The 283,424-nt window shown below is 42.9% G+C and overlaps 2 protein-coding genes across 9 annotated transcripts in view; one reads left to right on the top strand and one right to left on the bottom strand.

The window, feature by feature from the left end:
* Positions 1–17,835: 17,835 nt before the first annotated feature.
* On the top strand, positions 17,836–243,232 carry FSIP2 (fibrous sheath interacting protein 2). Of its 3 annotated transcripts, XR_012799882.1 has the most exons (23): positions 17,837–18,063; positions 19,276–19,401; positions 25,227–25,388; positions 26,908–26,997; positions 32,733–32,869; positions 95,466–95,607; positions 115,845–115,955; positions 117,840–117,978; positions 124,663–124,782; positions 144,877–144,959; positions 146,928–147,029; positions 151,547–151,648; positions 159,879–159,980; positions 167,650–167,704; positions 167,791–167,869; positions 171,083–171,119; positions 172,904–186,128; positions 192,348–199,687; positions 216,990–217,226; positions 219,304–219,404; positions 220,003–220,073; positions 231,297–231,397; positions 243,042–243,232. XR_012799882.1 is itself a non-coding variant. In XM_075590484.1 (22 exons), the coding sequence occupies exons 1-22, from the start codon at positions 18,001–18,003 to the stop codon at positions 243,047–243,049; spliced, it is 22,632 nt and encodes a 7,543-aa protein (XP_075446599.1). In that variant the 5' UTR covers positions 17,837–18,000; the 3' UTR covers positions 243,050–243,232. The 3 variants fall into 3 exon arrangements, 2 of the variants coding, with proteins under 2 accessions (XP_075446600.1, XP_075446599.1); XM_075590484.1 differs by lacking the exon at positions 231,297–231,397; XM_075590485.1 differs by lacking the exons at positions 216,990–217,226; positions 231,297–231,397 and having other exon boundaries at positions 17,836–18,063.
* Positions 243,233–268,404: 25,172 nt separating this feature from the next.
* LIPT1 (lipoyltransferase 1) overlaps positions 268,405–283,424 on the bottom strand; it is a 20,000-nt gene continuing 4,980 nt past the window's right edge. Inside the window, exons 2-3 of one of the 6 annotated variants that reach the window (XM_075590499.1) lie at positions 281,744–281,884; positions 268,405–269,943 (exon numbers count right to left, since the gene is read on the bottom strand). In XM_075590499.1, coding sequence (XP_075446614.1) covers positions 268,819–269,937 — 1,119 coding nt within the window. In that variant the 5' untranslated portion in view covers positions 269,938–269,943; positions 281,744–281,884 and the 3' untranslated portion in view covers positions 268,405–268,818. Of the gene's footprint in view, positions 269,944–271,140; positions 271,347–273,956; positions 274,166–281,743; positions 282,551–283,424 lie in introns of those variants that run through there. The other 5 variants (XM_075590500.1, XM_075590501.1, XM_075590497.1 and 2 more) reach the window with 5 other exon arrangements.

Raw genomic sequence — 283,424 nt, forward strand, 5'->3', positions numbered from 1 at the left:
TTGAGTGCTGTCTCTTGTTTACCAATCCTTGGAACGGTAACGTATAACTATATATATATATATATATATATATATATATATATATATATATATATATATACACACACACAAACACACATATAACAGTCATTCCAAGATCCAAAGGTGTGTGACGCCGACTTCATCAGGGAAATGCCATAGGTATGTGTCAGTAGGTTATTTAAAGCACACTTTGTGGAACGGATGATTCATGGGACTCTGGTGGACATGTTTGACAGTGAATAATCATCGCGCCAGTCATTTACACTAACAACACCCAGCCCCATAGACATTGCAAGCCCCCAAGGCTATTTACCACATCCTCCTCCTATTGTGGAGAATTCAGCAGTGATTGGTGTCCTATATTCACCTCTGTCAATATTGATGTTATTTTATGTTTTTTATCTGTTAGTGGACATTGGTTGTCCTATTTTTAATAAATTGACCATATTATTTTTCACGTATTAGGAGTGTGTGCTCTTCCTTCGTTTTTATAGCAATATATTTATTTAGACTCAGAGCTCACATTAGAAGAGCTCCATATTCTATTGGACCTATCACAGAGCTGCCAGTTGTTTATTATTCTTGTCACCATGGAAATCAGGTTTAGGAACAAGAGAGGAGTGAGGATGGGGGTGAGGAAATCATCTCAGTAATGTTATACAAATCACATAAGCCATACAGTAATATGACATTTATGAGAACATTTGCAATGGACACCAATACAGTTGTCACAGTGCACATGCATAACATTGTATTTGTTTTAGTTATATATCTCAAAATGTTAAGAGATTGAAACTTGCCTTGTGAAAAAAAGCAATAAAAGGGAATATTGACAGCAACAAGAAAAGATTCTCTTAGGGAGCACACGGGTATGCCAAAAGATAATACAATTTTATTGAAGGTACTGTAACACTTAAAAACAAGGGAGAAATGGTAAAATGGAGAGTGTCACGGTAGCCCAGTACTTATTAACACTTTTATATTTTTGGGATTCTCGATTGAACACAACAAGGAGGGCAAAATAAATTGTCATTTATTTCCATGATAGACAAACACACGACAACCTCAGAATACACTTAATACAACACTTACTGGGATGGGAAACAAAATAAATTGTCCTTTGAACGAAAGCGCAAGAAATGCAGTCTGATTTAAAGTCAGTTTGGCTAGATCGCAAGTTGCCGACCCAATAACTCCACCAAATGAAGGAATTTCGTTCTTGTTCATTATAATTCGTTCGGGAGTCACCAGGGCTAACGAATTCCTGAGTTTGGGGTAAATCCTTAGTTGCGATGTTGTTAACCCCTTGCGTCCTGGAACAGATACCGCTGTACTCGAACAGAATCCTATGCAAAGGATTTGTCATGAATCACACAAGGGATAGCTCGGCGGGCAGGTTTATAGGGTTCACAGACCTATCTCTAACATGCATGCCCAATCCCCTCCATGGGAACATTTAACCCACCAATCCTCGATTTGCCCGTAGTTTGCAAAACGGGCAAAAAGAGCTTTCCGGTTTGCAAAGCGCATGTGTCAGCCTGACACCTATGCGGTTTAGCATACCAGGGGCCCACCATTAACTTGGCGACTCTCAGTCTAGGGTTTGGTCCCAAAGTGTCAATGGCTCATGCTGAGTACCAGGATCTGGCACTCAGCAATTTCCCGGCCATTTTCATACTTGGAATCTCGGAGGCTTTTCAACCCTGCACTTCACTAGACTCAGAGTCTCCCACTTAGCAGGGGCTCTTTGAAGTGTAGGGAGGAAAATACCCTCAGCTCCTTTACCCGTAGCATATTAGCATACTAAAGGATTTTTCCCGGGCTTGCAGAAAAAGTTTCACCCTGACTGTACATTTAAAACTCACAGTATATGACAGTTTATTAAAACAATATGTTCTGCTTATGCCACTGTAATAAATTTGATATGTGGGTGCATGGTTTCTTTATTCTGGGCTGCACACCAAAAATCAGAGTGCTAGCCCCTTTGGTTCTCAAGTTAGCGAACTTAATTGAAAGTTGTCCATTGTGGTTTCCGTGGTTAACCTAGTTCTCACGGCAATAGACTTTCCCATTTCAAGTTAAGAACGCTAACAAGGTGAGTGATACATTTTGACAGTAACCACTTCAGATTTAATCGCAAAGCACTTATTCAAATAACCTTGAATGGATACCCATTTTCCAAAGCAGACCTCCCAGACACAGCCACGCTTCTTCAATCAGCGCTTGCTTCAGCACTCACAATGCCATCTTGTGCCTGAAAACCTAATAGCAAACCTAATAGCACAGTTTGTATGCAATTCTATTACTGCAGGCAGGGAACAGGCTGTAAAATGGGGGCAAGAAGGCTGGGACAGGGGCAAATACATCAGGGTAATGCATATACTTTTAACCCCTTAACTCCCAATGCGAGTTGGGGTTAATCAGCCAGGTATAATACCTTTATTAATGGCCTGATTAACCCCACCATTGCCACAGAGGGGGACTCCAAACTAATGCCTAAAGGGACAAAACCATGCCTGAAACACAGGAAAATACCTTAATGTCAAAGTGCTCCGCTGATAATAGTACAGGGGAGACTGATTAGTAAATCACTTCACTCAAAATGACAATATACATATAGACTAAGATAATGGTAATACTAAGTCTATAAACACACAGATACCCAACAAGCTCAGAGAAACCCCAAACATTACCACCTAATATATATATATATATATATATATATATATATATATATATATATATATATATATATATATATATATATATGTGTATCAAAAGGAGTGCTAGTTGGCGTGGCTAAATGTATACAACAAAAAACAAACAAAGATGCCCAAAGCTACTTCCAATGTGACAAAAATACAGTGCAATACCTATATATTCTCTTGGGTCATTTAGTTTAACCCTTTGGCCAAAGCGTCTTAAGCCTGCTGCCACTTCAAGGCATGACCGTTAGCAGGTCCTAACACTACCTGAGATAAAATTCTTATTTACCTGTATAATTACAGGAAGAATGATTTGCATTGGATCTGTTGTAACCCAGCAAAATGAAACTGACTTGCTAACTTGGAATGTGGGGAGGGGCGGGCTTAAACCTTGTTTGGGGAGGGGCCACTAAGCTCCGAAAAACAGCTGAGACCAGCTGCACAAAATTAATAAACATACAGATACCAAACAAGCTCTGAGAAACCCCACACATTACCACATAATATGTATATAAGTGTCAAAAGGAGTGCTAGTGGGCGTGGCTAAATGTATACAACAGAAAACAAACAAAGATGCCCAAAGCTACTTCCAGTGTGACAACAATACAGTGCAATACCTATATATTCTCTTGAAAAAGGATCATTTAGTTTAACCCTTTGGCCAAAGAGTCTTAAGCCTGCTGCCACTTCAAGGCATGACCGTTAGCAGGTCCTAACACTACCTGAGTTAAATTTTTTATTTACCTGTGTAGCATAGCCTCTGGCCGCTATTTCTTTTCCTGGGCCCTACCAGTGTAAGTCCTGATAGGTGCAGGCAGTGGATGGGCTAATTCCGTCAAAAAGGCCCTGTGTGCTTTTGCAGCTTTGTATACATTAGATGTAGATGTATCCAAGGGCGGGCCTAGCAACAGCCAGAGTGTCAGCCTGAGGGGTGGGTACTGATTGGGCCACATACTGGATGTGATGGCCTATCAGTATACAGATCTGTCTTGTTATGAGACAGAGTTACAGTCACACCCAAAGGGTATAAATATTGTCACTCTCCCAAAAGAAAGGTTCTCTCCCTCTGTCTCTCTCCTCCCCATGTGGAGTGAGTACCAGCTACCCTGGGTCTCACTAGACGGCCTAGAAGGAGAACCATTAATATGAATAGGCCAAAGAAGAAAGCAATGCCTTGCTGGAAGATCGGTACCTGCAAATAAACACAGTTGTACCATCACCAGTGTGCTTCAATCAATGTCTGAGAATCAAGAGAAAGGTGTCAGTATGGAATCTCCTTCCATCCAAAGGATCCATGCTGACTGAAGGCGCTGCACCCACGACTAAGGTAACCTGTAAACCTGTCCTGTTCTCCCCACAACACAGCGGAGCGCTCAACCCTCTTATTGCCTGGTGATATATAAGTGTCAAAGGAGTGCTAGTGGGCGTGGCTAAATGTATACAACAAAAAACAAACAAAGATGCCCAAAGTTACTTCCAATGTGACAAAAATACAGGCCAAGAAGCACTGCTCCCTGGACACTACCTTCTCCTTTGTCTCCTCCGTCCAGACTGGGGCGCGTGCACCCTGCACGCAAACGATATCCTCCCTCTAGGGATTCTGGGCCTTGTAGATCCGCGGCTGCATATGTGGAGCCATCCTAAAATGGTCACCGCGCTATTCCCACAAAAGCATTCTGGGGATTGTAATCTCAACTGCGAATGCGCGGCAGTTTGAAACAGTCGCCGACACCTCTCCCCACTCGCGCAGAGCTCCAGCAGGCAACCAGGTAGTTCCCCCTCACCGGAGGTAAGAAGGGGGACTCAGCTACATCCACCCCCTGGTGGTGTATTCAACGTCCCGCTTGAGAACACATATACATACTCTTTTATAATGGAAAATGCATATTATACACACAACTTAACTTTATACAATGGTATACACAGGTGAAGAAAATTCTTAACCCTATAGGTGCTCAGTAGAAAGTTGCGGGTGGTGCTGTAAGCCTTAAAGAGATAGTCATATTGAAATCCTACCACACGGCTGTATAGAAACAGCTTGAATATATGACCTGATGTCTCTCCCAGCGGCTGGCTCAGAAAGAGCTCCAAAAACGCCGAGATAGAAAGACTCACGGTTGATGAGTGTGTGGTATGAAGGATGAAATAATGATGCTCCTCTGTGCCTTCAGCGTACCCCGAAGTAATGGTCCTGGCATCCGTAAGGAGCGTGGATGCATCCGCCGCCAACCCTCCTGCACCAAGCTGTCGCAGGGGGCGGTCACGTGACCGGCGGCTCAGGCATCGCAGCAGGATGACGAGGAGAGACGTGGAATCAGCGTGTAGGCGTAGCACCAGCCCGGCGTGCCTGCGGTGTTAGTAGATAGAGAAAATCTTCCCCCAACGGGACAGGTAGACAGCAGCACAGCAATAGAAGAAGAGAGGCTGGGTTGAGTTAAAAGTAGACTTTAATCAGACATCGTGCTGACAGGTCCTCTGATGCATTTCGGTCCGTGGGACCTTTATCAAAGAGTGACCTGGCAGCTAAAAAGACCCTCCTTAAATAGTGAGTGCAAACTGGTACACCTGTCTAAACACCCCCCAATCAGGTGGACAGCAGGTTACCTGATTGACAACATCACCACAAGGAACACAAAGGTTAAAAATACAATACAATAGCATGACAGGAATAGGCACATCAAATTTCAAGCAATAAACAAGTAACATACAGTATAACTGCATATACAAGCATGGATGTCAATGTAAGATATTATAAGTAATTAGATCTGTCATACAATTCACTTGTCAAATGCATAATTAAAAACAAAGCACATGTTGAAAATACGTCTATAACAGGTACAAATATAATGTTGAATACACCAAAAAGCAAATGGATAAGAAAGAGAGGGGAAAAAAAAAAGGGGGGGGGGAAGGAAGGGGAGGGGGCGGGGGAGGAGGGAGGAAAGGGGGAGGGGGGAGGAAAAGAGGGGGGGGGGAGGGGAGGGGGGGAAACAAAGAGGCGAAGGGGAGGAAAGGGGAGGGGGGGGAGGGGAGGGGGGGGGGGAGGAAGGGGAGGAAAGTGGGGGGGGGGGAGGAGGAAAGGGGGGGGGGGAAAGGGAGGAAAGGGGGGGGGGGGAAGGGAGGAAGGGGGGGGGAACAAAGAGGCGAACAGTAAAGACCAAAAACAATCCTTAAACATCTAGGAAATGTTTTAATTCCCATTCAATATTTAGCCCATGGGGTTGTAGTGTGTTGAGACAAAAAATCCATGACATTTCTTTACTATTAAGACTATTAAGCCTATTGCCTCCTCTAGCATGAATGGGAATATGCTCTACTCCAAGGAATTTAAAGTTTTTTAGTCCACCTTTCGGACATGTACAAAAATGTTTCGATTACTGGATGGGAGTAGGTCTTTTTTGGTAATGAGTCTCAAATGTTCAGAAATTCTGATATGTAAGGGTCTGATTGTTCTGCCAACATACTTGCTGTTGCAACACCCCAAATGATGACGTAAATAACATGACTTGTATGGCAGTTAATGAACGTATTTATCCTGTGTTTTTCTCTTGGGAAAAATGGTTTGTATGCGCTTCATGGGTAATGCATAATTTCCTCCCCCCCCTCCCCCTTTCCCTCCCTCCTCCCCCCGCCCCCCCCCCCCCTCCCCCCCCCTCCCCCTTCCTTCCCCTCACCCCCTTTTTTTTTTTCCCTCTCTTTAGTACCTGTTATAGACGTATTTTCACACGTGCTTTGTTTTAATTATGCATTTGACAAGTGAATTGTATGACAGATCTAATTACTTATAATATCTTACATTGACATCTATGCTTGTATATGCAGTTATACTGTATGTTATTTGTTATTGCTTGAAATTTGATGTGCCTATTCCTGTCATGCTATTGTATTGTATTTTTAAACCTTTGTGTTCCTTGTGGTGATGTTGTCAATCAGGTAACCTGCTGTCCACCTGATTGGGTGTTTAGACAGGTGTACCAGTTTGCACTCACTATTTAAGGAGGGTCTTTTTAGCTGCCAGGTCACTCTTTGATAAAGGTCCACGGACCGAAATGCATCAGAGGACCTGTCAGCACGATGTCTGATTAAAGTCTACTTTTAACTCAACCCAGCTCTCTTCTTCTATTGCTGTGCTGCTGTCTACCTGTCCCGTTGGGGGAAGATTTTCTCTAACTTTATACAATATACCTTTAAACAATATTGAATATTTCAGTGAGCACGGTCATGATAGAGGGCAAACCGGCTCTGAGATAGCTGCTGAGACTCATAGTGAGATGCCTCTAACAAATCCATTCTCACTCTTTGACTCTGACGAGTCTCTTCTTCGACGTCTTCTGGGTAGAGAGGCTACCATCGGCTTGAGGCCCTGGCCCCTCATAGAGTGTGACCTACATAGTCTCTAGTGGGAATGAAACTCAGACTCTTTGAGTCGAGTGTCGGCTTGTTGAAGCCGTTGGGGTGGGTATATGGAGGCTAGGCCAATTACCGCTACTTCTTCTGGTGGTGCCCACCACTCACTATTTGTGGTGGCATAGGTTCCTTCCAAAGGATCCTGATTATTTTCCGTTACAGCATTCGGGATTTCGCTCGACTCCTCCTGTTCACTTTCCGGCACTATTGAGGATGGTTCAGTTTCACTTTACCCCACTTGAGGAATAGGTAGCGAGTGATTCCGATGCCAGACCCATACCCTCCCTTCTGAATCTCAGATGCGAGGCCCAGCAGGGAGGCCCAACATCTACAACTCCACCTCGAAGGGAGTTTCCCGCCCGAGGTCCGCTAACTTATGCTTTCTTGGTATTCCTAAATTCAGCAGGAGAACTGCATCTCCGAGCCGAAGTTCCCGATGGCGTACTTTATGGTCATACCTACGCTTGTTATTCATGTCCAGCTTGGTGGTGGCTTTTTCTGCCAACTGATATGCTCTACAGAGTTTATCCTGGAGCCTTTGCACATATTTGTAGTGCATCATGTTTGCTACACCGTCAGTGGATACTCAGAGACGAATGTCCACAGGTAGTCACGCCTCTCTGCCAACCATCATAAAATATGGTGTGTACCTGGTGGATTCATGCCTGGTGTAATTGTAGGCATGTACTAACGGCTCGACATGCTAAACCATCTGGCCTTCTCGGAGCCCTTCAGAGTGCCTAGCATATCCAATAGAGTTCGGTTGAAACTTTCCGCAGGGCATCTCCTTCAGGGTGATAGGGAGTCATACGAGACTTCTCGATATTGAGCAGTTTTAAAAGTTATTTGATTAACTTGCTCTCGAAGTCTCTCCCTTGATCGGAGTGAATCCTATCAGGTAACCCGTAATGGATAAAGTACTTTTCCCACAGTACTTTGGCTACTGTGAGAGCTTTCTGATCTTTGGTAGGGAGTGCTTGAGCGTATCAGGTGTAGGTCTTTTACTACCAGGACGTTCCTGTTACCCTTTGAGTCTGCCTCGATGCAGAGGAAATCCATGCAGACTAGGTCCATGGACCAGAGCTCTTTAAGTGGCCCACTGGGGCTGCGCGTGTAGGCAGTGTGTTTCGCTGTATGCACCGCAGACACCTCCAGCCATGGCGCTCCACTGATTCCCGCATCTTGGGCCAGAAGAACCTCTCTTACTAGTCCAAATGTTTTGTCCACTCCCAGGTGTACGTAATCATCGTGCAGAGATTGTAGGACATGGTACTGCAAGCTTCTGGGCAGGACGAGTTCTCTCCTATCGGGATGGTTGTGAGTGGGGATAACGCGGTAGAGAAGGCATGGTCCATGCAGAACTTGTCCCATTACTTCATGATGACGGTAACTGTGTAGGCGGGAGCATGCTTCCCTAAGGAAGGGTTGTTTTCTTGGATGGCCGACATATGGCTTTGGCCATTGGGTCTTGCATCTGGTGTATCACTAATTCCTTCCACCTCATTATGGTATCTTGCGTGATGGACATGCCTTCTGGATGGCAGTATGCTGCAGGAAGTGCCTTTGACTGACACCCCAATGAGTCCGCTATTCTGAGTTCAGAAAAGGCAACTTTGTCCTCCACGATAGGCGCTGTGGAGCACATGGCCCGAATCCCAAGGCCAGGCATTTCTTCCCAAAGGCCATCGTCTGGCGTTGCACTCAGTCAAGGCCTTCTGGTCAGAGCATCGGCTCCGATGTTCAATGGCCCTTGCTTGTACAACAGCGTGAACTGATACTTAGACAGGGCAGCCAACCACCTGTGACCGGTGGCATCTAACTTGGCGGAGGTCAGTATATATGTCAAAGGATTATTGTCAGTTCGCACTTCAAAAGAGACCCCATAAAGATAATCGTAAAGCTTATCTACAATAGCCCACTTGAGCACAAGGAATTCCAGTTTGCGGACTGGGTAGTTCTGCTCGCTCACCGTTAGGCTGCGACTCACATATGCTACCGGCTGGAGGCCTACAGTGTATCTTCATGTACTGTAATACCGCTCCCAGCCCGTTGAAGCTGGCATCCACGTGTAGGATGTACGGTTGCTCCGGGTCTGCGTAAGTCGGGTCTTCAGCCCTGTGAAGGCGGAAATCCATTTGTCTCCGAACGGTGTTTACGGGGTTGTGCCTTTTTGCTGAGGCTCATCTGGGTAGATCTTCAACAGATTATTGAAGACTTTGGCCTTGCTTGAGTATCCCTCTACGAATCTTTGGTAGTATCCACAAAACCCCAGAAAGGATCGTAGCTCCATCACATTATCCGGCCTGGGCCAGTTCACTATGGTTTCGAGCTTAGCGGGGTCAGTAGCTACTCCTGCGGACATTATGTGGCCCACATAGGTGACAGAAGTGCTGCAGAAGCGACATTTGTCCAGGGACAACTTCAGAACTTCTTTTCCCAGTCAATCCAGAACCTTCAGAAGGCGTTCTTCGTGCTCTTCTAACGTTCTTCCGAACACGATAATATCGTCCAGATAGACCAGACATTCCCAGGGATTCATATCACTAATGGTCTTTTCCATTAACCTCTGGAATGTTGCAGGAGCACTACAAATGCCTTTAGGAATCCAAGTGAACTAGTAAAACCCGAGGGGGCAGACAAACGCAGTTTTCTCCTGGTCTTCTGGGTACCTGGTAGTATCCAGCACGCTGAACCACTGACTGCCTGATAAGGCGCTGAGGATCTCTTCAATCCGGGGCAAGGTATATTGGTCCGGTTCAGTGCGGCGGTTCAGTGTGCGGTAGTCCACACATAGGCGCACGGATCTGTTCTTCTTCCGCACTACCACAATAGGAGAGGCATATGGGCTACAGGACTCCGTTACGACACCCACCGTCTCCATCTCCTTCAGAACATCCCTCACATCCTCCACATCTCTGTGAGCTAAGCGCCTGGAACACTCCTGAAATGGAGTAGCGTCATTCAATCGAATCTTGTGTTGAGCACTCTTGCTGCAGCCCACATCTATCCAATCCGGTAGGGGCTTCTCGCACTGTAGCCGCATTTACTTGAGTCAGGGATTCTATTTCAGTAACCGGGTATATCCGACCCAATGCTTGACCGATGTCAAAACGTAAACTGAAGGATGAGGCGAGGTGTTCTGGATGTCACCTTGAACCGCCGAGGAAGTGAATACTTCCACTCCTTCATCTCTGGCACCACCTTGAACCCTCTTCTGGCGTCCTCTTAGGGCATGGTCTCTAGTGAAAAGTACTAGTCGACCTCGTCGCGGCCTGGGTAGTTAGGTACAGCGGTCATGTGCCTCACTCCCCCTGGTGGAATCTCTGTCAACCCCTTCTCCAGGTTGAAGAATTGTCCAAATCCTTCTTGGGCAGAGATTCTATAGCATTCCTCTTTGAATACGGGGTGAATCCGCAGAGATGATAGGGGTAGTTTATCGGCTTCTTGCAGATAGTCCCATATCAGGTCTCTCACCACATCCACAATGGTCCCCAATATGATTGGAGGATTTGAGTGTTCCCGGGGCTCGGGACATATCAAGGCTTCCACGGGTGGGTTTTGTTGGTATTGAGCTGCGGTATATCCAACCGCACTTGAATCACGCCATCAAAGGGGTAGACTTCACTACTAAGGCCCCACAATTTCATCTTTTCTGCCGATGGCATAGGCAGATGCTTTAGATCAAATAGTACAGGTAAGTATTATGCGTACATCAGGATAGAAAAAAAACAGCATGTCAAGAGTTAATGTTACCCATGCGCCAGACAGATCTCCAGATAAGATGTCATCTAGGTAAGTGTAGCTTCCCGTCTTTGGATCTCTCAGTCACGAGCCAAATCCTGGATAGTCCCACTCCTTGGGGTAGAAAGTCCAGCAAACTCGTGGTGAGCGAGGGAGAGAGCCGCTGTAGGGATTAATCTCCTGCAGTAGTAGGGTACACACTCGCAGCCCTCCGATCCGATTTAATAATATTTCTTTTAATGCACTATGAGCGTTGTGCGCTGTGTTTTTGTTTATTTTGTCTAAACGTGTAGGGGGTGTTTTGAGCCATCCCTGGTCTCACGGCTGCAGACGCTCTAATATTTGTGTCCAAAGGTCACGTAATAATTTATTTTATTATCACTTAACACTTCACTATATGTGATTGATTGTAGTTGCGCACTTCACTTCACCTTGTATCACAAATGCTTTAAATACAGGTCGTAAAATGGCCGGTAGATGATGGTCACCTGCAACCCAGTGTCCAACAATGCAGATGGGTATATGCCCTCCACTAGTACTCTTACTATGGCCACAGGTCCTAATCTTTTGTAGGCATCCGACTGGGGCTAATTTTTGGGGCTAGGCGCAGGGGAACTATCCGCAGGTCTGTACGCCTGTTGTGTCGACTGCACAGTTAAGGCCATGGCTCCTGGGGTGGAAGTGTCTGAATTCGGACAGTCCTGTGTTAAGTTACCTTCTTGGTGGCAGTTAAAGCAATGGTTGCTTCGGGTCGCATTGAAGCCAGGGTTAAGAGCCGAGCTCCTAGGCGTCGAGAGGGGTCTGTCAGGAAGGACCCTAGAGAGTATTTTCCTCAGGATTCTCTTTCGCACTAGACTTCTTGGATGGAATTGCTTTACTTTCCTCTTTGGATGATTCCCGGGGTGTCTTGGGAGTCTGAAACTGCAGGACGTCCTCTTGATCCTGTATTTGACCCATTAGATCCTCAAAGTTAGGTTGTCTGTAGAGAGTGCAGCAGATCCTGGCCATATGGGGGTGTGTGAGCGATGCTCCCCGCAGGAATTGCTTGGTTCAATAATCATCTAGATCAGCCACATGGATGATCACATTGATCACAGCGCCAGTTGCAGCCATCGAACAAATTCTGATAATTCTTCCTCCTCCTTTTGCTCGAGAGCATGGAACTGGGCTACCAACGCAATGGGGTCGTCCTTAGTTCCATAGGCTGTGGTTAAGGCTCGAATCAGAGCTTGGGCATCGGCCTCTGCATGGCACTCAAGATATAATCGCACTTTGATGGCGGCCGGGGGCCGCAGACACTTCCCGATTCGCTGTCTCTTGATAGCATCCGTGCAAGTCCATTCTGGCAGCACTTGCACCGCATGGTCTCTCCACTCTGCAAACTCCTCTTCTCCCAGTGGCGTGGGCCGCACCCCAGAGAAGACTTTCAGCTTGCGATAGTGATGATCCTGGGAGGACTGCGCAAATTTGGCAGTCCTGTAATACTTCATCGACGTCCGTGCATCCGGACGAGCGTCGACTACGGCAATCCAACCGTCCGCTGTGAGCTGACTCTGGATTAGCTTCGTTCAGACTAGGCTATTCTCAGGGGATGGCCATGCAGGCCCCACTGAGACTGGTCGGGGACTGAAATCCTCCATCTGTATGGGTAGCTCGGGGTATATGAGCGGGAAACCAGTGGGTAGGGCTTCTGGAAAATGAAGGGCCCGGGGGCCACATCATCTCACTTAACTCGTTGCCAGCGGTAACTATGACTACACTCCAGTGGTAGGTAGGGTCCCACTTTTGGGCTAGGGCCCGGGATCCAGCTAAACCGCCTTATGGAGGTGCAGACTTGCTTTGGGGGTGTGCCAGCCGGGACATCCCCCACCGCGACCAATGCGCGGAGATTCGTGGAATTCCACAACCCACTGACGGACCTCTTGTTTGGAGGGTACCAACATGGCTCCCTAAATTTGTTTCTGCTTTCTTGGGCACCCCCGGTCTGAATCTCAGCAGCGCCTCCAAATGTAGCCCCCTTGCCTTATGCCTAAGGGGACTACGTGGGCAACTACATGTGCTGCTTCATACTCATGAAAATAAGTCTAGTTATAGCATGGAGTCCTTAATACATCACCAGGTACAGTAATCCATAACGGTGAATGTGAGGCACGGTCCCTAAGGCTGCGTCCCCGCTGGTGCCGAGTGTGCTGTGTGCTCAGCGCTTGCCGCTTTTACTTCTTGTACTCTTTATGTTGACGTCCCCACTCACGCGGCGTGCTTATGTAAAAATAAACAGGACACCCGGCACTCATGCTTAGAGAGTTGGTGACGTTATCACTCTCAAGCATGAGCGCTGTCAGTGCCAGCGGGGACACAGCCTAAGGAGAAGAAAGGGGTTTCCCAGCCAGGCTCCCACTCAAAGTGAATATTGTTTACAAAGCTGCCAATTTTAGTGATCATTCTTTCAATTGCTTTTACTCCTTTTGTTAATACAGGGGCCCAAAACTACTGTTTATTGTGGAATAGATATATTGTATAGTCACCTGACAGGCTCTTTAGGATTCAATGTGAGTAACGTACATATTGTAGGTCTTTCTCTAACATGACAAAAGTTTGAAAATGCAGTTATAGGTTTCTATAAGACGTCTGCAGCTGCATGTCTGACATATCATAAATGTTTATTATCTAATAAAATATGATATGGAACTAGGTGTAACGTATTTGATAAACCCTTAACTGGCTCAGTAAAAGTATTCAATTGTATTTGGTCAGACTTATGGCCATATTAACTCATCAGTGCTCAGCCATTAGGCACCTTATGGTCTATTCAAGTCATTAGACTCTTGAGAAAATGTCTACAATGGCTGAGTCACAATAGTAATTGCTGCTAAGACTTTTTCAGCCATGACATATCTTTTAAAATAGGTCAGTTTGGTTATTTGCCTTTAGTTAACAGGTTATTCCGATGTTTAAGGATTTTAACTTTTTCACAAGACATACAGTATCTTTATTTATTTATAAAATGTTTTACCAGGAAGTAATGCATTGAGAGTTACCTCTCGTTTTCAAGTATGTCCTCCTGGGCATAGAGTTAAGATGACAAATAATACATGATTACAAATACATAGTTACATAAGTGAACAGAGTATACAGTACAGTATATACAAGACATTGCATGTACAGTTAGAGATAATATATATTATAGGCGTACAGTATGTAACAGTTACATACCAGATTGTGCCCATCTATTTTAGCATTCTATAAGATCCTTCCTTAAATTAACCTAGTCTGACATGTAAACCAACTGTTAATCCCAGTAACCCTATTTAAAACAACAATTCATCCTGTTTGATTTTTTTCCCTTTTTTATTTACGTTTTTCCGATCCAGGTCACTGTGTTTTTAAAGTTAAATATCTTGGAAACTGGGTGGTTCCCAGAGATCATAGTAATGCAGTTTGGCTCTAGGGATGCTCTCCATCATACAACAACAAAAATTCCTCTGGAGTGATTTCGGCTGCAAGATATTAAACAAAAACCATAGAAAATTATTTTTTCTTTCCGAATACATTATTTATTTTCTTATCGTGCTGTCAATGTACATAGAATTTTGCCCATAGAGCTTACAATGTAATTGTGGTACAATAAAAAGCACAAATGCTCTCTTGAATTATTTTGTTTTAATATATGTGTGGCTAAGAATCCTGGTTGTAGTTACTGTACGTGCCAGCAGCAGAAGTGTCCCTGCTAATACTCCACCAACACCACTGCTTGGACTTCAGGATACCATTTTACTGAGCGTGCACAGACAGGGCCGCCAACAGCGGGGGACAAAGGGCACTGGTGTCCCAGGCCCCGTGGGTGAGGGGGGCCCGGCCGCCCAGGCCCCCTGTGCGACCGGGCGCGTTATTTAAAAAAAAAACGCTGCACCCGGCACCGGGTCTTTCAGTTTGCAGTGCCGGAAGTAGGTTGGCTTATGCTTCTGCCGCGCCGGAACGTGAGAGGGAGGTCCGGCGCGAGCGGGAGCAGCATAGGGAGAGAGGTGTCTCAGCGGGGTCGGCGGCAACTGCTGTGACCAGCCGCGGCGCCCCCCACCCCCTAATTCCCCCACCCACCGGGCTAAAACCGCCAGCCCCCGCAGGATCGGGGCACCGCCCCCCTGCTGCCACCGGGCCGTCCCGCCCCCCCTTACCCTCGCAGCATCGGACCAGCATCAGCCCCACCTCTTCAGCACACAGGGAGCAGCAACGTGTGGTGCCTGTAGCGGGGCCGGCGGCAACTGCTGTGACCAGCCGCCGGGCCCCTCGCAGCACCGCCACCCCTTCCCCGCAGGATGGGCCATCCAGCCACCCCTGGCAGCCGCCAGACACCCCCGTACTGCCCCCCCCTCTGCAGCAGCAGTGCCACCACCACCGGCACGCCGTGCCCCCCCCCCACCCCTTGCAGCCACCAGCCTGACCGGCTGAGATCATCCCCAAGGTAAGTTGGATTTGTATATGTAAGGATGTGTGTTCAGTTGGTGTTTGACTCTGTCCAGTGAGAGGCCTGTGGAGTGTCTGCAACAGTGTTGCAGTGTGTCAGAGCAGAGTGAGACAGGCAGTGGCTGATGCAATAGCTGTGTGTCTGTGCAGATTAAGGCAGAGAGGCTCCGTGGAGAAACTACAACTCCCATGAGCTCCTGGGCAGTCGCCTGATGTAAAGAACCAATGAGAAGGCTAGGGAAGCGTGGGGGAGAGACCACGCTAGTCAGAGGAGATCTGGACGGAGCTGAAGGAGGTAGTGCGAGTGCAGGGGGTTAGTGACCCGCCTGCATAGGCCAGCTATCCCCTCAGGCCCATAGGAGCATCCCCTGAGTCACAGTAGGCTGCTGTACTGCAGGGACGCCCTGTAGTGGAAGTGATTGTCACCCTACTATACATTAGTTAGGGACAAAGCACAGAGTTGCGGCCGGTTGCAGTCATCTGGGACCAGACGGCTGGACACCGCGACATCTGGAGGTCAAGGGTTGGAGGCAACGGATCCTTTGTGAAGAGGTACCGGTCACCGCCGTACCGGAAGGTATATTGTAACAACAAGTGTACCAACACCGGTCATCAGGCGCTGATCCCGCCTTAGGCTAAACTCTTTAGGGACACTAGCGAGTGGCTAGAGGACTGAGCCTATACCACGTAATACAATACAAGGACAATACTCTATAAGAGCTTGGCTGAGCCACTATTATACAGGACAATATTCCCTAGAGGTGTGGCCGAGCCACTATAGTATAAGGACCGAAGCAGTTATAATGGTGTTAGTTATTGCTGCCAAGACTAGCATTATAGTAAGAAATAAGAATATGTTATGTGTGATGTCATATAGAGTATAAGGTATTATTGCATAGTAAAACTTGGTTGAACGCACTGTGGTGGTATGTTTCTTGCCCAGGGGAATCTTGCATAACTGGGATCCTGGGTAAGTGGAGGCGCTGCGCTAGAATATCCAGGCTCCCAGCTAGCAGAGGCTCAGATCTCCTGGAGCCACAGGTTGTGTACAGTGACCAGTAGTCCCTTTGGGAGGCGTCAGAAAAAGGGCTACATATATATATGTATTGGGGGTGTTAGAGTATTTTTACATGGATTGGGGGTCTTTGGGTATTTTTTTACATGGATTAGGGGGCTTGGGGTATTTTTTACATGGATTGGGGGTTTGGGGTATTTTTTACATGGATTGGGGGGCTTGGGGTATTTTTTACATGGATTGGGGGGCTTGGGGTATTTTTTACATGGATTGGGGGTCTTGGAGTATTTTTTACATGGATTGGGGGCTTGGGGTATTTTTTACATGGATTGTATATATATATATATATATATATTACACACACATTCCCAGTAAGATGTGTGTGTGTGTGTGTGTGTATATATATATATATATATATATATATGTATGCATGTATTGGGTAGGTATAGGTATGTATTGGGTAGGTGGGGTTTTTGTATGCATTTGGGGGGGGGGGGTTGTGTATATTTTGGGGTGAGAAGTTTTTTGGTATATATCTTGTGGGGGGAATTGTGTGTGGGGGGGTACGGAATGAGTAAGCGTGGGGTAATTGATGGAGGAGAGGAGAGGGGGTGAGTGAGGAAAAGAAGGAGTAAGAGTGAGAAGCAGGGGAGAGAAATACATGCGAAGCGGGAGAGACGGGAGAGAAATACTTGGAAAGAGGGGGGGGGGAAAGAGAGGGGGCTCGTGAGGTGTGAAATGGGGGGGGGGGGGGAGGTGGCAGACAATACCGCCGACACGGGGGGGCCCTGCTTAAAATGTTTGTCCCGGGCCCCACGATTTCTGTTGGCGGCCCTGTGCACAGGTATCTATTGTGGTACACCCATCATGCTTGAGGCACAGGGAGATACAGTGACTTGCCAAATGTCACAAGGAGCGGACTGGCATTCGAACCATCTTTACCCACTTCAAAGGCAGTGAGATCACCACTGAGCTACTTTTCCCTACGACAAACACCACTGTGTATGACTAATATGACTAATTATGAATACTTTCTAAATGAATCTATGTACCACCCTTTTTATTTTATAAAGTTAACTTTGTTATACCGTACAAAGTAAAGAGTAGACCAGAATGTTGTTTTTATAAAAAGTTGTGGAAGCAGTACTAGCAACGTACAGTACTGTGGTGAAGTGGTTACTGGTAAACTTCTAGCTGAATTAATGCATGGGGGCATTGGGGCTGGGTTTATACATGTTTACATTATGGTAATTTATGTATGTATGTTACTGCCATTGTATGTACAGTACCTCCACCCAAAAAAAGACGTCCTCCACTCCTAAATTGATGATTTTTTTTACATCTACACTCATGTTTGTGCTCGTGGCCCTAGCAGGCAGGGTGGCCTTAGACCACCCTATGGGAAAGTGGACCTTCAGCCACGCTTGTTATTGGATGTGCACGTGATGAGTTCCGCTCACTCTCCGCACCTGAATGTACAAACACGCGGGGACCTTTTGTGCTGCGCGCGGTTTTGATTCAAACGAGCGTCCGTTTAACTGTCAGCCGGTGACAGGCAGCGAGAGGGCGGCTTCATGTCAGCTATCAGCTCCGCTACCTAGTGGGCGTGGGCGGCGGCCCACTGCTGTGCGTCCTGTAATAAAGGGAGAGATGGACTTTTACATTGCGAACAGCTCCCGGCCAGGGCTAGGAGGCGGGAATGAGTGCGGCGACGTGAGTATCTGGGGAGAGATGTGGGGGAACTTGTAAGGAAACTAAAAGGGGTCTCTCACATGAGCGATACATGAATAAGTACAGATGCCCAGAAATCCTCAGTCATAATCCAACATATTTCCCGGTTTCATCTTAAATCCCAGTTCAGTATTTTGTGATCTATCCCAACATATCTCCTCAGAAAGGGCAGGGAGTGGCTGCTCCCCTCAGAAAGGGCGGGGAGTGGGTGCTCCCCTCAGAAAGGGCAGGGAGTGGCTGCTCCCCCCAGAAAGGGCAGGGAGTGGCTTAATCTCAGAAAGGGCGGGGAGTGGCTGCTCCCCTCAGAAAGTGCAGGGAGTGGGGTCTCCCCTCAGAAAGGGCGGGGAGTGGCTTAACCTCAGGAAGGGCGGGGAGTGGCTGCTCCCCTCAGAAAGTGCAGGGAGTGGGGGCTCCCCACAGAAAGTGCAGGGAGTGGGTGCTCCCCTCAGAAAGGGCGGGGAGTGGCTTAACCTCAGGAAGGGCGGGGAGTGGCTGCTCCCGAGTGGCTGCTCCCCTCAGGAAGGGCGGGGAGTGGCTGCTCCCGAGTGGCTGCTCCCCTCAGGAAGGGCGGGGAGTGGCTGCTCCCGAGTGGCTGCTCCCCTCAGGAAGGGCGGGGAGTGGCTGCTCCCGAGTGGCTGCTCCCCTCAGGAAGGGCGGGGAGTGGCTGCTCCCGCGGAAGGCCTTGGCAGCAGAGCGGTGCGACTTTGGGAAGAGGAGAAGTGATGGGCAGCTCTGCTTTCAAGGAGCTTCTGTAACCTCGCTCTTCCCTGCGCTGGGCAGGTGCAGGTTAGTACCAATTTTTGGGAGCCCCATGTATTTATATAAAATATAACTTCCCCACCTCGTTAGAGAAAAGTAAAGTAATTACAATCATCTAGAATTGGAGTTGCATTTACAGGATTGATAAGAAGGAAATGATCAAATATAAATTGTCACTACAATACCTCAGAGCCATAGATATTTTTCATTAAATTATAATTATTATTATTATTATTGCACATATAACATGCAACTATACCTATTTAGCAAGTGAGTAAGCAATACATTTGATAATATACAAATAGGCAATGTAAGTAATGCCTCACTTATGAATGTTTTATTATTTGCTTGTTTTCTTGGTTTTCTACATCCAGCGGGGCTTTAAATGTTTTACATTATTATATAGATATGTTTTATCTTTTTCTTTCTTTGTAGGGTACTTATGTGCAATGTCTGCCAGCCCCCCCAGCAAAGCAGTTGTTGGAAATGCCGCTTGGTGTCAAACTTCCAATCCTGCCAGGATCTGAAGTCATGTTGTACACTACACATTTGGCTGAAAAGGTATACAATTAATATCATGTAAAATCACATATGATATCAACCAATGTCTTATGATGGCAGCCCACCACTCTACTTACAAATACAGCCGTGCTGTGAAATGTGCCCATCCTCTTATGGCTCCAATTCAACCTTTCCATCCAGCTATTCTTCCCATGTGAAACTATAAATTCATTGGAGAGGCAACCAACTACTTAAATGTACAGTATGCTCCTGTAGGAAATATTTACACCTCGGTTCTGAATTACATTTTATCTATCACCTTTTATATGTTTGCATATAACCCTTTATCATATAGGTTAAATATAAGCATCTTTTTCTTAGTAATTTTTTCCCCCGTTAATATCTTTATTTATGTCATTGAAATACAGTACTTGAAATTCATTCTCTGATAACACTCCCTATTCATTTATCCAAATGGTATACTTCTTTTCTCATACCAGTTATTCTAGATCAGCTCAAATGTATCTACTCTATGGTCTTCTAGGGATATATAATAAAGTTGTGGACCATTTCATTTCTGCTGGTGCTACCCTTTTGCTCTAGCTATTTTAATGCTATTGTCAGTGTTTAACATAGATGCCAAACTTTATTTTCCTGTACGGAGGTTGTCACTGCTCCCTGGTGGTTTATGCACCATTAGCATATGTGTGACGGTGCTCGTCTCTAACCAGGAGGCTGACCCAAATGGCTGAGGCAGGTTTTTTTTATACCCTGATAAAGAGGCATGCTGTAGCCTTGAAACGCGTTGAAATATCAATTTCTGAACTTTACTGATTTTATTAGTCCCCCCTTTGCCGTGTCTCGCTCCGCATCACTGGCACGACGCCTTTCAGTGACGTCATCCGAGCGCCGACGGAACTCCTGATGCCACACGTGGAGTCAGTGCTGGAGACACGCCGGGCTGGATTAAGCCTGTGAGAAGGGACTCTATTCCTGGGACATACTATACGTTACTGCTCCTTACTGACGTGGCACTTCCGAGTGAGATCATCAAGTGCCGATGGAACCTCCGGTGTAACACACGGAGTGAATGCCCAATATTGGAGATACACTGGTGACTCGTGGACTGTAACAACAGTTGGTTGCTGACCTGTGGTGTTCCTGATCCCTGTGTGGTGTGGCGTATGGGTAATTTTGTCCCATGACATGCTGTTTTTCTTTTACTTGATGTACTGTGCGCAGATTACCTATCTTTTGTCGTTTAATACATTTTAATGATATACTTCACTATGAGCGTTGTGCGCTGTTTTTTCTGTTCTAGTTCTTGGTGGTGTCGAGCCACCCCTATTAACAGCTGCAGACGCTCCCTTGTTTGAGTTTATGTATATGTATTTATAAACAAATCATGAATATCTGGCACTCCTGTAGTGATATAAATGACCTGGTGCTTATGTCATAAAAAATAATAAAGCATACATTACCTGCAAAGTTAAGGAGACAAGAGCACTCAGAAGGTATAAGCAGCTAAAAAATTGTATTAAAGAAACTTGCACATATATCCAACATTTCGGTCCACTGAATGGGACCTTCCCCCTGAGGAAGATCCTTTTCAGCAGACCGAAACGTTGGATATATGTGCAAGTTTCTTTAATACAGTTTATAGCTGCTTATACCTTCTGAGTGCTCTTGTCTCCTTACCTTTGCTGGTAATGTATGCTTTCTATGTATTTATATTCATCACATTAATTTGCACTTTAATATAATCACTTGGTGCACTGGTACGATTTATGGTTGCGCACTTCTACCTTTTTTGTTATCGCAAGATATGGGAACTGACCCACAGGCCATGAGACTTATCAGGAGAATAGACAGGTCACAGGCCGGAGTTGGGACAGGGTACAACAGCGTAGTAGAGGTCATGGTTTCAAGATCAGGGGAGGGGCAAATTAAATCCAAGGGCAAGCAAAGGCTTCGGACAGGTAAATCACAAGCACGATACCAGCTGGGGTCCAGGAGCACAAGGATCAGACACCTTACTCAGGCACTGGCTGAGAGTAAATGGCTTGCCTATAAAGAGGCCTAGCCCAGGGGCAGCTAATTAGTCTCCACCTAGAGATGGGCGTAACACGGGTCATTATGAATGACCCATTAATTGAGCCACCTGTGCTGAAGCACGAATATCCTGAAAACCTGACCTGTTGGTGACAATTGTTCGTCACCCCTGGTAAGAGGTCATCATGGAACTTTTGGTTGAGTGCGAAGTGTAGTCACTTCCTGGTTTCCTCCATCTTGGGGGAGGCAAAGCAACCTCAGATGTCGTCCATGCTGGAAGAGGCAGAACGACCACGGCGGCAGACCCTGACAATTTGTTGTTGAATGTCTTGATTAAGCATGGGCAGATTAAGGTGGGGGCACAGGAAGCACATTCTTTGGGCACCCCATGCAGTGGTGTAAGCACCGTGCCGCTAACCCACGCAGCTAGGACTGGGCCCTTCCAGTGCCAGCAACTTCGTCATCCAGCCTGACAACAAGCAGATACCCCAGCAGTGCTGGGTTCCCGCTGGTTTACTTGGTCGTTGGCGCCAGAAATCGGGCCCAATTCTGCACCAGAGCAGCTGATTGGAGCAGCTCTCTTCACCACCCCTTTTCAAGGTAAAATTCTCAGGAGTGAGGGATTGATTGATTGATTGTGGAGGAGGGGAAATTGAGTTAGTGTGAGGGGGCAATTGAGTTTGATGGGAGATTGAGTAAGGGGGGAGGATTGAGAGAGAGGGGGAAACGAGGGAGGGAGGAAGATTGAGAAGGGGTAGAGAGACGGGGGAAGGGGGAGAGAGGAAGGGGGAGAGAAATAGAGGGGGGTGAGGAGCGAGTAGGTGTGTGAGGAGGGGGCGTGTAAGAGAAAGTTAGGGGGCTCCAGTGGAAACTAGATAAGATGATAATTGGGAAAATAGCATGGAAAGGTGCAGAAATTGGCAGTGTAAGTATGAAAGAGTTAGAAAATTCATAACGTTGTGGTTTGGATCTAGGACAGTACCAGTTATGTAGTTAATCTGGGAGGCAAATATAAGATGTAAAGGTTATCTATCCAGAAATGTGATTGAAAACAGCCATTGTTACTAAATATTAGATATAAAAGCAACACTGATAGTTTCATTAACATAAATGAAACACTATAATTAATACAGTTTGATGTTCGTAATAACATTACTGGGGCTAATTTATGTGTGCAAACACCTTTGCCGTGAAATGCTGGATTTACAGATTGCATAGTATTTGGAAGCCTCTTCCTATCTCTTTTACAATAAAATAACAATATAAAGATCCTTATGGCTGTGCCTTTTACAGGTTGAGCAGCTGGCAGCTACCAATTTACATGTAATTAAAAATGCGTCAAAATATTTTCCACTGATTGTAAAAATCAACAGTGTTAAATGTGGAAATACTTATATTTAATATATAGATACATTGGGAAACAATGGGTGGGATTTAGTGTTTAGACGTAATTAAAAAAAAAAGTGGAGACATTCAAATCAACATCGCTGTTTCTGGAATTAGGAACAAATTTAGATTTATGTGTTGGGGTCATTAGCGGCTCGTCTTAAAATATGAGGTCTTAAATTAACACCATTGGCTATGTGTAATTTTAGTGCCTTTCACAATCATACATCTGCATAATATTTACGTCTACATAACGTTTTTGCTTAATTGCGTCATCACACACCCTTGAAAACTGGACTTTTGGGGGGACTATCTTCAATTTGCAATAACTGAGCTCAGCAGAAGGATGCTCTGCAGTCAGTAGTTTCATCACTGGAGGGATAGCTGTTTTAAAGTGTACACTAGGCGCTAAATCAGCCTGAATACCCTCCAAAATTTCCATCATCATGAGGTACCTCCAGAGTACTTTATCATTACGGATTGTGCGTCCTTCAAGACGAAACAGGAGAAACCGGCACTCGAAGTCTTGGTATAAAACAGTACTTTATCATTAGGCATGCCAAATACATTCACTCTAGCCCTATAAATTATTATCCTTCTTCAGGGTTTTGTTGTATTCTCCGAATAACAACTATTTATTGCCAGGGAGCAGTCTGTGAATCAATAGAGGAAAATGTATCTTGCAAATGCTGGGTTCCTATAGTGTAGTCTGGTCCGTAAGGCGCATAATTACGAATGGGTCTTAAATTGAGCACAGCCGCTAATCCAACTTGTCATTGGACCCTAAACTAAGACAGGTGCTATTTAATGTGTAGTAGAACAAAAAATGGGGCGCTCCCTCTGATGTGGGTATGATAAAATACTGATTAATACCTGATAGACAAGGTGTACTAGTAACAATCATAAAGAAAAACCAAGAAATACAATACTATCCCAAATGGTTGTTGCTGCTCAACCCCAGAAAAGCATCTCCCGCGATAACTCGTGATATGATGAGAGAGTAGGGGGGGGGGAGGGGGGTTTGCAAAAGAGAAAATATAATGAATGCAAATGTACATCAATCACATTTTTACATTGATATGATATGATAGACAAAAGAGTAGTGATCTTAGAGTAGTGAGGGATGTAATAAACCAAAAAATAGTTTGGCCATGTGTTATACTAGATCATTAAATGGTTTCTTTAGGTATGATGGTATGTTCTCCTTAGCTGCTGTTGTCTCCTATTTGTTCTGTGTTGTGTCAACACAGCAACTTGTATCCTCACCTCGCAGTTGGCCCATGCATTTTACAAAGGATGACAGCCATAAATACAGTTTAAAGGTACAATTTATTAGATTAAAATAAGAGTAACATGTAACACATACATTAAAAGCTGCCTCCGGTACACGTGCTAGACTCCTGCACTCCAGCGCAGTGTTCTCCCGATCCCGCATCCGGTATACAGGACTGCGGTCAGAAAAAAGTTCAACGTCCCTGCGCGATGATGTCAAGCGCTGTCGCTTGCCAGCTGACTGTCCGGGTCCTCACTGAGCTCCCTTAGGCCTGGGACATAGTGTAGTGAAGAGAGCTGGGCAACGCTGATGCTCATGCTCTCCTGCTCAAGCAGGAGATTTTTCGTGTCCCTGCATGAGCGCGCTTGTGTGCCGGGTGGGAGGCGGTACTAGGGCACCACGTCACAGCGCCGACGTCACGGACTGTCATTGGCTTCTGACAGTCACGTGACCGGCCCTGCGCTTCCCTGAGCGGCAAATTTTAAACTTGCCTGTCTCCTGCATTTCCACACGCCTCCGCATGCCTGCGGAAGCGCCGTCTAAAGCCGCGCTGATAGGGATAATGTTTACCCTCAGCACACCTCAGCACGGTCTTTTTGACCATGTCCGAGGCCTTACACACCTCCGCGGTCGGCTCTCTGAACTTTTCCAGTATTCTCACGAGTCTCCAACAGACAGATTATCCTCAAAGGCAACTCTGGAACTGCTCACCCTACGCGTTTCACGAAAAATGATTTAGCTTCCTGAGAGTTAGGTTAAATTTTAAAATGTTTGAGAATGTTTTTAGCAGTGGTTCAAATTGGTTTAAAAATAAGACGTACTATGTCTGACTTTAAAAAATTCTGACTTTATGAAGCATTGCAGAAAATATATTTGGATCATATTTTAAAATGCTTTATGCAATATTTGTGCTTAAAGATCAGAAAGGGAGAGAGGCTCCTTTTAGATAAATTCACATTTAGAAAAAAAGAATGAAACTGTAAGTAGTGGTACTCCTGGTCTCCAGTGCCATCACACTTTGACTACTGGTTTTTAGATGTGAGGGATTTTAGTTTGCTATGCCTTAATCTCCAATTTAAAGGAATAATGCAGGTGACATTTTAGAAAATACCTTTCTTACAAAAAATTGGAAACTAAACAATGTTTGTTCGTTTGTTCACATAATGCTTTTCAGCTTCATCAACCATCCCCGGGTTTCAACCTTGGTGATCCTCAATGTAGCTTGTTGGGAACAAAATATAAGAACCTGCATGATCCCCACTTAAGTTCCTATTATAAGCGTAAGGATATTCAACGTACGTTAAAACAAGGTGGCTACATTACTAATAATAACAAGGTAGGTTGTCAATTACAGATACAATTTGTAAAATATAGTTTTTTTTCCATGTTTCCTCTGCTTCCTTTTCTCTTTTTCTATCCCCTTCCTCTTTTTCCATCCCTTTCCATTCATCATTTATTAGCATTCACCTCTTTCTCTGTCTGCTCCTTAATTTTTGGTCCTGCTGTTCACAAGCCCCAATGTCATCTCTTCCTTCTCTTTCGTGAATTGTTCTCTCATTGCTACTAACAGCTGAAGATCTCTGCCTCACCTTGCATCTCTAATTCTCTGCTTTTCTACTAACCCATAGCTTTGGTCCATTCCTCCTCATTCTATTAATTGGTCTAAAAAAAATGCTTTTCTCAACTTTTCCTCAGTGACATTCATTACCTTCAGTATTATTCACTGCTAATTACATTTTTGCACCATATTTACTTCCTCTCCTAATGGCAGGCCAATAATTGCTAAAGATACAGTACAGGAGCGTAAGAAAGAGAGGGGTATTTAAGATATACAGTTTTTTAGATCAAAAAGTGTTGTCGGAACATGAAACTTCGAATTAGCTTGACATAATTATCAGGCTATTTGAAACAAATCATTTCATGCCCTGCTCACAACAAATATTTTCACTCGTGCCTTCCTTCTGGTGGTTTATATACAGGTAGTTCTCGCTATCCAACGTTTCACTTTAGAACGAATGGCATATCCAACACCTGAATGCAATATCCAACGCTCACCGCCACTAATTAACAAGGGGCTCACTTTACAACGGTTTCACTATCCAGCGCTACTTCCAGAAGGGATTCCGTTGGATAACTGAGGCCTGCCCGTACCTCTAATGCTCTACAGTTATTCAATTCTTTCTAGTTTTGAATCTGTTTCCTTTGATATGATGAAACAAAGCAAACCAAACTATATCCAATTCCAGAATCCTCCTCATATCCAAGTACTAAACAACCATTTTAAGTGAATGTGCAGATGCTCCTACTGTATTTTTCTGTAGTGTCATGTTATCCACTTCACTTGCTTAGCCAACTTGTCAAGTAGCGTGGCTGAATGCTAGCTGAAGATTCCATATGAACATTCGGAGCACAATAGCACATTGCAAATGGTTCAATTCATATTCTTTAATTAGGTATTTCCCAACTATTCAAAATCTTTGTGTCGGATTGTCTTTTTATGAGCCAATCAGGAAGAAGCTGCTAAATTCCAAGACGGACTTACGGCTCTAAACTAGCAGCTGAAATAGCTGAAATAACTGATTTACATTTTTAGTATTCAGTAACTTGAACTTTCATGTCAGACCAAATCTATAGTAAATTTCAGTAAACAAATTAAACCAAAGTTGTTTTTTTAAAGCAGCAATACTTCCTCAACAGGTGTGACTACTGTCATTGCTTTTATTAACATGTGCTGTATCACCATACAGTGTATTACATCTATAAGATTTAGTCTTTGTTTTTGAATATTATATCAGTATTCCTCAATCGATTATAATGAAATAGAATAACTGTGTTTTTCATTTTGCACTGTTTAGATTGTGTGCTCCTTAAGGGAATTCAACCAGTATAGACATTATCTAACAAGCATCAAGTTAGATTTTGAGAGAAACTATATGAAAGAACAAGTAAGTACAGGAAGTTTTCATTGATCTAAGATAGTAAATAGTTTAAAGTCATTGAAGTGGATTAATGAGAGGTAGGTAAGTAGCCCTTTAAGGGGCACTCCTTAGAACGAAAGATTCTTGACAGTAAGGATGTGTAGATTATTAGGCCTATTCTAGTAGCTGTGAGTAGTGTATATACTTGTGAAACGTGCTTTTTTCATACGGATTAGAATGTTGCTATACTCTAAAGCCCTTGCATGTCCAAATCGTGTAAGAAGGAGTTTTTTTTTCTGTGCCATATGGCCTAAATATCTCAATCTCACAAATTTTGATAATTCACTGTTTTTCTAGTACCTCCACAAAGTCCACCATGCTAAACCGGGTAGATATATTTACAAATGTTATCTTGCCACCTCAAGACTGGTGAGTTTGCCCCAATTGATGTGAGATTAACTTTTTTAACTCTATTAGGCAGGGACTCCATAATTCAATTAGTTTAATTACCCTTTTCATGCACTTGTCTAACTTTTTCCTGTAATGTCTACCTAATTATGTACATTACTGCAAATATTGCTGATCAATAGCAACATGGCTGGAGGTTTTGAAGGACCAATGCCAAACTGAGGGTCTTTAAACATGCCAGTGCATTAGTTGGTAGTAATTCCCTTTTCTACGTGGATTATTACCAAAATAGATTAAATGCATGTGTATGTAAGATTTATTTTAATAACATTAATAAAGAAAATAAGTCCCTCGCTCTGTAGAAGTTACAATCTAATTTTTGTAGCACATAAGTCATAAAATGAACTGCGGTCACAAGGAGCTGATACCGGAATTGGTTTCAGACTCAATGCTTTTACTCACTGAGCCACTCCTTCTGCCTCTTATGTGTATGTGTGTATATATCTGTATATGTGTATATATATGTGTGTATATATATATATATGTATATATGTATGTATATGTATATATATATATGTATAGTGGTCGACAAATATATATATACGTATATGTGTGTGTGTGTGTGTGTGTGTGTGTGTGTGTGTGTGTGTGTGTATATATATATATATATATATATATATATATATATATATATATATATATATATATATATAAGACAAGAAAGAAAGCGTCCGATCCTAGTGTAATATGAAATATAAGCATGTATTAGGCAATTTGGTGCATGTGTTATCTATGCTTGCTGTGTGGTTTTATATTTACTAGTGGTGAGGCCGGCCTTGTAGGTTCAAGGGGTTATTGTTAACCCCTTGTTCTACATATATTTTGTGCTTATAGGCTTTTTTCCCCTTGCCTTGGGTATTAGGGGTCCATCAGTATCTTCATAGGGGATTTCCCCTGTCTGATACATATTCTATCACAGGAGGATGTCAGGGTTTGTTTTAATATTTTTTGTATTTTATGATTGATTATTTGTACTGTTAAATAAATCATAATTTTCTTTGATATTTGTTCTGAGTATACTTGAGTGCTGAGTTGGGACGCTTTTATTTTCATTGTTATATATATTTAACAGATTTAACGGATTTAAAAAAATCTACTCGCCACCTAGTCCCGCCCGCTTTAAAAAAAAAAACGGAATAAATTCCTAGTAAGAACAACATTCGTTTTTGACATAAGTTTATTTATTGTATTACATTATACTACAATTAGTGTGTGTGTGTGTGTGTGTGTGCAAATGTCGGATTTAAAAAAAAAGCCAGATGTGAATGACTAGTTTCCTGCACCTTTTAACCAGTGTCTGGATGCCCCTGCTTCACCATATCTAAAGCAGCAATCCCACCTGGGATCTTACCTGATCCGCAGTCCCTCTATGTCCAGGTTCCCTCATTCCCGCAATGTTATATGTTGGAGGGGAGGTGTTCCCTACCTGTCTTCTGGGTTAGGGGGGATTCCGATGTCTCTTGTGTGAAACTCGAGAGTCATATCTGGAAGAAAGCAGTATAGGTTATTTTGGTGTAGGTATAGGGCAATTAAGATTTATAGGGTAAATAAGATATCCAGAGAGTGAGACAGAGAGAATGTGAGAGAGCGACAGAGACTGACTGGGTGGGGGGGGGGGGGGGTGACTGACTGACTGGGTGGGGGGTGACTTACTGGGTGACTGGGTGGGGGGTGACTGGGTGGGGGGGTGACTGGGTGGGGGTGACTGACTGGGTGAGGAGGTTACTGACTGGGTGACTGGGTGGGAGGATGACTAGGTGGGGGGGTGACTAGGTGGCGGGTGACTGACGGGGTGACTGACTGGGTGGGGGGGTTGACTGGGTGACTGGATGGGGGGGTGACTGACTGGGTGGGGGACTGACAGGGTGGGGGTTGACTGACTGGGTGACTGGGTGGGAGGGTGACTGGGTGGGAGGGTGACTGACTGGGTGGGGGGACTGACTGGGTGACTTGGTGGGGGGACTGACTGGGTGACTGGGTGGGGGGCAGCCAAGGGAGCACCGGGGGGGAGAGAGGGGAAGGAATACCCCTGCTACCACCTCCACTGCCCCGCACCACAACCCACTCCCCCCCCATTCGCCCGACCCGCGCGTGTGCAGCCAAGGCAGCCGGGGAAGGAATACCCCAGCTAGCCAGCCACGGGAGCACCGGGGGGGGAGGGGGAGAGGGGGGAAGGAATACCCCTGCTACCACCTCCACTGCCCCGCACCACAACCTGCTCCCTCCCCCCCCCCCCCCCCATTCGCCCGACCCGTGCGGGCAGCCAAGGGAGCCGGGGAAGGAATACCCATGGGGGCAGGAGGCAGGGACACCGCACGCGCGACATACACACACACACTTTTACACTTACCCGTGCAGAGAAGGAATGGCGGCTTGACTGTTCAGCGCAAAAAAAAAAATCCTGACAGCTCCATCCCGTGTCACAGCCAATCAGTCAATTACATCTCAGACTCTACAGGCCTCAGTTAGCATGTTAAATGTTAAAGTTCATCGCAGTACAATTAGAAAAAGACTTCTGGAACAATGTCCTTTGGACAGATGAGACCAAAGTGGAGATGTTTGGCCATAATGCACAGCGCCACGTTTGGCGAAAACCAAACACAGCATATCAGCACAAACACCTCATACCATTTGTCAAGCACGGTGGTCAAGGGGTGATGATTTGGGCCTATTTTGCAGCCACAGGACCTGGGAACCTTGCAGTCATTGAGTCGACTATGAACTCCTCACATTTTATGCACAGTATCCACGACGTCATTCGTAGGTACAGGTGTAAAAAGTGGGCGCATACGTTACCGGTACAGGTACATGATAAATACACCATCACTTCTGTTGACTAAATGCACATCGACTATACTGTACATTAGATAGCTGTGCTTCATTTATTTAATAAAGCAGCGATGCCCAGCAAAGTTATTTCAAACGATCTCAGCATGAGAATACTGGAGATGTACAAGAAAGGACACGAATAATGCATATCAAAGCCTGGTTAGCTAGCTCGGGCATCCCAGTAACTCATAACTGTTTCTGCTATCATGCCTATGGAAAGACTAAAAGTGGAAAGAGGATTCACCCAGTAAAACAGAGTAGGTACTGTACTGTGTACACTTACAGTTGTGTGAAAAAGAAAATACACTCTCTTTGAATTCTATGGTTTTACATATCAGGACATAATAACAATCATCTGTTCCTTAGCAGGTCTTAAAATTAGGTAAATACAACCTCACATGAACAACAACACATGACATATTACACCGTGTCATGATTTATTTAACAAAAATACAGCCAAAATGGAGAAGCTATGTGTGAAAAACTAAGTACACCCTTACTGCTACCATAGGAATTAAGATGCTAAGTAGCGGACAGGTGCTGCTAATCAAATGCCCTTGATTAATTGATCATCAGCAAGTGTGACCACCTCTATAAAAGCCGAAGTTTTAGCAGTTTGCTGGTCTGGAGAATTCAGGTGTGTGTTAACACAATGTCAAGGAGGAAAGACATCAGCAATGATCTTAGAGAAGCAATTGTTGTTGCCCATCAATCTGGGAAGGGTTATAAGACCATTTCCAAACAATTTAAAGTCCATCATGCTACAGTGAGAAAGATTATTCAAAAGTGGAAAACATTCAAGACATTTGCCAATCTTTCCAGGAGTGGACGTCCCAGCAAATTCACCCCAAGGTCAGACTGTGCAATGCTCAGAGAAATTGCAAAAAAAATCTTAGACTCTACGGCCTCAGTTAGCATGTTAAATGTTAAAGTTCATGACAGTACAATTAGAAAAAGACTGAACAAGTATGGTTTGTTTGGAAAGGTTGGCAGGAGAAAGCCTCTTCTCTCTAAAAAGAACATGGCACACTGGCTTAGGTTTGCAAAGTTGCATCTGAACAAACCACAAGACTTCCCGAACAATGTCCTTTGGGCAGACGAGACCACAGTAGAGATGTTTGGCCATATTGCACAGCGCCACGTTTGGCGAAAACCAAACACAGCATATCAGCACAAACACCTCATACCAACTGTCAAGCACGATGGTGGAGGGGTGATGATTTGGGCTTGTTTTGCAGCCACAGAACCTGGGAACCTTGCAGTCATTGACTCGACCATTAACTCCTTTTTATACCAAAGTATTCTAGAGTCAAATGTGAGGCCATCTGTCCGACAGCTAAAGCTTGGCCGAAATTGGGTCATGCAACAGGACAATGATCCCAAGCACACCAGCAAATCTTCAACAGAATAGCTGAAAAATAAAAGAATCAAGGTGTTGCAATGGCCCAGTAAAAGTCCAGACCTCAACCCGATTGATGAAATGCTGTGGCTGGACCTTAAGAGAACTGTGCATAAACAAATGCCTACAAACCTCAATGAACTGAAGGAACGTTGTAAAGAAGAGTGGGCCAAAATTCCTCCACAATGATGTGAGAGACTGATAAAGTCATACAGAAAACGATTACTTCAAGTTATTACTGCTAAAGGTGGTTCTACAAGCTATTGAATCATAAGGTGTACTTAGTTTTTTTCCACATGGCTTCTCCATTTTGGCTTTATTTTTGTTAAATATATCATGACACGTTGTAATATGTCGTGTTGTTGTTCATCTGAGGTTGTATTTACCTAATTTTAAGACCTGCTAAGGAACTAAGGATTGTTATTATGTCCTGATATGTAAAACCATAGAATTCAAAGAGGGTGTACTTTCTTTTTCACACAGCTGTATGTGGAAATATGTATTAAGATAATTCTGCTTATCATTAAGAGGATACACTATGTACAGTACGCTTTAAGAATACGGAATATGGCATGACTTCTGAACCTTGCTATTTTAGAGTTCTACATATAAATACATTTAGAAAACGAGGGGGGAGGGGGGTGCCGAGCACGCATGTTCTAAGTGAAACTTCTTTGTGTTTTGTCAATGAAATTGTATTTAGATTTTGATGTTTTTGATTGAATTAAAGACTTTTGAAAGTATAATTACAATTACAGTGACAAAACACAAAGAAGTTTCACTTAAAATGTGCATGCTTGCCACACACACCCTTTTCTTTTACGGTACTTATTGCCTGTCAAATATTTATTATCAAATATTGCCATTTGACAAGGACAATCTTGCAGCTACTAGAAAATGCCCCATGTGTAGTACGTGTAATTCCTATTTCTGATTTTTATTTCTATTTTAATATTCACTTTTTATTTAACTCTTCTGCTGCCAGAGGGACCTACAATACAATGCTCTGGCAGTAAAAAAAAAACAAAACAATGGTATTCCTTTAATGTATTCTTTTTATTTTCAGAAATATCTTGGACAACAGTTGTCAAAGCTAGACAAAAAGGACTTAATTCCAGAAGGAGCCAATATACACTTGAGAGAATGGTTACTTAAAGAACAGAAAACTAATATTCGAGATAGAGTGAGTCAGGGAAGAAGCAGGTACTTGCAAACATTTTCTATAAAAATAGTAGATTGATGAGTATGTTTATTTGTATTTAATAGAAATGTAAAATCTTTGAGGACAAAGGTAGCATTTTTTATATTATTACTTACATTGTATTGAGCATTCCCTCCACTCCCCCTACCAGAATTCCATATACAAGAGGTTACAGAAAGTAATATGGGCTAGGGAGGTACAAAACATTAAATAGGGGTACAATTTAATAATGTTACAGCAGTGAGAGTTGCAAGGAACTACAGGTAACAAAAACCTGAAGCATATACTTACACACATTGATGGGTACGAAGGTTGCATAGGAGAACACATACACAACGCAAAAACACAAATCTGCTACTATGGCAAATGCTTAAATTAGTAAGGGTTACTGAAGGATGGAGGCCACATTGAGCCGTGGTAATGTTATTAAGGAAGCAAGTAAGTTTTTCCATTTGGCAGATTAACCAAATTCTACTTTGCATTTGTAGCAAAGTAGGGATTGACTGCTTCTTACAATGCATTGCAATTGAGCATCATGTGGCTGTAAGAATGTGGGAAATCAGTTTATTTTCATGTTTATTGAGCAATGGGTTTCAGTGAAAAGAACAGTTTAAGATTCTCTAGGACCAGTTGTGAACTGATTCTCAAAGCTGTGAAACCACAAGACAAATTCACCACATATGTAGGAAGGAGGATTCACCACAACCCTTAGGACAGAGTGGGGAACCCCCCGGAATATTTTAGAAAGTTTAATTGGGGTTAGTTACCACCTAAAAATAATATTGTATATGTTCCCTTTACAGTAGTACAAATTGAACTTTTCGTAGATTGCTTCAAAAAAGTTTCCCATTCATCGAACTCTAATTCAGAGTTCTGATCAGACTCCCAGAGTTTCATAAATTTCAGCTTTTCCTTAGTCGTATCTTTAAAAAGAATTATTTAAGGAAGAAATAAGACTCTTTTCATCATCATCATCATCATCATCATCATCATCATCATCATCATCATCATCATCATCATCATCATCATCATCATCATCATTTATTTTTTACATAAATACAGGCCTCAACTTAAGGGGGCTTCACAAAACTTTAGTCAGTTTGCGAACAACTACAATCAAATACAATTATTTAGTTACACAAGAGAGACAGGAAAAGCCAGAGTTATAATAAAACATGGTTCAATTAAATGAACAAAGGTTATACATTCAATTTACTGTACAGACATTTTATGAAGCGTTAATATGAATATGGGCATATGTAGCATTTACAAACAGGATTAAAATTGTGTTAGAAGAGGTAGGATAGGCCTGCAATGTGTTGTTAGAAGAGGCCCTGCCTCAAAGAACTTACAACCTATTGGCAGGGTAAGTTGAAACATTGAGCACAGAGGATGAGAGAGATGGTGATTTTCAGAATGCAATAGAGCAGCTGTTACATTACCAAATATCAGTGAATGGCAGCAAATTATGACACCCTTTGGCTGCCCTTAGACAGACACTTTTGGGGCGACCAAGGTGTTATGTCCCAGAGATTCTTTCGTAGAAATTAAAAAAAGTTTGTGTATTGTATGCCGAGCATGCGCATTTTAAGTGAAACTTCTTTGTGTTTTGTCACTGTTCTGTCACAGAAATTGTATTTGTGATTTTCATGTTTTTAATTAAAAATCAAAACAGAATTTCAGTGCCAAAATGCAAAGAAGTTTGACTTAGAACGTGCGTTTTACCTATTTGTATTTCTATATGTAGAGTAACTGTGAATTCCTTGTGTGTGTGTGTGTGTGTCTGTGTCTCTGTGTGTGCGAGTGTGTCTCGGTGTGTTGTGTCCCTGTGTGTGTGTCTCTGTGTGTCTGTGTATCTCTGTGTGTGTGTGTGTCTCTGTGCGTCTCTGTGTGTGTCTTTCTGTGTATGTGTTGCGCCTGTAGCTGTAGTGCGCGCGCAGCGCAGGCGGCTACTGTGCAGGTGCGCCTGGCACCTACTACGCACTGCGCAGGTGCGCCCGAATGTCACACCTACAGTGCAGGCACACCCCAATGCGCCTACTGCGCAGGTGTGCCCTGACGCTGCGCCTACTGTGCAGGTGCGCCTGCATGCCTAAGGTCCGTGCAGCCTAGAATGCTGTTTTTGTGCACATGCGCGAGTGCGACGCCCGCGAGCATGAAGGTCGCACGCCCATTAATTCCGTGACGTCACTCGCGTTTTTTTATTACAAGCCAAGAATTTTTTCCCTTGAAAACCCTGTAGGCGCCAGCAAAGAAGTTTCACTTCAAAAAGCAGCATGGCATCACAGGGAGGAGGTGTTGCTGGACTCCAGCGGGCCTGTAAAGTGTCTCTTGTTTTCATTCTGTTAACCTTGGTGGACAGGGGCAGTGAAGGCATATTGGGAAGCCATCCTTAGGGAGATCCCTTTGGGGTAACTCAGGTGTTATGTCCCAGATATGCTTTTTTTTTTTTTGCTGAGTTGAAACAGGTACCTTCAAATTTAGTTAAAGGGGCCTCAGGGTTTTTTGTTTGGCGGCAATAACCCTCTTTAAATTATACGAGTAAAAATAATTCTTATTTTGGACAGCCTTTATTGGGGAAAAGTGCTTCAAGGGATTCAAGGGAGTTATATATTTTTTTTATCTGAACACAGGTCTTTTAGCCTTAGAATGCATGTAGACCATCAGTTTCTGAAATCTAGGCTGAACATACTGGTTTTAAAGTCCAGGTTAACGATGAGGGGAGTCAGAATTTGGACTAGTGAGATTCTATTTTAAACGGCTGGCCTCCCAAGGTATATCACAGACTCCAAACTGCTTAATACATAAAAATAAAAAATTGTGTGTGTGCCGATCACGCGCAATTTAAGTGAAACTTCTTTGTCTTTTGTAACTGTTTTGTCCCAGAAATTGTATTTGTAATGGTTTTTTTTTTTTTTATAAAGTTTCTTTTTATTAGAGTGTTTGCAGATACATTTCATTGTAGCATATTGTATGTATATGGAACATCGAGTAATGTCTTACATTGTTCTCACATATATTTATTCTCTTTTTCTCACTGGGCCATCTACTTAAACCACTTCGGAGCTTATACTTTTTTTTTTTTTGTATATCAGGGTTGTTTTCCGCCTTTGGTCTAGTTTCTTCAAATTAGTGTCACATATTCCAATACATATTTGCTATACCCATTTCCTCTTTTCAACCTTATAACTGGTCTTGATCTAATAGGTCTCGACCATTTAACGCAAAACAATGTTTCATACTGTAGCTTGCTTGTAACTGCCGTGTTTTTTTGTTTTTTTATTATCTTGTTTGTATTTGACTTTGGCTTGACTCTTAGTTTTTGGTCTGATCTGTTTTGTTATATTGTGTTTCTCTTTTGTTATATTGTGTTGTAGGACACTGTCATGGGAGACCAAGTCTTATCATCACATTAATCACGGGATTCTGGATTGAGCACAACAAGGAGGGCAATATAAATTGTAATTTATTTCCTTTTCAGACAAACACACAATTCTTCACAATTACACTTAATAAACACTTACTGGGATGGGGAAACGAAATAAAATGTCCACGGAACGAATGACTTGAAAACAAAGTCTCTGGGCACCCCTGCACGCATGCAAGTGGGTGCGTGATTTGAGCCGTGCGACAATCCTTGGCTAGGAGCACAAGTTGCCACCCCTGTATCTCCGCCGAAAGGAATCTTTTCGTTGGGTCCTTACAGGATTCGTTCGGGAATTCTTAGCTCAAACGAATTCTGGAAGAGGGGCACGATCCTTGGTTACAATGTTTTTAACCCCTCACACTCCGGAACCACTGACACTGTAACTTGGACGAGTCTTAGATGGAACTCAGATGGATCTAACTAGGACTGGGCTACAGGCATTTAAGGGTCCTATCTCTAACATACACAGCCAATCCTCCCGTGGGAACAACTTTTCCCACCTATCCCAGACTTGCCAGTAGCTCACAAAAAGGGCACAAGTTGCTTCCTGGTTGCTCAGAGCATGTGCTAACTTGACACCTAAGCTGCTTAGCATACCGGGCCCAACCCCTTACCTGGCGACAGTAAGTTTGGGGTTTGGCTACCAAGTGTTGATAGCCCATACTTCGCACCGATATCTGGTACTTTGCAATAATCCGGCCGCCCTAACACCTAGGGTCTCTGAAGCTTTTCAACTTCGGACTTCTCTAGACACTGGGGCACCAACTCAGCAGGGTGTCCATTGAAGTATGGAGATGAAAAATTCCTCAGCTCATTCATCCTTAACATATTGACATGCTAATGAATTCATTGCTGGCCTGATAGGAAAGGGTCCCTGCCTTTACATTTTAAAACATAGCTGAAACACATTTTATTTTTATATGTACTTTCTGTATGTGTGGGTGATATAAAAACAACATGTATGTGAATGTTACATTCTCAACTATCTGGTGCAAGGCACATTCTCACTATCTCGCGCTGACACCAACTACGGAGCCAGACGATCCCTCCCTTACCAGTGGAGGATTGGAGGAACAAGTCCGTGACGTCAGACGCCGCCCGTGTGCGGAAGTGAGAGACGAGGAAAGCTGAATAGAGCCAAGCAGAGCTGCGTCTCTACTGAACCCTGAGTGGTTAAACTTCCTTTTTTTATTCTGGAGCAGGTGAATGAATTGGAGCTCCCTGCTCTAATACTGTTTGTTAATTAAAACTGTGTTGCACTATATTTCCTTTTTTTCCTTCCTACATATGCTGCCAACGTCGTTATCTGATTCCCTGTGATAATCCCCACCCTGGAGAGGCGTTCTTGTGCTTTGTGTCCTCCCCCAGATTCTCAACTATCTGTATTCCAAAAATTAGAGTGCTACCTCCTTCCTAACAAAAGTTAGCTACATAATTGAATAGGCTCTGTGATGTGGTTTGCGGTTTGAGCTATGGCATACAATGTATCACTGCTTGCCGGAATCGGTAACCACAGAAGCACTCCACCACTTGACCTTAATTGGTTAACAAGACCGCAGGATACATTGTTGCATTCTGCCACTTCAACTAGACCGCAAACCACTTATCCACTTGAGTTTGTGGTTAAGACTTCCCCTGAGTTTTGCGTTTAGGAAGTAATACAGAGCTTCAATGAAGCCGCTTACCACAGACGCACTTATTAAATTAACGCTTGGCACAGCGCTAGAAGCTCCACCTTGTGCTGCGAATACAGTTTGCACATTCTACATACATTCATAGGACTGCAGCTAGTTTCTGAGTTGCAAAACAGGGACATTACAGTTGATGTATAGGGAAACATGGCATTGTGATGACCAACAATTAACCCCTTCATCCTCAACAAGGTTTAGGGGTAACCAGCCGGGCATAAGACCTTTATTGGCCTGGTTAACCCCTTCACCGCCACAGGCGCTCTCCTTATTTTCTCTTTCTTTTATCAGGATTCCCATCCGTTTCAGTTTATATTCATATCTCGGGTGGCATCTGAATTAATTTTGTTCTAACTGGTGAAAGGAATTTATAATGATCTCCGATTTTCGGTCAAATTTGACAACCTGGTTGTCCCCTACTTATTCGGTCGATATTCTGTCTATCGTGATCAGTTTGACTAAGAGGGATTTTATAAGTTCTATGTTAGGTGTTTGTGTATCCAACTGTGACAGGGAGGAAAGGGTTAATACCTGATTTGCCATGCATTACTGTTGTTGCCCTGTCCCCGCCATTTTTATTCCCCATGTGCAGGCCATTCCCTGTCTGCGAGGGTAAAGGACAAGATGCATTGCTTGCCATACCCTCTAACCAACACATGATAGCAGATCTTAAATGTAAGGCAGGATGTATTTTTTTTGTAAGTCCAAGCAGGAATACTTGGACCTCCAGCTGTGATATGGGTGAATGAGCTTTGGTATTTTTATGACCAAGCCTCAAAGGGTTGTAATTATTTTTATGATGGAGCCTCAAAAGGCTCCCACAGATTTAGAGTCCCCCTGTCTAAAAGAGTGTCAATTATGACAAGACCCAGAGGCCCATAATGTATACAATACTGGCATACTGATGCACAGCAGATGTCAGGCTAGTGACACCTTGGAATCAGAGACCAGACACAGTGGCCCCAAGAAATGGGTGTAGCCCAGGTATGCTAAGTGGCATGGGCGTCAACCTGACCCATGCGCCCTGCCCACCGGACAGCCCTTTTGACCGGTCTCATGAATTGTGGGTCACTTGGCTATTCGTGTTTTTTTTTGTTCCTACGAGGGGATTGGATTCACATGTTAAAGATAGCTTCGGGCAGTCTATAACTTTGGCTTCCCAATTATTCCCAGTGTGATTCCTGAATTTTAATCCATTATGTAAAGATGCAAGACTTTGTTCCAGTACAGCAGCAACCAGTCCAGGAGTGAAGGGGCTAATAACCACATAACCACAGGACTTTTAAAACCAAGGCTGCACTTCTTGCAAAGGCCAATTTCTTTCGTTCCAAGGACAATTTCTTTCATTTCCTTATCCCAGTGAGTGTTTTCAAGTGTATTCTGCAGATGTCGTGTGTTTGTCTATTAAGGAAATAAATCACAATTTATTTTGCAACTTGTTCTGTTCAATCAAGTACCCAGAAATATAAATGTGTTGATAAATACTTGATCATAATGGCTTTTCTGGCTACTAAGAGAATCATCTCTGTTGGGAGTATCGCTCCCCTATTTTGGTTGATCTTAATTATCCAAGGTTCAATATTGACAAATATCATGGGAAGGGGGGTGTCTTGCCCAGCTAATTTTCGTAATTTCTTTAATATATTGTAGGACCTCATTCATTTTTTTGCACATCCAGAGACGTGCTTGAGGTTAGCTTTAGGGAGGTTGCATTTTGGGCATTTTGTTGTGTCTGCTTCTACATTCGTAAATGCCTGATGAATGTCCTATGCATTATCTTGAATTGCATTTCTCTCCAGTTTTCTGATGTAATTATTTTGCAAGTTGACATACCCAATTGTTAGCTCATCCATCGTCTGAACTTCTTGAAAGTCTTGCTGCCATGATTCTAGATTTTTTTTGTTATTTTTCTCCATGTTTTGGTCTTTAATTAATTTATAAATGTCAGCTAACGAATATCTGGTATCTGTATCTTGACTGAAATAAGGGTCTATTGCATTGTTTTCTAGTATATGTTTTTTGTAGTCTTGGAGTTTTCTTCGCTAGTTTAGTACAGGGGTGAGCAAACTTTTTATGCTGAGCCCTTGTTAGGGCCATATATATTTCCCAATATATATTCTTTCCCCATGCTTCTGATTCTAGCAATCAGTAGTCTTCCTTCTGTGTCCGCTTCTGTGGCTATTATTTCTATTGGGATGTTTTTCTTAATTAATGTGGCCACTCCCACTTTCTTGTGAGTGGCTGGAGAAAATATACATTGTCCCACCCAGTCCCTTTTTAGTTTTGCTGATTCTTTAGCGTCTAAGTGGGTTTCTTGCAGTAGCGCTATATCTACCTCCTTTTTTTTTTAGATCGCTCAGAATTTTTCTGCGTTTGATGGGGTTGTTAAGGCCTTTTACGTCCTAGGTCACTATTCTTACTGGCATTTGTATTTTGTGTTGGGGATGTTCTTGTGCGCTTTTACCTTTGTCCACAGCGTTTTTAGTGTCCTACGTTTGGTTCTGATTCCTTTCCGAGCCTCATACAGATTATCCACTTTCTGGGAGTCGCAGCTATAACATTATAACTTTCTGGGAGTCGCAGCTATAACATTATAACTTGAATACAATTATTACCATTAATAACATAATTTTTAAAAATTTTCCTGTACTGGACTTCACTTTTTTTCCATATTAGCAATTCACACTCTGAGTTCAGAGGCCCGGTAGCAAACATTGCCTCCAACTTCCGCGCTCCTTTCAGGGGGGATTTTACTTCATCATATATTTACAGATTGAGTTTGCGAGTAACTCCAGCTTATCCATTTAGTGTTTTGCCTAGTTTGTATCTACCAGTTCGTTCGCCCCTCTTGTTATTTGTATAGTCTTCAGGGAGTGGGGGGGGAGGGGCGGTAGGAGGCGGAGGAGGGGAAGGCCCATCCATGCATAATATCATCCATATCTTTTAGCCTTTACAATAACACACTTCCCGCATCTACATTGTTTCGGATAAATACATTGTGTATTTACATCAAGGCTGTGGGAGCTCTGTCTCCTTTCTACTTGAAACCTTACAAGAAGGAGGGAAGGGGGAATGGAGAGAGGAGGGGGGACATGGGCAGGGAGGGGGTGGAAGGGGCAGGGAGGGGTGGGACATGGACAGGGGTGGGCAGGGGCTGGAAGGGGGGAGGAGGAGGTGGCGGGGGTTGGGCGGAAGGGGAAGGCCCATGCATCGTATCATTGGTGGGAGATCTGTCCCCTTTCTGAGGGGGGATGAGGAGGGGGACGGGGGGAGGGGAGAGGGGGGTAGAGTGAGGGGGGACTGGAGGGGGAGGTGGGAGGAGAGGGGAACAGAGGGAGGAGAAGGGGTAGAGGGGAGGGAGGAGAGTCGAGAGGAGGAGGGGAGGAGAGTGGCGGAGGAGAGTGGATGGAGAGGGAGAGGAGGGGAGAAGGTAAAAGGCAGGGGAGCAATTTTAACATGCAATGGCTGCACTGCATTACATATATCAACTGCAGCATCCCCACCCCCACGGTCCACCAACAATTTTAATGTGCAATGTCTGCACTGCACTAACATGCACTATGCAGCATCTATATTCCCCCCCACCAGCGCCAGCAGTCTCCCTCCTGCTGATCTATCCCAGACCGACCCTCCAACAGTCCCCTGCACCTCCCCCGGTGTGGTGTGGGAGGGGGAGCGAAGGCAGGTGCATGTCGGTGCCTCTCTAGGCAGCATTCCAGTCTGGGGGTTCCTCTACCCCCCGCTTGTGCGGCTCCTCCCATCTCGGCGGGTTCATCTCTAGCCTCCGGGGGGTGGGGGGCGGGTTGTGTCCTCGATAGTCCTGAGGGGGGAGGGGGGAGCGGGCATCTGACAGCCTTCAGGGGGCGGACCCCCGGTAGCCCCCATGGGGGGAGCAGGTCTCTGATTGAGGGGGGGAGCGGGTGTCTGATTGGGGGGGGGAGAGCGGGCTCCGACAGTCTCTATGAGGTGGGCGGGGAGCAGGCCTCCGGTAGTCTCCGCTCCCCCCCGATCCCAACACCCCAGCTCCAGCCGGCTCACCCAACATATAACCGCATCACTCGGGGGAGGGGAGTGTTCGGCGCATCACTGGGGGGGGTGTTTGGAGCAGTGTGTCCGAGTGTTCAGCGCTGCCCTCCTCTTCTCTATGGTGACTCCTCCTAGTGGAAGCTGTCAATAGTGACGGCCTCTTCTGCCAGCAGTGACGTCACTTCCGTCACCAATGACTTCCATCCCCATTAACTCCATTTACTGCCAGGCAATTTTGCTCATGTGGTAGGTGTGCCCAAAGAAGTTTCACTTCAAAAACCTACCTAACCACCTTGGCTACAGTAGTAACTAGTAAAGCATTGCCATGCAATGCTTTAATAATAGTTAAGGTAACCGAGGGGTTAACCTCTATAACTCCCCAACGGGCGGCCTAACTACTCATCACGGGGAAACTTCTCCCATCACCCACTCTCCCTATCCCCAACAAACCTAACACCTGTCCTCTATACTAATGACTAATAACCCTAATAGCCAATGGTGGCTAATAGTGCTTTTGGCAATAACAAAAAAATACATGTCTAAAAAAATAAAACACTGCATTAATTTTTTTTTAGCCATAAAACCATTGATTGTCACTGTGGCTACCTAGGCCTTTTCAAGACCTGCTGTAGATAGCCGCATTGGAAATCAATAGTAAACTGTATTACAAAAATTAACAATATTGAACTACATAACTTATTCCCACTTGACTACCTTAATGGCTATTACAAAAATTGCTAAGCAACGCTTTACTAACCGCTTAGGTAATGATAGGGTTAACCCTCTGTCGTTGTTTGCAAACGCACATAGATAAGAGCAAACACAGGTACATGGATAATGAGTAGTTTATTGCCTTACAGCCTAGAATATGATCATAAGCAAAAGTAAAATCATAGACTCCTAGGGGAGGTCCCAAGCAGGCTTTATTTACACTTTTCATATTCATAGTCTAACATTGGTTAATAGGCTGATTATGATTACGTGACGCATATATTCGGTGATCACGCAGGCTTCTCCCTATTTGAAGCCTATCATTTTAAAGGTCTCTAAACATTATTAACAACTGCTTATAAAACAACTTAGTACAACAACAAAGTACATCAGGATTCATCAAAACGACAACAACAAAAGGTCAGGGTACATCTTATCACTATACTTTTGTGCAACAATAGAATACGTCTTTTTCTTATTTGTATCGGTATAGTTCTGGGCATTGAGCCATAAGCACAGAGTGAAAATCTACTGTCAGCGAAATTCATCCTTTCATACAAACACACATTCTTTCACCACACAGAACTGGATTCTGAGACATGGCATAACAGACAAAATGGATTCTAAATACTGCTAATAATGTCATCTCCAGAGACCCCTCCCCCAGTCCATTTAATCAATATGTCATCCATTTCAACATTGTGTTCATTTCAACAGTATTAGATCAACACCTACCACCACCACCACCCCAGGAGACCTTCCCACCCATCCCTGGGCTTCTATCCCAGCCACCTAGCCCCACAAAAACTACCCCCGGCCCCCTTACAGTAATGGGCAATAGACCTATTATCCAAATTTGGCTAATAGGGCTTTTGCCCATTGAAAATCGTTACAAAAATACATTTAACAAAATATACATTACAATAAATAATAACATAATAAAAATAATGCCTTTAAATCCATTAATTGTCACTTTGGTTACCTAAGCCCTCAATGGGTACCTATATAGCCAAATTGGCAATCAATGTTGACCATAAATTAATTACTTACGCTAGTCTGGATGAAGGCCATCCTCCTCATCTTCATGGGCACCTGGAGAAAAATCCAATAAAAAGCTGATGTCGGTTAAAAAAAAAAAAAAAAAAAAAAAAAAAAATACACAATCCAAGCCCGATAGCAATTAAAAAAAAGAATCATTCAAATTAAACAAAAGTAATTTTTTGTTACAAAAATACAAAAGCAGTAAAAAATATATCCAAGCCCGATGGACCTTTTGCAACTTTTGTTCTATTCCTTATAATTCTGATATGATGCCTCTGCCCTTCTGACTTTAAGAATCTATATGACTGCCTCTTTTGTATTTCCTCCCCTACCTGTTTATTTAGCCACATTGGTTTAGACTTGTTTTTTTTATATTTACTACCTATGGGTATTGTGAAAGGTTGCGTCCCAGCCTTTGTTTAAAGAAGCCGCAGCATCAGACCCTGTGAAGAATAGAAGAGGCTTTTGCTGTTCTCTGAACCTTCTTTTTTTTTTAAATTTTTTTTTTATAACTTCAAGTTTATTGGAAGATTTTCAATATAAATAGCATCGCAATACAAATAACATGAACATTCACAGTATTACAGTCATGTACGATACTGCTAAACTCTCCCTCTGGAGCCACAAGTGTTCATGTGTTGAACATAATATCTCTAAAACCAGTTGGTATATTTATGTAGTTTAAACTTGGGGGAACAAAAAAAATTAAAATTAAGGCGGGGAAGGGTGGGAGGGAGGGAAGGGGGGGGGGCACGGGCACGCTGCACTGCCTCTTTCCCATAAGTGGCTGGTAGATTTACTATGCACAGTTTGTTTGCCGACTTCTTGGGCCACCCAAAGTGTTCATATGGTGTGTCCTCAACTAGATCTCGTAATCCGTTCCGCTTACTTTGTACGAGAATGCACTTGGGATAATCAATGCCATATCGTGGCTACCTCAACCCCCGGGATGTCTGTCTGTTCCAGCCAAGGCGTCCAGACTTTTAGATATTTTTCACCAGTGTCATTGACCAGACTCGTCAATTTTTCCATCTGGCATATGTACCATAATCGATTCCGAATTTTTGGGATATTTGGGATCTCTGGTTGTTTCCACATAGCTGCGATCTCGCACCTCGTTGCTGTTGCAAAATGTGCAACTAGTTTATTGCCTAATTTTGAAAGGCCCTTCCATGGTCTGTTCAATAGGAACAGCCACGGATCAGGGGGAATTGTGAGGTCAAAAATCCTCTGGATCCAATGTCTAATCTCCTCCCACAGGTGTGAGATCCGAGGGCAAGACCACAGCATGTGCAACAGGTCCGCCGATTCTCCGCACTGTTTGGGACACAGCGGGGAGTATCCTGTGACAAACCTTGATAATTTTAATGGGGTGGGGTACCACCTCATCAGTACTTTATATGCATTCTCCTTCAAAGTAGTGCATATGGAGCTCTTAGTAGTAGCCTCTAAAATAGCTGTCCAGTCGTTCTCCTCTAATTCCTCCCCTAAATCTGTTTCCCATCTAATTTGGTACGCCAGTTTTTGTCGTTGCTGTGAGCTCCCAGAACCAACCACTTCTCTATAGATCTGCGATGTAAGTCCCTGTGTGTCTGTTTTCGTCAGACAGAGCTTTTCGAATGTGGTTAATGGTGGGAAGGGGGAGTTTTTGGCGAAGAATGCTCGTACCTGGAGGTAGCAGAAGAATTCGGAATGTGGGACGTTTTTTTCAGATCGAATTTGTTCGAATGATTTAACTCTGTTCGGTATACCCTCCAGGTCTCTTAACCTAAGATATCCGTATCTTTTCCAAGGCCCTGCGGCGTTTGCCACTAGTCCCGGTGCAAAGTCAGGGTTGCCCCATAAAGGGGCCATCATAGAGCGCCTTGAGGTCAAGGTATGTTTATATTTCGTGGTCTCCCAAACCGACAGTGAGTTGGCCACCGAAGAGAAGGGCCGTTCAGCCCATTTAATAGCGGTTTTGGGTAGCCATAGCAAATTCTCTATCTCTAATGGGGCACACGCCCTCTTTTCCAGATCCACCCATCTTTTCAGATGGGGGTTGGTCTACCATTGTGTGAGTTGACACAATTGCGCCGCTTTGTAATAAGAGACCAGGCAAGGTACCGCTAGGTCTCCTGTCAGCGTGGTTTTTTCATAATTGTCTTATTTACTCTCGGTTTTTTCCCTCCCCAGATTAACTCAGAGATATCAGACTGAAGTGAGAGTATATCCTTCAGTCTAAGTGGCACTGGTAGAGTCTGAAACAAATATAGGATACGGGGGAGGAGATTCATCTTGACACTATGTATCCTACCTATCCAGGAGATCTTGTAGGGCATCCATTTTTTTAAATCTGCTTTTAGTGTCTTGATTAGCTTGGGGTAATTAGCATCATAGATGCCCCTGTAATCTTTGGTGATGTAGACCCCTAGATATTTAATATGTTTTGGTTGCCAATTGAAATTAAAGTTCAAACTCAGTAGCTTTTCAGTTTCCTTTGGGAGGCTGATATTCAGGGCCTCTGATTTGGTTTGGTTTATTTTGAATCCTGATATTCTATTAAATTTATCAAATAGGTTCGGCAGGGAGGTTAGAGGCTTGGATATCAGCAGCAGTATATCGTCTGCATACAGGGCAATCTTATGTGATTGTGAATGCACCGTAATCCCTGAAATATCCGGGTTGTTATGGATTTGCGCAGCTAAAGGTTCCATACATAGGGCGAATAACAGGGGGGATAACGGGCACCCCTGTCGTGTGCCGCTTTTAATTTGAAATAAATTAGAGGGGAAACCCTGATGTATGACCTTGGCGGCGGGGCCCGAGTATAGCGACATTATCGCCCTACTCACCCTTTCCCCAAAGCCGAATGCCCCAAGCGTCTGTTTTAAGTATGGCCAGTCTATCCTGTCGAACGCTTTTTCGGCATCCAGACTCAACATCATAACGCTTCATTTCTGATTAGTGGCTATTTCTAGCAGATCAATGATTCGTCGGGTGTTGTCCGCAGCTTGTCTACCCATTATAAAGCCGACTTGATCTGGATGAATGAGTCTGGGCAGGATAAGACTTAATCTATTGGCCAGTAGTTTGGCATATATTTTAACATCCGTATTAATTAGGGAAATTGGTCTATAACTTTTACAGTCCTGTGGATCTTTCCCAGGTTTATAAATAGCTGAGATTGACGCCTGAAGCATCTGCTCCTGGAACGGGGCTCCTGCTAAAACAGCATTATACATTCGGAGCAGCCATGGGGCTAGGTTCTCTGCGAATGCCTTATAATACTGCCCCGAAAACCCATCTGGCCACGGGGCCTTTGAAGGGTTTGAGGTCTGTGATGACCTGGGTAAGTTCTTCTAATGTGAAATCAGCCTCTAACCCCTCCCTGTCCTGCGCGCTTAGCCCTGTTAGGTTGGACCGTGCTAGAAAATCTTCCATGGCCCTTGCTGTTTTGGAATTATGTGCCACTTTCTCTCCATTATATAAATTTTCGTAGAATGATTTCAATTCCTCGACTATGCTTTTTGGGTTGGATGTAGAGGAGCCGTCCTTCAGACGCACCGCCTGTATGTTATAATTAGGCTGTCTAGTGTTTAGTTTGCGCGCTAGCATGGTATCTGGCCTGTTCGCCTTTTCGTAAAATTTCCTCCGTGACCAACTCAGAGATTTATCAGCCTGGGAGACCAATAGTAGGTTTAGTTCGATTTTGGTGTTCTTTAACTCCAATAGGGCCCTCGGATCTTGTGTCAGTTTGTGTCTTGATGTGAGGGAATTTAATTTGGATTGGAGGGCTGCTATCTTGTTATTACGCTCTCTCGTTCTACGGGCTGCAATACCAATTAGTGTGCCCCTTATGGTTGCCTTATGGGCCTCCCAGAGGGTGAGGTCAGAGCTCACGAACCATAATTAGTCGTGAAGAATTGATCTATCTCCTCTCCGACTGAGTCGCATATATCTGGGATCTTAAGGAGTGACTCATTTAACTTCCAATTTGCACCGGGTCTATCAGGGCGAATTTGGTTGCACCTCAGCTCTATAGGCGCATGGTCTGACCATGAAATATCATGGATCGAAGCCTGGGCGACCAAGGGGACCAGTCTACTAGAAATGAAGAAGTAGTTGATTAAATGCTATAGACGTCGTGGGGGTGGGAGTAAAAAGTATAGTTTTTTTCTGTGGGGTGGAGTTCCCTCCAGATATCTACTAGCTGGGCTTTCTTGAGACCTGATTTTAGGGTGTCGATCACTTTCTTACGACAGTTTCTAGCGATTCCCGATCTGTCTAGCTTCGGGTTCATAGTAAGGTTGAAGTCTCCCGCTAGGATTATCTGGCCTTTGGCTATCTGCGTGAGTTTCTGAAAAAAATCCTTAAGAAATTCGTGGCCTTGTTCCCCCGGGGCATACAACGAGGCTATTGTCAGTGGCTGTTCTTGTACTGAACCCACTACTATTAAGTATCTGCCTTCACTGTCTCTCCTAATCGTGTCTAGTGTTAATGGAACCCTGTTGTGGAAGAGAACTCCGACCCCTCTTTTTTTTTCTGCAGCGGACGCCAAGTAGAATTGTGTGAATTGTCTATCTAGTAATTTGGGTACACTGTTACGGCTAAAATGAGTTTCCTGTATTAGGAGGATGTCAGCCTGTTTTGCCTTAAGATCTGTAAAGGCGACTTTTCTTTTCGTAGGGTTGTTGAATCCCTTTACGTTTATAGATACAAAATTCAGCTCCATATAGTTAGGTCGGTGTCTGGGATCTGCTTAGAGATGTTATGGTTCTGAGGTGGTCCAGATCTGGGCCTCCTATTATCTTGAGTGTGACCTGTGATAGGTATGTGCCACTGGATTGGCCTTGCCCTGCCCTGACGGGAGGCCCGCAGCCCCAAGGAAGGGAAAGAGGGGGAGGAGGGGGGGAAGGGGCGGGGGAAAAACTGAGTAAATAAAAAGAAAAAGGGAAGAGCCTTGTCTGGGCTGATCCAGAGTCGACTCTTATGCCCTATTTGTCGGACCGCCAACTGGCACCCATCAATCGAGAGTGTCAGTCTTTGTGGGCATGTCCTCTGTAGGGCGTGTTGGCTCCCATGGACTACCTCCATGAGATACCTTGTGAGGCGCCGGCGAAGACCAAAGGTGTCTCGCACCGACATTGAACTTTGTGTGTGTGTTGCGGCATAACATAACAATCTTTATTGCAACTTCAAAAAAAAAAAACAGTAACTATAGACTTAGCTTAATTCAGCTTCGGCTCCACGGTCGCATCCCGGCGCTCGGGGGCCTCCCCGGACCGACGTCTCCCCACTCCCGATGTTGATGCCTCTGTGGGATTCTGCGTTGGGGGCTTTCGTACCCTCGCTCGCCCCATCCATGGATCCCATACGGAGTGGGGGCCTGTGTCTCGGTCAAGGAGCGGTCCACAGAGATGGGACCCCCCCGAGGGTGCCCCCGAGCACCCTGATACCCCGCCAGCCGACCGCCGTGACCAATTCGTGACCTTAAAGTAGACAAAGTGCATTAATCATTAGTCATCTTGTAAAGCCAAAGTCATTAAGGTTGAACGAACAAACCTGGGTCAAACATGGACCCAACAATAACCTGTCTCCCTTGAGCCTGTAATGTCCCCTATATTCAACATCCCTTTAAGATATATATGTGTCAAACTGGCCATGGTACGAGCACCCCTATGGTGAAACTTCTTTCTCTCCTTTAACTGCTATCATCCCAGCACAGGGCGTATTGCTCATCTCCCCCTGCATATCATACGTGCAACCTGTGGGGGGAGGGGGGGTGGGTGGTGCGGAGGAGGGGGAATGATGTGCGGGGGGGGTGATGAGGAGGGGGAGGGGGAGGGAGGGGAGGATAGTGGGAGGGGGAGGGAGAAACGGGGGGAGGGGGGGAAGGTTGAGGGGGGGGAGGGGGGAGGGGGGTGGCGGGGAGAACAGAGAGGGGGGGAGAGGAAAGGGGGGGGAAGGCAGTGGGGGGGGTCGTGGGCAAGGTGATGAGGGGGAGGTGGCGAGAGGGGGGGGCCGCGAGGGGGGGGATCGGTACGGGGGGGCGTTCCCCTACCCCTCTGTTGGGTCTCCGGTGCAGGGCTGCCCCTACTCTGAGGCCCGCCCCGGGTTCTCGGGGGAACTAGCCCCTCATAGCTGCTGTTCTCTATCCCTTTGCTCACTCGCGATTCCCTCCCAACTCCCCTCAGGCTCAATGTCCCTCTCCCCGCACCCGGCACCCCCTGACCCGAAAGTCCCCTCTGTGGGCGGAAGTGCCCGAGCGCCAGGGAGTCTTTATGATGACGTCGCGGTGTGTGCAGGTCTGAAGCTCCTCCCTCCTCCTGTTCGCGCCTTTAGCCTGCTTTCCCGCTCTCATCTTCTATGCTCGTCGGAGAAGAAGGGATCTAGCGTCGCCCAGCTGCAGTTCTCGGAGAAGGCCACCAGGGGGGGACATCGCAGGAGTACCTATGGCCGGCCATTTTGACACGAGGGAGGGAGACATGATTCAGGCCCCTTTAAGAGCTCTACCAGTCCGGCGGAGCTGTGTCGAACTCGTGGTTTCACGTGGATTCCTCCGGCGCGGCTCCCACTCTATTCCAGGACGTTGACGGGGTCGGATCAGCTTCAGATTCCAGGTGAGGTGGACGAGAGGGGCCAGGGCTGCGGGGGTTCTGCTGCAGTCCCAGCTTCTTGAGGAAGCTGTTTCCGTCCTCGGCCCTCCGTAGAGTGTTCGCAACCCCATTCTTCACAACTAGTAGGGCGAAGGGAAATAGCCATCTGTATCTGACTCCTTTGTCCTGTAGGGTTTTGTTTACCGGTCCCAGGCTGCGTCGTCTTAGGAGGGTAGCCGGGGATAGATCCTGAAAGATCTGAAGCTTGACGCCTTCATATTCCATGGACCTGGCCTCCCTGGCCATCCGGCAGACTGCATCTTTTATTTTATAAAAATGAAAGCGTACTATTATATCCCGAGGGGGGGCTCCTGCCTGTGGTCTTGAACGGAGGGCCCTATGGCACCTATCAAGGTGCAAGTCCTGGGCAGATTTATCAGGCAGTATGTGCTCCAACCACTGCTGTACAAATTCCTCAGCGTCCGTTACTGTCTCAGGCACCCCACGGATACGGACATTATTTCGTCTGTCCCGGTTTTCGGTGTCCTCTTGTTTGTCTGTGAGGTCTCGGATCTTATCCTGTAACTGGGCTACTGTTTTGTTTGTCTGTTGGAGGGTCCTCGTGTTAGCGTCCATTTTGGTCTGTAGGGACCCGGTCCTCTCCCCCAGTCCATCGAGGTCCCTCCGCAGATTCCACAGCTCTCTGTTGAAGAACTATTTCATCTCGGTGCAGAACTCTCTGAGGTCTTTTCTGGTAACTGGTTCGTTGTCGTCCGCTCTCACAGCTGGCCCGGCAACCTCAGCCTCTGCTGCCATCCCTGCTGTAGGGGGATCAGGGCTGTCTCCCGCTGCTGTTTTTTTTTTAATTGAAATATGTGGTGACAGAGGGGTCTTTCTGTTTTGCTTTCCCTCGTGTTCCCCTACTTGATCTCACTGGGCTGATTCATGGGGGGTCACTTTGATTGCCGCTTTTTGTAGATTATTGTGCCGATGCGAGCAGAGCTGGAAACCTAAGCTTCCATCTACTCTGGCTTCGCGCATGCGCCTCCTGAACCTTCTTTTTATTAGGTATTCCACATCCAGGTGTACAACAACCAGTTCTACCAGCGTGATGTCTCCAGCCATAGAGTAGCCAGCAATATCTGCATTAGAAAGTTTGCATCCTTTCACTGAAGTTCCACAGACATCCTCATATCACATAACAGCAACAAGGAGTGCAGAAAAAGACCAACCTCCTATCACACAACAACAAGGAGTGCAGCAGCCCCAGGGAAAGAAACCCCCTCCCTTTTATTACTGGTTAATTTGGACCAAACCAAATTAAGTATACCACACCGGGGAGTTGTCTCCCAAAACTTACACAATTAGCAAACATAATACACTTCACACAACATATAATTTTCTATAGCAAGCCCCAAAACAGTACCTTTTACAAACATCCCATGCATGTCTTTACTCTGCAAAATAAATGACATTCAGTATCACTTACTTTAATTCCCCCTCCATACCATGGTATAATCCACCCTGGATGGTATGCAGGAAGGAAACGCCCTTTTCCTTTTTAACAGGGACTGCCCATGGCTGTGTAACATCAAACTGTGTTTAACACCAACCACACCTGCATTGTACTAACTGACCTCAGGACACCACATTAAAGGTTAGTAAAGTTTAGATAAAGGAAACACAAAGAAAAGATCGCTGGGCCCAGCAGCATAGCTCCTCGCAGGACTGGGGGACCAGAGCAACAGATAGGGCTTCCTAGCCGGGAGAATTCTTTCCATCCTCCTGGGGAAAAACAAGCTCACCTTGTTTGAGCAACTTCCTGCTTTTTAAAGCACTTGTTTCACTGATGAGTTCAGCCCCTGCTTAATCAGTCTTCAGCTGTGCTTTCTCTCTCTGAAGAGATTAACGCTCTGTGTACTGGCTGCAGCGTCTCTCAGTTCACTATTCCAGCCCACTATTCCAGCCTACTGACTCAGTGACTCTGTCACATATCCCTCTCCCCAGCGAAACATTGTCCTGTGGAGCGGCCCGTGCACCAGTATCTATGTCGAAAATGTCCGACGTCGGCCCTTCCCTCCCCCCCTTTTTTTTTTTTCTTGCCTTCCAATTTAGGCATTTTCTTTTTGGGATAATTACCAGGCCATCTGCGCCTGAAGACTGGTACCTCACTATCTCCTTGTGTTGTGCCATTTTAAGGTTGATGCTCTGCTTTTGTTGTGTCTCTTCTTGCAAAGGTTCCTGAGCATCCTGCTGTCTATTAGCTCTCTCTGCCAGGACTCTACGCCACGTTGTGACCTTGATCTGCAAATCCTGAAGTTTCATCGTTCTCTTGTGCTCAGAGTCTCCCTTACCCTGTAGAAGAGCCTTGACCTCGGTCTGTTCATTGCATACACTCGCCAGTGACTGTTTGGCCTTCTCTTGTGATGACAGCAACTCTGTTTTAGCGGTGATGGCTTTTGGACCTTTCTCCCTCAGCGTACCTTCAGTGTTAGGTTCCATAATATTTATCCTTAGTACTTCAACTTGGTCGGGATTCTTATTAACCCGAAGTGCACCCCATGGCACCTCTCTTTTACCGTCAGCAGACTCATAGGCTTGGGCCTTTCTGTCTTGACTCTTTAACTTACTCTGTTGAGAGAGTCGCTGGACAATCTGTGCGGTCTTTCGCCTCTTACGATCACGGGCACACTTCCATCTCATTCGCGACTGTCTCTTCACAGTGGCTGCCCTCATGGCAAGGAATCCACTTTGGGTCCCCTGGGCACTGTAATATGATTAGATTCTTACTGTTCTACTGCATCGCCACTTGGCCTTCGCCTTTCGTGCCTTGCGGAAAGTAGACTGTAGTACTGCAACAGTATCACGGTCATGCTTCCTGGTGCGTCTCCCTTGCTTTATCTCTACCGCCAACTTTTCCTTGGACTGCTTCAGTGACCCAAACGTCTGTCTTGGGGTTGTAAGCTTTTTCTCCAGCTTCATCTGAGAAACCTCCTGCTGGGCAACAGTAGAGTCCAACGTGGCGTCCCGCTCAGTCTCCAGAGCCTCGAGCTCCTTGCCTAGGTCACACTTTTGTTTCTCCGCCATCTTGCTGCCAGCACACTCAGACTCCAGGTCCTTCCTCAGGTCTTGAAGCAGTCCTTCTGCCTTTCTTCTTTCACTCAGTGCGGCTGCTAGTTCATCTTCTTTAGAATTGAGTCGCGATTCTACATCTCCTAGCAGACTCAAAGCAAGGCTTAAATCTGTCTGTTTCTTTATTCTGGACCTGCAGCTGCTGGTGTTCCTCCCGGACCTTGTCCAGCTCCAGCTGTAGCTGGGCCCCCTCATTGGTCGTGTAGTCCAGCCGCTTGTGGATATCAGCCATCTCGGTTTCATGGTGCAATGACAGGTAGGCCACTTGACGGACGGACACCTCCTCCCTCTTGGCGCGCTGCATCTCGCGCTCAGCCATCTGCATCTGCAACTCTTCAATCTGATGCTGCCAGTCCCCTCTCAGGGCCTTCACCTCTTCCCGGTGCGTACTCTGGGTTTGCATCAGCGCCTCCTTCATCTTTTGGAGCTCTGCAGTTGTTGTCGCTAGGATCGCTACTGCTTCTGTTTTCCAGGCCTCTTTCTCCCTGGTATACTGACTCATTGGGATGGCGTTGCCTCTCTGCTTCAGCTCTTGCTTCAGTCTTTGGACCTTCTCATGTTCCCTCTCACACAGTCACCTGTCTTCTAAGCTCCGCCTCCAGCGATGCTCTTGTTGTGCTCAATGTGACCTTCAGTTGCTCCAGGGCGAGGCATTATTTTTCCAGCATCTTCTCTGCATTCTTCAGTGCAGCCTGTACTTCTAATTTTTCTTGCGCCAATTGCGTCTTCACTTCCTGCACTTGGTGAAGCTTCTCAGTCCCTTCACTGACGTGACCAGTCAGGTTTAAAACCTCTTCCTTCAGGTTTATATTTTACATTTTCACAGTCTCTATATCCCTTAGGACCGTCTCATTGGCTTTCTTCAAAGTACCCAGCTCTGTAGTTAGACAGTGGCCCTCCTGGCGTGAGAGCTCCAGCTCTGTTTTGAGCGCGCAAGCCTCTTGGTGAGAAACTTCTAAGTCTTTGATGAAGTTTTGCACATCTCTCTGGGACATCTTATAGCATAGTCTCCAGTCAGGACTTGTTCTCTCTGATTCCATGTTATTCAAACTTGTCGTCAGCTCCTCCAACTCACTCCGTAAGAGACGCTCTGTTTTCTTTAACGCCTCATACTCAAGTATAGCTGGGAGTATACACCTCTGTACCTCGGCGTTCGCTTCTCGCTCCCTATTCAATTGCTCCTGCAAGACATCATAATCACGGTGGGCAGTTTGGAGTGCAGAAATGAAGGCCTCCTTGTCCTGGATCAAGGATTCAGCTTCCCTTTGCTCCTTTTTTTCCTTTGCCACCGTTCCTATGACAATTCTGCCCATCACTCCGACCTGCAGCACATCTCGGTGCCTTGATGACCGATGCTCGGTGCCTGTTGTCCTGGTGCATGACAGGCCCAGCATACTGAATCCTTTAGAAAGTCACCTGGTTTCCTTCTAGCCGGCACGGCTCCGAACTCCTGGTCACCGACTCCAAGGTTATGGGGTCCTGCGCTCTGGACACTGGTCATTTTTGCAGCTTTCATCTGCGGGTATGTCTCTCTTCTCGGGGCCACATATGCATCGTCATCATAATGATCATATGGCCTGAAAGGACACTGTTTTGTATGGTTATGTACATTGCAAAACTGACACTTGACGGCGGCCATTTTAAATCCCCGGGTTTTTTTTTCCACACCCGAGGAGGCAGACTTTGCACAACACACGTAAGTTGTACGTGCTTTACAACCTTTGAACCTTCTGGGTTCTTCTTAGGGCAACATCTTTGCCAAAATCCATTTTCACTTTCTTTTATACCAGACAGGGCAAATTTTACATACAGCACTTGCTAGCTGCAAATTCACCCGCTTCAGCAAAAGGCATTAGCTTTACACAGCAATCCTTTCATACCCGACGGGGCAAACTTTACACTCAGCACTTGCTAGCTGTAAATTCAATGCTTCAGCAAAATAACGCTTTTTATTTTCTTTTTATGCTTGAGTTCAGTGTCTCACACATCTTCATCTACTGACCCCCAGAGGCGTAGCATCCCACTTCTGACACCACCTGTGGCAGGACGGCCTCGCGGCGGGGCCAGTAAGACGCTAGACACGATGGGAAACTTTAAACTGTAGTGGTTTATTAGCCACAACCAAAATAAAGTACGGGTGCACTGTCCCTTTAAGAAACTACTTTCTAGAAAATAAAGCCTACTCCCGTTAGGGAAACTAACTCACTTCTTGAGCCCTTACTAATAGGGCAGCCAGCTAATCTGGTTATGCCCAAAACATGTGTTCTACAAAGTATAACAAATAAGTATCATAATAAAGTCTTATCTGTAATGCAGCTCCAACAGCAAACAGGAACACGGTTCCGGGGAGCAGGCTGGGACCCCAACCCAGGATAAAGATAAAGATTGCTGCGAGCTGGACACAGAAAGAGCCTGTAAGAGCTGCATGGAGACGCTGCGTCTCCATGCACGGCTCTTACAGGCAATCGGGCATTAAAAATATTGATTTTGATAATAGTGTACATGAGCAGGGGATCTCCTGAGTTGAACCGCATTGGTTTCAGCCTCGGTGACCCCCTACTACATGAGATTCAGCACTCTTTGACAAAGGCCTGAGGGCTGAAACGCGTCAGAGGATCCATCAGCTGCACATGTCTGTTCAATAAACTTTTTTAGTCACCACCCTTGCTTACCCTTGCTTACTTCACGGCTGTGCTCTGCTCTGCTTCCTGCTGTTGGAGGAGTTTCTTACATGAGATTCAGGCCCCATTATGGGGTGTCGATATCCCATGTGCTTTTAAATCACCCGCGTCACGTGACTGGGCCTGTATCTCATGAAGTAGGGGGTCCCCATGTTAAAGGGAAAAGAAGCACAGCCATTCGGATGGCTGGCTTCCCTCCCTTTACATGACATCACACCCAAAAAATAAAGAGGTACGTAGTTATCCCAGCCAATCAGATGGCGTGGAAACCATTTGCCACTCAAATGTGACGTCACAAGCCCTATCAATGCCTGTGCAGCCTCATTTGATGCCAAGAAGCTGAGGAGTGAAGACCTCCCCAATAGGATTACAATGGCGTTACAGATAAAGATGGATGAAGATACAGAAGAAGAAAGAAAACCCCCCAAATGGATTACAATTAACAGATGAAGATAAAGAAAGAAGATATGGACTTTGGACTTTACCTGTGACCCGTTGCTGTTTTGGAACATGGAATTGTTGAGAGCTTGCTGAGACCACGGAAATCGGAGGGTGAAGACAACTAAAGGTAAGAAAAAGCATTGAATGTCTGTTATTTTTATTTTACAGGTTTTGTCATTATATTTGTATGTTATTGTAAACAAAAATTTGCCCATTGATTGCCAATGTATTGATGTATGCCCCTTTAGGGCTATAAATACATACAGTATAGTGCAAGCAATGCTTTTTTGGCAAATGCTTGTATTTCTTTTAAATGTATTTTTGTTCTTTGCGTTGAAATATTTATGCTATTTATTTTGTGTTTTGATTTTGAATTATGTTGTTTTTTGTTTATAATTGTTTATTTCTGTATTTGTTTTGGTGTTTGCTTTTTAATAGTGGTTTTTCTGGTATTTTGATTTTGAATCATGGTGTTTATTTGGAGATTTATTTATTGATGGTTTTGTTGTTTTAATAGTTAATTCTAGTGTATATTTTGTATTTGCTTAATTGATTGCTGGTCATTTTCTTGTGTTTACTTGTTTATTGTTGTATATTTGGTGATTGTTTTGATTGCATTGGATATTGTTGGGGGTTGTTTATTTTTTTGGTTGACCATTGACTGCCATAGTGTTAAATCATGCCCATATTATATGGACATGATGCACCCACCGTGCCAATCAATTGGTTTATTGGATTTGTAATGTGTTTAGTTTTCTATGTAATGTGTTTTATTTTGGGCCTGTTTTTTTTTTACCTTCACCATTTATTGCTATAGTGGTAAATCATGCCCAATATGAGCATGATGTGTCCACTGTAACAATGAATTGGTGGAGGGTGGGGGTAGTTGCCTGGGGAGGGTGATTAGGCCTCGGGTAGGTAGTGGGGGAGGGTGGGTTAACCCCTTAATTACTATAGCGGTTACTAACCATTAAGGTGATTAAGGAGTTAGGGGCCATTAGATTGTATTTTTTATTGTATTGTTTCTGGCAACGGAGGACATGGACGGTGATGAGGATGAGGACGGCCTTCACCATGGCAGGCTGGCAGGGGTAAGTGCAAGTTTTATTTACTTTATTTCTGCTGGTTAATGTTTTATTTTAAATCGGCTGTGGCGATAGAGGGGTTAATCAGGCCATTAATAAAGGCATTATACCCGACTGATTAACCCTAAATTGCATTGGGACTGAAGGGGTTAACTGTATGTGCACCACACTGATATGTTTTCCCCTACACCATCTTTCTTGTCCCCATTATGCAGCTCATTCCCTAGCTGCAGTAATAGGAATGTGTATTGAGACACAAGAGGGAGCTGTGAGCGCTAAACCAAGCGCTGATTGAAGACGTGTGGCTCTGTATGGGTGGCCGCGTTGAAAGTATAGGGATCACCTTCTAAGCTATCGACCTCGCAACCGCAAGGTTAAGTGAGTCAATGGTTTGCGGTCTAGCTGAACGGGTTTCTGTCAAAATGTATCCGCTACCTTGTTAGCACACATTCCCAGCTAGCTCAAACTCCTACACCCACCACATCATGAATATATATTTATGTCAAAAAAGAGTGCTGCTGGGCGTGGCAAATGTATACAACAAAAGACAGGGGTGCCCAATGCTACATCCAATTGACAAAACATTTATGGTAATAAGTACAAAGTTCAAATACTTCAATAATAATAATAATTACTTGGTTATTTAGTTAAACCCTTTGGCAAAAGCGTTATAAGCCTGCATACCAAACGTCAAGGTATAACCAATAATGCAGGTCCTACACTACACTGTGAACCCTTCCTTTTACCTCTGTATGAGGTGAAAGAACCATAATAGGTCCTGTTCTTGCAGCAAAGTGAAAAGTCCTCCCAAGTTAAAAAGATGAGGAGGAGTGAGCTCTGGGGGGAGGTGCCACCTACCTCCATTACAACTGTTACCAGTCAGGAATTTATTAACACACATTCCCAGCTAGCTCAAACTCCTACACCCACCACATCATGAATATATATTTATGTCAAAAAAAGAGTGCTACTGGGCGTGGCAATTTGCAGATTTGTCTGTTCTTGGTCCACTGTTGGACTCTGCTTCCATCCAGAGACCCCGCTGGCGTATCCCTATATCTAATACCTATCCCTGCGTGTTTCTTAGAGGGACGCTCTGTTCCTATGTCCTCGATCATCAATCAAAGGAGAACGCACCTAATCCTATCAGAGCTAAGCGGTGGCATTGCTCACACCCTGGATGTCCGTCTGGGTCAACCATGGCAGCCAGACCTTTTGGAAATTTGGGCCAGTGTTATTAACTAAACTTGTCAACTTCTCAATCTGGCAAACAAACCAAATTCTGTTCCGAATCTTAGCAATCGATGGAATTGTTTTTTGTTTCCACAATGCTGCGATCTCACACCTCGACGAGGAGGAGAGAGTGGGGGCTGCTCCCGGACTCAGACAGCGGTGGGGACATGAAGCTTGCCAGCTCGGTGACTGTATCCCCTATACACCCCTTCACCGCCAGAGGAGTCGGCAAAACATCGATCTGCATTTAATGTGCGGTGTATCCCCCCGGAGCACACCGAGCCGCCGAGCACACCCTCTCTCCCCCCCCCCCCCACAGTGAGCTGCCGATCACACCTCCCCCCAGTTTGCCGCCGAACACCCCCGTGTCCCCGTACCGCTGCCATGCAGGATACTGCTCCGCCGGTGGAGATAGTGGGGGCTGCTTCAGGGCACTCAGACAGACCGTGTCTCCGTACCTCCAGCGGGTGAGGGGCGGCTGCTCCGGCAGTAGGCACTAGCACACACAGCTGTTTCTGCAGCTCTGCAGGGGGGTGGGGGAGGAGGTTAAGAGAGTAAGGAGAGACAGGAGCAGGACCCTGAGAATAACACACACACCACACAGAGAGACACATGTACACAGACTGACACAGTTTTGGTTTACCTTGACGTGGCATTAGGCCCTGTCTTTTGTTTGTACACGCACACACTGACACACACACACTGACTGACACACACACACACACACACTGACTGACACACATAAGGCATTCACAGTTATTATAAATATAGAAGTCACCATTTGTAAATCACCATTACATATACAATTTCTGTGACAAAACAGTGACAAAAGACAAAGAAGTTTCACTTCAAATGTGTGTGCTTGGTGCACACACACTTTTTTTGTAATATTTATCCCTAGGTATTTGATTGCTTTGGGCTGCCAATTGAAATTGAAATTTTATTAATTTTTCCATGTCCTTTGGAATGTTTATATTAAGGGCTTCTGTTTTTGGATTGGTTAATTTTAAATCCTGACACTGTTAAATTTCCCTAGCAGGTTGAAGAGGTTGGGTAGAGAGGTGAGAGGTCGCGATAATGTCAGAATAACATAATCCGCATATAACGCCACTTTGTGAGCTTGCGACTGAATTTGGATTCCTGATATGTTTTGGTTGCTCATGATTTGGGTGGCCAGTGGCTCCATGCATAGGGCGAACAACAGGGGCGAGAGCGGGCAGCCCTGCCTCGTGCCACTTTTAATCCTAAAAATCTGAGGGAAAGCCTTGATGGATGACCCTCTCTGCTGGCTTCGTATATAATGCTTTGATTGACCATAACATTCTGCCCCTAAACCCAAACGTCCCAAGCGTGGCATCTAGATATGGCCAATCTATCCTGTCAACTGCTTTTTCTGCGTCTAGGCTTACTGCTGCGGCCGAGTTTATTCGAGCATTTGCCCGGTCTCGGCCGCAGCAGTAACCTGGCGCGCGCCGCAGGGTGCCGGGCGCGCGCCGAAGCCGCGGAGGAGCGCCCTCCGATCGGGGCTTTCTCCTCCCCGCTGCCGGGTCCGCCGGGTCCCCCGGAACCCCCTGCCGCTGTCCCCCACATCGCGGGATACCAGGGCTCCCTCGGGGAGCCCTGGACGCGCGTGCAGGGGGCGCAGGCTCCCGATGACGCGGCACGCCGAGGGAGTGGGGCTAGCAAGCCGGGACATGTCCCGGCTTGCGGTACTAGCCCTACTCAAATTAAACGTGTCGCCAGTGTAACACTATCCCTGGAATCTTGTTGGCATTAATAAAGTCAATTACGTCAATAATTCTCCTAGTATTGTCGGCCGCTTGTCTATCTCTAATTAATCCAACTTGAATCAGTCTAGGCAGGATAGAGCTCAATCTGTTGGCCAGTAATTTTGAGTAGATTTTGATATCCGAATTTAATAATGATATCAGCTTGTAGCTTTGACAATTTGTGGGGTCTTTGCCATGATTGTGAATTAACGAGATAGACGCCTGGAGTATCTGATCAGAGAACGGAACCCCTGCCAGGACCAAATTGAACATCCTTAGCATGTGGGGGGCTAGGATCCCAATACATTTTTTGTAATATAGGTTAGAGAACCCATCTGGGCCTGGCGCTTTAGAGGTTTTAAGATTCTTTACTACATTCTCCAATTCAGTACTACATCCTTCGTTCTCCAATGCAACTACAACACACATCACTGCGAAATGCTCAAAGAACTACAGTGCCGGCGCAGCTGAGTCTAAAGTGGCTGCAGCCGCAAGCCGCGTGGAGTGCCGTTTTTTTCATTTTTTTCCCTCGGCGTGCCGCGCGGTCATGCTTCATCGGGAGCGTGCGCGCATGGCGCGCGTGCCCAGGGCTCGGTTGCTCTATTGTGGGGGATGGCGGTGGGGGGCTCCGGGGGACCCGGTGGACCCGGAGAGGGGAGGGGGATGCCTCGATCGGAGGACCGATCCTCTGAAGCTCCGGCGCGCGCGCGGGACAACTCGGCGCGCGCCCGATATCTGCCGCGGCCGAGAGCTGGTAAGTGTTAGACTCAGCTCGGCCGCGACAGTAGATTGGTCATCACTTGAGTCTAGGCGCAAAGTTCACCTTTCCTGTCTTGCCTTCAAATACTTACTGGGCAAGCTACCCATCTATCTGAACAAGCTCCTCCACATGCAGCACTTATCATCTGAGATCAGACTCCAAAAGACTGTTCATGGTCCCACGGCTCAACAAAGTATCCGGCCGCTCCTCCTTCTCTTACCGTGTACCCCAAAACTGGAACAACCTACCGGAGACTCTCACATCCATCACCAGTTTAAGTTCTTTCAAAACTAAGGCTGTCTCACATTTTAATTTGGTCTGTAACTGTTACATAAGCCTATTATATACATCTTCTCTAACTGTGCATGCAATGTATTGTATATAATGTATACCCTGTTCATTTATGTAACTATTTTTAACCATGTATTATTTGTCATATTAACTATGTCCAGGACATACTTGAAAACGAGAGTTAACGCTCAATGTATTACTTCCTGGTAAAACATTTTATAAATAAATCCAATAACTTCTACTGTAAAATCTTTTTGTAAGTACTCTCGCCCCAACCCACTCAATCTCGGCAGTGTCGAGTCAGCCAAGAAGCTCTCTAGCGCTTTACTCGTATTTGCATTTTGCATCACCTCCCCGTTGTAAAGTTTTTTATAATATGTTTTACACTCTTCCTCTATGATTTTTGGGTTAGACATCACGTCTCCCTTGTGCGTCCTAATGGAGTGAATCACTGACTGTTGGTGATAAAAAGCCTTTACAGCGTGATACTGCACAGTTATCACTGCTTTGTGAATCACGCAGCAGGCAGTATCGCGCTATAAAGGGATTTATCACACTTAACACCACTTATCAATGCTTTGAGCATAGCCCCCAATGTGTTAAAGACTGTCCATTTATCTTTTATATTTTTTCCTGTAAAAATGTCATCCCAATTTATGTATTGTAGATTATTCCTCAATTTATTAAAATCTGCCTTTCTAAAAATGTAGGTCTCTGTAGTACCAGTTTAATATTTTTTTTGATCATTTATTTCAAATGAGACCATGTTATGATCACTGTTTCCCAAATATTCCCTGACTTGAATATTTGTAATTACTTCTGCATTGTTTGATATTACCAAATCCAGTAATGCCCCTCTCCTGGTTGGTTCCTCAATAATTTGGGTCATGGAATTGTTTTTTAGAATCCCCAAAAACCTGTTTCCTTTAGTTGTAATGCTAATCTCATCGCACCAGTCTATGCCAGATAATTAAAATCCCCATTATACAAATATGACCTAGTTTTGATGCCTTCTCAATTTGCAAAAGTATTTTAGCTTCATCAATCTTACAGATATTTGATGGTTTAAAGCACATCCCTGCAAACATTAAGCAGGCAGACAAGGGAACAAGAAATTAGACCTCCCCCAGCTCTCTGCCTAAGGCTGCGCTTATAGTGCCCGTGACAAAGCGACTGAGCGACACTTTTTTGGTAGCCACTGTTATTTGATTTTTTCCAGCGACGGTCTCCCCTTGCAGCCAATCGGGAGCTTCTCCATGCGTCTGCCTGCCCCTTTTATGACGTCGCTTGTCGCGTCGTTGTCTCCAGCACTATAAGCGCAGCCTAAAGATTACACAGGAGACCAGCTCAGACACTCAGACAAGCTGTACTGGGTTGCTGCAAAAAGAGCTGTGACAGGAGGGGGGTTTATTAAAGCACAGGCACACCAGCCCAGAGGTCAGTACTCAACAACTTAGAGACTATCCCTCATTGTTCCTGATATATATATATAGAATATAGAATAACTAAGTGCGCAATTAAAACACTATAATCAGACAATGTACCATTAAATGATGCCAATGTGTTAACACTATACACAATAGTAATGTAAATATAGACAGGAGAGAAAAAACACAGGCGCAAATAGTGATGTGAAAACTGTTGCAAAGTTCAGGGAAGAATTAATAGCATGTGGACGAAACCAATGAAGATGAATCTGAAATAATAAAAAAGAAGCAAAATATGGTGAAGTATGCTTGTTTTCTTCAGAATGCGCAAAAGACAAAAGGCTACTTACAAAGTAGCAGATAAAACAGGCATGTAGGATATCAAGATCCTCTCCTCACTGCTGATCTGTATGGCGGCTGGTTGGTTCTGGCTCCACCTGGAATGCCGAAACTCCGCACAGGCTCAGAGGTCTAGATAGAACAAGACCACAGCTGGTCATCCTGAGATTCTTCAACTGTGCGGACAGAGCAACAATACTCACAGCATACAGGAAAGACTCTGACCTACAAAGGGCACAAGCTCCTGCTCTTCCAGGACTTCTCAGCCCAAGTAGCGACGAAAAGAAGAGCATTCTCCCCACTCTGCAAAGAACTTCATCAAAAAGGTAAACAATTTGCACTCCTATACCTGGCCAAACTGAGGGTGATGGATGGTAACAAGGTGGTACTGCTATTTGACTCACCTGAAAAGGCGTATACTATCTTCAAGGATTTATCAAATCGAAAAGAAAAAACTCCATGACAAAAGCCAGCTGGAAAACTAGCAATGTTGGGGTGTCGAGGAAAAATACACCAACATTATCAAGAGCCACAGACTGGTGGCATGCTACCACTAGTTGCAGCCAATGGCTGTTGTTTATGTTATAAAGTGTGATGCCAACTGCCATATATTACCACGAAACCTCTGTGTCGACACCCAAGATACGAATCACTCAGGGAAGACCTCTAGCTCTGAAGGTACGACCCTGAAACAATCCAAGTTAAACTGCAAAATTCAAGAACCCCAAAGGTGATTGGCTAAATGCAAGCACAAAGAGACACTAAAACAGAGGCAGAGGATGCCCAGATTCAAATCAACACACATTATTATCATGGAATTTTGGAGGTTTAAATTAGCTGATAAACATCTCCCACATTAAGCGGACCAAAGCACAAATAACACTATTGTAGGAAGATACAAAGCGACTCAACGATCCGGGATTAAGGAAGTGATCGCAGCGCCATTCACAAGGAAGTAAAGAGGGACTGCAATATTAACACATAAAGATGTGAACTATGCTATATACATAAAACTATAAGAGACCCAGAAGCAAGATACCTGTTGGTTGATATAACAGTTAAAGGGTGAAACATGTTATTGGTCAATGTTTATGCTCCAAATTTGCTTTATCATCTATTCTTTACAGATCTATGCCAAAAGATACTTGAACAGGGTGCGGTGACTGTTATCATAGGGGGGGGACTTCAACGTGATGGAAGATTGGAAGCTAGACAGATGAGGAAATATGTTGGCACCACATTATTCCCAGACACAATTAGGCACTTTAAAAACCTTCAGGAAAAGCCTACCCCTAAGTGACCCCTGGAGAATACTAAAACCGCAAGAGCGGTAATACTCCTTTTCTCACATGCCCACAATATGTTCTCCAGAATAGACTACATTTTGATATCATGTGAAAATGTGTGTTACCTCGCTCAAGCCCCCCATAGTGAGATCGCGTGCTGCCAGGGAATAAGTAGAATATATCTAATAAAGTGTACTGTATAGGAGTACACCAAATGGTCCCAAATGACGGCGCACCGCAGACCAGAGTTTGATTATATCATGGTCTAGATGTGCGACTAAAGACAAACAGTTAAAATAATGTTTATTCATACAAATATAGATAAAAAGGTAAATCCTAAATCTCTAAAGTGAGAGATATAAACCTCTAGCTAGAGGCTGTGCATGTAGGTGTATATTGGTCTAAATAACCACTCAGATCTTAGTATAATTAGTAAATGCTTCTGCTGCAGTGTTCCAAAAGTAGCCTTTGTATGGTATATTTAGTTCAAAAAAGGGTCTGGAGGTATAAACCACACAAATGCGGTGAATACCTACTCAGTAGAATAGTGTACTGATAATCATAGAATGGATCCTCTCGAAGGAATTGTGGGGGAGAAATATTAATATATCAATTTATGGTCCCAAAGTGTACAAGAGGAGATGTTCTACTGCAGAAAGAAATAGGTAATGTATATCATAGTGACTCTGAGAAGGCTATACTGATATTGGTAGTACGTTTCTGTTGGTCTAATCTCCTAGTCTATATATATTGTTTAGTCCTATACCATGTATGAAGACCATATCCAGCACAATATCGAGTGCATACATTAGAATTTTGTCCCTCACTGTATCATGATGCCAGTGCAGTGTTTTGGTTATTGCCGTGTGTAGTTTTCGGCAATCTAGCTCAACAATTCTTACAGAATCACGTGATATACTCAATGTATTGTATATAACCCTTTAATAGCAGTTCTATGAGTGCTGCAAATGTCATTAGTAAATTTACAGCAAATGAGTAAGTAGCTTCTGTTGTGCAGCATTGGTTAAATACTACTAGATGTTCAAATATTTTAGTATGAATACCCAATAGAGTCACGTGACTGACTGGATATGTCATATGCAGCCCTCTCTAGTAGTACCTTGGGTGCTGTGCAATACGTGAGTTGTACAAAAATGACACTAGATGGCGCTCATACACTCTAAAAAACACAACTTAAACCATGCAGTGAAATATAGTGACTGGTGATATCAGAATAAATCAAAAATAAAGTGCACAAAGTGATAAATAGACACTCAAACCCTTAAGGACTGTTTCACGGTCCACAAAGTAACAGGGAGAAGAATCAGGGGAGCGTCAGTGCCTAAGGAAAAAACGTGATACTCGCATAGTGCAATATGTTAACAATACACATACACAGGCAGAGCTCTCATAAGAGCACAATATCAATGATCACTAAGTATCAGAATTACTAGCTATGTATGGACATTTATAATAAAAAGTGTCCCATACACACAGGAGCAACAAATAGGAGTTAGAAATCCAAAAGAGAGACACCAATCCAAAACTTAAAAAATGTAGATATTTATCCAGCATTGATAAAAATTGGAGGCTTACAGGATTCCGGAAAGGTAACAGCAAGTTTGTACACATGTAGATTTCACTTGAGTCGCGTTCTCGGGATCTCTGCACGATGCTGCTTCCTCATCCGGTCTCCGACCTGCGCTGCTTCAGGGGGCCGATACGTCACTTCCGGGTTCTTCAACACGTATAGCAGACGCCACCGGAACTCCACAGCAGGCTCTCTCCCTCTGGATCTCACAAGAGGGGTTACGCTCTACGCGTTTCGCCGTACGTAGTGACGGCTTCGTCAGGAGTGACGTTACCCCATAAAGAGATGCTATTTATACCCTTTAATCTATGCTGACCTTTCCTCCTATTGGACAGCAGATAAATTGGTGATTGACTTCATGTGTCCTCCCAATCCTCACAACACTGTTATACAATTAACCTTTAAAATACACAACAAAGTTTATACACTTCAAAGTAAAATACATCTTTATTAATAAAAAAAATCCTATTCTAAAAATTAACGAAGTGACCTCATATACAACTGTGCTATTTCAGGAATTGTATATAAAATATATAAGAGACATAAAATATAATAAGATCGCTCAAAATCTAACTTATAATATATGTTGAAACGGCGATTGATGTATCTCAAAATAAGAACATAGGGAAAAAACACAATTAGTTCACAGTATGTGCATTTTCAACCTTAGTTGCAGTCTAAAACAATTTATTGTCTAAAACAATTTATTATTACAGTTTTTTATAGGAAAGCACTTAGCTCAAAATCCACATTAAGACCTAGTGGTACAAGTGTTTGTAAGGTGAAGATCCAGAAGCTTTCTCTTTTCTTAAGAGCAGCTTGTCTGTCTCCACCTCTCCAATGTGTCAACACTTGTTCTATAACTGTAAAAGTGAGCCCAGATGTATCCCCATTATGTTTTTGTAAAAAATGGTTGGACAGGTAATGTGTAGTGACACCTCTCCTTACATTGCCAATGTGCTCAAGTATACGTGTATTTACAGTTCTTGTTGTCTGGCCCACATATTGTAATCCACATGGACAGGTAATAAGATATACCACATAATTAGATTTACATGACAAAAGTTGTTTTATGTTATATCTTTGCCCTGAGGTATTAGACATAAAGCTAAATTTGTCCTCTGGCCTATGTTTACATGCAGTACATGTGGTACAACCATAAAAACCTTTAGATTTGGTTAGCCATCTATTCCCCTCACTGGTTATTTTAGGGAGGGCACTAGGGGCTAATTTATCTTTCAATGATTTTGCTCTTCTAAAGATCACGCTTGGATTTTCAGGGACAATCTCTCCAAGCACAGGGTCATTTTTAACAATGTGCGAGTGCTTCTTAATTATTTTAGTAATCTTATCTGATTGTCTATTGTAATCTGTCAGAAATGAGTACTCAAAAGTTTTAGTAGATTTAACCTTCTTTTTATTGCTCAGTAAATCATTTCTATCCAAATCATTGACTTTTTTAATGGCATCCTGTATGGTCACATCATTGTAATCTTTTTCTAGAAACCTTTCTTGTAGAAAAACAGATTGTTTTTGAAAGGTACTTGTGTTACTACAATTTCTTTTAATGCGCCTTATCTGTCCGTATGGGACATTTTGCAACCATTTCGGATGGTGACAACTTGTGGTGGATATGTAGTTGTTTATATCTACACCTTTAAAGAAGGTCTCTGTTTTTATTATCCCTTCCTCAATGAAAATGGTCAGGTCCAAGAAATTAAATTTTTCCTGACTGTATTCACAATTGAATTTTAAGTTAAGCAAGTTGTCATTAATATAGATGATAAACTGTTTAAGGCTTTCTTCATTGCCTTTCCAAATAAACACAATATCATCTATATACCTGCGCCATAGGCACAAATTCGCACCCAGCTCTGCAATGGACCAAATATGGTCTTCCTCCCATGCTCCCATAAGAAGATTTGCATAGCTGGGTTATCAGCTGATAAGGGTGGTGGTGTAGCAATTATAGACAGAAATGATTACATCACAGAATCTAAAAGAATTCTAGGTGACGTGAATACATATCAACCTTTAAAAAAAGATCCAACAGTAGATTTCTTAAAAGAACTTAAAATCCTGTTAGATAGAGGTAAAATAGAAGAAGTCATTAACAGTGATGAATATAGTTTTCTTTACAGAGAAAATCCTGTTAGACCTATATTCTATTACCTACCAAAACTCCATAAGAGTATTACTAATCCACCTGGTAGGCCAATAATAGCAGGGATTGACTCTTTAACGTCCCATCTATCTGCCTATATAGACATATATTTACAAAAATATGTCACTAAACTTCCTTCCTATCTTAAGGATACAACGGATATCTTGCGCATCTTAGAAAGTCAAGTATGGGAAAATGGATGTTATCTAGTAACCTGTGATATTACCTCCCTCTACACATGTATAAACCATAGAGATGGACATGAAGCTGTAGATAGGGCCTTATCAAAAGATCCAGATATGCCCAATGAACAGGCCAACTTCATTCTAGATGGCATAAAGTTCATCCTGGAACATAATTATTTTTTGTTTGAGGGGGTATATTACCTGCAAAAATGTGGCACCGCCATGGGCACGAAATTTGCACCCAGCTATGCAAATCTTCTTATGGGAGCATGGGAGGAAGACCATATTTGGTCCATTGCAGAGCTGGGTGCGAATTTGTGCCTATGGCGCAGGTATATAGATGATATTGTGTTTATTTGGAAAGGCAATGAAGAAAGCCTTAAACAGTTTATCATCTATATTAATGACAACTTGCTTAACTTAAAATTCAATTGTGAATACAGTCAGGAAAAAGTTAATTTCTTGGACCTGACCATTTTCATTGAGGAAGGGATAATAAAAACAGAGACCTTCTTTAAAGGTGTAGATATAAACAACTACATATCCACCACAAGTTGTCACCATCCGAAATGGTTGCAAAATGTCCCATACGGACAGATAAGGCGCATTAAAAGAAATTGTAGTAACACAAGTACCTTTCAAAAACAATCTGTTTTTCTACAAGAAAGGTTTCTAGAAAAAGATTACAATGATGTGACCATACAGGATGCCATTAAAAAAGTCAATGATTTGGATAGAAATGATTTACTGAGCAATAAAAAGAAGGTTAAATCTACTAAAACTTTTGAGTACTCATTTCTGACAGATTACAATAGACAATCAGATAAGATTACTAAAATAATTAAGAAGCACTGGCACATTGTTAAAAATGACCCTGTGCTTGGAGAGATTGTCCCTGAAAATCCAAGCGTGATCTTTAGAAGAGCAAAATCATTGAAAGATAAATTAGCCCCTAGTGCCCTCCCTAAAATAACCAGTGAGGGGAATAGATGGCTAACCAAATCTAAAGGTTTTTATGGTTGTACCACATGTACTGCATGTAAACATAGGCCAGAGGACAAATTTAGCTTTATGTCTAATACCTCAGGGCAAAGATATAACATAAAACAACTTTTGTCATGTAAATCTAATTATGTGGTATATCTTATTACCTGTCCATGTGGATTACAATATGTGGGCCAGACAACAAGAACTGTAAATACACGTATACTTGAGCACATTGGCAATGTAAGGAGAGGTGTCACTACACATTACCTGTCCAACCATTTTTTACAAAAACATAATGGGGATACATCTGCGCTCACTTTTACAGTTATAGAACAAGTGTTGACACATTGGAGAGGTGGAGACAGACAAGCTGCTCTTAAGAAAAGAGAAAGCTTCTGGATCTTCACCTTACAAACACTTGTACCACTAGGTCTTAATGTGGATTTTGAGCTAAGTGCTTTCCTATAAAAAACTGTAATAATAAATTGTTTTAGACAATAAATTGTTTTAGACTGCAACTAAGGTTGAAAATGCACATACTGTGAACTAATTGTGTTTTTCCCTATGTTCTTATTTTGAGATACATCAATCGCCATTTCAACATATATTATAAGTTAGATTTTGAGCGATCTTATTATATTTTATGTCTCTTATATATTTTATATACAATTCCTGAAATAGCACAGTTGTATATGAGGTCACTTCGTTAATTTTTAGAATAGAATTTTTTTTATTAATAAAGATGTATTTTACTTTGAAGTGTATAAACTTTGTTGTGTATTTTAAAGGTTAATTGTATAACAGTGTTGTGAGGATTGGGAGGACACATGAAGTCAATCACCAATTTATCTGCTGTCCAATAGGAGGAAAGGTCAGCATAGATTAAAGGGTATAAATAGCATCTCTTTATGGGGTAACGTCACTCCTGACGAAGCCGTCACTACGTACGGCGAAACGCGTAGAGCGTAACCCCTCTTGTGAGATCCAGAGGGAGAGAGCCTGCTGTGGAGTTCCGGTGGCGTCTGCTATACGTGTTGAAGAACCCGGAAGTGACGTATCGGCCCCCTGAAGCAGCGCAGGTCGGAGACCGGATGAGGAAGCAGCATCGTGCAGAGATCCCGAGAACGCGACTCGAGTGAAATCTACATGTGTACAAACTTGCTGTTACCTTTCCGGAATCCTGTAAGCCTCCAATTTTTATCAATGCTGGATAAATATCTCCATTTTTTAAGTTTTGGATTGGTGTCTCTCTTTTGGATTTCTAACTCCTATTTGTTGCACCTGTGTGTATGGGACACTTTTTATTATAGATGTCCATACATAGCTAGTAATTCTGATACTTAGTGATCATTGATATTGTGCTCTTATGAGAGCTCTGCCTGTGTATGTGTATTGTTAACATATTGCACTATGCGAGTATCACGTTTTTTCCTTAGGCACTGATGCTCCCCTGATTCTTCCCCCAATACGTGAGTTGGTTATCAACATAGAAATTTAAAGCTGTAACATAGGGGTGAAGCCACGATGTTGCGTGGCATAAGTTTAATACTACTATATTAATGTTAATAGACTCTTCGCCACAGGTACATGTCGAGCACTCGCGGGATCGCGGAAGTCCCTCGGTGCACCGTCCGGCGTCAGCTGCCAGACACACCGCGTCACAGCACCTCCCTGCTCGGAGGTCCCGAACAGGTACAGAGGAGTATGTGGTAAAGCTAGTAGCTATGTGTGATCATATAGAACTGGTGTATGGAGATACAGAGAACACACTACCTAGTGTGTTGGTACATGCTTGCAGAGATTCAATCGGGAAATTCCCGTTGGTATACACAGCCATTAGATAAGAGGCATAAACGAAAGGTATTTTAATAATAATAAATATAGCACCATCTCGGCTATGAACCGACGTACGTTTCGTAGCTTAGCGCGACTTCCGGGGTGGGCATTGACGCGTCTCAGTCGGCCCCGTTATACGTGTACGTTGCCGTAGCAACCGAAAGACGCTAGTGGTAGCACGATGTGGTGGTGGCGTATAGGTACTGCATGTAGCAATGCAGATGTATAAATCTAGCTGTTAGTCACACATTTAGAACTTGATCTGTTTATTCGTGTTCACATAGTGGGATGTAGGCATAGCAGAGATCCCAATGATACGTATAAAGAATGTTAATGGCATAGTACACTGCTAAACTATAATCCTAAAAAGGGAGTGTACACAAATCCTTCATTTAAGCCAGATGGATATTGAGTGTGTAATGTATATATCCATCTGGCTTCACACTGTAGCAATGTTTGGTCCCAATTACCCTTACGTATGTTGGGGGCTGTAACAGGGGACTTGTTCAGTAATGTGCCTTTAATCTAGCAGTGTGGTAGTTAATTACTAAACACCACCTGCCTGATTAGATTGTTTACAAAAAGCCTGCCTTTGAGACAGGAGGTGACTCCTTAGCTCTGACTGAGAGCTGATCTTTGGAGCTGACCGGTCTTGAGCTCTGCACAGCAGAGCTGATTTCAAGACACAGGGAAAACTACTACACCTGAAGCTGAACCAGGAAGTGAGAAGATTTTCCCTCCAAGAAACAGATAAGACTTTTATTCTTAAGAGACTGCTTATATCTGCTTATTTTCATGCTATATGTTTTGAGGCTGCGAGACATGCTTAACTAATGGAGATGTGAACTAATTGCATAGGATTTCACTAGAAATACTCCCAAGTGAATGGAAGCTTTGTTTCCCCCCCCCCCCCCCCCTGTGTTTGGATAATTTCCTGATGAAAAGGAACAGGCACAATAAAGCCTATTATAATTTCACATTATAAAGCCTCCTAATTGTGTACCTCTGTGAACGTCCGTCTACATATGGTGTCCGAGGTGGGACAAGAGGTGTCCTTGTAGTTAAAAAGGACTGGAGATTTTTATGTGAAATTTTTTTTAATGCTTTTTGCCTACAAACAGTCTGAGAAAAAAAAAAAAAACCTCATGCTGCAGAGATCAGAGATAAAGGGACACACCACTGAAACTTACACTGCATTGAAACTTACAAAACCACAGATGGACTCTTTGCCCCAATCCCAAAGGAGAGAGGCTGCTGAAGCAGCTAAAACTTTATTTGCCTATCACAAAGTGTAATATGGTCATTGAAATAGGGGTTTTGCCTTCCAGCCATAGTCAGGGTTCAAGAAGTGAGTCAGCCCTTAAAAGGGATAGGTGTTTGTTGTTTTCAAAAGTTTCACTGAAGCAGTGAATACAGATGGTGACCCACGAGTGGTACTGATTTTGCAAATAAAGGTTGCCACACCGCATAGGGCTACCAGCTGTGAATGGAGTATATGCAGAAAAGTGTGAAAATTGATACGAGACTGTGCTGAAGCAGGGGAATTTTTAGCAAACAAATGCTGAGTGTAAAATTGCCCTATAAAGGAAAAGGTTTTTCAAAGCCAATTGCTGAGTGTTGAGTCCACTGCAAAGAATGTTTTTTTTTCTGCAAGTAAAAAAGTATGCCTATTATCTTGGGAGCAAAACAGACACCCAAAGTGGGAAGTGTGAATGCCATAATACCCAAAGATGAGACTGAAAATTACTGAACTCAGGCAGAAAACCAAATTCTGTCGCTGAAGCGGAGGGATTTCACCTAGCAAGTAAATGGTGTATAGCAAATAGACTTTTTTACCTAGCAACTGCACATCTTGTATACCTGATAAAAGAAAATGCATGCACAGTACTGCTGATATTGAAAAAAAAAATTACCCAAGAAAGAAAAGTCTACAGAGATGCCTGTGAGAGCTACGACCTCTACAAGCAAAATATGCCCATCTGTAGGACTACCACAATTGGGGGTTCTAGCAAATACAGTGGCAACAGCTGCAATAGCGCCTCCTGAGGTCAAGAAGAAAATGACACCTGATAGCCTAAAAATGGAGGACAAGATGCAGCGTTCTTGTAATGAACCCTACCCCACGGAAGAGTGGCCCTTCCAGTCCAATAAAGAGGAAGACATCTCTTACGGGGAACCCGAACCGAGTCACACCCACAAAACACCCCAAGAATGGTGGGGGTGCCCGAACTTGGCACGAACAGAAAAGACTGCTCCCTTTGATGACGAATATGATCAGCAGGAGACAGAGCGGGAGCAGTGGATCACTGAATATTTCTGTCAGCTAAAGCAGCTGCAAGAAAAGCCTGGCGTATATAATGAAGCTGCTAAAATTTCAAATGAAGATGGAGACCCCAATATCCCTGAAGGGACGGTGTCATCCAAATCAAAAAGGCGGAAAAAGAAAAAGAAAAGCAGTTCTTCACTTACCGTGGAAGGAACAGACACGTCCGCAGATCCTGTGGAGGAAAAGGGGGTCCGAGTTGCCCTGCAGCCTAGAGAAAATGGAGAATTCGTCCCGCGGGTAACCGAATATCCAGAGGGCCCAAGGCAGAAGTCGTGTACCCCAAAGAAGTGTCTGTCCGGTGCCAACAGTGAGGAACCCTCGGCCAACCATCCCAGGGAAGTGGAGTCGGAGCCAGTGAGTGACGATCCCTTGACCAGCCCTGAAGATGCACTGCAAGCTGACAGGCATGACTGATCTACTCTGTGAAGAATTGGAAAGGGAGAGAAAAAAATAATGCTGAGCTACAGAAGACAGTGCTCGCAATTTACTCTGCGGCCAAGACCGAATTGGAGGATCTCAAGACTGCGCTAGATACTGCAAAGGCTACTATTTCCGCCATGGAGGAAAAGCAGAGCCAATCTGATAAAATGGTGGCTACGCTAAAGCGGAAGTATGAGGAGGCACTGAAGCAGATGACAGTCTTCCAGCAAGAGGTTCACACTCTTTGCATAGAGATGAATGCCTCACAACAGGAGGTCAACAGTGTCCGGATAGATGTGGACGTATCTCAGAAAGAGGTTCAGACACTCCGCAGAGCACTGGATGCCTCACATCATGAGACCAACAGCTGCCGCACAGACCTGGAAGTTTCCAGAAAGGAACTACACAGTCTCACTGAGGAGCTGGACATTGCTATAGAAACTATTGGTAATCTTGAAACAGATCTCAAAGTCTCTCAGAAGGAGCTTCAGACCCTCAACCTAGAGAAGGAAGTCTCACGCCAGGAGATTGTCATTCTCAAAGCAGATGTTCGTAAATGGATGGAGGACTGCAAAGAGGCCCTGAAGAATACAGAGACTGAAAAAGGAGAAAATTCAAGATTAAAAAGAGAAAACTTAAAACTGAAAGAAGAAAATTTTCAGTTAACAGAAGAAGTCAAGGAAAAGTTTGACGCAGAGCACCGACTGCAGAAGCAACTGCAAGGTCTGCGTACACACCTCCAGTATGCTGAGGAGAAGCAGCAAACGCTACAGGAAGAAAAACTGCAGGCTGCTAAAGAGGTACAAGCGCTGCAGGAACGTCTGAATACCCAGTACGTCCCCACAGAGCAATATGAGGAGCTAAAGGCCACGCTGCATGTCTTCAGAGCATCGTTGGAAGAGGCGCTTCGATACCAGGTGACTATGTATGAGAGGGAGCGTGAGAAGGCTCAGAAACTGGAGCAAGAGCTGGAGAGACAGAGAGACTGTTCCATTCCCTTGAGTCAGTACACCAAGGAGAAAACAGACGCAGCGGCAACCTTGACGACAAAAATTACAGAGCTCCAGAATATGAAGGAGACTCTGATACAGATTCCTCCAATACGGAAAAAGGTATTGGCTCTGCCCAAGCACCAGTATCCCACAGTAACTAATGCCCGTAAGGACAAGGGTACAGTGAGAGTTGGGGACTCCACGCAACTTCAAAACAAAATTACGAAGTTTGAGCCACCAAAGAAAGCACTAGCCAAACCTACAGCTGCCCAACAGGCAACAAACAGAGGTAGGAGTGCAGAATCAAAGCCAGAAGAATCTTTAGCTGAAGAAGCTGAACTGTCGACTCCGTGGTGTGGAGAAGCTGCAGAAAGACCACTTCAAGAGCAGAAAACTCTAAGGGCTAGTCCTAACTGCTCTACAACTGTTGCCATACACTTTGTCTACAAAAAGAGGAGTGCCCGACGCAACAGAAATCTCAAGACCGCGCACGCGATAAAAAGACTTTACGTGGAAAAAGTCCTCCTCGAGCGACTGAGGAGTGCTGATCTCAAGCATCTTCGGGAGGAGACAAAAATAAACTGGAGAAAGGGCTCCAATCCCAGCGTGACAGAGGGTTCTCTTCCTCCATCCACTCTCATTCAAGTCACAGAGATATCTAGAATGAGAGTGGAAGGATGGGCTTTGGCCGTGGTAAGCCCGAGCTTCCCACAAACAGGGGAGGTATGTAACAGGGGACTTATCCCTGTTCAGTAATGTGCCTTTAATCTAGCAGTGTGGTAGTTAATTACTAAACACCACCTGCCTGATTAGATTGTTTACAAAAAGCCTGCCTTTGAGACAGGAAGTGACTCCTTAGCTCTGACTGAGAGCTGACCTTTGGAGCTGACCGGTCTTGAGCTGATTTCAAGACACAGGGAAAACTACTACACCTGAAGCTGAACCAGGAAGTGAGAAGATTTTCCCTCCAAGAAACAGACAAGACTTTTATTCTTAAGAGACTGCTTATATCTGCTTCTTTTCATGCTATATGTTTTGGGGCTGCGAGACATGCTTAACTAATGGAGATGTGAACTAATTGCATAGGATTTCACTAGAAATACTCCCAAGTGAATGGAAGCTTTGTTCCCCCCCTGTGTTTGGATAATTTCCTGATGAAAAGGAACAGGCACAATAAAGCCTATTATAATTTCACATTATAAAGCCTCCTAATTGTGTACCTCTGTGAACGTCCGTCTACAGGGGCAATATGATCGATCCCCTGGAAGGTTAACATGCTTGTGTCTCCAGCATGTACTTCACGTTTGGCAACCTTCAAGACACAAGCCAAAGAAATGAAGGATAATTTTCTAGCACGTGGGTACTCAAATGCTCAACTGAAGCTAGCCTATCACCGAGCAGTAACTACACCAAGAACAGACCTCCTCAAAGACAAACAAAAATCAGATGGCAACAAAGAAATCAGATGTATCAGTACATTCAATGGACAGTGGAGAGACATCAACTATATATTGAATAAACACTGGCACATACTCACCTGTGATGATGATCATAAAATGGTCCTAAAAAACAAACCATCAGTTGTCTGGAGACGTTCCAAAAATATGCGGGATCATCTTGTGCATAGTCACTTCACGAGAAATAAAAACAAAAGAACCTGGCTCACAATGAGAGGCTTCTTTAAATGCCATCATTGCAAAGCCTGTGAGTTTATGAAGGAGAGTCAAACGTTCACAAATTCGCAAAAAACTAAGACGTTCCAGATAAAAGACTTCATTAACTGTAAAAGCACAGGAGTAATTTATTTGATCACTTTCTCCTGCGGCATGAGATATGTTGGAAAAACTAAACGCGAACTCAGAAGAAGAGTACTAGAACATCTTGGCTCTATCAGAAACGCTCTTGATACCCAAGTCTCCAGACATGTACGTGAAGTACATGCTGGAGACACAAGCATGTTAACCTTCCAGGGGATCGATCATATTGCCCCCAACATACGTAAAGGTAATTGGGACCAAAAATTGCTACAGTGTGAAGCCAGATGGATATATACATTACACACTCAATATCCATCTGGCTTAAATGAAGGATTTGTGTACACTCCCTTTTTAGGATTATAGTTTATCAGTGTACTATGCCATTAACATCCTTTATACAGTCGCGGCCGCCTTCACTCTAAAGCGGCTTTCTCCCCGGGTTTTTTTAAAAGCGGCGGCGCGTGGCTTTTTTTTTTTAGTTTTCCCGGCCGCGGGCGCTTTCAATGATAAACAAAAAAAAAGCCCTGCATTTATCCCGGCAAGCTTTAGAATAAAGCTGGCCAGGACAGTACGTAACATTGGGATCTCTGCTATGCCTGCATCACACTATGTGAACACGAATAAACAGATCAAGTTCTAAATGTGTGACTAACAGCTACATTTATACATCTGCATTGCTACATGCAGTACCTATACGCCACCACCACCACATCGTGCTACCACTAGCGTCTTTCGGTTGCTACGGCAACGTACACGTATAAAGGGGCCGACTGAGACGCGTCAATGCCCACCCCGGAAGAAGTCGCGCTAAGCGACGAAACGTACGTCGGATCAAAGCCGACATGGTGCTATATTTATTATTATTAAAATACCTTTAGTTTATACATCTTATCTAATGGCTGTGTATACCAAGGGGAATTTCCCGATTGAATCTCTGCAAGCATGTACCAACACACTAGATAGTGTGTTCTCTGTATCTCCATACACCAGTTTTATACGATAACACATAGCTACTTACTTTACCACGTAACTCCTCTGTACCTGTTCGGGATCCCCGAGCAGGGAGGTGCTGTGACGCGGTGTGTCTGGCAGCTGACGCCGGGCGATGCACCGAGGGACTTCAGCGATCCCGCGAGTGCTCGACATGTACCTGTGGTGAAAAATCTACAAAAATTAATATAGTAGTATTAAACTTATGCCACGCAACATCGTGGCTTCACTACTATGTTACAGCTTTAAATATCTATGTTGATAACCAACTCACGTATTGCACAGCACCCAAGGTACTACTAGAGAGGGCTGCATATGACATATCCAGTCAGTCACGTGACTCTATTGGGTATTCATACTAAAATATACATTTGAACATCTAGTAGTATTTAACAAATGATGCACAACAGAAGCTACTTACTCATTTGCTGTAAATTTACTAATGACATTTGCAGCACTCATAGAACTGCTATTAAAGGGTTATATACAATACATTGAGTATATCACGTGATTCTGTAAGAATTGTTGAGCTTGATTGCCGAAAACTACACACGGCAATAACCAAAACACTGCACTGGCATCATGATAAAGTGAGGGACAACTTTCTAATGTATGCACTCGATATTGTGCTGGATATGGTCTTCATACATATGTGGATGATACCAACACAAGTACCTGGTATAGGACTAAACAATATATATAGACTAGGAGATTAGACCAACAGAAACGTACTACCAATATCAGTATAGCCTTCTCAGAGTCACTATGATATACATTACCTATTTCTTTCTGCAGTAGAACATCTCCTCTTGTACACTTTGGGACCATAAATTGATATATTAATATCTCTCCCCCACAATTCCTTCGAGAGGATCCATTCTATGATTATCAGTACACTATTCTACTGAGTAGGTATTCACCGCATTTGTGTGGTTTATACCTCCAGGCCCTTTTTTGAACTAAATATACCATACGAAGGCTACTTTTGGCACACTGCAGCAGAAGCATTTACTAATTATACTAAGATCTGAGTGGTTATTTACACCAATATACAGGCATACCCCGGTTTAAGGACACTCGCTTTAAGTACACTCGCGAGTAAGTACACAGCGCCCAATAGGCAAATGGCAGCTCGCGCATGCGCCTGTCAACACGTCCTGAACAGTAATACCGGCTCCCTACCTGTACCGTAGCTGTGCGCAAGCGGGGAGACTATAGAGACTGTTACAAATGTGTTATTTACATCAGTTATGCACGTATATGATGATCGCTGTACAGTAAATGCGTCACGACGAGCTCACCACAAACGAGGCGGGACCGCGGTGCTGAGGTGGGATAGGTTATAACGCCACCCACAGCCACGAGGGCACGTCTTGAGAGTAGAGTGGTCTGGGAGTCCGAGTCGGGGCAGGAGAGGTACGGATGGTAGAGGGTGCTGTTCGCCAAGTCCGGGGTTAGAGAGAGGGACGTAAACGTTTGCCAGGTTCGGGGTGCCAGAGGTGTGGAGAGTCGTATTGCCATATGCCAAGTTCGGGATGCCAGAGGTACGGATAGTCGTAGAGGAAGCCGGTTCGTTACACGAGGAAGACTGCAAAACAAGACAGGACAAGACATGACTAGGGAGGCAGAGAGTGATGAGAACAACTGGTTCTATGCTCAGCCGACGAGTTAGTGAAACTGTAAGGTATATATGGGAGAGAGGACCCAATGGCAGCGCAGCAAGGTGGGGGGGTGTGGAAGGGACAGGCTACGGCAGGGATAGGTCCAGCATGAGTCCCAGGGGAGGAGCAATAAAGCCCAGTAGTAAGGTTGTATTTAGTAGCAGCAATAGTTTGTGATACTGTGCCTTTAAGGGGCTGGTGTGCCTCCGTGTGGCCGCGCCTCCGTGTAGCAGCGCTTGCGGGCGCGTGACCGGGCATACCCGCAGGACCAACCCCTGAAGAGGAGCATTGGCGTGCGCGCGCCCACGTGGAGCTGCGATCGGCGTCTTGACGGAAGGCTGCCTGTGTGCCGCGGGAGGACCCGGCGGAGCTGCAGGTGAGTGGGGAGCACGCCGAGAGCGGCGTGACTCCCGGATCCTTACAATGCATCGATAAGTGGAAAAAGGTATTGCTTCACTTTAAGTACATTTTCGCTTTACGTTAATGTGGGGTATGCCTGTACACCTACATGCACAGCCTCTAGCTAGAGGTTTATATCTCTCACTTTAGAGATTTAGGATTTACCTTTTTATCTATATTTCTATGAATAAACATTATTTTAACTGTTTGTCATTAGTCACACATCTAGACCATGATATAATCAAACTCTGGTCTGCGGTACACTGTCATTTGGGACCTTTTGGTGTACTCCTATACAGTACACTTTATTTGATATACATTTTGATATCAACCAGAGAAATGCAGAGAATACACATGGCAAAGATAGAAAATATAATTATCTTTGACCACGCACCAATTTGGATCAGTCTAAAACTATATAATCCCAAAGATATATCTCATAATTAGTGCATGCCCGCACACCTTGCTAATTCAAACAAGTTTAAAGACTACTTAAGAAATTAGTGGTTCAATTTTGTAAGGAATAATTAACAACACAACATAGAACTGCAATTATACTGGGACACCTCTAAGGCAGTATTCAGGGGGCACATAATAGCATATAATGCCAAGAAAAACTAAATTCTGAACAATAAGTTAAACAGCCAAAACTCTCACTTGGCAAAATCCCACTAAGCAAACAATACAACAGAAAGAAAAAAAAACTCTACTTAGACACGAAAGAGATATATTATACTGTACCCTGCTTACTGAAAGAGCGCAAACAATTGGTATTCCAGAAGAATAAATATTTTAGATGGGACAATATACATGGAAGACTTTTGGCAAATTTAACAAAAGATGTTAAAATAGCCAACCAAATAGTATCTATCTGTACTGCAGAAGGAAACAAAACAATACAAGCAATAAAAATGTGCGAGACATTTCTAAACTATTAAAAAGATTTATATACAACAATCCCAGATGAGGTAGATATAGGAGAAAATGTTATAGAAGAGGCCAACCTCCCCCAACTTCCCACAGCTAACAAAAAAGCCTTAAACAAACACATAACAAGCCTAGAAGTACAAAACACCATCAAAACACTAAAACATGGCAAATCACCAGGACCGGACTGACTGGGTGCAGAATATTATAAGATACTTAACCCAAAAATAGCAGTACCGCTAAAGAACCTCTTCAACCATATTATAGAGACACAGGAGATGCCACAAGATTTTAACAGAGGAAAAATAATTATCCTTCCAAAGCCAGGAAGAGACCCAGAACAGCCGTCGCCCTTTAGGCCCATCTCTTTATTAAACAAAGATTTTAAAATTCTCACAAAAATATATGCAAAGAGACTTAAAAATATTCTTCCAGACCTAACAGCACCAGAGCAAATGGGTTTTGTCACAGGACAACAATCCGTTTCCAGTATAAGATTAGCCATTGCCACATTAATAACTGCAAAGCAAAACAAAGAGAAATATATAATAGTAAATTTAGATGCAGAAAAGGCCTTTGCTAAGGTAACATGGCCACTCATAATTAGATTACTAAAGGCACAATATTTTGGTGAACACTTCATAGCTTTAATAAAAACCCTTTATGACAAACCTACAGCCTTTATAATGGCTAATATGCTGAACTCTGAATCTTTTACATTACAACAAGGTACCCGACAAGGATGCCCGTTATCCCCAATATTATTTGATTTGACACTAGAACCTTTACTGAGACATCTTAAAGAAATGGACAAATTTAAAGGTACGCACATAGGAAACCAATAATTGAAAATAGCACCCTTTGCAGATGATATGCTGCTCTTTATTTGAAATCCAATAGAGGCTATGCCAGCTATAATAGAAAAAAACAGATGTTTAGTAGAGCAGGGGGTGCGCAAACTGTGGGGTGCAGGATTTTTCTGGGGGACGCGCGGCCTCTGCAACCTCAACTTGCCGGGTCTCAGCCGGCTTCTGGTCACGTCTCCATGACAACGCGGCGGTAAATGATGCCACGGGGTCATGTGACGTGTCGTCATGGTAATGTGCGTCAAATGACTGCGTGGTCACGTGACGTCACTGGAGAGGGGGGCGCGAGCACTGGGGCCGGCACACGGGAGTGCAGCAAAAAAACTTTGCGCACCCCTTTTAATAGAATATCAGGACTGACAATAAATTATGAAAAAATCAGAGGCACTAGCACTCACAGATAAGAAAGAAATAGGATGGAAGGGACCCTTCCCTTTTTAATGGGCCGAAAGGCATATAAACTTCTTGGGTATTCTCCTTCCCAGCAATATATAAAAAAATGTACGCAATAAATATTAAACCATTAATGGAAACAGTAATGTAGTCATTACAAAGATGGCACAATCTAAATATTTCATTACTGGGCAGATGCTATCTAGTAAAGATGACCATCTTCCCCAAAATTCTTTGTCTTGCAAATGTTGCCAATATTAACGAAAGAGAAAGATTTTTCAAAATTAAATAATGCGTTCCAACTCTTAATATGAGAAACAAGAAACCCAGAATAAGTAGGGCGAAGTTGCAACAACATAAAGGGAATGGGGGGATCAACCTACCCACACTCCAAATTATACAATACTGCGGCATTCCTAAAACACGCAGTTGATTGGATCAACCACACAAACCAATTTACAATTAGGGCAATAGAACAACTAGAACAACAGATGAGTCCGGATATAAATCTAAAATACCTACTAAACATGGCACCTAAAGATGTCCCAGTAAATATAAAAGACAACCCATTGCTCTTCAGCACCTACAGGGCATGGTATAGAGCTCATAAAACATTAAATATTTGCTGGGATAAATCTTTAAACATACCGTTTACAAAAACAAACAATTCCAGGCAGGGAAAGCAAAGTACCCATTCATTGACTGGGAGAGAAGAGGTTTCCTTGAGATAAGACAGCTGCTACATACACTAGACCAGTCCATACACACATTCCAATAATTTAAAGAAAAATATGGGGTATCTAACTCACATTTTTTTGCATATATGCAAGCCAGACATTACACAAGGGAGGTAATCGATGATTTAACATTAGTGGAGAGGGACAATCCATTAGAGAGAGTCCTACAGGCAACACACCCCGGAAAAATCTCCATATCAAATATCCAAACCTGTCTTAGAAAAACACAAAAATACGACAGTAACAGCAGGAATAGGAGCGTGGATGACAGCTTGCCCAAACGTAAGTATGGAAGATACAGTGTCATGCAGTAATTTGAGATCACTTAAACTTCTCCCTTCATCTACATACCAAGAGATGCACTACAATATCTTACACAGGACATACACAACCCCCAAATTTAGAGAAAGGGCTAAACTAGCTCCAAATAGCAACTGTACCAAGTGTGCAGCACCGGAGGCGGATTTGTTGCACTGTCTATGGAGCTGCCTTGTGATCCATACGGTTTGGACACAGGTGGCAGATTTTATCAAAAACTCACTACACATAAAGATCCATCTGACCAAATAATACACGATCTTCAACTACATAGACATAGCAAACGGAGTGGGCGAAGAGGCAACAGAGACAAAGGGCCTCATGCAGTAAGCGTTCATAAGCCACTTATCGGCCAAAATGCGTACTCCGATTCAGTAAGCGTCGATAAGTGGGCGATAAATGCCTGAATCGCCAAAAAAACATTTGAACAAAACCAAATCGCCACTTATCGACGCTTTTCTGAATGTTCATAAACTCACGCAATTCTAGTAGCAGCGAGTAGGTTATTGACGCTCTAAAATGGCGATTTTCTCCCCAAATCCAAATGCCAGGAAAAGTTAGCAAGTTGGTGAGGAGAAGCTGACGACGAGTGGCGATACAGGACTTAGAAAAAATTAGGCCTTTCCCCTGCATCAGATTGATGCCGGAGTCTCCGGAGTTGATAACCATTAATATCAGCACCGGAATCCGATGCAGGAAAAATGCATTTGCAGCCCACTTCATTACCTTAGCGGCTAACCGCTAAGGCAATGAAGAGGTTAACCACCCGTGCCAGGCTTATTGTGGGTAGTGGTGGTGGGTGAAGGGGGTATTTGGCCCTTAGTGGGTGTTTAGGCCTTGCGGGGGGGTTGCGGGTGGACTTAACCCCTTCATTACCTTAGCAGTTAATACCGTTACGGTAATGAAGGGGTTAATCCCACCCGCAAGACCTAAACGCCCATCCTTGGGGCTAATACACCCTTCGCCCACCCCCGCTACCCACAATAAAAACAATACACACACAACAGCCCCAATACCCACCTCCTAGGCCCCATTAAACATTGCAATATTTAATAAACACCAATACACCCCCCCCTCGTGCCGCCCCATACTGTAAAACCTTGATTTATTTTTTAACTTACAGAATTCATACCCCAGACCGACGGGGGTCCCCGATGGACCCGACGGGTGTCCACAGGCCGAACAGTGCACCCGGTGGGGGGGGGGGGGGCGGCATGGGTGTCTGGCGGCCTCCGGGTGGTCCCCGCTAGGCTCCGTGGGCACTCATTGAAAATTTACAGTAAATACATATTGCACATATTGTAAATACATATTGCACTTACCTTTTCCAGGCACCAACGATGAAGACCGTCTTCATCCTCATCCTGCCCATGTTCCCCTCCGGTGCTTCAAAAAATACACAAGAATAAAAAGAGCAAATGTAATGTTCCCTAACCCCTTAATCACCTTAGCGGTCATTAACTGCTATAGTCATTAAGGGGTTAACCCACCCTCACCCACAACTCGGGAGGCCTAAACACCCTCCCCCCCTACCCACCCCGTGAGGCTTAACCACCCTCACCCAATACCCACCGGGAGGCCTACCCACCCTGGCTTGTGGTCAATACCCCCTTCCCCTACCCCCGCTACCCACAATAAACATCACTATATTTAATAAACAATACATAACCCACCCACCCCCTGTGCCCCACCATAAATACATGATTTATTCTTTTACATACATGGTTAATACCCCAGGCCCACGGGAGTCCCCGGTGGTCCTGGCGGGTGTCCGCGGGCCCCACAGTGTACCAGTACTCCAGGGTCTGGTGGCCTACGGGTGGTCCCCATAAGGCACCGTGGGCATCCAGGTGGTCCCTGCGGGTCACTGTGGGCCCCAAATGGGGTCTCAACGGGTGGGCCTGTGGGTGTCTGGGTGTCCCCGGGTCAGCCCCACAGGTGTCTGAGGGTACCCACAGGGTACCCACAGTGGTTCCCACAGGGGTCTGGGGCCCTCGTGGTCCTTATGGGTCCAGGGGGCCCCCACAGCTGTGGGGCCCCGGTTCTTCCCAGCAGGTGTCCCCTGTGGGTCCGCAGCCTGGTACCCGTGGGCATCCGTGGGATCCTCAGGTGGTCTCCAGAGGTCCCCGCAGACCTAAGGAACCAACCTTGTATGTAAAAAAAATAAACCTGTCATATACATTTAAATAAATAAATACCCCCTCCCCCCCCAAACACATACAGTGTTATCCAGATATGGATAATAGATTATTTGCCCAATATTAAACACATAAAACAGCATCAATAAAGTAAATAATTAGAGTTCTACTTACCCCCTGGCAATGTGATGGGCGTCCGGTCATCAAACGGCCTCCGTTGGCAAAAAAATACATAGCAAATACTTTCAAATGCCAGTTAACCCCTTAATCACCTTAGCGGTTAATAACCGCAAAAGTAATTAAGGGGTTAACCCCGCCTTCACCAATACCAACCCTTCACCCATTCATTTGTACAGTGGGTATTTACTTACCGTTAGATGGCCCACTCACCAACTCCCGGGGGAACCGCATGCTCTCGAACCAACAATCCACAGGTAACCATAAAATAAAAAACATTACAATCCAAGTGTGTCTTCTTTCTTCTATTTGTAATCCATACCGTCACGGGGGTCTTCACCCATGAGGTGGTCCCTAATAGAGTACAGGGTATTTAAGACCCATATCAGACATTGAACACTTTTACAGAACCTGAGGAAGCTTGGATTCAAGCGAAACGCGTTCTATTCACCGTCGGACTGTTGGACCTCTGAGGCCACCGTAGGAGGGACGCAGAGCCTGCGTTCCAAGTGCCGCCCGGACGCGGAAGTGGCGCGTGTAAGAACTGAACGCCACGAACTTTGTCATTTGAGCCTGGAGGTTTTCAATTTTAATTTTCATGTAGTTTGTTATGTGTATTAAACAAGGAGCTTATATTTTCTTACTCCCACTGTGACTGAGTCATACTTTGGTGACACTTTCGACCAACCCAAAAAAAGAAGGATCTGCACTGGATGAGATGTATTGAATCGGAGGATTCATTGATGTGGCTGTAATCACAAGGGCCCGTGTGAGTATTACTTTATATACTTTACCCCATATCCCTGCCTTATGTAACATCAGGGGACACCCTGTGTGCGGCATTTACTGCGGTGAGTTAACCCCTATGCTGCAACCGAGTGGAGAGTCAATCCGGCTAGTCTATCAGCCGGGCTGTACTTTAACCTCAGACGTTGTTTACATGAACTGCATTCTCCCTATCTCCACTCTCCCTGTCCTTGTGAGGTGAGTTTTGACTGAAACTAGAGGAAGGTGATTCATTAAAAGGAACCTAACTACTACGATCACGCCGGTAAGGAGAAGGTTGACCCTGTGACCTGTGCAAAAATATATATCAATGGCGCTCTGCACTAACAAATTGTAACATATAATAATAGTAATATAAATATACAACCAGTGGCGTGGATGTTTCTCCAGGAATGGATATTCCACATGTGATGAACGAACATGTAAGGAAAAAATCATAACATAGTGTAATACTGTTAGGCATACATACAAACATATAACATAAGACGGACGCTGGGAACAACAGATGACCAATTACAAACACATTTAATAAAGCATTAAAAATACATAAAATACATAAAAATGAAAACTGTAGGACACTCCAACTCAGGTGGGGGTACCTGCTTACCGAATGTAAAAAGGTATCAAGCAGTGGATATATTAGAGTATCCCCTCTATGGATGGCTGCTGCTGCACCGCACTGCTGGGCTCACCCGTATTTCTCCACCGTAGATGTGACTGGCTCACTCTGTTAGTGTCATCCGCCTCTGTACGCCGTGGACACGCAAGAATCTCGTGTCTGCCAGGGAATGGTAGTTCCTTCCTGCTCGGCTACTGGAAGCGCGCCAAACGGAGCTGATGTGTATGCGGATGGATATCCGCCCGATTTCGGCAGTCAGCGGGCATCGGTTTAGCCAGTTCCAAGGGGGACAGGATTCACCACCGAGTCTGGAGGACCTCTCAGGAACACCCTACGCGTTTCGAAAGGCTTGCTTTCTTCCTCAGGGGTAAACGTGATATGAAAAAATAGTCCCTGTATGTCCCGATCTATATAGTCCCGTATTAAAGGTGCAGTACATCAGATTGACCTTGCTCATGCGCAGATGTGTACTTAGGGACTCCCAGCGTCTCAGACAAAAACATATACAAGAAAAACAAACATAAAATATAAGATAACAAATAATGCACATCGATTTTACATTACTCATATAAAATAAATAATAAATTTATATAAAATATCACAAATGTTACATATAAAATTAATAATAAATTTATACTGTCCAAAATTTTAGATATTGACAATTAATCATAAAAGATATGTAGCCTAATGTCAGAATCCTTATTGATGATACTTCCTGAACCCTATAAAAGAAGTATGCTGAGCAGATTTCGAAATAACCTCAATAGTGGATAATGTAAATAATGAAAAGAACTCTGTTCCTATATATTGAGTGAATAGTGTGATAGTGCTATGTGAATGAAAAAGTGTGTATCCATATAGTAGGTATTGGATTGTGATGATGCTGTGTGAATATAGAAGTGAATATGACGTGTGTATATGTGATATGTATTTAGTAATAAGATCATAATAAAGTGTGTCAAATGTTAAAGTATGATATAAGAAACCATTATGCAAAAGTGACCAAGTGCATAATTTAAATGTAGTGCATATAATTGTGTACTGTGATGATATATCCGGCTAATACAATATTGATTTCATAATGAGACCAATCATAAAACTAATTTATAAACATGACTGATACGTGCTAGTCAAAAAAAAAAATATATATATATGTAGTGAAAATATCAAGTGATGATTATTAAACTAGGCCAAGTACTGTGCCAAAGTCCTGTATAATGGAAAGTGAATAATCTGTTTTTAGATGGATGCTTTATCTGTCCAGAAGGAAAGGTTTCAGGTCAAATTCAATGTTGAGCCCGAAAGGGGTGAGTGTTTTCAGTTCGTAAATCCAAAAGGATTCTCTTTTACCTAGTGCCCCTCCCTTGTTTCCCCCGCGCCAATTTGTCGTGACAGCCTCTATCGCTACACATTTTAAACCCTTAGGGTCTTTGTCATGCACTTGGAGGAAGTGGCTCGATACGCTATGTGTATCTAGGCCTCTTTTTATGTTGTAAATATGTTCATAGAGCCGACGTTTAATCGGTCTAGTGGTCATACCCACATACTGCAGACCGCAAGGACATTCAAGGAGATAAATAATATTTGTGCTTCTACATGTAATGTGTTGTTGTATGATATATTGTTTAGAAGTGTTAGTGGGTGTGAATGTGGTTTGTTTGGAGCTGAATCTACATGCTGTGCATGTATTACATGTATAATACCCTTTTGTAACTTGTTTGTTTGTATTTGTTTGCAATCGACTATTAAATCTGAGTGGACAGCTAGGGGCCAACCTTTGGCCTATGTTTGGTGCTTTAGTGAATATTATTTTAGGTTTAAGTGGAAGTATTTCAGATAAGTCAGGGTCTTTTCTCAGGATTGGCCAATATTTTTGAATAAAAAATATTGGCCAATCCTGAGAAAAGACCCTGACTTATCTGAAATACTTCCACTTAAACCTAAAATAATATTCACTAAAGCACCAAACATAGGCCAAAGGTTGGCCCCTAGCTGTCCACTCAGATTTAATAGTCGATTGCAAACAAATACAAACAAACAAGTTACAAAAGGGTATTATACATGTAATACATGCACAGCATGTAGATTCAGCTCCAAACAAACCACATTCACATCCACTAACACTTCTAAACAATATATCATACAACAACACATTACATGTAGAAGCACAAATATTATTTATCTCCTTGAATGTCCTTGCGGTCTGCAGTATGTGGGTATGACCACTAGACCGATTAAACGTCGGCTCTATGAACATATTTACAACATAAAAAGAGGCCTAGATACACATAGCGTATCGAGCCACTTCCTCCAAGTGCATGACAAAGACCCTAAGGGTTTAAAATGTGTAGCGATAGAGGCTGTCACGACAAATTGGCGCGGGGGAAACAAGGGAGGGGCACTAGGTAAAAGAGAATCCTTTTGGATTTACGAACTGAAAACACTCACCCCTTTCGGGCTCAACATTGAATTTGACCTGAAACCTTTCCTTCTGGACAGATAAAGCATCCATCTAAAAACAGATTATTCACTTTCCATTATACAGGACTTTGGCACAGTACTTGGCCTAGTTTAATAATCATCACTTGATATTTTCACTACATATATATATATATATATATATTTTTTGACTAGCACGTATCAGTCATGTTTATAAATTAGTTTTATGATTGGTCTCATTATGAAATCAATATTGTATTAGCCGGATATATCATCACAGTACACAATTATATGCACTACATTTAAATTATGCACTTGGTCACTTTTGCATAATGGTTTCTTATATCATACTTTAACATTTGACACACTTTATTATGATCTTATTACTAAATACATATCACATATACACACGTCATATTCACTTCTATATTCACACAGCATCATCACAATCCAATACCTACTATATGGATACACACTTTTTCATTCACATAGCACTATCACACTATTCACTCAATATATAGGAACAGAGTTCTTTTCATTATTTACATTATCCACTATTGAGGTTATTTCGAAATCTGCTCAGCATACTTCGTTTATAGGGTTCAAGAAGTATCATCAATAAGGATTCTGACATTAGGCTACATATCTTTTATGATTAATTGTCAATATCTAAAATTTTGGACAGTATAAATGTATTATTAATTTTATATGTAACATTTGTGATATTTTATATTATTTATTTATTTATTTATAAAATATTTTACCAGGAAGTAATACATTGAGAGTTACCTCTCGTTTTCAAGTATGTCCTGGGCACAGAGTAAAACAAATAATACATGGTTACAAATACAGTTACATAAATGAACAAGGTATACATTTATATACAAGACATTGCATGCACAGTTAAAGAAAATATATATTATGAGCTTATGAAACAGTTACAGACCAGATTAAAGTGTGAGACAGCCTTAGATTTGAAAGAACGTAAGCTGGTGGTGGATATGAGAGTCTCTGGTAGGTTGTTCCAGTTTTGGGGTGCACGGAAGGAGAAGGAGGAACGTCCGGATACTTTGTTGAGTCTTGGGACCATGAATAGTCTTTTGGAGTCTGATCTCAGGTGATAGGTACTGCATGTGGTAGGGGTGAGGAGCTTGTTCAGGTAGCTGGGTAGCTTGCCCAGAAAGTATTTGAGGGTGAGACAGGAAAGGTGAACTTTGCGCCTAGACTCTAGTGATGACCAATCTAGTTCTTTGAGCATTTCGCAGTGATGTGTGTTGTAGTTGCATTGGAGAACAAAACGACAAATTGAATTGTAGAGGGTGTCAAGTTTGCTAAGGTGGGTTTGAGGAGCCGAGCCATATACTATGTCTCCATAGTCAATAATTGGCATTAGCATCTGCTGTGCAATACGCTTTCTGACCAGGAGACTTAGGGAGGATTTGTTCCTGTAAAGTACCCCTAGTTTGGCATAGGTCTTGGTTGTCAGGGTATCAATGTGCATCCCGAATGTTAAGTGGGAGTCAAACCATAAGCCCAGGTATTTAAAACTAGTGACAGGTGTTAGGGTGGTTTTAGCGTTGGTTCTAATCAGGAGCTCAGTCACTGGAAGCTTTACAAATTTAGTCTTGGTCCCAAATACCATTGTTACAGTCTTGTCAGTGTTTAAAAACAGTTTGTTTTGGGAAATCCAGTTTTCGAGTCTCAAAAAGTCAGACTGAAGTATGTGTTGAAGGTCAGAGAGGCTATGGCTGTGTGCATACAGGATTGTGTCATCTGCATACATGTGTATTGAGGCTTCCGTACAAGCTGTGGGAAGATCATTAATGAACACTGAGAAGAGTAGGGGCCCCAGAACAGAGCCTTGCGGGACACCACAGGTGATATCCAGGGGGTTGGAGTTAGAGCCTGAGATGGACACATGTTGGGATCTTCCTGATAGGTAGGACTGAAACCAGTTTAAAGCATGTTTCCCTATTCCAGAGCTCTGGAGTTTGTTAAGCAGGATAGCATGATCAACTGTGTCAAAAGCCTTTGCAAAATCTAGGAATACTGCACCAGTGAGTTGTCCCCGTTCCATTCCACACTGGATTTCATTGCAAACTTTTAGCAGGGTAGTTACGGTGGAGTGTTTGGGACGAAACCCAGACTGGAATTGGCTAGGGAAATTTGTCTTGGTGTAGAACTCGCTTAATTGGGAGTGGACACATTTTTCCATAACTTTGGATAGAATTGGGAGAAGTGAGATTGGCCTGTAGTTTGAGACAGTGTTTTTGTCCCCACTTTTGAAGATTGGGACAACTCTGGCAGTTTTCCAGGTCTTAGGGATATGGCCTGCAGACAGGATAGAGTTGACTATGGACGCAATTGGTTTGGCAATGGCTGGGGCACCAAGTCGTAGGAACCTAGGTTGTAGTAAGTCGGGTCCACATTGGCTGCTTAGTTTTAGTTTGAGGAGCGCTTGTGTAATCTCCTCTTCAGATACTGGGCTAAATTGAAAATTGTGGGCAGTGTTGGGAGGGGGTGGGACTATAGGGGTACTCCCAGGATGAGATTCAGGTTTGGGGTTTGTGCTGCGTTTCGCTAATAGGTTAGTGGCACACCTCACAAAGTAATCATTGAATGCATTTGCAATGTCAGTGGGGTTTGTCAGAGTAATATCCCCCTTAGTGATATTACTTGGTTGTTGATGGTTAGGAGGCTGGAATATATTGTTGATAACCTTCCAGAAATTAGCTGGGTTTGATGTATTCTGGAGGAGATTGTCAGAGTAATATTGTGCTTTTGCATGCCTTGTTTGCCTTGTGCACACGTTCCGCAGGCATCTGTAGTGATTGAGATCCTTGGTAGTGCCAGTTACTTTGTAGCTTTTCCACAAGGCATCCCTGAACTGGTAGAGTGCTATAAGGTCAGGTGTAACCCATGGAAGGTGGGCCCCCCGTACCCTTATTTTGCGTAGTGGAGCATGGGTATCGCAGAGTTTTAAGAACTCGGATTGGAAATAGTCGAGCGCAGAATCAGGGTCGGGAATTAAATCGATTCTGTGCCATGGGCAGTTGGTAAGGTCATCCAGAAACTGTTGTGGGTTAAAGTTTTTAAATGTTCTAGTGAGGAGAACTTTGGGGCTTGAATGGGGCGGTTTAATTTTCCTTACACAGTACACTATTGCATGGTCACTGAAAATGTCAGGAAGGATGCCAGAGGATTGGATTCTGCTGGGGTTTGAGGAGAGAATCCAGTCTAGCAAGGAATGGTTATGCGACTTCAGGTTTATTCGTGTGGGTTGGGAAATGAGTTGCGATAGGTTAAGTGACTTGAGTTGTATCTGGATTTTGTGGTTTTTAGGGTCAAGCCAATTGAAGTTGAAATCCCCAAGAACTAGCAGCTCACTCTTCTCATTCAGAGAGGAAATGGAGGCAAGAAATTGGGTGATATCAGTCAAGGATTGTAGAAGGGCTTTAGGGGGGCGGTAGATGCCAGCAAGCAAGATGGGCTTAGAAAAGGGGAGGCAGATTTTGCCAACTAGAGTTTCAAAAGAGGGTGGACTTGGTGGGCAATGTAGCAGTGTAAATTGTAAGGTGTCTGCAATATAAAATTAATTTAAATATAAATTTATTATTTATTTTATATGAGTAATGTAAAATCGATGTGCATTATTTGTTATCTTATATTTTATGTTTGTTTTTCTTTATATGTTTTTGTCTGAGACGCTGGGAGTCCCTAAGTACACATCTGCGCATGAGCAAGGTCAATCTGATGTACTGCACCTTTAATACGGGACTATATAGATCGGGACATACAGGGACTATTTTTTCATATCACGTTTACCCCTGAGGAAGAAAGCAAGCCTTTCGAAACGCGTAGGGTGTTCCTGAGAGGTCCTCCAGACTCGGTGGTGAATCCTGTCCCCCTTGGAACTGGCTAAACCGATGCCCGCTGACTGCCGAAATCGGGCGGATATCCATCCGCATACACATCAGCTCCGTTTGGCGCGCTTCCAGTAGCCGAGCAGGAAGGAACTACCATTCCCTGGCAGACACGAGATTCTTGCGTGTCCACGGCGTACAGAGGCGGATGACACTAACAGAGTGAGCCAGTCACATCTACGGTGGAGAAATACGGGTGAGCCCAGCAGTGCGGTGCAGCAGCAGCCATCCATAGAGGGGATACTCTAATATATCCACTGCTTGATACCTTTTTACATTCGGTAAGCAGGTACCCCCACCTGAGTTGGAGTGTCCTACAGTTTTCATTTTTATGTATTTTATGTATTTTTAATGCTTTATTAAATGTGTTTGTAATTGGTCATCTGTTGTTCCCAGCGTCCGTCTTATGTTATATGTTTGTATGTATGCCTAACAGTATTACACTATGTTATGATTTTTTCCTTACATGTTCGTTCATCACATGTGGAATATCCATTCCTGGAGAAACATCCACGCCACTGGTTGTATATTTATATTACTATTATTATATGTTACAATTTGTTAGTGCAGAGCGCCATTGATATATATTTTTGCACAGATCTACACCTGACTGGGGTTCAGGGATATATCACAGGCTGCCTGCACAATAGGATATAGCGCTACCTATCTGTTTTTTACACCGTGACCTGAGACGAATTGAAGACCCTAGAGGTACGTTTCGGGCTGAGGAAGAGCGACTCTCCCCAGACACCAGGACGGGAATCAAGACCCCCTGATGCGCATGTACTCCCATAAGCCCGTGTGAGTATCTATATTGATTATTACTTTTATTACACATCAACACCATCCCCGTTTCAAGTTTCTCCCATGTGCATTGACTGTGGTTCGGGCTGAACCCTTGTGCACTGGAGTGAAGCCTTATCAGTCTGGCTGTACTTTAAACCAGCCCACCTCATTCTACATACAATTTACTATTCATTCATCCGCGCTCCCCTTGTCTTTGTGTCTTTGTTTTTCTTCAATACAAGCATTATTAATTCTGAGCAGCAAGCATAGTTATTAGCGATCGCAGTTACGGGGCAACTCTTGCAAGTATGTCTGTTTCCCCGGTTGCATTACCAAAAGTCTGGCATTAATATAAATAAACCTCTTGGAACCAACTACTGACACTGGGCTTTTAAGAAGTGCCTCAGTGCTGTATATGTATGCAGACTTATTTAAGAGTATAATACTACTCATGTCACCTAGATCCTAGACTAATTTGGATCATTCTGACACTACGCTGAAGCAGAGTTTCTGTGACTCCGGGTTTTGTAAATTGTATTAAGTACAGTCAATCTACTATACTTCACTGTCTAGCACTGTGAATAATAATTCACTACCTTCTACTACTCCATATTTAGAGTGTTAGATAAGCAGAATTAAACCAACAGTGTCTTCATTGGTTATGCAGCTTGTACAGCCAGTAGCAATTGGTATCAATTATCTAAACACTCTGTTGCTACTGTGCAGACCACAACACTTACAGACCAATTATCCTGTATGTGTGGTCTATTACCATGAAGGTTTACAGCCTCTGTGTTACAAAGTACAGCACAGTATTCACTAACTATTAGGGTAGAGTGGTTGCAGTATTCTGCCTACATAATATGTGCACATCCAGTTCCTGCATCATCTTTAAGTCAGTAACTGGAATCTAGCGTGCTAATCGCCCTATGCCTAATATCCTCCCTCTAACTACACACAGAATCACTATATTGCGTGTTCAAGTGTAGCAGCACTCCGACCCACCACGGACTCTTTTAGATTCTGTATTTTACTTTTTGTTGTTTTTTCTGAGCACATTTATTTTAATAGTAACTAAATAAATGTAATTTTTATTTTTTGTCATATTTAACTTTAATTAGTGCAAATCGCTGTGCTTGCCCTTTTGTGCCCCTATTTCTGTACCATATTCCTGCGTGCACCCTGATTTATTTTCAACTTATTTATACATAAGCTAAGCAGTAGTCCCCTCTTCTAATTTATTTATTTTTCTATAATTGTTTTCAGATACTTAGACTTGCTGAATAGTGAACTAGAAAAAATAGAATGCCTAGCAGAAGAGAAACGGCGTCTTTGTCTGACAAAGCAAGAGAGAAGAGAAAATGAACACTGCAGGAAGAAAATCTTACTGCGGAAAAAAATGGAAGAGGTTAGATTAAAAAATATGACAACATTAAAAGAGTTTAAAAAAAATCATTATATTTAAATATTGATAAAAGTTGTGGACCACACTTAAAGTTTCAATAGATTAAACTTATATTTACATAGCAAAAGGTAGAGAACAAGTCCTCCAAAAATTGTGCTACTAAAACCTGGGGCAGGGTTAAAAACGAAGAGAACCAATTTTAATGGTTCCCTTTCAAAAATGCCAGTACAAATGTGTACATATACACACACACACACACACACACATATATATATTTGCATATTTGCTTTCCTGTGGAGGGTTTTTGTCACTTTTTTTACTCACCATAACTTAACTCAGTATTATGGTTTAGCCTATCCCATAGCCTCTCTTGCATTCCCAGTAAAATCAACCCCACACTGATGAGACCCATCAAGGTCGAAACAGCTGTCTGTGGGTGGTTTTCTGGGTATGCACCTTAACCCTGGCTGTGCTCAAAGCTGTGACCATGCAGCAAGCTTAAGCCTATAGGGAACCATGTTAAAAATGGTTATTGAGGCAAAAAGTGACACTGTGTGCTCATTTGCATGTCATTTCCCAGAATCCCTTGCTGCAGTGGAAGTGCTGTATGCTGGGTGATAATGGGGAAAGGCGGGGTTGCAGACCTGCCTAAGACATGCAGATGAGCATACAGCTATATTTGCATATATATATATATATATATATATATATATATACATATATATAGAGAGAGAGAGGAGAGAGGAGAGAGGAGAGAGAGAGAATCCGCAGCACTCACGAATAGAAAAAATATTTTTAATTATCAAAAGTCATCAGGCAGAGCTCGAGAAAAGACCAAGGGGTCTGAAATGTACGTCGCTCTGGAGTTTGTCTGACTGCCTGATGACTTGTTGATAATTAAAAACATTTTTTCTATTCGTGAGTGCTGCGGATTCTCTATTCCTGTATACTGCTGTAACTGGTTGGTGTTCCCTGTCCATCTGCAAGTACCCGGACTGTTGATAAGTATATTTTGGTCTTTATATATAGTGATTGTGTATATATAAATATATATTTTATATATATATATATACACACACACATTTTATTAAAGTAATATCAAATCTTAAATTCTAAAATATAATTAAACGGCATAGGAGCTGATTCTGTAACTTCCATTAGCTGAGATCTGTGCGATCTGCACCGATCACCCCATTGACTTGAATGGGGCTTTTCTGGGCAGATATCCTGGATCAGTGCTAATGAAGGTTACAGAATAAGCCCCATAGATTCCTTTATTGGGCACATTTTATGTCAGTCTAAGTGTTTAACCCTTTTGGTGCTGAGAATGTTTGTTCTCTCGACTGCTGAATATATTTTGATGCTAATAGTTTATAAACTGCAGTGATAAGATTGTTAATATAAACCAAAATATATTTATGCTTTTTTTGCCTCAGATTCTATACATTGTAATACTACCCATTGTTTATCATCTTGCCAACAAATCAAAAAAGTTAATTAATAAAAACAAGTGAATACAGTATGAGCTTGTGAAAGTTTTCTATTTCATGCTATGTGTACCCAGTCTATAAGTTATAATGTTCACAAAACTAACACAGAACATTTTAGAATAGTATAGAGGCATGGGAAACAGTGACACAAACAACTAACTGTAAAAAAATGTTATACCTTCCAGAATTCAGCATGGCATAAATAATTAATTTAATTTAATCTTGGCTCTTATTGCAGTGGGGTTCACCTACTGTATCTAAGCGGTAGATCCTCAGAATGTTGCTAATTTTTAAAGTTACTGTAAGAGACATGTGCAGAGGTACACTCAGGGAAACTGATTTGGGAGAAATTAAAACATGGCTTTATTTAGCCTGTCACTGTAAACCACAGTTTACAGTAATAAACACATACTGTATGTATAAAGAAACAAACAGCCTATCCCCGTGTAAGGGCTGACTCACTTCCCCAGTCCCTATCTGCAAGGCTAGGAGGAAAAGCCCCTTACAAGCCTATCCCCCCCAAAGTCAAAAGAAATACCTCAAAGCAGGTGGCCCTTCATGTATTGTATGTCTTTATTTATATAGCGCCAAAAGAGTACTCAGCGCTTCACAAAGAAAACAGTACAGGGAATTATAATAATACAATAAGTGCAGCAAAATTAGACAATAGGAAAGGAAATCCCTGCCCCGAAGAATTTACAATCTAAGGCCTCGGTCCCGCTGCGCTCGTTGGCGCGGGCGGCCACACGCGAGTTCCCCACCAGCAGGGGAATCCTCCCGAGCCGGTCCCGGTCCCCCCTGGCGGCACAGCGCACTACACGCTGTGGCGCGTTAGCCGCTATGTGACACAAGAAAATGGTGATCCCTAGCGTTGACGCGTCACGTGGTGTGGCTGTGAGCCAATGGGGAGGGGAGACTTCGGGAGGAGGAGAGGCTTCGGGGAGCGGGGAGGAGTGTGGAGTGACAGCAGCGTGAGTGCCTGTCTGTGTGTGTGTCTGAGTGCGTGCCTGTCTGTGTGTGTGTGTATGTGTCTGAGTGCGTGAGTGCCTGCCTCTGTCTGTGTGTGTGTGTGTGTGTATATGAGTGCCTGTGTGTGTGTGTGTGTGTGTGTATGAGTGCGTGAGTGCCTGCCTCTGTCTGTCTGTGTGTGTGTGTGTGTGTGTGTGTGTGTGTGTGTGTGTGTGTGTGTGAGTGCCTGTGTGTGTGTGTATGAGTGTGTGTGTGTGTGTGTGTTGCTTATCATCAGCAGCTCCAGCCCGAGTCCGTGGAGGGAGGGGGGGGGGAGAGTAGCGGGTCCCTCCGCTCAAGCTACGTCCCCCCTCCCTGTCAAACCTCCCACTCCCGCCCACCTCCCGCTCCCTACAGACCGCATATGGTAATGAGCACTTTACCTACCAACGCAGACTCTCACACCTCCATTACTGTTAACGTTATGCAGCTGTAAGTGCCTACTGAAAGCTGTTCTTATTCACTTCTACACCCTGAGGAGCATTGCATTATTTCTCAAAATAGCCTACATGGAACAGGGAAGGTATTAAGTGGTACCCATATGAATGGACTAAATGTAGGAATTAACCCTTTCATTATGTGTTATACTAATAGATATATGGTGAAATATATAATTTGCTGAAACACTGCAACAAAGTATTATTAATGGTTTTATTTTTTTTAAGGGATTAACTATAATATGTTGTTTCATCATAAAAAGTAAATGTTAGATATGTTTATTTGACCTACAATTGCATATATTTTTGATGGTATAAAGTATGAGTTTACCAGAATGAATCTACATATAGAGGCAGCCACTTCTATCTATTAGCAACCCAGAGCATGTACGGTAACAAAAGAGAATATATATAAAATGTTGATACGTTGGTACTACACCCCCAAAAGACTAAAGCAGATGTTCCCGGGGACCTTGGACAGATGCTGGAGGGGTTGTGGACAATTAAGAGATTTGGCACATATATGGTGTTATTGCCCAATAATGCGGGTGTATTGGAGGACAGTTTTGAAAATAATAAAAGATGTGACATATCAAAATTCCGTTAGACGCACCTCTGATGATCCTAGCTAAACCTACGGAAGATGTGAATCATTATACACAAAGATTGATTCTACATATTCTAACAGCAGCTAGATGCGTTGTAGCAGCGGCGTGGAAAAAGACACTCCCGCCCTCAAGAAGAGAGGTTATTAGAAGGGTCAATGATGTTCAATTAATGGAGAAACTTACCTCATTTCTGAATCACACCACTAGAAAGTATTATAGAGTCTGGGAGCCCTGGGATGCTGGATCGTGGTGTCCTCCAAGAGAAAGAGAGGATATGGGAGGGCTGAATGTAAAATATTGTGTTTACCAAATGTTGTATGACATGTAATGTGATTGTTGTTTGTAAGAAATTGGATCCAAAATGGTTGTTACCCCCCACCTCTTTTTATTTTTGTATCCTTCCCCTTCCAATTTTTATATGAAAAAATAATAAAAATATAAGCGTTAAAAAAAAATGTTTTACTTACCCCTGCCATGATGATTGCTGTCTTCCTCCTCCTCTTTGTCTTCACCAACATGGAATAAAGGGCTGATGCCCAAGCATTAAAATTCAAGTAACCCCTTAATTACTTTATTGGTTTCAACGGCTAAGGTAATTGAGGTGGGCGAAGGGTGTTCTGTAGTTTCCTCCAGGTGGGTGGTTAGGCCTCCAGGGAGGGTTACAGTAGGGGTTAACCCATTAATTACCTTAGCGGTTACAGCCCCTACAGCTATTGACCCGGGAGGCCTAACCACCCCATTCACCCACCCTCTCAATACAATCAAATACAGTACAATCATAACAAAAACTAGTTATTTAATCCATTAAACCCCATTAATACAATCAAATACAAGACAATCAAAACAAACACTAGCTCTTTAATTCATTGATTGCCACTTTGGTTATCTATGCATTCAACATGGGCACAGATAACCCCTTTGGCAATCAATGGGCATCCTACTACCCCCCCTACCACCCCATGCCAAGTCAGGAGTGGAGAGTTGCGGATCGTTGGTGTGCGTAGCCAAATTCAGGATTGGAGAGTAGCGGACTGTTGGGGTACGTAGCTAGGCTCAGGATAGGAGAATAGCGGATCGTTGGAGTACTTAGCCAAGGTCAGGACTGGAGATAGGAGAATGGTCGTTTGTAGCCTGATCAGGAGAGGAGAGGTGCGGAGTCCAATGAGAGAAGCAGGGTCAGGCAACAAGAGGTAAACAGGCAAGATAAGGTCACAGGAACTGAATGCAGCAAGGCACGGCGTCACACTAGACTATGCTCAGCAATGAGAGTCAGGAACAAGAGGGTATGTAAAGGAAGATCCTCCAATGGTAAGCCAGGCCAGAACCAGGAAACTGAATCCTATAGGCTGCTGGTGCACACAGGTGTGCCCTATGATGCAGCCTGATCAGGAAGGGAGGCGGGACTGAGGCCGCGGCATCCTGCGCGCTTCACGGAGGTCAGGGGGCAGAGCCTGGTGTGCAAGTCACTCCCACGCCGGTCCTGTCCATCAGCGGAGCGGGGGCGGAGACAAGGCCGTGCCACAGAGGGGAGGCTGGATGAGCCCGAGCGCCAGAGCAGGGCGTGGGGCCAGGGCCCGTGAACGGGCAGTCAGTCCGCGCAAGATCTGCGTGTGCGTGCGTAGCATGTTTCCAGGGAGTCTGACACTGCCGCAGGTCTGAGGTGAGGAGACGGTCTTCGGCCGCCAGGATGGCGAATCCTCACACAACCATTTAGTAAATACAGGTTGTACTTACCCCTGCCAGGATGAAGGCCATCCTCATCTTCGTCCTCATTGGTACCAACATTAAAATAAAAAACTAGCTACTGGCCTGTAACCCCTTAATTACTTTAGCTGGTAGTAACTGCTATGGTAATTAAGTGATTAACCTCTTCCGCTACCAACCCGGGAGGCCTAACAACCCTCCCTGTGGCAACTACCTCCATTACTCACCCCCTCTACCCCATCACCACACACAAATTAACAAAAGCACTGTTAGCCAAATATGCCTAATAGTGCCTTTGCCGATTTGCGATGACCTAGTAAAGTCTAAAACTTAGAGGAATGGAAATGGGGATCTTGCCCAAATATTAAGTTTTTTTTAAGCATTCATACAGAAACAGTATATGTTCCAAAGTATCTGTACTTACACACCTACCACACTTGGGCAAGATCCCCATTTCCATTCCTCTAAGAATGTAAGTCCGTATAGCGTGGTATGCCTTTATATCCTTATGTCTCTCTCCAAGAGATATACAGGCGGTCCTCGGTTATCCAACGCAAGCTTTACACAAAATGGCCTCGGAGAGCGAAGCGTCGTAAAGCGAATCACATTTTCCCATAGGAACACTGTTTAAATCAAACGTTACGTTCCTGAAAGCATTTTTAATGCTAAAATATACAAAATATTTTATGCAAGCATTAAGATTTGCAGCACACCCATAGATTATGATGTAACATTATATTTATTAATTCCAGACCTGTATAATAAAAGTATATTCTGTACAGTAATGAGCAAAAAAAACAAACCCATAAATTATTGGAGTAAAATGATTGGGGGGGGGGGGTATCTTCAATGGATAACGGACTTCTTGGAGGTGATGTAGGTGGACTTGAAGGTTTGGGCCTCTTGAAGAAGCTCTTCTATGAAGTCTGGACATATCCTTTCCTTTTCTGCCTGTAGATCTCTCTAGAGCAGCTGATTTGGTTTGACACCCCGTGACTGACTGTTGAACTCCATTCAATGTTGGGGTAATTTTCCTCAATTATGGCCAGTGCGCTATCAATGTGCCGCAGTCAACATTTTGGTTGATAAAGATTTACGTGGCTGTGCCACTTCAGCAGATTGGAGGGCCTCCTCTTCAGCAATTTGTTTCTCTTCTAATTGCATCAGGTCTTCATTGCTCAACTCGTTAGAATGTGAGGCGAGCAACTCCTCAATATCCTCGGTTTCTACCTCCAAGTTGAGATCTCTGGCCATTTGCACAACAGTTTCTGTAACCTCTGTAACAGTCTCTGTAATGCCTTTGACATCTGACACAAAATCAGGGCACAAATTACGCCAAACTCCATTTAAATTGGATTGTTTGACCTCATTCCATGCCTTTCCGATGTTTTTTACTGCATGGAGAATGTTGTAACCCGTCCAAAATTCTTTCAAGGTTGGACCTCCTTGCACATCAGTTGCTCTGATGGCCTGGGCAATTGTTCGCCTAAGATAGTAGGTCTTCAAAGAAGCGATAACCCACTGGTCCATCGGCTGTATCAATGAGGTGGTGTTGGGGGGCATGAATAACACCATTACGTTTGGATAGTGGTCATCCAGGTACACGGGATGGCCAGGAGCATTGTCCAGGAGCAGCAATGCTTTAAAATCAAGGTTCTGAATTGTGCAATATAATTGCACAGCTGGGATAAAATGATGCTAGAACCAGTCCTCAAAAAGGCTCCCTTTTACCCATGCCTTACGGTTGGACTTCCAAACCACTGGAAGTGTGCTCTTTGCATAACCCTTGAATGCCCTAGGGTTGTCTGCATGATAAGCAAAGGTTTTAGCTTGATATCACCAGCAGCATTTGATCCAAGCAGAAGAATCAGCCTGTCATTTGCAACTTTAAAACCAGGCATAGATTTTTCTTCTTTTGCAATGTAGCTTCTAGTGGGCATTTTCTTCCAGTAGAGCCCAGTCTCGTCTGCATTGAATTCCTGACGAGCGCAATAGCCACCATCCTCTATAATTTTAGCTAATGTAACAGGGAAGGTTTTTGCTGCCTCCTCATCAGCACTAGCAGCTTCACTGGTCACTTTAATGTTATGCAAGTTTGCCCTCTTTTTAAACCGCATACACCAGTCCCTACTTGCAGTGAACGTTTCATCAGTGGGACCCATCTCCATGCTGGAGCTTCATGTCCTCATAAAGACTCAAAGCCTTCGCCTTAATTAAGGCTAAACTAATGGGCATATGACGCTGGGATTGATCTTCCAGCCATATGATGAGGAGTTTTTCTACCTCAGCAATATGCCCAACATGTTGCCTTATTGTTGTACCTTGAATAGGAGCTGAGCCCTTAATCTGTTCCAAGATTCTTGCCTTATCTTTTATTATTGTCACAATAGTTGTGCGAGGTATATCCAAGGGATGTCCAATTTCTGTGTTCGTCTCTCCTTTCTCAGAGCGCTTTATTATGTTTTGTTTGGTCTCTAAAGTAATAGATTTTCTAATCCTTTTTGGAGCAACACCACTTCGCTTTTTGCTTTTATCAGACATGGTTAAGGGCCTAAAATAAACCACTAAACCTTCACACAGACTGTTCAGGATTATTTCTCTGACCTGCAGCCTTCTGATTGGGCAATTATAGCAATTTTGCAAAGCATCATAAGAGCGTCGGATAAGCCGTTCAGGCGTTGTAAAAATGGCCATTGGGATGCATGGAATAGCGTCGGATAAGCCGTTCATTGTAAAACGAAGCGTCGTAAAACAAGGACTGCCTGTAAGGGTATACAGGCATACCCCGCTATACGGACCTTCGCTTTACGGACACTCGCGAGTATGGACATATTTAAAATAGCACCATTCCCCTGTGTCTATACGCTTGCTTCGCATGTACAATTCAGCCCTACAGACTGCCGTATTTGTGTGATGCGCAGATTATCCTTGCCCAATTGGAACAGCAATACCGGCTCCCTACCTCTACCACAGTAAAAAAAGGTATTGCTTCACTTTAAGTACATTTTCGCTTTACATACATGCTCTTGACCCATTGTGTTCGTTAATGCGGGGTATGCCTGTATTTATACCCAATATGTGATGTGAAAATACAATATACACACCACCTAATTTAGGGTTTGAGTTAGGAGTGCACCCATTAAAATGATATTTTCTCTCTCCAATCCCCCCCCCCCCTTTTAAAAATTGATTCCAGACATGGAAGAAAAAGAAGACACAGCGGTGTATTATGGGTAATAAATAAGTGTCCACTAGATACATGTAAGACACTTAAACATTACACAGCTGGGACAGATTGGTAGACAGTATTCCCCCGGCTGTGCACGAGCCAAAAGTGAAGGGGGAGAGTCAAACCTCTGCAGATCCATTCGGAGGAGGCGAATTTCGCGGACAGTAGGTGGTAAAGGAGACTTGGGGACGAGGACCTAACTAACTGCATGGCCAGCTAAGCTGGTTCCCAAGCCAAAACATGCCCTGACATATGGAACAAGGTAACACAGTCTCTGCATAGAACAATAAAATGTTTTTGCTTATCTCTCAGTTCTTATCTTTATCCTGGGTGCGATTCCCAGCTGGACCCCACAGGCCTGCTTCTTTCAGCTCTGGGGTCCATAACAGCCAGACTCTCCCCGGCTGGGAGAACTTTCACTTCCCCTCTCTCTGCGGAGTAAAGCAGTCTCTCAGCATAGCAGCTTCCTATGTCTTTTAAAACTCTTCCTTGTTTCACTGAGGAGCCCAGCCCCTGATTAATCAGTTTTCAGCTGCTGCTCTTTCTCTGAGGAGATTAACGCTCTGTGGACTGGCTGCAGCGTTTATCAATTCACTGTTCCAGGCTACTGAGTCAGTGACTCTGTCACACCAAGATATTGCTGTCAACTGAGAATCTGGGAATGTAAATCTTCTCTTATCAATATTCTTTCTATTGCCACTTGTTTCTAATCATATCAAACTAATGAACATTGGTAGACATCCAAAAATCATTAACTGGGTAATCAGAGATGCCATCACAGGAACGGAACTGATTCATGAATAATCACACAACATTACAGAGACATAAATCAAAAATGAACCAGATGAATATGAAACAGTTGAATAACACAATATATAATGTATAATGCAAACTATATAAGTGTATGTACTGTGATATATACTATAAATGATGTGTGTTACACGTGTATGAAGGCCTAAAACTACTCTTAATTATGGGCTCTAATAATTCTACTCTATGTGTTTTATGGACTGGAGTGTCCATCTATAGACACCTCATCAATTGCTTCTACACCTGCCAAAGTTAGGAGCTGGATCTATAATAACTCACCACTAATACCAACATATTTATTTATCAATGTACTGTACATAGAATCTGTATAATTTTCGCTATTGTGTTTTTGTCAACTTGGTCAGCCTTAAAATTATATTTATAAACTTGTCACCAAATGGTTGTATAGGGATGACCTGATTTTTAGTTGTCTGGCAAATTTCACTAAATTATCAACCAAATAATTGAAATAATTAAAATAATTAATTTTGATGGATTTAGGAATATCATATTGTTACATAATCTAAATTGCTTCTCAGTTGTTTATTTTAACACCACATGTGCTCTTAGTCACCTTATATTTAATTTTAATTTAGATTAGTACTTCTTACCGTTCACCCAAATAGTGGATGAATATTACGTAATGAAACCTACTCTCTTGCTGTATCTCAACAGACCACTCAGATTGAGTTGGTTAACTGGCTATTATGCATGGTTATTAACTTATAAAAGTTGCTAGGTCGAATTCAACATTGAGCCCCTGGGGAGCCAACATTTTAAGTTCAAAAATCCAGTAGGACTCCCTCCTGGAAATTTGATTTAACCTATCACCTCCCCTCCAGCTTACTATGGGACATTCAATTGCATGACACTTAAGCCCCTCTGGATTTTGGTCATGTACCAATCTGAAGTGATTGGATACATCGAGTTACAAGTCCTGAAGGAGGAGAGTCAAACCTCTGCAGATCCATTCGGAGGAGGCGAATATCTCTAATAATAGGTGGTAAAGGAGACTTGGTGACGCGGACCTCGTGGACTCCAAGTATATATGGACTAAGCGAGGGGAGGATTGAACCGTCCTATGCTGGAAAGCTATTCACAATGCTGTTGTAAAGAGCTGTTTGTGAGTGCAAGATTGTTTTTTTACCAGTTATTTTCTTATTAAACTTTATGCCAAGTTTTTTTCTCTTCTGTTTTACCAAGATATTGCTGTCAACTTAGAATCTGGGTGTAAACATATGCATAGATCTGAGACATAATCAATTATATAATGTGTGTCTTACATTTATCTAGTGGACACTTGGTCATTTATTACCCTTTACCCAATCCGATTGGTGGATGTACCATGTTTCTGTCAAATGTGACATCACAGGCCCTGTATAAGGTCTACAATGTCTCATTTGACAGAAAGAAGACGGTGTGGCAACATCTCCTGGACCTGTTACAGAGAAGAAAGAAAAGAAAGAAGATCTATTCATCGGGGACTTCCCTTCACACAACTGAGGATCGTAGACTTCTGCGAATCATGCTGTTCCTCAAGCTGAAGATTTGCTTTGTTGGTCAAGAATTGTCGGTATCGCAGTTGGATGAGGATGAAAGTGTAACAAAAAACTGTCTTGCGCTCAGGTATGCAGTCTAAGTACCCGTAGGTGTCAAATGTGTGCCAATTGAGAGCGTAGTGTGAAGGGCAAATGCAGACCACTAAACGGAATTGGGGCTAGGAGGGAAATCCCTTACCTCTTTGTGCTCTCCGATCTGGGTCCTGCTCTTTTCTGTCCTCCGCTTCTCCTGCGTGCGTCCGTGATATGAATGTAGACTGGAGTGAAGGAGAATCCGGCGCTACTGTGAGTGGGAAAAATCCAAGCAACTTCCGGTGTGTAAGAGAACTGGCTTTATTTCAACCACACACACATAGAAATCCCAGGCTACACCTCAGCCTCCCCCTCAACGCTTTTCACGCTATGGAGCAGCGCTTCGTCTTGGAGTGGGGAGGTGAGGTCTGAACCCAAACATTTAAATAAAATAAAATTGCTTTCACCGACTGTAATCCTCCATTTGATTGTGTTATCTAACATGATGGTTTATTGCTTATGCCCGTTGTTTCTTTTCATGTTGTCCTTTCCCCCTCCATCTTTTGTCCACTTCTCATCCCCCCTTCCTCCCCTCCCCCCCCTTTCTTCTGGTTTTCCTTTGACCTTACAATCACGATTCAGTCCTTTATCTCTTGACACAGTTTATATAAGATCAAGATTTAATATATATAGTTGCCAATGTATGATGGTTTAACTTTATTTAGGATCTGCATTGTATTCATTGTATGTCAACGTTGCCAGTACTTTTGTCTGATAGCTTTTGGATCTTGTTGCTATGGTTTTAACATATCCCAGTCAAACACGGCACCTTTAGATAGTTTAGGCAATATAGATACTCGTATATATCTTTATACTTCACAAGTACAAGTATGATATATTAAATTGTATTTTTTTGGGTATTATGAGTATTTTTCTAGACTATTTAACTATGTTTACCTAGTCACAGGTGCATGTGAATGACGTTGGGTTAATTAGTCCGCTTTCACAGGCTTTTTTATTGAAATGTTTGGGCTCAGATCTCACCTCCCCACTCCAAGACGAAGCGTTGCTATGGCAAAGTGATGTCATGACGCCGACGCTGAGGGGGGGCGCGGGGGTGAGGTGACCGCCGGCAGGGGGGCGCAGGAAAAAAGTTTGAGCTCCCCTGCTCTAAGCGTTCATAAGCCACTCATCAAGCACGTATCAGACAAAATGCCGATAAGTGAGTGATAAAAAACTGAATCGACAATATTTTGAGCATTCAAAAAAAAAATCACTGAGTGAGCGGCGATAAGACACTTATTGGCAGGTTCTGCAACTCGTGCAATTCTAGTAGCCTGGATTAGCTTATCGAGGCCTATCGCGGTTCTAGAATGGCAAGTTTCTCCCAAAATCCTCACGCCAGGAAACGTTGGTGTGAAGTTGGTGAGAACCTGCTGAGAAGCGGCGAGACAGAACTTGAAGAAAAAAAATGCCTTTTTTCTGCCTCGGATTGATGCCGGGAATCTCCGGAGCTGATACCCATTAATATCAGCACCGGAGACCTCTGGCATGAATCTCATGCAATAAAAATGCATTTACAGGCAACTTTATTACCTTTGCGGCTAACCGCTAAGGCAATGAAGGGGTTAATCCCTCCCGCTTCCCAGCAAGGGCCAAATACCCTTTTTACCCACTTCCACTACCCATAATAAACACCCACCTCCTCTACCCCTACATGATTGATACCAGAGGCTTTGGGTGTCCGGAGTTCCTCAGGTTGTCCCCGCGGGTGTTTGGGGCCCTCGGGTGGTCCCCGTGGGTGTCCGGGGGTCTTCAGATGGTTTCCGCGGGTGTCTGTATGCCCTCGAGTGATAGTAGAATCCTCGGTGGAAAGATGTGGAGCACTGCATACAGGGGTGAAAAAATGAGGGTTACGGCACACCCACAAGTTAAAAAATCAATTTATTGGGCTAAACAAGGGAGACAGACAAAAACATGGTGGGGTAAAAAGAACTCTGATGCGTTTCGGCACAAAATGCCCTTTGTCAAAGAGTATGCATGCAGTGCTCCACATCTTTCCACCGAGGATTTTACTATCAATACAATTCCATGCTGGATGCACGCACCTGGATCCAACAGTACTTCAACGCGTGAGTAATACTACCCTATGGAGGTGCTTTTACCTGTGCTTAAACACAAATATTACCACTATACTCTAAGTAGTTTTCTCCTATAAGTGTGGTGGTCAAAGGGTTAGAATAGCTCTAAAGGCTTTATCTTTCCCAATTACGCCATAAATCCCACTTAGAGATTTAAGCCTTTATGTTGGCAACTACTATTATTTAAGTTATATGTTTGATAATCAGTGTCAATTATGATTGCACATTGTATTTACTACATGCTCCAATTACTTCATTCTGTGGTTGGCTCATTTTAAGGGACATCAAGATATGCTTTATGATATCATATTCAATGATCTGCTGCACTGATCCAGGACTTGACTGTTCAAACTTTTCTCTATGCCCTTGAGTGGTCCCCGCGGGTGTCCAGGGGTCCTCAAGTGATCCCTGCTGGTGTCTGCGGGCCCTTGTGTGGTCCCCGCGGGCGTCTGTGGGCCCTTGAGTGGTCCCCGCGGGTGTCTGGGGGCCCCCAGTGGTCCCCGCGGGTCCCTGCTGGCCTGCGGTACCAATCCTGTGTCCAAATTTGTTTTCTTCAATACATTTAAATAAATACACACACCCCCCCCCCCCCAACACATACAGTACTATATTGTACAAAATAACTATTATACAGATATGGATAATAGCTCATTTTACCATTATTAAATAAAACATTAGCCAGCCAGCATAAATAAAGTAAATAAAACTTTCTACTTACTACTGCCATCATGAAGGGCATCCTCATCAGCATACTGCAGCTCCATGTCCTCCATCAACTATACATGAAAAAATAGAATTATTTGACAAAGTGCCTGTCGGCACAAAACACGTCAGAGTTTTCTCCTCGAGGTACCAGCAGTTGCTGTATGGTTTGCTGACCTCAATTAAAATGTTTAAAGTGACCCGGCAGTATCAGCTTGTCTTTGGCATGTCCACGAACGCAGTGCATGGCTATATCCTCCTACATGGGAGAATTCCTCTTTGCTGTGATCTCTGAAGCCGTCGCACGCTCATCCAGGACTTTATACTACAATCAAGAATCAGTGAGTACAACTACATACATACTATTGCTTATTCACATACTGCACCGACACACTTTATTCGAGCAAATACCCGGTATGTACCTGGCAGATACCTGGAATGCGCCGCTCCTCACCTCTGACAAGCCCCGTTGTGTTTGCCTTCCCAGCCTGGGTTCATGCCTGGCTGATGGGCGGCTGATCTGTTAAATGATAATGATTAGGATTTAATAGGCTGCAATGCTTCGCATGTCTACCAGATGGCATAAATTCATGAATTGTAATGCAGTATATATATATATACTGTGCAGTATTGCAGCCAGCGGGAATAAAATGCTTCAATCCCTGCTTGGAAAATACCTCAATGCACTCGGGCAGAAAACAGTCACAAACCTCAATACACCCGGGTATACCCGAATTCGTGGGACTAGCCAAGCTCGGATAAAGTGTGTCGCCAGTGTATTATGTCGATCCAGCTCCAGGGATTTAACGAATTAGTTGGGGGTATGGTTGATCTTTATCACGGTCTCCCTAGACATCCCCACAGTTATTGTTGGTTACTTATAGGAGCATAATGGGATCCAGCTGAATATATTCTGGATGAACTATATTGGACTTGTTTTATATATTCTGGTGCATTTATATATAATTATGCATTCCATTGATTGCCTATTCACATGCTTTTGAGCCCTGTATTGGGAGGTTTTTTCCTCCACCCTTTATCAGACATAAGGATCCAGATACTACTGAACCTGACAGGACCCTCTGAGTGGGCACCACAATTCCCCTTAAAAGCATTAAGGCTTTTATTTATGGACACCATGTGAGTGCAAAACCATATGGGTTTGTTTCATAATTTGTAATTTAAACTGTACATCTCTATCGGCGTTTTGTCAGCTTTCTCTTTTTTCTTTCCATTATATATAACAAATTTATATATAATGTTCAACAAACATAACATATATATATATATATATATATATATATATATATATATATATATATATATGCAAATGTAAATACAACTGTATGCTCATCTGCATGTCTTAGGCAGGTCTGCAACCCTGCCTTTCACCATTATCACCCAGCACACAGCACTTCCACTGCAGCAAGGGATTCTGGGAAATGACATGCAAATGAGCACACAGTGCCACTTTTTGCTTCAAAAACCATTTTAACATGGTTTCCTATAGGCTTAAGCTTGCTGCATGGTCACAGCTTTGAGCACAGGCAGGGTTAAGGTGCATACCCAGAAAAATATCCACAGACAGCTTTTTTTTTCTTTTTTTTTTTTGTAGCCCGGGTGGTGAAAAAGTGATTCCACCTCAAAAACCGTGCTCGTGGTCAAGTGAGACCAGGTGCGCTCCACATGTGACAAAGTCTTCTCCGGATAGTAGGCCAGTCCGTACCAAAAGACAGTCCTCTTCAGCCGAAGCCAGAAAGAGTCCTGCTGTTACATTGACGTCGTCATCCGAGGAATCCGACGTCCATCCTGTTCCCTCCTAGTGCAGCAGACGCCGCAGGAGGGTCCAAGTCTTTAGGGTATTCGGCTGACGCCTACTAACCCACCGTGATCTTCTCCCGAGGGATTGGCGGTCACTAGCCAGCACTACAGTCTTTACTCTCCGAAGAAAGGGGTGACGTTAACCCAACACCAAACAAAACAAATTCATGGTGCGAGTGCTCCGGTGCTCTGTGCAATGCAGTGCAGGAGGTGCTCAAACGTACAACACAAAAAGGGTGTGCACGAGTGCACGCCTGGCCCTTTGCAAGGCCAGGCGGTGACAAAAATAATTGGCTTGTCCCCTCAGCGGAAGGCAATAAGGGGGGCCAAGTGCGGGAAAAATAGGGGATGGTGCAAAAATTATCTGTGCAGATCAAGTGCTCGTAAGTGGAGGCCGGACACCCAAAACGACCAACCACAGTGCAGCAAGTGATACTCCACCAGGTTTTCCACGCCTGGTGGTACAAGATTAAAAATGCCCGGGCTACTTTGCATCCGCCCTCTCAGCCCATGACCAGAGGACCAAGTGATGCAACTAGGGCCATCCTTCACAGGACAGACCCTACACTTGATCTTAGCCAAAAGGCCGAGAAGCGACAGCTTTTTTTTTTTTTTTTTTTTGTAGCCCGGGTGGTGAAAAAGTGATTCCACCTCAAAAACCGTGCTCATGGTCCAGTGAGACCAGGTGCTCAAAACTTGTGACAAAGTCCGCTCCGGAGAGTAGGCCAGTCCGTGCCATAAGCAGTCCTCTCCAGCCGAAGCCTTGGAGTCCTGCTGTTACATCGACGTCGTCATCCGAGGAATCCGACGTCCATCCTGTTCCCTCCTAGTGCAGCTGACGCCGCAGGAGGGTCCAAGTCTTTAGGGTGTTCGGCTGACGCCTACTAACCCACCGTAATCTTCCCCTGAAGGGATGGCGACTACTAGTCAGCACTCAGTCTTTGCTCTCCGGAGAGAGAGGTGACGATAACCCAACACGTAACAAAACCAATCCATAGTGCGAGTGCTCCAGTGCTCTGTGTGATGCAGTGCAGGAGGTGCTCAGACGTACAAACACAAAAAGAGTGTGCACGAGTGCACGCCCGGCCCCGTGCAAGGCCAGGCGAGTGAAAAAATAATTGGCTTGTCCCCTCAGCGGAAGGCAATAAGGGGGGCCAAGTGCGGGAAAAATAGGGGACGGTGCAAAATCATCAGTGCAGATCAAGTGCTCGTAAGTGGAGGCCGGACGCCCAAAACGACCAACCACAGTGCAGCAAGTGATACTCCCCAGGGATTCCAAGCCTGGGGTGCAAGATTAAGCTGTTTCGACCTTAATGGGTCTCATCAGTGTGGGGTTAGTGAACTGGGTATGCAGAGAAGCTAAAGGGTGGGGTTTACCATACTGAGTTAAGTTATGGTGAGTAAAAAAAGTGACAAAAACCCTCCACAGCAAAGCAAATATGCAAATGTAAATACAACTGTATGCTCATCTGCATGTCTTAGGCAGGTCTGCAACCCCGCCTTTCACCATTATCACCCAGCACACAGCACTTCCACTGCAGCAAGGGATTCTGGGAAATGACATGCAAATGAGCACACAGTGCCACTTTTTGCTTCAAAAACCATTTTTAACATGGTTCCCTATAGGCTTAAGCTTGCTGCATGGTCACAGCTTTGAGCACAGCCAGGGTTTTTGAAGCAAAATAGCTAATAGCGCTTTTGCCCAAATCACAATACATTTACATTGACATTGCAATATTGTACAGTACATTAAAATAAACAGTAGGCAATAAACCCATTGATTGATTGCCAATGTGGTTACCTATGCCCTCAACATGGGAACAGATAACAACATTGGCAATCAATGGGCATTATACTACCCACCCCTTCTACATCCCCAAAACATACAGTAATAGGCAAAAGCCCTATTATCCAGATCTGGATAATAGTGCATTTGACCATTAAATGGATGCCATGACATGTTATATCCACCAATCGGATTGGTGTATGTTTCATTTGTCAGTCAAATGTGACGTCACAGGCCTTATATAAGTCCTGTCACGTCTCATTTGACCTCAAGAAGATGGCGGATCGACATCTACTGCTGCACCAGTTGGAGAAGAAAAAAGACAAGGATGAAGATATGAAGAAAAGAAATACGATCTACTCACCGGGGCCTCCTCTGCAAGCAACTGAGGATCGTGGACTTTTGCACATCATGCCGATGAGGATCATTGCGTCGTGGGTCAAGAGTTGGTGCCGCAGTTGGATGAGAAGGATGAATCTTCATCCACTCAATGGTAAGAAACACATTGATTTGATTGTATTTTATTTAATTGTGTATTTTTTTTTTTAGGTTACCCATCGAATGACAATGTGGTTATCTATGTCCCATTGAGGGTATAGATAACCACATTGACAATCAATATATTTTTTGGCAAATTATTGTTTTTATTTAATTGTAATGCATTTTATTTTGTGGATGTTTATTTTTTAGATTGCCTATTCATTGCCGTTGTGGTAATGCTTGCTCCCATTGTGGGCATAGGTTACTACAGTGACAATAAATGGGTAGAGGGGGTGAGAGATGGGGGTGACCAGGACATTTAAATGAGCAGGAGATACCGGCAACCCATACAGGAAGCAGGGGGTCCCCGGGGCTGAAATAATGCGGTTCAGCTCCGGAGACCCCCTGCTTCAATACTATGCTATTAAAATTAAAGCAGCGTGATCGCCTTTTAGAGGTGCACAGAGAGAGGGACTGATTCTGTCTACTCTCACTGCACATCTCTTCCAGACTGATGCAGTCCGTTAGGACTAACACAGCGGGAGTTCCATTCAGAAGCAGGGAACCCCGCTATGTTAATCCTGATGGGCAATTTTCCCCTGTACTGCGCTTTGCCGTGAACACTCCACGTTTTGTCCACGGTTTACCAGCACATGTGCTGCAGCAGGTTGTAGATGAAGCTGGCTGCATCAGTACCTGACTTTCGAGGGTGCCTGTTAGAAGGGGTCTCATTTGAGCCTATTTCTTTCATTTTAAAGACTAAGTTTGACAATCCGTCTAAATATAATTTCTGGATTCTATTTGACTGCTAGTTATTTATGTACAGTATGGACATTTTGATCCTGTGTTTCTAAGTTGTCAGTGTGTCAACCTATTTTTCACCTGGTTTCTGTATATACAGTATGAGTGTGTGCTGCCTTGCAATTTAAGATGTTGTTATAGGAGGATTTAGGGAGGATGTATTTGGGATTATAGGCTAAAGCAGTAAAATTCAGGGCATTATTGAAAACCCTGCTCTCTGATTGGTTAAAATTCCAGGCATTATCCACAGTAATGCCCTGAATTTCAGCAGCTTGCAAAATGCAGTTTTCAATCTGTTTATTTCCAGCCAATCAGCTTTCAGAACAGCTGAGACAGGGCAGGGGATTGGTTTGAATTAAGTGAAAGCTCTGAGACATGGCAGGGGATTGGTCAAAAAGTATCAGCCACGGTTTGACTCATCCCCCTCCCGAGCTGACTGAGATTTTCTGAGCAGATTCAGTTGAATTGGGGGGGGAGGGGGGTGGAGAGAGAGACTGCAAAGAAGTGTGTTGTGTATAGAGGTGCAGTGTTTGTGTGTGTGTGTGTGTGTGTGTGTGTGTGTGTGTGTGTGTGTGTGTGTGTGTGTGTGTGTGTGTGTGTGTGTGTGTGTGTGTGTGTGTGTGTGTGTGTGTGTGTGGAGGGGGGGGGGAGGAAGGGGGGTGTAGAGGTACTGTGTTGTGTGTAGAGCTGGGGGGGAGAGTGCAAAGTTTAGTAAGTAGCTGCATTTTTTTATTGTGGCTGCAGTGTGTGTGTGTTGTGCTGTTGTATGTGTAGCAGCAGTTTGTGTGAGTGTAGAGCTGATGTGTGTGTGTGTGTGTGTGTGTGTGTGTGTGTGTGTGTGTGTGTGTGTGTATAGAGCTCCAGTGTGTGTCAGTAGCAGTGTTTATGGGTGTAGCATGTGTGTGTAGCAGCAGAGTTTGTGTGTGTGCAGAGCTGCTGCTGTGTGTGTAGAGGTGCTGTGTAGTGAGTGTAGAGGAGGTGCTGTGTTGTGTGTCTAGAGCTCCAGTGTGTGTGTGTGTAGAGGCACTGTGTTGTGTGTGGTGTGCTGGTTTGTGTGTGTGTGTGTGTGTGTATGTGTAGCAGCAGTTTGTGTGTGAGCTGCTGTGTGTGAGCTGCTGTGTGTGAGCTGCTGTGTGTGTGTGTGTGTGTGTGTGTGTGTGTGTGTGTGTGTGTGTGTGTGTGTGTGTGTGTGTGTGTGTGTGTGTGTGTGTGTGTGTGTGTTGTATGTGTGTGTGTGTGTACACAGAGGGGGCTGTGTGTGGATATAGATATCTGCAGTGTAAGAGTATATAGAGGTGGTTTCATGTATTTACCATTTCATTTGAAAACAAAAATCTATTTAACTATACAAAAGTGTCTATTATTTATGAAATAAGCCTTCATTTAGCCTATAATAGTAATAATCCCCTCAGAACAGGGCATTACTGGCCAATAATGCCCTGTTCTTCAGGGATTATTACTTAATTAAAAAGTCATTTAGTGTTAAGAGTATTGCTTTGAAGTGGTAATAACAACTTCTGATATTTTTTGTTTTGCTTCATGTGTAAATGCATTTTTTTAAGCTTGATATCTAGTCCTGAATGTTATATTGTAGATATGTATTCACTCTTTACATCACAATAATGTATTTGTATTAAATATAAAAATGGTAGGACTGGAAAACAAAGGAAATGTTCCTTCTGCTTCGAATTGGAAAGGAAATTAGACGTGAAGCTAAGATCGAAGAACAGAAAAGAAGAGCTAAAGAGGAGATGATTAGAAAGGTGTGGTAACTATATATTATTTATTTATTATCAATATTTTGTCACTGCGTTTTAACCTGTGTTCCATAGAACAATTGGTTCTAGCACGGATCACACTGAGAAACACATTTGTCAATGGCAGACATTTTACTCTTTATGACAAAATTATTTTACTTTAACATTTTTGTTTTTAATTTTATAATTTAAAAAAGTTATGTCTTTAATATAATGTTAATTTATATATACAGATGTGTCCTCCTGTTCTCTCCTGGAAGCCTAAGAAAATCTGTAGCTATCTGCTGCAACATTTCTGTGATATTTCTTCAGCCAGACTAATGGCCCATCGGATTAACACAGCAGGGGGCACTGCTATTTGAATGGGACTGCAGGGACCCGCGCTGTGTTAATCCGATGGGCCATTAGTCTAGCTGCAAAAATATCACAGAAATTTTGCAGTGTTTCTGTGAGATAGCCACAGATTTTCCAGGAGAGACCAGGAGGACACGACTAAATGATCTGTTTAATTACTATTAATATACAGGGCTCTACAAATTATAAAAAACGCCACTCGCCCAAAAAAAAGGCACTCGCCCACGCCCCCAATTTTTTTCGGACTATACCCTCCCCTCCCTCTTTCATCCCCCTTACATTACCCACTGCAAGTCTTTCCGGCTACGGGGTGGTGCAGCGTCTCCCGACATTCTTCTGCATCTCCCCCTGTAACTTCCGTGTCTACCCCTGCAACTGCCGTGAAAGTGGCTGTGCGACATCATTTGTCATGGCAATGTGATGCCGCGTAACCTTGAGCGTCCAGTTGTCCTGGCAATGAGGCGTCGTTTGATGCCACGCAGCCATTTTCATGGGAGTTGCCGGGGGAAACACGGAAGTTACAGGGGGAGACGCAGCAGAATGCAGGGAGACGCCGCACCACCCCGCCGCTGGTAAGACTCGCCAGTGGATAAAATGCAATCGCCCCAGGCGAGAGGGCGAGTGCATTTGTCGAGCCCTGTTAATATGTGTATATATAGTGTATATGTATATATATATATAATTATATATATATATATATATATATATATATATATATATATACTATTAGATACTGATTATAAGCCCTATTATAGCTTGTACTGCACCGACACACTTTATTCGAGCAAATACCCAGTATGTACCTGGCAGATACCTGGAATGCGCCGCTCCTCACCTCTGACAAGCCCCGTTGCGTTTGCCTTCCCAGCCTGGGTTCATGCCTGGCTGACGGGCGGCTGATCTGTTAAATGATAATGATTAGGATTTAATAGGCTGCAATGCTTCGCGTGTCTACCAGATGGCATAAATTCATGAATTGTAATGCAGTATATATATATATATATACTGTGCAGTATTGCAGCCAGCGGGAATAAAATGCTTCAATCCCTGCCTGGAAAATAACCCAATGCACTCGGGCAGAAAACAGTCACAAACCTCAATACACCCGGGTATACCCGAATTCGTGGGACTAGCCGAGCTCGAATAAAGTGTGTCGCCAGTGTATGTACATAATACGTCATGGATGTTATGAATAAATTATATTTTTATTTAAAAATATAGTATGTAGGATAAATAACAAACAGCTGGGCAGTATTTAACAAATATTTAATTAAGTAAAATATAGAAACATAATACCATATTCTAACAATTAGCTAGTAGTTGCCCATCTAAAAAATGAATTAACTAAAGGTCAATTTTCTTCGTTTTTATGTTTAGTGAATTTGAGGCTTGTTAATCTGAATATTGAGGTGCTTAGTTTTTTTCCGCATCTTGTATTTGTTCAGTGGAAGATTAACTGTATTTTTCGTTAAATTTTGAATTTCAGTTGAAAAACTATTTATTTCGTACTGTAAAGCACTACCATATCTGTTCCAGAGACATATGTTGCTTGAGAGAAAAATAGCCCATCACTTTGAAAGAATCCATGGATTAATTCATCAAAATAATAAAGATATTTCAAGCATAAAAGAACCGATGGCACATGTAAAAGCACTAAAATACAGGAAAAAACAAGGTATGTGATTATATAATTATAGCCATGGCTGGTCCAGACTATCGTTTTGCGCTCCTGTCACGTAAGTTCTGATAGCTACAGACAGTGACAGGCTCTCCTGTGGGGTTTACCTCCCAACATGCAGCCGCCTTAAGTGGCAAAAGAGGAGGTGACACTTGGTCTGTGTTGCAGCCAATCATGGTGCAGACCCTGTGCCCTCCCCTTTTGCATTAGGGAGGATGCCTTCCAAATTATAGAGTCAGTGTCTTCCCACCTGTCAGTGAACCAAGATCTGTGCATAGCACAAAGCCTCAATATTATCTGCTGGCCAGCACCATCCAAGGGCCTGAAACCCATTCTCCACTATATGCAAAAGCTGTTATACCATCTGCAGTGGCTACATCAAATAAAGACCCCTTTTATATATGTGGCGAAAATGGGGGGTAATCAGCGCATTAATAAAGGCAGTGGGCTCGGCTGGTTACCCCTATTTCGTATCGGGAATGAAGGGGTTAATATTATATGCTGTTCCCCTTTTAAGACTGCTAATTTAGGAACGGAGTGAGCCAGCACCCTGATTTTTTATGTGCAATCCCCCCCCAGTACACACATATTAAAAATATAACTTTGTCATAAGGGAAACATATATTTTTGATAAAGTGCCTTCTGTTGCAGTTAACATGTACCGGCAGGATGCTATTTTTTTTCTGCCTGCCTTTGTAAGGCATTAGGGAACAAATGTTATGCATAGATGAAAGACCCCCCCGGTTGGGAGATGCCGATGCGTCTAGTAGATGAAAGACTCCAGATTCTTAAAGTGTCACTTAATCAGGATGTTTCTGAGTAGCAGGTCCTGTTACTCAGCCTGGATATTTCACACCTTGGGACCAAACTCCAGACATTGCGTCCCCAGAAATGAGTGGCCCCTTTTTACTTAGCAGTGCTACCAAGCTGCTCACTGAGCATGCTCAGAGTTACCTGGGCTGGCTGTAAGATTTGCCCCTGTGACATGGCAAGTTCTGATAGGAGGAAGATAATTCCTTGCCAATGGGATGAGGCTAATGTATCCCTACACAGGCCCTTGTCCTTAAAAAGGCCTGTACTCCTCATTCCTGCTGTTGTTGTTCCTGTTGTTGTTACCTGATTTCTTCAAGTGGATAAGACCTAAGTACAGCGGCTACGATTCCAGAACTCAAGGGGTTAAAAAAACCCATCGCAACAAGGAAACTAGCCCTGCTCCAGGATTTCGTTAGCCCTGTGTATCCAGACAAATCCCAGAGAACCAGAAAAGACTTTGCACATTCACAGAAGAATTGGGGCTGGCAATTTGTGCCCTTGCAAAAGGAATACATTTTAAAAGACAACCTCCTGGTGTTTTGCACCTGTCTGGACATTATCCTCTGTTTCTCTACCCGTGAGTGTAATTATTAAGTTTATTCTGCAGTTGTCGTGTGTTTGCCTATCAAGGGAATAAATCTCAGTTTATTTTGCTCAACCTGTTTGCTCAAACAGGATCCACGAAATATAAATGTGTTATTAAGCGCGTCTCCCGTCACAATATACTTCTGGCTAAGTCGCAGTCTATTGGACAGAAGTATAGGAGAAAAGAACTGTCATGGTAGGGACTGCCTGCAGCTCTGCTGTAGCCTGCTGTGACGGAAGGCACTGTCACCAAATAAAAAGAACCTGAGGATCACCTAAAGCCTGTCCTGTTCCCCACAACATCGCGGAAGCTCATTTCTCCTGGACCATCACAGGTAACCAGCACCACATGTACCTGTAGCCTAAACAAAATCTCCCAGAGGCGGGGGGGAGAAGCAGTGCTACAAATGGAGGTGCTGCTGAGATGCAGCAACAGGGCAGGATTTTAGTGACTTTGCAGCCGGCAGCAGTAAAAGAGGCCGTAGCCAGGCCCCTGATGCTCCACCAGGGACCCTGGGCACCAATCTGCCTTAAGGAACGGGGGACCACTCTTTGACGGGAAATTCAGGGATGGGGTTGCTTAGACCCTTAACAAGGACAGACTTTGTTGGGGCGTACACTGATGGCATGTTACCAGTGAATGTGAAGACCCTTCATCAAGTTTAAGACAGGGACGAACCCTTTCAGTTATAGGCTGGGGACCCTGCGTACCTGTGCACGACGAACTGTGTTACTTGGGGCGCACCCTGAGGGTATGTTACCCGGGAGCGTGTTCCTTTCAAGCTGCTAACCAAGAAAATACTGGGGCCAGGAATCCTTTCAGTTGTTGCTAGGGACCCTGGGTACCTGGGACTTTGCAGGCGCACACTGTGGGAAAGCATCCAGGGAGTGTGGACCCAGCATCTTGTTCAAAATAGGGAAGGGTCCCTTTCAGTTGGAGCTGGGGGACCCTGTGCACCTTTGTTATGGGCTGTTCTACAATGTAAATTGTGAGGAAAGGGCCCCTGAGGCATCACCAGGGACCCTGTGTACCGCTAATGTAATGGACTTTGCTGTGCACTCTAACATGGAGTACATAGCCTGTACTGCGCAACCAAGATGGCATTCTTGCTGAAATCCATGGGACCGCATGGGTTTTGCAAAAGCCTGCTGCAAGTTTTGCAAAACAAGTTACATCTTTTTCGGCGGCAAACACTGGCACTGCCCATCATTGTGACTGGCTCAGCCGGAGCATGGTCACTCCTTGGTTTGCCCAGCCCTGCTCTGTGTTCCACATAAGGGAGGGGCAACACACCAAGAACCAATCCAGGACTCTGTCTCTGCTATAGTAGGAGTTACCACAACCTGCTGGACTTTAGTTCTGGGGAGCTGTGAGAGAGAGTAGATGCCTGCTTATACTCTACCTCAATGGTGCGCAATCTTTCCAGCGTGCGAGTCAGCGACGTCCGTCCTGAAGGCCATGGTGCTGCCGGAGCCCCGGAGTAGCCCCACACCCGAGGAAGACATCAGCGCTGCTAAAAACCCGCCCACTGTGGAGCCAGATGACATCTCTTACCTTCAGCTGAGTGAGGTGCCATCTTCTTCCACCCAACAGGAGTCCGCGGCGGCCTTGCCAGACGAGGAGCCAGGTGGAGCCCTGTTTGGTGTGCTGCGGGGTGATACACTTCCGGCGCAACAGGATGTGACGTCATTGCCGCCGCTGAACTTGTGCCTGCCTGAGGCTCTTGCTAGGTTGGCCCTATCAGATGACGTTGACAAGATGGCCACTGCTTCTCTGCGGAACCTGACTCAGAGACTGGAGTGAGGTTGTCGGACCCGAGGAAGAGGGGAAGAGGTCGTTGGACCCAAGCCTCATTCATCGCAGCCCCTGTACCATCCCCCAGAGGTCGTGGCCGACCTAAAGGTACACATACTGGTCATGGAAATTGCTAGGCCCAGCTCACCGGAACCAGTTGCCCATGCCCCGTCCCCAACCCCTGCACCCAGTCCAACACCATCATCTTGGAGTAAAAGTAAGGCCAACCCTGTGCGTTATGTCCGGGATCATCCTAAGCCTTGACCCTTGGCTCCTAATCCCAATATTTCGGCCCCTGTTCCCGCCACCTTTGTGTTAACCAAGTTCCCTAGTGATAACCTGCCCCTGGTATGTCAACAAACTTGAGGGTGAAATACCTTATTCAAGCCGTATCCCTGTTGCTAGATCACCGGGGTCATTTGAGTCGTTTAGGGACTCCTCCTTGTCTCAACAATCTGCTACTTCTGGTGTGTCCTCCCAGATGGACACAAGGTCCAATAGTCCACCTATAGAAGGATCCAATGCTCCAGGGCTATGCTGCCAGTCTAAATAGAACACGGCTACTGCTGGTGGATGGTTCCATTGTGGACCCCTGGTGGGAGGAAGGACAACTGTCCCAGGAGGAAATAGCTGAAGCCCTTCGCAAGAGGATGGGCGAGATTAATTTAGAGGTGAGAGTCCCTAAGGACCCCTCTGTATTCTATTATGAGGTGGAGCTTAGTGAACCGAAGTTTTGGGTACTACCTGGTATGGGAGCTAACCATAAGATCCTAAAGTTCAGTAGAGCTGACAGTGCCATCTTAAGCAGGTACCGTCAGTCTCATGGATATACCTTTCCATATGTACCTGAGCCAATTATGGGTGAGATACACAACAACCGTCAGGAGTGACTTAGACAGGCTGTTGTAGAAAACATTAAGACCAAAACTTCTGATGACAGATATATTAACAACTCCAAAATACGTTCTGTTATGGAAGAATTGTTGTTGGGCACCTGTATCTATAAAGACAGGGTAGAAGTTAGGCAGTGCCCTGGTCCTCCCAAGGTGTATTACATCTGGACCAAGTTATTTGATGAGTGGGTAGTAAAGAAACTCGACCCTAAATATTATAAGTGAAGGTTTTTTTTTTCTTCCCGTATGAAGAATAGCTACGTATCCATCATCGCTGTAAATCAGTGAATGATATGGGTAGTTGTATGTGTAACTGTATATGGTTATGTTATACATATGCAGTAACCTGTTCTGTTTTGCATGCTTCAGGTTACTGGATGGTGCCCAAATTGGATCCCATTGAGGACATGGGAATTTTCACCTAGAGGAGAGTATAGCCATGGCTGGTCCAGGCTATCTTTCTGTCCTCCTGTCATGTAAGGTCTGATAGCAACAGACAGTGACAGGCTATCCTGTGGGGTTTACCCCCCCCCCCCCACCCTCATGCAGCCTCCTTGAGTGGCAAAAGAGGAGGTGACACTTGGTCTGTGTTGCAGCCAATCATGGTGCAGACCCTGTGCCCTCCCCTTTTGCATTCGGGAGGATGCCTTCCAAATTATAGTCAGTGCCTTCCCACCTGGGGAAGAGAGAGGAGCTCAGCCCCTCCTTGTGTTCAGTGAACCAAGATCTGTGCATAGCACAAGGTCTCAGTATTATCTGCTGACCAGCACCATCCAAGGGCCTGAAACCCATTCTCCACTATATGCAAAAGCTGTTATACCATCTTCAGTGGGTGCATCAAATAAAGACCCCTTTTATATACTTCTGGCTTTTGACAGAAGTATAGGAGAAAAGAACTGTCATTGGTAGGGACTGCCTGCAGCTCTGCTGTAGCCTGCTGTGACGGAAGGCGCTGTCACCAAATGAAAAGAACCTGAGGATCACCTAAAGCCTGTCCTGTTCCCCACAACATCGCAGATGCTCATCTCTCCTCGACAATCACAGGTAACCAGCACCACATGTACCTGTAGCCTAGACAAAATCTCCCAGAAGGGGGGGGGGGGCTGGGGGGAGGAAGCAGTGCTACATAATATAAATACATTGAGATTAAAATATAGAAGAATACAACTGTCTTCACATTTAGTAAACTTGCAAAGTGTTATGTATATTGAAAACAAAGTATAAAAATGTATGCAATAATCTTTATTTGAACATTCCTTCTATAAGAACTACTGGGGAAAGATGAAGACAGCTTTGTAGAACACTATTTCTTTAAGGCGTTTTAACACCTCCTTCACTTTGTTTATACTTGGTTAACTAAGAGCAACAATTTACCGTCCCTTTGCTATAAATTTCTAATAATTTTTAAGATGGTACTGTAGGCTGATATCTAGGCTGCCCTGCAGAGCCCACCAGGACCCCACGGAGCATGGTGGGTCTTTACAGTAATCTTCTAATTGCTGCACTGTTCACAAAGAGTCTCATTACAAGACATTATTAGTTGAATAACTATTTATTTGCAAAGTTTATAACACTCAACATTTCGGTGAGCTCCCTTCCTCAACACTGATATTTACATCAAACCGGTGCCTCATTGTATAAACTTTTATATCCGTATTGCTCTTGTCTGCTTTATTTAAAGTTTGTGCCACTTTGCTAATTCAAAAGTTTCACTAGTGACTTGTATGCCTCAACAACTCGTGATTATGACGTCATTATTTTCTGAGGAAGAGAGGAGAACTCTCAAAAGCTTGTCCTATGACATCAATTGTTAGTCCAAATAAAAAAGGGTATCGCCTAATACTGAAGACCTAATTTTATTCTATATATCAATAGTTATATATCCATTTTAATACAATCTAATTCATTGTTATTTATATGATAGTATATTTATCATTATATTGGGAATCCCAAGGTTACATTAATAGTGATTGTATATCAAAATATGTATTTATAAGATAGCATGTTTCAAAGACTGTATGTATAATTTAATGTCTAGTACATTTCATTAAAGATGAGCTAATATTAGATAAAGTATAAAGATATTTGTTAATTAAAAATGTATTACCAAGAGGAGGCATATGCGCTCGATTCATGAAATGGCCGTGCAGTGAAAAAAACAAGCAACAACTAGTGGTATGTTTTTGAAACTTGTCCAACAGAAACTTTTAGACCCATATTTACTAAGCAGTCTCCAGCCATAAGGCACCTTACGGCACTGGAAGACACCGATCAACCCATTCAAATAAATAGACTTTAAGGTGTCGTCCAGCGCCAGAAGGTGCCTTATGTTGGAGGTCGGCTTATTAAATATGGGCCTTAATGGTTTGCACTTTTTTTTTTAAATGCTGTGCATCCTTCGCTAACAGTGAAAATATATATTTTTTGGAATAATCATATACGCTCTTATATTCTTTGGTGCTTTGTTTATGAATGAATGACTTATTACTCTCTTTTTACAAGACTTGAACAAACCACTTGGTGGAGCTTTTGCTTTGCTCATATGATTGTTTATGTTAAATTGTAGGTTGACTGATTTGTCATATTTCTTTTAAGGAATTGGTGAAATTCATCCTTCTACTCAGATGACTAAAAGCAATATCATGAGAAGGAAAAGCAGAACGATCCCAAAATGGAAATATAGCACTGTTAAACCTGAGACTAAAGAAAAAATAGGTATAATCTTGTGATGATTTTATAGGATATGTCAAAAAGCATTTACTGTTATCTTAACCGCTTCAATGCCAAAGCAGCCAGCAATACATTGGCTTTTCTGGCAACAAAGGAGTTTATTGGACATTATTAGCAAGTCAATTGTGTTAGTTGAATAAAAAAATAATAACTTAGAAAAACAATATATATTTTTTTTTACAAGAAATACATGTTTATAATTCCATTCTGATCAAACTGTATGTTGGGTTTGCTATTTGTAGCTTGAAAGGAATAGCGGAGGCTGTAAATTTCTCTGCTGCTTTTTCGAGCACGGTCTGGAAATATAAAGTCACACTAAGGCCGCGTCCATGGTTATTGCGATCAAAATGATGTGCCTCTGTGAGGCTGTCCTGAGAGCGCGACCAGAATTGCCTGCGCTCACGATGCGCGAGGAAACAAATTTGTTTCCTTGCGCGACGGCCAGGTCATGTGAACTGTTCACCCAATGAGGGCGAATCAGCTCCCGTGATGTCACGCCCATGTCATGCCCCTTCCAATTAGAGCGCACAAATCGATGAAGCTAGAGGCAAGTGTCAAGCCACTAGCACGACCGCGCACCCGCACGCACCCACCATGGACTCGGCCTTAGGGGCCTATTCAGGTAGCTCCGATAAGCTCGCTGCCATATCAATTGGTTTGTCATGTTCCTACATCACGGTTTCTTTTTCTAATATCTGTCCGTGTGATCTGCCTGCAGTCTGTAAGAGCTGCGCAGAGAGAACTGCATCTCCCTGCACAGCTCTTACAGGCAATTGCACTGTTTTTATTTCAAAATTTATTAACACAGTACTGAAGCAGGGGGTGTCTAGACCTTAACCACATTCATTTCAGGTGAGCCCCTGATTCCCAAGTTACAAGCCTCCATATTGGGGTTCTGGTATCTCTGGCAAGTTTAAATGTCCCGCAGGAGATACCGGCACCCATAATGGGCCTGTACCTCGGGAAGCAGGGGCTCCTGGACCTGAAATTAATGGGGTTCAGGTCCAGAGACTCGCTACAATAATATGTTATTAAAATAAAAACTGAGCTTCATTAATTTAGCGGCTAACCGCTGAGGTAATGTAGGGGTTAACCGCCCCTACCTGGTTTGTTGGTGGTAGAAGGGGTGGGTGAAAGTTATATTTGCCCCAGGGAGGATGATTAGTCCTCCCAGGAAGAATTAACCCCTCATTTACCTTAGCGGTTTCAACCACTAATGTAATGTAGGGGTTACTCCCACCGTGAGTCCTAACCACCTTTTCCGGGGCAAATACCCCCTTCATTCACCCCCTCTACCACCAACACCACACAGGAATGGGCAATAGTGCTATTAGCCAAAGATGGTTAATAGCGCTTTTGCTCATTCAAATAATCAATACAGTGCAATACACTCAAATACCTTACAATAAAAAAAATACATTACTGTACTGTAAAACCAATCTGTAGCCATTTAATTCGATGATTGTCACTGTGGCAATCTATGCCATCAACGGGTCACAGATAGCCGCATTGGCCACCCAAACCCTCCGCCCTCCTCTATCCCCCCTTCCCCAACACACAATGTAAGTGGCAAAAGACCTATTATCCAGATCTGGATGATAGCGCATTTGCCCATTAAAAAAATATATATATTAGCCAGCATACACTAAATAAAAGTTGTACTTACCCCTGCCAGGATGAAGGCCGTCCTCATCTTGGGCCTTCTTGTCCTCTGCATCTTCATTGGGCAGCAACAGTAAAATAAAAAAACTAACTACTGGCCAGTAACACCTTAATTACCTTAGTGAATATTAACCGCTATGGTAATTAAGGGGTTAGCACCCTCCCACCCCACTACCTGCCTGTGAGGCCTAACCACCTTTCCCAAGGCAAGTACCCCCATCACCCTTCCCCTCTACCCCCATCAGCACACATATAAATGGGCAAAAGCACTAATAGGGCTAGTAGCACTTTTGCCCATTTGTTTTAAAGAATATATATAAATACACAATAAAATTACATTGACATGACAGTACAATACATGACGAAGTAGGCAATAAACCCATTGATAGTCACTGTGGTAACCTATGCCCACAATGGGGGCACAGGTTACCACAATGGCAATGAATGGACAAGTTAAAAAGAAAAATCCAAAAAAAAATCCCTTAAAATTAAATAAAAACAAATATTTGCCAAAAAATGCATTGATTGTCAATGTTTAATCTATACCCTCAGGCATAGATAAACACATTGCCAATCAATGGACGTACAAAAAATATATATTCAATTTAATAAAATACAATCAATGTGCCTCTTACCTTTGCGGGATGAATATTCATCCTCTTCATCAAACTGCGGCACCAACTCTGAGCCTTTTGCCCATTACAGTATGTTTTGGGGGGGGGGGGGGGTAGAGGAGGGGGAAGGTTTTTTGGTGCTCATTGCTTTCCAATGTGGCTGTAGATTACGACAGTGATAATCAATGGATTAAATGGCTAGAGTTTTTGTTTTATAGTAATTTTTTATAGTAATGTATTTGAGTATATTGTATTGTATTGTACAGTTAGGTCCGGAAATAATTGGACACGGATACAATTTTTTTAATTTCGGTTGTGTACCAAAATAAATTCAAGTTACAGTTAAATAATGAATATGGGCTTAAAGTGCAGTCTATCAGCTTTAATTTGAGGGTATTCACATCCAATTTGGAGGAAGGGTTTAGGAATTACATCTCTTTAATATGTAGCTCCCTCTTTTTCAAGGGACCAAAAGTAATTGGACAATTGACTTAAAAGCTGTTTCATGGACACGTGTGGGCTATTCCTTTGTTATTTCATCATCAATTAAGCAGGTAAAAGGTCTGGAGTTGATTCCAGGTGTGGCATTCGCATTTGGAAGCTGTTGCTGTGAACCCACAACATACGGTCAAAGGAGGTCTCAATGCAAGTGAAACAGGGCATCCTTAGGCTGCAAAAAAAAGAAAATCCATCAGAGAGATAGCAGGAACATTAGGAGTAGCCAAATCAACAGTTTGGTACATTCTGAGAAAAAAAGAACGCACTGGTGAGCTCTGCAACACAAAAAGCCCTGGCCGTCCGTGGAAGACAACAGTGGTGGGTGATCGTAGGATCCTTTCCATGGTAAAGAAAAACCCCTTCACAACATAAAGCCAAGTGAAGAACACTCTCCAGGAGGTAGGCATATCATTATCCAAGTCTACCATAAAGAGAAGACTTCACAAGAGCAAATATAGAGGGTTCACCACAAGGTGCAAACCATTCATAAACCTCAAGAATAGAAAGGCCAGATTAGACTTTGCCAAACAATATCTAAAAAAGCCAGCCTAGTTCTGTAAGAGCATTATTTGGACAGATGAAACTAAGATCAACTTGTACCAGAATGATGGGAAGAAAAAAGTATGGAGAAGGCTTGGAACGGCTCATGATCCGAAGCATACCACATCATCTTTAAAACACGTGGAGGCAGTGTGTTGGCATGGGCATGCATGGCTTAAAATGGCACTGGGTCACTAGTGTTTATTGATGTTGTGACAGAAGACAGAAGCAGCCAGATGAATTCTGAAGTGTATAGGGATATATTGTCTGCTCAGATTCAGCCAAATTCAGCGAAGTTGATTGGACGGCGCTTTACTTTACAGATGGACAATGACTCAAAACATACTGCGAAAGCAACACAGGAGTTTTTTTAAGGCAAAGAAGTGGATTATTTTGCAATGGCCGAGTCAATCACCTGATCTCAACCCGATCGAGCATGCATTTCACTTGCTGAAGACAAAACTGAAGGCAGAAAAACCCACGAACAAACAACAGCTGAAGTAAAAGCCTGGCAAAGCATCACAAAGGAGGAAACCCAGCGTTTGGTGATGTCCATGCATTCCAGACTTAAAGCAGTCATTGCCTGCAAAGAATTCTCGACAAAATATTAAAAATGAACATTTTATTTATGATTGTGTTAATTTGTCCAATTACATTTGAGCCCCTGAAATAAGGGGACTGTGTATGAAAATGGTTGCAATTCTTAAATGTTTCATACGATATTTTTGTTCAACCTCTTGAATTAAAGCTGAAAGTCTGCACTTCTATTGCATCTTGGTTGTTTCATTTCAAATCCATTGTGGTGACAAACAGAGTAAAAATTATGAAAATTGTGTCAGTGTCCAATTATTTCCGGACCTAACTATGTCTTTATATATATTGCGCCAAAAGTGTACTCAGCGCTTAACAAAGAAAACAGTACAGGGAATTATAATTATACAATAAGTGCAGCAAAATCAGACAATAGGAAAGGAAATCCCTGCCCCGAAGAGCTTACAATCTAAGAGGTTTAATGGGAAACTTACAGAGACAGCAGGTGAGGGAGTAAGTGCTGTAGATGGCAGTGCTTGGTCACAATGGTTGGTAGGAGTGACTGAGTGTGGGACATTAGCCATGAGGGCAGGCTATTCGGATGCTTGATTTGTGGGGTAAAATTTAAGGATGGTCAGTGTTAAATGAAAAGGTTAACACCATTTACAGGGGAAGAGGTGGCAGGGAGGCATGAGTGAGATCAGGTGTGTATGTCTGGCTTCAGGCTTAGGGAAGATCCTTAGCAGCAGGAAGGAGTAGATAGAGGGTGTGAATAGAGGATTTGTGTGGGTGTTTTTTATTGAGGGGTAAAGAAGTTGTTGGGAGAGAGGTGTATAAATAATGGTGCAGTGGGGAGTGGAGATGTTGTAGAGAACAGAAATGCTCACAAAGGAGTGAGGAAACAGGAAACAGAAAAAGCAATAGGGAGGGCATAGTGAGATGCAGGAGGAGAGAGTTCCAAGGTAATGGAGGATAAAAGTGTACAAATAAATCGCAGATGTTAAAAGGTAATGTCTCACAGTGGCAACGTTGTAATGCAGAGTCCAGATCTTCCTCCAATCTTCACCTCCAATTGCAACTCCAAAATTAACTCTTGTAGCCACTTTTGATGTACACTTATGATGTGACGCTTTAGATGTTACACAGCCTTATATTACACTATATTAATTATTTGAATGGGCAAAAGCGCTATTAGCCATCTTTGAGTGAAGGGAGTAGTTACCCCAGGGTGGGTGTTTAGGCCTTGCAGATGGGATTAACCCCTTCATTACCTTAAGGGAGAGGTTATCCCTCCCGAGAGGCCTAAACAACTTATGAAGGTGTTATTTGGCACATGATAGGTGTTTAGGCCTACCGTGTTTTTTTAGCGGGAGGAGTTAACCCCTTTCTTACCTTAGCAGTAGTAACCGCTAAGGTAATGAAGAGATTAACTCCTCCCTCAACCCTCCCGGTATGCCTAACCACCCACCCTGGGGCAAGTACAAGCTTCACCCACCAACAAACCTTGCACTGATATTTAACCTCTTCATTGCCTTAGCGATTAGCCACTAAGGTAATGAAACTGCCTGTAAATGTATTTCTAGTATTTAGGATTGAAGTCAGGGGTCTCCTGAGCTGATATTAAGGGGGGGTCAGCTCCAGAGATACCCAGCTTTTATCCGATAAGAATACATTTGTCACCTTCAGGTGGCGAGATCAGAATCTGCGAGTTGCAGCTGCGATGTGCATCTCGGAGCTACTTGAATAGCTCGATTTGTTACAAAATGGGAGTTTGAGAATTTTTGGAGCTACCGCTCGGTTGGTTTCCACAGGAGTGCTACCGATTGGGAAGAAGCAGTTTTCAAGGGAGTTTGGCATGTTATCTGAGCTCTCTGAATAGCAGCACATGCAAATTTGCTTGAAAAGTGCTTGAAATTGTCGATAATTCACTAATCAGACTTTCCTGATTAATCTATTAATGAGCAGCCATAAGAAATAAGCATTTGTCAATAACATAAAGTTTGGTGCTCATGCGTGGTTAAGTGACTTGACTTCTATTAGTAGTCCTGCTTAATTTAGCAGTCTATATAAAGGGAGTAGTTCTATATTGCCAAAGTGGCCATTCAGGTAGTTTTTGAAGAAAAATTGAAGTCTATAGGTATTTTCGGCTGAAAACAGCCTAAGAGGCCACCTCGGGCAACATAGAAAGTACCCCCAAAGATAGCTGTCATTGTAGGACCAGAAATCAATGTCCAGAATGATTGAGTAATTATGTTTTATTTCAAGCAATTGGCACCAGACCAAATGAGGAAGTATCAATGGTTTGGTCTGCCTCTCAAAAACTTCACAGGTTGCATATATGTTCAGCCACTGAATATATATTACACAATTGTTATACAGTTTAGCCAATGTAATGCCCATGTAAGGAATATGACAGAATATTCTGTCAAGCTAAACTTTTACTGCTTTGCACACACTATTTCTGATAAAAACAACTATCTTATGATTCGCATAAGGCCCTGAAAATGCTGACAGTGACCCTTCTCGCTCGTTAAATAATCTATTCTCACTTCCCCCATCCTTCTCAGACATTTTTTGTAAGCTTTTCACAAATTAATTAACCATTCCGTCTCCAGGTCAGTCTTAGCATACCATAATGTGTCTCAGAGACCCCATACCATATTCCAATTCTCACAGCCCAATTTCCGCATTTCCACAGTCCCCCCTTTCATGCTAGGAACCTTAGTGACGTATGCATGATCTTTTTATAGCAGACTGACCCTCCACCTTGTCCTCACTTATGTCAATAGCAGCAAGTTCCATTAGAGCATCATCCATATGGATCTCGTTAAGTGGGTCAGAACCATATAGTGATGCGGATTCAGATGGGTCTTCCCTGAGAGCATGGATAGGTACGGTCGCATCCACACACTTAGATACCAATTTCTTTCCCAGAGTGATGATCTGGACAATCACCACAATCTCACACATTCAAAATCAAGCCCTGCATTATTCTCATGCTAATCCTCCTAACCAAAAGAACCAATCATCTCTACCTACCCTACGTCTCTCCTGTATCTCCTGAACCTTATCTATTTCTCCTTCAATCTCTCCTGATCTATCTGTTATATAAGTGCAGCACTGCTGACCAGCTAGTGCACAAACACCCCCCTTCCCTGCTAACAGATAGTCTAATGCCATCCTATTCTGTAGGGCCACCATGCGGATTTGTTGTTGCTCACTAGATAGCGAGGCATCTAACTTTTGTAAGGACAGCATGGCCCAGCATGAGGAAACATTTCAGCCCAAAACCCTTCCCAATAAGATGATGTCTCTTTTACTCCTCACCCGTCCTGCTAGCACCTTAGTAGTATTATAGGTGGGAGGGAGTACATATCCAATATACTGTAGCATCTTCCTTCCCAATCAGCTAGAAGCCACCAGTATGTACAATGTCCGCACAGAAAATACAATCCCAATGGTAAAGCCAGAGTGCTGTTTCCCATGTTTGTATACCATGCATGGAAAAAGCTAGTATTGTTGGCAAACAGTTTCCTAAGAGTGAGATTCCCTACCGTCTTATTACTCCAAGCTATAATCCCAGCCCTCCCCCCGCCTCCCCTGTTCCTGTGCAGTTTGAACTGCCAACCTGCGCGGATTCTGTGTTTTTAAAACACAGAGCACCCGTATTGGGAACATTAATCAAGGCCAAACGGCTAGTCTTATTGAATTCCATAACATTACTCCAAAAGGGCTGGGAACTACTGGTGTTTTTGATCCACCTCTCACTATCTCTAGGGGTCCATGGAACACCTATGAAAGGAATAGAGTGGGCCTCACTAATAGATATATGCTGCATATTCAACAATTACTTAAATTCAAACGTTCCGCATACATTATTTGTTGTCTGAGGAAAACATTCTCCATTAATGTTTCGTCATGAAACAAGCTATAAGAGGGAAAAGCACAGAGGGACAGCAGATATTCCAACAACAATATAATTTGCATCGTTTTCTTGTCATGTTGTAACAGAATATAACAGTACACAGAGAAAAATAGCAAAAAATATATAATCCAAGTAAAGTTCACTGTCCCCAATCGTTCCAAGCTTGTTGTCTCCAAGTTAATTATTGTTCAGAGGTTAAGAGAAGGAGCAGGGACAAGTTTGCAGTGAGACACATGTACTGCTGCGACACACTTTATTCGAGCAAATACCCAGTATGTACCTGGCAGATACCTGGAATGCGCCGCTCCTCACCTCTGACAAGCCCCGTTACGTTTGCCTTCCCAGCCATGGTTCATGCCTGACTGACGGGCGGCTGATCTGTTAAATGATAATGATTAGGATTTAATAGGCTGCAATGCTTCGCGTGTCTACCAGATGGCATAAATTCATGAATTGTAATGCAGTATATATATATATATATTGTGCAGTATTGCAGCCAGCGGGAATAAAATGCTTCAATCCCTGCCTGGAAAATAACGCAATGCACTCGGGCAGAAAACAGTCACAAACCTCAATACACCCGAGTATACACGAATTCGTGGGACTAGCCGAGCTCGAATAAAGTGTGTCGCCAGTGTATCCAAGCGTCTTTTCCCTCTATTTTCATTGCAGTATTAGAAGTGAGTAAAATCTGAAATGGTCTTTTACACCTTGGTTGTAAAGCAGTTTTTCTGGTGTAATTTTCTGTTAAGACCCAATCTCTTGGTTCCAACTGGTGTGCTTTGGCATCTTTAAGTACCGGTTGGACGTCTTTTACCTGTGCATGGAGAGACTGAATATTTTTCATTAGTTCCTGGCAATAGTTAAGAATAGATTCATCGGAAATAGCCAAGTCTTTAACTAACAGCTCTTTAGACCGTCTGGTTGTCAGGAGTCTATCTTTCAGAATCTGTAAGGAATCGGGGAGTGCGCCTCCCTCCTTACCAGCTGCCTCGCGCAACTCCGCTGTCCTTACAGCGCACGCGCGCTCACGGAGGAGCTTTGTTGACATCGCGGGTTCTAGCTCCGCTCCCCGGTTACAGCGCGTCAGCAATGCGCACATGTGGCGCATGTGTGCCACTCCCCAGCTGCGCATCAACTACCCTCATCATGCCCACCTTTCTCCTGCACCACTCCACCTATCCTTGCCTCCGCTGAAGCCGCACCTCTACTGTTCACCTCTCTCTCATTGGTCCTGCTCTCCCATATATGCTCAGCTGTACCACTTGCACTTTGGCTAAGCATAGTTCCTGGTAGCGCTTGTTCTCCCACTTTCTAGTTCCTTGCCTTGCCTTGCTCCGTGTACCTTCGCCTTGCTTTCAGATTGATCTCCTGTGAACCGACCCGTCTTGACCCTTGGACTCCGCACTTCTGGCTTACCGACCGCGGCTTACCTCTGACCTTCCGCATCTCTCCAATCCTGACCACGGCTTACGGACGTCTACGTTCCTACTAGCATTAACCCCTGACCACGGCTATCGGACTCAGACCATTCTACTGGCTCCTACCTCTGACCTCGGCAAGTATCAAGACTAATCTGATTTCTCCAACCCTGACCCGGCTGCCCGACCATCCACTCTCCAGACGTGCCCCCGTGGTTGTGGGTGGCGTTTCTGCCCATTCCCACCTCAGTATCGGGGTCCCGCCTTGTTTGTGGTGAGCACAGCAGTGAGGAGGCGCCGGCGGCCATTATAGAAGTACCACGCGCCTAGGAACAGCTGATACCGGACTGCATCTCCTGCTATCACTGCCTGAAAACTCTGGATTGTTGTAAGTAGGATTCCGGTTTTTACACACCGGATCCTAGACCTGCTCCATAGTTCACTGCCATTTTTAGTAATTGTTCTAATAAATCTCTGTTATATTGTCAGCCTTTCTGTCAGTGTTGTTATTGGTGTATGTCTTGTGTGTGTGAGTTACATGTTTCATATATGCAGTGTCACGCTATGATTTCTCTCTTTATCTTCCCTGCATTATATACCACGATTGCTGCTGTGGAGTCTGCTGTCTATCAACTGGATCACCTGTACTGGACACTGCAGCACATCTTTGGACTTATTTTCCTTTTTGGACATTTGAGGCGCCGGTCTGTATTGTTTTCTCTGTGGTGAGCACAGCGTTACAGTATGCTCAGCCCCACAAACATGGACCCCACTGAGGGGGGTCTGGCCTTGTCCTCAGTTGGTGACAGGTGCTCCCAACTAGAGACTCATGTTGCATCCCTTGCACAATCTTTTGGGGCCCTTACGTTGCAACACCAACAGGCCAGTCCTCTGAGACCTGTGACCCCTTTTTTGTCCTCACCGGACCGCAATCTCTCTGCTGAACCCTGTCTTCCTACTCCCAATCGCTACTTAGGTGACCCCCATGGGTATCGGGGCTTCCTTAACCAATGTGCTATTCAATTTGAACTAACTCCTTCTCGCTTCCTATCTGCAAGATCAAAGGTGGCCTACATCATCGCTCTACCTACTGGAGACGCTCTGGCATGGGCTTCCCCCATCTGGGAACTGAGACCGGAGTTGACACAGAACCTCAGCCACTTCCCTATGGAATTCAGACGTGTCTTCGACACTCCGGGCTGTAAGGTGACTGCTGCATCTTCTTTATTTCATCTTTCTCAGGGTACTCACCCGGTCGCTCGCTATGCCCTGGAGTTTCATACCATTGCAGCTGAAACAGGCTCGAACAATGAGGCCCTGTCGGCAGCCTTTTGGCAAGGTCTATCTGACTCCCTTAAGGATGAACAGGCCGCTCAAGAGCGCCCTGCTGATCTGGAGTAACTCATCGCTGTTTGCATTAGAGTGGACCAACGTCTTCAGGAGAGTAAGGCTTTTCATTTTTCTCCTACAGATCCGCCGCCTCCTAATGATCCGGAACCCATGGAGCTGGGAAGCCACCAGCTATCCTTTTCTGAGAGGCAACGCAGACGTACCAATGGACTCTGGCACTATTGTGGTCACTCCGGGCACCAAGTTCTTCTCTGCCTGCTCAAACTGGGAAATGCCAGCACTCAATGAGGTATCAGGGAATCTCATTGGGCACTACATTGGGCAACTTTATTGACCATAGTTTTGCACTTAAGAATTCTATTCCTCCCATTCGTAAAGCTGTGCCCGTCGGATTGGAGGCCATCGATGGACGTCCACTTCAACCGGCTTTCATTTCCTTAGAAACCAGCAAAATTACTCTCCTAACGACGAATGGCCATCAGGAGGAGATTTCCCTGAATGTCATCCATACACCGTCCGGTAAGGTAATTCTAGGACTGCCATGGTTACAACAACACAATCCGCAACTTGACTGGACTGATAAAGAACCCATACACTGGAGTCCCTGTTGCGCCAAGACCTGTGTAACCTCTACTCAATAAATTTGTGGTCTAATTACTCCCAAGGAGGATAAGTGTCCTACCCGAGGTCTACGCAGAATTCAAGGATGTGTTCGACAAGATACGATCCAAACTTCTTTCCCCTCATCGCCCTTTTGACTGTCCTATTGATCTCTTGCCTGGTTCTGTCTAAGGTAAATTTCTGTCAGTGTTGTTATTGGTGTATGTCTTGTGTGTGTGAGTTACATGTTTCATATATGCAGTGTCACGCTATGATTTCTCTCTTTATCTTCCCTGCATTATATACCACGATTGCTGCTGTGGAGTCTGCTGTCTATCAACTGGATCACCTGTACTGGACACTGCAGCACATCTTTGGACTTATTTTCCTTTTTGGACATTTGAGGCGCCGGTCTGTATTGTTTTCTCTGTGGTGAGCACAGCGTTACAGTATGCTCAGCCCCACAAACATGGACCCCACTGAGGGGGGTCTGGCCTTGTCCTCAGTTGGTGACAGGTGCTCCCAACTAGAGACTCATGTTGCATCCCTTGCACAATCTTTTGGGGCCCTTACGTTGCAACACCAACAGGCCAGTCCTCTGAGACCTGTGACCCCTTTTTTGTCCTCACCGGACCGCAATCTCTCTGCTGAACCCTGTCTTCCTACTCCCAATCGCTACTTAGGTGACCCCCATGGGTATCGGGGCTTCCTTAACCAATGTGCTATTCAATTTGAACTAACTCCTTCTCGCTTCCTATCTGCAAGATCAAAGGTGGCCTACATCATCGCTCTACCTACTGGAGACGCTCTGGCATGGGCTTCCCCCATCTGGGAACTGAGACCGGAGTTGACACAGAACCTCAGCCACTTCCCTATGGAATTCAGACGTGTCTTCGACACTCCGGGCTGTAAGGTGACTGCTGCATCTTCTTTATTTCATCTTTCTCAGGGTACTCACCCGGTCGCTCGCTATGCCCTGGAGTTTCATACCATTGCAGCTGAAACAGGCTCGAACAATGAGGCCCTGTCGGCAGCCTTTTGGCAAGGTCTATCTGACTCCCTTAAGGATGAACAGGCCGCTCAAGAGCGCCCTGCTGATCTGGAGTAACTCATCGCTGTTTGCATTAGAGTGGACCAACGTCTTCAGGAGAGTAAGGCTTTTCATTTTTCTCCTACAGATCCGCCGCCTCCTAATGATCCGGAACCCATGGAGCTGGGAAGCCACCAGCTATCCTTTTCTGAGAGGCAACGCAGACGTACCAATGGACTCTGGCACTATTGTGGTCACTCCGGGCACCAAGTTCTTCTCTGCCTGCTCAAACTGGGAAATGCCAGCACTCAATGAGGTATCAGGGAATCTCATTGGGCACTACATTGGGCAACTTTATTGACCATAGTTTTGCACTTAAGAATTCTATTCCTCCCATTCGTAAAGCTGTGCCCGTCGGATTGGAGGCCATCGATGGACGTCCACTTCAACCGGCTTTCATTTCCTTAGAAACCAGCAAAATTACTCTCCTAACGACGAATGGCCATCAGGAGGAGATTTCCCTGAATGTCATCCATACACCGTCCGGTAAGGTAATTCTAGGACTGCCATGGTTACAACAACACAATCCGCAACTTGACTGGACTGATAAAGAACCCATACACTGGAGTCCCTGTTGCGCCAAGACCTGTGTAACCTCTACTCAATAAATTTGTGGTCTAATTACTCCCAAGGAGGATAAGTGTCCTACCCGAGGTCTACGCAGAATTCAAGGATGTGTTCGACAAGATACGATCCAAACTTCTTTCCCCTCATCGCCCTTTTGACTGTCCTATTGATCTCTTGCCTGGTTCTGTCTAAGGTAAATTGTACCCCCTGTTGCTTCCTGAAACTAAAGCCATGTTGGAATATATCCAAGAAAATGTAAAGAAAGATTTCATTCGTAATTCCTCGTTCCCAGCCGGAGCCGGGTTCTTCTTCGTTAAGAAGAAAGACGGTTCTCTTCGCCCTTGTATTGACTATAGAGGACTAAATAAAATCACCTTAAAGAATCGCTACTCACTCCCCTTATCTCCGAACTTTTTCATTGCCTCCAAGGAGCCACTATCTTTTCTAAGCTAGATCTGTGTGGTGCATATAATCTGGTACGGATAAGGCAGGGCGACGAGTGGAAGACGTCCTTCAATTCCTGAGACAGTCATTACGAGTATTTAGTTATGCCTTTTGGTCTATGCAATGCCCTGACCGTTTTTCAAGAATTTGTTAATGTGATATTCCGGGATCTCCTGAACCGCTTTGTCATCGTCTACCTTGATGACATTCTAATCTTCTCTAAGTCCCTTCCTGAACTAAGTCCCTTCTAATCTTCTCTAAGTCCCTTCCCACACTAAACTGGTCTTATCTTGTCTTCGTGAAAATCACCTTTACGCCAAATTAGAGAAATGCCAGTTCAACCAGACTTCCACGACATTCGTAGGATACATTATCTCAGACTCTGGTTTTTCTATGGTTCCTGCCAAGCTTAAGGCAGTTCTGGATTGGCCTCAAACTACTTCTCTCAAAGCAGTCCAGCGTTTCTTAGGATTCGCGAACTACTATCGCAGATTCATTAGAGACTTTTCTAACACAGTAGCCTTGATCACAGCCTTAACCAAGAAAGGGGCAGATGCTGCTTCCTGGCCACCCGCAGCAGTCCAGGTTTTTGATAAACTCAAGAGAACTTTCGTCTCCGCACCCATCCTAATTCATCCTGACCCCAAACTACCTTTCACCTTGAAGTTGATGCATCCGATGTAGGGGCTGGCGCTATATTATCTCAGAGACAGTCACCACAGACTAAGCTACATCCTAATGCATTTTTTTTTTTTGTCAGCAGGACAGAACTATGACGTTGGTAATCGGGAGTTATTAGCTATTAAACTCGCTCTTCAGGAATGGAGGCACCTCCTGGAAGGTACGGAACATCCAATCACCATCCGCACAGACCATAAGAACTTGCTCTATATTGAGAGCGCCCGTCGTCTTGGATCTTTTTCCCAGAGAATGGGCATTTCCTTAAATTTTTCATCCGGGTACGACCCTCAGACCAATGGTAAAAACCAAGAGGACAAATCAAACATTGGAACAGTACTTACGGTGCTTCATTTCCGACGCCCAAGACGACTCGGTAGATCTTCTTCCCTGGGCAGAATTCGCCCACAACTCTCTAAGTAATGAGTCTACACAAGAATCCCCATTCTTTATTAACTAAGGATTTCATCCTGCACGCCTTCCCATCACTTCCTCTTCTTCCGGGGTCCCATTGACTGCCAACAAAATCAACTCTTTGCAAGAATCCTGGAGGAGAATTCAAAAGACTCATGGAGAGGGGACTCGCAGACAAAAATCCCAAGCGGATCGTCATCGTCGCAACGTACCGGACTTCAAACCAGGAGACAGAGTGTGGCTTTCCTCGAGGAACATCAGGCTCAAGACACCCACTCTCAAGATTTTTGGGTCCATACACTATCCTGGAGAAGGTTAAGCCGGTTGCGTACCGCCTTCAACTTTTCCTCATCTTTGAGGATACCTTCGGTTTTTCATATATCTGTCCTTAAGCCTGTCTTTCAAAGTTCTCACTTTCCAGACTCCTCTTCTACTCCTGCTCCAGTCATAGTACAAAGACAAGAAGAGTATGAGGTACAATCCATTATTGATTCAAGAATTTCTAGAGGAGCAGTACAGTATTTGGTGCATTGGAAGGGGTTCGGACCAGATGAACGATCCTGGATACCCCATCACCAAACACATACTTCCAATCTCATAAGGCGGTTTCACGCAAAGTACCCCCTCAAGCCATATTGGAGTTGTCCAGAGGCCACTCCTCAAAGGGGGGGTACTGTAAGGAATCGGGGAGCACGTCCCCCACAGCGCACTCTCTCCTTACCTGCTGCCTCGCGCAACCCCGCTGTCCTTACAGCACGCGCCCGCCCTTGGAGGAGCTTTGTTGACATCACGGAGTCTGGATCCACTCCCCGGTTACAGCGCGCGTCAGCGTTGCGCACACGTGACGCATGTGCACCACTCCCCAGCAGCACGTCAACTACCCTCATCACGCCCACCTGTCTACAGGACCACTCCACCTATCCTTGCCTCCGCTGAGGCCGCACCTCTACTCCTCCCCTCTCTCTCATTGGTCCTGCTCTCCCATATATGCTCAGCTGTGCCACTTGCACTTTGGCTGAGCATAGTTCCTGGTAGCGCTTGTTCTCCCACTTCCTGGTTCCTGGCCTTGCCTTGCTCCGTGTACCTTCACCTTGCTTTCAGATTGATCAAAGTGTACCGACCCGTCTTGACCCTTGGACTCCGCACTTCTGGCTTACCGACCCCGGCTTACCTCTGACCTTCCACATCTCTCCAATCCTGATCACGGTTTATGGACTTCTTCATTCCTATTGGCATTAACTCCTGACCACGGCTATTGGACTCAGACCATTCTACTGGCTCCTACCTCTGACCTCGGTAAGTATCAAGACTAATCTGATTTCTCCAACCCTGACCTTGCTGCCCGACCATCCACTCTCCAGATGTGCCCCTGTGGCTGTTGGTGGCGTTTCTACCCATTCCCACCTCAGTACCGGGTTCCTGCCTTGTTTGTGGTGAGCACAGCATTACAGTATCTCATGCGGTGTTAAGTTATGTTTCCTAGCCAGAGTACTTCTCGTACCCATTAAGGCTAAGGCCACGTTTGTATTGATGGCGTACGTGCGATGGAGCGAAACCTGCACTGAGGTCCAAGGCGATGGGGAGGCATGGCCATGACATCATGTTAGTTGTTCGCCCTCATTGGCTGAACCGTGCACATGACCCAACCGTCACGCGGTAAAGACAAAATTGTTTGTCTTCTCAAGAATCTCGATCATGCTTCATCGCTCGCGCAGTTGCGCGCTCTAGGGGTGGCTGTCACGGGAGACCAGACAATTTACACCTTTTTATCCGGGATCATTCACTGAGCAAAACAAGGTAAGGAAATAAATTGAAGTTTATTCGCACAAATTCGCTTACACACAATGGAACACAAAATACAGACAACAAGACACACATACTGGGGGTCTGGGGTCGAAAACTAGACTTTCCTAGGTGCAGGGAACTCTAAATATGAGTTTTACTCGGACTTGAACATACAGTAGCCCGGAATCTCCGGTTACCCAAATCAGCGTGAAGTTCCACACGCATCCGTTCCCTTCTCTTCTGAGAACTTGGACTTTTCTTGACCGCGAGCTAGTACCGATCCTCTGGAACTAAAATCGGCTACAAATCCCAGCCGCGTCAACTACGTTCGATTTTGAGAACTTGGCCGCTAAAATCGGGACTTAGTCTCCTGCAGGAAGGCTTTGCTGGCTTGGAATCGAAGCCGACTGCTCTGCTCTTTGCGCAAGAGCAACTTTGAAAAGCCCGTCCGCCCTCTTACTCCTGAAGAACTCAAATCTCATTGGCTTACAGATTATTTAAACTAGGTAATGTCAGAGCAATAGCTCAAAAAATCCAGTGCTCAAGAGTTCCTCACTAGTCTGTGTTAGCAGGGGACAGGGATCTGCTGTGTAATCACATGCAGTTACTCTCCAAGAGAGTCTGTACTCACGGCTTGTAGAGCAGGCTGAAAACGGAGAGAGTTATGTTGTATGAAATCCTGTATTCATTGTAGTGCCCCGCTCTGTATATGCTATCCGGCCAAGATCTTGACTAGCCCGTCACGCCAGGCACTGGTGGTGTCGAGTAGAGGGTATCCGTGTTGTACCTCACTTGTGGCTCCGTTCAGCAGCGGTCTCTCGGCACTCTGCATCCCTGCTACTGGGTAAACCCCTCACGGGACCTCCAGCCTCTCTCTGGTATCAGATTGACGTCATCTCTTGCCGGGTCCAGCAATAAAGTACTGCAATAGCTTGTAGTTGAAAAAATTCAATCTCACACAAGTCCCCTGCTCTGCGTGCTCCCTGGTAATACAATACAGTATATGAAACACCCCAATAGGGGAAAAAACCGATGCACAGCTTCAGTTATGGGATGAATATATCAAAAGGGTTTATTATATTAAAAACATGGACAAAAACAAACTGATATTGTCACTCTAACACGTTTCACACGCAGGGTGCTTTATCAGTGTAAAGCACGGTGTAATATGTCATGTGTTGATGTTCATCTGAAGTTGTATTTACCAAATTTTAAGACCTGCTAAGGAACAGATGATTGTTATTATGTCCTGATATGTAAAACCATAGAATTCAAAGAGGGTGTACTTTCTTTTTCATACCACTGTATATATTTCTGGAGACGCCCTGCTTTAATACTGTTATTAATATTTTAATCAAACCAGTGAGATCACCTGTAAGAGCTGTGCAGGGAGATGCAGATCGTAGTGGTAGAACTTAGAAAAAGGCTGAGATAAGGACAATGATATTGGCAGTTTCCCGAGTGGTATTGGCAGTTTCCTTCCTTACGTTTTTTGACTTGCAATAATTCTTTCTGATTACCGTGATAATCAAAACACAAAGAACACTGTATGACGCAAAGACACTGTGCATACAGATAAGGCCCTAGAAAAGCACTCAAAGTCTCATGGAGGAGATTACCCTAGTCAACATATAGTACAACGGAGAAAGAACTGGACCAAACATGATTGTAGTGTATAAATATGCTTTATTAAGGATAATTAAAATTATTGGTACCAGAAGTTATGGTGAATAAAGTGAACTAAATGCAATCAGTGCTCACTCCCTGTATGGGTTAATGGTTGGCAAAATGCCAAAAATGTCCGAAATGGAACAATGAGCATAAGCACTGTGAATTCCAGAAAGCACTTGACCTATGCCTATGGTATAAGGCTATAGGGGCTAATTACCGTCATTACCGTGATAACACAAATGTCAGACCGCAAGGAAGGGTCATGCAAAATCGTTCGAATTGGCAGTGATTTTATCGAAGCTACTAGAATAGCCCCATAGTCTCTATGTTTGTGCTAAGTTACATTTATCATTATTAGGATTTTGCCTTGCTGAGTTATACAGATTACATTCAGTGGAAAATGTGTTTGTCATACTTACTGTATATTTAAAACCAGAGACAGAACATAAAACACAGACAGAGCTCAGTGCACATCCAGTGAAACTTATACATGGTACAGTGCCTAAATATATATCTACAGTATAGATATCTATTAAATAAAATGGTCTTTTAGTTTAACATTTTGACCAAATTGTTGTAAGCCCCTGAGCCACTACACGGCAGACCACATCTCAAGGGTCCCTAACACTAATATAAATTCTTAATAACCTGTGCATTACCAGGAAGAATGATTTATAATAAATCTGTCAAAATTAGTTGCATAGCTCTAAGTCTGATTGAAGCTTTTATTAACCTGTACATTACCAGGAAAAGCACTCTGTATTAGATTTGTCACAATCATACTGCAAGCAAGCAAGTTCCCCTGAGAGTGGGAGATGCTATGGAGTGAGCTTTTAACAATTTAAATGTGGGAGGGGGTGAGCTTCAATTAGGTAGGAGGTTGCCACCCTCCAATCAGCTAAGACTAGCTGAACAAGAATTATAAAAGACGTGGTCTGCCGTGTAGTGGCTTAGGGGCTTACAACACTTTGGCCAAAATGTTAAACTAAAAGACCATTTTATTTAATAGATATCTATACATATATATTTAGGCACTTTACCGTGTATAAGTTTCACTGGATGTGCACTGAGCTCTGTCCGTGTTTCATGTTCTGTCTCTGGTTTTAAATATATAATGCCATGCTCAGTAGCACTCCTCTGCTGTATGAAATCCTGTATTCATTGTAGTGCCCCGCTCTGTATATGCTATCCGGCCAAGATCTCGACTAGCCCGTCACGCCAGGCACTCGTGGTGTCGAGTAGAGGGTATCCGTGTTGTACCTCGCTTGTGGCTCCGTTCAGCGGCGGTCTCTCGGCACTCTGCGTCCCTGCTACTGGGTAAACCCCTCACGGGACCTCAAGCCTCTCTCTGGTATCAGATTGACGTCATCTCTTGCCGGGTCCAGCAATAAAGTACTGCAATAGCTTGTAGTTGAAAAAATTCAATCTCACACAAGTCCCCTGCTCTGCGTGCTCCCTGGTAATACAATCCAGTATATGAAACACCCCAATAGGGGAAAAAACCGATGCACAGCTTCAGTTATGGGATGAATATATCAAAAGGGTTTATTATATTAAAAACATGGACAAAAACATACTGATATTGTCACTCTAACGCGTTTCACACGCAGGGTGCTTTATCGGTGTAAAGCACGGTGTAATATGTCATATGTAATATGTACATATGTAATATGTAATATGTCAGTGTAAAGCACGGTGTAATATGTCATGTGTTGATGTTCATCTGAGGTTGTATTTACCTAATTTTAAGACCTGCTAAGGAACAGATGATTTTTATTATGTCCTGATATGTAAAACCATAGAATTCAAAGAGGGTGTACTTTCTTTTTCATACCACTGTATATATTTCTGGAGACGCCCTGCTTCAATACTGTTATTAATATTTTAATTAAAACAGTGAGATCACCTGTAAGAGCTGTGCAGGGAGATGCATATTGCAGTGGTAGAACTTAGAAAAAGGCTGAGATAAGGACAGTGGTATTGGCAGTTTCTCGAGTGATATTGGCAGTTTCCATACTTACGTTTTTTGACTTGCGATAATTCTTTCTGATTACCGTGATAACACAAATGTCAGACCGTGAGGAAGGGTCATGCAAAATCGTTCGATTTGGCAGTGATTTTATCGAAGCTACTAGAATAACCCCATAGTCTCTATGTTTGTGCTAAATGACATTTATCATTATTAGGATTTGCCTAGCTGAGTTATACAGATTACATTCAGTGGAAAAATGTGTTTGTCATACTTACTGTATATTTAACTTGACATGTGTTTTGTAATATTTTTCTTAGTTGTCACTGAGAGATTACCCGTTCTTCTAGAAAAGTCTATTCCAAAGTCTGTACAAGATTCGGGAATTACAGAACCATACAAGGTATTTTTTTATGCTACTAATAAAAACTGATTAGAAATAGATACAGATATAAACAATACCAAACATTAGGAAAAATGGCACAGTGAGTGAGGCCTGGAAGGCGGCCATACTAATTTTCCAAAAAGGACTAGAAACACTGACATAATTATAAAAAAGGCAATCACCTCAGGGATTGGGGCAGGGGCACCCAGAGCTAAAAATAGCATGGGTCTGACTATCATCTCTAGCTATCTCATTGGCAGCCAGGCTGGGAGTGATCCAAACCAAAGTTAAGCTGTTCTCCACCTTGAAAATGAACAATAATTACATGACATTCCATGAATGTCATAACGCCCCCTATAGTTTTGGTGCTGGTGACATTGAGAGAACAGCATAATTAAGTTTTAAATAATTTTTCTGAGCTGTAGTGAAATGTGAATTTTTTTTAATTACCGTATTTGTTTTCATTATGATTTGTTTGTAAATAGGGGTGCATATAATTATTTATGGTAAATACATTCTGTTTGAGTACATCTGTTACAGCTAAATACACAGCTGGGAACTGCTGACTGCCCTCGTTCCCGAGATACGTACCAGTGAAGTTACTGGTATGACTTCCTGGTTTTGTGAGGGGGATTGGAATGGTAGTTCAATAGGAAGCAGCAAACTAATGATGTTGCAATTTCCAGTTTGGAGGCTATTTTGTTTCCCCTGGAGGGAGATTTAAGCCCAGTACGGATCTCAGGAACAGTAGGGATGCTGGAGTTGAAAATTGATCAGTTCAGCTCTAGGGGACCCTCCCCCATTCCCATCCCTTAAAAAAAAAAAAAAGGCAGGGGAGTTAAAAAAAAAATCTGAGACCGGGGATTGTTGCTTGAACATGCTTGCAAACGTTACACTGCAGTCCTGCCTCCTGTCTGAGCCTTGCCTGTGTTGCCTGACCTTGCTTGTTTTTTGGATTCCGCACTTCTCCGCTCCTGACCCGGCTTACCAACGACGATCCGTACCTCTCCGCTCCTTACCCCGCCTTACCCACAACAATCCGCACCTCTCCAATCCCGACCTTGGCAAAGTACCTGCAACGATTCGTACTTCTCTAATCCAGACCTCGGCAAGTATCCCTGACCATCCTGACCTCTCCTACCCCGACCTGGCTACCTCGACCAATCTACACTCCAGACATGCCCTCGCGGCTCTGGGTTGGCGTTTATCAAATCCCCACCTTGGCCTCGTGGTCACGCCTTGTTTGTGGTGAGCGAATCGTTACACAGATGTTACATGTCATTACATGTCATTACTAAACTTGAAAACTGTGTCACACATAGACAACATGTTTATTATAAAGAACGACCACTGTTATATCACACACTCAAAGGCTAAAATGTAATTTATTAAGTAACTGTGAAACAGTAAGTTTGTAGCAGCCTGCACATGTTTATTGAAATGAAACACATTTTAAAGAGGCCATAGGTTTATCCTTAACCGGCTGCATGATTGCCCACTACTACTGCAGAGTTTTTAATGTATACTCGAAGTGCATAAAGCAGCATTTAATTCAAAATCATACAGTATATGTGTTTTTTAAATAAATCAGTTGTGTAGTATTACAAAATACTTACTGCATTTTTTTTTTAATGTCACTGGCCTTTTTACTCTTTTGTTATGTATTAAGCTTCCTTGGATTGCTATAGGAAACTATTTAGGAAGCTACAATACTTAGGCAGCAATATTGCATGCCCTGGGAAACAGGATTTTCACTGATCAATCATAGCAGAACAGATCGATCGTCAGCTTAGATAATTGCCATAAAGGCAAGGAATTGCTGCATACAGTATATTAAAACAAACAAAAATTTGGGCAAGAGGAAATGCCCCTATCATTTTATAATGGCCAACTATCAGTTTATTTTGTTATAGTATCTTGTTATGCACATCTGTTAATGTGTGATGCAAAGATATAACCCTTAGGATATTGGTTTTGCTTTTATAGAAAAGACAACATGTTGGTAAAATTGTTACAGAAAAAGGAACAATAGCCAAAAAAGCCGTTATTGAGGAAAAAGAAACACCTTGGAAAAAAACTACTGAAAAGGTAAATACTTCAGTAACTTACTTTACTATTTATAAAATTAGCATTAGGAAAATAGTGTTAGAGATGTGAAAATATATGATTGTATTCGGGTCGTATAGTATTATTTGCCACTATTTTTTAAGATCCCCCATGACAGTGATACATACAATAGGGGCCTGTTCTAGTATCTCCAAACTTCTCATTGTTTTGTAGACCTCAAAGGATACCATGTAACATGTCTTAAAACTGAATGTCAGAAGAAGCATATAATACATTTTCAGTAGGCAAGAAATATATTTAATGCTTGGAAATGCAATGATAGGACCTGACAAGATATAAAATCTTTTGAATGTAGTAACTTAGGAGCCTATTCTGGTAGCTCTGAAGTGTTACAAACGGATTTGAAAGCCTCCAACTCTTTTTTTTGTCCACAACTGTTATACTCGTCGCTCCGTTATACAAACCCCTTCTGAAAACTAAAAAAAGTTAACATCACCTAAAGAGTGGCGAGATTGGTATTGCTAGTTATATCTACCGCCTGAAATATGGGTTTGGCTGAGAGAGCAAAATCCATAAGTCAAACTAGGGATAGAGTTAGCACCACCTCTGGTTAGTTTTAAATAATTTTTCTGAGCTGTAGTGGAATTTGATTGTTTTTTTTCTTCTTCATATTGTCATTTGTTTCTAAATAGGGGTGCATATAATTATTTATGTAAATACATTCTGTTTGAGTACATCTGTTACAGCTAAATGCACAGCTGGGAACTGGTGACTGCCCTCGTTCCCGAGATACGTACCAGTGAAGTTACTGTTATTTCTTCCTGGTTTTGTGAGGGGGATTTAAATGATCATCCAATAGAAAGCAGTAAACTAATGATGTTGCAGTTTCCAGATTCTTGTGGAGGGAGATTTAAGCCCGGTAAGGATCTCAGGAACAGTAGGGATGCTGGAGTTGAAAATTGAGCAGTTCAGCTCGAGGGGACTCTCGCCCATTCCCATCCCTTTAAAAAGGCAGGGGGGTTAAAAAAAAAATCTGACATAGTGGGGATTGTTGCTTGAACATACTTGCAGACTGTAAGGATCCGTCATTCGCGCGCTCCCTACCGGCCTACACGTGTGATCAGGCCTCCGGCAGCGCATCTCGCGGACCGGCGAATGCCAGCGTTCCTTCTAAGGGCGCGCACATAGCGCGCTCGGCACTAAATGCCGTTCCCGCTGGTCCCACCTCCAGCTTCCTCGCACCTCTGTCTAAAGGGATACACCTTTGCTGTCTCCCTCAGCCAACCACAAGCCAGGCATACTCCTGAGTATGCTCCCAGCTTATTGGACTGTTCTGCCTTATATGCTCAGCGGGCCCTCTGGCACATTGGCTGAGCATAACCTTGTTTATGTACGCTGTGTTCACTGCAGTCTTGCCTCCTGTCTGAGCCTTGCCTGTCTTGTCCTGTGTTTCCTGACCTTGCTTGTTTTTTGGATTCCGCACTTCTCCGCTCCTGACCCGGCTTACCAACGACGATCCGTACCTCTCCGCTCCTGACCCTGGCTTGCCCACGACGATCTGCACCTCTCCAATCCCGACCTTGGCAAAAGTACCTGCAATGATCCGTACCTTTCCAATCCAGACCTCGGTAAGTATCACTGACCATCCTGACTTCTCCTACCCCGACCCGGCTACCTCGACCTATCTACACTCCAGTCGCTCCATCACGGATGTGTGTTGGCGTTTATCAACTCCCCACCTCGGCCTCGCAGTAACGCCTTGTTTGTGGTGAGCGCATCGTTACAGTATTCTCAGCCCTACAAACATGGACCTCGCTGAGGTGGGGCGAGTCTTGAGCACGCATGGCAGCATGTTTTCAAAGATTTAGATATATTTAGAGCAGAACGACCGACGCATGGAACTATTTCAAGAGAATCTCCTGTCTCTCACGGTCCAGGCGCATGCTCCTCCTCCTACCCCTTCGGGTCCTGTTGCCACCACATCTACACTTATGTCTATGACCCTGACAACCGAACCCTGACTTCCGACACCCAATCGTTACGCTGGAGATCTGCACGGATGCCAAGGGTTTCTTAATCAATGCTTTATTCAGTTCAAAATTATGCCTTCTCATTTTCCTTCTCAAAGATCCAAGATGGTGTATATCATTTTGCTACTCACCGATGGCTAACTGGCCTGGGCTTCCCCCATCTGGGAGCAAAGATCGGACCTTACTCAGGACATAGGACACTGTCCGGTGTACTTTGATCTATATGATCCATTTTTATTGTAAGCCTTTGTACTTGATTTTATATCTTTATAAATTGACATTTTTGCCTTATACTGATCTCCCTTCTTTTGCGCACCCACCCCTTTTGTTCATAGGATAATTCGCCCAGGAATTCCGCAGAGTCTTTGACACACCTGGTCGCAAGGTAACTGCTGCTTCCTCTCTTTTCCACATTTCCCAGGGAAACTGTCCTGTCGCTAGATACGCTCTTGAGTTTCGTACTATTGCTGCTGAAACCGGATGGAACAACAAGTCGTTATCAGCTGCCTTCTGGCAAGGCCTCTCTGAGACTTTAAAGAATGAACTCGGTGCACAAGAGCGTCCTACCGATCTTGAGTTGCTGATCTCTATCTGCATCTTCGTTGATCAACGTTTACAGGAAAGGAGGTCTGAAAGATTCCGCCATCGCCTGCTCACTCCGAGAGTGTCTTCTCCCCAGGTGTGCACACCGGAATCTTTTCACCCCGATGTCCCTGAACCCATGCAACTAGGTGGTAATAAGTTGTCCGCCATGAAAAAACAACGCCGATGCAACGCCGGACTCTATCGGTACTGTGGCAATCCCGGTCATCTGGTACTTCACTGCCATCACATGTCGGGAAACGCCAGCTCCCAATGAGGTCCAGGGGAATCACATTAGGAACACTTTCTTTATCCCCTATCACTGCAAAACCACCTACTAGGATTTTGCTTCCTGTTACGCTCACCGGCGAGGACTTCCACGTTTCTGCACTGGCCTTTGTGTATTCCGGGTCGGGAGGTAATTTTGTCGATCAAAGTTTCGCCGAAAGGAATAAGATCCCCCTTGTCCGCAAGAGAGGTCCGGTGGGATTGGAAGTCATTAATGGTCGACCTCTGCAACCAGCATTTATCTCCCTACAGACCATCCTTCTTCATCTTCATACTGTTGAGGATCATACAGACGAGATCCAGTTGGATGCCATCCACACCCCTTCGGTGGACGTGATTCTTGGTATACCATAGCTGCAACTTCACAATCCATGCATCGATTGGTTTGGCAAGGATCCTGTCCTGTGGAGCCCCCTCTGCTCCAAAAACTGTACAGTGTCCTCCAAAAGCATCTGTGGGGTCACTACTCCCAAAGAAGTAAAAGTAAAATTGCCTGAGGTCTTTGCCGAATTTAGCGACGTATTTGATAAAGCCAGATCTGAGGTTATCCCCGCATCATCCTTTCGATTGTCCAATTGATTTGCTTCCTGGCTCGGTACCTCCCAGGGGAACTTCTTATCCACTTTCTTTCCCAGAGACTAAAGCTATGAAGGAGTATATCCATGAAAATTTACAAAGGGGTTTTATTCGTAAATCTTCTTCTCCAGACGGTGCAGGTTTCTTTTTTGTGAAGAAAAATTACGGATCACTACGACCCTGTAACAAGATCACCATTAAAAACTGCTATCCCTTAACATTGATTCCAGAACTCTTCGATCGCCTTCAAGGAGCCAACATCTTTACTAAATTGGATCTTCGTGCGGCCTACAATTTGGTAAGGATTCGCCAAGGCGACGAATGGAAAACGTCTTTCAGTACCCGTGACAGCCACTATGAATACCTCGTCATGCCCTTCGGTCTCTGCAACGCCCCTGCCGTCTTCCAAGACTTTGTTAACGAGATTTTCAGAGGTCTGCTCAATCAATTTGTGGTCATTTATCTGGACGACATAATGATCTTTTCTAAATCCTCACAGGAACATGTCAGCCATGTTAAACAGGTACTTCTACGCCTACGGGAAAACCATTTGTTTGCCAAGCTGGAAAAGTGCCACTTCCATCAAACTTCCACAGCCTTCCTAGGATATATAATTTCTATCACTGGTCTTACCATGGATCCAGCTAAGGTAAAGGCGGTTCTGGATTGGCCTCGTCCCACTACCCTCAAGGCTGTACAGCGCTTCCTGGGGTTTGCGAATTATTACCGCAGGTTTATTCAAAATTAAGCTTCCTTGGATTGCTATAGGAAACTATTTAGGAAGCTACAATACTTAGGCAGCAATATTGCATGCCCTGGGAAACAGGATCTTCACTGATCAATCATGGCAGAACAGATCGATCATTAGCTTAGATAATTGCCATAAAGGTAAGGATTTGCTGCATATAGTATATTAAAACAAAAATTTGGGCACGAGGAAATGCCCCTATCATTTTATAATGGCCAACTATCAGTTTATTTTGTTATAGTATCTTGTTATGCACATCTGTTAATGTGTGATGCAAAGATATAACCCTTAGGATATTGGTTTTGCTTTTATAGAATAGACAACATGTTGGTAAAATTGTTACAGAAAAAGGAACAATAGCCAAAAAAGCCGTTATTGAGGAAAAAGAAACACCTTGGAAAAAAACTACTGAAAAGGTAAATACTTCAGTAACTTACTTTACTATTTATAAAATTAGCATTAGGAAAATAGTGTTAGAGATGTGAAAATATATGATTGTATTCGGGTCGTATAGTATTATTTGCCACTATTTTTTAAGTTCCCCCATGACAGTGTGTTGTACATTGATACATACAATAGGGGCCTGTTCTAGTATCTCCAAACGTCTCATTGTTTTGTAGACCTCAAAGGATACCATGTAACATGTCTTAAAACTGAATGTCAGAAGAAGCATATAATACATTTTCAGTAGGCAAGAAATATATTTAATGCTTGGAAATGCAATGATAGGACCTGACAAGATATAAAATCTTTTGAATGTAGTAATTTAGTGGCCTATTCTGGTAGCTCTGAAGTGTTACAAACGGCTTTGAAAGCCTCCAACTCTTATTTTTTGTCCACAACTGTTATACAGTACTCGTCGCTCTGTTATGCAAACCCCTTCTGAAAACTAAAAAAGTTAACATCACCTAAAGAGTGGCGAGATTGGTATTGCTAGTTATATCTACCGCCTGAAATATGGGTTTGGCTGAGAGAGCAAAATCCATAAGTCAAACTAGGGATAGAGTTAGCACCACCTCTGGTTAGTTTTAAATAATTTTTCTGAGCTGCAGTGGAATTTGATTGTTTTTTTCTTCATATTGTCCTTTGTTTCTAAATAGGGGTGCATATAATTATTTATGTAAATACATTCTGTTTGAGTACATCTGTTACAGCTAAATGCACAGCTGGGAACTGGTGACTGCCCTCGTTCCCGAGATACGTATCAGTGAAGTTACTGTTATTTCTTCCTGGTTTTGTGAGGGGGATTTAAATGATCATCCAATAGAAAGCAGTGAACTAATGATGTTGCAGTTTCCAGATTCTCGTGGAGGGAGATTTAAGCCCGGTAAGGATCTCAGAAACAGTAGGGATGCTGGAGTTGAAAATTGAGCAGTTCAGCTCGAGGGGACTCTCGCCCATTCCCATCCCGTAAAAAAAGGCAGGGGGGGTTAAAAAAAAAATCTGACATAGTGGGGATTGTTGCTTGAACATACTTGCAGACTGTAAGGATCCGTCATTCGCGCACTCCCTACCGGCCTACACGTGTGATCAGGCCTCCGGCAGCGAATCTCGCGGACCAGAGAATGCCAGCGTTCCTTCTAAGGGCGCGCACATAGCGCACTCGGCACTAAATGCCATTCCCGCTGGTCCCGCCTCCAGCTTCCTCGCACCTCTGTCTAAAGGGATACACCTTTGCTGTCTCCCTCAGCCAACCACAAGTCAGGCTTACTTCTGAGTATGCTCCCAGCTCATTGGACTGTTCTGCCTTATATGCTCAGCGGGCCCTCTGGCACATTGGCTGAGCGTAACCTTGTTTATGTACGCTGTGTTCACTGCAGTCTTGCCTCCTGTCTGAGCCTTGCCTGTCTTGTCCTGTGTTTCCTGACATTGCTTGTTTTTTGGATTCCGCACTTCTCCGCTCCTGACCCCGGCTTGCCCACGACGATCCGCACCTCTCCAATCCCGACCTTGGCAAAAGTACCTGCAATGATCCGTACCTTTCCAATCCAGACCTCGGTAAGTATCACTGACCATCCTGACTTCTCCTACCCCGACCCGGCTACCTCGACCTATCTACACTCCAGTCACGCCCTCACGGATGTGTGTTGGCGTTTATCAACTCCTCACCTCGGCCTCGCAGTCACGCTTTGTTTGTGGTGAGCGCATCGTTACAGTATGCTCAGCCCTACAAATATGGACCTCGCTGAGGTGGAGCGAGTCTTGAGCACGTATGGCAGCATGTTTTCAAAAATTGAGATATATTTAGAGCAGAACGACCGACGCATGGAACTATTTCAAGAGAATCTCCTGTCTCTCACGGTCCAGGCGCAAACTCCTCCTCCTGCTCCTACCCCTTCGGGTCCTGTTGCCACCACATCTACACTTATGTCTATGACCCTGACAACCGAACCCTGACTTTTGACACCCAATCGTTACGCTGGAGATCTGCACGGATGCCGAGGGTTTCTTAATCAATGCTTTATTCAGTTCAAAATTATGCCTTCTCATTTTCCTTCTCAAAGATCCAAGATGGTGTATATCATTTTGCTACTCACCGATGGCTAACTGGCCTGGGCTTCCCCCATCTGGGAGCAAAGATCGGACCTTACTCAGGACATAGGACACTGTCCGGTGTACTTTGATCTATATGATCCATTTTTATTGTAAGCCTTTGTACTTGATTTTATATCTTTATAAATTGACATTTTTGCCTTATACTGATCTCCCTTCTTTTGCGCACCCACCCCTTTTGTTCATAGGATAATTCGCCCAGGAATTCCGCAGAGTCTTTGACACACCTGGTCGCAAGGTAACTGCTGCTTCCTCTCTTTTCCACATTTCCCAGGGAAACTGTCCTGTCGCTAGATACGCTCTTGAGTTTCGTACTATTGCTGCTGAAACCGGATGGAACAACAAGTCGTTATCAGCTGCCTTCTGGCAAGGCCTCTCTGAGACTTTAAAGAATGAACTCGGTGCACAAGAGCGTCCTTCCGATCTTGAGTTGCTGATCTCTATCTACATCTTCGTTGATCAACGTTTACTTGAAAGGACGTCTGAAAGATTCCGCCATCGCCTGCTCACTCCGAGAGTGTCTTCTCCTCAGGTGAGCACACTGTAATCTTTTCACCCCGATGTCCCTGAACCCATGCCACTAGGTCGTAATAAGTTGTCCGCCACGAAAAAACAACACCGACGCAACGCCAGACTCTATCGGTACTGTGGCAATCCCGGTCATCTGGTACTTCACTGCCATCACATGTCGGGAAACGCCAGCTCCCAATGAGGTCCAGGGGAATCACATTAGGAACACTTTCTTTATCCCCTATCACTGCGAAACCACCTACTAGGATTTTGCTTCCTGTTACGCTCACCGGCGAGGACTTCCACGTTTCTGCACTGGCCTTTGTGTATTCCGGGTCGGGAGGTAATTTTGTCGATCAAAGTTTCGCCGAAAGGAATAAGATCCCCCTTGTCCGCAAGAGATGTTCGGTGGGATTGGAAGTCATTAATGGTCGACCTCTGCAACCAGCATTTATCTCCCTACAGACCATCCTTCTTCATCTTCATACTGTTGAGGATCATACAGACGAGATCCAGTTGGATGCCATCCACACCCCTTCGGTGGACGTGATTCTTGGTCTTCCATAGCTGCAACTTCACAATCCATGCATCGATTGGTTTGGCAAGGATCCTGTCCTGTGGAGCCCCCTCTGCTCCAAGAACTGTACGGTGTCTTCCAAAAGCATCTGTGGGGTCACTACTTCCAAAGAAGTAAAGGTAAAATTGCCTGAGGTCTTCGCCGAATTTAGCGACGTATTTGATAAAGCCAGATCTGAGGTTATCCCTGCATCATCCTTTAGATTGTCCAATTGATTTGCTTCCTGGCTCGGTACCTCCCAGGGGAACTTCTTATCCACTTTCTTTCCCAGAGACTAAAGCTATGAAGGAGTATATCCATGAAAATTTACAAAGGGGTTTTATTCGTAAATCTTCTTTTCCAGACGGTGGAGGTTTCTTTTTTGTGAAGAAAAATTACGGATCATTACGACCCTGTAACAAGATCACCATTAAAAACTGCTATCCCTTAACATTGATTCCAGAACTCTTCGATCGCCTCCAAGGAGCCAACATCTTTACTAAATTGGATCTTCGTGCGGCCTACAATTTGGTAAGGATTCGCCAAGGCGACGAATGGAAAACGTCTTTCAGTACCCGTGACAGCCACTATGAATACCTCGTCATGCCCTTCGGTCTCTGCAACACCCCTGCCGTCTTCCAAGACTTTGTTAACGAGATTTTCAGAGGTCTGCTCAATCAATTTGTGGTCATTTATCTGGACGACATAATGATCTTTTCTAAATCCTCACAGGAACATGTCAGCCATGTTAAACAGGTACTTCTACGCCTACGGGAAAACCATTTGTTTGCCAAGCTGGAAAAGTGCCACTTCCATCAAACTTCCACAGCCTTCCTAGGATATATAATTTCTATCACTGGTCTTACCATGGATCCAGCTAAGGTCAATGCGGTTCTGGATTGGCCTCGTCCCACTACCCTCAAGGCTGTACAGCGCTTCCTGGGGTTTGCGAATTATTGCCGCAGGTTTATTCAAAATTTCTCCTCTGCGGTAGCCCCCATCACAGCTTTAACTAAGAAAGGTGCGGATCCCGCCTCATGGTCGCCGACAGCTAATCAAGTTTTTGATCACCTGAAGACCGCCTTTGTTTCTGCACCCATCCTTATCTATCCGGACCCCAAGCTACCGTTCATCTTGGAGGTAGCTATGCGTCGGAAGTCGGAGCCGGTGCTATTCTCTCTGAGGAAGAACCCTTAAGCCAGACTCCATTCGTGTGCTTTTTTTTTCGAAAAAAATTTCTCCAGCTGAACAAAATGATGACGTCGGTAACCGGAAACTCTATGCAATCAATTTAGCTCTGTAGGAATGGAGACATCTGTTGGAAAGTACGGAGAACCCAAACCCTATTCTCACCGACCACAAGAATTTGCTCTATATCGATGATGCTCAACGCTTAGGGGCCCATCAAGCCAGGTGGTTATTTTTCTTTTCATGATTCAATTTTATTATCTCTTTTCTTCCGGGTTCTAAAAATACCAAAGCTGATGCTCTCTCCCGCCAGTTCCTGGTAGATAACAAAACCAAGGATCAGCAGAAACCTATTCTTCCCTCCAAATATATTCTTTCTGCCAACACTTTTGATGCTTTGAAAAACATCGTACAAAAGCAATCTCACATTCTGGAGGATCTCGTAGTTCCTGATGGTCGATTGTTTATCCCACCACTTCATCGGAAGAAGGTTCTTGAATGGGACCTCTCTTCTAAACTTTCTGGACATCTAGTTACTAGAAGGACCACTGATCTCATGGAGCGGACCTTTTGGTGGCCTGGTTTGCAAAAGGACATCAAGGAATTCGTTGCTGCATGCCCGACGTGCTCGGAATAAGACTCCCCGGAATGAACCACCAAGACTCATTCGACCACTTCCCATCCCGGACTATCCATGGACACACTTGTCCATGGTCTTCATAGTCGAACTGCCAGTATCTAAAGGGATGAACACCATCTTAGTTGTGGTAGATCACTTTTCTAAGCAGTCTCATTTTATTCCATTAAAAGATCTTCCCAACTCTCCCAAATTCTCAGACATCTTTATTAAAGAAATCTTTCGCCTCCACGTGGTACTATTGGTCATAGTCTCCGACAGAGGGTCACAGTTCATATCCAAGTTCTGTCGCTCCTTCTGCCAGCAACTAGGAATAGCGCTACATTTTTCTTCAGGGTATCATCCCCAAACCACCGGCCAGACTGAGTGAACCAACCAGTCCCTGGAGCAATAAATCCGGTGTTTCGTTTCTGATACTTGGGACAACTAGTCCAAGCTTCTTCCCTGAACCAGGTTCGTGCATAACAATTTATGCAACGAATCCACCACAGAGTCGCCCTTCTTCATTAATTATAGATTTCACCCATTACTTCTAACTGTCTCTACTTCCACTTCCGGGGTTCCAGCAGCAGCCGACAGAATCAATAGTCTTCAAAAGCTGTGGCGAAGGATCCAAGAGAATCTCAAGACGGCAACTACCAGACAAAAGGCGCACCAAAGAAAGATCCCAAAGTTTAAACCAGGAGACAAGGTGGGGTTGTCATCTAAAAACATCAACTCAAGGTTCCTATGCTGAAACTGGCAACTAGATTCATAGGACCATTTGTGATAACTGAGAAGGTCAACCTGGTCGCTTACTGGCTACTTCTCCCACCATCCATGAGGATACCTTCTGTCTTTCATGTCTCCCTCCTGAAGCCGGTTATCCTGAATCCCCACTCTTCTGACTCGTCCTCGCCTCCTCCTCCTCTCCTCGTACAAGGTCAACAGGAGTACGAGGTACAGGCTATCCTGGATTTTTGGTCCTCCAGCAGATCAACCTGGTGCACTGGAAGGGTTTCAGACCAGAAGAAAGGTCTTGGATTCCCCACCACCGTCTTCATGCTCCCAGACTCCTGTGACTCTTCCACCAGAGATATCCTCATAAACCTTCCTGGAGTCGCCGAGAGGTCGCTCCTGAAGGGGGGGGTACCTTAAGGATCCGTCATTCGCGCCCTCCCCGGTGCGTTTCCTACTTGTCTAGACCTGCGATCAGGGCTCCTGCCTCTTCTGCCTCCTGCAACGCATCTCTTGGACCGGCAAATGCCAGCGTTCCTTCTAGAAGCGAGAGCGGACCGCACTCTGCACTAAATGCCGTTCCTGCTGGTCCCGCCTCCAGGCTTCGCTCACGCAGTGATGTCATCACCGTGCAGCGCACACCCGCTATGTGCGGCACCCGCACACACGCACAGAAGCTTCCTCGCTCCTCTGTGTAATAGGATTCACCTGCCTTGTCTCCATCAGCCAACCACAGCCATGCATACTAGAGAGTATGCTTCCTCCTCGTTGGTCTGTTCTTCCTATATATGCTCAGCCTGCCCTCTGGCACATTGTCTGAGCATAACCTTGTTTATGTACGCTGTGTTCCCTGCAGTCCTGCCTCCTGTCTGAGCCTTGCCTGTTTTGTCCTGTGTTGCTTGACCTTGCTTGTTTTTTGGATTGCGCACTTCTCCGCTCCTGACCCAATTTACCAACGACGATCCGTTCCTCTCCGCTCCATACCCCTGTTTACCCACAACGATCCGCACCTCTCCAATCCCGACCGTGGCAAAGTACCTGCAACGATTCGTACTTCTCCAATCCAGACCTCGGCAAGTATCACTGACCATCCTGACCTCTCCTACCCCGACCTGGCTACCTCGACCAATCTACACTCCAGACACGCCCTCGCGGCTCTGGGTTGGCGTTTATCAAATCCCCACCTTGGCCTCGCGGTCACGCCTTGTTTGTGGTGAGCGAATCGTTACACAGACGTTACATGTCATTACTAAACTTGAAAACAATCTGTTTCACACATAGATAACATGTTTTTTATTCAAAGCGGTTTAGTTTTCCAAATAAACAAATCCTTTATGGAGGAATAAAACATGCAGATCTGTTATAGGAAATTTGATCTAATAGAACAGCCACTTTTATATCACCCACTCAAAGGCTAAAATGTAGATTAATAAGTAAACAATAAGTTTGTAGCAGCCTGCACATGTTTATTGAAAAGAAACATATTTTAAATAGGCCATTGGTTTATCCTTAACCGACTGCATGATTGCCACTACTGCTGCGAGTTTATAATGTATACTTGAAGTGCATAAAGCAGCATTTAATTCAAAATCATATATGTGTTATTTAAATAAATCAGTTGTGTAGTATTACAAAATATTTAATGCATTTTTTTTATTTTTTATGTCACTGGTCTTTTTACTCTTTTGTAATGTACTGTATTAAAGCTGCAGTTCAGTCAATATCCTGCATGTGTGTTTTTTTTTAATAAATCAGTTCTGTAGTAAGAAAAAATACTTTTAGCATTTTCTGTTTTTAAAAAAACAACTTTTAAAGACCAATTTTCTTGTATTCTATTTTAACAGCCATTTGCTAAGGCACTGCCCCTTCATGTCCTGTCACAAGCCCTGGCACACCCCTTTGTCAGCCCTGCCCTCCGTCTAGCACATGTCAGTGCAGAATTGCTCATGAATATTCATGAGCTTCCACTGACAGACAAGCAGAATATAAACAGATCCCTTCACTAATTATGTCACCAAATTTCGACCTATCAATACATGGAGAACGAATTGACCTGCAGCTATACAGTTCTTTAGGCAATTAGAGATTGCACACATAAAACTATTGAAGTAAAAAAATAAATTAAAAAAAAAAAAAAAAAGACTGAACTGCAGCTTTAAGCTTTCTTGGGTTGCTACATTAGGAAGCTACACTACTTAGGCAGCAATGTTGCATGCCCTGGGAAATAGGATCTTCATGGCAGAACAGATTGATCGTCAGCTTAGATAATTGCATTGCCATAAAGGCAAGGAATTGCTGCATACAGTATATAAAACAAACAAAAATTTGAGCAAGAGGAAACGCCCCTATCATTTTATAATGACCAACTATCAGTTTATTTTGTTATAGTATCTTACACTCATTTATTTATGCACATCTGTTATAATATATATATACAATATTTGTACAAAGATATAACCGTTATGATATTTGTTTTTCTTTATAGAATAGACAACATGTTGGTAAAATTGTTACAGAAAAAGGAACAATAGCCAAAAAAGCCATTATTAAGGAAAAAGAAACAGCTTGGAAAAAAGCTACAGAAATGGTAAATATTTCAGTAACTTACTTTACTATTTATAAAATTACCACTAGGACAATAGTGCTGCAGATGTGAAAATATATGATTGTATTCAGGTCGTATAGTATTATTTGTCACTATTTTGTAAGGTCCCCCATGACAGTGAATTGTACAGTGATACATACAGACACTGGGCTTGGAGGCCACAGATAGAAGGTGCCACAGTGAAGGCACCGCGCATCAAGGCCGACAGGGCCGACAGACAGGCGGCAGTGCGCACATAGGCACTGCTGATGGACTTGGCCTCCGACCCTCACCATCAGGTAGCCACCTGGGAGGGAGTAGTTGGAGACTTCTAGGTCGAGCACTTCGCTAGAGACAGCCATATTGAAATGTATTGTACAATAATACACCAGATCCTTTCTCTTTGGCAGCTCACAGATGAATGATCACGTCGGAGGCAGTACTAAACTCCTCCCAGCACCAGCCACTCTCTGAATAGCTGGACAGATAGATAGCTCCTCCCCTGGGTGGAATCAGGAGTAGGGCGTTACGGATTTAGCAGTGACATACTGTAGCTCCTGGATGAGCCAGTCACTTTGGCGCCGAAAACTTGCAATTAAGTTTGCGAACTTTTGCAAATATTGAACTGCAGCCCATGCGGTCCCGTTTTCTGGGCAGGAACGCCATCTTGGATTGTAGAACAGAGCCCACCACGCAGCGGCGGCCATGATAGATCACAGCACAATACAAACAAAGGGTACACAGGATCCCTGCCACATACCACAGGGGTCTGTTCCTTTTTGTGCTCCTTCAACTTATGGAAAGTACAGAGCCTGCCAGATACCCAATCCTCACAGTTACTGTAACAGATTGTCCCTTATTGGCAGTTTTCAATTGGGGTACACGCTCCCAGGATAATTTTTCCACTGGGAGCCCCCAATATAGAATGGGGAATAGCCCAGTTTGGGTCATGCTACACTGGGGGTCTCAGCTCGGTTCGACTCCCCCCCAGCACAGTGCGTCGTGCCATTTTGTGTATCACCCCATTTCACCCCCTCTGAGGGTCAGGATGCTGCCAGGTGCCCAGGCTCCACATATAATGCAGCAGGTGGTACCCTTGATGGCAGTTTACAATCGGGGTAACCACTCTCCCAGGAATCTTTCCCACTGGAAGCCCCCAATATAGAAGGTGATAAACCGTGGGTGAAGGGTATCTACGCTCCCTGATGCTTGCTGCCACCAGGGTACGCCCCAACACCATTTATAAGGAAGGGTTCAGGGATTCCTCTCTCTCTCCACACGTGGCCCAGGGAGGACTCCCCCTTTCCCCGCACAGTTTCTGTGCGCGGTGCCCAAGGTCTCCCCAATATATAGTGAGGCTTACCCCTGGCCCTCTTGCTCTGTGGTGAACTATGGGTTCCCAAGGGTCCCTGGAAACATCCCATCAGAGACCCTGTCGCCCTTTCTGCATTCACTGCTTGATTTCTGCAGTACTGAAAGCCTGTCCTGATCTCAGCAGCACCTCCAAATGTAGCACTGTTTCCTCCCCTCACTCCTACCCCCCCCCCCCCCCTGGCTCTGGGAGATTGCACAGCCTATGTTACATGTGTGTGGTGTACTACCTGTTTGGAGCAGGAGATCTTGAGCTGTATGCGGTATTGTGGAGACCAGGACAGGCTTGGGTTCTTATACTAAAGTTCTTCTCGGGTGTTCTGCGCCTCCAGCTGTAGTGGGCTCCAGGGTGTTCTGGAAATCAGTCCCCACTACTGCGTTCTTCTCCCTCCTGCCCAAGGACTGATACTCAGACAGGAGTCTAATGAACAAGGAGCTTTATTGTATCGCATCCACTGAATTTCTTACATACAGTGAATGCATATCCACAGGACTTGCGATCCCTCTAGATAGTGCATACCCCGGTAGTAGGGGCAATGAGTCTGATGTTCCCCAGGCCTATGCCTGGGGTGGGCCAGGGCATCCTCGCAATGCGAGAGTCTGACAGCCCATGCTCTCTCCTCTCTCTCCAGAGCACCACTGAATAAGTTTTGGCTCTACCTCTTCCTAAGGAAGCAGGGGCGGGCCCATGGACTGTACCTATCCCTGATAGGCTACACGCAAGCCATGAGTCATCACCGCACTCCTGTCCATCAAAGGAGGAGCACAAGGGGGGTCAAGAGCCCACCGATTAACCTTTTAATGCCCTGAACATATTAGGAACTTACATAACAGATATATTATGGGGAAAGAGAGGTACTATGGGACATACCCTGTTACATCACCTAAAGTGTGGCGTGATTAGTATTGCTAGTTATATCCACCAACAAAAGACAAAGATACGCAATGTTGCATCCAATAGAACAAAATACATAGTTAAATACTTCAATGTTAGTATTCTCATGAATAAGGGTCCTTTGTTAAACCCTGTGGCCAGGTCCTAACACTACCTGTGAAAAATCTTATTAACCTCTGCAGTGGAGGGAGACTAGCCTTAATAGACCTGTCCTACACAGGAACATGGAGAAACCTGCTACTTAAAAAGTGGGGTGGGGTGAGCTTAAACCCTGGAAGGACGGGCCACTAACCTCCAAACAACTGGTATCATCCGGAGCCGCGGATGAAAAAGCTTAAATCCGCTGCTCTGGAGATAGTGCTGCAGGTGAGTCCTTGCTTTTGGATCGGATCCCGTGCAGCGATAGTCCTCTCGCACCACGGCAATCATGGTTATGGTACCGCAGCTACCTCCGGTGCCGAAAAGTAAGCCTTGTTATTTCTGTAACCAGGGGATACTGAGAGCGGAACCAGCAGCCATAGAAACTTCATGACACAGGGGCTGTCCTTAAAGCTAAAAAATACTTATACTTATCTGTAGATTTGTTTTTTTGCTCTGTAGGGTAGTACTTAACCAATGACTTAGTCATTAACCAATTTTTATATTTTTAGCTGAAAGTTTTTTTGGGCTACCGTGCACCTATAAAAATCACATTTCTATTAAAATGCTATGAGTACAGTCAGTGGCGGATTTCCCATTAGACCCGGGCCTAGAGCGGCAAACATGTCCGCCCCATATACATTTTCCATGCTCTCGGTACTATCCAGCCTGATGGGAAGGCACTTACCTATGACGGCCGCCTCCTTGCTGCTGCCCTCCTCCTTCTGAACCACAGCGTCAAATGATGCAGCGGACTTCGTTGCCATGGTAATGCGACATCACATTGGTGACGTCCATGGCGTCATTTTACGCCACGGTTCAGAATGAGAAGGAGGGCAGCAGCAAGGAGGCAGCTGCCACAGCAATGTGCCATGGGGTGGCAGATTTTCAATATTGCCGATTAATACAATAACCCTGATACAGTGGCATGCTTTGAAAGGATTTTTTTTTGTGGAGATTTTTCTGTATTATAGAATTACCTATACATTTTAAATGACATAGTAGGCAACATATAATTTGATTGCAAAAAAATCACCATTTGGTCCACAGAGGTCAGTTATTAACTGAACGTTGCGCTAACCTAAATGAATGCTTTGTTAATTGTTAATAAGTATCTTCCTGACACATATTCCCTCCTTTTGCTGCTTTTTCTCCCCTCTTTTTCTCTGTCCACCTTTTCTCTCTTTGTGTTATGTCCCTTCTCTTTTTTATCCCTTTTCTCGTGCTCCCTCATATTTTTCTGCCTCCTGTTTCCCCTCTTTTCTGTCTCTGGCTCTTACTGTATGTCATCTCTTCTTCTACCTCTGTGTTGATTCTGCTGCAGATGAAAGGTATGGAGGTAAATAAGTTTCAGGAAGTAAGAAGAAAGGTTAATTTGATGATAAACTAAGAAAAAAGGAAAAGAAAAACATAGGCAGAAAGCGCACTGAGCAAACACTAATTGTCTTTATTAAAACAACCTCAAATTAAGAGGTTGCACACACATACACACACAATGTGAAAAAATGCAAAAGAAACAACAGTATCTCAAAAAGACAAAAAATAACAGTGCTTTACAGAAATAATAAATGAATAAAATGTTTGACTTACAATTGCCCAATACTAAGAAACACCATCAGGGAGCTCCTAGTTTACACAGCCGGGGAAAGTGGATGTAAAGGAGCTCACTTTCTTTTTGGGGGTGTGGAGTCCCTCCAGCAGACAGCAGCAAGAGTTTAACCCTACCAGTGCAGCATTACATGCGTGACAGCACCAGTGCGGAGTGTAATTTGTTTACATGATGATAAACTAAGTTCAAGTTACATAGTTACATAGTGGATGAGGTTGAAAAAAGACATACCGTATTTCCTCGATTCTAAGGCGCAATCAATTGTAAGATGCACCATTGATTTAATAACAGCTTTTCGGGGGGAAAGAAACACTACATTAAATGTACAGAAAAAAAAAAAAATATATATATATATGTAGAGATATATTTTGAATTCTATGGTTTTACATATCAGGACATAATAACAATAATCTGTTCCTTAGCAGGTCTAAAAATTAGGTAAATACAACCTCAGATGAACAACAACACATGATATATTACACTGTGTCATGATTTATTTAACAAAAATAAAGCCAAAATGGAGAAGCTACTGTATGTGAAAAACTAAGTACACCCTTACTGCTTCCATAGGAATTAAGATGCTAAGTAGCAGGCAGGTGCTGCTAATCAAATGCTCTTGATTAATTGATCATCAGCAAGTGTGACCACCTCTATAAAAGCTGAAGTTTTAGCAGTTTGCTGGTCTGGAGCATTCAGGTGTGTGTTAACAGAATGCCAAGGAGGAATGACATCAGCAATGATCTTAGAGAAGCAATTGTTGCTGCCCATCAATCTGTGAAGGATTATAAGGCTATTTCCAAACAATTAGAGTCCATCATTCTACAGTGAAAAAGATTATTCAAAAGTGGAAAACATTTAAAACAGTTGCCAATCTTCCCAGGAGAGGACGTCCCAGCAAATTCACCCCAAGGTCAGACCGTGCAATGCTCAGAGAAATTGCAAAAAAAACAAGAGTTACATCTCAGACTCTACAGGCCTCAGTTAGCATGTCAAATGTTAAAGTTCATGACAGTACAATTAGAAAAAAACTGAACAAGTATGGTTTGTTTGGAAGGGTTGCCAGGAGAAAGACTCTTCTCTCTAAAAAGAATATGGCACACTGGCTTAGGTTTGCAAAGTTGCATCTGAACAAACCACAAGACTTCTGGAACAATGTCCTTTGGACAGACGAGACCAAAGTGGAGATGTTTGGCCATAATGCACAGCACCACATTTGGCGAAAACCAAACAAAGCATACCAACTGTCAAGCACGGTGGTGGAGGAGTGATGATTTTGGCTTGTTTTGCAGCCACAGGACCTGGGAACCTTGCAGTCATTGAGTCGATGCAAACAGGTCAACAGCGAGCGCACATACAACAAAATAAAATAATGAACAATAAATGGTATGTTAACTTTCTCAGAATGAATTATTCATTCAATCTGGGATGGGGACATGTGAAGTTGATATATAACAAGATAATAACCAACACTCACACGGCCATATGTGAGTGACAATCACATCTGTTGTAGAGTAAGGTTACTCTAAAATGGTATCAAATCCTGCTCAACCTAAGGGGGCATCTAATATTGTTCAACCGTGCCTCCAAGAAATGGCGGGGGTGGTGCCAATCATACAATGGTATGGGGTATGGTAATGAAATATATTACAAATCACTCACACGGGCAAGTGTGAGTGCCCTCTTGTCTCCCAACCTAGGGTTTCCTGGAGTGTTCTTCCTTCACGTCACTGGCAGGATGCCCTCAGACAGAAGGTAAAAATGACATGTATCGGTCTCATACACATACGTGTTCAGAGTTAAATGGACGGGTATGGTGCGATAAATAAATATATAAAATTCACTCACATGGGCTTATGTGAGTGCCCTCATATCTCCAAATGAATGGTATCCCAGGACGTATTTGTCTCACACCTCGATACGGACAGGTATCCCCCAACATAGGGTTGGGTTGCCTTGGGATATTTCTCCTTCACATCAATTCCAGGGTGCCATAGGCTATTCAGAGTGCCCTCCCATCTCAAGATGGTTGGTGTTCCACAATACTGCACCGACACACTTTATTCGAGCAAATACCCAGTATGTACCTGGCAGATACCTGGAATGCGCCGCTCCTCACCTCTGACAAGCCCCGTTGCGTTTGCCTTCCCAGCCTGGGTTCATGCCTGGCTGATGGGCGGCTGATCTGTTAAATGATAATGATTAGGATTTAATAGGCTGCAATGCTTCGCGTGTCTACCAGATGGCATAAATTCATGAATTGTAATGCAGTATATATATATATACTGTGCAGTATTGCAGCCAGCGGGAATAAAATGCTTCAATCCTTGCTGGAAAATAACCCAATGCACTCGGGCAGAAAACAGTCACAAACCTCAATACACCCGGGTATACCCGAATTCGTGGGACTAGCCGAGCTCGAATAAAGTGTGTCGCCAGTGTATGCTCGTCTCACACCTCAATCTCCCCGTCGTGTAATGACAGATAAAGTAGATTGCGTGTAAGGAATGACAGTTTATTGCATAAAAACAGATAAAAGAATAAAAGTACAGGTATGCCACTTACACATAAAAATCTAATGAACTGTGCACCTTGGGTTGCTGTCTGCCGGGTTCCTGCTGTGTTGTTACCTCCACGTCCAGGGGTGCTTGCAGGAGGTTCCAGTGAGCTACAGTGGCTCAGAAGTAGAATGAGTGACTGTCTCAGTCTTCCAGGAATCCAATGACGGTAAGTAAAAGCCACAAGGACGTCCAGGCAGGAACAGCATGTGATGGTAGTACTAGCAGTCATTGAGTCGACCATGAACTCCTCTGTATACCAAAGTATTCTAGAGTCAAATATGAGGCCATCTGTCCGACAGCTAAAGCTTGGCCGAAATTGGGTCAGCAACGGGACTATGATCCCAAGCACACTAGCAAATCTACAACAGAATGGCTGAAAAAGAAAAGAATCAAGGTGTTGCAATGGCCCAGTCAAAGTCCAGACCACAACCCGATTGAAATGCTGTGGCGGGACCTTAAGAGAGCTGTGCATAAACAAATGCCCGCAAACCTCAATGAAGAGTGGGCCAAAATTCCTCCACAACGATGTAAGAGATTGATAAAGTCATACAAAAAACGATTACTTCAAGTTATTGCTGCTAAAGGTGGTTCTACAAGCTATTGAATCATAAGATGTACTTGGTTTTTCACACATGGCTTCTCCATTTTGGCTTTATTTTTGTTAAATAAATCATGACACGGTGTAATATGTCATGTGTTGTTGTTCATCTGAGGTTGTATTTACCTAATTTTAAGACTTGCTTAGGAACAAATGATTGTTATTATGTCCTGATATGTAAAACCATAGCATTCAAAGAGAGTGTACTTTCTTTTTCACACAACTGTACATACACGCACACACATCATTATTGTGTTTGACTTTAGTTTTAGACTGTTGCCCATGCTTGTGTTACCCATTGTCATTGTTTAAAATCCTAAAACAAATAAGTGCATACAAAACATAACGTTGTATTTCAATAAAATATTGTTTCCACTATAGTATCAATAATTAATTCTAAAGCTGAAAGTAGTAGGGCTCTGACAAAAACATTGCAACATACACAGTACATTCATGTTTTCTGTGCCAAAGCATGTGTGATTTTATGTCTCTCTTTTCCACAGGAAGATGAAAAAGTAGTCTCTCTAGAAATTGAATCGGACAAACAAAGTAAAATGGGTAAGAACTTAAATCTAATGCACCATTTCTATATTCTTTTTAACACATTGCGAATCGATAACAATTAATTGTTTCATAATTAATAGTGCTAACCTCGCCAACATCATTGGAAAAGGAGAAGTTTGACACTACAGTTGGTATATTTTCCCACCTGCTCTCTGATTCGTAAGTAAAAAAAAAAGTACTTTTCATGTTGAAAGTGATTACAGCAGTTGTTCCCAACTTCAGTCCTCAAGGACCACTAACGGTGCAGGTTTTAAGGCAATCCTCTCATTAGCACAGGTGGCCCAATCATTGTGCAGTACAGGTTTTAAGGCAATCCTCTCATTAGCACAGGTGGCCCAATCATTGTGCAGTGCAGGTTTTAAGGCAATCCTCTCATTAGCACAAATTGACACGCTACATAGCAAATGTGAGAAAGTGTATGGGTCTGTTGATTCCACAACATACATATATGTAGTTGCTACGTTATTGGCTTTTTTTAGCTTGTTTTCTAGTGGAGATAGCGTACTGCAGATCTGGCACATAAGGAAATTGAAGATGAATTATCCAATTAAGTGGATAACTTGCGCTAGGAAAGAGCTAGCACTCTAATTTTTGAAGTGCAGTTAGTTACACATGTACCATGAACATACAAATGAATTTTATATTTGTTACACATGCAGAACATACATTTATAAACATACTGTATTTCAATGGTGTTTTAAAAGCAAAGGCAGGAAACCCTTTCTGCCGGTCCGGCAATGAATCCATTAACATGGCCATATGTTATGGATGAATGAGCTGAGGGATTTTTCATCACTGGACTTCAAAGGGCACCCTGCTAAGGTGGTGCCCCAGTGTCTAAGAGAAGTCCGGAGTTGTGAAGCCTCAGAGATCCTAGATGTTAGTGTGGCCGGGATATTGTTAAGTACCAGATACCGGTGTGAAGTATGGGCACTTCACACTTGGTAGCCAAATCCCAGACTTACTCTCACCATGTAAGAGGTTGGGCCCGGTATGCTAAGTAGCTCAGGTGTGAGGTTAGCACATGCTCTGTGCAAACCGGGAAGTAACTTCTGCCCTCTTTGTAAGGTACTGGCACGTCTGGGATATGTGGGGAAAATTATTCTCACGAGAGGATTGGGTGTATATGTTAGGTATAGGACCCTTAACCCTATAAAAATGCCTGCAGCCCAGTCCCAGTCAGATTCACCTAAGATCAACCAAGAAACGTCCAAGGTTTAGCGTCAGCGGTTCCGGAGTGTGAGGGGTTAACCTAGATCGTAACGAAGATTTGCACCCTCTTCCAGAATTCAGTTGAGCGAACGAATCCTGAAAGAACTTTACGAAATAATTCCTTTTGGCAGAGATATAGGGCTGGCAAGTTGTGCCCCTAGCCAAGGACTGTCGCAGAACTCAAACTGCCCACCCACTTGCAGGGGTGGCCAGAGACTTTGATTCGTTCTGTGGACACTTGATTTCGTTTCCCCATCCCAGTAAGTGTTTTATTGACTGTAATTGTGAATATTGTGTATTTGTCTTAAAAGGAAATAGATTACAATTTATTTTGCCCATCTTGTGTGCTCAATCCAGAATCCCGGTATTAATGTGTTGGTAAGACCTGGTCTACCGTGACACAGTCTCACATAGCTGGCGAAACAACAGCCTTTTTAAAAGGGTTTTACAATACAATTTGCTTTCTTAAACCAGTCTAACCCTGCTAAAAGCAAAGAGTTGGCTGCTTTTATTGCTTTGATAATTCTTTACAAATTGCGTTTCTTATGGGCCTCTGAATGGAAAGAGTTTGTCAATTAGTTTCTTTAACCTTACCCACCATCAGAGTGAATAAAGATATGGGGAGGGGGAAAGAGGAGGACTTCATATGTGCAAGATGTTGAACACACAAGTAATACAGATGCAGTCACTTGTATCTATCAGCTGTCACAGAGCATGTACTGGTGCACAGCGTGCAAAGAGATGACCATCCATGGCACAGTGCTTGACAGGGGGTAATGACCCATCTGGATTAATACTGCGGGGATTCCTACTTCTTCACAGGGCACTGACAGTAAAATAAAAATACAACTACTGACATATATCTCGGTTATTAACGGCTATGGTAATTAAGGGGTTAACCCCCCTCCTACTGCTACCCACCCGGGTGGCTTATCCACCCTCCCCAGGGCAACTATCCCCTCCCCCCAACCCCTGTACCCATGGATTGCCAAAATGGCAATGAATAGGCAACCTAAAATTTTAAAAGAACCAAAAATTGAAATACATTACATTTAAATAATAACAAACATTTGCCAATAAACCCATTGATTGTCACAGTGGTAAACCATGCCCACAGAAAGGACAACCTAAAAATTAAGACAAGGAGGACGCGGATGACGAAGATGAGGACGCCCTTTTTCCTGGCAGGGGAAAGTACAACTTTTATTTACTATATGCTGGCTACCAAGTGTGAAGTGCCCATACTTCCCACCGGTATCTGGCAATTAACAATATCCTGGCCACCCTAACACCTAGGATCTCTGAGGCTTTTCAACTCCGAACTTCTCATAGACACTGAGGCACCAACTCTGCAGGGTGCCTTGGAAGTACGGAGATGAGAAATCCCTCAGCTCATTCACCCTTAACATATTTACATGTTAAAGGATTTATTACCGGGCTGACAGGAAAAGTTTCCCGTCTTTACATTTAAAACCAGCACTGAAACACACTTTATTTTTTATATGTGGTTTCTACCTGTATAAACAAAATAAAACACATTGCGAGCTTACTCCTAGCGCAAGTTAGCCACTTAATTGGATGGGGTTATTCGGCACAATCCATTACTTACTTATATTAATTTGGGAGGAAACATAAATGTAATTTTTTGGTTCTAGTATCCAGTGCTGCCCAAATACATTGATAGTGCAAGTGCTGACCAGTCTGCAGAGGGATTTTAATAACAGAACATACATCTGGAATATCTCTTACTTTGTTGTTAATGTATTTCTTTCTTGATTCTTTGATTATTTACCCCATGCTACCACCTCCTTCCTGCATACAATTCTTTTCTTTGTTATACTTAATTTTCACTATTTTCAGCAACCTATTTTCTTTCCGATGCTTCCCATCTGCACTCTCTGTTCACTCCACGCCCCTTTCCTCCATTCATTAACCCTCCATCATGGGCAGGGAAGAGGTGAGGTGTTTAAAAAAAAATGTTTTTAATAATTATTGGCAACCTTTTAGTAACACACTAGCAATACTTGTCAGTGGCTGAGAGCATGTTTTCCACCCTGCCAATTTGAAACCTTTATCAAATTGTCACGTTAATGACAACTAGTAATTTGGTATTTAAGTATTTTTCTCTAAATTCATTTCTAATAAGAGCTGTTTTTCCAGGCAACAGAAGCTTATCAGAGAGAGCTTACATGATAAAGTATGTATTTTACATTATGGTATTTTAATATACACTTTATTGAATTGTACTGTATGTATGTATGTATATTGTTATTTATATAGCTCCACCAATGTATGATGCGCTTTGCATACTTTTATTTCAAACTATACGAGTAAATGTAATTTAGATAATAAATCAAGTAATGATCCCCGAAGAACAGGACATTACTGGTCATTAATGCTCTGGCTAGAAGAGTTGAAGGCCCGAGGCGAAGCCAAGGGACTTTAATCCAGCCAGGGCATTATTGGCCAGTAATGCCCTGTTCTGAGGGGATTATTACTATTATAGGCTAAATGTAGGCTTTTTTCATAAATAATAGACAATTTTGTATAGTTATATAGATTTTTTTATGAAAATAAAATAGTAAATACATTAAACCACCTCTATATATGCTTACACTGCAGCTATCTATAGCCACACACTGACGCCCCCTCTATACACACACACACACTGCAGCTGTACACACACACACGCACACAACACAGAACCTCTACACACACACAGCAGCTCAACACACAACACAATAGCTCTACCACACACAAACTGCTGCTACACACAAAGTGCTGCTGCTGCTGCTACACACACAAACAACACAGCAGAGCACACCACACACACACACACAGCTGCTGCTACACCCATAAACACTGCTACTGACACACACACACACACACACACACACACACACACACACTGTAGCTCTATACACACACACACACAACACAGCAGCTCTACACACACACACACTGCTGCTACACACAAACTCTGCTGCTGCTACACACACATACAACACAACAACACAGCACACCACACACACACACACACACACACACTGCTGCTTCTACACCCATAAACACTGCTACTGACACTGACACACACACACACACACACACACACACACACACACACACTGTAGCTCTATACACACACACAGCAGCTCTACACACACAACACAGTACCTCTACACACACACACAGCAGCTATACACACACACACACAAACTGCTGCTACACACTAACTCTGCTGCTGCACACTAACTCTGCTGCTACACACACACACATACAACACAACAGCACCACACACTGCTGCTGCTACACCCATAAACACTGTTGCTGACACTGACACACACACACACACACTGGAGCTCTACACACACACACACACACACACAGATCAACACACAACACAGCACCTCTATACACACACACACCACCTCTACACACACACACACACACACATCAGCTCTACACACACACAAACTGTTGCTGCTACACACAAACTCTGCTGCTGCTGCTGCTACACACACATACAACACAACCACACACCACACCCACACACACTCAAACAAATCGCAGTGACCTATCAAGGCTCTGGAGGCAGACAACCTTCTCTAGAGTAGTGTCTCCAGGCCGTTGAAGTTAGGGTCGCCAACAGTATTTATCCCTTGTTTTTCTTTCTTGATACCTTTATTTTTGTTTCTGGTATTTTTTCTTCTCCTTCTTAGTTGAAGTACTGACACCAGTAGTTCGTGTATATCTTGTAAAGTGTTTATGATCCATACCAATGTCTATGTGGCTTGTTTACAATAATAATTATCAGCTGACTAGACAATTCTACAAATGTATTCCTAATGCGAAATGTATTTAAATTCTGATTTCTTATAAAGCATTAAAACTATAGCTGGTCTTTCTATCAGATATTAAAAAAAAAGTTAAAAGAAAATAAGACATATTAAAATATTTTTTTTATGCTTGTTTTACATTTAGATATCTAATGAAGAACTGAAAGCTATTGCCAAGAATGTGGTAATCTGGGTAGTAAGCACAGTGACAAGTATTTTATATCCCGCTATAACAATGTATGAAGAAAGAATTAAAGCAGAAGGGCTTACAGTACCTTATGATTCATTAGCTGAAGAAACCAATAAAATAATAGGAATTGTTCCTTCACAGAAAGCTGATGCAGTCTTAAAACATAAAAAAAAATCTCGTGAAACAAAACTTCTGATATCAGATTCTAGCAAAAAGATAAAAGAACTTGAATCTTTACAAGATTACAAAGACAACGAGTTCTTACAAGCAAAAACACATAAAAAGAAATCAAGTGTAACAAAACTAGTGATATCAGATTCTAGCGAAAAGATAAAAGAACTTGAATCTTTACAAGATTACAAAGACAACGAGTTCTTACAAGCAAAAAAACAAAAAATAACATCAAGTGGAATAAAACTTGTGATATCAGATTCTAGCGAAAAGATAAAAGAACTTGAATCTTTACAAGATTACAAAGACAACGAGCTCTTACAAGCAAAAAAACAAAAAATAACATCAAGTGGAACAAAACTAGTGATATCAGATTCTAGCGAAAAGATTAAAGAACTTGAATCTTTACAAGATTACAAAGACAACGAGTTCTTACAAGCAAAAAAACAAAAAATAACATCAAGTGGAACAAAACTAGTGATATCAGATTCTAGCGAAAAGATAAAAGAACTTGAATCTTTACAAGATTACAAAGACAACGAGTTCTTACAAGCAAAAAAACAAAAAATAACATCAAGTGGAATAAAACTTGTGATATCAGATTCTAGCGAAAAGATAAAAGAACTTGAATCTTTACAAGATTACAAAGACAACGAGTTCTTACAAGCAAAAAAACAAAAAATAACATCAAGTGGAATAAAACTTGTGATATCAGATTCTAGCGAAAAGATAAAAGAACTTGAATCTTTACAAGATTACAAAGACAACGAGCTCTTACAAGCAAAAAAACAAAAAAAACCATCAAGTGAAATAAAACTTGTGATATCAGATTCTAGCGAAAAGATTAAAGAACTTGAATCTTTACAAGATTACAAAGACAACGAGCTCTTACTAGCAAAAAAACAAAAAAAATCATCAAGTGAAATAAAACTTGTGATATCAGATTCTAGCGAAAAGATGAAAGAACTTGAATCTTTACAAGATTACAAAGACAAAGAGTTCTTACAAGCAAAAATACCATCTTCAATTAAAATTGTTACAGATATGGAAACTACAAAGGACCAGGTTGTAAAACAAGATAGTATAGTGCAGAAGCATTCCTCCTTGCTTTTAAAAGCTGAAAAAAAGTTGTATGCACCAACAGATGCTCCTGAACTTCAGTCAGATATTCATACAGAGCAATTTGCTACAGAAAAAAGTGGAAGTTCCTTGGTAACAAAAGAAAGTTCACATGCAAGATTTTCACCACCACTACAAGATCTTAAAGAACATTTTGCCATTGCTGATCAGACCACATTAATAGAAGAAGATACTTATCAAATTCAAAAGGTTTTTCAAGATTTGAAATTTTATTTAACAGGTATTTCTGAAGAGATAATAGAAATAGTTTTTGATAAAATAACATCTGATCTAATTTCTTCTGTTGATGACAGTGGGGCAACATTACAAGGATATGTTACTGGAAGAGCTTTGGAAGAAAAAGAACAATTTTATGATATAACAGAAAAATCAGCCATAGCACATTTCATATCAAAGCTTGAAGTAATTTCAGCTGCTAGTGATATTGTTGAAAATATGTTAGACAAATTACAGTTGGTTGCAATAGAAAAATGTATTGATCAAATTTCTGAAGAAGATTTAGATATAGAAGACAAGTCAGCAAATATCACCCCTTATAAAACATTTTTAAGTACATTGCCCAAGGAATCATTATACAAAACCACAATTCCATTGCCTTTGGAATCTGTTTTGGAGATTAGTGATGAAATAGTGCAACTTATATTAATTCGGTTGGAAGCCTTTTCTAGCTCAAAACAAAAGCTACTTTTTGAAACTGAAACAGTAGAGGAAGCAAGCTTGTCAATCATATCTTCCCCAACACAAATTTGTGACACACGTTTTAATAAGTATTCTGAAATGTCAGAAAAAAATAAATCCAGTGATGTAGTTACATCTCTAAACTCTGAACTACCTAGTGTATTTCTAAAAGAAGAAATACACAAAGCAATTTCAAAGGTTAGCAATGCACAGTCAAACGTATACTTGTTTATTGAAGAATTTATTAGTGCTACACTAAATGTTATAGTTAGTGAACTTGATCAAGATATAAACCAAGAAACAGAAAGTGAACAAAATATTGCATCTGAAGAAAGTTTCCTTTTATATACATTTGTTAAAGATGTATTGGACAAATTGGACAATGAAAGCCAAAAAGATGTTAGTAAGATTACACAATATAAATCTTCAAAAAGAGAGGAAACATTGAGCGATTATTCTCATATACAAAAGGTAATTACACCTCATAAATCACCTTCAAAAACATCTTCCGAACAAACAAGAGGTACTAGGCTAAAAATTGAGGAAGTCAGCGTTCCTGGGATGGTTGTGTATTCAGAAGGAGAGAGTGAAGAATGGGAAACCATTTCATCCAGCAAAATCTCACCTTTAAGAGAACAGAAATCCATAAAAACACATTTTTATAGAGCTGATTCTGACACAGAACTAAAGAGCTGTACGTTTCAGACAGAATATTTATCAGATAAATTAAAATATATGGGAAAACCTTTGGTTAACCTACAGACAGCAAATGAAAACTGTTTTGTGGCAAATATATTAAACAGTAATGACACAGTCTACAGTCAAAATGAATTATGTGAGTTGTTTAAAGTAACAGAATGTATTGTTACTAAAATATTATTAAAAATTTTGATAGAAATACAATATCCCATACCAGACAATCTACATGCTGATAGAGATGCTGTTGAGGTTAAATATAATTTGAATGATTCATCTGTATTTCATAATGAACTCAACACTCTTAATGTATTGTATTCAACTGACATCAATTCATTTTCTCATTATCTTTTGGAATATATTTTAAAAATGTTACACATGACTTCTTTGCACAAAAAAGATAATGATTCTATTGTGTCTAATGGTTCCCCAATTCAAGATAAACAAACTGTCCACATTACAAGAGATACAAAAGAAAATGATATGACATTGAAAAAAAATAATCTATCAGAGACAGCATCTGCTAGTCAGGAAGCAACAATTACAAATATGCAAAATAACCAATTTGAATCGCAATCAAATGGATATAGCTTTCTAGAAAGTAACATTTGTGGAGAGATTGTCCAAACAATTTCAGCTAAACTAGAAAGTTTTATCAATCTAAAGTTTAAATCATATCTGAGAGGTGGAGATCACATCAATATAGATACATTCCAATGGTTGGTTCCAGAGTTACAATTAGACCTGTACATGCAGGCAAAAGAATTAGTAAATGGGCTTCTCCATGCATTTAGAAATTATATAAATCAACAGGAAGATCACTGGAAAGTATCTTCTAGAGAAAACAGTATTTCAGATGATAAAGTTTTACATGAAGACAGAATCTTAACAAGTGAATTGATATATTATCTTCTGCATTTTATATCCCACGACAAATATGATAAAAACCCGTTTACATGGGATCATTTTCAGTCTAAATCTTCTGTATTGCACAAATGCTTTTCAGAGGAATGTACATTACATAATTTATTTAAAAATACTGAAATATATTACATGCAGGAAACAAAATCTAAAATACTGGAAGCAGTTGCAAACATTTTAAACAAAGTATTTAAACAAATTATGAAATCTGTAGAGCAGTCATCTTTAGAATTTATAAGTCAAAAATCAACTCAGCCTTGTTTTAAGTGTGCTGATTCTCAATTTTGCACCACAACAATATTATTCCTGCAATCAGAAATTCCATTCTTTGCAAGTTGCATTGTTAAAGACATAATAAAAAGTTTGTGTGCCGCTGTAATGAATGCAAAAGGAAAAATACAAGAAAGTATGTCCTTAGTAACAAGTCAGGATGCTGCCAAAGATTATTTAGAATCAGAAATTACCACAATACATTTTTCTTTTCCTGAGCTAACAGAAATAACTGAATATGTCCTCATGGATGTTCTTGAAAAATTGATGGGATTTGCTTGTTTAATGTTAAAAGTTATGCATCCGTCATTCAAAAATACATTAGAAGAAATATGTTTTCCAATAATATATTCCCAGGAAAATGTGCAACTTCATACAACCAAAATTAAAAAGGATGGAAGTAACGCCTGTAAAGCAACAACTCAACCAAAAGCAAAATTATACATGTATTCAAATGAGCTTTCTCAAAGCATTTTTAAAGTTATTCAGAATAAGCTAAAAAAAGATGCTCAAAATGTTATATCTCCTGTGCTGAGCTTATCGGAGGAAAAAGTTGCAATCAAATATATTATTGACTCGGTCTCAGACAGAGAATTTTTAAATGAAGGACACAGTGCTTTACAAAGTAAAATGGTGACATATGATCGAAGTGTACTACTGTCAACTCTGAAAATGGAAACAAATATCCAAATAAATATTTTAGAAAAACTTTTCAGACGCATTGAAGCAGAAATTAAAGACCCTCGCAAATCTGAAATAATAGATATAGTGAAAAATGTTTTGAGTACATTTTTTAGGGATATGTTAATTGACTTATTGCTTTTGCCTCTTCCACTTACACATCCAAGTATGGTCAGTAAATCTTACAAACAGTTGCTTTCTGAAGCATTCCTTAAATTAAATGATGAACCAGAATCTTTAGTCTCTGAATCTGAAGTAAATATTGTTGCTGATGATATAATTAACATGTTGTTTCAGAAGATATATTCTGCTATGCTGGTAGATATAGCTGTTAAAGAAGGTGAAGAAAAATACCTAAAATCTACTAAGAGAGATAGTTTTGATTATTTAACACATAGCACAAGTAAAGAACGTATTTCTCCAGTTAAATATGACATGGTTGAAGATATAGTAAATACAGTTTTGACAAAACTTGAGGGTTTTGCCATTTTCAAAATGGAGTCTCTTTTTTGCCCTGAATTTGTAAACCTAAATAAAGCAGGTGATGAAGTCATTCAGCGGAAAGATGCTCTTTTAGAATCTAAGGCAAATGTTCGTAGATCTTATAGTTGTTTTCCAACTTCAGAAATTGAGACGAAAGAACCCACACTTATTCTAAAAAATGCAAAATTAGAGAGTTATGCAAAAGAAGTAGCTGACTCAATTCTGCAAGCTGCTGAGACAAAGCTTCATAGACAAGTGCAGCACATGTTATTTACTCCTCGTATTTTATCATTTCATGAAAATGTCACTGCAAGTCACATTATAAATGTCATTTTAGACTCGTTGGAAGGTACTTGCCAATATGGAGAAAAAGAATCAAACACATTTTTAATTAAGAATAGGAGTGAAAAAGAATTGTACTATGCTGATGACATTGTTTCTTCTGCAATTAAGGATGCTCTTTTTTTACCTCCTCCGAAAGATATTTTGTCTCAAGAAGACTCAAGTGAACTCAATATAAATGTATCTGAACGAATTTCTATAGAAAAAATACATGAAAAATTGCCAAAACCTACTAAACAAATTCAATTAAGCCCTGAACCCACCTTCAGAACAGTAAACGAAATTCCAAAAGAAAACTGCATAGACATGATGTTGAAGAAGAAAAGGCTCAGTAAAAAAGAAAGATCAATGTTACATATTGCAGTTGAAAATGTAACAAATGCTATATTTAAAAAAATAGTAGCCAATGTAGATGTTTTACCAAGTTTTCTTTTACACAGCCAAGATGACATATCAACTTCTAAAATTAAAAATGTTATATCCGTTTGTAAAACGCTGACCAAGTTAAATAAAATGTCATTGACGGAAATTCTGACTTCCGAATCTGATATTACTGCGGTTGCAAATAACATGATTGATACAGTGCTTCAAAAATTAAATTATGCTGTTAATATGGACATAAGTACAGAAAAATATGTTGATCCTGTGCTATCTGAGGAACAGACACGAGGAAAGATGCATACATCTTCTAAAAAAGAAACCATGTTAGCATTACCCTTACTGCAAAGGGCTGTACATAATAAACTACAAGATCATATATTTTTTAACAATTTTACATCAAGAATACATGCGATATCTGCCACTGCATTATCTGGTACAAAAAATAAGGAAGTATGGCCTAAAAGATGGTACCCTAAAGTGGAAGATTTTTCAGTTGCTGCTGAGGATCTTATTTCTTGTATTATTAGTAAATTAGAATCTTTTGCTGTTATCAAGCTGGAAACACTTTTAGATCTTAAACCTCAGAACAGAAGGGTAAAGTCTAAGAAGCAGAAAATGGCAAAGATGCATAAAAGCAAACAGCCTGTAGAGTTAATGGACTGTCATCAATTAAGTATTACACGGAACAAATTAAAAGCTGCAGTTTCATCACTAAAAATTTCACAATATAAAGAAATTAAAAGATATGCAGCAGAAGTAGCCAAAATTGCAGTACAAATTATTAAAGCTAAGCTGGATAAAGAAACACATAATATTGTATCATGGGTTAACAATTCATTATTTTTTGAGCACATAACAGCAACTGAGGTTGTTCACACGGTGCTAAAAGCTGTATCTTCCAAACATCTGAACAAAACATTTACTTTTATTGATTCTACAAAACGTAATGTAATGCCAACCTCTGGTATTAATACTGAAACTACTGCATTGTTGCCAAAAACTTCTAACAAACAATTGAATTCTAGTTTTATGGCATTTGATACTAAACAGAGACAGATGATTTGCTTTGCTGATCAGCAATTACAACATAAATTACAAGATTTCTTTCAGCAAGAAAGTGTTTTAGAAAAGATCTTAAGAAAGAAAGCAGAATACAGAGGTCAACTTGAATTTCAAATAGGTAAATCAATTGAAAATGTTTTAAATGAAATGTTCCAACGAGTAATGATGGATTCTGACCCTTGTCGACTAAGAGAGTACACTAGTGGTTATGAAACAATGCCTGAATTTAATAAGGAATTCATTTCAATTACTGTAATATCTAAATCTGATGCTACTTTGATTGCTCACGATATGATAAAAATTGTGCTTGAAAATGTATGCTCTGCTATATTGGCTGGAGTTCAAGCAAAAGAATCTACCTCTGTTCAAAAATCACTGTCAATTACTGAGAAACCAGTTAGAGCATTTAGGAAAAGTGAAATGGCAACACATGTTTTTGTAGCTGAAATTAATGCTGCAGCTGAACGTATCATTAAAAATGTATTAATACGGTTAGAATCATTTGTCACCTTGAAATTAGACTTCGCTGATATTCCAGAAGGGGTTCTAGCGAAAGAGTCACCTTTTATTATTTCAAGTAAAGAAAAAATGCGACCATTTTCTTCAGCACATTTCATACCTTCACCTTTAAAAGAACCGAATATCCAGATTAAAATTTATAAGCCTTTTAGTGAAGAAGATAAAGCCATATCAACAATTCATTTATCGCAAACCATTTTAAACATCTATACAGAAAAATTAGCAAGTGCAATCTTAAGAGTCATTAAAAGTGATTTGGACCAGGAAATGCAAAATATATATTCAGGGGAAAACATTTCACTTGAACAAAATGTTATTGCAAGTAAAATTGTAAATAATATTCTAGATATTGTTTCTGATGAGAAATTCAGTAAATGTTCAATTATAACAAGGATTGGGCCTAATGAGACAGATTATGAAAAAACGAGAACTGCACATAAAGCAGAAACAATTATTAAAAGATCTGTGCTAAGGAGTTCAACTGGTATTTCTGAAAAATCAAGTGACATATCAGATAAATCTCAATTGCTTAATACAGTTGAAGAGGTGTTGAATGAAGTCCATAAGAGAATAATGATGGATTTAGAACACCTACCATTATCACTCCCATGTTTTAATAAGGAAACAATACATTTATCATCTGAGGTACAGATTTCTGAATATGAATTAAAATACTCAGAGAAAACTCCCTTAATTATTTCTAAATCTGATGTTAACTTTGTAGCTAATGATATCGTTGAAACTGTACTTGCAAAAGTTTCACATGCTATTAATGAAAACATGTTTACCAATAATAAATCCTCAGCTGTTTCCAACACGGAAAATAATATGACTACACAATTTTCTTCGAGTAAATCGAGAATAAAATATGGCAGAAAAGAAGACATGGCTTTCTTTTTACAACCAACAAATAATTGTTGTTATAGTAACAATCAAAATGCCAGAACTACAGCTGAACTATACTTAGTTCCGCACACCATTATGAGTGATTCATCTGTACAATATTCATTATTGAGCCATGAGTTGGTTCAAACTGTTCTCACTAAAATTGCATCATTTGCTACAACTAAGCTTGAATTGGCATCTAGATCTAAATCTCCTTCTAAAGAGGCACTAGCAAGTGAAATGTTGTCAAGCAATTGCCAACCAAAGTTTAAAATGCATTCGGTCACATCTGCATTTCAGATGTTATCTGACAATGGTAGTTATGGGAGTGGCACCATAGGAGAAATGAATGCTGCCAATGTGAAAACATACAATCCTCTTCTAGTACCTCCAGGAGTTTCTGCCACACAAGATTATGAGTCTCTGTTGGCGCAAGTTAATTTATCTAAGTCCGAACTAGAATTTTATGCAAAAGATATTATAAGTAGCATACTAGGGATAGTTAGGAAAGAGATCCATAGGGAAGAATTTCAAACAACAGTGTTAAGCATAGATACTTTGCCTTGTGGTGAAGTTATTAAAGTAAATTATATAGTTGATGCCATTTTAGATTACTTGTATGTAGAAGATTCAAGCAATTCAAATCTCCAGTCTCCCCAAATGCTAAATGTATCCACACACATCCAAAATGCCCATTGCCAGAAGATTGGTTCTAATGCTGACAAAATATTTTCAGTAAGCAAGGATCGAATACTAAACAAAGCAAATGTTTCTTATTCGCATTACAAAGCTAAACATTATCCTAATTTTAAAACTGGTTTTAAACTAAATCCTATACCACGAAATGCCAAAATATTGGGGAATGGACCTGTAGATTATGATTTATACTCCAAGAAAATTACACGTAGTCATTCAAAAACTACTCCTAAAAATCCAAAAGAATTTGAGGATAAGAGACAATTCCTACAGAAATCAGTTGATGGTCAAAACTCAGTACCTGGAGAAAAAGTTAAGTCAGCAATTATTCAACTGACTGAAAAAGTTGTGAATGAAATTAACCTCAATATCAAGGCTCTGGGACAGTCTGTTTCATTACTTTCACATTTTAGGGATGGCTCTTTTCAAGGAATTGGTGAAAAGCTGTTCCAGAATTGTCTGCAACCCAGTGCTGAATTTGTATGTGACCCTAATTTAACCTTCCATTTAGAAGTTAGATTTGTAGCAAGTGAAATTGTACAAACAGTTTTAGAAAAGCTATATATTTGCTTTCATTCAACCTTACCCTTGCTTTCAGTGAAGGAAAATGTAGACACTGTAAAACAGCACACTCCAGACAGAGTTGCGAGTGGAACTTTACAGTCCTATAAAGAAGATGCTGATTCCTCTTCACCTTTAGGCAGTTCCTCAGTGACTAAATTAATTTGTAATAATTTCAACAATAACAGAACAAAGGAGCACAGAACTACATCTGAAAGCAATGCTATTAATGTAACTGTATCTTCAAGTACATCTACATTTACAGATTTACATTTGTACAATATTAACAACAGTGCGAAAAATGAACATTTTAACATTGATAAAATAGCAGACGATACTATTGAGTGTGTTTTTGAAAAGCTGCAATCCTTCCTGTCACTGCACCCTAACCCTATTTCTAAGGATAACATGCCTGGCAAAACTTCCGTGCCATTTAAATGTAACACTGATCATTTACAACCTAGTTCTGAAAATTTGGAAAACTCAAAACTGAGATGCTATGCAAGAAATGCTGTAACAAATATTCTTAAAATGATGAAACAAAATATAGACAAAGATATCAACCAAGGGAAAGGTAACATTTTGGAAGAAGAGATAATTTCACAGTATATTGTTGCCAAAATGTTAAAAAGATGCAGTCCAAGTTTGACCAGATTTACGTATGACATAAAGGAAAATTCAACAACAGAAAGTGCAGCATTTATTTCCAGGGCTGATTTTAACGTTTCTGATAAAGAAATACAAATAAAATCAAACTCCAATCAACTCAAAACAAACATTTTAAAAAACAAATGGTCATTTAATGTAAAAAAAGATATAGCATCTATCCATGTTCCTGGAATGATTATTTATTCAGATGAGGAAATGGAAGTTAAAAGAAAAACAGCAAGACAATTGAATAAACATCCAAAGTCCAGCATTATTTTAAACCCTTCGCCAGACATTGCAATGCATACAGTAACATCTCCTAGGTATCACCTACATGCTTCAATTGAGCCTAAATTAGGTTCTTTAAAACAAAATTGTGCTCCAATATACACCAAAGAAAATGGGAGACATTTGAAACAAAGTCTGAAAGAACACAACATTGTTTCTGAAAAACTCACACCAGTCCACAGATTGTTAAAGTGTAATGTTCTACCACATTCTGTAGCTTTAACCAAGCTTACATCACGCTCTTCTTTAGGATATGTTCATAATATGACCACCAGTAAAACCAGATTTGATCACATTTCCAAACAAATCTCAGAAACAGAAATGTCTGCAGAGGAAGAAAGTATCAAGCAATTATACAGTTCATCTGAGTGCATGCCATCAATGGTAGAAGATTTAAAATTGGACACTTATGCAGCACAAAATTTGACCAAACATAATTTTGAAAATGTGTGTTACCAACCACTATCTTCACATACATATATCAATGATGCGCTTCCAAGTAAATGTATTGAGTTTTTGGAATGGGATAAACAGCCTAAAATAGAAATGAACACAAAGTCTGATTCATTTATAATTCGTCAACCATCTAGCAGAAATTATATGCATAATATCTCCACTACTCTTCCAATATTCAATGGAAACCAAGAATGTATTTATCATAATAACACAGAAGCAAACATTAATTTACAAGGAGAAAAAGAAAGTGAAGCAATAACCCAAATTAGGCCTTATACAGCTGATGTGGAAAAAAAATTATCTTCTCAAAAGCATTTGCATTATCAAAATTTAAAGAAGGCAGCTATCAAGCAGGATTATGTAGATATTCCAGGTGCTGCAATATATCCAGAAAAAATAAACAATAAGGTTGTAGGTCCAACATGTTCTCTTAGCTATATAGATGACATGCATTCCACAAATCCAAGATCTGATTGTTGCCAACAAACTGTGGGGTCAAATTCTACAGTAAAAACAGTAATTAAAAGAAAAGGACAAAGCACAGAAATTGATATATCTGAAGATTCTTTCGTTTTTAGTCCCCTGCGATTTCACAATTATCCAACTTCAAACATAGCTACACAATATCAGTTAAATTCATTAACTCCATCTCCTCTATGCATTGAACATAATTTATTAACAAATAGTAACAATTCAAATTCAGAAAATGACTGTTTAGCCTTTGGTGCGTTACACAAAGGAATTAAGCCACAAGAGTTAATTACATCTGAAAGTAGAATATTTAACAGTACCAAACAAAAGCATGATGCAATGTCTCACAATATAAAACTTTCTACACAGTATCAAAATATATCCGATAAAAGTGTTGAATTAAATTTGAATAAACATGATTATATTAACCATGCTACACAAGTTTGGTCTGATAAACATTTGGCAGACGCTTTACTAGTACCTATAAACAAAATAAATCCTATCGAAAAATATAAAGATGTTGATGGTTTGTTTTTAAATCAGCCACCAATAGGTTTTGTGAATCAAGAGTGCTTTATTAATGGGACACCCGTGAGTAGATTTGCTATTGCTACAAAAAGTGAAAAATCAAAGCCAGTTTTACTAGATAATTTGATTGTTAAGCTTTTGAAAACAGATTGTAAACTCAAGACAGCCAAAGACACATGTTCTTCATCCAACTCTTCTAATTCCTCTGAACTATCTTGCAGAAGATACATATCAGATCAGTCTTTTGATTTCCCTAATTTAGGCTTTGCAAAACACGCTCATGATTCTCAACGTATTTCTCCAACAGTGACTTCATGCAAAAAAGTAACTATGCATAAAGAAAAATCAACATCAGATAGTGCTTCATTAATCTCAAGATTATCTATGCTACACCAATTCCCCAGCCCAAATACAAAGTCATATTTAGGCACATTTAAACCTAGAAATCTTTTACACAAATCAGAGACTCTAGTTAAATCAGATATATCGCCACCCAATTTAAATACTCCTTCAAATTATAATGCTAGTTATGCAAATAATATTACCTCGAATTTAAATTTTAACTTTATCAAACAAGATGTATTGTGTAAAGAAGTTTCCAGGGATACGATTTACAATAAAGAAATCACATCTGCTGATCTACATTCCAGGAAATTGATTGAGTTGGATTCCAATTGTAATTCAGGCAATGTGGAATTGGCTTCACCCGATGCATTAAACGTAAGTGTGCTGCATTCAAGAAGATATATAAATAGTCTGGACTCCAGAAGAAGTTTTATACATGACATGTCTTCAAGTGTAGACAGCTTAGAATATGATGAACTCGATTCCAATGTAAAAGATCTTTCTAAAAGTGATGTTTTTAGTCAAGAAAAGAATAAAAAGCAAGCGCTTTACAAACATAACTCATCATTTTCACCTTTACTAATGATTAGTAATCTGGACTCTTCTAAATCAGACACATTAACTCCAAGATTAACATCTCCTAGACATTATATTAATACAATGTTCCCATATGAACATGAAGAAAAGCATGGAGTACAAAGAACCATTGACCGGTTAGTTGTTTCTCCTTTAAAAATAAATCTGACTGCAGAATCTATTGTAGATACTGTTGTATCAACTTTTGAGAACTTTGAAAAGCAGCTGTCTTTAAATGGAAGAAAAAATTCAAACTGTAATTCTAGTATTTCACCAGTTGAATATCTTCAAATTACACAGCTTCATCCTTCTAAGATGCAGCTGTTGGCAAAATACATTATTAACGCTGTTGTTAAAGAGCTAAAGTTCGTCAAAGCAACAGGTAAGATGTGTAAGAAACTCCTAAAGTGTCTTGTTAGTTTAGCCTTAGGGGCCTATGCAGAGAGCAGCACTATTTCAAAACTCGCCATTTTTTGGAGAAATTCGCGCAGAAAACAGCAGAAAACAGCAGAAAATGGCGAGTTACGAAAAACGCGCCAATTTTTTTTTTCTATTTCTAAAACTCGCCTCGCGGCTGGCGAGAACCTCCATCTCGCCAGTTTTAAAAATATCCTAATGCAGAGAGGCGCGAACGGCATCTAGCGGCTGTTCGCGCCAATAAAATGGCGCGATTGTCTCCTTTTTGCCTCGCCAGGAAAAGTTGGCAAGAAGCTGCCGCTCGCGGCCATAGGAAAGGGAAAAAAAAGGCGCAATTTTTTTTTAACACATTTCTGCAGCGCGCATCTCGCCAATTTAAACTCGCCACACGCATTCATGTTAAACATAGCAGAATTTGCACATTTCTGCATATGGAGAATAAAACTCTCCAAAAAAGCTACTTTTTATTAAACTCGCCAATTTTAAAATTCGCTGCTCTCTGCATAGGCCCCTTAATCGGAAGTGACATCATTGTGGGCAAAAGAGGAGCTTGGTGCTAGGCCCATGTGCAGTAGCCAGCGCTCTGCGCATGCGCAGCAGCTGTTGGCTCGACGCAGCCGGTGCTCGGCGCATGCGCATCATCCAACAGCACTCTGTACATGCTCAGAAGAAATGGCACACACTTGAGAGACAAGTTCTGAATTTCATTTGTTTTCCAAATATAGGACAGGGCTGTTTAACTTGAGACCCCTGAGCATAAACCAGCCCTCAATTGATTTGCATTTGGGCCTTTAACCATATGATCCTGCTAATTTAAATAATATTACTCAAGTAGTTAAATTTGTTTAATGAAAATGTATGATGCAAATGTTTGTACCATGTTCTTGTTGTTATTCTTTTGCTTAACTGTATTTTTTTAAAGTCTTGTTACATTGTACTCTTCTTCCGACACTCCAAGCCAAAGTTCACTTTCTGCTGTGGTCCCTTTGGAAAAATAGTTAAAGAGCCCTGATAGAAGACATATATCTTGAAAGTTGAAATAGAGGAGAGGCTGGCTAAAATTAAATAAATAATTTTTTTGCTAGAGTCCCTTACAATAAATATCTATACCAATGGTTAAATTGTGCTGTGAGCCCAGATTCCCAAAACTTTAGATGTAGTGTATGGAGTTTTTGACAAAACTTCATAACATTATGTTCAGGGTTCGATAAATCACCCAAAAATCTACTCGCACAACCAAAAAATCTACTCGCCACCTAGTCCCGCCCCCAACCCCGCCCTAGTCCTGCCCCCAACCCTAGTCCCGCCCCCAACCCGCTTTAAAATAAAATATATAAATAAAATACATTTAATAAATTCCTAGTCAGAACAACATTTGTTTTTGACATAAATGTATTTATTGTATTACATTATACTACAATTAGTCCTTGTTACGTGTGTGTGTGTGTGTGTGTGTGTGTGTGTGTGTGTGTGTGTGTGTGTGTGTGTGTGTGTGTGTGTGTGTGTGTGTGTGTGTGTGTGTGTGTGTGTGTGTGTGTGTGTGTGTGTGTGTGTGTGTGTAAATGTTGGATCTAGAAATAAAAGCCAGGTGTGAATGACTAGTTTCCTGAACCCCTTAATCAGTGTCTGGACGTCCCCGCTTCACAATATCTAAAGCAGCAATCCCGCCTGGGATCTTACCTGATCCACAGTCCCCCCAGGTCCAGGTACCCTCATTCCCGCAATGTTATACATTGAAGGGGATGAGTTCCCTACCTGTCTTCTGGGTTACGGGGGGATTCCGATGTCTTCCGTGTGAAGCTTGAGTCAGATCTGGAAGAAAGTAGTATAGGTTATTTCGGTGTAGTATAGGACAGTTAAGATATATAGGGTAAATAAGATATCCAGATCCAGAGTGTTAGAGAGTGTGGGTGACAGAGAGAGAGAGAGTGTGGGGAGAGAGAGAGAGAGTGTGGGGAGAGAAAGAGTGTGGGGAGAGAGGGAGTGTGGGGAGAGAGAGAGAGTATGGGGAGAGAGGGAGTGTGGGGAGAGAGAGTGTGGGGAGGGAGAGAGAGTGTGTGGAGGGAGAGAGAGTGAGGAGGGAGAGAGTGTGGGGGGAGAGAGAGAGTGTGGGGGAGAGAGAGTGTGGGGGGAGAGAGAGTGGGGGGAGGGGGAGAGAGAGAGTGGGGAGAGAGAGGGGAGAGAGAGTGTGGGGAGAGACACAGGGTGACACACACACAGAGGGTGGGTGATACACACACAGAGGGTGGGTGATACACACACACAGAGTGTGGGTGATACACACACACACACACACACACACACACACACACACACACAGAGTGTGGGTGATACACACACACACACACACACACACACAGAGGGTGGGTGATACACACACACAGAAGGTGGGTGATACACAGAGAGAGAGAGGGTGGGTGACTGGGTGGGTAGGTTGACTGACTGACTGGGTAGGTAGGTGACTGACTGTAGGTAGGTAGGTAGGTGACTGACTGGGTGTAGGTAGGTGACTGACTGGGTGGGTAGGTGACTGACTTAGGTAGGTGACTGACTACTTGTGGTCTCTCTCTCTCCCCCCCCTACACACACACACACACACTCTCTCTCTCCCCTACACACACACACACACACACACACACTCTCTCTCTCCCCCCCTATACACACACACACACACACATTCTCTCCCCCCTGAGTGTGAGTGGTGCTTTAAATGTTGGTGGGCTGATGACATCACTCACCCTCTATCTCCGGAGCAGATCTCTTCGGCTGATGCCTCTCCTCAGGGTTCCCCTGAGCCGGTGTCAGCTCACACAGGCACCTCACCCTCCCTCATGCAGCAGTGTCGGCCATCTTGCTCCCGACTCTTCCTGCGGCTGTTGGTCGCGTTCTTGGGGGGGACGGGGGAGGGAGGGGAAGCGCTAAGACTCGGCTCTCCAGCCTCCCCACCCCGTGCAAGCATGGGAGCGGGCAGAGCGGGCAAGCATGGGAGCAGACAGAGGGGGCAAACATGGGAGCGGGCAAACATGGGAGCGGGCAGAGCATGGGAGCGGGCAAACATGGGAGAGGGTAAGCATGGGAGCGGGCAAGCATGGGAGCGAGCAGAGCATGGGAGCGAGCAAGCATGGGAGCGGGCAGAGCAGGCAAACCTGGGAGCGGGCAGAGCATGGGAGCGGGCAAGCATGGGAGCGGGAACCACCACCCCACCCACGTGCACAGCCGCGACCGCGCAACCCCCCACCCTCCCATCTCCCGCATCCCAGCTGGCGGACACCCCAGGGCAGCAAGCGGGGATGGGGGCAAGGGGGGAAGGAGATCAGGGTGGGGATGAGATCGGGGGAAGGGGCTAACCTAGCGCTGCCTGCCGGCCCTCTTCCCCGCGTTAACCCAATCAGGGAGGGGGATTATTTATTTATTTTTAAAAAAATTGGCGCGAGCAGGGGAATTCATAGGGCCGCAGCAACGGTTCGCCAGCGGCCTAAATCCACTCGCCACAGGCATGTAGTTATAATTAATTGTCGAACACTGATTATGTTCATTATGGCACATTTGACATACAGAAACTTCATCAAAAGTTAAGGCGCGGGTCACCACATTATAGTCTAGCTTTAATAAAGCATAGGGAATGGCATCTGGGTGAAGTTATGTTTTTAATGACTGAGTGCTTTAGTTTTGCTACAGCTGTAATACATGTCAATGCAAATTGCACCTTTAACTACAGAAATTATGCCTGGTTTATACCTACTCATTATAAAAACGTAATCAGTTACAGTGCTTTAAAAAAAAAAATCTTACTAAATCTGATGCTGTTATTTGGAGCTGAGAGACTTTGATAAAGGAAAATCTCTGCATTACTCTGCAACTACAACATTATTGAGATACATTATATTTTTATAGAACCTTATAAATGTAAAATATCTTGACTACTATTAAAACATAAATCTTATAAACAATGAATATCAAAATAACTTAGTAGAAGTTTGTTTTGATAGAAATATTCCATTTCTCCCCTTTCCATTGGTAACACAGCCACTCTGATTGTACTCTGCACTATAGTCTAAATCAGGGGTGTGCAAACTGGGGGCGTGAGATTTTTCCGGGAGGGTGTGGCTAGTTACAGAAGTCCCGCGCTCTTACCCAAGACATTTAAAATGAAATGCTGGGAGATCTTGTGAGGCCTCTGGAGTTTCACTTAGGCTGCATTTATAGTGCCAGCGACGTTGCACCAAAACAAATGCATTGAATCCGTCGCATGCGCTTATAGCAGGCGCGACGGAGCGACCAAAATCTCTGTAGTCAGTAGAAATTTATTTTTACAGCGACGATCTCACCATGTGACAGGCTATAAACCAATCAGATAGCTTCTGATCCAGGAAGAGGGGGAATGTGTCTCTGTTTGAGTGCAAGGGGTATTATTGTGTGTGTGTGTGCGTGCGTGCGTGTGTGTGTGTGTGTGTGATTTTGTATGTGTGTGTGATTTTGTGCGTGATTGACTTTGTGTGTGATTGTGTGTGTGTGAGACTGCAGGGAGAGGGGGGATGTGTTTGTGTGTGTGTGATCAGATTCGCCAACAGGGGGGGTCTGCCGGGGTTGGTGTCTCGGGCCCCGTGAGTCAGGGGGCCCGGCAGCCTGGGTCCCCTGCGCGGCCGTGCCAGTTTTATTTAAAAAAAAGGAGATTCCCATGCACACAGGGAAAGTGTCCGGCCTGCTGCCTGTGGGCCTGCTCCCCCCTGCGGGACAGAGGGGAACCGCTGTGGCGAGCCCACACCCGCCAACCCAGCTCCCCTCACACCCGCCTCCTGCCCCGGGCAGCAGCTGCAGAATTAGCCCGCCAGTCTTGCCCCCCCGAGCCGCCTACCTCCCGCGACCTCTCTCCCGCCCCTCCGAGCCTACCTCCTGCTCCGGGCATCAGTGGGGATATCGGGGGCAAGGGGGAAGCATCTGTTGGTCAAGGACAGTCACCCACCCAGGCAGTCACCCACTCACCCAGCCAGGCAATCACCCACCCACAAACTCAGTCACCCATTCAGTCACCCACCCAGGCAGTCAGTCACCCAGCCAGTCACTCAGCAACTCACCCAGCCACCCACTCAGTCACCCACCCACCCACTCACTCGCTCAGTCACCCACCCACCCACTCACTCGCTCAGTCACCCACCCAGTCACTCAGTCACCCAGGCAGTCAGTCACCCACCCACCCACCCAGACAGTCACCCAGGCAGTCAGTCACCCACCCACGCAGTCGGTCATCCACCCACCCAGTACGTGAGTCACCCACTCAGTCGGTCACTCACCCACCTAGGCAGTCAGTCACCTGTCTTTTGTTGAAAATTGCATTGTTATGTTTTTTTCCGTATTACAATAAGAAGAAAACAGTTAAGTAAAAGTTGCGCGCTAAAATATATTTTTTCGTGGTAGGCGCGCTTTGGGTTCGAGGGTTGGGGGGGCCCTGCTCCTTTCATTTGTCCTGGGCCCCATGATTTCTGTTGGTGGTCCTGTGTGAGATTGTGTGCCTGTCAAGTGAACACACTATATTAACAACTTTAAAATAGTAAATTCTCCCGTAATTTAAAGTAAAAGTAAAGTAAATTCAGCATACAAATAGAAATTACACCTCCTCTCCGTTTCAGCCTTTCCCCTTGCTCTTGTCTCCACCCCTCTGCCTTCCCCCTTGCCTGATGTCACTCCCCTTGTAGCAAGAGACGGTCTCCAAAACTCAAATGACAACTTTCGCAAGGGCTACGGAGACGGCTGACATCATCCGTAGCCTTAGCCGGCACTATAAGCGCAGCCTTACCTTGTCTCCGCGACGCGCCACCATAGCAATGTGGCGGAAAATGATGCCACGGGGTCACGTTAACAATGGCCACAACGTCACGTGACCTGTGACCTCGCGGCGTCACCTGACGCCGGAGAAGTGGTGAGGGGGGCAGTGCAAACGGGGGGAATGTTTGCGCACCACTGATCTAAATGACTGTGACATCACTTGGTGGATGAAAGTAAGCGTCTGCAGTTAACAAAAACAAACTTTTGCGGTTTATGTCTTCATATGTTATTAATATACTGTATATATATTTATTCTTATTTTTATTTATTTTTTTAATGTTCTTGTGTAGGTTGAACTGCTTTTTTAAGTTGCAAGATAAAGTACATATGATTAACTATTTGTATTATTTTTGTATTTTAGAATCACATGAAGAAAACCATTCAAATGCTTTTGACCAAAGCTATGAAGTTCTGAAGACTGATTCATACATGTCACAGGAAAATAGTGTTTATACTGATAGTCCGTTTGACCTTAATACCTCCGATGAAGATATTACTCAATATGGTAAAATAATAAGTAATTCTGTAATCTCTCAAATATTCTCGACTTTCTTAAATAAAGAAGAATCTATGTATAGAAAAGGAAGCACAAATGAACATTTCGCAACAACAGAAATGAATACGGTGACATTAAATCCACGTAAATTATTAGACAGTAGATTTGATAAGATTGATGATTCGTCAGAAGATATTTCCGGAAAAGTTTTTCAAACTATTTTTAAGATTTTAACTAACAGACATATTTTACAAAAAAATGTTGAGAAGGTATTTCCTGAACAGGAAGAAAGATATATTTTCAGTCCATACATTACTCTGCATGATTTTGATAATGTGTCACAAGAGATGGTTGCTGCAGTTACTGATGTGCTTCTCATCAGTCTTCACAGTTCTCCTCTGATTGCCCATTTCGAGAGAATAATTGAAACTCCAGAAATTCTGCAATTCAAAAAAGATGTTGAATTATCATTTAAAATGACATCTCCATGCAGCATAAATGCCTCATTTAATGGCAAGGAAAAATGTGGAAGGATAAAAACAACAGAAATCATAACAAATACAGTAACAGAGGAACAAGGTCATCCAAGAAACATACAAAGTAACCAAAATAACATAAATAAATATTGTACAAATGAAACTGAGAGTATAAAGTGTAGTGAGTACGATACGTTAATTAACAGAGTTTTCAATATTATTTTAAAGTCATTTTCTCCAGATGATTTAGAAATTAAAGATTGTTTAAGCTTTGTATTGCCAGAAGATGAAATCAAATTACAAAGTAGTCATAAGCAAATATGTGCTTTTAAAGAGAAAGGGTTTTCAGATTCCTCTATAATTCTTTTAAATGCTGTGTCTGAAAAACTTGTTAGAAAGATTCTGGAAAAATGCTTATTTTCACAAGATTTTTGCTCAGACAACAGTCCTACTCAATTCGCATCGCTTATCTCCCCTAATATTCTTTCTCATGACAAATCATATATCCCAGAAGATATTAATGTTTCAGAAAGTGAAATATCGCGTTGTAAAGATGAAATTACTTTAGGAGAAACTGACTCCATATCATCCAGTTCTGTTTCGTGTCAATCTGTGCTTGATACATGTTCACTTAGCTTGGGAAAATCTATAATGGATATGTTGTCCTCCAGTTTAAATCCCATGCCACCCAGTAATATCTCAGATATAACAAAAGTTGAACATTTGGAATCACACATTTTTGTAAAAAGCAACTCAGAATCCCATGCTAAAAGCACATCTCCAAAGATTTTGACACCTAAAAATGCTGAAGCCAATGTGTATTCTACTTCTGAAATGGCACAAGAAAACAAATACTTGGGAAGGGTTGAAAAGAAAAGAAAAACTGTTTTTGAAAGAAAGCAAGAGGTGTTTACCCCACTGTTGGGGATTAATTATCTTACAAGTCCCGTTCAGTCTCCTTCCAATAAAACAGATAGGGGCTCTTCTGCAAGTCGTAAAATTGTCTTACAAAGGAAATCTAAACCAGTAACAATCGATTCTATTCCTAGTGATCCTTTAAAAGTGGGAAAAAAACATAGCTGTATGCCTTCAAAAAAGAATGAATTAAAGATCTGTAATATTGGAGGCAATGGTAACATATCTGAAATTAACCTTTTAGACACACATGAAAATTCTTCAAAACCATTGCAATCCTTGGCTAGTAAACCATTTTCTTGTGTTCACATTTGTTTTCTATATAATTCTTCAGTAGAACAGATTCAAAGTAAGCTGTTTTCAAGTATACCCATACATTCACATATCATACCAACAGATAAAGGTTTTAGTTTCAATGAAAAAGCTAAAAGCTTGATTAATAGGGTTATGATAGAAATATCAAAACATCAAATAAGAATTGAACATTGCCATAAAGAAAACCAGTGTTTACAAATACTAAACAAGGAAGCTATGGAACAGATAATTAATTTGGTTTGGGAAAAAACTTTGCATCAAACTGGATCTCATGTTGGACTGTATGAAAATATAACTCATGTTGGACTGTATGAAAATATAACTGATAGAAACAATACTCTTGCTGAAATGATAGCCATTTTAGTAGCAGCTGAAATCTCAGATTACCAGCTTCAGCAACTTCTATTGAATAAGAAGGCTGCTGTTTCTGAGCAACTGTTTACTGATATAGTAAATAATATGAGTAAGGCTTGTCATGAAAAACAAACTTCACTTATATTTCAAGAAATTATAACTAAACTTATGTGTACAGTATTTACATCTTCTAGTATTGAAAGTTATTTAGGAAGTGTCAATGTATCACATATGATTGAAAATGTAAGACATTTTGTAAAATCAGTTTTAGCAGAGGTAACAAGTAAAGTAGGTGTTACTTGTAAAATTAACAAGCAGAAGTGTCTTGGAAATTATGACATTTTTGAAAACGTTGTGCATTCTGTTCATGTAAAGGTTTTACAAGTTGTGGGTTCTGATGAAGATCTTTTAAATAACATACTAGCAAAAAATTATTGGTTTTCCCAACATTTCTCACAAATACTATTTGAAGAAGTTTGTAACTGTAACCTGCACCTGTATATTCGCAAGCAAATGTATCCTACCGTTTACACACAAAATGAAGTTGACATTATTGTGGAAAGAATATTTAGCAGCAATGGCATTATTTCTACGAAGACCCCTAATTCTGAAAATGCATGTTCATGGTCAGTTGAAAATGTTAAAAAGAAAACTTTTGATCCAGAAGAACCTGTTCTTTCAAATGTGATAGGTGAGCAATTTCAACATAGACTGGTTTACCCATGCCAGTTCATTGAAGAACTTATGACTGGGCTTTTATCCAAAATGTTCCTTTTTTTCTTTGAATCTGCAACATGTGTGGGGAACAAAGACGTATCTGAAAATGAAACCCATGAATTAGTCACACAATTATTAGATTTAATATGCAAAGAGTTGGAAGGAAATAATTTTTTCATATCTAGCAGTGTAGCAAAAGAACAATATGATCCACAAATAAGTAAAATAGTGGCCGATGAAATAATTAATAGGGTTTATATTAAAGTATTAAAAAAATCTGGCTCTCATTTATCATTTTGTAAAAATATATTTGAAAAAAAATTACTTGCTGAAACAATATGTCATTTAATTATATTAGAGACTTCTAAATACCAGCTGCAACCATGTTTCTCCTCTCAGTTATCTTCATTTGCTACTTTATCATTTAACAAGATTGCAGGGTCTGTTCTTAAAAATGTTAAAATGCTGCATAACCAATCTCAGGAGTCCTTATCATATGTTTGCATAGTACCAGCTATATTTTTAGAAGAAGTTACAACTAGGCTTTTAAATAAAATTATCAGCGTACCATACAGCAATGTAACTTGTAAAGGATTCAGCAGTTCTGTTTCTCATTTCAACAAAATACATAGAAAGCTAGTAAATGCCGTTAAAATGGCAGTTTCTAAATTCTCCATCTGGATTACACACATCGCAGATAATGAGTGGTATTTACACCCAAACAATGACAGTATTGCTGAACAAGTCGTAAACTCAGTTTATAAAGATATTTTGCAAAAATATGGATGTCACCTAGCACTACAAAAGTATTTAACAGATGGAAACCCATTTCTTGTGGAGACCGTCGCTGCTACACTTTTAACATCACTATTCAGTTTACAACTACAGTCATTTTTTCAAGACAGCAGAATACCAGCTTCATGTCAAAGTGCAAAGTTGGCCTTTAATGATGATGCAACTTTTCAGGAGACAACTGAAAGTGCACAGAATCAGCTTTCAGCAACAGCATCATCATCATCATCTTCATTTTGTACGAACAAATTTGCAGAACATTTTGAAGATGGGAAAACGAATAAATTTTCATGGTCTACAAATCGTGATTTGCAAACATTTTGGCATGACATCGTTTCAGGAATTGTGGCCAAACTTTTTTCTTATAATAACAATAATAATATGGTAAAATCAGTTAAGGATCAAAATGAGTTGGCTGCAGAATTAATCGATTCAATTTTGTGTAAAATAACAGATGTTCAAGCTAAGATAGAAAAACAAGCAGAGGAAATGTATCTGCCAATAAATAAAGACATTAACGAGATTGTACATTCCGTTTTTAGGAATATTCTTCAAGAATATGATGCAAACCTAGATTTTCTTAATATTGGGACTTATAACAATATTGTAGCTGAACAAGTGTCCAATTTAGTAATGGATGAAGTAAGAGATCATCAGTTGAAACGATTCCTGTGTGGAGCAATTTCCCCTGATTCCAACTCGTGCTCTGGAGCAGAGAATAATGGTCAGAACAATCATAATGGTATTTTACAGGTTATCGTCAACTGTAATGAGTCAGCAACACATGCTTCAAACCAGGGTTCAATATTCATTGAAGACATTGTAACTGGTGTTTTATTGACATTTTTTCCTATATCCACTGACTATACCACCAAAGCAAAGTATGAAAACTTATCAGAATCAAATTTGAATGAAGTTTTAGCTCATTTAAAAGGTAAAGTAATGGAAACTGTGGAGCAGAGAAGAATAGATATTGACTATATTTCTAAAAATCAGTTTATTTCTAAAGAAATCACAAATATAGTTTATTCGATTTGCAGTAATATTTTACGAAAATATGAAAACAAAAGAATTGCACAAGAACACATAAAAAACAAAATCAGTACATGCATGGATGTTATAGTAAATATAATAATTGAAGAGCTCACTTCTTATAAATATCAGTCACAGTCATGTATGTGTGAAGAATTATCATCTACATCTTCTGCCTATGTGTCATCTGAATTTGTCTGTTCAAAAGTTAAAGAACATTCATCATATACCAGCAAAACAGAAGCTATCCCTAGTAGTTTTACCGCTTCTGAAATTGTGGAGGAAATAATTTCAGAACTTTCACCAAGTGTGTTGTCAGATTCATCATCTGATTACATGTACATGCAAAAAAGAACAAGTTCAGAAATGGAACTTAAGGATGTGGTTAATAATTCAGTAAATTCAGTGCTGACGGAAGTATCTGGGTCTGAAGTTAAGCAAATACATTTTGCAGTAGATTCAAAGTCAGTTAACAGAAAATGTGTTGATAAAATAGTTGATTTGGACTTTAGTGATAATTTTAGTGAATTTGGATCTCAGAAGTCAGCTAACACAGATATTTTAGATGAAAACAATATATTAAGTGAAAAGGCATCTAGGTTAGTGCAGACCAAAGTGCCTGACAACCAACAACTAGTGTTTTCCAGAGCATTATCACCTTATGACAATTTAAGTCCACAAATGGATAAAGAGGTTCAAAACCATAGTATAGCCAGTGAGGAGAATCTTTCTCCCACGGTATGCACCAGAATGATGTCTCTTACATTAGTACAAGACATTATTACTGAACTGTTAGCTAAAATCTTTCCTCCATTTCCTAGTTTTTCGAAAAACATAGGCATCAGGAGTAGGTTATCTGACTATGATTTTAAAGAAATAGCTTCGACACTTACGGGCAAAGTAGTATTAGAAATCTCAAAACAAAACATTTGGGTTACCAATGATGCAGGGGCAAATAAATATTTTTATTCACAAAACATTGTTTATATTGTTAATACAATTTATGATGACATATTTCAAAACTATCAAACTGTACAAGAACTAAGAGAAGCAGTAAAAGCGACTAACAATTGCTTCATTGATACCTTATCCAATTTGCTAAGTAGTGAAACATTCCAATATCTTAGCCATCCAATTGGATTTGGATCACTGAGTTCATCTTCTGATTCAACTAATTGTTTTACAGATAAATCTTTTAGCAATGGGGATATTTCATTTGAAAACCAGCAACATTCATTGACACCTGACATGGTTTACTCTGAAACATTTTTGGAGAACATCATATGTGAACTTTTAATAAAAGTATTTGGCACCGCTTCTGGTATTGCACAGAACAGCTATGGTTTTTTAAGACCAGATGGTGAATTTATGGACATTGCTAATAAATTAACCGATTTATTATTACAAAAATTTACAGATTCCCAAATTAAGGTAATATGCCATGAAGAAATGTCACCAGCAGCAAGTAAAGATGATGTTGAACACATAGTTAATTCTGTGTTTAGAGATCTTATTGAGGAATTTGAATACCAAAGTGTAGATTTGTTGCATGAGAGCGAGATTTTTGGCAGACGGCTGGCCCATCTATTATTGTCTCGACTTTATTACTGCCAAACTAAACCATTTTCTGGAGAAATTTCATATTTTTCCTATTCAACTTTAAAAAAAGAAAATATTGTTCAGAGAGTTTTGAACGAAGTATGCAAAAGTAACGAAACGGCAGAGTGTAATCTCATGCTATCTCCTTCATTTCTTGAAGATGTTATTATTATTTTTTTACAAAAAATCTTCAATTCACAGAGTTATGTTGAAAATGCAGAATATACAAATACAATAACAAAAACTAAACTAGGTGAAATAGTGGCAACATTACTCAATTGTCTCTTTATTGAAGTGTCAAATAATCAAATAATGCCTGAAACAGAAGAATATGAATTTAAATATGTAAGTCCAGAAGAACGCACACATATAATTGAAGTAATTGCTGATTCAGTTTATTGCAAAGCTTTACAGGAATATGGTTCTTACATTGAATTGTATTGGAATCTAAATAGCAACAGTAACACATTTCATAAACGAATTGCCACACTGTTAACTAGAGAAGTTTATGATTATCAGCTGCATAAGTGTTGTGCTGGAAACTTATCTAAGTTACTTAGAAATATTGACATTGAAAGGGTCACTGGAAAGATCTTTTCAAATGTGCCCGCCTCTCTTTCAAGCTTAGTTATAATAAGCCAAGAAAAAACTCCTGTTGTGGAAATTGAAGACAAAACATTACGTATTGCAAAAGAGGAACAATTTCCAACCAAAATAATTCCTCATATTCGTAATCAACCACTAAAAATAGATCCTTCAATAATTTCCGAGCATCTTGCAGTAATTTCAATAAAAACAGAGTCAATTAAGACACTGGAAAGGCAGTGTTTAGTCCATACTGGATTAAGTCTTGAAGATATTAGAGCAGCTTCTGTTTCTGGAACAAATGTGCCACTTGGATCTAGCAGCCCTTCATCAATAATACCTGGCATTGAAACTAATACTAGAAAAGAAAGACGAAGCACCCTGGACAGATCAGGAAGATTAGATGTGAGACCTAGAGAGGTATGTAAAGAGAGTCTTTTATTATTGATCTTTAGTGCTGGAAGTGTGTACTTTGGTTTGTAAAGTAATTACTTATTGTAAATGAAACAAGAAAAAATGTACGTGATACTCGATCCAGGTGTATCATAGAATTTAAACCGCATAGACACTGAATAGGCTATATGTCATGGTCAGAACAAGTATTGGTTATACGTGATTTATGATAATGGTTTTGTGTATATTTCCACTACATGCCAGTTTATTTAGCTAGCATAATAGTGACGTTATCATTGCTATTGTTGTGTTAAAAAATAGGATGGGAGCATTAGCTAATCATTCTGAACCATTACAGTCTTCTAAATATTACAGAAACATAGGGCCTCATGCAGTAAGCGCCGATAAGCCGTTTATCGCCATTTTTTCGCCAAATTTGCCCTCCCGATTCAGTAAGCGCCGATAAGTGGGAAAAATCGGCAATTTTTGTTGCCGATAAAAACTTATCGGCAGCCGGGTGCCGATAAGCCACTTATCGGCACTTTTTGAACTTGGCTGAATACAGGTAGCCCCGATCAGCTTTTCGCTGCTGATCGGCACTCCAGAATGGAGAGTTTTTCGGCAATCCAGCCCGCCAACTAAAGTTGGCAAGTTGGTGGAGGAGAAGCATCGGCAAGGACGACACTTAGAAAAAATCAGACCTTTTTCCTGTCTGTGATTGGCATGCATTAGAGGCAGGAAAAATGCATGTACAGCCCACTTCATTACCTTAGCGGCTAACCCACCGTGCCAGCTTTATTGTGGGTAGCGGGGGTGGGTGAAGGGGGTATTTGGCCCTTGTTGTTTGTTTAAGGCTTGCGGGGGGGTTGCGGGTGCACTTAACCCCTTCACGACCGTAGCAGTTAATACCGCTACGGTCATGAAGGGGTTAAGCCCTCCCGCTACCCACCCCCAAGCCCTAAACAAACCACCGTTGTGGCTAATACCCCCTTCACCCACACCCACAATAAAAAATAATCACACACACCAGCCCCACACTAAATAAATAAATAAATATATCGACATAAATAAATACATGAATATAAATAAATATATAGAAAAAAGAGAAAAGAAGCGCCCGATCCTTGTGTAAAATCAGATAAGAATTTTAATACATCACGGACAAGACAAATGCACACTTACAATTTGTCTGATAAAATCAGGCATATTATGGGACCAGCCCATGCACCAACTGAAGACTCCACGATCGCCTCTGTGTAAACTGAAGTCCTTTGAAGTGCTGGATCTTGTGTCTGTATCAGCCGTTGTTCCAGAGAGTTGTCCCAGAGAGTAAGGGAATCTGTACTTTCCTTTGCGGCTGCTTAGTTGTAGCGTGCGGCCGCCATTCACCTCTCTCGTGGAACACTGGGACCCGGAAGGGACTTCACACACGTCTCTGCGTCTCTGCGTCTTCACGTTGGTAGCTGGGAGCTGCTCGACCACCGTAGGTTCACTGCCACATATCCCTACGCGTTTCTTCCGTCCTTGCGGATTTCATCAGGGGATGGATACCACACTGAACTGCCTGGTGTTAAATAGTCCCTTCGACCAATGTCTAACGTTTTTACACAGCTGTATTCAGTTCAATGGGCAATGTTTAAGCTAATTTAAACCTGGTGCAACGATGTTCATCTACAAATGAGTTAACTAAAAAATAATAATAATCAATTGGCATGTTAACATCTTTAAAACAAATAACAAATACATTAATCTAATATATAATAAATTGGAACATAAATATCTAAATACTGAAAACAAATTATATAATAATAATATTTAACAACAAAAGCTAATATTTAAAAATAAATAATATAACCTTTTTCACCTAATCAATTTAGAGACAAATTAAACGAAACATAATATTAGTAAATTAACCATATGTATAAAAGTAATAGAACTCATGTTATATAATAGCCCATGTTAAAAAAATTTTTTTTTTTTTTAAAAACATTGAATGCTTTAAGAGGACAACCTAGTATAAATTATTTTGTTGAATCATAATAACCCAAAATAATTACTAGTTAGAACTTATACTATTAGAGATAAACCATGTAGTAGGAACATTACTAGAATGTTGATTTAAGCTTGTTTCGGAGAGTAGATGGAATTTAAAACTCTCCATGTGTATTGCAAAGGAAGAGATGAAATGACATCGTGTTAATGCTGTAATGTTAAGTACGTGTGAATGTTGAGACCTTATATCTGCTATTAGATTATCTTTATATTTATTAAATCAAATGATAGACATAGAATGATAAGTTTCACATATATAATTAACTTTATATTTTTATATATATTCATTTATTATTTATAGTTGTACTAACCCTAATAAGATTGATTATATGATTGGAGATTGGGATACCACTGTTCCCACTTGCGGTCCCCACTGATCTCCTAAATGGAAATACTAAAGTGACATGAGATTTGTATGATGTGTAAATATTCAGGACAATCTCCCTATTTGTATGGGAGCTTGGAGATAATGATGGATAGAGTCCACGCTACAAATGAAGATAGATGAACCAAGAAGCAGCAATCCAGAGCTTGTTGTAAAAAAAGGTTGATAGTAATTGACTAGATATAGAAATTATGTGTACTGTGCAATATTAATATTGATTATACATGAACAAGTGATCAGTGTAAATAAATTCCCATGGTTCTAATTGATTTATTTATAGACAACGTTTTGAATATGTGTGTATTAAGTGATATAGTGCAAACCTAAAATGTGTTTTGATTCTTATTAAGTATTCTATGTATTAATAAAGTGTAAAAACTTTTAATAACATTTTATAATGATTGTATAGTGTTTGTGTGATTGTGATTAATACAGTTCAGACCAGGGGTCTCTCATTGCCTCCACTGACCGGGACCCCAAAGGGAGCACGATAAACATGCTCAACCCAGACCTCCGAGATCCCAATAGTGGAGACACGAGATGCATTAAACAATAGTGCTAATATCGATACAGTCATTGAGACCTACTGGACTCAATGTTTCTAACATATATATCCAGTAGGTCTCCCTTAAATTCAGTTTCTTGACTCTGTCACCACTTAATACAGTTAGGGGAACATGTTCCAAACACAAGACTCTTAAAGAGGATGGATCCTTATTGTGTTTGTCCAGAAAATGCCTAGACAGGTTATGAGTTGTAATACCATGTATGATGTTTCGTCTGTGTTCCAGGAATCTTGTACTTAGAGTTCGTGTGGTTCTCCCCACGTATTGGTATCCACATAAACATGTGATTACATATATAACAAAGGAAGATAGACAGTCCATATAACTTTTGATTTTATGTATAGATTTATTGTGATGAGACTTGATTTGGTCAGTTTCACACATGTATTTACAGGTTAAGCATCTACTTCTACCACAAGTAAAATTTCCTTTTGTTATTGGTCTAATAATGGGGGAATCGATAGTTTGTTTCAGGCGACTTGGAGCCAACATGGTCTTTAGATTCCTGGCTTTTTTATATACAATCGGAATATGTGTTGGTAAATTGTTCCCAATTATAGGGTCGTTTAATAATATTTTCCAATGTTTGTTAAGAATTGTTGTGATACCTCTTGCTGAATTGTTATAAGTCGTAATGAATAATGGTGACTTGAATCTATCTTTAGACTCAACCGTTTTCTGTTCTTCCCTATTAGGTTTATTAAGTAAGGTATGACGGTCTAACAGACTGACTTGTCGGAATGTCTCCAGTATGGTATGTCTATTGTACCCCTTGGCTAAAAACCTTGATACCAGTAGTTCCCCCTGGGCCAGATAGTCAGAATGTAAGGAACAATTCCTCCTAATTCTGAGAAACTGGCCCCTGGGGATGTTGGCAAGCCATCTTTTATAATGATTGCTATCATTATGTAAATAGCTGTTTGTTGCAACTGTTTTGAAGTGAGTTTTTGTAATGATGTCACCACCTGGACTGGCCTCCAATACAAGATCCAAAAACACTATACTAGTTCTGTTTGTGTTAAATGTGAATTTTAGATCTTTGTCATTTTGATTGAATGATGATAGTTTTTGTTCTAAATGTTCCAATTCACCGTCCCAAATTAAGATTAAATCATCTATGTAACGGCCATAGTACACGAGACTCGCCCCCAGATCCGCATCACCCCACACATTGAGTTCCTCCCACAAACCCATGTAGAGGTTAGCATAGCTGGGGGCAAATCTCGTGCCCATGGCCGTCCCACAGATCTGCAAATAATATGTGTCTTCAAAAAGAAAATAATTGTGCTCTAATATGAATGAAATTGCCTGTAAAATAAATGTGGACTGTGTGTTGCCTAAATTACTATCCAAGTTAAGAAAATGCTCAACTGCTTCAAGACCTTTGTTGTGTTTAATGCATGTGTATAGCGATGTAACATCGCACGTGGCCCAGATGTACGTTGGTTTCCACCTTATTTCAGAGATGGAGTCGAGGACGTGCAGCGTGTCCCTCAAATGGGACCTCAATCTGCTCACTAATGGTTGTAAAAAATAATCCACATATTGGGACACGCTGGACGTCATCGACTCCACCCCCGAAACAATGGGTCTACCTGGTGGATTGGAAATGTGTTTATGTAACTTAGGAATATGGTAAAAAATGGGTGTTCTGGGATAACGTATATATAAAAAATTAAACTCAGCTTTTGTTATGATTTCCAAAGTGAGGGCTCTATTGAGGAAAATTCCTGAATAGAGCCCTCACTTTGGAAATCATAACAAAAGCTGAGTTTAATTTTTTATATATACGTTATCCCAGAACACCCATTTTTTACCATATTCCTAAGTTACATAAACACATTTCCAATCCACCAGGTAGACCCATTGTTTCGGGGGTGGAGTCGATGACGTCCAGCGTGTCCCAATATGTGGATTATTTTTTACAACCATTAGTGAGCAGATTGAGGTCCCATTTGAGGGACACGCTGCACGTCCTCGACTCCATCTCTGAAATAAGGTGGAAACCAACGTACATCTGGGCCACGTGCGACGTTACATCGCTATACACATGCATTAAACACAACAAAGGTCTTGAAGCAGTTGAGCATTTTCTTAACTTGGATAGTAATTTAGGCAACACACAGTCCACATTTATTTTACAGGCAATTTCATTCATATTAGAGCACAATTATTTTCTTTTTGAAGACACATATTATTTGCAGATCTGTGGGACGGCCATGGGCACGAGATTTGCCCCCAGCTATGCTAACCTCTACATGGGTTTGTGGGAGGAACTCAATGTGTGGGGTGATGCGGATCTGGGGGCGAGTCTCGTGTACTATGGCCGTTACATAGATGATTTAATCTTAATTTGGGACGGTGAATTGGAACATTTAGAACAAAAACTATCATCATTCAATCAAAATGACATGGATTTAAAATTCACATTTAACACAAACAGAACTAGTATAGTGTTTTTGGATCTTGTATTGGAGGCCAGTCCAGGTGGTGACATCATTACAAAAACTCACTTCAAAACAGTTGCAACAAACAGCTATTTACATAATGATAGCAATCATTATAAAAGATGGCTTGCCAACATCCCCAGGGGCCAGTTTCTCAGAATTAGGAGGAATTGTTCAATACATTCTGACTATCTGGCCCAGGGGGAACTACTGGTATCAAGGTTTTTAGCCAAGGGGTACAATAGACATACCATACTGGAGACATTCCGAAAAGTCAGTCTGTTAGACCGTCATACCTTACTTAATAAACCTAATAGGGAAGAACAGAAAACGGTTGAGTCTAAAGATAGATTCAAGTCACCATTATTCATTACGACTTATAACAATTCAGCAAGAGGTATCACAACAATTCTTAACAAACATTGGAAAATATTATTAAACGACCCTATAATTGGGAACAATTTACCAACACATATTCCGATTGTATATAAAAAAGCCAGGAATCTAAAGACCATATTGGCTCCAAGTCGCCTGAAACAAACTATCGATTCCCCCATTATTAGACCAATAACAAAAGGAAATTTTACTTGTGGTAGAAGTAGATGCTTAACCTGTAAATACATGTGTGAAACTGACCAAATCAAGTCTCATCACAATAAATCTATACATAAAATCAAAAGTTATATGGACTGTCTATCTTCCTTTGTTATATATGTAATCACATGTTTATGTGGATACCAATACGTGGGGAGAACCACACGAACTCTAAGTACAAGATTCCTGGAACACAGACGAAACATCATACATGGTATTACAACTCATACACTGGCGACACACTTTATTCGAGCTCGGCTAGTCCCACGAATTCGGGTATACCCGGGTGTATTGAGGTTTGTGACTGTTTTCTGCCCGAGTGCATTGAGGTATTTTCCAGGCAGGGATTGAAGCATTTTATTCCCCCTGGCTGCAATACTGCACAGTATATATATATATACTGCATTACAATTCATGAATTTATGCCATCTGGTAGACACGCGAAGCATTGCAGCCTATTAAATCCTAATCATTATCATTTAACAGATCAGCCGCCAGTCAGCCAGGCATGAACCCAGGCTGGGAAGGCAAACGCAACGGGGCTTGTCAGAGGTGAGGAGCGGCGCATTCCAGGTATCTGCCAGGTACATACTGGGTATTTGCTCGAATAAAGTGTGTCGGTGCAGTAACCTGTCTAGGCATTTTCTGGACAAACACAATAAGGATCCATCCTCTTTAAGAGTCTTGTGTTTGGAACATGTTCCCCTAACTGTATTAAGTGGTGACAGAGTCAAGAAACTGAATTTAAGGGAGACCTACTGGATATATATGTTAGAAACATTGAGTCCAGTAGGTCTCAATGACTGTATCGATATTAGCACTATTGTTTAATGCATCTCGTGTCTCCACTATTGGGATCTCGGAGGTCTGGGTTGAGCATGTTTATCGTGCTCCCTTTGGGGTCCCGGTCAGTGGAGGCAATGAGAGACCCCTGGTCTGAACTGTATTAATCACAATCACACAAACACTATACAATCATTATAAAATGTTATTAAAAGTTTTTACACTTTATTAATACATAGAATACTTAATAAGAATCAAAACACATTTTAGGTTTGCACTATATCACTTAATACACACATATTCAAAACGTTGTCTATAAATAAATCAATTAGAACCATGGGAATTTATTTACACTGATCACTTGTTCATGTATAATCAATATTAATATTGCACAGTACACATAATTTCTATATCTAGTCAATTACTATCAACCTTTTTTCACAACAAGCTCTGGATTGCTGCTTCTTGGTTCATCTATCTTCATTTGTAGCGTGGACTCTATCCATCATTATCTCCAAGCTCCCATACAAATAGGGAGATTGTCCTGAATATTTACACATCATACAAATCTCATGTCACTTTAGTATTTCCATTTAGGAGATCAGTGGGGACCGCAAGTGGGAACAGTGGTATCCCAATCTCCAATCATATAATCAATCTTATTAGGGTTAGTACAACTATAAATAATAAATGAATATATATAAAAATATAAAGTTAATTATATATGTGAAACTTATCATTCTATGTCTATCATTTGATTTAATAAATATAAAGATAATCTAATAGCAGATATAAGGTCTCAACATTCACACGTACTTAACATTACAGCATTAACACGATGTCATTTCATCTCTTCCTTTGCAATACACATGGAGAGTTTTAAATTCCATCTACTCTCCGAAACAAGCTTAAATCAACATTCTAGTAATGTTCCTACTACATGGTTTATCTCTAATAGTATAAGTTCTAACTAGTAATTATTTTGGGTTATTATGATTCAACAAAATAATTTATACTAGGTTGTCCTCTTAAAGCATTCAATGTTTTTTAAAAAAAAAAAAAATTTTTTAACAAGGGCTATTATATAACATGAGTTTTATTACTTTTATACATATGGTTAATTTACTAATATTATGTTTTGTTTTATTTGTCTCTAAATTGATTAGGTGAAAAAGGTTATATTATTTATTTTTAAATATTAGCTTTTGTTGTTAAATATTATTATTATATAATTTGTTTTCAGTATTTAGATATTTATGTTCCAATTTATTATATAAGATCCAGCACTTCAAAGGACTTCAGTTTACACAGAGACGATCGTGGAGTCTTCAGTTGGTGCATGGGCTGGTCCCATAATATGCCTGATTTTATCAGACAAATTGTAAGTGTGCATTTGTCTTGTCCGTGATGTATTAAAATTCTTATCTGATTTTACACAAGGATCGGGCGCTTCTTTTCTCTTTTTTCTAAATAGGTGCTGTGGGAGTTCGGTGAACCCAAGAAGAAGCAGCCTGTACTTTTGTGATTCATTTATCCTGGACAATCTGAGGACTTAAGTATTTTTTGTGAACAATTACAATTGCTTTATCAATTTTTTTTGAATATTATTGTTTTTGGTCCACTATTTGTTATGACTTGAATGTAATTCACAATTTAGGTTAGGTTGGACCTTGCATATTTTTAGTTATTTATGTCAATTGCACAGTTATTCTTTTGTCCTCTATTTTTGATAGAATTTGAATCAATTTTTGTTCATATTTTTCTATTTTTCTTTTTGATTTTTATGCACACTTTTTCTTTTTAACACATTTTCAATTGGGCATACATACGGCCCCTGCCACTTTTTATATTGATATTTATCTGTTTGAACTCAATTTATCCACCTGGTGCAAACACCTACCACATATATCAGCGTTGCAGCATTTTTGGTGTGTTTGGTAAGGGGCGCTGTCTATAATTCTGTCACATATATATATATATATATATATATATATATATATATATATATATATATATATATAACCCCAACAACCCCTAACATACACATATATGCACTTCAATGATACCATAGGCCGGCGGGGGCCCTCGGGTGTTACCCGCAGGCCTGCAGTACCAATTATGTGCCCCCCCAATTAATGTCAAAACACATACATACTTCTAAAGAAATAACTACCCCCCCCCTTAACACATACAGTATAGTAATGGCCACAATTACTATTATCCACAAATGGATAATAGTGAATGTGCCAATTTGAAATACACAAACACCATTAAATACATATAGTACTCACCCATGTCCGGCTGTCACGATGAATGCCATCCTCATCTTCATCCTGCCCATGCCCCATCTGCTGCAGCAAAACAGACACAAGAATGAAAACATCCAATGTAATGTCCCCTAACCCCTTAATCACCATAGCGGTTATTAACCGCTACAGTCATTAAGGGGTTAACCCACCCTCACCCACCACTCAGGAGGCCTACATACCCTCCCCCACTAACCCCCCACCCCGTGAGGCCTAACCACCCTCACCCACTACCCACAAGGGAGGCCTACCCGCATACCGTTGGGGCCAATACCCCTTCCCCCCACCCCCAGTACCCACAATAAAAACAATACACTGCCCCACATTAAACATTATTCTATTTATTAAATACATTACCCACCCCCTGTGCCCCCCCATAAATACATGATTTATCCATTTACATACAGGGTTCATAACCCAGCCCCACGCGAGTCCCCGGTGGGCTGGCGGGGCACCTGACAGACCTACAGGGTACCAGCAGCTCATTTTAAACAGGTTCTGGAGGCCTATTGGTGGATCCCGCCAAGCGCCATGGCCCCCAGGTGGTCTCCTTGGGTCACCGTGGGCCACAATTGGGTCCCCACAGTAGGCCCGCGGATGTCTGGGAGCCCCGGGTCAGACCCACAGGTATCTGCAGGGCCTCGGGTGGTTCCCACGGGGGTATGGGGAACTCACAAGTGCTCACTACGGGTCCACGGTGCCCCCACGGATGTGGGACCACCGCTTCATCCCCGCAGACTACGGGTCCACGGTGCCCCCACAGATGTGAGGCCGCCGCAGTCATCCCCGCAGGTTTCACCCGTGGAACCACCAGCCTGATACCCATGAGATACCCGAGGAGACCGCAGGTGGTCTCCAGAGGTCTCACGCAGAACCAAGCAACCAACCCTGAATGTAAAAAAAATAAACCTGGCCTATACATTCAATACATACATCCCTCCCCCCCCCCAACACCTACAGTACAATAAGGTGCAAAATAACTATTATCCAGATACGGATAATAGATTATTTGCCCATTATTAAACACATTAACAAGCATATTAAAATAAATAAAGTACTACTGCTTCATCAATAAGAAGCCCCCGTCGCCAGCAACATCCTTGTCTTTCGTTGCCCACCAAATACATAGCCAATACAAAGACAATACATTGCAATTACATTAAGATATCAATTAACCCCTTAAACACCTTATCGGATAATAACCGCAAAGGTAATTAAGGGGTTAAGCCACACTGGCCCGATACCCACCCTTCACCCATTCATTTGTACAGTGGCTTCATCATGCAACTATATATATATACAGATATATATATATATATATATATATATATATACACACACATGATGAACCAATATACAAATAAATGTAGAAGGGTTATCAAAAACATGCTGTACTACAAATAACACTTCTCCATACAGACACACTACAATAAAATCCATTACCTTTAATAATCCAATCTGATCTTCCAATCAAAATCCTCAAATGCCAATCAAAAACCTCAAATGACAATCAAAACATTGCATTTACATTGTATATATGATGCATACAATCTATGCACCATATACATTCTGCAAATGAATGTTAACCTTAACATATTCAAAACAAAATACCAATACATCCAAACAAGTATACTATTTAAACCAATCCAGTAAACATAAATCAATTAGCATTCATTAATTACATCCCTAAAGCATTTACATTCCATCCCTAACAATTAAACAATTAAGTAATTCAAGCGTTGAACAGGACAAGTTATCCTGTGAAAAAATATAAGTCCCAACAAGAATACAATATACAAAAGCAAGCATCACCCTGACCTAAAGTACACCATACAATAGCAACAATTACATTTATCTAATTTTACAATACATTATACACACATTTATGCATAGCAGCATAGCCAAATTAATTTAAAACACAGCAAATCAAGCTTTTAAAACAACATAATTTCTTACCCTGTTTTTATCTATCGATCTAGACATACATACATACATACATACAGTGGCAAGAAATGATATACCAAAAATAAATAAATACACATGTTAAAAAAGCTTTTAACAAAATTAACAAGTTAAATAAAATACATTTCTTTACTTCAATTACCATTACTTGACCCACTCACCGACTCCCATTGAACAGCTTACTCTCGAACCAATCCACGCACAAGAACCCATAAAATAATAAAACATAAAATAAAAAAACATAAAATAATAAAACACGGCAATCCAGGGGTCTTCTATTTGTAATCCATCGTCATCGGCCACGCCCTGGTCTTCTTTCTTCTCCGGAGGTCCTTCCTCCTCGGCGTCTGGCTTCAAAATGAGACGACATAGGCTTTTAAAGGCCTATGACGTCACATTTTCTTCATGGTTCCCACGGCCCTGATTGGGCCGTGAAAACCATGTGTTTTGGCCGAGAAAAAAAAAATTATGACGTCACTTAAAGGCAATGAAAGCACAGCCAATCAGAATGGCTTTGCTTCAATTGCCTTTAAGATGACGTCATTAAAAGAAACATGACTGTCCTCACATGGTACGGTAGCCAATCAGAGCGTGGGAAGTCTATCCCTACTCTGATTGGCTCTAGTACCATGTGACAGGCTTTCAATGACGTCACATCTGTTCTCCCCCAAGCCTCTGTCACATGGTATACTAGAGCCAATCAGAGTTGGGATGGAGTTCCCACGTTCTGATTGGCTACCGTACCATGTGAGGACGGCCATGTTTCTTTTAATGACGTCATCTTAAAGGCAATTGAAGCAAAGCCATTCTGATTGGCTGTGCTTTCATTGCCTTTAAGTGACGTCATCATTTTTTTTCTCTCGGCCAAAACACATGGTTTTCACGGCCCAATCGGCCGTGGGAACCATGACAAAAATGTGACGTCATAGGCCTTTAAAAGCCTATGTCGTCTCATTTTGAAGCCAGACGCCAAGGAGGAAGGACCTCCGGAGAAGAAAGAAGACCAGGGCGTGGCCGATGACGAAAAGAAGACCCCAAAAGAAGATACAAAGAAGAATACAGATGAAGATGGATTACAAATAGAAGACCCCTGGATTGCCGTGTTTTAATTTTTTATGGTTTTTTATTTTATGGTTTATTATTTTATGGGTTCCTGTGCATGGATTGGTTCGAGAGTAAGCTGTTCAACGGGAGTCGGTGAGTGGGTCAAGTAATGGTAAGTGAACTAAAGAAATGTATTTTATTTAACTTGTTAATTTTGTTAAAAGTTTTTTTAACATGTGTATTTATTTATTTTTGGTATATCATTTCTTGCCACTGTATGTCTAGATCGATATATACATACAAGGTAAGAAATTGTGTTGTTTTAAAAGCTTCATTTGGTGTGTTTTAAATTAATTTGGCTATGCTGCTATGCATAAATGTGTGTATAATGTATTTTAAAATTAGATAGATGTAATTGTTGCTATTGTATGGTGTACTTTAGGTCAGGGTGAGGCTTGCTTTTGTATATTGTATTCTTGTTGGGACTTATATTTTTTCACAGGATAACTTGTTCTGTTCAATGCTTGAATTACTTAATTGTTTAATTGTTAGGGATGGAATGTAAATGCTTTAGGGATGTAATTAATGAATGCTAATTGATTTATGTTTACTGGATTGGTTTAAATAGTATACTTGTTTGGATGTATTGGTATTTTGTTTTGAATATGTTATTGTTAACATTCATTTGCCGAATGTATATGGTGCATAGATTGTATGCATCATATATACAATGTAAATGCAATGTTTTGATTGTCATTTGAGGTTTTTGATTGGCATTTGAGGATTTTGATTGGAAGATCAGATTGGATTATTAAAGGAAATTAATTTTATTGTAGTGTGTCTGTATGGAGAAGTGTTATTTGTAGTACAGCATGTTTTTGATAACCCTTCTACATTTATTTGTATATTGGTTCATCGTGTGTGTATCTCTCTCTCTCTCTCTCTCTCTCTGTATATATATATATTGTTGCATGATGAAGCCACTGTACAAATGAATGGGTGAAGGGTGGGTATCGTGCCAGTGTGGCTTAACCTCTTAATTACCTTTGTGGTTATTATCCGATAAGGTGTTTAAGGGGTTAATTGGTATCTTAATGTAATTGCAATGTATTGGCTTTGTATTGGCTATGTATTTGGTGGGCAACGAAAGACAAGGATGTTGCTGGCGACGGGGGCTTCTTATTGATGAGGTTAGTAGTACTTTATTTATTTTAATATGCTAGTTAATGTGTTTAATAATGGGCAAATAATCTATTATCCCTATCTGGATAATAGTTATTTTGCACATTATTGTACTGTAGGTGTTGGGGGGCGGGGGGGGATTGTATGTATTGAATGTATAGGCCAGGTTTATTTTTTTTACATTCACGGTTGGTTTCTTGGTTCTGCGTGAGACCTCTGGAGACCACCTGCTGTCTCCTCGGGTATCTCACGGGTATCAGGCTGGTGGTTCCACGGGTGACACCTGCGGGGATGAAGCGGTGGCCTCACATCTGTGGGGGCACTGCGGACCCGTAGTCTGCGGGGATGAAGCGGTGGTCCCACATCCGTGGGGGCACCGCGGACCCATAGGTGCGGGGATGAAGCGGTGGTCCCACATCCGTGGGGGCACCGCCGACCCGTAGTGAGCACTCGTGAGTTCCCCATACCCCCGTGGGAACCACCCGAGGCCCCGCAGACACCCGTGGGTCTGACCCGGGCCTCCCAGACATCCGCGGGCCTACTGTGGGGACCCAATTGTGGCCCACGGTGACCCAAGGAGACCACCTGGGGGCCATGGCGCTTAGCGGGACCCACCAACAGGCCTCCAGAACCTGTTTGAAACGAGCTGCTGGTACCCTATAGGTCTGTCAGGTGCCCCGCCGGGGACTCGCGTGGTGCTGGGTTATGAACCCTGTATGTAAATGGATAAATCATGTATTTATGGGGGGGGCACAGGGGGTGGGTAATGTATTTAATAAATAGAATAATGTTTAATGTGGGGCAGTGTATTGTTTTTATTGTGGGTACTGGGGGTGGGGGGAGGGGGTATTGGCCCCAACGGTATGTGGGTAGGCCTCCCTTGTGGGTAGTGGGTGAGGGTGGTTAGGCCTCAGGGGGCGGGGGGTTAGTGGGGGAGGGTATGTAGGCCTCCCGAGTGGTGGGTGAGGGTGGGTTAACCCCTTAATGACTGTAGCGGTTAATAACCTCTATGGTGATTAAGGGGTTAGGGGACATTACATTGGATGTTTTCATTCTTGTGTCTGTTTTGCAGCAGCAGAGGGGGCATGGGCAGGAGGAAGATGAGGATGGCCTTCATTGTGTCAGCCGGAAATGGGTGAGTGCTATATGTATTTAATGTATTTATTGTTGTTTATGTATTTTAAATACACTGGGGGTGTATGTTGTTTATTGCAATGTTTATTGGGGGCAAATGTCCCCAATAAACATGCTATTCTGCCTTAACCCCTTCATTGCCTTAGCGGCTATACGCTATGGTAATGAAGCAGCATTTATGTATTTTAATAATATTGTGCGGAAGCAGGGGGTCCCATGAGCTGAACCGCATTGATTTGTGGCTCAGAGACCCCCTGCTTCCCGAGTTACAGGCCCCGGTTTGGGGCATCGGTTACAATGTCGCCGCCATATTTATAGCGGACACGGCGCGAATGGAACGCTATAAAGATGGCGGCGACACTGCCACCCGATGACACATACCGGGGCCTGTAACTCGGGAAGCAGGGGGTCCCTGGTCCACAAAGCAATGTGGTTCAGCTCAGGGGACCCCCTGCTCACAGTACACTATTATTAAAAATACCTTCATGCTGCTTCATTACCGTAGCACATAGCCGCAAAAGTAAGGAACGAGTGTTTATTGATATGTGTGTTTTACTGATAGTGTAGATGGGCAGAGGGTCTCCGGAGCTGAACCGCTTTGGTTTTAGGTCCGGGGACCCCCTGCTTCCCGAGATACAGGCCCTTTATGGGGTGCCGGTATCCCTCTGCTTTGTTTACATTCCGCGGTCACGTGATCGGGACCTTTAAATGCAGAGGAATACCGGCACCTCATAAAGGGGCCTGTATCTCGGGAAGCAGGTGGTCCCCGGACCTGAAACCAATGCGGTTCAGCTCCGGAGACCCCCTGCACATGTACATTAGGAGTCAAAGTTGTTTATAAATAATTTTTATTTTGCCGATGTTTGTGCATGAGAGAGCGGCTGGTCTCTCTCTGCTGCAAACACTTATCGGCAGAAACGGCCTATCGGCAGGTTATCGGGAGCCAGGCTGTTTCGGCACAGGATCATCGGCAGTTTTGCTTTTGCAGTGATTCGGCAGGGATCGGCATGGATTCGGCCCTTAATGAATACTGCGAGGGCAAATCGCCAAAATAAGGCCTATCGGCAACCCTTGGCGATTGCACTTTTTCGGCGCTTACTGCATAGAGCCCATAGTCACAGTTTCACAAAAAAAGTACACAATAAACAGTTGCTAGTGTAGCCGTGACCCCGGATTCACCCCCAATGAGCAGGAGGTTGCGCTTGCAAATAGTAGTTGTAAAAGCCCGCGAAGGAGGAGAGTGCATTTGGCGGGAGGAAGCATGTCCCTTGACCCAGCCCCTGCGGGGAGGGTCAGGTGAGAGAGTCTAGCCAATGGGCGGAGGAGATGCCAGAGATATAGGCAGTGGTTGCACGCACGTGGGGCCAGAGCTGATTGGAGAGGAGAGGAGACGGAGAGTCTGTGAGGGGAGGTTGAACCGCCCAGGCGCAGGCCAGGTGCCCCAGGCCCAGCTAGCCCTGAGTCACCTTCGAGACAAGCTGAGCTAGGGATCGCCTTAGTAAGGTTCCTGCTCCCCTAGTACTGTAAGTTTTGACCGAGACTATTCTGTCGAGAGGGAGGTCTGGGCTCAGACCCCCCCCCCCCTTCGAGTTGCCGGAGTCCGGGTGGGAGCGCCCCGAACCCTAGAGAGAGAGAGAGAGAGAGAGAGAGAGAGAGGGGGATAAAGCAGTGTCGACGTACAGAGACCCTTTTTGAAGATCGTGGCAGTTCCGAGCACCGGAGTGCTCGGCAGGTATTTCATCAAGTGCACCAACTGTATCATTCATTCACCTGAGACATAGTGGCTGCGCAGTCACCCATACACACACATAGGGCCTGCTGTGAGCGGGAGGACTAATCCTTAAGTATTGGACACGGGGTGGGCTCACCCGGTGGCGGGAGTGGGGGATTATTGTTGGCGTCCGCCGTGGCGCAGGTTGTGGGGCGTCCGCCGTGGCGCTAGGAAATGTTGACGTCCGCCGTGGCTGTTATATAATGTATACCCGTACACAGGAATATTATGGCATGTAATGTACCGTGAGTTTGACCTGCAAGTAAAAGAGATTGGTTTTAGAACTTGGCTGTGTAAGTGTAATTCTTGCATATACGTCCTGCAAAGACTCACTCCCCCTTTGGCGGGAGCTGTCGCAGGTGGAGGCGCTGCGAGCCAGCAGGTAATACAGCACATAGTAGCAGCTTGCTAGTGATAGGAAGCAGGGCTACATTTGGAGGCACTGCTGAGATATCAGACCTGGGGTGCCCCTCGAACCTAAATTGTGATCACCATGGCTTTGCCCACCCGTCACGAGATACGAGACTGGGCCCGTCAAGTACGCACGCCTACTCGTCGCGCCGTAGCGCTGGCCCGAGTGCCCATGGCCTTACCCTTAGAGACTTTACAGACGGCCTTGCGACAACTCCCGGGTTTTGCCAAAGCTCGCCTGGTAGATGTAATTGTAGATCACGACTCCAAGTGGAATACCTTACTTGTGTACTGTCGGCGTAACCTGTTAGCGCTCAAACCTGCCGTTCCGCAATCCCTGGTCTTGCCTGATGCACCGCCCGGCGGTAGTCCTTTCGTTTATCCCCTCCGAGATTCCCTCGTACGTCCATTGGATGAGGACGACCCCACCCTCCCTTTGATTCACTATGCCGAGAGTGAGGTCGGTAGTTGCCGCTCCGTGTCCAGTGACCCGGGATCCAGCGCCTCTGTGGAGGCTGGAGTGAGTAGTAATATGCTGCAAAAACTAAATGACAAGAAAGACCAGTTATCTAGCCCCCCCAGTTTGCCGCCGCTAGTCGAAGCGCTTACCTTAGCCACCCACTAATATTTGATTTGTAATATATATCAGCACTCATAGGAAGGCAAACCAGTAACTGAAATGTACATTTCAGGCTGGGTGTCGAAACTCATTTTTGAGCTTGGTGAAACCTGACATTACCAAAGTGGAACTTTTAAAAGATGTGCAAAACAAACAGGATCTCATCATTCGTCTCGTGGCTCATGATATTCCCCATGAACAGAATAATGATAGTACAATAAGTTGGAAGGAAGATATAAATTACACTGAAGAAGAGGTCGTCTTAAAAGAAGATACATGTGTGCTTGCTTCAAAGAAAATATATTTAAATGTAAGTAATTCTATTTTATAAATACATAAGGTGCAGTATATGTCTTATCGTAAAACATGAAACTGGTGGTCCAGAACACTTTTATATTTTCTGAATAGAGCAAACCAAGACATTGTCTAGCAAGACATGATTGGGATACATATCAACGCATAAAAGAGTATGTATTTGTGGTTTAATGCACCAATTTCAGCTCCAAGCTGCATATGTATCAAACCTTTGGACTGACAGATATTCTGATGCAGAAAAAAACAGTGTCATATGCTGGTGCACAATTTGGTAGAATTGTAATATGTCCATCATGTACCTCTTCACATTAACACTTTCAAATTGCAAGCTATCTCAAATTGGAGCAAAGACCTTGATACATTGGAGCAAAGAAATGCAAGATGAAAATTATTACTTTCTGCTCCAAAATTGCCTTTGTACACAGCTGCAAAAACATTGACGTGAACACCACACAATTCCAAAATAAATAAAATTCCACTAAGAGGAGGAGCAGGCGGCTAGAGGAGTACCTAAATGTTCTGCTCTCTTTCATGTTTCTATTAACTACTGTACATTGCAGATAGCCTGAAAATGAAAGAATGCCTTTTTGAAGATGATACAAATATGCTGTATGCAACAGGGTTGACACTCGAGGAGAGTAAACAAAATAATTATGTAGGTAGATTAGAGGAATTGTCAAAAATGTGGCAAATACAATGTAATGCCAAGAAATGCAGAAGCGTGCACTTCGACCACAAAAACCCAAAGGCAGAATACAGGGTTAATGACACAATAATGTTAACCACTACGGAAGAAAGGGACCGGGAAGTCATTATTTCAGCTGATTTAAGAGTAGGCAAAGAATGAAACAAAGCAATGGGTACAGCCAATAGGGTTCTATGTTGTATAAGGAAAGGTATTAGAAAAGACAGGTATTACTGCCACTTTATAGATTATTGGTAAAACCATATGTCCAAAATTACATCAAGATTAGGCTATGCACAGAAAAGCTACTTAATTGGTGCATGGTGCAAGAAAAGGTAAGCGCAAACCCTATAATATATCAACAAATAAATCACAAAAAATGATATCACCAAGAGGAGATGCTGCTGGTGTGAGGAATTTCACAATCCCTCAATAGACAACAGGAGAAGTACACAGAGCGCAAGAACTCCTCTCGTGGGTAAATGAAGTTCACAGGAATCAGATCAACATGTATTAAAAGAAAAGAGAAAAGATCATGGTACAATACAGTTTAATTAACAAAAAATCATTTGAGCAGTGAGCTCCAGTACACTCACATGCTCCACGATCATTAAAAGCAGTTTAACCAACTCAGGGTTAGGAGCAACGCCCGCAATAAAAGTGTTTGCTGTATTGCGGGCATAGCTCCTAACCCTGAGTTGGTTAAACTGCTTTTAATGATTGTGGAGCATGTGAGTGTACTGGAGCTCATTGCTCAAAGGATTTTTTGTTAATTAAACTGTATTGTACCATGATCTTTTCTCTTTTCTTTTAATACATGTTGATTTGATTCCTGTGAACTTCATTTACCCACGAGAGGAGTTCTTGCGCTCTGTGTACTTCTCCTGTTAATTGGTGCATGGTCTACATCATAAAACTTATTAGAAAATACTAACTGATCTTAACATGTACGACCTATAAGAGAGAAGGGGATATGATAGAAACTGTATAATACATCAAAGGTTTACATAAGGTATAAGAAGAATACACATTTTAGACAAGGTGCTAGAACAAGAGACTATTTCCTGAAACTGAAGGGTGGGAGGTTTTGGGACATGTGGGAAGTACTTATTTACAGGAATGGTACTGGATTCCTGGAATAGCCTCCAAATAGATGTGATAGAAGTTAGAGTATGGGCATTAAAAAATGCTTGAGTAAATGCAGGGTTACCCTAAATTTAACAGGAACCTAAGGATATTGTAGGGTCTTCTGATTCCCAACAGAAATTGGGCAGCCTAGTTAGGCCATTTTGTTATTATTTGATTTCAATGTAAATGTTTCTACATGTGTTGCTAGTTATGTTCTTCATATTTGTAAAGTCAATAAAATCAATTATTTCATTTTCAGCAACTGGAATATACTAGCATGTCAAGTCTAGAGCTCCAACAGGATTTCCAGTGTGGGGATGTATCACAGAAATCAGAAGATGAAGGGATCTCATCAAACATGTGAGTTCACAATTTAGAGAAAGTAAAGTTTTTGTGAATTTTTTAAAAATGTATTCTCTGCTACACAATGGCCGAAAATTCACCAAAGGGCGCTAAGCTTTAGCATACGTTTAGTTCCATTCAAATGAATGGGAGCTGTGGCATGTGAAAGCTTTTGTGGATCTGTGCCTAAGTATGATAGTCAGTCATGAATTCACTATCAAACTGAGCATAGGGTATACAAAGAGAAGAAAACACACTGGTACATATTCACTAAAGGGTGCAAAGCTTCAGCAAGTCTTTACTAACATTAATTTTAATGCGAGTTGGGGTGTGCTAAACTGTAGCACCCTTTAGTGAATATTGGCCTTTGTACTAGAACCAAATTAATATTTACCATATCTCAGTAATTGAATAGCATGTTTGCCAAGTTTCAATTGTGCAAACGTAGTATGCAATACCTTTTTTTTTTTTAGAGGTTCCATATTTAAGTTCCGCACTTAAATAGATAAAAGAAAATGTTTGCATGTAGTTTCATATATTTTGAATATGTTTTTTAAAAATTAACTTTTTCCCAATAGAACTTATGTTGAATGTCTACAATATTTTATTATTTCAGGAACAGACCTTCTACCAAAGCAACCATGTGTTTTGAACAGACCATAGAACCATACAAGAAAAAATCTGAAGGTTCATTTTTATTCTTTGTTTCCTTTGTAACTGCAGTATCATTTTATGTGGAGATTTGTTTTTTTTTATAGGTTGAGGTAACTTTTGAAGTACTTATAAGATATTTAAACTATAAATGAAATAATAGTTTACAAAGCTTTTGAAACTTTTACTTCTCCATGTGTATATGTTTGCGACCTCTTTTGTTGGCCGGAGACAAATCCATGACAACTCTTAGCTTTTGTATACGGCACAAATCTTTAGCAGGTGTGGATAAAAATGTATAAAACTTAGGACACAGGCAGACATTTTAAGTGCCAAAAGTGTGTTGAGCGGCGGGCTGGTAGGTGCAGGGGGGGAGCGCATTCATAGGGTTGAACAGGGTGGTTTTTGGGAGAGAGGTGCATTGTTGATTAAGGGAGGAAGGTTTGTTATGCGGGGGGGGGGTAATTGAGAGGTTTGTGGATTGAGGGGGATGGTGACGTTTAGGGGGTTTGTTTAGCAGGAGGAGATTTTTTTCAGCAGCAACACAAAGAAACACACAGTGACAGAGAGACACAAAAGGTTAAGAGGCTCTCCCAGGATGGGGAAGGGGTTAGGAGGCAGTCCCAGGATTTGAGGTGCACTGGTTGTGATCTTCTGGTCCTTGCCTGTCAAGGTACTGTAGAGAACCTGTGTTCCTGCGCTGCAGCTTCAGCACGACTCATGGAGCTGCCAGACGTTCTTTCACTACACACTGACTAACAAAATCTGTGACACGCACTTGTGAACCGGACTGACGAGGCATCCCCGCTGACAGCTGATCGAGAGAGACGCCGTTTGGCAGACACCCTACCTTTCTTCATCCACTGAGAAGTGGTGATTGGAACATCGAGGGGTGTGTAGTGCCTCTCTTCGAATTGAGGCTTACGGGAACAGATAGCACGACACTGACTGCTCATAGTTTTGTTGGATTTAACTAAAATTACAGAGGGAAGTGTAGAGGAACCACAATCACTTACCAGCAACTTTCACACTCACCATATATAGAAATCAAGAGGAGTGATTGTAAGTGCAATAATCCTTATTTTCTATTTTTGTAATAAAACAGTATTATACTATGGAAAATGTTATGTCCTCATAAAAAAGGTTTATCATCATAAGAATGGTGAACAAATCGAGCCAAGAATAGCTCCCAATCCAGTGTTCCAGAGAACTCCTCATACTGTATATATAATCAATGTAAATAACACATAATAGTCTCCTTTGTATAATATCAACAGGATCAATGTCACACAGTCCATATAATTTATGCGTTCTCCGTTTCACAAACCCCACAATATTGAGGTTGAAATTGCTCACGTCTTGGTGATAGGGGGGGGGGGGGGGAGTACGTGTAGTTGCACAAACCTGCAATCCAATATATCCTTGTCACTCTGTGTTTGGAGTCTTCCTTAGTGCAGCAACAACTGGCTAAGCTGAAAGCACAATAATGTTGAGCTGTATATCACTCAAGGAACCGCTGGACCATCTCCTACAACATGTGCTCACCAGGCTAAGTCGATATAGAAAGTAGAAGATTCCAATGAAGTACTGGCACACGTGTGAAACGCGTAAGAGTGTCTGTGCCAGTACTTTTTGTTATGTTTTTTAACTAATAAATGTTTTTGATCATGATGTCCCAACATCTCTTTTTTCGCGCAAGCAGTGCAGCAGCACTTTTTTCATCATTGAAATCTTCTACTTTCTTATCATCATAAGAAGACATGTACATATGATAACGTGGAGTGAATACAACAGAGCAAGAAAGAAAATAAAACTTCATCAAGATATTAATTTCAAAGGCTTGAATAGACAGACGTTAACGGAGTAGAAAACTCACCACGTGTATGTGATTTTCTCATCATTTAACAATCACACTAAAAGTGACAACTGACAATTTACAGTGTGTAGTTTCTAGGATACACGAGCAGTCTTAACACAAAACACATTTAATAAAATTTGCAAATCCCTACAAAGCACATACATATACATATACATATATATATAAGCCTATAGGGAACCATGTTAAAAATGGTTTTTGAAGCAAAAAGTGGCACTGAGTGCTCATTTGCATGTCATTTCCCAGAATCCCTTGCTGCAGTGGAAGTGCTGTATGCTGGGTGATAATGGTGAAAGGTGGGGTTGCAGACCTGCCTAAGACATGCAGATGAGCATACAGTTGTATTTGCATATATATATATATATATATGTATATATATATATACATATATATATATATATATATATATATATATATATACAGTTAGGTCCGGAAATAATTGGACACTGATACAAGTTTTGTTATTTCGGCTGTGTACCAAAATAAATTTAAGTTACCGTTAAAATACAGGCTTAAAGTGCAGTCTATCAGCTTTAATTTGAGGGTATTCACATCCAAATTGGTGGAAGGGTTTAGGAATTGCATCTCTTTAATATGTAGCACCCTCTTTTTCAAGGGACAAAAAGTAATTGGACAATTGACTCAAAAGCTGTTTCATGGACAGGTGTGGGCTATTCCTTCGTTATTTCATCATCAATTAAGCAGGTAAAAGGCCTAGAGTTTATTCCAGGTGTGGCATTCGCATTTGGAAGCTGTTGCTGTGAACCCACAACGTGCGGTCAAAGGAGCTCTCAATGCAAGTGAAACAGGGCATCCTTAGGCTGCAAAAAAAAAAAAATCCATCAGAGAGATAGCAGGAACATTAGGAGTGGCCAAATCAAAAGATTGGTACATTCTGAGAAAAAAAGAACGCACTGGTGAGCTCTGCAACACAAAAAGGCCTGGACGTCCACGGAAGACAACAGTGGTGGATGATTGTAGGATCATTTCCATGGTAAAGAAAAACCCCTTCACAACATCCAGCCAAGTGAAGAACACTCTCCAGGAGGTAGGCATATCATTATCCACGTCTACCATAAAGAGAAGACTTCATGAGAGCAAATATAGAGGGTTCACCACAAGGTGCAAACCATTGAATGGCCTCAAGAACAGAAAGGCCAGTTCTGGAACAGCATTCTTTGGACAGATGAAACTAAGATCAACCTGTACCAGAATAATGGGAAGAAAAAAGTATGGAGAAGGCTTGGAACGGCTCATGATCCGAAGCATCCCACATCATCTGTAAAACACAGTGGAGGCAGTGTGATGACATGGGCATGCATGGCTTGCAATAGCACTGGGTCACTAGTGTTTATTGATGATGTGACAGAAGACAGAAGCAGCCGGATGAATTTTGAAGTGTATAGGGATATATTGTCTGCTCAGATTCAGCCAAATTCAGCGAAGTTGATTGGACAGCGCTTCACTTTACAGATGGACAATGACCCAAAACATACTGCGAAAGCAACCCAGGAGTTTTTTAAGGCAAAGAAGTGGAATATTCTGCAATAGCTGAGTCATTCGCCTGATCTCAACCCGATCGAGCATGCATTTCACTTGCTGAAGACAAAACTGAAGGCAGAAAAACCCACGAACAAACAACAACTGAAGACAGCTGCAGTAAAGGCCTAGCAAAGCATCACAAAGGAGGAAACCCCGTGTTTTGTGATCTCCATGCGTTCCAGACTTCAAGCAGTCATTGCCTGCAAAGGATTCTCAACAAAGTATTAAAAATGAACATTTTATTTATGATTGTGTTAATTTGTCCAATTACATTTGAGCCCCTAAAATAAGGGGACTGTGTATGAAAATGGTTGCAATTCCTAAACGTTTCTTACGATATTTTTGTTCAACCCCTTGAATTAAAGCCGAAAGTCTGCACTTTTATTGTATCTCGGTTATTTCATTTCAAATCCATTGTGGTGGCATACAGAGCCAAAATTATGAAAATTGTGTCAGTGTCCAATTATTTCCGGACCTAACTGTATATATATATATATATATATATATATATATATATATATACATACACACACACACATACAGTCATGTGAAAAAGAAAGTACACCCTCTTTGAATTCCATGGTTTTACATATCAGGACATAATAACAATCATCTGTTCCTTAGCAGGTCTTAAAATTAGGTAAATACAACCTCAGATGAACAACAACACATGACATATTACACCGTGTCATGATTTATTTGACAAAAATAAAGCCAAAATGGAGAAGCCATGTGTGATAAACTAAGTATACCTTATGATTCAATAGCTTGTAGAACCACCTTTAGCAGCAATAACTTGAAGTAATTGTTTTCTGTATGACTTTATCAGTCTCTCACTTCATTGTGGAGGAATTTTGGCCCACTCTTCTTTACAACGTTGCTTCAGTTCATTTATGTTTGTGGGCATTTGTTTATGCACAGCTCTCTTAAGGTCCAGCCACAGCATTTCAATCGGGTTGAGGTCTGGATTTTGACTGGGCCATTGCAACACCTTGATTCTTTTCTTTTTCAGCCATTCTGTTGTAGATTTGCTGGTGTGCTTGGGATCATTGTCCTGTTGCATGACCCAATTTCGGCAAAGCTTTAGCTGTCGGACAGATGGCCTCACATTTGACTCTAGAATACTTTGGTATAAAGAGGAGTTCATGGTCGACTCAATGACTGCAAGGTTCCCAGGTCCTGTGGCTGCAAAACAAGCCCAAATCATCACCCCTCCACCATCGTGCTTGACAGTTGGTATGAGGTGTTTGTGCTGATATGTTGTGTTTGGTTTTCACCAAACGTGGCGCTGTGCAATATGGCCAAACATCTCCACTGTGGTCTCGTCTGCCCAAAGGACATTGTTCGGGAAGTCTTGTGGTTTGTTCAGATGCAACTTTGCAAACCTAAGCCAGTGTGCCATGTTCTTTTTAGAGAGAAGAGGCTTTCTCCTGCCAATCTTTCCAAACAAACCATACTTGTTCAGTCTTTTTCTAATTGTACTGTCATGAACTTTAACATTTAACATGCTAACTGAGGCCGTAGAGTCTAAGATTTTTTTTGCAATTTCTCTGAGCATTGCACAGTCTGACCTTGGGGTGAATTTGCTGGGACGTCCACTCCTGGAAAGATTGGCAACTGTCTTGAATGTTTTCCACTTTTGAATAATCTTTCTCACTGTAGAATGATGGACTTTAAATTGTTTGGAAATGGTCTTATAACCCTTCCCAGATTGATGGGCAGCAACAATTGCTTCTCTAAGATCATTGCTGATGTCTTTCCTCCTTGACATTGTGTTAACACACACCTGAATTCTCCAGACCAGCAAACTGCTAAAACTTCGGCTTTTATAGAGGTGGTCACACTTGCTGATGATCAATTAATCAAGGGCATTTGATTAGCAGCACCTGTCCGCTACTTAGCATCTTAATTCCTATGGTAGCAGTAAGGGTGTACTTAGTTTTTCACACATAGCTTCTCCATTTTGGCTTTATTTTTGTTAAATAAATCATGACACGGTGTAATATGTCATGTGTTGTTGTTCATGTGAGGTTGTAATTACCTAATTTTAAGACCTGCTAAGGAACAGATGATTGTTATTATGTCCTGATATGTAAAACCATAGAATTAAAAGAGAGTGTATTTTCTTTTTCACACAACTGTAAGTGTACACAGTACAGTACCTACTCTGTTTTACTGGGTGAATCCTCTTTCCACTTTTAGTCTTTCCATAGGCATGATAGCAGAAACAGTTATGAGTTACTGGGATGCCCGAGCTAGCTAACCAGGCTTTGATATGCATTATTCGTGTCCTTTCTTGTACATCTCCAGTATTCTCATGCTGAGATCGTTTGAAATAACTTTGCTGGGCATCGCTGCTTTATTAAATAAATGAAGCACAGCTATCTAATGTACAGTATAGTCGATGTGTATTTAGTCAACAGAAGTGATGGTGTATTTATCATGTACCTGTACCGGTAACGTATGCGCCCACTTTTTACACCTGTACCTACGAATGACGTCGTGGATACTGTGCATAAAATGTGACACAAATTGCATAGCCTCCCACACGCTGGTGTCTATCTGAATTAACTGTTATCCAGAAACTGTATTGTGCTTCATCTTCTGTCATGGATCATACCCGATTCGACGCACTCAATAAGCGGCTTTCTGCTGCTGTCCCATTCACGAGAAAAAGCTTCCAAGGCAAATAACCCTGGACTGGGCTGTAAAAAGAAGAAAATGGGAAAAGTCATCAACTCGACAATTTTATGGTTGGGCCCCACCGATGCCCAGCCAGACATTCCTCGCCCAAAAAGTCGTCCTCTGCCCCATCGAAGCCCAACCATACGGCCCTCGCACAACCGAAGCTGAACAAGATGCACCCCGCCCCATCGATGCCCAACCAGATTCCCCCCGCTCTTCTTGCCGATCACCCAGCCACGTGGAAGCATAACCGGATTACACCCTCACACCTTGCACCAGATCCAGCTCGGTCGTCTGCATGATGGATGTTTTTAGTGGTTACGAAATGCCTAGCAGCACAACACAGCAATACATGGACAGAATGGAGGCCAAGTTGGATCTTCTTTTGGAGAGGATGGAGAGGGGCATGGATGTTTGAATGCAAATTATTTAGAGGGACACCTGCGGTCTCTATTTTTTGGTTGGTGTCCCTGCCCCTATATGTCCAATGCAGGAGCAGGAGGACGACCTGGAGGAGTCTTTTCCTCCCCTGGAGGGACCGCATACACCCCATGCACCCTCTCCATCTCTGGAATTGACCTGCATGCCGCCAAGAGCATTCACACCACCAGAGGTCCCCCACCGATCACCTTTGTCTCCACGATAAACCATTCTGTTCGAGCCGATGACACCACCGAAGAGCACAGGTATGACAGGAGGAAAGCATCCTCCCAGACCATCTACCCTCACCCACTGACAGAAGCACACCCGCTCCACCACCCGCTGCTCCCAGGAGTGTATAGCTGCAAATGCCACCGGCGATGCGACCCGATCCCAGACATCACTCTAAATGACCTCCCTCTTTAGAGCATCCTGGAGAAATACTTAACCAGAAGCGGAGGACAGGCGCACAGATTAGCCATTCTCATTTTGAAACACCACATCAGTTATGAGCTGTACCTTGAATGGTGCCATCATGTTAATTATGATGGCAAGAGGGGCAAGAATACGCTTCCTGAGAATTTACAGAGAACTATTATAGATGAAATCCAGCCCCCAAAATAAGCGGGGTTTCAATATGACCATGCTTATTTACAAAGCCGTGAAAGACAGCATCAATGCCTTTTTGAGGCATAGAAGGGTTCTTGCCTGGAACCCCAACGGCTATGGGGAGTCATACAGGTTTAATTAATTTTAAAATAAAAATACGCCGGAAATGTTTTTAATAAAAATAAAGTGTGTGTGTGTGTGTGTGCCGAGCACGCACATTTTAAGGGAAACTTTTGTCTTTTGGCACTGTTTTGTCACAGAAAATGTATTTGTGATGGTGATGTTTTTAATTAAAAATCAAATCACAATTTCAGTCCCAAAACACAAAGAAGTTTGACTTAGAACACGTGTTTTAGCTATTTGCACTTCTATTTTTATAGTAACTGTGAATTCCTTGTGTGTGTTTGTGTGTGTGCGTCACTGTGTGTCACTGTGTGCGTGGCAGTGTGTGTGTGTCACTGTGTGTATGTGTCTTCCAAGTGTGGCGGTTTCAAAAGTACACAGCAAAAGCGGAAAAAAGTCTCTAAAGTGCCCAAGTAGCAATAAAACACTTGGACCAATTTTATCCTACATGTTTCGTAGTCACAACTACTTCATCCCTGATGTGACTACGAAACATGTAGGATAAAATTGGTCCAAGTGTTTTATTGCTACTCTATTCTATGTGTGCAATTTGGGCACTTTAGAGACTTTTTTCCGCTTTTGCTGTGTACTTTTGAAATCGCCACTGTGACGTCACTCCACAGCGTCCTGCAACGGAGCAACAGCGCGACATATTGGAGTTTCATTCCCAGCCAGCCAGTTCACCCCTGCTTGTGGCTGCACTAAACGGAGAACTCTGCGAACCACCCAGGTCCTCACTGATCAATCCCGGTGCGTCTGCAGGCTGCAGATTGCTCGGTCCGTCTGGAGCCCAGCTGACCAGAGGGGAGTTTCCCACAGAGACGGTGACCGAATGCAGAGGTGTTCTTAGGAAGGAAAAGCATCGCAGCTGCTGTCCCAGACGCCTGCCAAGGGAAACATACTCCTGACTCCTGTATGAGCGGCCGCCGAGTGGTAACTTGTGTGTTTAACACACTCAATGTTTATGTCCTAATACCTTGATGTACACAGAATATTTATCCCCTATTTTAATATACACTTGTTACTTTCATACTTCACTATTTGCGTTGTGCGCTGTTTTTTGTCTCCTTATCTTCAGTGTTTGGGGGGTGCCGAGCCACCCCCTGTTTAATAGCAGCAGACGGTTTCTACATCACATTTTTTTTTTTTCTCACTGTGGTTTTTTTTTTTTTGTGGTTTTACCAGTTGAGTAAAAATTAGAAGGGTATATGTTAATACACATTGTATCACTGATAATATTAGAGGTTTATTAGTTGCGCACGATATATTTTGTTTATCAATGACTGCTTGAAGTCTGGAACGCATGGACATCACCAAACGCTGGGTTTCCTCCTTTGTGATGCTTTGCCAGGCTTTACTGCAACGGTCTTCAGTTGTTGTTTGTTCGTGGGTCTTTCTGCCTTAAGTTTTGTCTTCAGCAAGTGAAATGCATGCTCGATCAGGTTGACATCAGGTGATTGACTCGGCCATTGCAGAATATTCCAGAATATTGCAGAATATTCCACTTCTTTGCCTTAAAAAACTCCTGGGTTAGGGCGCATGCGCGATGGTGAGGGGACTAGCTGCTTAAGCCGTGAGCTCCCACCCCCGCCGATGATATAAAGCAATTATAACCGGGAAAAAAAAGCGTTTCGAACCGGCGTTTTCCCACTCTAACCAGGGAAATAACAGAGATGGCTCCGCAATCAACGAAAAAGAAAAATACGGGCGACTTGCGTAAATATCTCAGCCGATCTGCGGCAAGAGATGCCGAACCAGAAATGGCGCCGGGCTCCGCCGCGGGCTCGGGTTCCGACCGCGATGAAGATATGGAGGAGGCACCGGAGCAGCAACCAGTACGGCGATGTGATTTTGATCTCCTCTACAATGGGATGAAGACGCTCTTCCGGGCGGAGATTCAGGAACTTAAGAAGGAGGTGCAGGGCCTCGGTGAATGGACGGGTGCCCTGGAAGATAGAATGGCGACCGCCTCCGCAAACTTCAAGAAATCGGAGAAGCGGTCCTCCTACCTGCAGGCCCAGATCTCGGACCAGGCGGACAGACAGGAGGATTCCGAGAACAGGGACCGCCGCAGCAACGTTAGAATACGTGGCATCCCCGAGGAGATCACGGAGGTCGAGGACTTTATTACCCGCTGGATGGCAACTCTGCTCCCGGACATTCCCGCGGCGGAGCTGCTGATGGACAGGTGTCCAGGAATAGGCCGGTGGCAAATGAACAACCGCGGGATGTCATTGCCCGCATGCACTATTTCCGCACCCGGGAAGCGATTTTCCAGAAAGCAAGGGGAGAGGGAGCCTGCAGGTTTGAGGGGGCAGCCCTTCAGCTGTTTCAGGATCTTTCCCCCATAACATTGGCCCGGCGCAAGAAGCTTCAGCCGATCACGAAAGTCCTCCGTGACAGAGCCATACGCTATAGATGGACCTTCCCGTTTGGCCTGTTGGTCATTAGAAACGGGAGGGCCATCTCCATGAAAGACCCAGAAGAGGGCAATGACTTTCTGAGCAAACTGGGGGTGAAGGAAAGTTTGGCGCCGGGGCCCCGGCAAGAACCAGAGCCCGACACAGAATGGCACCAGGTCACCACCTCCAAGAAAACTCGGGAAGCGAGTGAATCGGAGAAAGAATGATTAGCCAAGGAGAGAAGACACTTTCCCTGGTTCAGTTGCCTATGTTGAGGCGCAAGTTACAGTTAAAATGGCGCAGATAACCTGTAAATAAACTGTCAGAAGGCGTGAGGTTTACCCCTAAGACAAAGCCCTACAAAGCCCCCACACTGCCTCACATGTGTCACACGAGACCCCAAAAGGCACGGTCACCTGCAAAAACAAACGGGCCAAGCACCTACCTGTATTCCTGGCGGAGCGTGGTAGACCGCAACCCGGAAGAGGGCCGTGGAATGCACGCCCACGAAGATGGAGTCTTGGCGGGCTAAGCCGCACATCACCGGATGAAGAAGGGCTCAGCGCGGGAAGACAACGCGGGAAGGCATCCACCTCCGAGGACATCCAGCAGCCGAATGAAGAGAACCGGATGGACGTCACCGGATATGGGCGAGCGGCCATCTTGGATGGGGCACACCGGGACCGGACGTGCATAGCCGGTGGGCAGCGGAACCAGCCCGACACGGTCAGCACAAGGGGGGAACTTACCTAATAATGTAAAGGGGGAGCGGAGCACGCATTGACAGCCACGGAGCTGTCAGCCACCGGAGACTGGTACTATACGGTACAGAGCAGTCAGGTTACACAGCAGGCAGCAAAGGACCGGCACCCAGATGAGCCCCAAATAGGCCCCGGTAGGGCCTCATATGGCAGCGCACAGCACCCCAAGATTATAAACCGGACACAACATCTCCCCCGGGCATAGAACAGGGAAGGGAAACCCACCCACAGGGGAAGGCAGATAGCGGGGATAAGATGCCACACCAGCGGAACCTCCACCACAGAGGTAGCTAGGGTCAAAGAGAGTCAAGGGAGGGGTTCTATAGTAATTACACCACCGGGAGTATACACCTACATCTAACATACTCTACAAGTGCAGCCAGAGAAGGAGGAGATTAGAGGGATGGCCACGCACACGGGGCAAATAGACATAGCGGGAAATGGATCAGGGGGCCAGAACAGGTTATAACATGCGCTGAGTTGCGTTTTTCACAGACTACGTGGATATGGTCGTTTATACTGGTTATAATTGTTTATAATGTTTGTTGGTTAGAGGCGGGGGAGGAAGTAGCTACATGCCCGCCGTCGTCATGAGACTCCACATGGGTACTTGGGGGGCAACCCCAAGGGACCCATGCAAGACCCCACTGGGCCGGCAACTATGGGCCAAGAGCACATCAGCAGAATCAGAAGCAGACTTGCCCAGGCCGGACCCCCAGAAGGGGCAATTCAGGTGACCTTGGGAACTCAGTCCCAAGGGTTCACCAAAGGTTTTATTTGTCTTTGTACTGTTCTTTATTTGTTCCCTGTGTATGTTCCCCTTTGTTTCCCCCCCGCACAGACTAGAGGAGCACGAGAAGCACCCTGGAACCAGAGGCCCCAGAGAACTCCGAGTTGCGCACCAGCCTACATCGCAGAGCGATACCTTGACATCACTGATGGGTAGGGATTTCACTGTAATCTCACACAACGTAAAAGGATTCAATAGCCCCCTTAAAAGACGATTAACTATGACTGATTACAGAAAACATGACCCCGACATCATCCTACTACAGGAGACGCATTTCTCTAAATCTAACTCCCCAAAACACATTGACGGCAGGTACCAAACTTGGGTATCAGCGGCAGCTAACAAAAAGAAAAGAGGGGTCGCGATCCTGGTACACAACCGCCTTGCGCTAGATATCAAACTCACCAAACGAGACAAAAATGGTCGGTTCATAATAGTGGTGGGTGTCATCCGAGGACAAATCCTAATGAGCGTGCTGACACCTTTTTAGACAGTTTCTTTACGACCCTACACAGAGTAGCACAGGGCGGTATAATACTAGGAGGGGACTTTAACCTCACGCTGGACACACATGTTGATCGATGCACGCCAGGCGGGGTTAAACACCCACAAAGCAGAGTAGCGTGGGTCCGAGGCCTTAAAGCTAATAGATTAGTGGTCATATGGCGAGAGCAGCACCCCGGCAATAAAGAATACACATTTTACTCACACCCACACGACCGCTACAGCAGGATAGACTACCTCTTTGGGTCCAACAGAATGGTTTCGCAGATCTCCCACATGGGAATCCATGATATTTCATGGTCTGATCATGCGCCTGTAGAGCTGCGGTGCACCGACTTTAGACTAGACAGGCCAGGAGCGACATGGAAACTCAATGAGTTACTACTAAAAATCCCCGAGATTGAAAAAAAAGTAGGGGATAAAATCAGGGAATATTTCAAGGAAAATGTCGGTAGCGTGACATCTCAATCCACTCTATGGGAGGCCCATAAGGCGACTCTACGAGGTGAGCTCATAGGGATAGCGAGTAGGCTGAAAAGAGAAAGGGGACATAGGATTAAGATCCTACAATCCAAATTGACAGCCCTATCTGCCCTCCATAAAAACAACAAACAAGCACAGACCCTCCAGGCCTGGCTTGATACTAAAACGAAACTAAATTTACTGATGTCCTCCCGAGCTGAGAAGGAGATGACCTGGTCCAGGCGTAAATTCTACGAAAAAGCGAACAAGCCAGATACCCCACTTGCCAATAAACTTAAGAACATTAACCGTAACTTTCACATCCAGGCAATTCGAACAAAAAAAGGTGACCTCACTTCTGATCCTAAACAAATCGTGGAAGAATTCAAAACCTATTATGAGACCCTCTATGATGGGGCTAAGGTCTCCCATCGTGAGAACACTCATACACAGCTGAAGACATTCTTAAGGGGAGCAAAACTACCAAGATTGGGCAGGGAGGAAAGGGACGCACTACAGGAAGATTTTTCAGGTGAGGAAATAACTGAGGTAATCAAATCACTGAAGCCAACCAAAGCCCCAGGCCCGGATGGCTTCTCTAATCTATACTACAAAAAATTCCGAAAAATTCTAGTATCTCACCTGGTGAAACTGTTTAACTAATTCCTAGAAGGTGCCCCTATACCTGGCCAAATGCTCCAAGCGTCTATATCAGTGATCCCCAAACCTGGGAAGGATCCAGCTGACTGTAAAAGCTATCGCCCGATATCCCTTATCAACTCGGACACCAACATTTTCTCCAAATTATTGGCTAACCGCCTAAACGCAGTTATGCCAAAGCTGGTCCACCCCAATCAAGTAGGGTTCATATGCGGGAGGCAGGCAGCAGACAATACTAGACGGATCATAGACCTAATTGATTAGGCACAACGGAAACACATACCGTCTATGGCATTGAGTCTGGACGCCGAGAAGGCCTTTGACCGAATTGATTGGCCCTACCTCACAGAGACGCTTGGGGAGTTCGGCATAGGGGGGAGAATGTTGGGCGCCATTCTGGCTCTTTATCGGGAACCGAGGGTGAGGGTCAGACACCAGGGCTTCCCTTCGGAAGAATTCCCGATAAGAAGTGGCACCAGGCAGGGATGTCCCCTCTCCCCACTTATCTTCGCATTATGTATTGAGCCCTTGGCGGCACATATCCGTAATAGCCCGACATAGCAGGGATACAAATCAAAGAGCAGCCACACAAGGTGGCCCTGTATGCGGATGATATTATCCTAATGTTATCAAAGCCCCTTACCTCCCTGCCGAATGTTTTCAGCCTGCTGGGCGAATTTAACAAGATCTCGGGATTCAAGATCAATCAAACCAAATCAGAAGCGTTAAATATAAACCTGCCAAAGGTCACTAAAAAACTAATTGATCTAAATTTTAACTTCAAATGGCAAGCCTCCTCCATTAAATACCTAGGGGTTAATATCACCAAAGATTATAACGCCCTATATAAAGCCAATTACCCCAAACTGATAAGGACTCTGAAGGAGGATCTCAGGATTTGGTCAGGATACGCAATTTCGTGGATCGGCAGGATCCAAAGCCTCAAGATGAATTTCCTTCCCAGAATCTTGTATCTTTTTCAGACCCTCCCGATACAAGTGGCCAAAGATGACATCCTTCGTTTACAGTCCTCCATGGTGAAATTCGTTTGGGGTAACAAAAAACCACGCATCAAATCTAGCATTTTAATCAGACCAACAGTTAGAGGAGGACTGGCGGTACCTTGCTTGATATCGTATTTCAGAGCGGCCCAAATTGTTCAATGGCATATGCACCCTAGCTTGCGTAGATGGGTGGAGTTAGAAAAAGCATGCTGCGCCCCCGTAGACTGCCAAAATTTAATTTGGCTACCAAAAAAGGTACATGGGACCATGGGAGAGCCGCTGGCCGCACTGAGTAGCTCGTTGGCAACTTGGGAGAATACCAGATATAGGTGTGCCCTTACTACCCAGCACACATTCATGACCCCGTTCGTGGGGAACCCTGATTTCACTCCGGGTCTGTTGAGCAAGAACCTAGTCACATGGAAAACAAAGGGCCTCACGTGGCTACTACATCTGGAGGGAAGCCAATCAATAAAATCCTTTGACCAAATTAAATCAGAAACAGAGATGCCAAACTCTGAATTTTTTAGATACCTCCAGATAAGAGCATTCTACACAAAGATCCCAAAATGCCTCTGGCGTACAAATTTTGAGCAGCTGTGTTCAAGAGGAACGGACACCACGGGACTTACGTCTAGGATTTACAGAGAGGTGATCTGCCCTAGAACTGACGACGACACCAAACTTAGCTACAGGAACAAATGGGAATCAGACTTAGGGGAGACGGTAGAGGACGAGGACTGGACTACAATAGTACTGGCAGCAGCTAAGAGCTCTATATGCACTACTTTGAAGGAGAATGCATATAAGGTCCTAATGCGGTGGTACCTTACCCCAGTGAGATTGGCAAAGTTTGTAAAAGACTACCCCCCATTGTGCCCTAAACAATGTGGGGAACATGCAGACTTACTTCACATGCTGTGGGGTTGCACCAGAGTGGCTCCTTTATGGGAGGAAATCCAAAATTGGCTACAGAGAATTCTCGGACTGGCGGTCCCCCTAGACCCCTGGCTGTTCCTGCTGGGCAGGCGCACCCGGGGGCTGGGCAGATCAGCGCAGAAATTGATTGCACATTTTGCACCAGCCATGAGGTGCGAAATTGCAGCATTGTGGAAGCTACCAGATTTACCCACAATTCCGAAAATTCGAAACAGAATTTGGTATATTTGCCGGATGGAGCAATTGACAAGTCTGGTCAATGACACCGGCACAAACTTCCTAAAAGTCTCCCTTCCCCCCCTTCTCCCTTTCCCCCCTCAATTGTTTGTGCTGTTCGTCTTGTTTGTCAGTTGGTTTGCCCTGTACGTCCTAAATTGCTTGGAGCGGGGAAAATGAGAAAATTTGGGAATATGGACAATAAGGGAAGACAATGTGTTGTTAGACAATGTTCGATCTGTACCATAACCCAATAAAAACTTTTTTGTGGAAAAAAAAAAAAAAAACTCCTGGGTTGCTTTCGCAGTATGTTTTGGGTCATTGTCCATCTGTAAAGTGAAGCGCCATCCAATCAACTTCGCTGAATTTGGCTGAATCTAAGCGGGCTATATATCCCTATACACTTCAGAATTCATCCGGCTGCTTCTGTCTTCTGTCACATCATCAATAAACACTAGTGACCCAGTGCCATTGTAAGCCATGCATGCCCATGCGATCACACTGCCTCCACCGTGTTTTACAGATGATGTGGTATGCTTCGGATCATGAGCCGTTCAAAGCCATCTCCATACTTTTTTCTTCCCATCATTCTGGTACAGGTTGATCTTAGTTTCATCTGTCCAAAGAATGCTGTTCCAGAACTGGGCTGGCTTTTGTAGATATTGTTTGGCAAAGTCTAATCTGGCCTTTCTATTCTTGAGGCTTATGAATGGTTTGCACCTTGTGGTGAACCCTCTGTATTTGCTCTTGTGAAGACTTCTCTTTATGGTGGACTTGGATAATGATATGCCTACCTCCTGGAGAGTGTTCTTCACTTGGCTGGATGTTGTGATGGGTTTTTCTTTACCATGGAAAGGATCCTGCGATCATCCACTACTGTTGTCTTCCGTGGACGTCCAGGCCTTTTTGTGTTGCAGAGCTCACCAGTGCGTTCTTTTTTTTCTCAGAATGTACCAAACTGTTGATTTGGCCACTCCTAATATTCCTGCTATCTCTGATGGATTTTCTTTTTTTTTTGCAGCCTAAGGATGCCCTGTTTCACTTGCATTGAGACCGTGCGATAACTTAGCGGCATCCCAGTTATAACGCGGTCTCTGGGTTGTGGACCCCAAGGACCGCGTTATAACGGGGTTCAGCTGTATACACGTATACACGTACATGTACACATACGTACATCACCCAGATTAGCAACCAAGAAATCCATCGCAGAGTTGAACTCGACAAAAAAATGCAGCACCAGACAGGTAAGTAGAAAGCAAATAAGTGTATTAGAAAAATACAGAAGAAACAAACATTTAATTCCTGCGAGGACCAAAACGTTGGTTTCTTCTATGGATTTCTAATACACTTATTTGCTTTTCACTTACCTGTGTGGTGCTTAATTTTTTGTCCAGTTCGACGCTGCGATGGATTTCGTGATTGCTGATCTGGGTGATGTACTTGTTTATCAATTTATACTTATGCGTAAACACGCCCAAATATTCTATGCTCTCATTGTGCCTGGGTTGCTACCTCTTACATATATTTATATACACATACAAACCAAAATGAAAAATATATTATGTGGAAACATACTTTGAGTAAGGAAGCACACTAAAAGGAAAGGAACAGGTTTAAGCTACTGTAATATAACAAAGAAAGTGAATTACCTGGTGTTCTTATCTCCATGGTGCAAAAGCAATCTCTCAATGCAGCTGCTTTGTATTATAAGTAGTTAGATCCCTATATATTAAAGTATGTATTAAACATTAATATGTTCTAGACCAGAGGTGGGCAACTTATTTTTCAATGTAGCCACAGGTGTTGCAAATTAGAAGTGAAAATAGCCACACAATGTAAAAATTGAGGTATTGTGTTACGCATGCGAAAATTTTAAACACACACTGTTTGAACAAGTTTATAAATTCTCAGGGCCGGCCATAGTGTGTGTACGCGCCCGTGCGAACACGTGACGCATCCTTTTTGTGTGTATGCTGTGAGCGAGTGAGGTACTGTGTGTATGTGTGTGTATATGTATGTGTGTGTGTTATAAATACGTTTGAAATAAATAAAAAAATGCTTTAATAAATTATTTATTAACATTGTACATACACACACACCCACATACATACATTTCAGCGGTGGTAGCGGCACAAAATCTTTATTTTCCTCATTTTTTCCCCTGTCGGCCGGTTCCACGTTCACTGCCGTGCGCAGCACCATTATAGAAAGGCTGACTAACCTCAGCCAACTATAACTGCCATGCGCGCGCACTGCGCAGCAAGCGCACGCACTATAGAACGGCCCTCAGACCGCAACCCCCCTCATCCTCTCACCTCCCTCTTCAACCTCCTCTCACGCCACCACCACTACCCTCCACCTCATCATCTTCTCCCCCCCCTCATCATCACCATCTCATTTAACCCACCCTCATCACCATCTCATTTAACCCCCCCCTCATCACCATCTCATTTAACCCCCCCTCATCTCCCCCCAGCACCCTTGATCTCGCCCCAGCATCTCCCCCCAGCACCCTTGATCTCGCCCATCATCAAGCACCCCCCTCCCCCCCAGTGGTGGGATTCAAACTATTTAGTAACAGATCTCTCACCAGGGGGAGGGGGGAAAGGAGGTGGGGGGGTAGAGAGAGCCAGGGGGCTGGGGGGAGTGAGAGACAGACGGGGTAGATATTTTGTGTCTATGTTTTTTTTAAATGTTTTATTCAGTTGAACAGGACTGCATGTGTGGTGGGGGGGGGGAAGAGAGACCAGAGCCCCCCTCACATCTCTCCCAGCCCCCCTCAGATCTCACATCTCTCCCAGCCCCACTCGCATCTCACCCAGCCCCACTCACATCTCACCCAGCCCCACTCACATCTCACCCAGTCCTCCCATCCATGCCTACCTTGTCCGGTAGTAGAATCTCTTGAGTCAGAGCAGGAGCAGCACGGGGAGAGGAGCGCTCTATAGCAGCAGACAGGAAGTTCTGGGTCAGACTGCTAGATGGCGCACCTCCCCTGGAGTCCTGCTCTGACTCTCACAAGTGATTATGGTACTGGATAATACTTTCAGCCCGGTGCCGCACACCATCTCCCGCACCGCGTACCATCTTCCACCGCCGCATATCATCTCCCCCTGCCGCCTGTTAAGCACGGGTTGGCGAATGTTAGAAATCCCCCCCTCCCCCCCAGGGAGTCCCGGCAGCCCTGTTCGCCCCTGTTTCACTAAATAAAATAATGATGTAACCAATACTTGCGTGTACTAATCTGTGTGACTGGTTGATTTCAAGTGCTTCTTGTATTAAGTGTGCAGTTAGAACCAGAAGGAGTTTGAACAAGGAAGGGGTTAAACAAGATATAGTATATTGAAGTACTGTTTATTGTTAGTACTTATAAACGTCATAGTTGCTATAATGAGCAGGATTGAAAATGCCACTCAATGCTCATCTTGCCACATGTATGTGCACTTGGAGCAGCTGTTCCAAGGAGCATACCACTGTGAAGTGTGAGCAGGTGGTATCTTTTGAGTCAGAGATTGCTGATCTGAAGAGGAAACTTGCAATATTGAGGGACATTGACAATCTTGAAAGGGGTTTAGTGCTCACTGAGCAGGCCCTTGTTTCGACTAGTTTTGCAGATGGTGGTGCTGTTAGTGAGGAGCAGGTAGGTAGCTGGGTAACTGTTAGAAGGGGAAGCAGGGGCAATAGCACGCCAGTTCTGCGCTGACCCATCCCAATAGATTTGCCATATTGAGTGAAGATATTGGGAGGGTCAGCGCAGAAATGACAAGGCTGGGGAGACTGATTCCTCCAACAGCCAGGGGAATAGTTCCTCCAGAACAGAGGGGACTGAGGATGCTCAGATACCAATAAATATTGTGGTGGTACTGGACTCCATTATTAGGAAGGTAGATAGGGCAATCTGTTGCCATGACCGCATGAACCGACCAGTTTGTTGCCTCCCGGGTGCTCAGGTTCGACATATTGTGCATCGGGTAGACAGATAGTTGGGAGGGGCTGGGATTGACCCGGTGGTCTTGGTACATGTTGGCACCAATGACAAAGTTAGAGAAAGATGGAGGGTCCTAAAAAATGATTACAGGGATCTAGGCCAAAAGCTTAAGGCAAGTACCTCCAAGGTAGTATTTTCTGAAATACTACCAGTGCCATGCGCTACCGCAGGGAGACAGTCAGAGATTAGGGAAGTTAATGCTAAGAAAGTGATGTAGGAAGGAGGGTTTGGGGGTTTTAGATCTGGGACTCCTTTTCTGAGAGGTGCCATCTTTATTCTAGGGACGGATTGCAACTCAATGAAGAGGGATCTTCTGTGCTAGGGGGAGAATGTTAAAAAGGTTGTAGATTTTAAACTAGGATGGAGGGGGCAGGGTAATTAAACAGATAACAAACTAAATAGAATAGATGAGGAAACAAAGGGTTATGGAGGTAGAATGGGTGCTAGTGTGAGTTTGATAAGCAGTGAGACACTGATAGTAAATACAGATATTACTAGAAAACTTCTAAAGACTAAACCAAGTTAGCACAGAAAGGAAGGAGCAAATAAGATAATAGTACAGGCTGAAAAAAAACCATAAATGCTTGCTTGCTAATGCAAGAAGCCTGACAGATGAAATGGGGGAGCTTGAATTAATAGCTGAAAGGGAACAGTGTGATATCATAGGCATCACTGAAACATGGTGGGATGAAACTCATGACTAGGCAGTTAATTTAGAGGGTTATTCCCTTTTTCGGAAGGATCAAGCAAATAGAGGAGGTGGAGAATGCTTATATGTTAAACCGGATCTAAAACCTATTATATAAAGGGAAGATGTTAATGAAGGGAATGATGAACATGTAGAGACATTGTGGATAGAAATTAGCAGTGGAGGTAAAAGTATAAAGAAAATGTTTGTAGGGATATGCTATAAACCACCAAATATCTGAGAGATCGAGGAAGCTAAAATACTTTTGCAAATGGAGAAGGCATCAAAACTTGTTTGCATAATGGGTGATTTTTAATTATCCAGACAGACTGGGGCAATGAGATTAGCATTAAAACAAAAGGAAACAGGTTTTTGGGGGTGCTTAAAGACAATTATATGACCCAAATTATTGAGAAACCAACCAGGAGAGGGGCAATACTGGATTTGGTAATATCAAACAATGTAGAAGTAATAGCAAATATTAAAGTCCTGGAACATTTGGGTAACAATGATCATAACATGGTCTCATTTGAAATAAATTATCAAAAAACAGATTACTTGGGTTCAACAAAGACCTTAAACTTTAGAAATGCAGATTTTAATAAACTGAGGACAAATCTACAAGTAATACATTGGGATGATGTTTTTTTAGGGAAAAATGTAGAAGATAAATGGACAGTCTTTAAAACATTGTTAGAAAAGCACACTTATCAGTGTATATACCCTTGGGTAATACGTATAAAACAAATACGTCAAATCCAATGTGGCTAAATAAACAGGTAGGGGAGGAAATGGAAAAGAAGAGGCAGGCGTTTAGATTCTTTAAGTCAGAAGGGATGGAGGCATCATATCAGAATAATAAAGAATGTAGCAAAAATTGCAAAAGGACAATCAAATTAGCAAAAATGGATAATGAAAAAAGGATTGCAATAGAAAGTAAGATCAACCCTAAAAAGTTATTTAAGTACCTCAATAACAAAAAAATGAGAAAAGAAAATATAGGACGCTTTCAGTGTGAGATGGGCAGGCAGATTATTGGAGATAAGGAAAAAGCAGAGGTATTAAACAAATTCTTTGCCTCTGTGTTTACCAGGGAAGAATCAATTTCAATTGTAGTACCGCAGGAGGAAGCCACAACCTCCATATTAATGAACAATTGGTTAACGAGGAAGAAGTTCATAGGTGGCTTGAAAAACTTAAAGTAAATAAGGCACCTAACCCTGATGGCATACAGCCAAGAGTTTTCCAGGAGTTAAGTTCAGTAGTAGCCAAACCATTACATTTAAAATTCAAGGTACTGAGCCACATTTCCACAGGCTCAGTACCACAAGATTGGCGTAAAGCAGATATGGTGCCTATATTTAAAAAGGGAGCTAGATCACAACCGGGGAATTACAGACCTGTAAGACTCACTTCAATAGTGGGGAAACTACTTGAAGGTTTAAGACAGGATAATATTCAGGAATACCTCATGGAAAACCAAATTATTAGTAATAGTCAGCATGGATTTATGAAGGATAGATCATGCCAAACTAACCTTATTTGTTTATTTGAGGAGGTAAGGAGTAATTTAGACCAGGGTAATGCAGTTGATGTGGTCTACTTAGATTTTGCAAAGGCTTTTGATACGGTTCCACAAAAGAGGTTGGTGTACAAAATAAAGCAAATTGGACTCAGTAAAAATATAGGCACCTGAATTGAAAACTAGTTGAAGAATAGACAACAGAGGGTTGTCATAAATGGAACTTTTTCAGGTTGGGCTAAGATCGGGAGTTGAGTACCTCAGGGATCGGTACTGGGACCCCTGCTTTTTAACTTGTTTATTAATGACCTTGAGGTTGGCATCAAGAGCAAAGTCTCCATCTTTGCTGATAATACTAAATTGTTTAAGGTAGTAGAATCAGAGCAATATGTAATTTCTCTCCATAAGTACTTGGAGAGACTGGAAACTGAGGCAGTTAAATGGCAGATGAGGTTTAATAAAAGTTAAATGTAAGGTTATGCATTTGGGAAGCAAGAATAAAAAGGCGACTTACAAATTAAATGGGGATAAATTAGGGGAATCTTTGATGGAGAAGATTTTAGGAGTGCTTGTAGACAGCAGGCTTAGCAATAGTGCCCAAAGTCATGCAGTAGCTGCAAAGGCAAACAAGATCTTATCTTGCATTAAACGGGCAATGGATGGAAGAGAAGTAAACATAATTATGCCCCTTTACAAAGCATTAGTAAGACCACACCTTGAGTATGTAGAAAAGTCATTATGAAACTAGAAAGCGTGCAGAGAAGAGCCACCAAATTAATAAAGGGGATGGACAATGTAACTTATGAGAGGCTAGCTAAATTAGATTTATTTACATTAGAAAAGAGGCGTCTAAGAGGGGATATGATAACTATATACAAATATATTCGGGGACAATACAAGGAGCTTTCAAAATAACTATTCATCCCATGGGCAGTACAAAGGACTCAAGCCCATCCCTTAAGGTTGGAGGAAAGGAGATTTCACCAGCAACAAAGGAAAGGGTTCTTTACAGTAAGGGCAGTTAAAATGTGGAATTCATTACCCATGGAGACTGATGGCAGATACAATAGATTTGTTAAAAAATAAAAGGTTGGGCATCTTTTTAAAAACTAAAGGTATACAGGGATATACCAAATAAGTAAACATGGGAAGAATGTTGATCCAGGGAGTAATCCGATTGCCAATTCTTAGAGTCAGGAAGGAATTTTTTTTCCCCCTTATGAGTTATCATTGGATGATATGACTCTGGGGTTTTTTGTTTGCCTTCCTCTGGATCAACAAGTAAGTATAGATATAGGATAAAGTATCTGTTGTCTAAATTTAGTATAGGTTGAACTTGGTGGACATACGTCTTTGTTGAACCTCATCTACTATGTAACAATATGTAACTATGTAACAATACAATAAAAAATAAAAAAACTTTCTATTATTTAAGTTATAAATAAAAAGTTAGAACTTACTTTAGGTCATCTTTACCATTCTTCTTGGTGGTGAGAGAAAGTGCTTGTCCCGACATGTTTCATGAACTGACGGAATTCCCTCCACCAAGAAGGAGCTAAAGATGATTAAAGTAAATTGTAATTTCAACATATGTAAAACAAATGTTTACAATGTGGATATTTCTTTAAAGACGGTGATGTTAATTGGAATTGTATGAATAGTTTAAAAATGAACTCAATTTCTTGAATTACATACAAAAACAGTTGTATTTTGACAAGTGCTGAATCCATTTCAATACCACTTGTTTTACTGTACTTGTGTTTAAATGTATATATTTAAAAAATAATAATATATGTATGGGATTTTTTTTCAGATGCCTAACGCCAAAAACTAAAATCTACGGCACGTGGAAAAATGTCTTCAGCTTTGTCTAAAGTGTTTCGTCGTAAATCTTGAGGAAAAATAAAAGAAAGTTCTTCAGATGACTTTTAGACGTTCTTGTCAACAGAAAAGTTTCCATATATTTAACTTTTGTGAAAAATTAAATACATTTATATTTGAAAATGTTTGAAGTTTGTGAATTGCATTTTTAGAAGTAAACTTGTGCTTCATTCACACTGCCACCAATAGATTGATACATAATCTCTTGTATACGACCACATGTGAAACTTTATCAATCTGAGTTAGTAATTTATATTTATTGATTTATAAATATTATTATATCATTAAATAACCACTTTAGTTTAAATACAAGTTACATTTTAATGTATAGTTTGAGGATGCACTGAAAAACAGGCAAACTTATTTCAAAATATCTGTTTTACCCTAATTTTAACCAAAAGATACGAGTACTGAAATGTGTTAAAAATATGATCAAAACAATAAAGAATATGTACGTCTGACATTCAGTCATACACATTCTTTACTATTTGATAATATTTTTAACAAATATTTTTCAGTACTAGTGTCTTTTTTGGACACCGCTAGATTTTACTAGTGATTTCTAAATTGTATAACAACCTTTTTTTGTTATTATATTGGTACATCTTTCCAAATTCAGCCTTCTACCCCAGAACCTGTGCCTCTGTTGTGTTCACTTTAGCCTCAGTAAACAAAACTGTTTGGTGATCACTACCCGTAAATATGTTCTCAATCTAGGGTTCTAAATCCAATATTGCTACTTTGGTCATTCCATTAATCTAAATAGCCAAGTTTAACGCGTAGCTCACCACAAACGAAGCGCGATGCTGAGGTAGGGAATTGAGTAACGCCAACCCACAACCACGCGGGTGCGCCTAGAATGTAGATTGGTCGTGTAAGCCAGGTCAGGAGTATAGATGTGAGAGTAGTAGAGGGTACTTGCTGGATCAGGATTGGAGATTAGCGGATCGTCGGGGTACGTAGCCAAGTTCAGAATTGGAGAGTAGCGGATCGTCGGGGTACGTTGCCAAGTTCATGATTGCAGAGTTGCAGATCGTGGGAGTACAAGCCAAGGTCAGGATTGGAGACTGGAGGAAGGTCGAATGATATCTGGATCAGGAGTAGAGAGGTGTGGAGTCCAAGATACGTAGCAGGGTCAGACAGCGGCAGGATCAACAGACAAGGCAAGGTCAGGCAGGAGATACAGGAACAGAATGCAGCAAGGCACGGCATCACACAAGACTATGCTCAGCAATAAGTGTCTGGAGCAAGAGGGTATATGAAGGGAGATCCTCCAATGGAGAGCCAGGGCGGTACCAGGAAACCGAATCCTATAGGCTGCTGGTGCACACAGGTGTGCCCTATGATGCAGCCAAATCAGGAACAGAGGTGGGACCGAGCGCGCGCCAACCCACGCGCGTCATTGAGGTCAGGGCGCGGAGACCGGTGCGCAAGTCACTCCCACAACAGTCCTGTCCGTCACTGGGGTGGAGACGAGGGCGTGAGTCAGAGGGGACGCTGGATGAGCGCACCCGTCGCGCGGCGGGGCAGCGGTGGAGCGGGTGGGCGGGCAGACAGGCCGCGCAAGATCCACACGTTCATAACAGGGCCGTGAGACTGCTCCTCCTTGGTGTCTGTCGTGGCAGGAACTTTCAGGTGAGGTGACGGTCTCCAGCCGCCAGGATGGCGCATCCTCACACCAAGTATGTAGTTCTGTTGAATCAAACCGAAGGTAGACTCAACCTAGCAACATATCCACTAATGAAATGTTCTAATTGCTTTGTGTTTTACAAAAAGATTTATATTTAAGCATGTGTTGAATATGAATTCCATTACATACCACTCTAAACTGACACACTACTGCACACGTGTGTATGTATATGTGTGTGTGTATTTATTCTGACAGAGTCATAGAGGGGCCTATTCAGGTACCTTCGATAAGTGAGTTAGACAGTTTTGAGCACTTTGAGCGAGTTTGCACCTCGAAACCTGGTTCTTCCCGATCGATAGGAGTCCCGCTCAGACAAACCGAGAGCTAGCTCAAAAACTGCTCAAACTCGCATTTTTTGACAAATCGAGCTTTTCAGGTAGCTCCGAGATTCACGCCGCAGTTGAAACTCGCACATGAGATGGGATCCGCCATGTGACTTATGGAGAAAATGTATTCTTACTACATCGGGTTCATGCTGGGTGTCTCTGAAGCTGACACGCATTAATATCATCTCTGGAGACCTTCTGTGTCCATCATATGTAATACAAAATACATTTACAGGCAGCTTCATTGCCTTAGCGGCTAACCGCTAAGGTAATGAAGGGGTTAAATACCAGTGCCCGGTTTGTTGTGGGGTAGAGGGGGTGGGTGAGGTTTGGAGTTGCCCAGGGTGGGTGTTTAGGCTAACCAGGAGGGTTGCAGGAAGATATAACCCCTTCATTACCTGAAGGGGTTAACCCCTCCCGCTACCCACCCGGTAGGCCTAAACACCCACCATGGGCCAAATATCACCTTCACCCACCCCCCTACCTCCAATAAACATTAAAATACAATACAATCACCAATACTATCCAATACACCCATTGATTGCCAGTGTGGTTACCTATGCCCTCAATGGGAGGAAAGATAACCCCAATGGCAATGAATGGGCACCCTAGTACCCACACGCTCTACCCACAACAATCCCTCCTCCCCCTCCCCCCCCCCAACACATACAGTACAGTAATGGGCAAAATCCCTTTTATCCAGATAACACATTTGCCCATTAAAAATAAAACCCAGCCAGCATATAGTTGTGAGGATTCGCCATTCTGCTGGTTCTGTCCCCTTAACCCTTACTAAATCATCTGGTTCCTGTGGCACTCGAGAGGCAACCTAACGGTGGTATGACTGTGCGGGTTCCATCGGTCTTCTCTGCTCCTGGATCCAGGGTGCACTCCCATTCCTCCGGCATTGACGCGCATAGCCTCTCATTCCTGCCTCCGCCCTGACGTCAGAGCTATACAGCGCAACTATGCTCCACGCGCCTCCTCTATCTCCACGAGTCCCGCCTCCAGTCTCCGCAACCCCCGTACTGGTGCGGGTGTCGTGGCGTGCGCTGGCAGCGCCAACGTGACGCGCGCAGCATGATTCAAAGAAGTCCATGATCCTTCGTTGCTTGAAGAGGAGTCTCCGATGAGTAGTTCTTTTTTCTTCCTTCTTTGCTTTCCAACAGGTCCCGTGTAAGGATCCATGAGGCGCCGCGCAGGCGGCGCACGCAAAATTTACCCTCCATATATCCAGATACCAGCATCGCTCCCAAACCTCACTCTGTTATCATATGAGCGCACGCACAGCCCGAGCGGACTTAAATGCCAACTCCGCTGGTCCCACCTCCCAGTTGAGTCCACGTGATGACGCCATTAGCACACACCTGTATCACATTAATAATACAGCTCAACCCCGTTATAGCGTGACCCGTTATAACGCGGTTTTCACGTGGCTCCCGTTAAAAAAAACAACATTTTTTTAAATTTAAAAACACACACTCTAACTGCACACTGTACACTGCACACACTGCACTGCACACACTCACTGCACACTGCTCACAGCACACACTGCACACACTCTCACTGCACACACCACACACCACACACTCCAAGCACTCACTGCACACTGCACACACTCACTCCACACACTCTCACTGCACACACTCTCACTGCACACACTCACTGCACTCACTCTCACTGCACACACTCTCACTGCACACTACACATTACACACACTCCCAGCACTCACTGCACACTGCTCACTGCACACACTCTCACTGCACACACTCTCACTGCACACACTCTCACTGCACACACACTCACTGCACATACACTATCACTCTCACTGCACCACTGCACACACTCTCACTGCACACACTCTCACTGCACACACTCACTGCACTCACTCTCACTGCACACACACTCACTGCACATACACTATCACTCTCACTGCACCACTGCACACACTGCTCACTGCACACACTCTCACTGCACACACTCTCACTGCACACACACTCACTGCACACACACTCACTGCACATACACTATCACTCTCACTGCACCACTGCACACACTCTCACTGCACACACTCCCAGCACTCACTCTCACTGCACACTGCACACATCACACTGCACACACTCCCAGCACTCACTGGGCCCATTGACTTAAATGGAGATTCCTCGAAGGAGCTTTCCAGGAACGAGTTGGCTGCCGTCCAAACCGCAAAACCGCAAAGCGGATACTTTTTCTAAAAGAGAGCTTTGATCACTTATTAGCCAAGTTCAACGACAAGTGGCGTGGAAAGAAACAGTTCTAGAGCACCTAGAAATAAAATTCTTTTTGTCCCTAGTTCCTAGGCCTCCCCCCACTCGACCACCACCGGGTCCCCGAATCCTGGACCCCCGATAAGGGTCGAACCGAGAAGAGTGGGTCGCGCCATAGGTTCCAATGGCGGCGGCAGAAACAGCTCAAGAAAACAGCTAAGTGTGAAAAGCTGAAATTTAGGAATCCATAGCTCCGGTTCCGGAGGGTCCAGAGGGCCAGGGTTTGGGGTACCTGTAGTCACTGTTCCGGCATCGCTGCAGAACCATCCTTGACCCTCTTGGACCAACCCAACGGAGTATGGACACCCTTGAAAGTTCAGGGCTTTTCCCATAGACTTCAATCGCGGCCAATTTCCATTGACCGGCTATGGCGGAAAACCCCCATTGACTTCAACGGTGGCGTGGCCCCGTTGAAAGTCTATGGCGGTGGATTCCCATAGCCGCCAACGGCGGCGGTTTGCCATTGAAAGTCTATGGCGGCGAAGCCCGTTGTTTTCAATGGGGATTTAGTGAAAAACCGTGATTTAATTTACAGCGGAGTTTTTTGTATTAAAATGAGAAACGGTTTTAAGTGTATTTGTGTAACTCCGGTTCTGAAGGTCGTAGCAAGTCGCAAATTGGACCATATGGTGTCCCAGTTCCGGCATTGAGAACTGGGAAGTTTGGACCCGCTGGACCCAACGGAACCAAATATTTTAATATGGTTGTGTATTATCTTTAATACTGTGTTCCAAGGTATGGGCAGAAACCAGAGGGAATTCCCTTGGCCATAAAGTAGCAGATGGCCAAGGAAGCGTCCCAATGTCTAGAATTTAAGTGCTTTCAAAGGAGTTTATCACCTACACTGTTTACAGGAGGGCGGAGATGACTCAAACCAGAGCAGGCTTTAAGTGGCCCATTTCACACCTTACAATAAAGGGTTTCCTGCCAGAAATTCCGTTTAGTAGACTGGCTGGCATTCCTGATGCAAATGTGGGGCTGCAGAAATGAGACCCCAGAGTCCAACTGAGCATGTGCCAACTAGCTGGGGGGCAGGTATCAAAATGTGTTCCCATGTTAGTGAGTGGCTACAGGTAATTGAAAACCAATCACCTGTACTTAATGCTAAGGATAGGGTTACAAAAGGTTTATAAACGGTTGTCCACCCTTTATCCTGTGTTCGTTGTTCTTCTATACCATCTTGATTGCTGAGAGAAATGCAATGCTATGTCTGCATGCAAGGCCTTTTCGTGGCTTTTCGTGTCTTGGGATGATGAAGATTTGCTGTATGAACTGCCAGTCCAGATGTGACTGTTTCATCATTTCCATCTTTAAGTAAGTGTCCATATTTTGCTGTTATTTGTATAATCTGTTGTGTTCACCTTTATCAAGGAATAAATTATATTTTATCATATCAGTCTCGTCCCAGTTCAACCCAGTTATATATATATATATTATATATATTTTGGTGTAAATTACAGCCTGCCATAAAGTCACCGTGACAACACTCTCACTGCACAACGTAATTGAATAGGGATTGGAAATAAAGAATCGCTAACGTCCTCCTGCTTCTGTGATCCGCTGTCTTGCTGGCAGAGTGGACGAGGACGTCTTAGCAGTCAGCTGCACCTTCTCTCATCTCCAGCGCGGAGTTCCCGAGTGCCGGAAGTGCGTCAGAGCATTTCCGGTCCGTCCGGTAAACGTTCCTCTCCCTTTCAGATGTATGGTTTCACGGGGGAGAATGTAGTGAGCGCCGACACCCACGTACCCTCTGATCCTCAGCGCGTCATCCCAATCGAGCAGCAACAACATAATTGAATAAGGATTGGAAATAAAGAATTTGTCCCTGAAGAAGCTCCTTTGCTGGAGGGAAACGCGCGTTGGACGCGCAATGTTGTCAGTCTCCTACTTGGAGCTGTTTTAATGTAGTGTCTGTAGTCTCCTGGTTCTAACTTTGCAGACCCTAGCAGATAGTCGTTTATTTATTCATTTCCACAGTTTGTGTGCCTGCTTTCCTTGCACTCTATGTGAGGTGCTTTCACAGTTATCTCTGTGTTATTCACCCCAGCACTGCTGTGTCTGGTGGATGTATGTTGCAGTGTCTGTATTATCATTACACTGTATGTGCTAGCTTTACTACCCAGGCACCTGCACTTTAACACACCAAAGCCCTTATTGCAGTGCGTAGCGCTGGTCTATCTAGCAAGGAAGCTCTATCTGTGAACAACTATATATTCTCACTACTGGGTCTCATCGTTGCTCCAGAGGGGGTAACACCCTGACTCCTAGCATCCTCTGTCTTTTGTATCCCACTAATACTAAGTGGACATCTGGGACAGCACGACTCAATAATTAAAGACACGGATGCCAGATATTTCTGATTTAATATATTTTTAATCCACATTACACATTACTTTGGTAATATATGTTTTAAGGTACTTATTAAAAGTTAATTTTTACATTAGTTTGGTGTGCATATAAGTGAATTATTTTAGGGTGCACATCCATTTTGTGTTTCCCTTCCCCTTTTCTGATTCACTTTTCAGTTCACAGTTTGCACCCATCTTTTTGATTACCTCACTTACATATTTGACTACATTATACAATTGGTATGGTCCTGTGATCACTCCCCATCCCTCTGTTGTTTCTATAAATTACAGCCTGCCATAAAGTCACCGTGACAACACTCTCACTGCACAACGTAATTGAATAGGGATTGGAAATAAAGAATCGCTAACGTCCTCCTGCTTCTGTGATCCGCTGTCTTGCTGGCAGAGTGGACGAGGACGTCTTAGCAGTCAGCTGCACCTTCTCTCATCTCCAGCGCGGAGTTCCCGAGTGCCGGAAGTGCGTCAGAGAATTTCCGGTCCGTCCGGTAAACGTTCCTCTCCCTTACAGATGTATGGTTTCACGGGGGAGAATGTAGTGAGCGCCGACACCCACGTACCCTCTGATCCTCAGCGCGTCATCCCAATCGAGCAGCAACAACGTAATTGAATAAGGATTGGAAATAAAGAATCGCTAACGTCCAGGAATGCTACAAGAGGGATCCATAGAGGTACCTACATTGTCTCTCTATTTCCCAAGGATCTCAGGTAACGGTTTCCATTGGAACTCCTCTCTATTCCACACGCTGTTTTCAGAGACTTCTCCAACTACTGTTTTATTGTTGTTACACCCACGTTCATTATTCCCCTCGTTGCTAACCTCAGTTGTCCAATTTATTAATATATTATTTTTTGGAACTCCCTGTTTAGAGCTTTTAGTAGCTCCACCATTGACCACTCTCACAGCACACACTGCACACTGCACACACTCCCAGCACACTGCTCACAGCACACACTCTCACTGCACACTGCTCACAGAACACACTCACTGCACACTGCTCACAGCACACAGCACTCACAGCACACTCTCATAGCACACAGCTCTCACAGCACACTCTCACAACATACTCTCACAGCACTCACAACACACTCTCACAGTACTCACAGCACACTACACCACACCTCCCACTCCCCCTCCCTACCTTTGGTGTCGGCTGCTGAGATCGGAGTGGAGCTGGCATCAGGAGGACGGGGGGTGTCGGGAGGAGGGGGGGTGTCGGGAGGAGGGTGTCGGGAGGAGGGTGTCGGGAGGAGGGGGGGTGAGTGAGGAGCAGGCTGGGACTCGGAGGGCCACATGGGCTATGCCGCGGAGGGCCAGTAGGTGTGGGGGCCTGGGGGGGAGGAAATGGATGCCGGTGGTGGAAGGTAAGGAGCAGGTTGCGGCTGGACTCGCCGTTGCTAGGGGACATGTAGGGCTTCCGGCCACCCCTTTCTTCCTTCCCCCCTCACTCCCTCCCGATCAGGCGCGCGGCGGCCATTTTAAAAAAAAATTAGCGCGACCTCGGTTCTAGCGCGGTCGGATTGGGTGGCCCCCGAGGACCGCGCTATAACGGGGTTGAGCTGTTTCATCAGGAAGACTCCGCACACCTGCCTCCTGCAGCGGAGCTTCCTATCAGAACCTGCTCAGTGACACGCCTCCTGCTGTGATTCGTCACAGCTTCCTGTAAATACTCAGCAGAGCCAGAGGCTCATCAGCTGAAATTACATACAGAAAAACAAAAAGGAACGATTCCTGTGCTCCTACCAATTAGGCTAAAATATAATAGGGATCTCATGAGTAACTGTTCTTTTTCTATATGTAAGGCCAATCTTTTACCAGCAGCAAACTTCTAAAGGGAGGAGCGTGGTAATATGTATTGTCTCTCTTTAAGATGACAAGGAGATACCCTCACTTATGACACCGAATTGTCGTGCCCCACGTTTTCTTGTGCAAACCAGAACCCATGGCCCACCACAAACTTTAAAAGCCAGAGGTGGAACAAAGACCAACGGGTGGAACAAAGACCAACGGGTGGCCACACAGTATGAGGGAGCGGAAGAAAACCCGGACAGTACAGAAACTCTAAGTCTCAGAGGGTTTCAAGACCGAGCTGGACCAATTGTTTGTTTTGGGTGTGGGGAGGCAGGACATATTAAGACCCACTGTCCTCAATTGCCTAAACCAATGGAGTGTGCGTATGGTTCTCTTGGGTCAGAGTTCTGTGGTGTGGCATATGTGACCCGCGGGAATTAAACTACCCAACACTTTCGCACAACGGTGGTCTTAAACAGTAAATTAATCTCTGCCCTGGTAGACTCAGGGAGGAATATTAACTTAGTACCAGGGAAACTGGTTAAGCCTCTCCAGTTATGCCAGGGTGACAAGATGCGGGTATTGTATGTGCATAGGTATACGCTTCCATATGCCACGATTCCGATAAAACAACATCAGCAATCGAACCAAGGTTGTCCCATTCCCTAGTTTTAGGGTGTAGTTTTCCAGTTTTTAATACCTTGATCAGGGAACAACTAGCCTTAAACGCTCCTACTCCTTGTGATATTTTTCCGTTTATAGACGAGTTGGTGTCTAAAACCCCCTAAATCAAAACGGGAACGTATGAAGGAAAATATATGTAAAAAATAGGAGGTCCGTCCCAACCCCAGTTATAACTGGTCTATATCCACGACAGAGGGGAAACAGAGGATGAGGAATCAGAGACAGGGCATGTTGACACTCAGAAGACCGAGTTACCCATAGATTTAACTGAACGACCTCTAGAAAAGGAGGGTTTTGAAAGTCTAGAAATTCCCCCAAGTAATTTTGGACGAGAACAGGCCAATGATCCCCAGTTGCAAAAATGAGTTTAGCCAAGCTGTAGACGTTAAAGGGGTCCAGTAGAAGGGAGAACCAAGAACTACCATCCCTACTTTTCTTATTAAAAATAATTTATTGTACCATGTGAGCCAAGAGGAGGGCCAAGAAATAGAAAAATTGTTAGTCTCCAGTTCTTTGGTAAGGAAAGTGGTAGAGGTGGCAGATTCTCACTTGTTGGGTGGCCATCTTGGAATGGAGAAAACAGAGGAGTGATTCCTAAAAAAGTTTTATGGGCCAGGGATACATAATGCAGTGGAAAGGTTCTGTGCCTTTTGTCCAGTGTCAGTTGACAGCCCCCAGACCACGCTTGAGGGCTCTGTTAATTGCTATGCCCATTATTGAAGTTCTGTTTGAATGGATTGCTATGTATATAGGGGGTCCCTTGGAGAAATTTGCCAAATAACATCAGTACATCTTAATAATTCTGAATTATGCCACTCGCTATCCGGAGGCAGTTCCCTTACATAATAAGTCCTCCAAAGCCATAGCTAAGGAAATGTTCCAAGTATTTTCCTGACCTTGGATTACGATAAGGGCACCCTGTTTATGTCCAAGCTTATGAGAGAATTGTGCCAAGATCTAAAAATAAAATTCCTAAGAACTTCTGTTTACCACCCGCAAACGGACGAACTGGTAGAGAGATTTAATAAAACTTTTAAGATGTTGAGGAAGGTATTTATGGAAAGAACTGGGACACCTTGTTGCCTTATCTCATTTGCCATCCAAGAAGTACCGCAAGCCTCTACACTGTAGCGTCTACAGGGTTTTCCCCTTTTGAACTCCTATATGGGAGACACCCAAGGGAAATTCTAGATAGCCTCATAGAAGAGTGGGAAAAACAGGCTGTTCCAGTGAGAAATGTTATTCAATTTGTAGAAGATTTGAAAGAAAAAATTGCCTATGTTGCTTCAATAGTCCAACACTTAGAAGAGGCACAGCAGGCCCAACAGAACCTTTACAACAGGAATGCTATAGTTCACAGTTTTTGACCAGGGGACCGAATAATAGTACGTGTTCCTACAGCCGAAATCAAACTTATCACATTGCCAAGGATCATATTTAAGTAATTATCCCGCAAGAACAGGGCATTATTGGCCAGTAATGCCCTGTTCTGAGGGGATTATTACTATTATAGGCTTAATGTAGGCTTATTTTTAATTTATCATAAAAAAAGATTCATTTTTGTAGTCATATTGATTTTTATCAGCATGATTGTCTACATTCTTATGCTTTTACTGCAAGTTTATTAAAAGTAAATTGTACATATACACAGGCCCCCCCCACACATACACACACTGCAGCCCCCTCTATACACACAAACACAAACTCTGCAACCCCCCCCCTATATACACAAAACACACACTCTGCAGTCCCACCTACACACTGTGCAGCCTCCTCCTCTACACCCACAAAACACACTGCAGCCCTCCTCCACCATCTACACTCAAAACACACACAACACACAGCAGCCCCCCCTCTACACCCACAAAACACACTGCAGACACACACACACTAACAAAACAGACTGCTGCTCCCTCTACATCCATAAAACACACAACAGCATCCCCCTCTACACCCACTGCAGCCCCCATGCAAACCCACACACTGCAGACACACACACAAAACACTCTGCACCCCTCCTCCACCAACAAAACACACACTGCAGCCCCCCCTCTGCACCTACAAAACACACTGCAGAGACACACAAATCAACAAAACAGACTCTGCCACCTCTACATCCACAAAACACACACCAGCAGCCCCCCCTCCTCACCCACTGCAGCCCCCTGTAAACCCACACTGCAGACACACAACAACAAAACACTGCACCCCTCCTCCACCCACAAAACACACACTGAAGCCACACACACTGCAGCTCCCCCTCTACAAGAACAAAACACACACAGCAGAAACACACCAACAAGACTCTGCTGCCCCCTTTACACCCACAAAACACACTCAACAGACACACAAACCTTTCAAAATAAATGATTTAGGACGATATCCCGAATCCTCATGGCCAAAAAATGGCTGACTGTATGTAGTGAGGGGTTCTCCTTGCAGTTCTAATAAGGAATCCATATCGGAAAGAGTACAATTCTCCTTAAAGTTCAAAAGTGGAACATCAATAGTTGGTGAATCAACTGGTAGTATGGGGTCCTCCAAAGGTTCTAACACCTCAAATCTATTTCTAGCTGACATCATTTTCTTTTTCTGCAATAGAACACATACCGTGCCACCCCAGGGGAGGCAATAGGGAAAACATTTTGAACAAACAAGAGATGTATTGGATATACACTCTCAACACTCTCCACCCATATGGCATTAACCTTGACTGGGAGCTTAAACACTTCCTTCAGGGTTAAGGGTTAGGGGAGTCTTGGGAGTACGTACCCATGCATCCCAACATATCTTTTTTGAGTTTCTTTTTCAATTTTTTACAGGCAAAACCATTCATGAGTGTGCTCTGTGATACAGTTGTCCTTGAGATTATGCATGCATATACACACAAAAATGTATATTAGGTATACAGACACCACAAAATGTTTTGATGTAATTCTTTATTATCAAGATCCATGCTTCATTCATCTGTGTTATTGTCCATGCATTATAAATAATTTTTCTTATATTCTTTTATTTTTGATATTAGAAATGCAATGTGGTACGCAATGTATTCTAAGTACTTATGACTTCCAATATATAAGGTTTCTTTCTACTCACTCCTCCCATATACTCAAAGTGCTGTTGATTATAATACATATAAATTTTATATTTAGGTTGCTGCACATCGCAAGAAGTTGTTTTTAATTTATTTTTTTAATATGTTTTTTGTAGATCATTTAATGTTATCACCTGTCTTTTTGTGTTTTTTTCAGCATATCTTATAGGGAGGCAAGGTTCTTCCCCACATGAGGCTTCAATTTCAATCAGTGATTGAATAAGTGATTTCCACTGTGTTAACATATTTTCCAGCCAATAGTGGAGGGGGACCTACCTACTTAAGATCTGTCTGGAGAGATTTCATTTACTCTTTGATAAAGTTCCTACACGGGACGAAACGCGTCAGAGTTTTGGAGTTTCTGTGATGTCCAGCAGCATGTCTTAATAAAGCTGATTTTAATCTTCATCTTTGGCTGAGTTCCTACTTATGCAGTGACCGCCCATCTACTTACCTTTTTACTGCCATCTACACCTGGACCGGAGCACGCCAACGATCCCCTGCTATACAGGACGCAAGCCACGGAGCCGTCTCCCTCTGCAGCTGCAAGGATCACCGGCAAGCGTGACACGTCTCTGGATTTCACCCCGGAGCAAGCAGGTCGGCGACAGCGGTGACGTCATACCAAAGCGCAGCCACTGTGGAGCTCAGACCGGGACGTCACCGAAGGAGCAGCATAGACACCAGGCGGGTAAGGGCAGCAGGTTTTAGGTTTTCGTGAGTACAGGGGGGGAGTTTTCCAAGGCTTCTCTCCCTGTCTCTATACTTATTCCTGCACAACTGGCCCCCCTCCTAGGTTTTCAGTCTGCTTCACCTGTTCCTTCATTATAACTTCATAGACATTTACATACTACAATTGCATTGGGATTGTTATTTCCATACATATGCGTTTGAGGTTGCTTATAATATATTAACCCATACCTAGCCAGCCATATATACTCTGTAGAGCACCGGACAGCATGGGGTTCATTCCCCTTACTCTATAGACTTTGCACTTTTGTCCAGGTTGCTCACAGGGTGTATGTTCATATACATCATTGATTTATTTACCATATTTCCCTCCTGGAAGGTCAATTGTACGGGTTATACTTTTTTACAATATATAAGCACCTCTATTGATTCGCATTTCATAAGGAACTCAGCCATTTTTAAAATTTTTTATTTTGTTTTCATTTGTTTAAATTTATAAGGACTTGTTCTTATATATACAATACTCATTTTTTGCACAATATGGAGGAGTCCAGTGGAGAAGAGAATGCAGCATTGGATTCAGTGGATAATACCTATGTATATACTTGTGGGGACAATACTAAAAGATCAAGAAAAGCCACACATTTATTTGACGGTATCTCTGATGTAATCTGTGACGAACCCTCGGATTTAACACATCACTTTGTTAAGTTGGAAAAACTCTTGGTTGAGAACATAAGACTCTGGTGGGACATCACCTCACTAGAGAATTATATAAGATGTAACCGGATCCCAAGAGGTTTAAGAATTAAAAAAGTTCCATCATTTGGCTTCATGAGCAAACAGTTTGAACAAGATTGGATTGAAATCCTAGACGCATGTTCTGTAAAACTGATGAAGCTAATTATCCAACAAAAAACAAGTGAGAAATCAAGTCTAATGGTAGAGATTAACAACCTTAGATTAAAATTACAGCCATTTAACAAAAGGGAACAATTTGTCAAAAATGATAAAACCCTGTCCTCTAATGTAGAAATAACTGAGGACTTAATTAGCGATAAGAAATATCTAAAGTTTGAAAGGGATCGCGTAGATTGTCAAAAATCAAGTGTACTGTTGGCAAAAACCCATAATGATGAGGGAAAATATTGGCTCTAGTACCCCTAAGGCCAAAAAATATCCCAAAAGAAAATCTGAAAATTTACCCAACAAATCTATTTTGAAAAATTCACGGGTAGAAATGTCTAGTTTTGAATCCGATTTTTCCGATCCCGAATCTAGAGCACACTCCGTCTCCTTTGATAGACCACGGGAATACTCTAGAGATCGGGGTACCTCCAATTACTCTGACAATGCCACCACCTCATTTATTCAATCTAAAACCTCTAAAGGATCAGGGCAACCCTCATCAGCTTTTTTAGATATGGGGGTAAAGAGCCGGGGAGAACGCGGAGGTCCAAGAGAAAACGAGGGGGGAAGAGGGAGGTCCAAAAGAAAGAAATACGATTAGAACCCATAGATAATATCATCAATTTATCGGGGGTGGATTTAACTTTAGACCAACTATCAGTTCTCAATAAGGGTTTAGGTTTCGCTCCTAGTAAGAATTTCCAATTATTCCAGACAGTAATTGACTTACAAAAATTTACGAGAAAATTGTCCTTAAAGAAAATGATGTAAGCTAGAAATAGATTTGAGGTGTTAGAACCTTTGGAGGACCCCATACTACCAGTTGATTCACCAACTATTGATGTTCCACTTTTGAACTTTAAGGAGAATTGTACTCTTTCCGATATGGATTCCTTATTAGAACTGCAAGGAGAACCCCTCACTACATACAGTCAGCCATTTTTTGGCCATGAGGATTCGGGATATCGTCCTAAATCATTATTTTGTCCGAACTCTAACAGAGGGCCTTCCATTGCCTTGTTTGAATAACTGGTTGAACGGGACTTGCGTATACTAGCCAAAGGTTTTACGAGTTCACATGTCAAATCTGGGAATCTATCCTATATGGAGGTTCAGCAAATTGAATGTATTAAAAGAGAACACGACATAGTTCTCAAAAATGCTGACAAAGGAGGGGCATTGGTCATACTGTCAAAATCTCAATACCATGCTGTAGCTATTAGACAGTTGGGAGATAGAACCACCTATCACAGTCTCAAAGGCGACCCTACATTCGAATATCGTCTTGAGCTACTGAAATTGTTAGAGATGGGCCAAATTCTAAATGTTATCAGTTCTAAAGAATATTTATTTCTTTCCTGTCCACAGCCCGTGATTCCGGTATTCCACCATCTCCCAAAGATCCATAAATCGCTGGTGGACCCTCCTGGTCGACCCATTATTGCGAGCATTGGATCTTTGGGAGATGGGTTATCGCGGTATGTGGACAGGTTTCTACAACCCCTGGTTTTCCAATTACCATCATTCATTAGGGATACTACAGACTTCCTCGTCAGTATACAAGAGTTACCTTGGCTACACGAATACAGGTGGGTCACTATGGACGTGACCTCCCTGTATTCTATTATTGAACATAAACATGGTCTAGAAGCTATTGAACACTTCTTGGCTCAATCCACTCTATCTATATCACATTGCACTTTTCTATTAGAATCAATATCATTCCTATTAACGCACAATTATTTTTTATTTGATTCACTTTTTTATTTGCAAAATTTGGGCACTGCAATGGACACAAGCTTTGCACCTTCGTACGCGAATTTATTTATGGGTTTATGGGAGTCACGCTTTATTTTTCACAGCAACAATTCATATCGTCATAATATCGTCTTTTACAGGCGATATATTGACGATCTGATTTTTATTTGGAGGGGAGATGAAATTTCACTTTATTCCTTTTTTGATTATCTTAATAATAACACTTATAATATTAAATTCACTTTTGAGCACCATATCCATCACATTCACTTTTTGGACCTACTCTTGTATATTGACGGAAACAAAACCATACAATCTGATATTTACAGGAAGCAGAATTCAAGAAATACACTTCTATGCACGCAAAGTTCCCATCCACGCTCTTTGATCAAGAATATCCCAGGGGCTCAATTTAGTAGATTAAAAAAAACTTTGCTCAGACAATGAGGTGTTTCTGTCTCGTGCCAAAGAAATGTCTGACAGATTTCTGGAAAGAGGATATTCAGCTAGGGATATAGCAGCAGCATTTGCTAAAGCAGACACTACAGATAGAAGTACACTTATATGCAAGAAAAATAGGAGGTATATCTCTAAAAAAGAGAGAGAAGTATTGTCAAGATTAGATAACACAAAAAGTCCATTTTTTATCAGCACTTATAGTTCCCAGTCTCAGGATATTTGTAATATCATATCCAAACACTGGCACACATTGTTATTAGATAAAGACATCTGTCCCATAGTACAACAGGGACCAAGATTTTCATACAGAAAGGCCAAAACTTTGGCTTTTCATCTGTCACCGACTATGTTTAATTCTAAATCTAGCCTAACACATATAAAGAGCATCCCAAAAGGCTTTTACCGATGCGGCAATTGCTCTATGTGCCAGTATACATCCCAGACTAAATATATTTTACACAGTGACAATCAGAAGAAATATTATATTAAGAATTTTCTTAATTGCAACATTGCATTTGTTATTTATATTCTTTTTTGCGGGTGCGGCCACAAATATGTGGGCCGCACTATAAGACCACTTAGAACAAGAATAGCTGAGCATGTACGGTTAATTAAAAAAAGAGATTTAAACCATCCAGTACCAAGACACTTTGCTCAATGCTCTAAAGGTGGCATCAATAATTTTTATTTTTCTGCAATAGAACACATACCGTGCCACCCCAGGGGAGGCAATAGGGAAAACATTTTGAACAAACAAGAGATGTATTGGATATACACTCTCAACACTCTCCACCCATATGGCATTAACCTTGACTGGGAGCTTAAACACTTCCTTCAGGGTTAAGGGTTAGGGGAGTCTTGGGAGTGCGTACCCATGCATCCCAACATATCTTTTTTGAGTTTCTTTTTCAATTTTTTACAGGCAAAACCATTCACGAGTGTGCTCTGTGATACAGTTGTCCTTGAGATTATGCATGCATATACACACAAAAATGTATATTAGGTATACAGACACCACAAAATGTTTTGATGTAATTCTTTATTATCAAGATCCATGCTTCATTCATCTGTGTTATTGTCCATGCATTATAAATAATTTTTCTTATATTCTTTTATTTTTGATATTAGAAATGCAATGTGGTACGCAATGTATTCTAAGTACTTATGACTTCCAATATATAAGGTTTCTTTCTACTCACTCCTCCCATATACTCAAAGTGCTGTTGATTATAATACATATAAATTTTATATTTAGGTTGCTGCACATCGCAAGAAGTTGTTTTTAATTTATTTTTTTAATATGTTTTTTGTAGATCATTTAATGCTATCACCTGTCTTTTTGTGTTATTTTCAGCATATCTTATAGGGAGGCAAGGTTCTTCCCCACATGAGGCTTCAATTTCAATCAGTGATTGAATAAGTGATTTCCACTGTGTTAACATATTTTCCAGCCAATAGTGGAGGGGACCTACCTACTTAAGATCTGTCTGGAGAGATTTCATTTACTCTTTGATAAAGTTCCTACACGGGACGAAACGCGTCAGAGTTTTGGAGTTTCTGTGATGTCCAGCACCATGTCTTAATAAAGCTGATTTTAATCTTCATCTTTGGCTGAGTTCCTACTTATGCAGTGACCGCCCATCTACTTACCTTTGTATTTTGGGACCAAGACTAAATTTATAAAGCTTCCAGCGACTGAGCTCCAGATTAGAACCAACACTAACACCACCCTAACCCCTGTCACTAGTTTTAAATACATGGTCATATGGTTTGACTCCCACTTAACATTCGGGATGCACATTGATACCCTGACAACCAGGACCTATGCCAAACTAGGGGTACTTTACAGGAACAAATCCTCCCTAAGTCTCCTGGTCAGAAAGTGTACCGCACAGCAGATGCTAATGCCAATTATTGACTATGGAGACATAGTATATGGCTCGGCACCTCAAACCCACCTTAGCAAACTTGACACCCTCTACAATTCAATTTGTCGTTTTGTTCTCCAATGCAACTATTACACACATCACTGCGAAATGCTCAAAGAACTAGATTGGTCATCACTCGAGTCTAGGCGCAAAGTTCACATTTCCTGTCTTGCCTTCAAATTCTTTATGGGTAAGCTACCCAGCTACCTGAACAAGCTCCTCACCCCTACCACATGCAGCACCTATCATCTGAGATCAGACTCCAAAAGACTGTTCATGGTCCCAAGGCTCAACAAAGTATCCGGCCGTTCCTCTTACCGTGCACCGCAAAACTGGAACAACCTACCAGAGACTCTCACATCCACCACCAGTTTAAGTTCTTTCAAATCTAAGGCTGTCACACATTTTAATCTGGTCTGTAACTGTTTCATACGCCCATAATATATATTATCTTTAACTGTGCATGCAATGTCTTGTATTTAATGTATACCCTGCTCATTTCTGTAACTGTATTTGTAACCATGTATTATTTGTCTTAACTCTGTGCCCAGGACATACTTGAAAACGAGAGGTAACTCTCAATGTATTACTTCCTGGTAAAATATTTTATATATAAATAAATAATATTTACCAGGTGTTTGAACCAAGGCCTTCTTGGTCAAAATGGTGCTACCAATATCACTTCCGCTTGGTCTTCCCTGATTTTCCGGAATTAGGGGAATTGGATGTAACAGGTATGCCAACTTGAAATCCCATTTGCAGCTGAGAGCATCTGTGCTTTTTGCGCTTGGATGGAACTGCCTTGCACAGTAGTTTTTTACCTTGCGGTTCTGATGTGTCGCCATGAGATCTATGTCTGGCTGACCCCATCGCTCTACCAGCTCCTGAAACACCTGTGGGTCTAATGCCCATTCTCCTGGGTGTATAATATTGCGACTTAGAAAGTCTGCTGTCACATTTTACAGTCCTGGGATATGTACGACTGTGATCTCCGATAAGTGGCCCTCTGCCCAAGAGAGGATTTCTGCTGTGAGGTTCATCAGCATTCTGCTCCTGGTTCCCCCTTGTTTGGCTATATACTTTTACAACCGACCAGTTGTCTGACTGTATCTTTATATTGCCATCTCTTATTTGGTCTTGTAACGCTTCCAGAGCCCTTTGTACTGCTTTTAGTTCCAGCAGATTTGATGGAAGGCGCTGTTCCTGGTTTGTCCAGGTTCCTTGCACCAGTGTTTCTCCCATTTGGGCTCCCCAACTTGCGTTGCTCGCATGTGTTGTAATTTTTTCCCATTGTACTGGGTGTAGTGTCCGTCCTTTCCCCAGATTTCGGGTATCTTCCCACCACTTTAATTCTTTTGAAGTGAAACTTCTTTAGTGGCACCTCATTCAACCTGGGACAAAAATGGATTGTGGAGACAGAAATGAAACAGATGTGACGTCAGTGCTGGCAGTTGAGGCCGGGCTGTGTTCTGGCTCAGCCCGACCCCAACACTGACATGATCCCAACCGCTCAAAAAATCAGATGCCGCTCCTAATGGCCGCCGCTCCCCCCACACGGCCGCAGACATATGCGCCACCGGCGCCGCTCCTAACGGTTGCAATTTCCCCCAGGTGGAGATGGGCACGGGCGGCATCCGGGGCAGCGGGGACCGGGCCTGGCTCTCCTTCTACAACCCGCTGACCGGCTCCTGGGACCAGGCCCACTCTCTGTCCCAGCCGTGAGCTCTGCCGGGCTGGAGACTCAGACAGAGCCCCCCTGCGCATGCCATCCCTGCCACACGTCCGCCGCTGTTCCTAACTGCCGCCGCTGACATGCGCGGTAGTCATGGCGACGCCTTACTCACCGCCGCCACAACCGAGATCCTGCACTGGTGCGGCTGCGCCGAACTGCTGCTCTCCGCGGGGGCCCTCCACGTCAAGGAGTTCTCCAGCTTCGAGGCCGGCGCTGCCAACCAGCCAAAGGCTCTGTTCGTGATGAGCTGCGGGGACGCGCCCTGGACGTGGTGCGGGACATGGTGGGCCAGAGCTCCTTCCAGTACTGCGGCTGAGGTGATGTGGGCGCCGCTGCTGCTGGCCCCGATCTCCCCGCACCTATTCCTGGCCCCGGCCTTCTCTCTCTTCCCGCTGCTACCTGGCAGAGACCTGCAGGCTCTCAACTGCAGCTGGCCGGACAAGAAGAGGATCCCGGGGCTGGGGGACGTGGAGCTGCCCTCCTTGCCCCCCGAGCTACAGCTTCACATCCGGAGCCTGGTTTCAGGACTCAACCACCTGATGGAGGGTATCGGGGTGAGAGAGGAGTGCTTCTCTGTGGGGCACCTGAGTACGATCATTGCGGGGGAGCTGGCCAGCTATCCTCAGACGAGAAACCGCAGGAAGCATACACTGACTGACACACACACACACACACACACACTGACTGACACACACGCTGACTGACACACATACTCACTCACTCACTGACTGACACACATACACACTCACTCACTGACTGAGACACATACTCACTCACATACACACTGACACACATATTCACTCACTGACACACACACACTCACTCACTGACACACACAAACTCACTCACTCACTGACACACATACACACTCACTCACTCAGACACATACACACTCACTCACTGACTGACACACACACTCACTGACACACATACTCACTCACTGACTGACACACACCCCAGTGATGCGCCGAACAGCGCCCCCAAGTGATGTGCCTACTCCCCCGCCCTCATCCCACCCTGTAGCCTGCCGAGCACCTCCCATGTCCCGTACCTCCGCTGGGGGGCTGGCTGCAGCAGGAAACACAGCCCACAGCTCCGCCGGGGGGAGGAGACTCAGACAGAGTTCCCCGTGTCCGCAGCTACGTCGTGGTGGGGGTAGGTCACAGAGAGACATACACACCACAGAGAGACACACACACACACTGACTGACACACGCAGACACAAAGAATTCAGTTACTATAAATATAGATGTGCAAATAGCTAAAACATGCGGTCAAACTTTTGTGTTTTGGAAGTGAAATTGTTTTGTGATTTTTAATTAAAAACATCACCATCACAAATAAAATTTCTGTGACAAAAAACAAAGAAGTTTCACTTACTATGCGCATGCTCAGCACACACAGCTTCTTTTTTTTTTTGTGTGTGGGTGCAACAAGATTCTTTGTCTTGCATCCTTGTGGTTCCCGTTCCATTGTTGTAAAAAAAATGTTTTGTAACGGTCTCATATGGAGCCATGTCCATTTTATGACGCATAATGTTGAAGCGAATTTCCCTAGAAGCTTCATGCATTCTTCTGAAGAAGTTCTGGTTGCTTTCCTGAGCTTCCTTGCTTGCAGTGCTATGTCTTGCCTCCTTGTGTCTGGCAACGTCACCTCACCTTTTGCCGTGTTGAATTCCACCCCAAAAACTTTAGCAGTTGAGTGGGTGCTAGGTGGCTCTTGTCCCTGTTTATTAACCAACCGTGTTGTTCCAAGAAGGTTATGACCATCTCCTGGTCTTGTTCTAATTTCTCCCGACTCTTTGAGTTTACCAAGATGTCGTCCAGGTATGGGTATATTTCTACCCCTTTTTTTCTAATTTCTGCCACTAATGGGGCTAAAACTTTTGTAAATGTCCTTGGAGAGGTCGCAAGACCGAATGGCAGTGCTGTGTACCGATAATGATGTTGGTTCACTGCGAACCTTAGGAATCTTTGGTGTCTCCTTGATACTGGCACGTGTAGATAAGCGTCCCTTAAATCTAGTCGATACCATCCAGTCTCCTGGTTGTACCTCCTGAATGATCAGGTTTAGACACCATCTTGAATTTTCTTATTCTCAAGAATGTATTTACCTTTCTCAGGTCTAGGATTGCTCTGTAATCTCCTGAAGACTTTTGTACTAGGAATATTCTGGAATAAATTCCACTTCCTCTGTCTTCCTGAGGTATCTTCGTTATTACTTCTGCTTGTAGTAACTTTTTTAAAACCGAATTCATTTACCTTCTTTTTGCCTTGGACTGTACACTTGTTGTTAGGCATATATTTCTTCTTGGCATTTCTTTGAACTCTATGCTGTATCCCTGGTTTCCAGTACCCATTTGTCCTGTATTGTTTGGGCCCATGTTGCAGAAAACTGCGTCAGTCTTCCTCCCACTGGCAACTGCTGGTGCCCTTGACCTTCATGCGAATTTGTTCTTGGCAAATGATACTCTTCCTCTGGCGCCTTGAAAAAGCCGGTTCTGACCGCCTCTCCATGTTGTTTGCCTTGAAAACGATCTGCCAGGTCTATATGCTTTTGTCTCTTTGTACTGATTTCTATCAGATTGCTGGAAACCAAATCTTCTGTTCCTGTTTTCCTGGGGCAAAAAAGTACTCTTACCTGATCCTTTCGTTATTATAGCAACCAATTTGTTGCCAAAAAGGAATTCTCCTTCAAAAGGTAATCCGCATAGGCTATTCTTTGATGCTGCGTCCGCCATCCATTGTCTTAGCCACAACGCTCTTCATGCTGACACTGCTAAGGCCATAGATTTAGCTGCTAACCTGACTGCATCCAAAGATGCCTCCACTATGTAGTCTGTCGCCCACTTTACTTCAGACAGCGCCTTTAGGATAGAACTTCTTTTTACACCTTTGTCTCGTGCCTCCTCTATGTTGGCAATCCAGACACGCATTGCCGCTGATGTAGTTGCTATGGCTGGCTTACAGGCTGTTCCCGCTGTAATATATGCCTTTTTAAATACGTAATCCATTTTCCTATCCATAGCGTATTTCAAGGTTGCAGATTCTTCTATTGGTATTGTGGTCTTCCTTGCTATTCTAGATATAGCAGTATCCACCTTTGGGCTAGCTTCCCAAAATTTGACCTCTTCCTGTGGAAACTGATTAATTTTCCCAAATCTTTTTGGTTTATACTTTGCCGTCTGGCCGCGACAGTTCTAATTGAATAAGGTCCTTGATCATCTGATGTACAGGGAAAACTCAACTTTTTTTCTGTCTTGACCCAAATAATTTATCTCTTTTCTGAGTCAACTCTTCAGTGTCTTCCAATTCTAAAGCCTGTCTCATGGCTTTGATGAGAGGGTCCACCATTTCTACATCAAATTCAGATTCATCCTCCTGAATATCTTGCTCTGATAAATCCAATTCACCTTCTGACACCTGAAAGCATTCTATGTCTGATTCATCAGATGAAAAGCCTTTTCCCTTATCCAAACTGGTTTGGGATCTTGACCTTTTTTGCGCAGGGTTAACTGCTTGTTGTACCGCAGCTTCCACGCTCTGCTTAACTGCATCTTTCATTAGTACTAGGAAGGTGCTCATTTTCTCGTTAGAATCCCCCGCTGCTGCATTAAGGCAATTTTCACGCAGCTTCTTTCCCATAAGAGCTGGCTTCCCGCATGCAGCGCACCACTTAGTTTTCTTAGTGGCTTTCCTCTTATGCTGCAGGGATTCCCCAGTACCCTTCGAAGTGTCTGCTTCAGGAAGGGTAACTACGAGCTAATTTAATAAAAACAAAATAAATACTAAATATACACCCTAATAACATAGACCCTCTCTCTCATATGTAGCACTAAACTAAGGACTCACCTAGTCTTGGAAACTGATCCTTTAGCAGTCTCCATATTTGATTCAATATCCAGCACTTGGCTTCTCCCTTCTGAGCGTTCCATGCTGCAGTTTTCTCTCTCTCACACACACACACACACACACACACACAGTGTCTCCGTCGCTCCTGTGACGCACCCACCGGCCAGAACGTGACGCGCGCTCCCGTGCGGCCGCGTGCAGTGTTCCTCCTACCGCAGCGTTCCAGACTCTAATGCAGTCAATCTGAGCCTTCACATGGCTCGCAGCTCCTGCTGCTTCCCCCCCCCTCCTCCCTCCCCCCTCCCCACGTGTACCGGGCTTCTGGGGGTTCCCCCAACTCCTGGGGTCTCTGTCTTGCCACCCTCAGGGGCGTGTCGATCAGAGCTTCAGGGCAGAGAGGTTGAGGTCCTTGGATCTCTGCACTAGTTGCAGTTAGGCGAGTCCCACTTTAGAAAACAAAAAATCCTACCACTAGCTGTGAGGACAGGAAAAAGACTAAGGTGCAGCTAGAGGGAGGGGCCTTTTATGGCCTACCTGCAAAAGTCAATTTCCTGTCCTACCTAGACTGAGGAGAGATTAACCCAAATGTGCCCACTGCCAGGGTGATCAGGAAAAGAACTTGAGGGTTACCTGCTGGTTTAATTGCAACCCTTTAATTAAGTCCAGCATCGACCAGGCATACTGCACGGTAATGCTGATGCTCTTTCTAGGGTGCATTGGCCACTCCACACGGTAATGTTACACTGGGGAGGGGGGATATGTGACATGACAGTCATAGTCTGTATATTAGTAGCAGGTTGCACTATACTTGCTTTCCAGTATGCATGGTGGTTGGAGGGGAGGTGAGGTTTATTCCACTGGCTAGGCAATCCACAAGTGAACCTAATTAGTTCAACTTACCTGCTTTAAAAAAGTGAAGAGGAGAAGCCTCTCGGGCAGCAGTCTCTCCGAAGGTGAGAGGAGAGCTGACATAAGCAGACAGGCTGCTCACACTTCCGCAGTCCCTAGAGAACTAGAGCTCCAAGGTAAGGAGCTAAATTGTACTTCCACAGCCTTTTGGACTTGAACTAGTCAGTCGTTTGGATAGGCCCTGTTATGTTTAGTTAGTCACCCTAAAAGGGAGTAGACTTGTTTTAAGCTTTGTTTATCTTAAAGAAACAGTGTGCCTAATATGTGGTTATTGTGAACAAATAAAACCAAAGTATTATCTCACTGGAAGAATTATGTTGCCGTTCACGAACCACGGGCATTCTGTCACAGTATGTATGTACACACACTATATACTGTATATAGAAAAGCTGCACTCAATGGGTAAACATGTCTGGGTGCACTGAAAGTAAATAATATATACTAATGTTGAAATGAGGCACTCTCAGGACCAATAGATATAGGGGGAAAATGGGTTTTATTTAAACGAGATCTGTTTCAGTTTGCTCGAGAAAAGGTACTTAAGACAGAAACATTGATCCTGTTTAAATGTAACCTTTTTTTCTATCAGCAGAAAAAACAAACCAAGTCCCTGGCGCAATAAACATATAACCATGTATCAAGGAAAAGAATGAATTAACAAATGGTGTAATAGATAAAATGAGTTCCGATCATAAAAGTCCCTCTCCAGCTCCCAAAATCCACTTGCCCTGGGCGAGGGGGTTTGTCAAGCCCTGTAAATGATAACTGGAGTTATACTTAATGATCCAAGACAACATATTTATTTCCAGAAAGCCTTATTTTATAAATAAAACAGAAAATACATGGATACAGCAAGTATTTGTGATTGCCAGAAGGTATGACAATAGCCATTCTATTGTACTGTACATCTCACTTTTCAGGTAGGCCATCATTTCTCTGGGGAGGAATTATGAAAAGGTAGTGTGTCAAGATTATTGAAAAGGTCAGTTATTGTATATTTCTGTCTCATAAAATTAAACTTGCATCTAACATGGATTGTACTGTAGATTCAACTAGTAGATAGAGGGAGCGGATTATACTTTATAGGTATTATTAAAAAGAAAAGAAAAAAATCACCAACAAACCCACAGAATTTAGATTTGTTATTACAAACCTGCAAGTTGTAACCAGATATAAAGTATAGAAATGTGGTAGGCATAAGTGATTAATCGGTCACATTATTGCCACTAACTTGTCACATAACATGTTCCATTTCGTATCCAAGTCACCATTTTGTGCGCATGTTCTTCGCAAATTACTCACTAATAAAGCAGTTTCACTTGGGCAAAATTTACTGCCCAGCAAGCAGTTTTCCAGTTCGTTACACAGTCCTTGGGGAAGCCAATGATCAGGCAGCTCCATAGTGCATGCCTCTATGTAACCATTTTTTACATCCACACTTAACTTGACATCAATTAAAGAATGCTCGTAAAAGATCTGGAAAGAAGTCAGTACTCCAAACTTTGGTGTTTTCCCATAAATCCATTCCCAGGTACACAACTCTCTTCTTTTCTGACATATGCCAGGAAAGAGTGATTCATCGCTTGGGTCTATTATGTGAACATGAGGTTTAATGTTATGCTGTACAGCATATTCTGATACCACAGCATCCATCACTACTTCACATGTCAAGGAAGAATCTGCTTCCAAAAGATTTTTTACCAGTGACGGTATACTAGGTGTGGCATTACTCTGTATGCCATGGTGAGGGCTTTGTAGGACAGATGGTAAGAGAGTGCAATTTGCATTGCATAGTAATGTACAATGGTGATAAGCAACAGTTCGCCCAAGCTTTGCTGCTGTTCCTGATATTTTAAATTTCCCATCTAGAAGAAGATCATATCTTTCTGTTGCTTGAACATCCAGCTCAGGTTGCAATGCTTTAAGAGCGCTAATAATCAAATTTAGGTTTTCCATTCTATCATATTTTTTCTTCAAAGTGAAGAATGTTAGGTTGATGTTGCCCAGATCATGATAAACAGTTCCTCCACCGCTACGCCTTCTTGCCAAACATAGCCCTTTCTCTCTCATAAGGGGAAGATTGCATTCTTTCCAAGGATTCTGGTGCCTGCCAATAACCACAGCTGGCAAATTCCTCCAAAGAAAAAGGACATTCTTGTCTTCTAGATTCATGTGGTCATGGATCCAATCTTCCACAGCCAGATTTTCATATACATTACTGGAGACTGATTGCAAAATGAGTCCTCCTTTTGCTGAACTTCGAAATCTGGCCACTGGTATGCGACAGGCAAACCAGCAAAAATGGATTTTCAGCTTTGACTGGAAAAGCATTTTTCACTAAAGGGGGGAAAAAAAGTGTTAATTTGCCATTGACCTAATTTAGTATATCCCTACTTCCATTTTGTTGGAGATTAGAATGGTATCTATAGTTTCTGAAACCAATCTATTAGTAAAATCAGTAGCTTGAAACACATTCAGTGCCATACCAAACAAATGTACAGTATATATATATATATATATGGTGTAGATGGTTTATTGTTGTTACAAGATAAATTGTGAGTTTTCATGACCACTTCGGAAAGAAAAACTTTAGTGGATATGAAAGCTTGTAATTCTTCTATAACATCAGTTAGCCATTCAAAGGGATCAGTTTTGCTCTATATTGTTTAATTATTTTATGATACAGGCTAACAGTACCAACCTCCATAAACTTCACACACATTATTAGCAAGAATGCATAAACCTAACCAGGCACAAAATATATCCCATCATTTATCAACAACAGGTGCCAATTGGAGCAGTCAAAGCTGCCAATAGTATGCAATCAGCAAAGTAAATATTTAGCAATCCATGTAAAGCAGCAATAAAAGATTAAATCTTTATTCAGTAGAAATTCCACTCCCAAAAATGATATATAATCTTTATTGCTGTTTAACTATGGTGTGCTTGAAGATTTCCTTAGATGATTCTGGACCATCAGTAGTAACAGGACCACAGGCTTAAAATACATTTGTATGCATTTTCTAAATTATTTACCCTTGACACACTACAAGTGGCATCCCCATAAACACTTTTTAAACAATGCAAAGGTTTAAATGTTAGAGTGTCTTCTTTGGCATCATGTGAAAAAAATGCAGGTCTTCTGGCTTCAAAGCAGCCTATTTGCTGTTTTGCATAAATATAGATTTTATTTTTTTTAAACACCACACAACTCCTTAGGTTTTCAACTCTGTAAATACTTCAGAAAAAAAAACCACAGGAAAATTAAGTAGACATTTATTAGCAAGTCACACCTTTCTATAAAGGCATAATCAGAAAAAAATCTCCTATATATCAGTATATCTATATCAGTATATACGTATATCTATACACACACACACACACACACACACACACACAATGGATTAACATAGTGGAGTATGAAAGTTAAATCAGAAAAGGCAGCCAGTCATTCAGTTGACACAGATACAGACTTCAAATATTCCAAGTATATACCCTAACATTAAGTCAGACAATTAAGTGAAAGGCTTCTACCGTGAAATCAAACAACTTCAAGGACAAGGTCACTAGTGGTGATTTCAATGCAAAGATTGGTGCCTAGCAGAAAGACAAAACATCAGTTGGCAAGCATGGTTACGGTAACCAGAATTAACGTGGAGACAAGATGGTAGAACTTACAGAATGTGAGAACCTCTACATCAGGCCTGCACAACATACGGGCCCTGTGCGGCCTGCGACGGCTCCCTCCAACCCCCCCCCACCCCCCTTCACCCCTCACTTCCCTGGTAGGGAAGGAAAGAGCACGCTCCAGCAGTGTGTGACAGCGCGCTCCCCCCCTTTCCCTCCCCTCTACCAGTGTAGCGCGACCCGGAACTTCCGGGGTCTGCTGCTAGAACGCGCATCCCTCGCGCTTCTCCCTGCTGCCATCTCTGTTGCCGCCGCCGCCGCCGCCACCACCTCTGCTGCCGTCGCCATCAGGTAACATGGGGGGGTAGTTCATCCATGAGGGGTTGGGGGGGCTGCTGAAATGGGCTGTGGGGGCTGCTGAAATGGGTTGGGGGGGAGAGATGTGAGGTGCAGGGGGGGGGAGAGAGAGATGTGAGGTGCAGGGGGGAGAGAGATGTGAGGTGCAGGGGGGGAGAGAGATGTGAGGTGCAGGGGGGGGTGAGAGATGTGAGGTGCAGGGGATGAGAGAGATGTGAGGTGCAGGGGGGAGAGAGATGTGAGGTGCAGGGGATGAGAGAGATGTGAGGTGCAGGGGATGAGAGAGATGTGAGGTGCAGGGGGGGAGAGAGATGTGAGGTGCAGGGGGGGAGAGAGATGTGAGGTGCAGGGGGGGAGAGAGATGTGAGGTGCAGGGGGGAGAGAGATGTAAGGTGCAGGGGGGGAGAGAGATGTGAGGTGCAGGGGATGAGAGAGATGTGAGGTGCAGGGGATGAGAGAGATGTGAGGTGCAGGGGGGATCAAGATGTGAGGTGCAGGGGGGAGAGAGATGTGAGGTGCAGGGGGGTGGGATGTGTGTGGTGTGCAGGGGGTGGGATGTGTGTGGTGTGCAGGGGGGTGGGATGTGTGTGGTGTGCAGGGGGGTGGGATGTGTGTGGTGTGCAGGGGGGTGGGATGTATGTGGTGTGCAGGGGTGTGGGATGTGTGTGGTGTGCAGGGGGGTGGGATGTGTGTGGTGTGCAGGGGGAGAGTGATGTGAGGTGCGGGGGGGTGGGATGTGTGTGGTGTGCAGGGGGGTATTATGTGAATGGGTGAAGGGGAGAGATGGGGTATGAGAGATCGATGGGGAGTCTCGCAAAGGTTGATGATGAGGGTTTTTGGGGGAGATATGAGGATGAGGATGATGAAGGGTGCTGGGGTAGATATATGAGGATGATGATGATGATGATGATGATGATTTTACCCGTACGGCCCCAAACTTTTTTCCTTGGAGCAGTTTGGCCCTTCTCACTGTACAAGTTGTGCAGGCCTGCTCTACATCATGAATTCATTCTTCAAGAAGAATCCAAACAGAAAATGGACATGTAATGAACTCATTGGAACTCAAAATGAAATTCACTATATCCAAATGATCAGAAACATGTGATTTAAGAATGTACAGTCCTAAACCATTTGACAGACGTAGTGATTATCAGTTGATTCGCTGCAAATTACATCTGAATGAGAAATTGGAAAGGAGAAAAACGATTAAAGAGACCATAAGAAAAAACGGACATCAACCTCAAGAACACCAGCAGATAATTATAACTGTAAATGACAATGGCTTCAGCTTGCTCAAAAATGCATGGGGATTCTAAAACAAAATAAAGGAACCCCCTAGAGGGTGAGTGTGTACCCCTCAGTACCAAGGAGGGTATAGGTGATAACATTAGTGTGACAATGTAAAACTCCACTACAAATGGTAGTTTAGTGGTGGTGCCAACTGGGAGTAGATAATGTGTTCAGAGAAAAATTAGAGAAAGGGGATAGGGATACTAAACGAAGAGAATGTAACTGTGATATGGTGAAGACCATTGAAGAGAAAAAAAACAACAAAAAAAACAAGAAACAACGTATTAGAAAGTAGACTAAGCATTCCACTAAAGCGAGACTATGGATCAACAAGTCCCTACACTTAAAGAGTTGAGGGCTTCTATATGAAATTGTATGCACACACAACATAGGGCATAATCCAGCAGAGGACAAGCGAGAAGAAACCACCAATGATGTACCGTGCGTCCTTCCAGAAGAAATCTGCAAAAGCAATAACGGCCATGAAAAATGGTAAGACTCCCGGGGAAGATGGAATTGCAATTGAAATCTATAAAGAAGTTGGAGAAGTAGAGAAAATCCTTCCAAAAAAAAACTCTTTACATGCTGCTTAAACAGGACATATTGTATGTCTTTATTTATATAGCGCCATTAATGTACATAGCGCTTCATATCCAGAATAATGGGGCAATGCTATAGTTATCCTCATCCACAAGAAAGAAGACAAAGACCTCAAGAACTACAGACAAAGTAGTCTAGTTCCAATTAATTACAAGATTTTTATTTTTTTGAAGATACTCACTAATTGGCTGCAACAGACACTAGACTTTGCCCAGCCTACAGAACAAGCAGGATTTTGCAGTGGATACAACACAATGGACTACATCCAAGTCGTACAAGAAGTGATTTTCCAAATGAATTAATACGATCTACAACTGAATTTAAAACTCACAGATTACAAATTAGGCTGACCTTGCTGAACTCAGAGTATATTATTTAAAGAAATACATCCTCATGACATTGAATAAAAACACAAAATTGTTCTTTATTTATGTACTTGATCTGTCACAATTTAATTGTTAGTAATACTCTAATACCTGTATTATTTTATAGTTTGAAGAGCTCACATTTCCTTGGCAACCCGAATTACAAAAAGGTTACCAAAATCAAAAATCAGGAAACAGATTCCAGTCAACATGGAAATACAGCCTCAACGAGGTGGACCAAGGGTGGAGCAGATCTGTCATAATTGTCTGCAGGTATGACCAAATGCACAGGGAGAATTCCAGTAAAAAAATAAAAAAATTAAAATACTTTTATTCAACACACACAAACTGATCTAAATAAAGAAGACATTAAGAATAATGCATTTATACAGCTCGTGCTGCCAACACTGAAATTTGACAAGCACTCTACAGAAAATTACTTTGAACTGCAACATATAACCACTCGCAAATATGCTTATAATATTATTATTTATTTTTTTTAAACCATAAACTATTTCCTTTTTGTGCTCTTGCATAGTGGTTTTCAACACTCTCCTCAGATTCCCAGTCAGGTAATGTTTTGAAGATAAAGCAATACTTTATTCTAATGTACTCTAAGAATATACCTATGTTTAATTTCTAATGCACTTTTCAAATACAAAGAAAGTACTACTCCAAAACGACAAATTTGGACAAGTCTTGAAACAATCAATGCTATGTTGTTGTGACGATGAAGGGGTTAAACAGGCTTATAATAAAGGTCAGGCCCACTTGGTTAACCCTGACCCGTGTGTTAGGGTCTTAAGAGTGTCAGCTCTGGGACCAAGATGACAAAAATGTATTACTGCAACTGTATACTGATTTTGCAACATTAAAGATTTGTGATTTTTGCCTTTACTGGGGATGCTGGGATCGGGTGATTTCTAGGCTGTAAGTTTCAGGGTGGGTTTGTCGGAGAAAGTCTTTGCAGAATGTGCCTATGTAGCGGGGTTCCAGAGTTATCGGATACCCCAAAAGTTGTATCTGGAGATCGAGTGATATCTTCGGATACAGCCAAGCACATTACTCCGCCAACCTCGGACCCTGGAAACGTTCTTACGACTCATGGCCAGGATCCCTGCTGCAGCATCTTCCAGACAAGGTAAATGGATATGAAGGGGTAAAAATATGTCTGCAGGTATAGACTGAGTCCTTAGTATAGCATGGGTTCCCTAGTATAGCAGACGTACCCACATACATGCCCAGGTACCCTGAGCCTAGAGTAGGGGTTGAGGAAGGTGCTCGAGCTAAGGTTATAAAGCTGAACATGTTTGCAGTGTTTTAAAAGTTTAAAAGTATTTTTCTCATGTGTGCCAGGAATGAGGCTAGTGATTGTAGGGTATATATACACTCACTCCACCACTGACACCAGAATAAGAACTCATAACTTTTAGCACACAGAAGACAGGACACCACATATTTTATTAAACAGGTATAGTTTATTGTGTATAGATATTGATAACCTGTATATGAACTGAGGGCTTTCCAAGTCATGGATTCCAGTAGACCCAGATGACTACTAGTTGGTGCCTCTGTGTCTGTCCGGAGGCCGAACTTGAAAGGCTCAGAGATGCCTAGGTATTAGGACAGGAGGGGCTCTGCCGTTATTCTGGAGTTCCCATATCCTGCCTGACACAAGGCAAGTTAACACCATTTGCCAAAATCCAGACTGTGGAGCCTGAGCAGATGATAGGCTCAGTATGCAAAGAGGCAGAGGGGTCAATGTTAACCCATGCCCCCTTGCTACCTGAGAAAAGATGCACGCCCTGCTTTACAATCCTGCAAATCAGTGATTGGCTGGCAGGAGAATTCCCACGCTCCGATACCCTGTCCAGGTTAGTGTACAAGAGCCTGAATGCTTAAGAGGGCCTGGAGCCAATGGGGAGCGCGGATTCCAAGCGCCACACCAATAGCGGCAAAGTAACAGATGTCCAGGACTTTTTGTGAGTAACTACCGGTCATTGGAAAGTGCTCCCAAAATGTGATCTGAAGGAATTTCGTTCCGGAAACGGATTTATTAGTTAGCCCAATCCCCAGTAAGTGTGTTAATCTTGAATTGTGTAACTGTGTGTGTGTGTGTCAGTCTTTTAGAAGAAATAAATTACCATTTATTTTACCATCTTGTTTTGCTCAATCAAATGATCTCAGATGTTGTAGAACCTTGTCTCCCGTGACAGTTGTCAACATTTTGTGCCCAGGACATACTAAAAACAAGTGGTAACTATTTATTTTTGCCTGGTAAAATATTTTAGAAATAAAATAATGTTGCCTAGATGGTCATTTGTTGTACACAGTAACCAGGACATTTATTTCTATAAGGCAAGGGGACTTGAAACTTAAGCTTTTGAATTACCTATAATAGGCACTAGAAAAGTGGCAAGAACACACAAAGCAACTTGAAGATCCTCAGGGATCCAAGGGCAAATTGGACTCAGTAATAATGTACTGTATGCACCTGGATTGAAAACTGGTTAAAGGACAGACAACAGAGGGTTGTCATAAATGAAACTTTTTCAGGTTGGGCTAAAGTCGTGAGTGGAGTACCTCAGGGATTGGTACTGGGACCCCTGCTTTTTAACTTGTTTATTAATGACCTTGAGGTTGGCAGAGAGCAAAGTCTCCATCTTTGCTGATACTACATTTTGTAAGGTAGTAGAATAAGAGCAGGATGTAATTTCTCTTCAGAAGCACATGGAGAGACTGGAAACGTGGGCAGGTAAATAGCAGATGAGGTTTAATACAGATAAATGTAAGGTTATGCATTTGGGATGCAAGAATAAACAGGCGACTTACAAATTAAATGGGGATACATTGGGGGAATCAGGAGTGCTTGTAGACAGCAGGCTTAGCAATAGTGCCCAAAGTCATGCAGTAGCTGCAAAGGCAAACAAGATCTTATCTTGCATTAAACGGGCAATGGATGGAAGGGAAGTAAACATAATTATGCCCCTTTACAAAGCATTAGTAAGACCACACCTTGAATATGTAGAAAAGTCATTATGAAACTAGAAAGCGTGCAGAGAAGAGCCACCAAATTAATAAAGGGGATGGGCATTCTAACTTATGAGGAGAGGCTAGCTAAATTAGATTTATTTACATTAGAAAAGAGGCATCTAAGAGGGGATATGATAACTATATACAAATATATTCGGGGACAATACAAGGAGCTTTCAAAATAACTATTCCTCCCACGGGCAGTACAAAGGACTCGGGCCATCCCTTAAGGTTGGAGGAAAGGAAATTTCAGCAGCAACAATGGAAAGGGTTCTTTACAGTAAGGGCAGTTCAAATGTGGAATTCATCACCCATGGAGACTTATGGCAGATACAATAGATTTGTTTAAAAAAAAGGTTGGGCATCTTTTTAGATGGGAAAGGTATACAGGGATATACCAAAAAAGTATACATGGGAAGGATGTTGATCCAGGGATTAATCCGATTGCCAATTCTTGGAGTCAGGAAGGAATTTATTTTTCCCCTTAATGGGGTTTTTTTGTTTGCCTTCCTCTGGATCAATATACTGTAAGTATAGCTATAGGATAAAGCAGCGGTGCGCAAACTGTGGGGCGCAAGATTATGTAAGGGGGGCGCGGGCTGCTTGCAGGGAAACCTGGGGGCGGGGTGAGCTGTGCACAGGTGGCCAGAAGCTCCGTGCTGCTGCTTCTATGTGTCTGTGTCTTGCAGAGGGGGCGGGTCATCTCTCTGCACACAGACAGCCCCTCCTTGTCTTCCTGTCTGCTTCCCGCACCAGTTTTCAGCAGCATGGAGGTTTGAGGGATCGGAGCATGTCGCCCCCCCAGGAGAAAGTGTGTATTGTGTGTGTGTGTATTGTGTGTGTGGGGAGGGGGATTGAGTGTGTGTGTGTGGGGGGGGGGATTGTGTGTGTGTGTGGGGAGTGGGATTGAGTGTGTGTGTGGGGGGGGATTGAATGTGTGTGTGTGGGGGGGGGGGATTGAATGTGTGTGTGTGGGGGGGGGGAATTGTGTGTGTGTGTATAGGGGGGATTGTGTGTCTGTGTGTAGGGGGGATTGTGTGTGTGTGGGGGGGGATTGTGTGTGTGTGTGTGTGGGGGGGGGGGTTGTGTGTGTGTGTGGGGGGGTTGTGTGGGGGGGGGGATTGTGTGTGTGTGGGGGGGGGGATAGTGTGTGTGTGTGGATAGAGTGTGTGTGAGGGGGATAGTGTGTGTGTGGGGGGGGATAGTGTGTGTGTGGGGGGGGATTGTGTGTGTGGGGGGGGATTGTGTGGGTGGGGGGGATTGTGTGTGTGGGGGGATTGAGTGTGTGTGTGGGAGGGGGAGATAGTGTGTGTGTGTGGGGGGGGAGATAGTGTGTGTGTGGGGGGGATTGTGTGTGTGTGGGGGGGGATTGTGTGTGTGTGTGTGGCTCTATCATCTCACCGACACAGTAGATAAAATGCCGGCTGCAGCCCCATTGGATGGGAGCGGTCACGTAACCACTCCTCCGCTCCCCCAAGCGGCAAAATTTCAAACTTGCCTGTCTCTTCTGATTTTCTCAGCCTCCGCACGCTCCAGCGCGCATGCGAAGGGAGAAACTATAGCCGCTCTGATTACAGATGGAGGGGCTTTGTGCATCTGTTCAGCGCGGCTCAGCCCGCCTCAGCGACGCTGATTCCACTATGTCCTAGGCCTTATACAGACAGCACAGGTCTTACAGACCATAACTGAAGAAAGAATCGTCATTCTGGGTCCCTAAATACTAATATCATGCGAACTGCATGGATTGGTAAACAGACCATGGGTGTCAAATATTTTGATTGAATATCAGATTTTATGATATTACAGAGGACCCAATAATGTTTAAACACTTTACAATACCAAGTGTGAGTAGCAGCTCAGAAGTTCTGCCCCAAACAAAAAAGATAGAAGTATATTAAAAGTCAAAGTAAAGAAAACTGCCAGTACAACTACATATTCAATAACTTGGGCTATTTTGCAAGAAAGAAGTGAGAAAGTGTGTGTGTTTCAGAGAATGGGTGATTTCCTACAGTACTGCGAGTTATATATTCAAGTTAAACAGGATACATATTATATTTAAGCTTTTTTCCCTGAACATTTTGGGTTTACACAAAATAAAGCACCTGGAAATGTGGGTACTGTTCTGGTGGACCCTCTTCATATCTGATTATTAGTGTTATGGAGTAATACGTGGACTACAGATTTTTTTGTGTCATACAGAAAATTAAAGGAGGCATTTATCAAGCACAAAAAGTAAAAATGGACACTGCATGTATCCCTTCATGGGAACAAGAGCAACCAGGCGCTTACCTTGAGTCTCAGAACAGTGCTTACAGTATAGCCAATAAATTTGGTCTCTTTTAGGTGCTTAGAGACAACCCTTAAGTCCCGTCTGCGTCAACCCCAGAGTAGGGACAATCCAGAGCCCTTATACAAACATGGAAACGGAAAAATGGGGGAGCATGGGATTAGGACACAATACAATACAGATGCAATCGATATAGTGCTAATATAGTGGTATGGGGGGCCAAGCTAATAATATACTTACACGGCCTTGTGTAAGCAAAAATCAAACAGATTGGTATCTTTACAGGATACGTCCTGACCTCTCCAAACTCAGGTGTGGAAAATCAATGGGGGTATAGGTAGTTGCTAATACATATATACTCACACGGCCCAGAGTGAGTAATAGTAGAGGTTCTGGTATCTTTGTGGTTTACACAACCCGTCCAAGCTTTTAGACTGGACCCAGGGGATGGTTCTCCAGCAATACTCCAACAGGAAATCTCACTCCAGTTGCTTGGAGTCAGTGAGTGTCTCTCCCCGGTCCCGCAGTGAATGGGGGGGGGGGGGAACAAGTGATGCACGATCTAAGTAAGGTTCTTTTTTGAAAAATGGCATTTATTAATACAGATAGATAAAGAACTCACATACACAATAAAACCTCCTGGCCTTCCCACGTAGCTCAGTCACGGGCTCCAATTGGTGGCAGTTTTTGTCCTACGGAGGCTTCCGTAGCCAGTTCCTACAGCCGCAACCAGAGCAGAGCAGGGAAGTGTCATCACTGTGCACCCCGGACGCGGGGCGGTACTACCTGCTGCTGAGGCCCGTGACTGAGCTACGTGGGAAGGCCAGGAGGTTTTATTGTGTATGTGAGTTCTTTATCTATCTGTATTAATAAATGCCATTTTTCAAAAAAGAACCTTACTGAGATCGTGCATCACTTGTTCCCCCCCCCCCCCATTCACTGCGGGACCGGGGAGAGACACTCACTGACTCCAAGCAACTGGAGTGAGATTTCCTGTTGGAGTATTGCTGGAGAACCATCCCCTGGGTCCAGTCTAAAAGCTTGGACGGGTTGTGTAAACCACAAAGATACCAGAACCTCTACTATTACTCACACTGGGCCGTGTGAGTATATATGTATTAGCAACATCCTATACCCCCATTGATTTTCCACATCTGAGTTTGGAGAGGTCAGGACGTATCCTGTAAAGATACCAATCTGTTTGATTTTTGCTTACACAAGGCCGTGTAAGTATATTATTAGCTTGGCCCCCCATACCACTATATTAGCACTATATCGATTGCATCTGTATTGTATTGTGTCCTAATCCCATGCTCCCCCATTTTTCCGTTTCCATGTATCCCTTCATGTAATATAATTGGCTGTATTGTTGAGGTATGTATAGCTTTATTTACATGGCGCCATTAATGTACATAGCTCTTGACAGCAGTAATACACATGACAATCATATAAATAACATAATACAAATAACACATAATGGGGAGAAGTGCTTGAGACATAAGTGATATTTAGGAAAAGGAGTCCCTGCCCTGAAGAGCGTACAATCTAATTGTGGCAGAGAGGATTCCTTCATGCTTTACTGTCGAGGTCTACACACTTTCGTTTCACCCTAGGAGACTACATGCAATTAATGTATGTTGATGACAAATTTATAAGACAAATTAATACGGCACAGCGGGTATCCAATGGTAATAGAATGGTGCAAGGGGGTATCTAATGGTAATATAATGGTGCAAGGGGGTATCCAATGGTAATATAATGGTGCAAGGGGGTATCCAATGGTAATATAATGGTGCAAGGGGGTATCCAATGGTAATATAATGGTGCAAGGGGGTATCCAATGGTAATATAATGGTGCAAGGGGTATCAAATCAGGGCCGCCCACAGTGGGGGTCTGCCGGTGTTGGCGTCCTGGGCCCCCTGCGCGGCCGAGCCCGGTTTAAAAAAATTTTTTTTCAATGGCGGCGACCCCCCTGTGCACATGGGCAGAGCCGGGGTCACGGCGCACATGCGCAGTGAAAGCAGGGTGTCTGGCCTGTGCCTGTTGGCCCGCACCCTCCCCCGCTCCCAACGTGGGATGGAGGGGAAGTGCCATGGTGGGCCCGCGCCCGCCAACCCAGCTTCCCCCACACCCGCCCACCCTGCTTCTCCTGTGCCCACCAACCCAGCATCCCCCGCGCCCGCCAACCCAGCTACCGCCGCGCTCGCCAACCCAGCTACCCCTGCGTGTCCGCTACGGAATCCGCCAGTCTCGCTCCCCCTCCAGCCGCTCACCTCCTGCGCCCCCTGAGCATACCTTCTGTCCCGGGCAGGAGCCGCGGGGAAATCGGGGGCAGGAGGGAAGCGTCTGGCGGGGCAGGAAGCAGCACCCACCCGGTAAAGGTCAGTCACCCACCCAATTCGCCCAACTCACCCAACCAGGCAGTCAGTGTCACGGTAGATTATGACAAGATATAATGAACACCAAATATCTGGGTTGAACTGAACGAGGCTTAGATATAATAAAATATAATTTATTCCTTAAATAAGGTGAACACAGTAATATAGTACAATTAACAGGCAAGAAGATAACACTTACTTAGGGTTGGGGAATGGAGAAGTATCCACTAGCAATTCTCCAGCAGTCCAGTGACATTCAAGATGGAATCAGAAGCACAACTCCAGCAATCCAGTGACATTCAAGATGGTATCAGAAGCACAACTCCAGCACAACTAAAAACTGTAGGGTTGACACAGTTTATATACCTGTGCAACCCTATTCTTAACATTGAACACAGCCTATTGGTGAACAATTATCTGTATCCACTCTCTAATGTGGAGACACAGACTAACAGACTAACCCATGCCCTCAGGTAACAATTAGACTGGCAGAGCTTGTTGATTGACTAATACTTAATCCCTAGACATTGGGTAACAATCAAGGCAGTTACTTTTTGATCACCGTGCTTAGGCTACTCAGCCGTCTGCCCTTCATGACCTATTAGCCTAGCAAATGGCATCTGCATTTTCAGAACAGATCCAAAATAAAATACATATACACTTTAATATCTACACATATTAATAAGTTCCATTCTAGTGGGCTCAGTGGGTCGACCTTTGCCAGTTTTTAATGCCTACAGTGACTCCACATATTGGCCAAATATGAACTCTCTGCGACCTCCAGAATTGGAGATACAGAAATGCACTTTAAAACATTAATATACATGCTTATAATGAAACATGGGAACAGGGGAACATACATTTTCAAGGTATAATAAGGTGCAAACCTCATCCCTGGACCGCAGTCCAGTTAACCCCTTGTCTCTCTGGTGAGGTCAGGGGATGGCCATATGGGGTGCAACCCCTTTAATACCGGGCCACCCCCTTTCTCCCTCTACAGTCAGTCACCCACCCACGCAGTCAGTCAGTCACCCACCCACCCACACAGTCAGTCAGTCACCCACCCAGGCAGTCAGTCACCCACCCAGGCTGTCAGTCACCCACCCAGGCTGTCAGTCACCCACCCACCCAGGCAGTCAATCAGTCAGCCACCCACCCAGGCAGTCAGTCAGTCACCCACCCAGGCAGGCATCTGTCTTTTGTTCAAAATATAAAAATAAACAGACTGTATTGTAATGGTTTTTCCATATTACAATAAGAAGAAAACAGTTAAGTAAAAGTTGCGCTAAAAAAAATATTTTTCCGTGGTAGGTGCGCTATGGGTTCGGGGGGCGGGGGCCCTGCTCCTTTCATTTGTCCTGGGCCCCATGATTTCTGTTGGCAGCTCTGTATCCAATGGTGCATGGGGGTATCCAATAGTAATATAATTAGGGTGACCATTCGTCCCGGTTTTACCGGGACAGTCCCGTTTTTTTCTGAGCTGTCCCGGAAATGTCCCGGGTTTTGCCCCTGGTGACCGGTCCCGTGCGCGAGTCGGCGGCGGTGCGCGAGGGCAGCGTGAGGAGGATGCGGCGGCCGTGAGTATTTTTTTCCCCCTCAATAGCAGGATGTATGGGGGGGGGGGGGGCGGGGCTTTAGAGCAGGCGCAGGGGATTGGTTGGAGGTCAGGATATGCTGGAGGTGGGGCTTAGTATCGGGGACGGATGTAGTGAGTTGAAAAGTGTGTGTGTGTGTGTGTGTGTGTTTTTTAAAATAAAAAGACCTGTGTATAAGAAAAGCCCATTTGTATAATTGGAATGTTAGTGCAGAGAAGAGCCTTTCACCAGAAGGAAGGCTCACAGCTGGCAACTGAAACTGCCGGCAGACCTGAAAAAAGCCTC

This window comes from Ascaphus truei, chromosome 3, assembly GCF_040206685.1.
Source record: "Ascaphus truei isolate aAscTru1 chromosome 3, aAscTru1.hap1, whole genome shotgun sequence".
Classification (NCBI taxonomy): domain Eukaryota; kingdom Metazoa; phylum Chordata; class Amphibia; order Anura; family Ascaphidae; genus Ascaphus; species Ascaphus truei.

Excerpts from the sequence above, each read along its gene's own strand:
- FSIP2 (XM_075590484.1), top strand. The coding sequence starts at position 18,001 with ATGGACTTTTACATTGCGAACAGCTCCCGGCCAGGGCTAGGAGGCGGG. Across the intron at positions 18,064-19,275 it reads GCGGGAATGAGTGCGGCGAC|GGTACTTATGTGCAATGTCT; the intron begins GTGAGTATCTGG and ends CTTTCTTTGTAG. Across the intron at positions 171,120-172,903 it reads GAGAGAGCTTACATGATAAA|ATATCTAATGAAGAACTGAA; the intron begins GTATGTATTTTA and ends TTTTACATTTAG.